This window comes from Vitis riparia, chromosome 11 (assembly GCF_004353265.1).
Source record: "Vitis riparia cultivar Riparia Gloire de Montpellier isolate 1030 chromosome 11, EGFV_Vit.rip_1.0, whole genome shotgun sequence".
In the NCBI taxonomy this organism is placed as follows: domain Eukaryota; kingdom Viridiplantae; phylum Streptophyta; class Magnoliopsida; order Vitales; family Vitaceae; genus Vitis; species Vitis riparia.
This window is the reverse complement of record NC_048441.1, coordinates 11,926,262-12,176,128: the sequence shown is the minus strand read 5'-3', so window position 1 is coordinate 12,176,128 and position 249,867 is coordinate 11,926,262. Positions and strand designations below refer to the sequence as shown.

Genomic DNA, 249,867 nt, shown 5'->3' with positions numbered 1-249,867 from the left:
CCATGTGAATGACACTTTATACGATGCTAGATCCAGAAGAATCTTGTAATACCAACCTGGTCCCCCATGGTAAAAGGTCGTATGGATGTACATTATAAAATCAGAAGTTTTTATGTAATTACTAGTCTACCTATACACTTGAAAGATAGAATGACACGTTGTGTAGATTATCATTTTAATTAGACAATTTTCTCGTCGTTAGGGGTAGAAGAGTCAATTCTAGAAGAACGGTGTGAAATTATTTGGAATGCATTGACTTTGACTTATCTTGATCCTCGTACTAATCAATGTGAAGTGGAAGTTCAAAATATTATTTATTTGCAAGAACTTGTAAATCAACTACTAAATGTTTTCATTGATGTAAAGAAAGTGACAATCATTTTCGCTTACCTGGAACATTCCAGTACGAATTAATGTCCCTGAATGACAATTAAATAATGCGTTGATGTCCCTGAATAACGATTAAATAATGAGTTGATGTCCCTGAAAGACAATTAAATAATGAGTCTAATGCACACTTGAAGCGTGGTAAACCCTAAAAAGGCAAACAAATTCCTTTAAAAGAAAAACACAAGGAAAGATATATGAAATGTGACACTCTTGAAGAAGTCGCATATAAAATGAGTTATTAAAATGATTGATCAATCTCAACCAGCCCCTGAAGAGACACAGTTTAAACAAGTAGCTCTATGATAGGTATATGTTTAATAATTAGTTCCTGAAAATGTACAAGTACCTGATATTGATGAGATCTCAATTATTTACTTATATATGAAAAAAAAATGGGATTGAAATACTCTTGTCATTAACAATATATTTTCTTTCCAAATAGCTGTTGATATCATAAGAAATGATGAGGATCCCAAAGCAGAAACTATGAATGAATGTCAACATAGAAAAGATTGGCCAAAATGGAAAGAATACATCCCGAAAAAATTATACTCATTAGAAAAATGAGAAGTATTTGGACCTGTAGTCCAAACGCCTGAAGTTGTCAAACTTATTGGATATAAATGAGTATTTATAAGAAAGTGTAATGAGAAAAATGAAATCACGATATATAAAATGTGACTCATAGCTCAAGGTTTTCCGCAGAAACCTAGTATTAACTACGAGGAAACATATTCTCCTATGATGGACGCAACCATATTTAGATATCTAATATGTTTACTAGTCTTAAAATGACTAGATTTGCATTTCATGGATGTCATTATTGCATATTTACGTGAATTTTTAGATAATGACACACACACACACACACACACACACACATATATATATACGAAAATCCCCGAAAGATTTCAAATGCCTAAAACAACTAATTCAAAACATTGTAGCATATACTTAATTAAGTTACAAAGATCCTTATATCAATTTTACAATCCAAAAACATGTGATACGATCACTTCAATGAATATTTGAAGTGAGAAGTATGTATATATTACCTTATTTATTTATACATATTCATTATATTGAATTTTTGCAATTATTATAGTATATGTGGAACATTGAATTTTTTTTGTAACTCCTAAAGAGCTTACAAAAATAGTTGACTATTTTAAAAGTAAATTTTGAAATGAAAGATCCTGGAAAACAATTTTTTTTCCTCGGCCTGCAGATCGATTATTTTTCAAACGAAATATTAGTTTATTTGTCAACATATACAAAGAAATTCTTGAAGCACTTTCATATGGATAAATCACATCCATTAAGTTCTTTGATGATAGTGCATTCACTTGAAGTGAAAAATGACCCCTTTTGTTCTAAAGAAGATAATAAAGAAATACTTGGTCCAAAAATACCATATTACAGTGTTATTGGTGCACCGATGAATCTTGCAAATTATACATGACCAGATATTGCATTCCTTGCTAATTTACTTGTGAGATATAGTTCTACACCAATTCAAAGACATTGGAATAAAAACAATCATGTACTACAATAACATGGGTCTATGTTATTCCAAGTGATCAGAATCTTAAGTGCTTGAATATGTAGATGTTGACTATCTTTCACACCCCCACAAAGCTTGATCTTAAATGAGGTATGTATTTATCTATGGTGGTACAACAATATCGTGGAGATCAATCATGCAAATAATGGAAACATGTGGACTACCCTCCATCAAAGGTAATGCTACCAAGTTAATAATGTTGCATGCATTGCACAGATTAAAGAATGATACATTAAGGCTGATAGAATTAAGCATATATCGTCTAAGTCTTTTACTTTCATTAACTCAAGAAGAGTGATGAAATTGCTATTCGACGAATAAAATCAAGTGGCAATTTAGTAGATCTATTCATAAAGGCATTGTCAATTGCAATACTCAAGAAGCTCATTGGAATACGCCGACTCAAAGATCTCCATGTTGTGCTACTAGAGAAAATATAATCATGTCAACATGAGGGAGAGCTAATTGATAAGAATATCATTACACTACACTCTTTTTTCCTTCATCCAAGTTTTGTCTCATTGGGTTTTACTAGCAAGGTTTTTAATGAGACAGTTGTGGTAATCCAAAAAAATATTGTACTCTTTTTCTTTCACTAGGGTTTTTCCCATAGGGTTTTTCCTAGTAAGGTTTTAATGAGGCATATTCTTATAATCATCCAAGGAGTAGTATTATAAAATATGAGATTTCGTATCACTATGGTAACTTGTGGATGATCATTCGTATTAATGTACATCTCTTTGTAATTCCTTATAAAAGGGAGATACCTCTAATGAAAATTAATCTGGTTCTCTTCCAACATTTTGTTCTACTTTTCTTTGAATATCTTTGTTTATTTTCTCGTTTTTTTCTTTTTCTTCTTCTTTTATTTCACAACATATATATATATATATATATATATATATATATATATATATATATATATATATATATATATATATATCAAACTATAATTATATAATTTTTTTTTAAATGTATAAATCCATTTTATTTTTTTATTATCTTAAAATTTTTATTTTTAAATATAGAAATGTATTTTTGTTAAAAAATTATATTTCATATTTTTGTTCCATTATTACTTTTATTCTTTCTTTTTTGTTTGATTTTTGCATGTTATGTTTTCCATTTTTCATTTTTATTTCTTTCATTTTTTTATTTGGAAATAAATAAATAAAATATAATTAATAGTGACAAATGAAAAGAGAAAAAGAAGAAATGGTGAAAAATAAAAATAAAATTGGTCATTTTCGTGCATTTTATTTTATTTGTGTGTTTCGATTATTCTCCTTTTTAAACAATTGCATAAAAGAAAAAAAAATGAAAATGATTGTAGGTGATTTTCAAAATAGAGGTAATTTTCTTGAGGAAAGTATTCGAAAGTTGATGTATAATGTCAAAGAAGAGCCTTCGTAGTAGGTGGGATGAGAGAGAAAGCTGCTTTGAATTTTGAAACTTTACCATCTAAAATCAAAACAAAATCAACTGCAATTTACGCAATTTTGTAGGAAATTATTATTATTATTATAATGGTATAACAAGTTTAATATATATATAAAAAAAAATTGTAGTATAAAAATATTATAATAAAATAAATAAATTTATTTTCAAAAATATGAAAATTAATATAAAAATTTAGGGAAAAATTATGTGTACACATAAAAAAATAAAAAATAAAAATTGATGGATTAAATTACTATTGAAATTATAATCCAACTTAAAGTCAAATTAGAAGAATTTTATGAAATGTCATATCAAAACTAAAATACTAAAAAATGTGCAGAATCAAAAGAAAATTATAATTTTGTTCGTGAAATTATAACTATAAACAATAACTCAATTCATTTTCAACTCCAGTAAAAATTTTGATAAGTTGTGTATATGCATGTCTTGTTTAAATCTCAATATCTATAAGATCTAGTGAATAATAGTGTGAAACCCGCATTTCGTACCATGCGTTTCCACTCGATGACGTGACTCACTTTTCGCTTATTTGTGAAAAATTATGATTTTTAGAAAAGACTTGGAGTCGCCACTTATTTTTGTTTTATTTTTTTTAAGGGAAAACAAAGTAAGAAAAAAAAAACCTTAAGTGTGACTCCTTATTTGGAAAAAACGGTCTGTAATAAACCAAACCTGGGTTCGAGGGGTTAGGTTACTTATTAGGAAGGTAGGGTAAAGACCGTAGCATCCCTCTAAGTCCCTAAAAATGGGTCTCTACTAAATAAAGTGAGTCAAACATGACAATTAACTAGGAGATCAATGAATACCAAAATGATCATAGGTCAAAAGCAAGTTATGATAATGAATAAATAAAAAAAGTGAGAGTGAGAGAAAACCTTGGTAGTAGGTAATAAAGTGCTATAATGGAAACAAGGTTAGCTCAAGTATAAAATTATTACGCGCATATCAAATATCAAGACAAAAATCAAGCAATATTCATTAAACATAACATTTGACAATCAGAAGAGAAACTCATATGTGGAGCCCCCACCAAAGCCCAATTTATCTTGCATAAATTAGTCTCACAAATTCCATTATTTTGGAATTATGAAAAATTCATTCTTACTTATTTAAAATAAAGATAAACAACAAATTATTTGAAAATCGAAAAAAATTTGTACAAGTGCATACCAAAATGAGAATGGTAGCAGACTCATTAAAATCAGAATTTTTGACAACCTAAAACCCTAATAAATGATGAAAAGTTGTAGAATTAAAAAATATTTGAAAATTTGAGTGGAATTAAAACTGTTCGAGAGAAAACTAGAGTTTTGAAATTTATTTGAAAATTGAAGTCTCGAAAATTATTTAAGAATTGAAGTTTTGAAAATTAAATTTAAGAATTGGAATTTTAGAAATTAAATTTGAAAAAAATTGGAATTTTGAAAATTATTTGAGAATTGGGGTTTTGAAAATTAAATTTAAGAATTGGAATTTTGGAAATTAAATTTTGAAAGAAATTGGAATTTTGAAAATTATTTGAGAATTGGAGTTTTGGAAATTAAATTTGAAAGAAATTGGAGTTTTGAAAATTAGTTTTAAGAATTGGAATTTTGGAAATTAAATTTGAAAGAAATTGGAATTTTGAAAATTATTTGAGAATTGAAGTTTTGAAAATTAAATTTCAGAATTGGAGTTTTGGAAATTAAATTTAGGAATTAGAGTTTTGGAAATTAAATTTGAAAGAAATTGGAATTTTGAAAATTAATTGAGAATTGGAGTTTTGAAAATTAGTTTTAAGAATTGGAATTTTGAAAATTAAATTTGAAAAAAAATTGGAATTTTGAAAATGGAAGTTTTAAAAATTAAATTTGGGAATTGGAATTTCAAAAAATTATTTGAAAATAGAAATTTGAAAATTACATTTAATAATTGGAATTTTGAAAAATTATTTGGAAACAAAAGCTTTGAAAATCAGAATTTTTAAAAATTATTTGAGAATGAAATTTTTAAAAGATCAATTTTTTAACATAAAAAGATGGATTAGAAGGGTGACACGTCAAATATTGGATAGCAGCCCTCTAAAGTGGAATCCCAAGGTTCTCCTAAAAAAATACCTCAATGCCTAAATGGCTAAGCATCTGTCCAAAAAAAAAAAGTAGCAATATTAGATTTTCCATTTGTTCCAGTCACTACTAATATCTTAATACTGTTTGGAAGAATTTCTGCAGCAAAATCCAACTCAGACAATATTCTCTTCCCTGATTGCAACAAGAAGGAAAGTCCATGACTTTCCAAGGGAACTCTTGGTGAAATAACTGCCATTTCGACATCCTTGAGAAGCTTTGTGTCAAAGTGTCCAAGAATGGTTTTCAAATGACCATGCTTTTCAAACAAGAGATCGAGCTCTAGCGAGAGCAAACTTTGTTGTAGCTCTACCAGATTTTCCCAACAAGAAAACAGGAAACTCTCAACCAAACCCAAATTCACGAAAGAGAATCAAACTATATGGGAAACATCCAGATCGGCGCGGTAGCTACAGTCTTGTAACAAATCTCACTTGGGGTCTAGAGATTCATGCTACCTCAAGCTTTTTCTTGTTAGCCTCATCATCCCATGGTTTCACATCCCAGTGTACAGTCCCATACCCAAGAATGCACAAACACCAGAGCATGGAGAAAACAACAAAAACATAGCACAAATGAAGAAAATAATATGAACCATCAAAAGCCACACTTCATGTCTTAGTCAGTGGACTTAAAGATAGGTGGATTAAAAGGATTTCTAAATGTCACAAAAGAGATAAAAATTAGTTGGACCAATTTTTGAACACAAATTGGAGCAGCAAATGAGCCATTAACTATGAAAAAAAAAAACCATGAATCACCCAAAGATCAACAACAACATATCTCAATAATAGCGAATGAAAGAAAAAAAAATTCACAATGGAGAACTTACTTCAGGGAAGACGTTAGAGGTCCTTCTTCTATGGAGCCCAATAACCCATGAGCCTCTTCTCTACTTCTCTCAACTCACCATTTCACTCATAGAAAAACGATTCATTTTGACCCCTCCTCAAATCTCAGCTCATCTTTCTTCTTTTTGTTCCTTTTAAAATCCCTCAACTGCCACAAAAACCCAGCACCCACTCTCCAGATTTTTCTCCCAGAAAATCCCCATTAGTTGCTGCCCGTTTTTCTCTCTCCTCTCATCACAGTTTTCTTCATTTTTTTCTCCAATTCCCTTATTTTTTCAGCTTTCTAACCCCCCCTCCCCCTCTCCCTCCCTCCATACCTGCAGCTATCCCTCAGACTATTCCCATATTTTTTTCTCTCAAGCTCTCAAAACCCCCCACAACGCACCTGACTCTCCTTCAATCCCCTTGCTCAGTTTTTCTTTTTTTTCAAGCTATCACCTCCTCCAGTCCAGCTCTCCCTCTCCAAGCTTCAGTTTTTCTCCTAAAAAAAACTCGTTCTCTCTTAATTTCATCATATGCTCAAGACAACTCACCCATGTTCTGTTTTTCTTTCACTTCCAGTCTCATCCTCCATCTGTTCCATTGTTCTTGGTTCAGCGAAGACGTCACCACTCTCAACCACCACCATGGCAAGTTGGTGACGTCCTTTGTCATGCGTCTCAATCATGCAGCTTGGCCACCTCATGGAGAGGTCGTCCCCCACTCTTCCAAAAAAAAATCTAGCTCACTCCTGAGTAGCCAATGAAGGGTCTACAAATAGTTACATCAAAATGATCAATTCAAAAGAATTTGAGTCTGTATTAAAGGAGCAAAAAGATTTATCGTTGAAAGAAATATTTGAAAACACTGTTGCCAGTTCGAATTACTAGCTCCATAGGATTGCAACCCACCAACTATGTTATTTGAGATGCTTGCCAATCTACATGATCACTTCCCATTGGCATCATTCATAAGGCCATCAAGAGTGGATATTTTGTAATATACACGTGGATACATTTTGGGATGTATTTTGATATTTTATATTATTTTGTATTTTTGGTGTATTGACATTTTCATATTAATGTTGGGAGGTTGGATTAACACTTAAAATTTTTAAATACATTTTTACCTATGTTATTCATCATGGATGAAATATGTATTTTTGAAATTTTAATTTTTAAGATTTTACTTTATTCCACTAATTTATTTTTATCATTTTAATCAATTCTATCTTCATAAAAAAAAAATATAAATAAGCTTTATAAGAATTCATTTTTATTATCAAATAATTATTTTGTTTTCTTAACAAAATAAATATTTTATAATTTTGAAATAAAATAATAAATACTATGTAACATTATCAAACGAGTTTTTTTTTTTTAAAATTTTTAAAAATAATGATTGATTTTATCAAATAAATAAAATAGTGTTTTAATCTATGGACCCCTTACTATTTTTCTTTCTTTTTCATGTATCACATGTTTAATTATTTTTTTTATTAAAAATTAGTTTTTGATAGGCATTGCTACTATAATACCGATTTTTTTTCATTAAGGAGAGGCACAAGAACCCCTTACGATTAGACAATGGGTCAAATCATGAAGTCACATCTCACTAGCAGATTAAAAAAAAAAACTTTTATAACTTTGTTGTTATCTTTTCATTTTAAGGGTAAAATAGGAAAAAACAATTACGATGCACTCTAAAATTGCTTTTAAATTTATTCCAAAATTACCCTAAAAAATTTGCCATGAAGGTGAGAAAAGTGGTGATGTGACAGAAAGAGGAAGTGATGAAATGAAGAGACATATGGTGTCGACTGGAGGGTGGCACCGTGGATGACGGTCCTATGGTGCCACACCAAGGTGAAAGTGTGGGCTAGTAGTGATAGTGGAGAGAAATGGATGCAAAAAATGGGTATGGTGTGCGGATGAAGAGAAAAAGAAAGAAAGTGTCGTGATTTGCAGTGGTTGGTGGTATTGGAGAAAGACAACATTTGGTGTTGCGGAAGAGAGACAACATTGTGTCACAGGATGCACAAATGACCCTCCCCATGGGCTTATTTTGGAGGTGGGAAGCTTATGGAAACTCCTGAAGCCATCTACACTAAGCCATTGGTGGGAAGAGTGTGGAAACTTCTAAAAAAGCCTAGGGATGTCCGCACATCTTTACATTATGATGGAAGGCATGAGAAAATTCCAAAACTTTCTAGAGAGTTCTAGAGGTCTCTTGTATATTCTTGTACGTAGGCTTGTACATAGAATTATATAGAGTGTTCTAGAATATTCATGAGTTGTAAGGAACCCTCCAAGGTTCTAGAGAGTTCCATTGGTGTTTATAAATGAGGGCCTCATTTGGTCAAGGCACCAAGCAAGTGAGTTTCCAAGCATTGTATAACTTTCTTTGAAAGCAGTAAAATTTTCATTCTTTAAGTGTTGCCTACTACGCCCTCTAAAGCTTTTAAGTTGGGTGCATCTTTGCATAGCAAACTAAGTATCAGGAGTAATGCTGACTTAGCAAGATCAAGGGTCTTGACTTGTCTAAGTGTCGTACAAGCTTAGGAAAAGACTAAGTTTGTGACAGTTGGCACTAGGTTGTGGATAAGTGGTGGTAGTGATGTGAAGAAAGTGAAGGAAACATAGAAAAAGAAAGAAAAAGAAATATGGGAAAGGAAAAGGGAGAGAAAAAGAGACTACTAGGTAAGGGAAACTATGAGCGGTGGCCAACGACGACAATAATGGATAATGTCGTCAATGGGCGGTAGATTCAATGGAAGCGGTAGATTCAGTGGGAAGTGAGAGGCAACGATGAATTGAACTTTGGTGGCAAATCATACACGACCACCCTCCTCCCATCGCAATCACCATCATTCTCATTTTTCGCTTAGGATCAATGTGCCCTCTCTAAACAACATTGACAACGCCCTTCCCCCCATTTTTTTTTTCATTTCTAGTGTTGTTTTCTACAATTGGAACTAGGTTTTCAAAAACATCGACTATCTCTAGAGGAGTAGTACTAGTACTGTGAATGATTGAAACTGTGATTTCAAAATTAGGTTGGGTTCCAACATAGAGGTAATAGAGGTTGTTAAGCCTTCAGGAAGACATGCACAAGTGAACAATGTTCCTAGAGATTATAATGGTGGAAGAATACCATAAGAAGACAAGAAAAGAAAAAGGAAAAGGACTCTTTCTTACACCACCTACCCATTCTCAGTGTTGACACCTTTTTCTAGCTGGCACCATCCCCTCCAGTCATCACCTACCCATCATCACCACCATCCCTTACTTTCATGACAATTTTTTTAAGATAATCTTGGAACAAATTCAAAAACATTGTTAGAGCGCATGAATTAATAATTTTTTTTTCTCCATTTTATACTTAAAATGAAAAGATAAAAGCAAAATTCCAAAAACCTTGTAGCTTGTTTAACCATATAACTTAAAAACGGTTTTCTAATTTTAAAAATAGAAAACGGTTTTTTAACACTTTCAATTGTGGTTGGTCATTATTCTCCAAAAAAAATAATAATTTAAAACTAGATTGAAAAAAAAAAAATCAGGAAAGAATCTCATTGATTTAAATTATTATTTAATTACTCGCACAATCGTATGATTATTATTATGTTTTTGTTATGTTATATTAACAAGTGAATACAATATTTTTCTTGATTCTGGATATCCTTGTACTATGGGTTTTCTTCCTCCATATTGAGGTGAAAGGTATTATTTGTAAGATTATCTTAGCAGAAGTTGTCAAACCAAAGATTGATAAAGAATTGTTCAATTATAGGCATTCCTCATTTATATATATAATTGAGTATTATTTGTGTTTTAAAAGCACGTTTTTCAATTTTAAAAATGATGTCATCTTACAAACCAAGGAGACAACTATAAATAGTTGTAGCTTGTTGTACTCTTTATAATTTCATTCGTAAATAGACTTAAAATGATGTTATATTTAGACAATGGGAAGAAGAACTTGAATTTGAAGATAAGGACGATACTACAATTGAAGTAAGTTATGCAATGAATTTATCAAATAAAGCAGCAACGATTATGACAACTTATCAAGATTGCATTTCATAGTAGAAATGGAATGCTTATGTTAATAATTTGTAAACATTAGTCATTAAATAGTTATATTAATATACGAAGCAAGAATGTGAAATATGAAAATTGTTTAACTATTATAATTGACTTGAAGTGTTTGTGTGTACTTGGTTTGCAATTATTTTTGTTAGGTGCTTTCAATTTAATTTTTTTTTTTGTTTTTCCGATTAAAAAAAATCAATCCAACTATTTATTTTACTCTCTTTAAAAAACTGAATATTAAAATTATTTTTAATCTTATAGTAATTTTTGTTTCATTTGAATAAAAAAATTGTTTAATAATTAAAACAATTATTTATCTATAATCTATATATAATTTGAATTTTATTTATTTATTTTTAGTGAGATTTAACTTGAGTGTGATTTATATTAATGTAAATTAAATTTTTTTAAAAAAATTGTTTTAAAAACAAAGACGATTCTTTTATACAAACAAGTTTTTGTTTTTTAAAAACTATTTTTGAAAGTAATTGGCCAAACAATTTTTCTTTTTAAAAAATACAAAAAAAAAACCGTTTTTTATTCTTTATCTTAAAAATAATTTTTAAAATTTAAAAATACGATCAAACACCTTATTTTGTTTTTATTTTTGGTGTATGGTTGCATAATTTTACTATTTTTTAAAACTGAATTTCAAGCAAACTCATAATTATATAATTAAAAACATGTTTGGTGGTAATTTTAAGAAGCGGTTCTCATCTTCCTAGCACTTAAAAAATTTTATTTTTCAAGTATACAACGTAGAAATACGGATCACTGCTGCACATGCTCTATGGAGACATATCCCACTTCTAACTCTTCTACTTCTGAACTCTTTTGATGAAATCCACACTCAAACCACCCAAATCCAAGTCCCAAATGCAGCCACTGCTTCAACCAGGTCTGCTTCATTCTCATTTCATCACTTCCTTTTTCTATTAATTATTTTATGATTTTCCTTTTTGTTTCTTTTGTATGAATCCTAAATGTCTTATTGTATTCCATGGGCAGAAAATACTTCCATGAGAAATTCTTCCCCAGAAAATTTAAGGTGATAATTTTCCCCAACCTTGTCTGGTAATATACCCATTTTTTTTCCTAATCTTTTGCGTCAAGCTTGGAAACTTCTGTTTCTGTCTTGTGCTCCTAATGATGGGTTTTGGAGTCAAAATAAGAGACGTAATGATGAATTCCAGATAGTCCATATCTTAAAGTGAGAAAATATCCAAAAAAGAATTTGTTGTGTTGAAAGGGATTACCTTAGAAATTCAGGATTAGGGATTATTTAATCTCAGTATGGTTTAGAATTCCAGTTTGGCAAATTCAGGATTCAGGATTCAGGACTGGCTTTGGGGTTTCTACTCAGAAACATCCAAAAATTGAACTATTTGACAAATTTGGGGTGTGGGAGCTGTTCCTTTGTTTGTGGGATATTTGTGAATGATTATGGAACTGCTGAACTGTATTACATAAATTCAAATTTTATTTGCTTGATGGGGAATTGGTCTGGGAAAAGATAGCTGATCACATTATCCCACCTTTGATATCAGCTGTTGCTTTGATTCTCAAACTTTTAAATGGAGAAATGACTGTTGTAGAGAAGAATAAAGGGATTGATGTCTGGGATAAGGTTTTGTTGGGTGGACTTGTTTTCCATGTTTTTTCTCCTCTAAAGGTTAGGGGTGAAAAATTGTATTAAATTCATTTTTTGTGCAGATTTTATGATTTTAATGTTGTTGTTTTCCCTTTTGAATAAGGAATATAAAAACATTTATGGAGTTTGGAGTTTAATTTCTTCGAAAATTAGATGAGTTATGAAACCAAAATAGTGGTTGAATCTCGGTTTTTGTTTTAGAACTTTGTGGATTTATTTTATAATTTGTCATCCAAATCAAGCAATTCTTATATTTTTAGTTTTGAAAATGAATTTCAAAAGCATGAGCTAATTTATACTTTATGTATATGAGTTTCACTTTGTATATACTTTTTGTTTTTAAAAACAAAAAGTAGGAAGCGCATCCAAACACTTATTTTTACTTAAGTTGTAAAGTAAGGAGGTGGATTTATTTTATAAGTTGATTTTGGTGTCAAAGAAATTATTCTTAACATAATTATTAAAAAAAGAAAAAGAAATTATATTTGATTGGTATGATCAATTATACTTTGCGGGACCAAGCATGACTCATCTTCTTTGGGCCTCCCACTACTTTAATCCTACACAGATGACACATTTTTATTAAGATCCAGATCCTATTATCATGCACCGGGCAATAGAGGCTCAGATCCGGCCGTAATCAGACGAGCTGCTGGGACGCCATGGCTGCAACTACGGTTGCCTGTAAAATGAAACCCATTTCACAGATCATCCGGGTTGCCCCGCCAAGAAACGAGCCCTTCATAATCTCTGATTTACTTGGAAAGTATCATCATAGCCCCTCGATTTATTTACTTGGAAACAGATCCAGGACCCTAAATACATCCAACCAAACAATAATAAATAAATAAATAAATAAAGATGGACATCACGGGTCCAGGGAGGGCTCAGATCTGCCCGTAATCAGACAAGATCCATGTTCGCCATGGCTGCAACTACAGTTGCATGTGAAAAAAAGGGCATAGAAACCCATTTCACAGACAATCCGGGTCGCCCAGCCAAGAGATGGGTCCTTTCAAATGTCTGATTTACTTGGAAAGTGTCATCACAGCCACTTAATTTTCCTGCACATTTTCTCAGCAACCAAACAGATACAAGATCCTTCTCAGAAAACACATTTTAAAACACAAACAAAAAAACCAAAACAAAACAAAGACCAGCCTCAACGCGGAAGTGAATAGCGTGTAAAAGGAAGGCTCAGATTCGCCTTTTATCAGACAAGAAAAAGATGACCGTCATGGCTGCAACCACAGTTGCTTGTGAAACAAGGCACAAAAGGTCCCATCGCACAAACCATCCGGGTTGCCCCGCCAAGAAACGGACATTCCCAGTTCCTGACTTACTCTGAAAACGTCATCACAGCCATTTATGTTGCCCATATGAACAGAGAGACCCCTAAAACAGATCCAGAAAACACAGGGAGCCAAAAAAAAGCAATTTTTTTGGTTTTCCTTGGGGGTTTTGCATGGATTTTCTCGGAAATCAAACGAGGATGAATTTTCCCGGAAATCGAATGGGGGATGGATTTTCTCGGGAATCAAACGGGGGTTGAAAATAATAATAATAATAATAACATGATTAGATTAGTACCTGCGAGGATTGAGAGTGGGAGAGGAAAATAGGGCCTTTTTAGGGATTCTCTCGTCTGGAGGGCAACTTCAGAAAAGGGCTTCTAGTTCTTGATGCCCGAGTGAGAGAAGCGGATGGCCTTTTTTTGGTTTTTATATTTAGTAGAGAGAGAAAACAAGGGAAACAAATCATGAGAACAATTTTCCTCTCTATATAAATAATTATTAACCATCCATCTTTATTTTGATTAAATTACTACCAAAATTTCGATTTTTATCAACAATATTTTATAAATTAAAATTCATTTGATAAGATAAATTATTAATAAATTTATTTATTTAAATAAATTAATATTAATAAAAAAAGTTATTACCACATATTTTTAATAAAATCTTATAAATTAAATATCAAATAAATTTTTTTATATAAATTAATTTAATTTTTCATTAAAAATATAATAAAACATGTTTTAATAAAAATATTTTAAATAAATATTATCTTCAATAAGATGAGTTTCTTCCATCTAACAATATGATGAAATCACATCAATTTTTATTTTGATACTAAAGACTATTACAATCCCATATGTATTATATTTATGTATAAATTATTTTTATTTAATAAAATCAAATATTTTTTAACTCAATTCTAACTTTATACACTTTCAAAATTCATATTTATTATTCTTAAAATTCAAATATCGAATCTACCGATATATCTCTATCTACTGATGTTTTTCTTCTTGATCATATTTATGTTAATTACATTTATAAAATAACTGGTATATTCTTATTTATTTTATTATTTTTGAAAATTTTTTCAAACATTCCTATGAATTTTAAATAATTTTCGCTCCAATATTTTCATCATCTATTGAAAATAAATGAAAGACATATTTTTACAACAAATATTTTTACGATTTTTAAATATAAGTTAGTTTTAAAATCTGAAATATTTTTAATCCACTATTATGTTTTTAAAATTATATAATTAATTTTAAAAATGTTAAAAACAAATAAAAATAATTAAGGTTATGCTTAGTTTGTTAAAAAAAATATTTTATCAGATTTGATTTAATAGTGAAAATAAAAATGTAATAATAATTAAAATTACTTAAAAACCAATGTAACTTTAAATTATTTTTTTTTGGTCTTTAGCTTAAAAAAGAAAAATAAATAAAATGAATTTGAAAAGAAAATTAATCTCTCTCTAAAGGAAGAGACTCAAAATTATTGGAGGAAGAAAAAAAGGGAGTAAGATTTCAGGGATAAAAATAAAGGAACAAGTGGGTGGGTATTGCATTATATCCATGAGTTGATCAATAACTAGCTCCATTTCCTTTCCTTTATTTTCTTGCCAGCCAGACAAAATCTCAAGCCTGGAACCATCATCCCAGAAACCATTTATTAAAAGCCATACACCAAGGATTCGTATAACACCATGGAATCAACCATCATCACCCTCTCAAACCTACATGCCAAAGCTACACAGACTCTACTCCCAAGTTCCCAAATAACCAAGCTTCATATCCACTAGCTCCAAAATGGTTAAACAAGATGAAAGAAGGAAAGGAAGAGATTACTTGATGAGAGCCTGGTCAAGGCAGATCTGCAAAAATTACAAGCCTTGTCCACATAGCTTTATGCGGTCCCATGGTATCTATTTATAGCCCCATGAAAGCAGAATTACTTCTTCATTACCAAATGTCAGCATAGGCAATGCCAGACCTCCATCTTCCCATGGCTGCCAAGCCCTTTTATCAATGTGTGAAGATGCAAACCAAAATGGTTAGCCCATCATCCAAAGCTAGCTCCTCCTCCTTATTTACACCTAACAGTTTCCCTGATTCACAACAAGTTCAATTTCCTTGCTCGACATCTTTCAGATAGAACAGAACAATCACGATTACAATCACAAAATGTAACACCACCCCACATCTTCCTCTGTTTAGCTAAGCATTACAAGACCTCAAAGTTGATGTTCCATCATCATAATAGGCATGGTTATTTCCAGTCTCAAACAAGTTTAGATTCCATCCTAACACCATAATGGTGGGTTGTTTTACTTCAGACAACGAATCTGAGTCAGTTAACAGGCAAAAAGAAACATTCAATAGTTCAAGAAGATCGCTTAGAATTTTCTAAAAACCTCAAAACTGTTTTCATTTATAATTACAAACCAACCAAAAAGTTGAACAATACGAGGCACTGGGCTGAACAATCACCTCAGAACTTTGGTAAAAAAGATGAAGGTTTCTATAGATAAAATGGCCTTTGCAAATAAAGCAATGAGAAAAACGGGATATAAATTAAGGAATGATAGAATGAAAATGTTGAAAGGAATCGCACATGGCTTCAAAGAATGAATAGATTCGGTACCCTTGCTGAGAAATTACATGGCTGCCTTGCCCCTCTGTTGAAGTACTATATCATGCACAACTTCCCCTGCTGAGTTAACAAAGTAGGTTTCCTGCCATGGAAAAAGAACATTTTTTGGTGCTTCAACAAGAACAAATTTAGTCAAAAAAGATGAATACTCACAACCTCTAAGGAGCTGACTCTATGAAGAAGGAACCCATTAACCATTCCCCTGAGGAAACAAAGAAAAAAATCACAGAAACTTCATAGTTTCATATGTATGAACCAATGTAGAACACCATTAGGAACTATGAACAGAAATACTCACTTACTAAAACCTGCTATTCCATTTACAGAAGCAAGAGAGAGTTTTTCATCTATTGAACCTGGGTTCCTGATGTAGGCTATACTATCTTTACAAGCATAGTCACTACATCCCTCCCCACTAAGGTACACATCCTGGTGAGCAAATGCATGGATAAAGCGTTACTTTCTTCATAGGCACCAGAAAGATTCCAAATTTGACATTATCAGAAAGTTGTTCATTCAATTCATTAGGAACCGTCTTAGATTTTCATATATATTGAAAATTTTGGACTTTGATCATCTCAAAAGCAAGTTCTCTAAAGAACCCAAAATCAAAACCTTGGGCATGAGATGTCTTCACCCATTGATAATCAATGGGGAGAGCCATAAATACTTACCACTCTAAACTTACAAAAAATATGGTGTAGATGCTCATAAAGTTGTATTTCTATTCGTTCCCTGTTTCCTTCACAAACAGCCAATGAGCAGAAACCAACAACTATGCGCCTGGATCATAAGGAGGAAAAAAGGAGACAATTAGTACTTGGGAATTGGGATGGATGGTTTCTTTATTAAGTTAAATATGGAGTTGAAATGGTAGGGGTGCTTGGCAATGGCAATAGGACAGCAAACAATGAAGGTCCAACATAGTAACCAGAGAAAACAAAAGGAAAACGAATGTTTTAACTCCACAACAATTTGGGTTAAGGCAAAATTTAAATGAAAACCAAAATTTTATTGTTGAAAGAAAGAAAATTTGTGAAATAAAATTAAGTTGAGAAGTAGATTATCACGCATCAGAACCACTCTGAACTGACATGATTTTCAATTTTTTCAAAATTTTCCAGACATTACAACCTTGCTTATTCCTAGGTTCATGCAATTATAAACAGCCAATATGGTGCAATGTAATCTTACCAGTCGCTATCTGATGTTTCTAGTGTCTTTGTCAGCCCATGTAATTGATCATTTCCAGCACCATTTAACGGATTATAAGCATAAAATCCTTCAAGTTTCAAAGAGGAGACCAATTAAGAGGAAAGAAGAATGAAATGCGGCATAAAGGAGCAGAAACCAAAAAACAGAAACAAATGGGGGATAAAATGTGTGATAAATACATATATGGGATATTGATAGTGTAACTAAATGAAATAGATATCAAATCAATCATATACACATATAAATACAACATAGAAATAACCATGGCCATGGTGAAAAAGGGCTGCAATGTGGGTTGTAACCAGAGAATGGAATATGGACAAGGAGCATAAAAAATGATTTGGCAGGCCAAGAAATGGCTATTTTAATATGATGAAAAAGAAAAAGGACAAAAAAAAAATTCATTATGAACATGACTTGAAGCGTACACCTACGCTCAAATAATGACCAAGTGATCAACTTTAAAATCACATTGCTAACCTCAAACCTGGAACCACCCCACATCCCCACCCTCAACCCAAGCTACTCGAGCCACGCCTCAAGGGTGATCAAGATCTAACCTTCAGCATTGAATAAAAAATAATCTAAATGTGCAAAAAATATCCAGTATTTTCTCATGCATTTTAATTGCTTACTAGACTAGATAGAATCTCCAGTCATTGATGAGAACAAAGAACTCAGTGTCTTTATTATTATTATTGAATAAAAAATAATCTAAATGTATAAAAATATCCAGTATTTTCTCATGCATTTTAATTGCTTGCTAGACTAGATAGAATCTCCAGTCACTGGTAAAATTCAATAATTCCAATTTCCACCAGTTGATTTGTCAAGTCTCTAATTAAATAATGAAAGACACAATACTTGATGAGTTATATACTAAAATACATGTGCTTCCCAATCTAATTCTAACAAGAACCCTACAAAATGCACACCTTAATCCAACTCAACCAACACTCAATCTTGAGATTGCCTCATAGTCCACGAGGTACATCAGAGAGACCTAACTTATCTTGATGTTACAAGATTTCACATGAACATCTGAATACTGGTTTCCATAATTCTTTGTTATCATACATCTCCTGGGGCATGGTAAAGATGAATATAAAAACAAAATGAAATCAATACAAGAAGTTGATAGCCCCTCTATGATCATAACTGGGGTCAGCACAATCAGTAACATAAGATTCATGGCGTAGTATAGCATTCCAAACAATAAAATATTGAAGTGTATCATAAACTCAACACAAGCATATGCAATGTCAATTATCATTAAGTCAACAATGATATTAAACATTGGTATAAACAATTGAAACAATGACAACACAACAGGAAAAAACCTTATACAACTATTAATCTATCCTCTTTGTAAGTCTTTTATCATCTTCCACAAATTTCCCATTTTCCTCCATATGCTGCACAAAATCCGACCCCATTTTTTTTGTATCTTTGTCAACATAAAGGAAATAAATGCATGCAACTTTTAAAGATTTGAGGCCATGTGAAAAACTTGTCATTTGATGTCAAGTTTTTTTTATATGAAAAGGTTTTCCAAAATGAGAATTGCAGAACTATCAATCTATCTTCATCTAGGTTCGGAGTTTCTTGAGTCTTTTATCAATTGTCATCCTCCATAAAATTCTAGTTTTCTTCTGTACATTGCTCAACCTCCAACATAATTTTTAATTTTTTTTCTAATTAAGATTAAATACATGCATATTTTGAAGATTAAGCCATGTGGAGAATTGTCAATCAATCGTAAGTTTTTCCTATATCAAAAGCATTTTTTAAAATTTTTGGCCTTGTTGGAAAAAAGACCTAATGAGATGGGTTTGTATCACAAAACACTAAGGATTGACTCAAAAGTCCCAATGAAATTATAGCTACTGTAAAAACCATATAACCGCTTCCAAGCTTAAACCCATATTACAAGAGGATAGTAGAAGAGGCCTCTCTTCTGACCGACATAATAACCATGAGAAGTATTAGCCAACAAATCTAAAATTGAGCAAATTCAACAAACCAGTTGATACCTTAAATGCCCCAGTATCCAAACCAATAATGTCTAAGGTTTTCCCAAAAGGTATTTTGATCTGCTTTAGGAAGTAACCTGTTCCTCATCCTCTTGAAACTCTCGTACTGTACCTACAAGAATTACAATTCAGGATTACCACACAAAGAGACTAAACCAAAAAGACTGTTGCATTAAAAACTACATTGGAGTCCAAGTTTTGTAACAATGAAATTTCAAAAGATGAGCTACAAAAGAAGATGTCATCTTCTAAGATTGTTCCTAACAGATGAAACCAATGAAATCTAATTAAACTCAGCAGTAATTTATTTTCCAATCACACACCTATAAAACAAAACAAAATAAAACTACAGAAATAAATATGAACCACTATTCCATTACTTCAACCAAAGCATGGTTTCTATTATTTCAGTTAAATTCACAAAAAGTTAGGAGATAATCATTTCTACAACTTACCCAGAGTGAAGCAATGCATAACTTTGATTAAATTTTGCTAAACTACGACAACTAAAGCTTCCATATAAATGGCGTGTAAGCCTGATGGTGCCACAAGAAAGTTCATATAACAAATAGTAAAAGGGCTTCCCACATTGAATTTATTAGCCATGGTCTTACATTCTGTGTGAGTGGATCGTCTTCCCCAAGTTCACTAATGTTTATCACAAACCTTGCCTTATAAGTCATTGCGGCCTTCTCCATCTTCATGGGAAAAAACAATTCAAATTAGAACAGGGAAAATAAAATATAAACTCAAAATGCAATTAATGTTAGTAGACGATAATCATTTAATGCAACTAAGTTCAATAACAGAGGGGGGAAATAACAAAGCCTAAAAACAGAGAAGGTGGAAGGCAGAAGTAAGTTGGATGAATTAGAACCAAGAAGAAAAGACAAGATCAAAACCAACAGGTGAGAAGGCTGACACAAACAATTGAGAGAGATAAAAAACTGAACCATATAATAAAAAACTCACTCACATGATTATTCTCTGGCCAAAAGATAAAGGTCATATTTGGTTCCAAAAAGTAATAAGGAAAGAAAAAAAATATTAAGAAATATTATTTTTTTATGTTTAGTTTCAAAGTAGAAAATAAGCTAGAAAATCAAATATAATTAAAATTATTTAAATTTTATATATTTTTCAATTATTTAATCTATACATAGAAGAGAAAAAAAAAATAAAATGAATTTGAAATAATATAAAAAATAATTTATTGAATTTAAATTTATTTTTAAATTTTCTTTATCGCTTTTTCTTTCCTCCTATTTTTCTTTTCCATTTTTTCCCCACATTTTCTCTTAAATTTTCCACTAAGCAAACAAAGCCAAAGATCCTCAAGTTGCATATACAATTAAAAACGGAAAAAGAAAGATCTTCTACTGTTCAACAACTGTCATATTAAAAAAATAATAAAAATAAAAATTCAAACCTAACACAAAATTCTTTCCTCAAAGTTAAATCATTCACATAGAAATTAACTGAGAAAGAAATAATAAACTGTTTGGTTGCTGAGAAAATGGAGGCATAGAAAAGGAAAACAAAATTTTGAAACTCTATTATTTCCATTATTCGAAGGCCTGGAAGAAAGAGGGAAAAAACTTCCACTCTTACCTTAATTTAGGTTGTTTTGTCAATTTCGAGGGGGGGGGGGGGGGGAGGGAACAGGAAATTAATTTCGACCGATTTCACTTTCAGCATTCTCAGCAACCAAACGGAGCGTCTGATAAAACTATCATATCCACCAACAGAGCCAAAACCAAATATACCCACCATCAACATCTTGAAACAAAATCCATATAGAACGAGAAAAACCCATACTTTTCTTAAATGAACAAAAGGAATCAATAGAGAGGATGAGGAATAGACCTGTTTGAGAAGATGGGTCTGTTGATTGAGAGGTCTAAATCACTGATAAAGTAAAGATCAAGAGGCCTGCTATTGCCACTGCTGCTGTGGGACATGGGCTTCTCCCAAGGCCGACCCAAGTTGAATGCAAGCAAGACAGCCAAGCAGAGAGACAACTGTGTGATAACAGTGCGAACCCATGAAGGTTTCCCCTTTGTTAACACAGGTCTCACAGCCTCAGCTCTTCAACTGGTAATCGATTTCACTCATAGATCTGAAGATATATGAGGAATGTAACAGTCGTCACCCGTATCTCTAATTTCCTCAGTGTTATCAATTGCTTGATTCAGATATTCGCTAATGAAGCTCCACATGGCAGGCAGGACCCATTATTGAAGGGAAATGCCTCTACAGTTCGTTTATATCATGGACTGTTTGACTGAAATCGCTTTGTCATATTTGATACTTTCCTCACAAACAAACGCACCCTCAGCCATTAAACATCATATTTCAGCTTTTTTTTTTTTTTTTTTTGCCCTTTTGATAATTGTGACATTGTCACATTCCTATCTCCTACTTTTCAAAAATTATTTTGAATTAAAAAATTGAGTTACCACTTCAAAATATAATTTTTTAAAATAAAATTAAGTACATTTAAATCCATACTAAATATGTGTGTCTGCGTTTATTGCCTTGTAATAATATTTTATTTATTTTATTTTTTATTATTATTGTAATTTAGATGAGTTGGTTGGATCTAATTGAACGAATTTGGATATTTATTTTTAATATTCATATTAGACTTTGATTATTTTTTAAACCTCATCTTAATTTGGATTTGGCTTTGGGAGAAGTTTCAAATATTCTAAACTTAAATCCATTTTCATATTTTTATAATATTTATAATATATATTGATTGTTATAAAATATAAGATTTTATATCACTATGGTAATTTGTGGATGATTATTCCTATTAATCTATATCTCTTTGTAACTCCCTACAAAAGGGAGATACCTCTAATGAAAATTAATATGGTTCTCTTCATACTTCTTTTATTTCACAACACGTTATCAACATAGGTCTGGATATAAAATAAAAATAAAAAGAATACTCAAGGTAGAAAAGAAAAAGATAAGAATCCATCTACTAAATTTCTTATATGTATGTAGTCTTATTCTCTTCGAATGAAATATGAATAGTATGCATTGTATTATTATACTCTTTAGGAACGCATAAAGCATTCAGAATTGATTTTTGAAAAATTAATTAGTCATGGATTAATAGTAAGTAAAAAGAAATTGAAATTATTTAAGACTTGAATAAAATTTTTAGGATTAGAATTAGAATATGGATAAATAAAATTGCAAGAACATATAGTACAAGAAATAAATAATTTTCCAGATAAACTCGAAGACTTAAAACCCTTCAAAGTTTTTTAGGATTATTAAATTATGTTAGGCCATATATTAAAAACCTTAGTAGATTAGCTGAACCCCTTTATAGTAAAACAAAAAACACAGGGCAGAGATATTTTAACCAAGAAGATATTAAACTTATACAAAAAATAAAAGAACTTGTGAAACATCTCCCAACCTTACATTTACCCTTAGAAAATGAATATGAAATAGTTCAGACTGATGCTAGTCAAATAGGATGGGAATGTATACTTTTAGCAGTAACTAATATAGGAGAAGAAAAACTTTGTAGATATTGTAGTGGAACTTTTAATGATGATCAAAAGAACCTTAGTTTTACAGACTTAGAAATTGAAGCAATAATATTAGTCTTAGAAAAATTTCAATTATTTTTTAACCAAGAACAATTTACTTTAAGAACCGATTGTGAGAGTATTAAAAAAATCTTTGAAAACAAAAATTCTTCAAAACTGTCCACCAAAAAAATGGATAAAGTTTCAAAACTCTTTAATTGGTTTCAAACCTAAATTTGAACATATTAAAGGAAAAGATAATATATTAGCAGATTAGTTAAGTAGACAAATAATTAATAACGTTGATAATATTAATGATTGATTTCATGATTACAGAAACATGGCTCAAAGAAAACCTACTAAAGCTAGAACCTTTCAATATGGAACCATATGTCTGAACGAAGTGTTGAATCCAAATATGAAGTTTAACTCTTTATTTTCTCAAAACCTTTTTGAAGAACATAAGGTTATTGTAGATAATTTTTGGTCTCTAAAACCACAGAGTTTTTCGAACCAAAATTTAGAATACGCTTATGGAAAAACAGTGTCAGCTTTAGCCCAACATTTACAAAATCTTCAAAACCAACCGATTGCTTTAGAAACCCAAAAATTCCAAAACCTCAAAATCCAAGGAAATCAGGAAAAACTGATAGAAGATTTGAAAACCAATACAGTGTCAACCAATCAAACCAGTTGTTCAAACAGTCAACCTGAAGTAATTAGTTTAATTAAGAAATCAGCTCTTCTGACTAAACAATATGAAAATTTTGTTGTTAAAAACCTAATTGGAGTTGATAACTACTCTTTAGTCAAAACCTTTTTCCTACAAACTCAATATAACAAAGTGTTTAAAAATCAAGAACTTTTGTATAAACATTTTAGAACCAAAAATGTCGGGATAAAAACAGGGTATATGGCATATAATGACCCTAAATTTTTCTTTGTTATATATTTAGCTTATGTAAATATGTCTGTTATAAATAGAGAAATTTTTTATTTAGTACCACAACTCATGGATCAAGGAATTTTAAAAAGTGTTTTTATGGACCATATATCTCAAATCCCTGAAAATTTCCCAGAAAAATTGAAAGATATTTTAACTTATCTTTTTAAAACCGAAAAACATACATATATTTCTTTTGAAAGCATTCCACCTTTATTTCAAACCGATGGATCAGTAGTACCAGCCTATCACCATGTATATATAAAACATAATAAAGAACCACTCATCCCTCAACAAAAACCAGAATGGGAAATGACCCTTTCAAATGAATTTCCAGATTTTTTTACTCGCTTTAGAGCTTTTCAAATCTATGATCTTAGACCAACCCGGAATAAATTATTTCATCTTATTGGTGAAACAAAAACCATGTCTATATGAAGAGTAAAACCTTTAGAACACATTATTGTTCCAAACCCTTTTATTACTTCTGAAGAACAGGATTTTATAATCGAACTCAGTGTAGATATACCGGAACCATCTTCCTACCTCAATGATGACACATTATTTTGGGACAACCTGGACGATGAAAGTTATCATAATCTACAAAATGCAATGGAAGGATGATGTTAGCAATGACGACATTGAAGTAGTAAATGCGTCTTCAACTACAAAAATTCAATGTAGCAGTACAAGTTCAGAAGTAGTAAAGGCATCTACAAGCTACGTATTATGCATGTGATAAAAAGAGAAGAAAATGACAAGAGAGAGAGACAAGAAGGAAGAGAAGGAAGTGATAAACGGATGAATAAACAAAAGTCAAAAGTCTCATAAGACTTTTACCATCTTTGTATTTATTTTATACCAAACCTCTTAACACCGTAAATAATTTTCCTACCGTCCAACCACTTGAATTTAATTCACCTGTCACTTGTAAATACTTTGCCTATAAATTAGTGGTAGTAAAAGAAAAGAAGTGTGTCCGAAGGTGTGTGCAACAATGTGTAAAGTTGTCTGTGAAACTGTATCTTCAGCCTTGTAAATTTATCAGCAATCAATAAGAAAGTAAGAATTTTTTGTTAAATTTTTGCTTTCATTTAGAATTTATTTTATTATGTATTTTTCTTACCCTTATGGGGTAAAGGGGGTAAAAAGGTAAAGTAGGGAAATAAAAATTATTTGAATTATTTTAAGTTTTCTTTACTAGTTAATATATGTAATATACATGGATCCTTTTTATATAATGTTCTCATCAACATAAAAAAAAAAAAAAAAAAAAAAAAATCGGGTTATTTAGAAAATTTTGGGTGTAAAATCATGTTTTAAAATTAGAGTTTTTAGTCTTAACCCTTGACCTGAAACCCGTTTTTGCCAGAAAATTAGAGTGTTAGGAAGACTCTATCTGGTCAGAAGGGGGGTATTACCTTTACACGAAGTGATGTTTTAAAATTTTTAAATTTTAGTACCTGAATTTTTGAAATATTCGATTTCAAAAACTTAACTTTTATACATTAAATGGTTTCACACTATAAGCACAAAGCCTTAAGTTAAATATATATTAAAATAATAATTGTTTGAAAATGTTTATATTATTTTAATGAGTGTTTGAAAATTTTATATTAAAATAACATATGTTTGAAAATTTTATATTAAAATAATAAGTATTTGGAAATGTTTATATTATTTTAATGTTAGCAATAAATGTATTCACACTTTAATCCAATTTAAACTTTCATTGTTAACGGAGATTTCAAAACCCCTAACATTACTTTGATTAACAAACTGTTGTTGAAACTGCTGATGAGAAAAGTTGGTATCAGAGCTCCTCTGTGTATTGCAGTGTATTAATTAGGAAAGGAGACTATAGATTCAAATTAATTTTCAAAGTACCGAACTTTATCTTACCCCATTTAAAGTCTGATTAATTTTGCTTGATTTATTTTGAATCTTTATTTACTCTGCTTATTTGATATGAATTAATGTCTTTTATTCCTTATCATCCTGGTATATATAATATAGATTATGATCGTGTAAAAGAACTTAATAATAGGTTGTATACTCAACGTAAAGAATTTAGAGAAACTTGTGATAAATTACATAATTTAAGAACTACTGTAAAAGATTTAACCACAAATATTAAAAATTTAACTTCTCTTAAATATTTGAATGAATACAAAGTAGCTATACAAGAAGCTTTTGACGAAATTTTTGCTACAGAAACCTTAATTAGAAGAGAAATTATAAAATATTATATTGATAATTTATATGCTAGCTCATCTAATTAAAACATATTAAAGATAATGAACCATCATCTACAAACCCAAGAAGTAAAGCAGTTAAAATTTTTAGGAGAGACACAATTAAAAATAACAAACGAAGTATTACAAGAACAAATTCAGAAAGAAAACCAAAATAATATAGATATTTTAAAAGAAATTCAGAAAAGACAAATAAAATCTGTAGAAAAACTAAACACAGTCTTAAGAATTAGAAAAAAAAACTGGAAGACTTTAAGAACCATAACTTGCTGAGAAATAACCTAGATTATATTAAAGAAAAATTAGCTAGAGAAGAAAATTTTGTTAAAAAGGAAATAGACAAATAAAATTAGATTAACAAAATTTAAAAGAAACTTTAGAAAAAATTAACCAAAAAGTAGATTTACTTTTAGAACAAAGAAATATAGTATTATCAAAGGAACAAAAATTAAATAATTTTTTAAAACAATTTGAAAACTTTAATTTAGGAGAAAAACCAATAATTAAAATAGAAAGAAAAATAAATCCTTTTGAACCAAAAAAATCTAGCAATAAAACCATGGAAATAGTAGAAGCAATAAACCTTAAAGATAATGTAAAAGAATTTATTGAAGAAAAATTAAAAAAGACAGTAAAGGAAGTAACACCTTACAAAAAACAATTAGTTCAAAATTCTAAAATAACTAGATTTTTAAATTAACATACTACAAGTTCAATAGGAAATATTGTATATTTAGACTTAGTATCTCCAGAAACAAAACACAAATTATTAAAAAATAAAACCGATAAATATATGCTCTTAGGAATAATAGGACTTCATCGTAAAGAAATTGGAGCACTTATAAATATTAACATTTTAGATACTAGAAACAATACAGTAAGACGGGCTCTTTTAGCTAGTGCATAAGTTAATATGAACCAAAATTACACAATTATTGGTTGTATACCTCAATTTTGTATAGATCTTAAGGAATTCACAGAAAAAATAAAAATAACTGTAAATACTAAAGGTTATGATATGGAATTAAGAAGTAAGAACCTTAGCATAGCTATAGGATTTATAGGAAAAACTACTAATGCTTTAAGTTTAAAATGTACGATGGAATTCGATGATATAGTAAAAACTTTTGGAAGTAAGGCTGTAAATATGATAGAAGCAAAACTGTAAATATAGACTATTTATTATGCATGTGAAATATATGACTTGGTCATATGATTAATAAATTGATTTCGCATGTCTTATTTCTTTATAACATGTTTTTATGACTGAAAAATTTGGAGTTGTATAGAATAATATATGTTATTGCATGTTGCCACATATGATATTTTTATTAATGCATTAATTTCATTATTCAAGAATATCTTTTCAAAAACAATAGATTCAACTATTATTTTTAATATATTATGTTATATCTTTACATATATATTTAGATAGATTTGTAATGTTTCAATTTAAGTTTTGAAACAACAAGATGCTTTAAATCATGATATATTCTTTTGAAATCTTGATTTATGAATTAATTTTTGCACATTGATTTGAGTCATAATAACATTTTGAATAAAAATTATTGATCTATCACTACAATTAGTTTGATTATTGAAATATTTCATAGTTATTTCATAGATAAATTGCTTCACACTTACAAAATCAAATGTGTGAGATATTTAAGAAATATATAACTTTAAATTATCTTTTTCATATTTGTTTTGTTGTGTTATATATGCTTTCATTGTTTTTACACAACTTATTAAAGTAAGTCATCATCGATGACTAGTATTTTTCCATTTGATTTTAACTCTTTCTTCATGATGATATTTCTTCAACTCTATAAAGGTGAGGTCTTTATGATATGTTTTATGACTTGTTATTTTGATGAAACTCTGGTCTCATTAATTGCACAACATTGATGACAAACAATGTTAATACTATATCAGGTGATAAAAACCTAATTAAAGGCTCCAGAAGAACTTATACTATGTCACTAGTAATATTTGATTCCATGTGAATGACACTTTATACGATGTTAGATCCAGAAGAATCTTGTAAGACCAACTTGGTTCCCTAGGGTAAAAGATCATATGGATGTACATTTAAAACCAAAAGTTTTTATTTAGTAACTAGTCTACCTATACACTTGAAAGATAAAATGACACATTGTGCAGATTATCATTTTAATTAGACAATTTTCTTGCCGTTAGGGGTAAAAGAGTCAGTTCCAGAAGAACGACGTGAAATTATTTGGAATGTATTGACTTTGACTTATCTTGATCCTCATACTAATCAATGTGAAGTGGAAGTTCAAAAGATCATTTGTTTGCAAGAACTTACAAATCAACTACTAAATGCTTTCATTGATGCAAAGAAAGTGACAATCATTTTCGCTTACCTAGAATATTCTAGTACGAATTAATGTCCATGAATGACAATTAAATAATGCGTTGATGTCCCTGAAGGACGATTAAATAATGAGTTGATGTCCTTGAAGGACAATTAAATTATGAGTTTAATGCACACTTGAAGCATGGTAGACCCTGAAAAGGCAAACAAATTCCTTTAAGAGAAAAACACAAGGAAAGATATATGAAATGTGACACTCTTAAAGAAGTTGCATATAAAATGAGTTATTAAAATGACTAATCAGTCTCAAGTAGCCCTTGAAGAAGCACAGTTTAAACAAGTAGCCTATGATAGGTATATGTTTTATAATTAGTTCCTGAAAAGGTACAAGTACCTGATATTGATGAAATCTCAATTATTTACTTATATATGAAAAAAAATGGGATTGAAATACTCTTATCATTAACAATATATTTTCTTTCCAAATAGCTATTGACATCATAAAAAATAATGAAGATCCCAAAGTAGAAACTATGAATGAATGTCAACATAGAAAATATTGGCCAAAATGGAAAGAATACATCTCGAAAAAATTATACTCATTAGAAAAATGAGAAGTATTTGGACTTGTAGTCCAAATGCTTGAATTTGTCAAACTTATTGGATATAAACGAGTATTTATAAGAAAGTATAATGAGAAAAATGAAATCACGAGATATAAAATGTGACTCGTAGCTTAAGGTTTCCCGCAAAAACCTAGTATGGACTACGAGGAAACATATTCTCTTATGATGGACGCAACCATATTTAGATATCTAATTTGTTTAACGGTCTTAGAATGACTAGATCTGCGTCTCATGGATGCCGTTATTGCATATTTTCGTGGATCTTTAGATAATGACACACACACACACACACACACACACACACACACACATACACACACATATATGAAAATCCCTAAAGGATTTCAAATGCCTGAAGCAACTAATTCAAAACATTGTAGCATATACTCAATTAAGTTACAAAGATCCTTGTATCGATTAAGCAATCCAAAAACATGTGATACGATCACTTCAATGAATATTTGAAGTGAGAAGTATGTATGTGTTACCTTATTTGTTTATATATATTCATTATGTTGAATTTTTGCAATTATTATAGTATATGTGGAACATTGAATTTTGTTGGAACTCCTAAAGTGCTTACAAAAATAATTGACTATTTGAAAAGTAAATTTGAAATGAAAGATCCTGGAAAACAATTTTTTTTTCCTCGGCTTGCAGATCAAGTACTTTTCAAACGAAATATTAGTTTATTAGTCAACATATACAAAGAAATTCTTGAAACACTTTCATATGGATAAATCACATCCATTAAGTTCTCTGATAATAGTTCATTCACTTGAAGTGAAAAATGACTTATTCTGTCCTAAAGAAGATAATAAAGAACTACTTGGTCCAGAAATACCATATTACAGTGTTATTGGTGCACCAATGAATCTTGCAAATTATACACGACCAGATATTGCATTCCTTGTTAATTTACTTGTGAGATATAGTTCTACACCAACTCAGAGACATTGAAATAAAGTCAATCATGTACCACAATAACATGGGTCTATGTTATTCTGAATGATCAAAATCTTAAGTGCTTGAATATGTAGACGTTGACTATCTTTCACACCCCCACAAAGCTCGATCTTAAATGAGATATGTATTTATCTATGGTGGTATGACAATATCGTGGAGATCAATCAAGCAAATAATGGAAACATGTGGACTACCCTCCATCAAAGGTAATGCTATCAAGTTAATAATGTTGCATGCATTGCACATATTAAAGAATGATACATTAAGGGTGATAGAATTAAGCATATATCGTTCAAGTCTTTTAGTTTCATTAATTCAAGAAAAGCGATGAAATTGCTATTTGAAGAATAAGATCAAGTGGCAATTTAGTAAATCTATTCACAAAGGCATTGTCAATTGCAATACTCAAGAAGCTCATTGGAATACACCGACTTAAAGATCTCCATGTTATGCTATTATAGAAAATATAATCATGTAAACATGAGAGGGAACTAATTGATAAGAATGCTGCACTCTTTTTTCCTTCGTCCAAGTTTCGTCCCATTGGGTTTTACTAACAAGGTTTTTAACGAGACAGTTGTGGTAATCCAAAAGAATATTGTACTCTTTTTCTTTCACTAGGGTTTTTCCTAGTAAGGTTTTAATGAGGCATATTCTTATGATCATCCAAGGAGGAGTATTATAAAATATGAGATTTTGTATCACTATGGTAACTTGTGGATGATCATCCATATTAATGTACATCTCTTTGTAACTCCCTATAAAATGGGAGATACCTCTAATGAAAATTAATTTGGTTTTCTTCCTACATTTTGTTCTACTTTTCTTTGAATATCTTTGTTTATCCTCTCGTCTTTTCTTCTTCTTATTATTTTATTTCACAACATATATATATAATTTTTTTAAATGTATAAATCTATTTTATTTCTTTATTATCTTAAAATTTTTGTTTAAAAATTTTTATTTTTAAATATAAGAAGGTATTTTTGTTAAAAATTTATATTTCATATTTTTGTTCTATTATTACTTTTATTCGTTCTTTTTTGTTTGATTTTTGCATATTATGTTGTCCATTTTTCATTTTTATTTCTTTCATTTTTTATTTTTTATTTGGGAAAAATAAATAAAATATAATTAATAGTGACAAATGAAAAAAGAAAAAGAAGAAATGTTGAAAAATAAAAATAAAATTGGTTAGTTTCGTGCATTTTATTTTATTTGTGTGTTTCGATTATTCTTATTTTTAAACAATTGCATAAAAGAAAAAAAAAAGAAAAGAAAAATGAAAATAATAGACATAGCAAAGAAGAAAATAAATAAAAAAAGCTAGAAAAACCAAGAGAAAAAAAAAATCAAAATAGAGGTGATTTTCTTGAGAAAAGTGTTCGAAAGTTGAAGCATGTAAAATGTCGAAGAGGAGACTTCGTTGTAGGTAGGACGAGAGAGAAAGCTACTTTGAATTTTGAAACTTTACCATCTAAAATCAAAACAAAATCAAGTGCAATTTACACAATTTTGTAGGGAATTATTATTATTATTATTATTATTATAATGGTATAACAAGTTTAATATAAAAAAAAAAATGTAGTATAAAAATATTATAATTAAATAATTAAATTTTTTTCAAAAATATGAAAATTAATATAAAAATGTTAGGGAAAAATTATGTTTACACATAAAAAAATAAAAAATAAAAATTGATAGATTAAATTACTATTGAAATTATAATTTGACTTAAAGTCAAATTAGAAGAATTTTATGAAATGTCATATCAAAACTAAAATACTAAAAAATGTGCAGAATCAAAAGAAAATTATAATTTTGTTGGTGAAATTATGACTATAAACAATAACTCAATTCATTTTCAACTCCATTAAAAATTTTGATAAGTTATGTATATGCATGTCTTGTTTAAATCTCAATATCCATAAAATCTAGTGAATAATAATGTGGAACCCGTATTCACAATGCGTTCCTACTCGATGGCTAGACTTGCTTTTCATTTATTTGTGAAAAATTATGATTTTTGGAAAAGACTTGGAGTCGCCACTTATTTTTGTTTTATTTTTTAAGGGAAAACAAAGTAAAAAGGAAAACCTTAAGTGTGACTCCTTATTTGGAAAATACAGTCTGTGAAAAACTAAACCTGAGTTCGGGTGGTCAGGTTACTTATTAGGAAGGTACGGTAAAGACTGTAACACCCCTCTAAGCCTTTAAAAATTGGTGTATACTAAATAAGGTGAGAAAAACATGACAATTAACTAGGAGATTAATGAATACCAAAATGATCATAGGTCAAAAGCAAATCATGATAATGAATAAATAAACAAAGTGAGAGTGAGAGCGTACTTTGGCAATAGGTAATAAAATGCTATCATGGAAACAAGGTTAGCTCAAGTATAAATTTATCACGTGCATATCAAAGATCAAGACAAAAATCAAGCAATATTCGTTAAGCATAGCAGCTGGCAATCAGAAGAGAAAACTAATATGTGAGGCCCCTACCAAACCCCAATTTATCTTGCACGAATTAGTCTCACAAATTCCATTATTTTGGAATTATGAAAAATTCATTCTTACTTATTTAAAATAAAAAGAAACATAAAATTATTTGAAAATAGAAGAAAATTTGTACAAGTGCATACCAAAATGATAATGGCAATAGACTCATTAAATCAAGATTTTTGGCGACATAAAACCCTAATAAAGAATGAAAAGTTGTAGAATTAAAAAATATTTGAAAACTGGAGTGGAATTAAAATTGTTCGAGAGAAAACTAGAGTTTTGAAATTTATTTGAAAATTGAAGTCTTGAAAATTATTTGAAAATTGGAGTCTTGAAAATTAAATTTGAAAGAAATTGGAATTTTGAAAATTATTTGAAAATTGGAGTTTTGAAAATCATAGCAGCCTCCGAGAGTGGAATCCCAAGGTTTCCCTCAAAAAATACCTCAATGCCTAAATGACTAAGCATCTGTCCAAAAAAAAAAAAGTAGCAATAGTAGATTTTCCATATGTTCCAGTCACTACTAATATCTTAATACTTCTTGGAAGAATTTCTGCAGCAAAATCCAACTCAGACAGTATTCTCTTCCTTGACTGCAACAAAAAAAAAGTCCATGACTTTCCAAGGGAACTCCTGGTGAAACAACTACCATTTCGGCATCCTTGAGAAGCTTTGTATCAAAGTGTCTAAGAACGGTTTCCAAATGACCATGCTTTTCAAACAAGGGATCGAGCTCTAGTGAGAGCAAGCTTTGTTGCAGCTCTACCAGATTTTCCCAACAAGAAAATAGGAAACTCTCAACCAAACCCAAATTCATAAAAGATAATCAAACCATATGGGAAACATCCGGTTCGGCGCAGTAGCTACTGTTTTATAACGAATCTGACTTGGGGTCTAGAGATTCATGCTACCTCAAGCTCTTTCTTGTTAGCCTCATCATCCCATGATTTCACATCCTAGTGTATGGTCTCATACCCAAGAATGCACAAACACCAAGAACAGGGAGAAAACAACAAAAACATAGCACAAATGAAGAAAATAATATGAACCATCAAAAGCCACACTTCATGTCTTAGTCAGTGGGCTTAAAGATAGGTGGATTAAAAGGATTTCTAAATGTCACAAAAGAGATAAAAATGAGTTAAACCAATTTTTGAACACAAACAAGAGCAACAAATAAGCCATTAACTATGAAAAAGAATCCATGAATCACACAAAGATCAACAACAACACATCTCAATAATAGCATATGAAAGAAAAAAATTTCACAATGGAGAACTTACTTCAGGGAAGATGTTGAAGGTCCTTCTTCTCTAGAGCCCAAGAACCCATGAGTCTTTTCTCTACTTCTCTCAACTCACCATTTCACTCATACAAAAACAATTCATTCTGACCTCCTTCAAATCTCAACTCACCTCTCTTCTTTTTGTTCCTTCTAAAATCCCTCAACTGCCACAAAAACCCAACATCCATTCTCCAGATTTTTCTCCCAAAAAAATCCCCCTCAGCTGCTACCCGTTTTTCTCCATTCTTTCTTTATAGTTTTCTTCATTTTTTCCTCCAACCCACTTATCTTTTCAGCTTTCTACCCCCTTATAGCTCACCCTCCAGACCTATAGCTACCCCCCAGACTACTCCCATATTTTTTTCTCTCAAGCTCTCAAAACCCCCACAGTGTACCCAGCTCTCCTTCAATCCTCTTGCTCGGTTTTTCTTTTTTTTCAAGCTGTCACCTCCTCCAATCCAGCTCCTCCCTCTCCAAGATTTAATTTTTCTCCCAAAAAAAACTCATCATCCCCTAGTCTCATCTTCTGCTCAAGACAACTCACTCATGCTCTGTTTTTCTTTCACTTCCAAATCCTCCATCTTTTCCATTGTTCTTGGTTCAACGAAGATGTCACCACCCTCAACTACCACCATGGCGAGTTGGTGATGTCCTTTGCCATGCGTCTCAATCATGCAGCTTGGCCACCTCATAGAGAGGTTGTCCCCCGCTCTTCCAAAAAAAAAAATCCAACTCACTCCCAGGTAGCCAAGGAGGGATCTACAAATAGTTACATCAAAATGATCAATTCAAGAGAATTTGAGTCTGTATTAAAGGAGCAAAAAGATTTATCGTTGAAAGAAATATTAGAAAACACTCTGTACTACTACATATTTTATTGGTTCGAATTACTAGCTCCATAGGTAGGGATGGCAATGGGACGGGTCATTTCGGGTACCCGTCCCACCCCGCCCCTAATGGGACGGGATATTATTTTCCTAAATGGGTATGGGACGGGTTTAGGATTTTTTTTTAAACCCGGGGCGGGTTCGGGTATTGCTCCGCCCCGCCCCACCCCGCCCCGCTCCGCCCCGATTATATATAAAATTAAATTTAAATTTAAATTTAATTTAAAATTTAAAATTATTTTAATTTAATTTTTATTTTATTATTTTTAATATATAGATAATAATAAATTATTTTTAATAAAATAAGTTATAAAAAATATAATAATTTAATTATTTATAAAATATATTTATTTTAATATAATTAAAAAATTTTAAAGTAATTTTAAAAAAATTAAAATTAAAATTAAATAAAAAGTTAAACGGGGCAGATATGGGAATGTAGCATACCCGCTCGCCCCGCCCCGCCCCGTTTAATTTTTTAAATGGGACCGGGATGGGAATTGCTTTAAATAAAGGGGGTGAGGTTGGGAGGGGGGCGCCCCGCCCCGTTGCCATCCCTATCCATAGGATTGCAACCCATCAACTATGTTATCTAAGATGCTTGCCAATCTACATGATCACTTCCCATTGGTATCTTTCATAAGACCATCAAGAGTGGATATTTTGTAATATACACGTGGATACATTTTGGGATGTATTTTGATATTTTATATTATTTTGTATTTTTGGTGTATTGACATTTTCATATTAATGTTGGGAGGTTGGATTAACACTTAAAATTTTAAATACATTTTTACCTATGTTATTTATCATGCAATGAATTTATCAGATGAAGCAGCAACGATTATGACAGCTTATCGAGATCGTATTTCATAGTAGAAATGGAATGCTTATGTTAATAGTTTGTAAACATTAGTCATTAAATAGTTATATTAATATACCAAGCAAGAATGTGAAATATGAAAATTGTTTAACTATTATAATTGACTTGAAGTGTTTTGTGTGTGTACTTGATTTGCAATTATTTTTGTTAGGTGCTTTCATTTTAATTTTTTTTTTGTTTTTCCTATTAAAAAAATCAATCCAACTATTTATTTTACTCTCTTTAAAAAAATGAATATTAAAATTATTTTTAAACAATATTAAAATTATTTTTAATCTTATAGTAATTTTTGTTTCATTTGAATAAAAAAATTGTTTAATAATTAAAACAATTATTTATATATAATTTAAATTTTATTTATTTATTTATAGTGAGATTTAACTTGAATGTGATTTATATTAATGTAAATTAAATTTAAAAAAAAAATAGAAAATTTGTTTTTAAAAACAAAGTCGATCCTTTTATACAAACAAGTTTTTGTTTTTTGTCTTTAAAAACTATTTTTGAAAACAATTGGCCAAACAATTTTTCTTTTTAAAAAATGCTAAAAAAACTGTTTTTTTAATTATTTATCTTAAAAATAATTTTTAAAATTAAAAACACTATCAAACACCTTATTTTGTTTTTATTTTTGGTGTATGGTTGCACAATTTTCCCACTTTTTAAAACTGAATTTCAAGAAAGCTCATAATTATATAATTAAAAACTTATTTGGTAGTAATTTTAAGAGACGATTCTAATTTTTCTAACACTTATAAAAAAAAATATTTTTCAAGTATACAAGGTAGAAATTAGGATCACTGTTACACATGCTCTATGTAGACATATCCCACTTCTGAACTCTTTTGATGAAATCCACACTCAAACCACCCACAAGCTCCAAATCCAAGTCCCAAATGCAGCCACTGCTTCAACCAGGTCTGCTTCATTCTCATTTCATCACTTCCTTTTTCTATTAATTATTTTATGATTTTCCTTTTTGTTTCTTTTGAATGAATCCTAAGGCTATGTTTGGTTACCGAAAAGTACAAAGGAATGAAAAAAATGCTAAGGAAAATTATTTTCTCATGTTTGATTGTCTTATGGAAAATATCAAAGAAAATCAAATATAATTAAAATTAATTAAAAACTTATGTATTTTTAAATCATTTAATATTTATATTGATGAGTTAAAATAAATAAAATGAGTTTGAAGTAACAAAAAAAATAATTTATTAACTTTTAATCTATTTTTTTATTTTCCTTCACTTTTTCTTTCCTTCTACTTTTCCTTTGTATTTTCTTTCCCTTGCATTTTCCCTCAAATTTTCCGGGAACCAAACATAGCCTAAGTGCCTTATTGTCTTCCATGGGCAGAAAATACTTCCATGAGAAATTATTCCCCAGAAAATTTAAGGTGATAAATTTTCCCCAACCTTGTCTGGTAATATACCCATTTTTTTTTCCTAATCTTTTGCGTCAAGCTTTAAAACTTCTGTTTCTGTCTTGCGCCCCTTATGATGGGTTTTGGAGTCAAAATAAGAGACGTAATGATGAATTCTAGATAGTCCATATCTTAAAGTGAGAAAATATCCAAAAAAGAATTTGTTGTGCTGAGAGGGATTGCTTGAGAAATTCAGGATTAGGGAATTATTTTATCTCAGTATGGTTTAGAATTCCAGTTTGGCAAATTCAGGATTCAGGACTGGCTTTGGGGTTTCTACTCAGAAACATCCAAAAATTGAACTATTTGACAAATTTGGAGTGTGGGAGCTGTTCCTTTGTTTGTGGGATATTTGTGAATGATTATGGAACTGCTGAACTGTATTACATAAATTCAAATTTTTATTTATTTTAATTAGAGCTTTAATTCAGATGGGTTGGGCTGAGTTTGCGCCCAACTCGGGCCCAACCAAAATTAATAAACCCGAACCAGAACCCAATCAGTATCCTAAGATGTTCAACCTAAACCCAAACGTATACCCCTCATTTTGCCCTTTTCCCTCAATAGTATAAATCTTGTATACTCATATACGCATCTTCCTCTATTCATTCGAGTTGATACAGGTTCTCAGGCAATGTGCAAGGATTGGTGGGAGAGAAAATGGCAAATTGCAAAAAAAATATAAAGCAAAATCATGATATTTCATTGCTCTGTTGGTTTTGGTGTTTTCGATATGGAAGGTCAACAAAAAGCACATTGTCAAATGGACTATGGAAAGGCGATGTTGATTTTGTTTTATCAAACCGATATTGAATTTATGACCACAGCCCCCTTGTTTGATTGATCAAAGTTGAAGGGAAGCACGTTGTTGAAATGCACTATTGCCTCAATTTGACACCAAAGCGACATTCCAAACAGACCATTTCTGATTGTGAGTCCCAAGCCCTAGCCTCCCTTAACATCAACGTGGGCACTTTGGTATAAACACTTACCATCTTCTTTAGTTCTTGCATTTTGGCTTTGTAATTTGAGTACGGTAAACATTTGTGTATAGACATTTATATATCGTAGTAAGTGATTGGTGATGACTCTTAATAAAAATAAAAATATAAAAAAAAACACACAATGTAAAAAAATTAGAAAGATTAAATTATTCTTAACATAATTATTAAAAAAAAAAATATCAACTATATTTGATTGGTATCATCAATTATGCTTCGCTGGACCAAGCATGACTCATCTTCTTTGGGCCTCCCACTACTTTAATCCTACACAGATGACACATTTTTATTAAGATCCAGATCCTATTATCATGGACCGGGCAATGGAGGCTCAGATCCGGCCGTAATTAGACGAGCTGCCGGGACGCCATGGCTGCAACTACGGTTGCCTGTAAAATGAAACCCATTTCACAGATCATCCGGGTTGCCCCGCCAAGAAACGAGCCCTTCAAAATCTCTGATTTACTTGGAAAGTATCATCATAGCCCCTCGATTTTCTCATTGGGAACCAAACAGATCCAGGACCCTTTGAAGGACCCTAAATACATCCAACCAAACAATAATAAATAAATAAATAAATAAAGATGGACATCACGGGTCCAGGGAGGGCTCAGATCCGCCCGTAATCAGACAAGATCCGTGTTCGCCATGGCTGCAACTACAGTTGCATGTGAAAAAAAAGGGCATAGAAACCCATTTCACAGACAATCCGGATCGCCCAGCCAAGAGATGGGTCCTTTCAAATGTCTGATTTACTTGGAAAGTGTCATCACAGCCACTTAATTTTCCTGCACATTTTCTCAGCAACCGAACAGATACAAGATCCTTCTCAGAAAACACATTTTAAAACACAAACAAAAAAACCAAAACAAAACAAAGACCAGCCTCAGCGCGGAAGTGAATAGCGCGTAAAAGGAAGGCTCAGATTCGCCTTTTATCAGACAAGAAAAAGATGACCGTCATGGCTGCAACCACAGTTGCTTGTCAAACAAGGCACAAAAGGTCACATCGCACAAACCATCCGGGTTGCCCCGCCAAGAAACGGACATTCCCAGTGCCTGACTTACTCTGAAAACGTCATCACAGCCTTTTATGTTGCCCACATGAACAGAGAGAGAGAGAGAGCGCTGTTGATTTTCCAGAGAATCAAGACAGCCTCTGATATATATGTATATATATATATATATATATATATATATATGTACACACATGTGTATGAAAAGAAAGAGCGAAGGAAAAAGGCTGTTGATGGGCGTAGAAGAAGGAATCATCCGCTTCGACGACCATGAGAGTGGCAGAGGAAAATAGGGCCTTTATAGGGATTATCTCGTCTGGAGGGCAACTTCAGAAAAGGGCTTCTTGATGCCCGAGTGAGAGAAGTGGATGGCCCTTTCGATTTTTAGATTTAGTAGAGAGAGAAAACAAGGGAAACAAATCATGAGAACAATTTTCCTCTCTTTATATAAATAATTATTAATTATCCATCTTTATTTTGATTAAATCACTACCAAAATTTCGATTTTTATTTTGAAGGACCCTAAATACATCCAACCAAACAATAATAAATAAATAAAGATGGACATCACGGGTCCAGGGAGGGCTCAGATCCGCCCGTAATCAGACAAGATCCATGTTCGCCATGGCTGCAACTACAGTTGCATGTGAAAAAAAGGGCATAGAAACCCATTTCACAGACAATCCGGGTCGCCCAGCCAAGGACGGGTCCTTTCAAAATGTCTGATTTACTTGGAAAGTGTCATCACAGCCACTTAATTTTCCTGCACATTTTCTCAGCAACCGAACAGATACAAGATCCTTCTCAGAAAACACATTTTAAAACACAAACAAAAAAACCAAAACAAAACAAAGACCAACCTCAGCGCGGAAGTGAATAGCGCGTAAAAGGAAGGCTCAGATTCGCCTTTTATCAGACAAGAAAAAGATGACCGTCATGGCTGCAACCACAGTTGCTTGTGAAACAAGGCACAAAAGGTCCCATCGCACAAACCATCCGGGTTGCCCTGCCAAGAAACGGACATTCCCAGTGCCTGACTTACTCTGAAAACGTCATCACAGCCTTTTATGTAGCCCATATGAACAGAGAGAGAGAGAGAGAGAGAGCTGTTGATTTTCCAGAGAATCAAGACAGCCTCTGATATATATGTACACACGTGTATGAAAAGAAAGAAAAGAAAAGAAAGAGCGAAGGAAAAGGGCTGTTGATGGGCGTAGTAGAAGTAATCATCGGCTCCGAAGACCATGAGATTCAGAGAGGGGCAACCACCCTTAGAAACTCCCCATCCCTCCGACACAGTCCCTGGAGCCTCAGTCTTAAACTAATGAGGTTTAGCCCTAACTTTTACTCATCCTTTCCCTTTTATACTACTCCCTGTCTTCTTCTTCTTTGCTTTTATTTTATTATTTTGACCTTTCTACCCTCACTAAACCCTGTATCAAGGATTGAAATGTCGAATTTCGGGAAATTTCCCGATATTTCCTACCAGTCCAGCCCGCGCACAGGATACAAAATCTGTCCATTTATTAAAAAAAACATAAGATGTTATTTGGTAATCTGATCATGATTTGCAGGCAAAGGTTGTGTTTTTCAGCCTGGCTCAAAAATCGTGGATTTAGGGTTCGTGAAATTTAAATCCAATGGCACAAAAGCAAAGAGACCCCTAGAACAGATCCAGAAAACACAGGGAGCAAAAAAAAAAACAATTTTTTTTTGTTTTCCTTGGGGGTTTTGCGTATATTTTCTCGGAAATCAAACGAGGATGAATTTTCCCGGAAATCGAATGGGGGATGGATTTTCTTGGGAATCAAACGGGGGTTGCAAAAAAAAAATAACATGATTAGATTAGTACCTGCGAGGATTGAGAGTGGGAGAGGAAAATAGGGCCTTTTTAGGGATTCTCTCGTCTGGAGGGCAACTTCAGAACAGGGCATCTTGATGCCCCAGTGAGAGGAGTGGATGGCCCTTTCCATTTTTATATTTAGTAGGGAGAGAAAACAAGGAAACAAATCATGAGAACAATTTTCCTCTCCCTATATAAATAATTATTAATTATCCATCTTTATTTCGATTAAACCACTACCAAAATTTCGATTTTTATTAGTAATATTTTATAAATTAAAATTAATTTAATAAGATAAATTATTAATAATTTTAATTATTTAAATAAATTAATGTTAATAAAAAAGTTATTACCACATATAAAATAAAATTTTAGAAATTAAATATCAAATAAAGTATTTATATAAATTAATTTAATTTTTCATTTAAAATGTAATAAAACATGTTTTAATAAAAATATTTTAAAATTTTTTAAATAAATATTGTCTTCAATAAGATGATTCCTTTCATCTAAGGATATGATGGAACCGTATCAATCTTCATTTTGATACTAAAAACTATTACAATATCATATGTATTATATTTATGTATAAATTATTTTTATTCAATAAAATTAAATATTTTTTAATTCAATTTTAACTTTATACATTTTCAAAATTCATATTTATTATTCTTAAAATTCAAATAAATCTACCGATGTTTTTCTTCTTGATCATATCTATATCAATTATATTTATAAAATAACTCTAAAATGTGTATTTTTACTTATTTTATCATTTTTTATAGTTTTTCTAAACATTCCTATGAATTTTAAATAATTTTCGTTCCACCGATATTTTCATTCTTACCTTGTATCTATCGAAAATAAATGAAAGACAGTTTTTTACAACAAAATTTTTTATGATTTTTAAATCAAAAGTTAGTTTTAAAATCTCAAATATTTTTAATCCACTATTATGTTTTTAAAATTATATAATTATTTTTTAAAATAATAAAAACAAATAAAAATAATTAAGATTATGTTTACTTTGTTAAAAAAAATATTTTATCAAATTTGATTTAATAGTGAAAATAAAAATAAAATAATAATTAAAATGACTTAAAAACCAATGTAACTTAATTTTTTTTTTTTTTATCTTTAGCTTAAAAAAGAAAAATAAATAAAATGAATCTGAAAAGATAATTAGTCTCTTTGAAAGGAAGAGACTCAAAATTATTGGAGGAAGAAAGAAAGGGAGTAAGATTTGAAGGATAAAAATAAAGAAGGAACAAGTGGGTGGGTATTGCATTATATCCATGAGTTGATCAATAACTAGCTCCATTTCCTTTCCTTTATTTTCTTGCCAGCCAAACAAAATCTCAAGCCTGGAACCATCATCCCAGCAACCATTTATTAAAAGCCATACACCAAGGATTCGTATAACACCATGGAATCAACCATCATCACCCTCTCAAACCTACATGCCAAAGCTACACAGACTCTACTCCCAAGTTCCCAAATAACCAAGCTTCATATCTACTAGCTCCAGAATGGTTGAACAAAATGAAAGAAGGAAAGGAAGAGATTACTTGATGAGAGCCTGGTCAAGGCAGATCTGCAAAAATAACAAGCCTTGTCCACATAGATTTATGTGGTCCCATGGTACCTATTTATAGCCCCATGAAAGCAGAATTACTTCTTCATTACCAAATGTCAGTATAGGCAATGCCAGACCTCCATCTTCCCATGGCTGCCAAGCCCTTTTATCAATATGTGAAGATGCAAACCAAAATGGTTAGCCCATCATCCAAAGCTAGCTCCTCCTCCTCCTCCTTATTTACACCTAACAGTTTCCCTGATTCACAACAAGTTCAATTTCCTTGCTTAACATCTTTCAGATAGAACAGAACAATTACGATTACAATCACAAAATGTAACACCACCCCACATCTTCCTCTGTTTAGCTAAGCATTACAAGACCTCAAAGTTGATGTTCCATCATCATAATAGGCATGGTATATTTCCAGTCTCAAACAAGGTAGGTTCCATCCATCCAAACACCATAATGGTGGGTTGTTTTACTTCAGACAACGAATCTGAGTTGGTTAACAGGCAAAAAGAAACATTCAATAGTTCAAGAAGATCGCTTAGAATTTTCTGGAAACCTCAAAACTGTTTTCATTTATAATTACAAACCAACCCAAAAGTTGAACAATATGAGGCACTGGGCTGAACAATCACCTTAGAACTCTGGTAAAAAAGATGAAGGTTTCTATAGATAAAATGGCCTTTGCAAATAAAGCAATGAGAAAAAGGGGATATAAATTAAGGAATGATAGAATGAAAATGTTGAAAGGAATCGCACATGGCTTCAAAGAATGAATAGATTCGGTACCCTTGCTGAGAAATTACATGGCTGCCTTGCCCCTCTGTTGAAGTACTATATCATGCACAACTTCCCCTGCTGAGTTAACAAAGTAGGTTTCCTGCCATGGAAAAAGAACATTTTTTGGTGCTTCAACAAGAACAAATTTAGTCCAAAAAGATGAATACTCACAACCTCTAAGGAGCTGACTCTATGAAGAAGGAACCCATTAACCATTCCCCTGAGGAAGCAAAGAAAAAAATCACAGAAACTTCATAGTTTCATATGTATGAACCAATGTAGAACACCATTAGGAACTATGAACAGAAATACTCACTTACTAAAACCTGATATTCCATTTACAGAAGCAAGAGGAAGTTTTTCATCTATTGAACCTGGGTTCCTGACGTAGGCTATACTATCTTTACGAGCATAGTCACTACATCCCTCCCCACTCAGGTACACATCCTGATGAGCAAACGCATAGATAAAGCGTTACTTTCTTCATAGGCACCAGAAAGATTCCAAATATGACATATCAGAAAGTTGTTCATTCAATTCATTAGGAACTGTCTTAGATTTTCATATATATTCAAAATTTTGAACTTTGATCATCTCAAAAGCAAGTTCTCTAAAGAACCCAAAATCAAAACCTTGGGCATGGGATGTCTTCACCCATTGATACTCAAATGGGGAGAGCCATAAATACTTACCACTCCAAACTCATAAAAAATATGGTGTAGATGCTCATAAAGTTGTATTTCTATTCGTTCCCTGTTTCCTTCACAAACAGCCAATGAGCAGAAACCAACAACTATGCGCCTGGATCATAAGGAGGAAAAAAGGAGACAATTAGTACTTGGGATGGATAGTTTCTTTATTAAGTTAAATATGGAGTTGAAATGGTAGGGGTGCTTGGCAATGGCAATAGGACAGCAAACAATGAAGGTCCAACATAGTAACCAGAGAAAACAAAAGGAAAACGAATGTTTTAACTCCACAACAATTTGGGTTAAGGCAAAATTTAAATGAAAACCAAAATTTTATTGTTGAAAGAAAGAAAATTTGTGAAATAAAATTAAGTTGAGAAGTAGATTATCACGCATCAGGCACCACTCTGAACTGACATGATTTTCAATTTTTTCAAAAATTTCCAGACATTGCAACCTTGCTTATTCCTAGGTTCATGCAATTATAAACAGCCAATATGGTGCAATGTAATCTTACCAGTCACTATCTGATGTTTCTAGTGTCTTTGTCAGCCCATGTAATTGATCATTTCCAGCACCATTTAACGGATTCATAAGCATAAAATCCTTCAAGTTTCAAAGAGGAGCCCAATTAAGAGGAAAGAAGAATGAAATAAAGCATAAAGGAGCAGAAACCAAAAAAAAGAAACAAATGGGGGATAAAATGTGTGATAAATACATATATGGGATATTGATAGTGTAACTAAATGAAATAGATATCAAATCAATCATATTCACATATAAATACAACACAGAAATAAGCATGGCCATGGTGAAAAAGGGCAGCAATGTGGGTTGTAACCAGAGAATGGAATATGAACAAGGAGACTAAAAAATGATTTGGCAGGCCAAGAAATGGCTATTTTAATATGATGAAAAAGAAAAAGAACAAAAAAAATTCATTATGAACATGACTTGAAGAGTACACCCACGCGCAAATAATGACCAACTGATCAACTTTAAAATTACATTCCTAACCTCAGCCCTACCCCTCATGGAAAAATGGAAAAAAAAAATAAAAAGAAAAAAATTTATTAAAAGGCCTTGAGAGGGGTAAACCTGCTGGGACTCAAACCTGGAACCACCCCACATCCCCACCTCAACCCAAGCTACTCGAGCCACGCCTCAAGGGTGATAAAGATCTAACCTTCAGCATTGAATAAAAAATAATCTAAATGGGCAAAAAATATCCAGTATTTTCTCATGCATTTTAATTGCTTACTAGACTAGATAGAATCTCCAGTCATTGATGAGAACAAAGAACTCAGTGTCTTTATTATTATTATTGAATAAAAAATAATCTAAATGTGCAAAAATATCCAGTATTTTCTCATGCATTTTGATTGCTTGCTAGACTAGATAGAATCTCCAGTCATTGGTAAAATTCAATAATTCCAATTTCTACCAGTTGATTTGTCAAGTCCCTAATTAAATAATGAAAGATACAATACTTGATGAGTTATATACTAAAATACTTGTGCTTCCCAATCTAATTCTAACAAGAACCCTACAAAATGCACACCTTAATCCAACTCAAACAACACTCAATCTTGCGATTGCCTCATAGTCCACAAGGTACATCGGAGAGACCTAACTTATCTTGACGTTACAAGATTTCACATGAACATCTGAATACTGGTTTCCATAATTCTTTGTTATCATTCATCTCCTGGGGCATGGTAAAGATGAATATAAAAACAAAATGAAATCAATACAGGAAGTTGATAGCCCCTCTATGATCATAACTGGGGTCAGCACAATCAGTAACATAAGATTCATGGCATAGTATAGCATTCTAAACAATAAAATATTGAAGTGTATCATAAACTCAACACAAGCATATGCAATGTCAATTATCATTAAGTCAACAATGATATTAAACATTGGTATAAACAATTGAAACAATGACAACACAACAGGAAAAAACCTTATACAACTATTAATCTATCCTCTTTGGAAGTCTTTTATCATCTTCCACAAATTTCCCATTTTCCTCCATATGCTGCACAAAATCCGACCCCATTTTTTTTGTATCTTTGTCAACACTAAAGGAAATAAATGCATGCAACTTTTAAAGATTTGAGGCCATGTGAAAAACTTGTCATTTGATGTCAAGTTTTTTTTATATGAAAAGGTTTTCCAAAATGAGAATTGCAGAACTATCAATCTATCTTCATCTAGGTTTGGAGCTTCTTGAGTCTTTTATCAATTATCATCCTCCATAAAATTCCAGTTTTCTTCTGTACATTGCTCAACCTCCAACATAATTTTTAATTTTTTTTCTAATTAAGATTAAATACATGCATATTTTGAAGATTAAGCCATGTGGAGAATTGTCAATCAATCGTAAGTTTTTCCTATATCAAAAGCATTTTTTAAAATTTTCGGCCTTGTTGGAAAAAAGACCTAATGAGATGGGTTTGTATCACAAAACACTAAGGATTGACTCAAGAGTCCCAATGAAATTATAGGTACTGTAAAAACCATGTAACCGCTTCCAAGCTTAAACCCATATTACAAGAGGATAGTAGAAGAGACCTCTCTTCTGACTGACATAATAACCATGAGAAGTATTAGCCAACAAATCTAAAATTGAGCAAATTCAACAAACCAGTTGATACCTTAAATGCCCCAGTATCCAAAGCAATAATGTCTAAGGTTTTCCCAAAAGGTATTTTGATCTGCTTTAGGAAGTAACCTGTTCCTCGTCCTCTTGAAACTCTGGTACTGTACCTACAAGAATTACAATTCAGGATTACCACACAAAGAGACTAAACCAAAAAGACTGTTACATTAAAAACTACATTGGAGTCCAAGTTTTGTAACAATGAAATTTCAAAAGATGAGCTACAAAAATGACACAACTGATTGCAAAGCGGATGGCATACCAGGGAACTTTCAGTGTTGAAAAACACCAAGTACCCTGTAAAAGAAGATGTCATCTTCTAAGATTGTTCCTAACAGATGAAACCAATGAAATCTTATTAAACTCAGCACTAATTTATTTTCCAATCACACACCTATAAAACAAAACAAAATAAAACTACAGAAATAAATATGAACCACTATTCCATTACTTCAACCAAAGCATGGTTTCTATTATTTCAGTTAAATTCACAAAAAGTTAGGAGAGAATCATTTCTACAACTTACCCAGAGTGAAGCAATGCATAACTTTGATTAAATTTTGCTAAACTATGACAACTAAAGCTTCCATATAAATGGAGTGTAAGCCTGATGGTGCCACAAGAAAGTTCATATAACAAATAGTAAAAGGGCTTCCCGCATTGAATTTACTAGCCATGGTCTTACATTCTGTGTGAGTGGATCGTCCTCCCCAAGTTCACTAATGTTTCTCACAAACCTTGCCTCATAAGTCTTTGCAGCCTTCTCCATCTTCATGGGAAAAAACAATTCAAATTAGAACAGGGAAAATAAAATATAAACTCAAAATGCAATTAACGTTAGTAGACGATAATCATTTAATGCAACTAAGTTCAATAACAGAGGGGGGAAATAACAAAGCCTAAAAACAGAGAAGGTGGAAGGCAGAAATAAGTTGGATGAATTAGAACCAAGAAGACAAGACAAGATCAAAACCAACAGATGAGAAGGCTGACACAAACAATTGAGAGAGATCAAAAACTGAACCATATAATAAAAAACTCACTCAAATGATTATTCTCTGGCCAAAAGATAAAGGTTATGTTTGGTTCCAAAAAATACTAAGGAAAGAAAAAAATACTAAAAAATATTATTTTTTTATGTTTAGTTTCAAAGTAGAAAATAAGCGAGAAAATCAAATATACTTAAAATTATTTAAATTTTATATATTTTTTAATTATTTAATCTATACATAGAAGAGAAAAAATAAATAAAATGAATTTGAAATAATATAAAAAATAATTTATTGAATTTAAATTTATTTTTAAATTTTCTTTATCAGTTTTTCTTCCCTCCTATTTTTCTTTTCCATTTTTTTCCCACATTTTCTCTTAAATTTTCCACTAAGCAAACAAAGCCAAAGATCCTCAAGTTGCATATACAATTAAAAACGGAAAAAGAAAGATCTTCTAGTGTTCAACAACTGTCATATTAAAAAAATAATAAAAATAAAAATTCGATCCCAGTAAAACCTAACACAAAATTCTTTCCTCAAAGCAAAATCATTCACATAGAAAGTAACTGAGAAAGAAATAATAAACTGTTTGGTTGCTGAGAAAATGGAGGCATAGAAAAGGAAATCAAAATTTTGAAACTCTATTATTTCCATCATTCGAAGGCCTGGAAGAAAGAGGGAAAAAACTTCCACTCTTACCTTAATTTAGGTTGTTTGTCAATTTCGAGGGGGGAAAAAACAGGAAATTAATTTCAACCGATTTCACTTTCAGCATTCTCAGCAACCAAACGGAGCGTCTGATAAAACTATCATATCCACCAACAGAGCCAAAACCAAATATACCCACCATCAACATTTTGATACAAAATCCATATAGAGCGAGAAAAACCCATACTTTTCTTCAATGAACAAAAGGAATCAATAGAGAGGATGAGAAATAGACCTGTTTGAGAAGATGGGTCTGTTGATTAAGAGGTCTAAATCCTCCTCTAACACTGATAAAGTAAAGATCAAGAGGCCTGCTACTGCCACTGCTGCTGTGGGACATGGGCTTCTCCCAAGGCCGACCCAAGTTGAATGCAAGCAAGACAGCCAAGCAGAGAGACAACTGTGTTATAACAGTGCGAACCCATGAAGGTTTCCCCATTGTTAACACAGGTCTCACAGCCTCAGCTCTTCAACTGGTAATTGATTTCACTCATAGATCTGAAGATATCTGAGGAATGTAACAGTCGTCACCCGTATCTCTAATTTCCTCAGTGTTATTGCTTGATTCAGATATTCGCTAATGAGAAGCTCCACATGGCAGGCAGGACCCATTATTGAAGGGAAATGCCTCTACAGTTCGTTTATATCATGGACTGTTTGACTGAAATCGCTTTGTCATATTTGATACTTTCCTCACAAACAAACGCACCGTCAGCCATTAACAAGGGTCTCCAAAAAGCCCCCGGCCCGCTTTAGGCCCGGCCCGGCCCGACAGGCTAAAGCCCGCCGGGCCCGAGCCCGTTTCTGGGCTCTCAGGCCGGGCCGCGGGCCTAACTTTAGGCCCGCCCCTTAAAAAAAAAACTACAAAAATAAAAAGTATTAAAAAAAATATTCATTTCAAAATTTTATTCATTAAATGTATAATTACATTTGAAAATGTGGGAAAAGTTTACATCACTACAAAATAAATACATCCCAACTAGGTTGGCACCTATTTATTTGTCAATCATCTGTATTTTTCAACTACAAAAAATAAAATTAAAAATATAATATACATTTAGTCATTATTTTCTGGCGGTGATGGCGAACTATCATGCATCCATGAAGATCTTGATAATTTTAAAGATTTCATATCGGCAAGCATCTCTGTTTCTCGAATGGAATCGTACATCCTTTTATCTACTATTTCCCAATCTTTCACACATATCCCTGCTTCAATAACATCTGGCGCTAAGTTGCATCGTTTTTTACTAACTACTCTTCCACCTGCACTAAAAGCAGCTTTTGATGCAACTGTACTCACAGGAACTGTTAGTATATCACGAGCAATTATAGAAAGCACAGGATATTTGTATTGATGTGATTTCCACCATATTAAAATATCAAAATCTTCTTGATCTTCAAATGAAATTATATCAGTATTAAGATATTTATCTAAATTAGATGTATTATTTGGATAACTATTTGTTATCTTTTTTCGACTTTTCAACATTTCTAGAGCTCCTTTATAAAAAGATGAGGAGTTTGTAGATGTAGGTGGTAATTTAATAGTATTAATATCATTACCATATTTTTCTTTATAATAGTTATATAAATTATATAATAATGAATTTATTTCATTTTTAATTTCTTCAATTTTTATTTGGTCATTAAAATAAATAATTGTTAATCATTCATCCAAAGCTTCAAATTTCAATCTAGGGTCCACAATTAAAGCAATATAAAAAATTAAAGGTATTTCTCCCCAATATTTTCTAAATTTTTCTATCATTGCAAATATTGTATCATTAAATATTTCAAAACTTAAATATTTTTGAAGTACAATAAAAATATTAGTTATTTGCATAATAACTCGATTTGAAGTTGGATAATATACACCACAAAAAATGTTTGTTGAAGTATCAAAAATTTCAAAAAGATCTCTTAAAAGATCCGCAATATGTCAATCATAATCATTTAATGCATAAATATCTGTTTCACAATCATTGTTAATTAATTGTATTTCATATAATTCGACTACTTTTCTATATTTTGTAATATTTTGTAAAAGTTTATATGTGGAATTCCATCTAATGGCCATATCCAAATTTATATTTTTTCTTTTCATATTTAACATTTTGCAACAATAAAAAATAATTCATGTTTTGCTTGAGAACTATTAATACTATATGCAATGCCTCTAATTTTTTCCAATGTACTATCAACATTTTTTAACCCATCCTTTACAATTAAATTTAAAATATGTGCACAACAACGCACATGAAATATTTTAGCATGATCTTCTTTTACTTGCCAATATCGTTTTAGTCTATGTATTGCTGCATCATTATTAGCAGCATTATCTAATGTTATTGTCAATATTTTATCACGAATGCCTAAATCTATAATTTCATCATTTATTAAAGATACTATATTTTTACCACTATGTGGAGCATTTATTAATTTAAATGAAATTATTCTTTTATTTAATTTTCATTCATTATCAATGTAGTGAGCAGTTATACATAAAAAACTAGTGTGAGTTAAAGATGTCCAAATATCAGATGTTAAATAAATATTTCCTTCAAAATTTGCAAAAAAAAAAAATTTTAATTTCTTTTTGTGTATAAATTTTTTTTCATAATATCTCTTTTAACTGTATTTCCAGACCAACCTTTAAATTGAGAATTAATACCTCGTTGAATTGTTTCTGCAAAATCATGAGTTTCCATCATGTTGAAAGGTTGTTCTACTCTTATTATATAATCAATCATTTCTTCACGACAGTTAAATTCATCATAAGAAAATGTTTTTAAATTTCCACTTTCATTTTTACCTAATTGCATATAATTTCTAATATCTACATTATTTTTAGTTTTACAATTTTTATGATGTCTTTTTAAATGATTTGTGTCTGCATTTGAGCCACCAGTAAGAAATTTATTACAAATTTTACATTTGCTTTTATTTATTTTTTATTATTTTCTAAAATTATTTCTATTCTATAAAAAAAATTCCATATATTTGAAGTAAATTTTTTGTTTGATGATATTTCATCACATGGACTAGATGAAGAAGCACTTGTCATATTATAATTATTGATAAAATATTATGCCAAAAATAATAAAGTAATAAATATAAAAAAAATGTAACAAAAAAATAAAGTAGTAGGGGGTGAAGTATGTTACTCAATTAGAGAACCGATGCAGAAATTCCTAGCAAATTTGAACTCTTGGAGCCACCAATGCTTGTTTTGCACCACCAACAATATTGTATAATTTGAGGGAAAAATAAAAGAATTTGAAATATTGTAGAATGTGAGAGAAATAGAGAGAATTTGATGAAAAAAATGAAAAGGAAGAAAATGTATTTATAGGAAGGTTAAAAAAAAAATTCAAAATTCAAAATAATTGGCCATGTGACCGTTGGAGGCTTAGCTCCAACGGTCACATGGGCTGGAGCCTTTAATTTTTTTTTAAAAATAATATGCTTTATTTATATATATATATAACTAACTCAATTAATAAACATAAAAGAAATGTAGTTTAGCTGGTTAGAAGCTTAAAGTTTAAACATGAGGGGAGGGGTTCAAATCCCCCCTCTCCCTTCCCTTGGCTTTTTTGAAAGCTATTTTGGCTTAATTCAAAAAGCCCGCTGGCCCGGCCCGCCTGCCAGCCCGCGGGCTCATAGGCCGGGCCGCGGGCCTAGCATTTTAGCATGGCCTGGCCCGGCCCGGCCCGAGCTGGGTCGCAGGCCTCCTATTTACAGCCCAGCCCGCCCGTTGGAGACCCCTAGCCATTAAACATCATATTTCAGCATTTTTTTCCCTTTTGATAATTGTGAAATTGTCACATTCCTATCTCCTAATTTTCAAAAATTATTTTAAATTAAAATTTTGAGTTACCACTTCAAAATATAATTTTTTAAAATAAAATTAAGTACATTTAAATCTATACTAAATATGTGTATCTGCATTTATTGCCTTGTAATAATATTTTATTTATTTTATTCTTTATTATTATTGTAATTTGGATGAGTTGGTTCGATCTAATTAAACGAATTTGGATATTTATTTTTAATATTCATATTAGACTTTGGTTATTTTTTAAACCTCATCTTAATTTGGATTTGGCTTTTGGAGAAGTTTCGAATATTCTATATATATAGAGTTATAAAATATGAGATTTTATACCACTATGGTAATTTGTGGATGATTATTCCTATTGATCTATATCTCTTTGTAACTCCCTACAAAAAGGAGATACCTCTAATAAAAATTAATATAGTTCTCTTTATACATTATTGTGGATCCCGCATTTCGGCTCATGCGTTTTCCACTCGATGGTGAGCTCGATTTTTATTTGAAAATGATTTTTATTTATTAAAAAAAATGACTTTGACCACTTATTTTTATTTTAGTTTTAAAAAGGGTAAACAAAATAAGAAAGAAAACCCTAAGTGTGACTCCTTATTTTGGAAAATGTGGTATGTGAAAAATCGGATCAGGCTCAGGAGTCAGGTTACTTATCAGGAAGGTACGATAAAGACCGTAGCACCCCTCTAAGTCCCTAAAGTTGGGTCTCTACTAACAAAATGAAGTTGACGTGACAATTGATGAGGAAATCAATGAATACTTAAAATGATCATGCACATGTGAGAATCAAAACACTCAATAAAGAACGATCGAAGTGGGAGCGGGGCATACCTTGGCATCAAACAATCAATACGCTATCAAGAGAGAGAGGGTTATTGCACAATTAAGAAATAATCTCATGTATGTCATAGAGCAGAATAAATCAATAATGTATGACCGTCGAATCAATCAATCATAAAATCACATATGTCGGCCTCCCACCAAAACCCTTTTATTTTGCATGAATTAATATCATAGATTCCATTATTCTATAATTATGAAAAATTCATTCATGCCTATTAAAATCAAGAGGAGCAGAAGATTGTTTGAAAACCAGAGTGGAATTAAGACTATTTGAGAGAAATTTGGAGCTTTGAAATTTATTTGAAAAATTGGAGTCTCAAAGATTACTTGAAATGTGGAGTTTTAGAGTTTATTTGAAGATCAGACTTTTAGAAATTAAATGTAAGAATGAGAATTTTAGAAATTAAATTTGAAAGAGATTGGAATTTTGAAAATGATTTGAAAGTTCAGATTAAATTTTGAAAGAAATCAGAATTGAAAGTTATTTGAGAAGCAGAAATTATGGAAATTGAATTATAAAAATTGGAAATCTTGGAAATCATTTGAATGCGGAATTTTTAGAAATAAACGAATAAAATGATAATAATCATGATAATAATAATAAGTAACAGAATAAGTGCGGGAATTGGCATATTGGGAATTGAAAATTAAGTTCAGAAATTGGAAAATTGGAATTTCAAATAACTAAATTTGGAAATCGGAATTTTGAAAAACTATTCAAAGACGGAATTTTAAATAAATGAATAAGTTAACAAATAAATGAATGGAATAATAATGACGAAATAGTAATGATTGGATAAATAATTACGGAAGTTAGGGTTTCGGAAATTGGAAATTGGATTTAAAGATTTGGAAATTTGGAGAATTACTTAGGGATGGAATTTTAAATGAACGAACAACCGAATAAATAAATGAGTAAAATAACGAAAATAATAATCATTGGATAAATAATCATGAAGATGGGAATTTTGGAAACTGGAAGTTGAATTTAGAGATTTGGACATTTGAAGAATTATTTAGAGGGGGGATTTTAAATATATGAATAAGTGAATAATAAATGGATGAGATAATATTAATAACGAAAATAATCATTAAACAACTGAATATGAACAGTGGAGTTTTTTGAGATTGGAAATTAAATTTGGAAGTCAGGTTTTGAAGAATTGAACTTTAATGATTGAAATAAATAAATAAATATGGAATAATAATGCTAATCAACGAAAATAATATTTAAACGAATAAAAAAAATGAATAGTGGAATTTCTGGGATTGAAAATTAAATAAGGACATTAGATTTTTGAAGAATTGGGCTTTAATGAATGAAATTTTCAAAAGAGGATAAATAAATACATACGAAATAATAATAATAATTAACAAACATAATATTTAAACGAGTGAAATTGGATAATGGAAATTTTGAGATTGAAAATTAAATCAGGACATTGGATTTTGAAGAATTGGGCTTTAAGGAATGAGATTTTTAAAAGATGATAAATAAATACATGAGAAATAATAATAATAATTAACAAACATGATATTTAAACGAATGAAATTGAATAGTGGAAATTTTGAGATTGAAAATTTAATTAGGATATTGGATTTTTGAAGAATTGGGCTTTAAGGAACGAGATTTTTAAAAGGGGATAAATAAATACATACAAAATAATAATAATAATTAACAAACATAATATTTGAACGAATAAAATTGGATAGTGGAAATTTTGAGATTGAAAATTTAATTAGGACATTGGATTTTTGAAGAATTGGGCTTTAAGGAATGAGATTTTTAAAAGCACTAAATAAATAAATATGGAATAATGTTACTAATTAATCAAAAGGATATTTGAACGACTGAAAATGAGTAGTGGGGCTTTCGGGATCGAAAATTAAATTTGAAAGTCGGATTTTTGAAAAATTACTTAAGGACCTAAGTTTTGAAAATAGGATTTAAAGTTAGAATATAGTAAATTCATCGAGACCAACATAACTTAATTATATAAAAATTTTCATATATGGTGATTAGACATAACTAAAGAAAGGAAGGTGAAATATAAATTATTTTGAGTTTCAAAAACGATATTCAATTCTAATAATTTGTCTTTCAGTTATGCTTAAGTTGAGTTAAAAAAGTAGGTAAAAATAAAATAAGATAAAAATAAAAATGAATAAATAAATTAATAAATTATGAAGATTAGAGGCTTAAAGATTTATTTAGAATTGAAGCAGCCAAATGGGCTAACTCAACATGGAGATGGGCCATGAGAGTGGCTGGCATGGAGAACATGAGGCCTTCCATCAACATGCTTGGGCCTGGGCTCCTACACAAGCCCATATCCGTCACCATGGGCAAGCCCAAGGCACCCATCTCCATCACAACCCACTTCTCCACCTAGGCATCATCCTCCAGAGGAGGTTTTCACCGCCGGCGAGATGAAAGGCGAGGTGGAAGGTCATAGGGCTTGCCAGGTCCCTAACACGAGCGCCGCCGATGAAGATGGCGGGGACAACGAGGACGATGGGGCGGTGGAGGTGGCGGACCTTTCATCATCTAAGAGGGCAGCGTCAATGGCAGAGTTCCTAACGCGGTCAGATGAGTCATGGGCGGTGCAGGTAACTGAGGCGCCAGTGGGCGTGAGATCCGGGGTTGTGTCACGCCTGGCGCAGGGCCGCCAGCACCGTGAACGGGTCCGGCGAGGCCAAGCTGGGCTTGAATGAGGAGAGTGGTGGGGACTTCACGACCGGCAGCGGCGGCTTGATGGACAGAGTGACGATCGCGGGGGTTGTCTGGGAGGATGAAGAGGGGTGGGGATGCAGCCCTTCGTGCGTCGGCGACGGAGGAGCTTGCAGGAGGCGCTAGGTGAACTTCCACCCGTTGAAGAAAGAAAGGAACGTGGGGGGGGGGGGTTTACAGGGGGTGGCCATGCATGGTGTTTGAAAAAAAATGGTGCCAAACTAGATATCAACCAACCAAATAAAGGGAATGAATGGATGCGTTAAAGCACCCTTATGGCGTCCTAGTGGTCAGAACCATCCTGTGGTCTCCCATGCCTACTCCCCATCAACCGTTTATGCCGGGATCCCAAGTGCAAACTAAGCAAAAAAGAATAATGTAATGAAAATGGGAAACAAGAAGATGGCCAGACCTGAACTTTCTGGGTGAAGATGGTCCTAGCTTCCTCTTCCCTCGCCTGTCCCTTCAGAGTGTATCCTCCCCTCCTCCGTTCATCGTCCCCCCTCTGGAAAAACCCCCTTACCTCAACTACACCCGCTCTCCTATTCCTCCATCAGCCAGCATGGCTTCTTTCAACCACCCTCAAGGGCAGCCATGCATTTGGCCAGTTGTCCATGCGGCTGGTCTCATGCATGGGGAGGTCCCCCCCCTTCTTCCACATATGTAATGAAAAGGAGAAAATCATTCTCCCGGGTCCCCCTCACTTAAAAAAGGGTCTACAATTATATTATACTTTTCTTTAATATCTTTATTTATTCTCTCGTCTTTTCTTATTCTTATTCTTTTATTTCACTACACGTTATCAACACGACTCTGAATATATAGAAAAAGAGAAGAATACTCGAAGTAGAAAAGAAAAATAGAAGAATTCATGTACAAAATTTCTTATAGGTATGTAGTCTTATTCTCATCAAATGAAATATGAATAGTATGCATTGTATTATTATAATTTTTATTTACTTTATCTCATAGCCAGAAGCTATGTGAATCATATTTCATATAATTACATATTTTAATTATTTAATAACTAGAAGTTATATAGAAAATTTTTTCAAAACAAGAAGTTATGAAAAATATGCACAATATTCATAACCAGATGTTATGGGGTAAATTATAAAATTACAAATACATAACTGAAAGTTATGCATAAGATCCCTAATTACTTTTTAATTATATTATATAACGGAAAGTTATATAAAATAACATTATATGGCTAGAAGCTATATAATGAATAGTTCATAATCTGAAACTATGTACAAATCTAAAATTACAAATATACGGTCAGAAGCTATGTATATAACTTATAATTATTTGTTTTTAATTATATAGTATAACTGAAAGTTATAAAAAATTATATTATATAGCAAAAAGCTATAAAATGAATAGTTCATAGCATGAAGTTATGCATAAATTTATATAAAAAATAGTTCATAACCTGAAACTATGTACAAATTTAAATATTTTTTTGTTCTGACAAAATAATCATAACCTGAAGCTATGAAAGATATTAACTTTTAATTTCTTTATTTTCTTTTAATTATATTGTGTAACTGAAAATTATAGATAAATAGTTCATAGTCTGAAGTTATGCACAAATTTACATAAAAAAAAAAATTGTTCATAGCCTGAAGCTATGTATAAATTTGCATATTTTCTTGTTTTGACAAAATAATCATAACTCAAAGTTATTAAAAAATATTGGCTTTTAATTTTTATTTCGTATTCACTTATTTTTCACAATAGAAATTATGGAAAACAATTTTTATTAACAATTTTTTCATAACCAGAAGCTATGCAAATAATTGCTAATTCTCTTGTTGTGGACCCTGCATTTCGGCTCATGCGTTTTCCACTTGAAGGCGAACTCGATTTTTATTTGAAAATGATTTTATTTATTAAAAAAAATGACTTGGAGTCGCCACTTATCTTTGTTTTATTTTTTAAAAGGGTAAACAAAATAAGAAAGAAAACCCCAAGTGTGACTCCTTATGTTGGAAAAAGTGGTCTATGAAAAATCGAATCGGGCTCGGGGGTTAAGTTACTTATTGGAAAGGTACGGTAAAGACCATAGCACCCCTCTAAGTCCCTAAGTCAAGTCTCTACTAATAAAATGAAGATGACGTGATAATCAATAGGAAAATTAATGGATACTCAAATCGATCATGCACATATGGGAATCAAAACATGCATAGAGAATGACCAAAATGGGAGTGGATGCGTACTTGGGTCACGAACGAGCAATGCACTATCATAAAAATGGGGTTAGTGTATAATAAAGAGTACAAAACGTATCACTTGCATCACCAAACATAAATTAAAATTGTTCGAGGGAAAACTGGATTCTTGAAATTTATTTGAAAATTGGATTTTTAGAAATTAAATGTAAGAATGAGAATTTTAGAAATTAAATTTGAAAGAAATTGGAAATTTGAAAATTATTTGAGAGTTTGGAATTTAAAAAAACTAAATTACGAAAATTGGGACTTTGGAAATTAAATTTTGAAATAAATCAGAATTGAAAATTATTTGAGAAGTAGAAATTATGAAAATTGAATTATAAAAATTAGAAATCTTGGAAATCATTCGAAGGCATAATTTTTAGAAATAAAATGATAATAATAATTATAATAATAAATAAGTAACGGAATAAATGCGAGAATTGGAATATTGGAAACTGAAAATTAAATTCAGAAATTGGAAAATTGGAATTTTAGAAAACTAAATTTGGAAATCAGAATTTTGAAGAATTATTTAAAGACGTAATTTTAAATAAATGAATAAGTGAATAAATAAATGAATTGAATAATAATAATGATTGGATAAATAATTGCGAAAGTTAAGATTTTAGAAATTGGAAATTGAACTTAGGGATTGGAAATTTAAAGAATTATTTAGGTATGAAATTTTAAATAAATGAACAAGTGAATAAATAAATGAATAGAATAACGAAAATAATAATGATTAGATAAATAATTAAGAAGATGGAAATTTTGGAAATTGGAAATTGAATTTAGAAATTGGAAATTTGAAGAATTATTTAGAAAGTGGATTTTAAATAAATGGATAAGTGAATAAGTAAATGAATGGAATAATGAAAATAATAAAGATTGGATAAATAAGTGCGAAAAGTAGAATTTTAGAAATTGGAAATTGAATTTAAAGATTGGAAATTGAAGGATTATTTAGAGATGAAATTTTAAATAAATGAATAAGTGAATAAATAAATAAATGAAATAATAATAATGACGAAATAATAAAGATTAGGTAAAAAATTACGAAAAATATAATTTTAGAGATTAGAGATTGAATTTAGAGATTGAAAATTTGAGAAATTATTTAGAATTTAAAGATTGAAAAATAGAATTTTAGAGATTGGAAATTGAATAGTTTGTAAACATTAGTCATTAAATAGTTATATTAATATACGAAGCAAGAATGTGAAATATGAAAATTGTTTAACTATTATAATTGACTTGAAGTGTTTTGTGTGTACTTGGTTTGCAATTATTTTTGTTAGGTGCTTTCAATTTATTTTTTATTTATTTTTCCTATTAAAAAAATCAATCCAACTATTTATTTTTCTCTCTTTAAAAAAATGAAGATTAAAATTATTTTTAATCTTATAGTAATTTTTGTTTCATTTGAATAAAAAAATTGTTTAATAATTAAAACAATTATTTATCTATAATTTATATATAATTTGAATTTTATTTATTTATTTCTAGTGAGATTTAACTTGAATGTGATTTATATTAATGTAAATTAAAATTTAAAAATAAAAATAGAAAAATTGTTTTTAAAAACAAAGTTGATTCTTTTATACAAACAAGTTTTTGTTTTTTGTCTTTAAAAACTATTTTTGAAAACAATTGGCCAAACAATTTTTTTTAAAAAAAAAAAAACTAAAAAAGCCATTTTTTTATTATTTATCTTAAAAATAATTTTTAAAATTAAAAAACACGATCAAACACCTTATTTTGTTTTTATTTTTGGTGTATGGTTGCATAATTTTTCTATTTTTTAAAACTGAATTTCAAGCAAGCTCATAATTATATAATTAAAAATTTGTTTGGTAGTAATTTTGAGAATAGGTTGTAATACTTCTAACTCTTCCACTTCTGAACTCTTTTGTTGAAATCCACACTCAAACCACCCATAAGCTCCAAATCCAAGTCCCAAATGCAGCCACTGCTTCAACCAGGTCTGCTTCATTCTCATTTCATCACTTCCTTTTTCTATTAATTATTTTATGATTTTCCTTTTTGTTTCTTTTGTATGAATCCTAACTGTCTTATTGTTTTCCATGGGCAGAAAATACTTCCATGAGAAATTCTTCCCCAGAAAATTTAAGGTGATAAATTTTCCCCAACCTTGTCTGGTAATATACCCATTTTTTTCCTAATCTTTTGCGTCGAGCTTGGAAACTTCTGTTTCTGTCTTGTGCTCCTAATGATGGGTTTTGGAGTCAAAGTAAGAGACGTAATGATGAATTCCAGATAGTCCATATCTTAAAGTGAGAAAATATCCAAAAAAGAATTTGTTGTGTTGAAAGGGATTGCTTGAGAAATTCAGGATTAGGGAATTATTTTATCTCAGTATGGTTTAGAATTCCAGTTTGGCAAATTCAGGATTCAGGACTGGCTTTGGGTTCAAAATGATTTGGGGTTTCTACTCAGAAACATCCAAAAATTGAACTATTTGACAAATTTGGGGTGTGGGAGCTGTTCCTTTGTTTGTGGGATATTTTTGAATGATTATGGAACTGCTGAACTGTATTACATAAATTCAAATTTTATTTGCTTGATGGGGAATTGGTCTGGGAAAAGATAGCTGATCACATTATCCCACCTTTGATATCAGCTGTTGCTTTGATTCTCAAACTTTTAAATGGAGAAATGACTGTTGTAGAGAAGCATAAAGGGATTGATGTCATGGGATAAGGTTTTGTTGGGTGGACTTGTTTTCCATGGTTTTTCTCCTCTAAAGGTTAGGGGTGAAAGCAACTTATAGCTGATGGTTGTTTTCAGAAATAAGCTGATCATATCATAGCTGACCGATTTCTTCTTTGGTCATCTTGAAGCAATTTTAGTATTTATTTTTCAGTCGGCTACCTTCTATCACTTCTTAGCTATCTAAAAATCCTCACTCATCAGCCTCCCAATAGCAATGAGATGGTGCCCAAAATCTGAAGTGGCTTGAATTCAGTTCAGATCTAAATAGTGGTTTCTGAATGTTGTTAAGTTGTTTATTTTAACATGGCAAAAACATCTAAAATTAGTAATAAGATTTAATTATTATCTTTCTTTTTATAATTGACAATATTTTCAAATATCCCAAAATACCAAAATATATTCCTTCTTATTTTATAAAATTGGAATAAGATATTTGAAAAGTAATAATTTGAAAAAATAATAATAATTTAAAATATTTCCAAATAACAAAAATAAGAAAATTGAATACATTAAACAATGATGGTGATTAATTATGATAGAAGTTAATGTTTCTAACTATATTTGGCTATTATGAAAATGTTAGAAATTTTCTAGCTTAAGTTTCCTTAATTTTTCTCTCTCTTTTTTTCTAGTGGATGTTTAGATAAATGTGAGTTATGTTTTGGAGTTTTAATTGGAGAAATTCTGTGATGATGTTTTATGTCAGTTTTGTTGCATTCTGAGGTGTTGAACTTTGAAAAATTGTATTAGATTCAGTTTTTGTGCAGATTTTATGATTTTAATGTTGTTGTTTTCCCTTTTGAATAAGGAATATAAAAACATTTACGGAGTTTAATTTCTTCGAAAATTAGATGAGTTATGAAACCAAAATAGTGGTTGCATGTGGTTGAATCTCGGTTTTTATTTTAGAACTTTGTGGATTTATTTTATAATTTATCATCCAAATTAAGCAATTCTTATATTTTTAGTTTTGAAAATGAATTTCAAAAGCATAGGCTAATTTATACTTTATGTATATGAGTTTTCACTTTGTATATACTTTTTGTTTTTAAAAACAAAAAGTAGGAAGTGTATCCAAGTAGACACTTATTTATTTTTACTTAAGTTATAAAGTAAGGAGGTGTTTGGTAAAACTTAATTCTTATTACTTAATAACTTAAGTTGACTTTAAGTTAAATTATACTTAAGTTGTTAACTTAAAACTTATTAGTAAATTATTACTTTATGTATCAAGGTTGTTTGATAAAATTAACTTAAAACTTATTTTAAATCATTAAATTAACATGTTTATCCTCATAAGTTAGAATTAGGGCAAAGGAGGTTGAGTAACAGTGGAGATCATGGAGGTAATTAGAGCAAATAGGGGTAAAAAGGTAAAATGAAGATGTGGACTTAAGAATACGTTAATTGTTTGTACTTATTACTTAAAGTTGTTTTTGACTTTAAGTCATACCATTAAGTTATTTCACCAAACATACTTAATTGACTTAATGACTTAAATTAAATCATTAAGTTACTTTAAGTTATTAAGTTAGTTTACCAGACACCCACTTACTCTACATCTTAAATTTAAATATTCTTTAACTTAATTTTGGTCTATTTCATTAAGTATTAAGTTGTTTATTTTTTACTAATGTTTGAATGTTATTAAATATTAAATTGGTTGTTTTTATTAAAATATTGCCGATATTTGTTAAATGAATAGTTATTATTTTTACAAAAATAATTGTTTGTTTCTTATTACTTTATATAATTAAAATAAAGATATTTGAAAACCAATAATTTAAAAAATAGTAATTTAATATACTTCTGAAATTCCAAAATACCACAACTGATTAGTTGTTTTGGTAATTGGGTAGTAACAAAATGTTAGAAATTTTCTGGTGACTTACATATGGTGCATATTTAGACCTATGGATTATTTATGATTGAAATGCATGTTCAATTATTAAAATTAATTCATTAATTTTCAGGTTTTCAATGTATGAAATTAAGACTGCCAAATCCTAACTTTTTATTTTTTATTTTTTTCAAAATTAATTGAAATTGTTGATTCTAGTGGATATTAAGATGAATGTTATGTCTTGGAGTTCAAATTGCATGAAATTTGAATGGTTTGGTTTATTTTTAAGTCAAGGGTTAACAAAAAATTTTAAAAATGAATTTGGTTTTATTTGAAGTAAGAAATCAGGTTTGACTGTGGAAGAAAGCTAAAGGTTTGAAAAGATAAAAGAGAAAAAGTGACCTTTTCTATTATGATAAGTTAAAAAACAATCAGGTCTAAAATGTCTTAAGCCTGAAGCTATTTGCTTTTAAGACTAAAGTCAAAAGGAAAAAAAAAAGAAACAAATCAGGCCTTGGCCTTTATCTGTCTACCCTTAAGTCTATTAACCCTGTAAAACTGCTATAACTTGGGGGGAGGATATTCCATAAATAAGAAAACCCCTTGTTATGTTTCTCACTGAGATTAATTAGGGGCCTTGACTGGGTTTACTAATATGTAAAATGGTTTGACAGGACGGGGAATTAAGTCTTTGAGGCAAGGCACACTGTAAGGTGTTAAAAAGACTGGAAACCTGTCTTATGTCAACACTTTGCATGTTCACAGACGGGCTTCAGTTTGATCAATCTTTACAGGGTATTATTCTGTTAATATGATCCTCCTCTGTACTATAAAATCCAAATGCTCCAAACTACTGAATGCATTTGGTCATGTAAAGAGGAAAAAATACATAAATAAATAAATAATAAAAAGACCAACATCCCTGGTATATTTTTCATACTATTTAACATGATAGATGTGTTCTTCAAGCATTGGTATATGTGCATTTTTAGATTTATTTATGCATCTTCTAACCAGGAGTAAATTTCTTTATGATATTAAAAGTTTTAATTGGTATTCTCATGATCACTTTTTTTTGTGGGGAAAGAATGGAGGAGGCATTACCAAGACCATCTGTTCCATTGTGGGAACAGTTTTCCAACTTTTGGACCAGGGCCTGGGAAACATACAAACGCAAGCCAACCTCGTATTGGGTTCTTCTCATTCTAAGCAGTGGAGCAATGCTTGTGGCATTTCCTGCTTCTAGCATCCTATCTCGTCTCTATTATGACAATGGGGGCAAAAGCAAATGGATTATTTCATGGGTGGCTGTGGCAGGGTGGCCTCTAACTGCTTTAATGTTAGTTCCCACGTACTTATATTTTAAAACCTCGCCTACTCCTCTGAACCTCAAACTTGTTATGTCATACATTGTGTTGGGCTTCTTAAGTGCTGCTGACAACCTCATGTATGCATATGCTTATGCCTACCTCCCTGCATCAACTGCTTCTCTTCTGGCATCATCCTCCCTCGTGTTCTCTGCACTGTTTGGTTATTTTCTTGTGAATAACAAACTCAATGCTGCAACTATAAATGCTATTGTGATCATTACTGCTGCTGTAACAATCATTGCCTTGGATTCAGATTCAGACAGGTATGATAATGTTAGTGATAGCCAATACATTATGGGGTTTATATGGGATATCTTGGGATCTGCCCTCCATGGGCTCATTTTTGCTCTTTCAGAGCTAGTGTTTGTGAAGTTACTGGGGAGAATTTCCTTCCATGTTGTTTTGGAGCAACAGGTCATGGTATCTTTATTCGCCTTCATATTTACCACGATTGGGGTCATTGTGGAGAAGGATTTTCAAGGGATGGCGTCTGAGGCTAGAAGTTTCAAGGGTGGCAAAGCTTCATATTACCTGGTTCTCATCTGGGGTGCCATTACTTTCCAGTTGGGAGTTTTGGGAGGAACTGCTGTGCTTTATTTGTCATCCACTGTGCTAGCTGGTGTTCTCAATGCAATAAGGGTACCACTCACCAGCATTGCAGCTGTTATATTACTGCATGACCCAATGAGCAGCTTCAAGATCCTCTCTCTGATCATTACCTTTTGGGGATTTGGGTACTATATCTATGGCAATTCCGCTGTGAGTAAAGATTCCTTGTCATAGTTGCCAATTGATTTTTATTTTTGCTAATATATGTGTGATATATTTATAGATTGAGGAATTTTATTCATTCTCAGTAGTGCCCATTAGCAGGGCTTACATTTACAACTGTAATATCTTGCTTGTTATTTGATTGCATAGAAAGTTGTACGAGACGGGCAGAAATGTGCACTGGCAAGAACCTTTGAATTAATATATGCATGGCCACTGTTTTAGTCAAGAATTTATTGATTGAAAGTTTCCAGATTTAAGGTTTTCTCATTGTATATACATTGTGACAAACATCTATGATAATACTACAATCCCAACAATGCCATGTCTAGTTTTTCTGAAACAAATGAGGTTGGTTTTATTTGTGCTGTAGGATAAAAATTGTTTCAGGTTTGACATTGTTGGCAAAGGAAGTCTGACTATATGAAATGAGCCAAGGATGTTGGGATTAGTAGAACCAACAATCCACTTTCCATATTCAATCCTCCAACTGGAAAAACATATTACCTTAACACGATAAAACAGTCAACCTAGTGTACAAGATTAATCCACTTAATTGGAACCACAGATCTCAGGTAAAAACAGGTGTATGGTGAAGACACTAATAGCATGGAATGTGGAGTAATGAGTCAGATTTCGCCTCTCTAAAGTAATCTGAACCTCATTGTTTTCATTATTCAAATTGCTGGTATGGAAAAAAATTGGTTTGCATTGGTCTATTGATGAAAAAGTGGGGATGGTCCAACCTGGACTGAGAGCCATCTGCTCTTGGTTTCTTCTCAACAAGGATCAGTTGGGCTCTCTTGTTGTCTGCTTTGTACTGCTTCATTTAGTGGTGGAATGGGCTGGGCAGAGTCTCTGACAATGCATTTTTATTGCACTAAGCATGCCCATTGGTAGCAGTTTGGTTAGGTACTGAACCCCTGTCCTCATAGGGCTTTGATTGAGTTTAGAAAACGCTTTCTTGAAAGCATTTAAGAATACCCAATGCATATATTCTTTTGATTATTTATGCATTCATGTCAAGGAAGTCAAACTTTTGAAGGAGGTTATAAAGCTTGATACTGGTGGAGACTCTTAATTAAAATTAAAATTTAAGGGGTTGTTGGAGAGTTATGTAGACTTGATCATAAGCAATAGGTCAAGCCTTCCACTTGGTTTTTTACTAATTTTGGTTGTTCCCTAGTGAGTTGGTTCATGTACTAAAGACCCATTGGCTCTAGCTCTCGATTGTTGGTGTGTAACAGTTACAGGTGAATAAAAAATATCCAACTTACCAATCAAAAGTGGAAAAGATTCCAAGAATAGGTGGCTTGAAATTGAGAATAAAATAAAATAAAGTCTGCAATTTGTTGTGTGATCTGGGTAGGAAATTCAGGAAAATTAGATGATTAGGACTTGGTTAAATCAATAAACACAATGGACTAAGTATACAGCTAATCATTTGATGGTTTTAATTCGACTGCTCACTGAAGGAATTCAGGTTGAATACCATTATTCTAAGCAAAAATCTTCCTGGACACTCTGCATGGTGGCCATTGACAGAGGGGAAAACCTGTGTCGCACCAGACTTCACCAGTTCAATTGAGTGAATCAGGATTATGAAAACCACTAGCACCAATCTACTTTCAAAGAGGATGCATGATAACCCTGTTTGCCCCAAAAGACGTGTAATGAATAAACATCAACCATTTTTTGTATTTTGCTTCATGCTGCACTTGCCCAAATCTAGCAAATATAGCAGATGCTGGTACTTGAAAGAGAAATGAGTACAGTAGGAACGGCATAGATCAAAGACATTGCCAGATTACCTTTTAGAATTGGCATCAAAACATTATCATTTTTCTTTTTGGGGTAAAATAGTATGTTCCATGGAAAGTAAGCTTATCAGCATAAGATCTTTGTCCAACCCAAACAAACAGAAAATCCTGAAAGAAAAGGAAAAGGAAAAAGAAGTCCTAAGCATGTGAACTTGAGGCTTAGTAAAAGACCAAATGCATTGACACACATGCAAAAGCAAATATTCGGCTAAGATATTCCCTAGAATGGCTGACTGAGAATCTTTTTGTCTTTTTTATCAGAAACAGACGATGTGTTTGTATTAATAAAAGTAGAAGCCGAAGAAGAGGATGAGACATCCTTCCCACAAAATACAAAACACGACCAAAGACAGACTGGACTCCACTATACAAGGAGAACTGTACCCACATAAGCAGAATGGCTGACTGAGAATCTTATGAATCATTTGTATAATTGTTTTTCCCCCACTCAATTTGTGTGGCACAATTAAGGAAATGCCTACCAGAAATTTGTGGTTCTACATAGTATAATCATGATACAATAATTTTTACAAGTAATCCATTCAGCAGGAAACAAGGCTAAGCAAAGCTATGGTGGAACCAAAGATTCTAACTTTCCAGCAATATCCGAGAGTGGAAAGGATTATAACAATGAAAAATGACAAACATAATCCAATATTATGGAGTTAAAGACTATATTATATAAATTTCACCCAGCGGTAAATGCAAGGTTCCTTTGTTTGGGGATCAGCAGCTCCTGTTTTCCCTTCATATCCCCTCCACATGCCAGAAAACAAGTTTTAATTACACAACTAAACGAGAATCATAATAGAAGTCTGTTGCACACACATAGTCGATAAAACCCCTCTTTTAACTACATGAAAGACGATGTTTGGTTTTTAGCTATAGCTATTGCCACAGCCATATATTTAATTTTTAGGACCAATGTCCTTAAGGGCACAGATCTGCTCCTCTCCCATTGCAGACATGACAGTCACCACAAGGTCTTTCCCATCAGCGAACCCATCTTTAATCTATATACAAGAAAGCATACAAAGATATTTAATCAGTATGAAATGCATAATCTATCAAGATGGCAACAAAAAGAGTCCAATAAAAGGCAACCTGGCTGAGCAGATTGTCATCGGTGGGAAGCCTCAGATCATCCTTGGTGTTTCCATTTTCAGTTAAAAGACTCACCTAAAAGAAATCAAAATCTATTTAGTTTAGATCACAAGATAATATTTCAATTCCACAAAGGCCAGTTTGGCTAGCAGAACAGTCATACTGAGTATACTTGAGTGTACACACAATCTAATCCAGATAGTATGGCAGAAACCAGGGAACCTTTAGGCCTCGCACAATTCAAATGCAGAAAACATGCTAAAGGCACACTTCAGTATTAACTGGTGAGAAAACTTACAAAACCATCTTCAGAAATATCAATCAGCTGATAGTCAGTACGATTAACATGGGGAACCTGAGAAAACAAGAATTGAAAAAACCAACTGATCAATGATCCAATCAATTTAAATGGGATTGCCATCCAACTTGAGTGGAATTACAAAGTCCCATCTCCTGGAAAAATGGAAGAACAGTATTCTAAAGACAGTGCAATAAAATAAAATAGTATACATCACAGTTATGGGATGAAGGAACAATATCTTCAAGTTTCTTCCCATTAAATATGTCAATTCCCACGAAATGGCACTTGGCATGTCCATGCTTGCCTGTTTTTGAGGTGGAAACCTCTACAACCTATTTGGAAAACACAAACCAAAGTGAGGAGCTCGTAAATTGTGAATATCAGAAGCCAGACAATCTCTGAGCGTACCACACCAAATGTACCAAAAAATAGAGGAAAAAGAGTATAAAATCCTAGAAAAAAAAATTAATTACAGCAAAAATAAGAGTGGTAGCTCATTTGGCCATCATTTCATATATAATGTTGGTATGTCAGGACATTGTCTGGAACACAACATGGGGAGTTCTAAATACCCTTGCAAAGAAGCTATACAAAAAGGCTGTCCCCATGTTTCAAAACTCTCCTGAGAGACGGTTTCTACAAATTAATTTAAGGAGATAATATCTTATCAAGAGCAACAATTGAAGGAGATTTAATGTCTCCATTTTTTTTTTCCTTCACTTCAGAAAGTGGATAATTACTTTCTTTTTTTTTTAATTTCCCTTCATTCTCTCCTACTCCTTCAACTGGTGGATTAGCAAGGCCACATTATCATCCAGTCTGATCACAACTGAAGACCTTAATGTCACATGCTTTCCTGAGCCTAAGAGTGCGAGTTTGAGAAAAATAGTATATCTTGTTGGTAAGTACTATGTTAAGTTTATCCAAAGGGCAAGCTAATTGCCTTGCTTTGATCTCTCCTCTTCATTCAGCACTATTATGGGATACTTCCTTACAAACTACACCACTTTGTCATGATGAAAATCGAAATTCCACCACATCTGTTAGGTTTAAGTATGAAAAGAAAGAAAGCACCATTTGATCACACATTCTGGTCAAAATTCAGAATGGCTCAGGTTAACATAATTTGATGAGAGAGAGAGAGAGAAAAAGACAAAATTAGAAGGCATGTGACACATGATGCATGATCTACAAAAGTTCAAATTCAAGAAGAGCTCATATGTATATTATTTATGATAATTGGATCTCAGGAACCCATATTTATCACACCCAACCCATAAATTTAAAATTAAGCAATTCAATTAGGGCCAACACCATCATAGAAAGGGTCATTCACTACACAAAAGAAATTAGAAAAGCCCCACATTTTCGGCTTCAGGCAATACCCCGGGTGTGGTGATATGTCTTTACCCATTAAAACCCCCTGAAAGAAGATGCAAAACATCAAGCCAGGTGCATCAAGTTAAGTTGACATTTTTAGGCGGTCATTCTCAATCATGAACTCTGCTTCCATATGATCAATCTGGGATTTTCCATTAAGCTCACAGGCATGCTCAACTATGGATAACAACAGTGTCAGTACAAAGACTCCCATACAGGACATTTAATTTCTAAAAGAAATATCCATATAAAAAAATCTTCAAAAAAGCACAAATTATATCAATTAAAATATATTTAATTTCCTCTTATTTGAAAAAAAATATATATATTATTTTCATTCACACCAATTAATAAATCTCCAGACACCCTCATGCAATTATTTAATTGAACTCACAACCAGCAAAAGAAATACAGCTACAAATTACCCAAATCAACATAACATCACAGAACCATAAAGATCTGAGAGATATAATACAAACCCACATAAATTCATACATCAGCACCCAAAAAATTTAAAAGAAAAGCAGAAAAAAACAAAAATTAAATAATTTAAAAAAAAAAAGGAAAAAGGAAAAAGGAAAAAGGAAAAGAAGACCTTGCAAGGCCTGGCCTTGATGACGATGTAGCCATTCTTGCGAATTGCACCAGCTTGCTGAGGATATGTCTTTGAAGCCCCAGCATCAGCCTTGGAGTCGAAGTGATGTTCCTCGTCAGACATGTCTCTAACTTTCCCTCTCTAACTTTCTCTCTCTAGAATGAATTAAAGAAGAGGAAGACTTCTCTGAACAAAGATTACTGCCTTTTATTAGGGTGCGTTTGGATCCACTTCCTCCCTCTATTCTCTCTCTAGGGCTACACCTACCCTCAAGTTCCTTATCCTCCAGTTTCCTCCTCATTATATTTCATGCAAAAAAAAAAAAATAATAAATAAATATATATATATAAAGTAGAATAATTGAACATAATGAAAAAAAAAAGTGAAGTATATATATATTTAAAGTTAATAAAATATTTTTTTATAATATTTTAAGTTTATTTAAATTATTTAACTTTATTATATAAAAATTAAATAATTAAAAAATATATAATTTTTTTACTAATTTTAATCATATTTAATTTCTTTCATAATTTTTATGAAAAATCAAATATGAAAAAAAAAATTTAATGTCCTTTTTTCTTTCCTTAATATCGGGAATCAAATATAACCTATATATTATAAAATCTTTTTTTGTGATTATATTTCTTGATATTTCAATTGTTCTATATTATTAGAAAATATTTTTTATTTTTTACTTTTATCAATATTAAATAATAGATAAAAAGGTAAGGACATATAAAATTATTTAAAAAAATATAAATATTAAAATGTCTTTCCTATTTTAAATTTAAAAAATTTATTAATAATTTTTTAAAATATAAGATAAGTACTGAAAAAAAAAAAAAAAGAAAGACAGACAGAGACGAGAATGATCCAACATATAAATATAATCCAACGTGGATTTTCTTTCTTTTATTTATTATTATTTTTTTAAAATGGCTGCTTGCAAGTTACAAAATGGTGATGGAGGTGACAGATTTTGGACCATCAGTCCCTCCCCCCCACCCTTGGTCTGAAAGCCTCACATATTCTCCTCTAAAATGATGCAGTGGGGAATCAGAATTGGATGCCTCTTTATAGATCCAATCATAACATTTATTCTAACAACCAATTTTTATTTTTATTTTTGGGTTTTCAATTATTTAGCTACTTGAAGTATAAGAAAAAAAAATCCCCCAAAAAATAATATTACATTTAAGCTTCTTTTATTATTATTATTCTAACACTAATGAAGACCAATTTAAATTCCGTTTGATAATGATTTTAAGAAATATTTCTAATTTTTTTAGTATTTGAAAATTTTTATCTTTTAAGTATTAAAAATATAAAAATATTTCTTAAAATGACTGTCAAATAAACTTTTAGAACTTGTTTGATAGTAATTTTAGGAAATGTTTCTAATATTTTTAACACTTAAAATTTTTTATTATTTATATGTTAAAAAGATTAAAAACATTTTCTAAAATTATTACTAAACGCATTTTAAGAGCTCATTTGATAATGATTTTAGGAAACACTTTCAACATTTTTAATACTTAAAAAATTTTAACATTCAAGTATTAAAAATGTCATAAACATTTTATAGAATCATTATCAAATACACTCTTAATTTATCGGTCTTCATCTAAAATATGTCATAATGCTACTTAGGTTTTCCTTTCAATAGGTCAAAAGAAGGTTTAAAATCAAAAAGAAAAAAAAATTGTTACATAAACATTTCACTTAATTATTCTAAAAATAGTTATCAGTCATGAGAAGTTATATAGTGATAAATTATACAGAAATAGTGTCAAAATAGGGAGAAATCTCATAGAAATAAAGCAGAAAAAGCATGTTGCATGTGAAACAAATCAAACAATAGCCAACAACAAATATAGAAATCCCATGGAGTGGAATGATGTGATATTTTTGGGGGCCCAAAGTAGTGGACTTGGCAAGTGGAACCCAATCACAGATATTGGTAAGCACTAGAGGCCCAAGCCGGGCCCATTTCCCAAGAATCCCTCAAGATAAGAGGATCAAGTTGTGATCACCTGCCCTCATCCACCGTGGATTTGTCTACAATCTACAAGAAGAGACATTCATAGCCGCTCATCAACCAACATTTTAATCTTACGCTTCCCAATTTTTGGGTGTTCGAGTTGATCATTTAAAAATGTAGGTTTAATCAAAGTAATCCGAACATATTAAAGATATCATCAATCATTTTTATTACTAGCTTTCAAGTCTCATTTGTTTATTGCTCGGTCTCGCTTGTTTATACCCTTATCCAATAGCCTAAATTTAATGACATCAAGATTCATCAGTTGATACGTAATCGATACCTTATTATTTTTCATTATTAGATTTCAACAAAAAAATATATATAATAAATTAGTGGTGAAATGATAACAACATGGTCATAGTTATGATTTCCACCAACCCTACCATAAGAATTGGGGTCAAAGCATTTGGGTACAATAATTTCTTATACTTGATCACTCACTCATGATGTTGGAATTCAAAGGGGTTGTGTTGAATGAGGATTTTCTTTCCTTCTTTTTCCAGGCCAGCCAAGCATGCTGTCAAAAAGAAGCCACATGAATGCTTCCCCACCAAAGAAATAAAAATGTCCCATGGTTCCCTTCATAAATTATCCAAGAAAAAAGATGCTCATCTTTGTCAGATTAATTTAAGAGACCTAAAAGTACATGGACCTTTGGTGCCCAGTTGAGGGAGATACAGGGAGACCTGATTCCATATTGGCATTTTCATTTTTTCAAACTCTGAAAGTCAGTGACTTTCAATCAACTTGCTCAACTACCAAACCAATCAATCCACCACCCATTTGAAAATTTTCATTCATGATCATGGCATACACAGTTTTTCTCCAAGTGGGTGATTTTAATTTTATTAGTAGGCACCAGGCATTGGTTGTACTTTCAACTTTGAAGCCCAGAGTAGGAAAGTAAAATCTGATGGTATAGGCTATAGTGCAGAAAAATATGCACAAGCCTGAGTTTGACAAGGAAAGCAGTAAAGAGAGGGCAGAATTATCTGAGAATAGCCTATGAATGAATGGTCCAGAGGTGGTCCATGGTTTCACTGCAATTGCCATGGTGCTCACAATCAACACCAGGTCCACAGCATATCTGTCTATTTCTGTAAACACCCTTAAGAAGATTACGTAAGCCTTACATACAAGGGGTGCCTATCAAGAAGCATATTTCTCTGAGAGAGAAACCAAAACCATTCCTACCAACATATGCATTTTTGCTTACTTTTGCCACCACATGTGAAAAGAAAAATTCGATCAGATTGTCTTCGCAAAGAAAAAAAAACCAAACAAGAAACAAAATCCCAATTGCATGAGCTCATTGATCTAGGAAGATTAAGCTAAAATGGCTGTAGAGTGCTTTTGTTGATGTGGATGATGGAACCATATCAAAAGCAAAGGGAATGAAAGTTCAGAAGAATGCTACCTTTCATGGATCAAACTTCTGTGTATATAAATTAAGCTTTTCTGCCATCAACAATGGGAAGGTGAAATGAGAAACCAAAGTCCAGAACATGTCTTGGGACTACTGTACATTTCCTCCCATGGCAGCATATATAGAAAGAACTCATGCAAAAGGAAATGAATAGATAACGGAAAGAGCAAAAGACCAACGTCAATTTTCCTTTAGCGATGCGCAACTGGTTCAATATCTTTAAGAAGTCCAACTATCTGCTGCATGCTAGGCCGCTTTGAGGGAAGGTCTGCGGTGCAGAGATATCCAATCTTCAAGGCCTCCTCCATTTGGGCATCCGGTCCTGTTCCACGAATTTTTGGATCAATAGCTCTTGATCCCTGATTCTTTCTCACCAATCCTCTCACCCAATTCACCAAACTTGATTCTTTCTCTGGATAGTCATCTCCAATGGGCTTTTTCCCGGTAATTAGCTCCAAGAGAACAACGCCAAATCCATAAACATCAGATTTTGGTGTTGGGGTCCCAGATTCTGGATCAGATAGCTCTGGGGGCATGTAGCCCTGTGACCCACGTGAGATGTCATCCTCTAATCCACTTCCAACAATCTTAGCCAAGCCAAAATCAGATAATCTTGGCTCTAAGTTTGTGTCGAGGTATACACTACTAGCTTTAACATCCCTGTGAATTATTGGGGGTGAGCAGCCATGGTGGAGAAATGCCAGTGCACGGGCAGTGCCTAGTACAATTTTGTGACGAAATCTCCATGTTGTTAACAGCCCTTCAGATCCAACATTTTGGATCCCATGGTTGTCATCTTCTTCCCATGTATCTGTACTCCAATCCTCCGTTGTTTGAACCCCGAGTGGTAAGTCATGAAGCAAGTTCTGCAAATTGCCATTCTCCATGTACTCATAAATAGCAATCCTTTGATCCCCAGCTAAGCAGTATCCTGTCAATGGAACAAGATTAGGATGCTTGATACGACCAAGGTGCTCCAGCTCTCTAGCAGCTTCTTGGTCTGTCATGGTAAAGCCATGGACCAAAACTTTTACTGCTACATGAATCCCACCAGGTAGAAATCCTCTATAAACAGGTCCAAACTTCCCTTCAGCCAATAGCGTACCCCGATCAAAATTTGAGGTTGCAGACAAGAGGTCTGCAAATGTGAAATTTAACAGTGGCTTCTCGAAAATTACCACTGGAACAGATGTTGCCAGCTTAACATCAGCTACCCAAGTGGTTGAATCTGTCTGGAATGAAAAAGGACCAGAAATAGTTTGCTCTTCTTTATATGATAGTTGCTTCACGGCCCACATGGTGGTTTTCCTTCTGCAACCAAAGGCTAGAAATAGCAATCCCACGAATAAACAGATCATTGAGAGGGTTAAAACCAAAGCAAGCTTGAGCCCATCGTGTCTTGGGGTTTTTCTTTTGAAGAAAGCAGGGTTTGCAGCAATTGGGCAGCTGTCTGTAGAACCAATGAAGGATGTTTGGAGAGTTTCCTGTGAGAACTCTGAAGAGCAGAGGCTTAAGTTGTTGAAAGAGAAGTTGAATCTCTCCATCCATGGAAGTTTCTCTAAGAGTGACAATGGGATTTCTCCACTCAAGTTGTTGTGTGAAATATCAAAAATTTGAAGGTTTTTTATACTGGGGAGAGGAACTTGACCACTAAGATGATTCTTGGAAAGGTCTAGCGTATTCAAACTACTTAATTGTGAGATGTCGGTGGGAATAGGACCTGTGAGTCTAGTTTCAGACAGGTTAAGATATTCTAAACTGAAGAGCATCCCAATTTGTGGGAATTCTTGTTCAGAAAACCGATTGTGTGCAAGGTTGAGATATTTGAGATTTTGGGCTTCATTCAAATAATGAAAAATTTCTCCACTGAGATCATTCTCAGACAAGTCTAGGTAAAACAAATGAGACCAATTGAAGCTAGAATTAGAATGTACCTGAGAAATGTGACCCTGAAAGTGATTTTTACTCAGGTCAATGACCTGCAGAGGCTCCTGAAAAACAGCCATTACAGAACCCTGAAACTGATTCCTGGAAATGTTAAGAACTGTGATGGATTTCAGTTCCAAGAAATCTGAAACCCGGCCATGAATCTCATTCCCAGCAAGGTTCAAAATTCTGATCTTAGGAAATGCAGCACCAAAGCCATCAGGAACTGTTCCATTAAACCGGTTGAAAGAGAGATCCATTGAAACAAGAGATTGGCAATTGAGAATCCCCAATGGAATATTCCATTCAAAACCATTGTGATCAAGTTTAAGAACTTGCAGACTGACGAGGGAGCTTATAGCAGCGGGAATTTCCCCAGAGAAATTGTTGTTTGAAAGATCCAAGATTTCAAGTACACCGAAATTGCCTATGTTGCTAGGAAGGGACCCAGAAATCAGGTTACTTGAGAGATTAAGGGCCTTGAGTGAGCCCAAACTCCAGAAATCTGAAGACAAACCAGTGATTTTGTTGTTGCTGAGATCCAAAGACTGAAGCTTGCTGAGTTTTCCAATGGTGGTGTCAGGAATCAAACCAGATAGACCCAACCCGGAAGCCACCAACCCCACAACATTTTCTTCTTTGGCATCACAGAAGACTCCTGGCCATGAACAAAAGGGGATAGAAAAGTTGTAAACTTGAGAAGATGTTAAACCCATCTTCTCCAAGAAATCCAACACAAAGGACCCATCCGTATTGGGTTGTTGACAAGGTAAAGGCCTGAAGAACAGTGTTAGAACCAGAAGAAAACCCAAGGAACCAAAACCCATTGGAGATAAGGTCCTAACACTCAGAAATAAGAAAGAGAAAACTCAACCCAGAACCCTCCAACAACCTCAAAACTCTCTCACAACTTCAAAGCCACCATCCCAGTAACATAAATGGTTCTGGTTCAAGTTAAATACTACTTTTATGGCTTCTGCAACTCCATTAAAGCCCGAGTACCACCACCACCACCGCCACTACCCAGCTGAGAGCGGTTTGTGGGTTTCAAGAAAAGATGATTAATGAGCCAAAACTCCCCCAGAAACAACACTTACTGCAAAACCAAGGGAGCCCTTGCTGTAACCAGAAACCCCCAAAAATGACTGGAAATATCTGTTGGCTGAAAACCACTATTCACAGAACACACATGGTTTCTGAGGAGCGTGAAGGTTTTTGGGTTTCAAGAGAGAACGTGAACTCACCTTGTCTGTCTTTGCTGGTCCAAGAAAGCCAACAAAGGAAACAGCCCAAACGAAGAACTCTTTTGTCTCTGTATAGAACATGAGAAGCTTTACTTTCCCCAAATTTTCACCAAATATTTTGCGGTAAAGACTCTTTATATGAAAGCCAGGAGAGAGAGAAGGGCATATTGGGAAGGCAAGGTGACAGTGTAGCGTGGTCAGAGGTTAGCCTTCATAAATGAGAAAGCTTGATGAAGAAATATCTATAGCTTTGAAGAATTTATCACTGCTTCTTGTTGTTGGTGGGAATTCAATGATTCTGCATTCACTCCTGTTCATCATCTTTTTGTCTAAATTAAATAAAAACCATTTTCACTAATTAAAATGGAAATAAATCTTTACCATAAAAACAGTCAAACATAGTTAATTCTTTATAGTATTAGCAAAGAGGTGGCATCCTTTTGGCTTTTTTCTCGCTGCTTTCACTATTTTCCCTTCCAAAATTTCAAACTTTTTCCACTGATCTCGGACTAAATGCAGCTTTTTTTGACAACATCAATTTTATAAACATTTCCATGAATTTGATTTTATCTATGTTTGGAGTCTATGAAAATATTTCCATAAATATAAATTGAATGGTTTTTATTTTTTGTGTTTTTACTTTTATTAAATGTCTGATTAAATGAGGTAAATCTTAAAATAGAATATTAAATTTAATTTTCTAGGAAAAATAATTACCCTTTAAATACTGATTTCAATTGAAAAGAGACAAATTGGTAGTTTCAACAGTAGACCACACATTTCTATAAAATGGGTATCAACTGTTGCTGTCGTAATTATTCAGCATTGTTTTATATTGATTCTAGGAATCACTTTAGGCCATAAGTGTTATTCAACCACACAAAAATTAAAACATCTGAAATTTTTCAAAAAATACTTTTAAAAGTCTAAAAAATAATTTATAATGTTAAAAAATTACTTTTAATATGTTTTTAAAAAACACATGATATGTGATTATGTTAAAAATATTTTTGGATAAAATACTTGAGTAAAAACACACTCTTAATATCATTCTCAGGAAAAATAAGAGGGTTTGTTGGATTTTTTTTTTTTTGGTACTTGTTTACTATAATAAAACTTACCATTGTGATCATTGAAATCTACCTTCTATTTTATCAATTATTAGTAAATATCGTCATTCAAATGATTTGATTTAGAGTATTGATAGTGATTTTATAAACATTTTTAATTTAAAAAATATTTTTAAAAAAAATAGATATTTGATCAAATTTAGGAAACACTTTTAAATTTTTTTAAAATCATTATAACGTTGAAAAATCACTTATGATATTTTTTAAAGAAATATTTTTTATTTTGTTGAAAACAATTTAAGAGAAAATATTTTTATTAAAAACACTTCAAATAAAACCACGCTAATACGGTACTCATTCTAGAAAATGTTTCTAATATTTTAAATATTAATATTGAAAATATTAAAAACACATCCTAAAATCTTCATCAAACACAATTTTAAATAAGAGTCAATTTAATAGTGATTTTAAAAAACGCTTTTAATATTTTTAACACTTGAAATTTTTTATCATTCAAGTATTAGAAAGATTAAAAATATTTTATAAAATCACTACTAAACATACTCTAGTTCATATATTTTAAAAATGAGATTTATTATTCATCAAAACCTAAAATTTCTTCAAACCGTAGATGTGATGGTGCAGATTGGTGGAAACTTGGGGGTAATAAATATTTGAATTCTTTGTCTAAAGTGTTGTTTTAACTATTTAATTAATGATATATACTATAATTTTATTGAAAGAAGATGACCCAAGAAACTTGATTGTGCCTAGTAAATTTTTTTTTTAAATCAATTTTGTATATTTTATTGTGGCTATTTTACGTTATATTTTGATTTTGAATGGAGTATGAGTGGTAGTGGCAGCTGGTTTTGTTGACTTCACCCATTGGAAAAAGTTTTCTCCTACCCCATTTTCTTGAGGAGGTCGTCCATGTGAAAAAATAATACAATGAGGCCATCCTCAGTGTGGTAACAATGGATCATGGCTGACCCATGACTGACCCATCTTGGCCATTCAATTGGAGGGTCGTCTTCATCAAAAGATTCAAAACCCTAAACCGTCAAACCAGCCAATAAACTTTGATATGATTAGCCAAACGATCATATTTGTGTGGACCAATATATTTCCTTTAATAAATATATTAATTTTTAGTCCATTTACAAAACATAAATTTGGTTTGAATTGACCAATTTTAATAATTATATAAATTAATTTAATTATAATTACAATATCTTTAACCCATATTTTACCAATCTAAAACATAATTTTAAATTAATTAATTAATTAAATTAAAATTAATTATATTAATTTAAGCATTAAACTAATCCAAATTTGCAGAGATGACCCATTTCTATGGCCTTGGCTGCTTTCAGGCCCCCCCACAAACCCATATTGTGGGTGCATCATTATGGTGACTTATCTATCATTAATCTTCAACTCTTAGGAAAATCTACTGATTTGAGCCTCTTTTATACTCTATTGATGTGTCCAAATGAGAGACCATGAAAATTCGAAAATACCCTTCTCCTATACGATTAAAAAACAGGATCCATAGAGGGCAACACTGTCTTTGAACCCAAAGGATCTGTCCCCTTCTTTAGAAAAAAAATTGAGGTGACAAGTGACGACAGCCACATTATCTGAGAGACATGAGCATGCCCAAGACCCACAGTAAAAAAGAAGTGGGAGAAAGAAGCCAAGAAGCCCACATTCATGATTGAGGTGGAGTAGGAAGAAATCAACCCACACTATGAATTAACACCCCCCAAGCGTTGAATCATAGTGATCATGCTCATGCCAGCAAACTTATTCTCCAAACAATGTTCACTAAAATAAAGGTCAAATCATATCCTTCATGCACCTAAAGAGCATTTAATTACTCTCATATGAGATGGAAATAATGATCTATACTCACTTGAGAGGAAGGTGATGGGGTTTGATTGCTCCCTCATCACTTTCTTGGGTCAAGTCGTAACAAAATGAATCGATCAAATATCTCGAGATATTCACGAGAAAAAATAGATCAACCTTTTATAATAAGACTCTATTTAAAGACTTAAAATGTTTATAATCTCGTTTTTACGTTTTTAAATATTTCATAAAAATAAGTTTTATTTTTAATTATTATTCATACTTATATGATTATTTTTTAATAGTATTTTAAAAAATAAGTAAAAATAATTAAAAACACTAATTTTAAAGATTAAAGGACATCATGGGCTACCTCCAATCAATTAATGACAGCTAACTCAAGAAGTAAACTACAAGCTTATTGCTGATAATAAGAAACCCAAAAAAATCCGAACGTTGTAAGGCATACATAGATATCCACGATTAGTAAAAGATTTGAACACTGAATCAATGTTCAAGGATTAGATTCCATGTTTGAATTGGGACCAAGACCAATGGGTTCGAGCCCTGTGCCCATTTACGGTTGGAACCCACTCCCAACATTATTTTTTCTTTCTTTATTTTACTACAAATGGGGTCCTGGGGCTATGGTTGATTTAATATTTACTGTGGCCCACATTTTGTGACCTTCAGGAGACAGTAGATTTTAATATCTTATGTTGTGTATGGTCATGTTTTTAAATTATAATAAACATTTGGTCATCATAAATGTTGGTGTTAGGTGATTATCTTTCATGATTAGTGGAGACAGCTTCTGGATTAAGGCGAAACCCCATTAAACTAACAATAGGATGGGACTATCCCTTAAGTATGAGTGTTTAGAACAGTAATATCTCGATTCCCGAGCTTTTAATAAATAATTCTAAAATTACTATGGTTGAAAATTTTGCATCAAAGTTTTCGAGCCAACTTTTTATAATTTATATGTTTGTTTCTTATTTAAAGTATATTTGATAGCAATAAAATAATTAAAAATATTTTTTTAAATTATTATTAAATACATTTTTAATATCGGGTTTTAAAAAAATGGGTTGATTGTGAAATGTAAATTCGCTCTTTCAAACTACTTTAATTCAAAAATTGAACTCATTTTGTCAAATAATGAATATAATATTTGTATTTTTTTTCAATCTTTTGAATCATTTTATTTTAATAATATTTTTTAAAAAAAATCCCCCAATTGCCACGTCAGTTTTGAGAGGGGAAAAGGGTAGAATGAGAAGGGCATGTGATTAGTGTGATTGCAGAGGGTTTCTCAAGTTCGCTTGAAAATGTGGCAACCAGAGAAAGGTGGGTCCCAGTAGATATAATTATGGTGTGATGATGAGCAACCCCATGCTCACAATCTGGCAATCATCGCGGACATGCCGGTGAGAGTAATGGTAGCTCAGTCCCTCTCTTTTAATCAGAGTCTCAGACCAACCTGCCTTGTCTCTGGAGGGCAACATGTATTTTATTAACTGCATATTAATATTTCCTTAGAAGGTACACTTGCCCTATTCAATTAATCTCTTAATTGGAGGGGTCTATTATTTGGAAGGAGGGAAGATAGGACATGTGCTGGCTTGTTTGGTGACCGTCCTCAAAAAGAGTTTAAAAAAATAATATTTTAAAAAACTTATAATATTTTTAACCCATTTTTAATATTTTTAAATATATTTTTATATCTAATATTTTATTATTTATCATTCTATATAATTGTATAATTATTTTTTAAAATGATCATAAAAAACAAGTAAAAACAAATGAAAATAGTTAAAGATAATTAAAAGATATTTTTAAAAAATATTTTATTTTTTATTTTTAAGAATATAAAATAAAAAATAATTTTTTGATTCTCAAACATATTTTCATATTTTTTTTCTTCTAAAAAAATAGAAAAGCACCATCTTTTTAAAAGCACTTTGCTTGTTACTCTTATCTCAATATGTTTTGAGAACATGGGTTTGTAAAATGGAGGGGAGGACAAATATTTATGTTTTTGTTTTGGATTTTTTTTTTTTTTTTTTTTTTGTTCCTTTTTCTTAGGAATGGATCCATCTATGGGAAAAGGGAGTCACATTTTATGATAAAAAAGAAAAAGAAATGATGGAAAAGACTGAAAAAAAAACTCAAAAAGGAAAAAGTGGTACTGCCCACCATTGAAAACCATCATAAAAAGATAAGGGGCTATAACATGAATATGTTACTATCATAAAAAGAAGGGAAGAAGAATGAGATCAGCTTTCCATGTGTGACAACCATCTCACTATTTCTATTTTATTATTGTCATTACACTTACAATAAAATATGATAAAAGATTGTAACTTTTAAGCCAACCAACAGGGGGGCATTGGGCAAAGATATTACATTTCAAAAGAGTTGAGATTGGCACACTCCCTTGACAACAAAGTAGCTCTTTCAGCTAAAAGTCCTCAAACATGACGTATAGCAGCAGGGTAACAAGTCAAGCTTGCTCACCCATTTAGGTACGCTTCATTTCTTTATATCACTTACTTTCTTCCTCTTGCCCCGATCATAGTCTTCATCACTGTAAGAGTTGAAAAGTTCATGCCCCAGATCACCACACATACAGAAGAAGAAAGAGAATAAAAGAGTAATCATGCTGATCATCTAGATCCGGCAATGGAGTGATTGCTTAGTCTCAGCTTAAACCCATTTATCACACAGGATGGAGAACCCGTGCGGATCCAGCTAAAACAGTTTAAGTTACAAACACAGCTGAAAAGAAATTTGAAATCATAAACAAAAACCCACAACGTTAACCTGAAGTTTTTTTCCCTCCCTTTCACCTAAAACTTTCAGACCCAGACTCAATATTTCATGCATTAACTCTTATCATCTTTCAAGCTGCCAATGCAAGAAGGCACCTCAACTATCATCAGTCATCACAACAGTTTCCACATTCTAATAGACTCTTCACCAACAGAATAAGTAATAATATTCAACTCACCATTCATCTGGTACATAACCAGTGGTTGCACCCTCCACGCTTCTTGATTCCATAACCTGGGTTGAAGGCCATTCTATATCATCCCACCGAGCAACTGCAGTCAACAATACAAGGCCAAAAACATCATTCACGAAACCAAGTTGCTCAAGGGTTATCATGATGAACACGCATTTCAAAGAAATTTCCCTAGCAAATGTGTATTAATTTGGACCAGTTTCAAATATTTGGGATTTCTTGGTGGGAGAATAACATGAAGAAGATGGCAAAACCAATATTGGAGGAGAGGGAGGGGGGAAGAGAAGATGTCCTGTGTGAGTTTTTGTTTGGGATGGATATTAATATCACAAACCCTTCAGCACACAATGCCTCTTAACGTCACTTTGCACAAATGGATGGATTTTTAATGCCAATAGGAATGCAACACTTGACGGGTCTCATCTAGATCTGAGCAAACTTAAAGTGGCTAAAAGCAGCAGTATAACCAACTAAGCAATAAAAGTTTATTATAAAAAGAAAGGTATTTTTCTAATGACATCTCCTTGATTGAATGCAATGAATATAGATATGTGGACTCGCATTTTTCATATGTGTCCCCACTCGATAATGAAACTTGTTTTTTTGTAAAAAAAAAAATAATTAAAAAAAAATTGGAGTTATCACTTATTTTTATTTATTTTTAAAAGGAAAAATAAAATAAAAAATAAAATTCTAAAAAATGACTCCTTTGGGAAAACATATCTTTGAAAACCAAGTCTAAGTCCGGGATTAGGTTATCTATTGGGAAGGTACCATGAGGTAGCACCTCTCTAAGCCCTAAAACAAGTTTCAACTAATTAAATTGAGGTAACTATGACAATTAATTTGTAAATCAGTGGATACCAAGAAGCGAATGTGACAATAATAAAAACAAACAAGAACATAGCAATAAAATACTTGCACAAAGCATACATATCACATGGAATTAAACAAATAAGAAAGGAGAGTGTGTACCTTAAAAATGAGTCAAGGGTTTTCCCAAAATAATAAAAGTTAGGTGAACAATTAATAACAATGAATATAAACGATCATGTTAAAATTCCACATCATACATAGTTCACTTAGATGCACTTTAACTTAGTTCACTTAGTTGCACTTTAAGCTTGACTCACTTAGTGGCATTTTAGCTTAATTCACTTAAATGCACTTTAGCTTAACTTACTCAGTTATACCATAACTTAGTTCACTTAGTTGCACTTTAGCTTAACTCACTTAGTGACACCTTGGCTTAGCTCACTTAATGACACCTTAGGCAAGCTCATTTAGTGGCATTCTACGTTTAGTTCACTTATTTTGGCTTACTTAGTAGCATTTTAGGAAATTCTTAGTTACATTTTAAGTTCAGTTGCACTTTAAATTAGTTTATCTAGGTGCATATTTAATTCATTCCATTTAGGTGCACTTTAGGTTAGTTCATCCAGATGCATTTTACGTAGATTTTTAGTTGCACTTTAGGATAGTTTCATATCACTTTGCATAGCATGTGCATGGGGCTGGAAAGATTTGAAGGAGTTCACGGCTTTGGGAGTTTGAAATTACAAGGATTTCCTTTTTGGAGGGATACACATGGCATTAGAGACCTTGCCACAGAAAGGACTCTCTTTGGTATCATTCATGGCATTTAGGATGTTCTTTTGGAAAAAGGGATTCTTGGAGATACACGGCTGCCCATAGGACTCTTGAAGATTCACACGTCATGAAGAATTTTTAAGTAAGGCAATCAAAATGGAAGTCCACGACTTGGAGAGTCAGAGATCAAATTAGAAATTTTCGAGATTAGATAGGATCCTCTTTGACACAGTTTTGGGAGACTTGGAGGGAGAACATGATTGCCTTAGTTTTCTTTAGGAAGGTAAGAATATCTTGGAAGCAAGGAAAGGATTCTTTTTGGGAGAGATGAGGGCTGCCATGTGGGGATTTAACGCCATATTGATTTTTTAAGGAGGAAAGACTCTTAAGATCACACACGGCCGCCACATCTTGGAGGGATACATGGATTGAAATTTTTTTGGGAGATTTGGAGAGATTGAGAGAGGGTAGATGAACTTTCCCATCATATGCTGAACAAGTTTCAGTATTTTGGGTTACAATATCCAAATAAGTTGATTTTTGAAGTTATGGAAAGTTAACAGAAAGGGTTACAGTTCACTTGTTGACAACTTTTCCTAAATTAATCGTTATTAAGCAATAAATTTCATGACAAGGTTCAGGTGCAGGATCACCCTAAAGAGATCATCACGCCATTGAGTGGGGGGCGCACTCGAGAGACCTAGTTGCCACATTAAGGAGAGAGTCCACGACTTGGAGATGGAAAGTTCTTAGACCCCACATTGAGAGGGGAGAAGGGGAGTTTCACCCCAAAGGAATTTTTTGAGAGAAGATCACTCATTGGAGACTTGAAGATATTCATGCCAATGGGAAGGATTGATCACAACATTGAGTGGATAGAAGACAAGACTTTAGAAAGGTAAGATCTTGAATTAAAAAGTGACATCTTGAGAAGGAAAGAGGGCATCTTGAGAGGCAAAAGGTGAAATCTTGAAGGATTAGAGGCGTGATATAGCAAGATTCATATTTTTCAAAGTTTGAGGTATGTTCTCTTTTAATCTTCGGCATATATAGTGCTAATGATTATCTCTCCATTCCTTTTTTTTTTTTCTTTCATATTGCTTAAGCATTGGAATTCTCTTTGTTTGGAGTAGATAATGAAGATCATTTTGATTGTTCATTGATGTCTATTAGAATTAAAATTCTGATTATTTTATTTGGAATTTTTCTTCACTTGATTGGGACTCTTTGACAATACATGATAAGTGGCTAAGAAATTCTTTATTTGATTTTTATGATCTTTAGCCTTATTTTTGGGTTTGTTTGAGATGTTTAGATTGTTCAGCTACAACCACTTAATCTTCATACCCTACACTTTTCTAGGTTTGTTTGATATTTTATGTGTTTTAGTGTCTTTAAAATTGTTTTTTTTTCCAAACTTTTTCTTAAATAAATCAATCCTCTAACTTTTCTTAAAAATTCATCTTAGGTTATTAGGGTTAAAAAAAAATCATTTTTTTTCAAAAGACATGCAACCAATTTCAATTGGTATGTATCTTTCCATTGATTTTTAAAAGAATTTCAATTTTGTAACACATGAATCAAAGTTCATGGTTCCAAACAAAATGGAATGATTCTTTACCTTGATGAACTTAGTAATGATCATATAATGTTAAGGATGCAAGAATTAAATTCGTGTATGTTAAACAGGGACTTGGTAAAGTCGCACATATATTTAATTTTTTGAGAGTCTACTACCACTGTTTGTTGTATTACTGACCACTAAATTGAAAAATTGGAATCGAATGGTTTAGGGTTTTTCTAATCTTTTTTCATACTTGCAACGTGTTCCTAACCTTTTAAACTTGTCAATCAAACTTTATTTAAGCTTAAAATCAATTTTCAATTGAGAGATCTAAATTAGTTTTTACACAAGTCTCATTCTGACTTTATTCTAGACACTCGAACTGATTTTGTAAAAATAAATTATTTCTTGATTTCCTTAATTTTGTTTGATATTTTTCCCTTGATCTATACTTTTTAAAGTTAATTTTAAGACCAAGCTTTGTTGAAAACAAATTCTTCAAATGAGAGAAAAAAAATACTTTTTCCTACCCCTATTGCACTGACCCTACTTTATAGTCAAGGGCTGTTTGGCTTAATTTAAAAATCCTTGCCATGTAGTTTAATCCTGTTGTTATTTTTCCTGTAATATAGACATTTTGAATATCTTGTACAATTTTTTTCTTAATTTTATCATGCTTCTAGATAGGTTAATTAAATTAGTGTTTGCATGTCATAAGATTTTGCTCTGTTTCTGACCAATATACTTGTGATTAAATATGGTATAATTTAATAATTTGACATAATTTAGAACTCTCAATTGAAAATTGATTTTAAGCCCAAATAAAGTTTGATTGATAAGTTTAAAAGGTTAGGAATGTGTCCCCAACATGAAAAAAATATTAGAAAATCCCTAAGCCAATCAATTCCAAAATTTACAAAAAACGGTGGCAGTAGGCTTTTTAAAATTGAATCTATGTAGGGCTTCACAAGTCTTTATTTTATTTTTATAGGAAACCACGCATGAATATATTGATAGAAAAAGAAGTACAAAAGGAGGATGAGGAATCCTCCCGCCAAAAGTAAAACTAAACAACACGAAAAAATAACAATACACTAGGCCGTCCCATTGGAACTATTGGATCTACACATTGCTAGCCAATCAAGTTGTAATACGTTAAGGGGGATGCCCTTAAAACCCGCTGAACAATAAGCCCAAAAGGACGCAAGGAAATGAATGGAATCCCAAAGATTCTCTGAATTCCTAGCTTTGTCCTCAAATATCATAACATTTCTTTCCCGCCACACAACCCAGATTAACGCTATACACGCGTTTTGCCACAGAATTACCCCTCTCTTGGACTTGCCAAAACCCTTATAATTGATGAACATCATGTCTGAAATGTTTTTCGGAGGTACCCAATCCATCTTGGCTAGCTGAAAAAGTCTGTGCCACAACCCCAACATCACTGAACAATGGAGGAAAAGATGATCTGTTGATTCTCCTTGCTCCATACACAACTTACATATGTCAGGGCTAAGAGCTTTGTGGGGTCTCCTCAATTGTAACAAGTCATTGGCATTTACCTTCTTGTGTGCCACAAGCCAGACAAAGGCCTTAACTTTGAAAGGGACTTGAGATTTCCATACAAACTTAGTGGAGAAAAATGGAGATGAATCAGGCATTTGGGACAAGGTTGTAAAGAAAGACTTGACTGTAAACAATCCTGAAAACAATAAGGACCAAGATCTCGCGTCTGAAGCGGAAGTGGATAAGTTCATACAATCTAGAGAGTGCATGAGGCGTTTTAGACCTTCTATCTCAAAATCGGTTAGATTACGACGGAAATTAAAGTTCCATGAGAAAGGGCGAGTCGAACCGAGAATTGAAGATATAGGAATATTTTTATCCATTACTACTCGATGTAGTCTTGGATATTGGTCTTTAAAGATTTGGTCTTCCCACCACAAATCTTCCCAAAAGCGAATTCTTTCCCCATCTCCTACGATAAACCGAGTATACTTGGAAAAATCCTAAAAGACTTGTGCAATGGCCTTCCAAGGACAGCGGTGTGACCATCTGACTACAGTATTGGCATCCCAACCATTTGAGTGTGTCCCGTATATGCTAAGAATGACTTGATGCCATAAAGTTGTACTCTCTCTAGGAAACCTCCACAACCATTTCCCTAAAAGAGCGCGATTCCTTAAAGGTATCTTCCCAATCCCCAAACCCCCTTTTACCCTCGGCTTGCACACTGCATCCCACCTAACAAGATGATCTCTTTTACCTTCCCCAACCCCTGACCAAAGAAAGTCCCTTTGCATCCTCTCGACTTTTGCAGCCACTGAAGCTGGAATCTTAAACAGAGAAAGGAAGTAGCTAGGGATATGGGAAAAGCAAGAGTGTAGGAGAGTTATCCTACCACCTAAAGATAAGTAAGCCTTTTGCCATCCGTCTAATCTCCTAGAGATTCTCTCAATCACTGGATCCCAGAATCCATAAGCAGTTGGATTCCCTCCCAAAGGAAGACCCAGATAAAGTATAGGCCAATCTGAAGCCTTGCAGTCAAGTGTCAAGGCTAACCTAGAGAGATGATTCTGATCAAGGTTGATGCCAAAAAGATTACTCTTGTCAAGATTGACCTTAAGCCCAGACATTTGACCAAACACTAACAATAAACTCTTAAGAGTTTGCAGTTCTTCCTCTCTAAAGTTAGCAAAGAGGATGGTATCATCTGCGAATTGCAGATGGGACACCCCACATCTATTTTTACCTACCCTGAAGCCCTCCAGCAAACTTCTTTCCTCAGCTTTCAACAACATTCTACTCAACACATCTGCAACAATAGTGAACAAGAAATGGGATAAAGGGTCACCTTGTCTTAAACCTCTAGATGCCTTGACCCACCCTTTAGCATTACCGTTCACTAGAATAGCATAAGAGACCGATGACAGACAACCTCTCATCCAACTCCTCCATTTAGAACTAAATCCCTTCTTCTCCAACACGTGATCCAAAAAGTCCCATTTCACATGGTCATAAGCCTTTTCAAAGTCTATCTTGAATACAACTCCCTCCTCCCCTGATCGCCTTTTCTCATCCACAATCTCATTGGCTATAAGAACTGCATCCAGAATTTGTCTCCCTTGAACAAAAGCACCTTGAGTGGAGTGGATGGTCTCGTGTAGTACTCCTCTTAGACGCCCTGACAAAACTTTTGCTATTACCTTATATAGACAAGTGATCAGACTGATAGGTCTAAAATCTGAAATCTTCTTTGACTGACTCTTTTTAGGCAAAAGGACTATGAAAGAGGCATTGGTGTTTTGATTAATAATCCCGCTATTGTGAAACTCTGCAAACACCCTCACTAAGTCTTCCTTGATCACATCCCAACAATCCTGAAACATTGCTATGGTGAAACCATCAGGCCCCGGCGCCTTATCCCTATCTAACTGAAATATGGCATTAAAGATCTCTTCTTCAGCGAAAGGGGAATCCAGCCTAGAAGCACTCTCTTCTGATATAGGGGACCAATCAATACCTTCTACTCTCCATGACTCACCAGGAGGACTCGAGTAGAGCTTTTTGAAACAAAGTAATATCTCCTCTATGATGCTCTCGGAATTATCCAACACCAAACCTCTTTCATTCTCTAAGAATTTGATGAAATTCCTGTTTCGTCTCCCATTAGCCACTTTGTGAAACAGCTTTGAGTTACAATCCCCGTCCTTAACCCATTTTACCTTAACTTTTTGTCTCCAATGAATTCCTTCCCTCAAAATTAATTCCTCTAGCTCCCATTTTCTTGTAACTTCCTCATGAACTTGTGACCTTCCCAACCATTTCCTACAAATTCTCTCCACCAACTGCTAAAGCACCCTTTGAAACTATGATGTTACAACCACATATTCTCGAATCTAAAAGGTGTTGGGCCCCACTTGAACGGATTGGTATCCAAGACAATCGGCTAATGATCCGATGTCCATCTAGGAAGAACTTCTTGAAGGCTTTGAGGGAAGGAAAGCTCCCACTCATTTGAATAGAGAAACCGATCCAATCTCTTACACACCGGTGACTCTTGTATGTTTGACCAAGTAAAAAAGGCATTCTGTAATGGGGGATCATGTAATTCGCATTCTCTTATAAAACCATCAAAATCCCTCATGCTGGAAGTGAATCCAGATCCACCCAATTTTTCTGATCTTCTCCTTATAACATTGAAGTCACCTCCCACACACCATGAAGGATAAGTAAGGCCAAAAAGGTCTAACAGCTCCACCCAAAAATCCTTCCTAATTGAGGGGTTGTTTGGCCCATAAACTGCGGACAACCACAATGGTCCGCTTCCATCCAACAAGAACTTGACTGAGACAGAAAAAGATCCTATTACCACCTTCTCACCGCTCATTTTCTTTGAGTCCCAAATGATCAAAATCCCTCCTGAAGCCCCGCACGCCGGAAGAATAGCCCACTCCTTATTCCTAACCGACCAGACACTACCTACAAACCTTCTGTCGCACACCTCTCTTTTTGTTTCCTGAAACATCACTACATCCGGATTCTGAAGTCGCAAAAAATCCTTAACCACCCTCCTCTTTTTCCTAGATCCCAACCCCCTTATATTCTAGCTTCTGATCTTCATAAAAACACCTCACTGTCCCTATATCTCCAAACCATCGCCACCAAAGCTCAATTGCCTATGGCAATTCTATTATTTTGTCTTGAATACACCTTAATATCCAAGGAGCTTAAGACCTCACAAACTTTAGCCATTTTGCTGGGGGAAAGACCTTCTATTTGGAACCCACTCATCTAGGAGAATTCTAAGTCTCCCTAGCTAATTGCATCCAGAATAGGGGCCCCATGAGGCGAGCTGGGATTGGTCTTATCATACTTAAAGCTCTCAGACAACAGATTCAATCTAGCCAGCTGGGACACCGCTTCAACATGGTTAGGATTGCCAACATACCCAAGACGATAATCCCCAACGACATTTTTTTTTGAACAAATTTCAGTTAACACTCGGTTTTTCGTAGGAAACTGGGAATGAAAGGCTGAAATGGAGAGATCGGGAACAGAAGGACTCTGGTATGGAGGAGCCATACCAGAGAAGGGAGAACGTAAAGGCAGAGAAGATTGGTGAGAAGATACCTGGAAAATTTCCACTTCCGTCATTCCACAGTACCTCTCAAAGATAAGCCCTTTTTCTCTGTTTGCGGGATAAGAAGGATGATCTGAGACTGAAGATCCACTATGAGAACAACCCACAAAGCCCTTAACACCTGCTCCGTCTTTTCCTATAGCAATATTGCGCATTTTCTCCTTCTCTTTTGACATAAAAGGAGCCCTAAGAATATTCCTTTGTTTCGCGATTTCCTTCGTCGGCGTCGTTCCTTCCTCGGAACACCCTTGAACCAACTGTGTTCCCGCTTCGGAGGTGTCTTCCAATGGAAGAGTATCGCTACCTGTCGGCGATTTCTCAGTCGTGAGTGGCTCTCTTCGGCTTCGATCCCCTTGTCGGCATGCAGAGCTTGAAGGAAGTAAAACATTCCACAGCATCTTTGAACTGCACTTCACCGCGAAGCCCCTCCGTTGATTTTCAGATTCCTCGTAGCCTACCTTCGCCTTCCCCTTTGCAGAATGAGTAGCTCTGTGTGATGGGCCCTTCGAAAATTTGTCTTGCTTGCCTCCTATCTCTTGGCCCAGCGACTGAATCGGGCATTTCCCAGGGACTTCCCTCTTCCAGCCCACATCAGTTTCAGACTGTGGGCTGGGCTTACTAAAAGAATGGGCCCTTGTCTTGGAGGCCCAGATCTCATCCACGAGATTTGACTGGGCTTTGACCCTACCAGCCTGCCTTGGCCCAGCACCACCTGCTCTCTGGCTTTTTGAATTTGAACTGAAAGACGTTGGAGGCCAGTTGTTTCCCACTGTCATCCTATTCGTTTCACGTGTCCTCCCAAGAGCATTCTCAGCCTTTTGACCACCTCTCCACTCCATTGTTCTGCCAACTGCCCCAACCGAGGACCCCTTTCCAGCCGTTGATCTATCTTCCTCTTCCCTCTTTTGCCAACTGTCCCCGTGTGAGCCTCAGCCAAATGCCGAGTTGACTCATCCATCTCTCTAACCTGCATGTCGTCTTCCTTCCCAGCCACTGCAACTGAGACTGTGAAATCCCATCCCCCATCTAACACCTCAATCAAAGCGAGAAGCACTGATCTTTCTTTCATAACAACTCTCACCCTAGCTTTGCTTAGTTAAAAAAGTTTCAGCGTTCGCCAATCTATCTCTGTCACCATCCCCCACTGCTCCATAATTTTCTTCAAGTGAACCTCAGTCCATAAATGGAATGGTAAACCCCTTAAATCTATCCAACCTTCCTTGAATTTCCCCTCTATTTCTGAATTTCCCTTTGGCGACCATCTTCTCAACAAGACTATAATTCCTCCTTTAATCCTGATGAACCTTGACTCGTGTAGTGATATAGCTTCCTCTAAGGTTTCTTCAAAAAACAATCCTTTTCCTCCGGCGAAAGGGATGACTGTCACCACGCCTTTGTGCCCTAGCCCGGCCAACCTCAGCCTAGTTAACAGAACCAACATGACATTCACACACCATGGCCCTCGCCCATCTCCCTACTGAAACAAGGCCGCCTCTCCTTGGTCTTTCTTCTTTGACTACATTCGCGAAGGACCGTTGCAAGGGACCCGCGAATTTGTGCAAGATCCTTCCTTCACTGCTCTGCCTTCCTTTTTCGTCAAAACCCGAGGAGGGGACCACCAACATTGAATACAACGCATCCTTTAAAAGTTTCCATCCCCTGCCATTGTCCCCCTCAGGTATTACCAGAAAGGTTGACTTCCTTTTGGAGGCAAACTCTAATAATCTTATAAACCTGCCATGAACATTGAAGCAAACCTCCAATAGATGAACTCTAGTATTTCCTCTAAATTTTCTATTGAAACCCATAAAAATCTTCATCTCAATGGCCTTTGTCAATTGTTTTATCAACCAACTAACCTCTTCCTTCTCAAAGCCTAAAACGAAAACAGAGCCTTTACTGTGCTCTATTAGTGAACACCATCTTCCTCCGACCTCTCCCTCGAAACTAACCCAGAAGGTCTTCCTCTCCACTGAGACCTTCAAGGTCCTTCCCATGATCTCTTGCACACTTTTGACTCTATTATGGTGGGTGTATTCTGATGCCATCTAGGCAAGGATCTTTTTAACTTCACAAGTCTTTATTTGATATACACAAATCTAACTTATGCATCTTTAAGCTCATATAATCATTAGTACATTCATCAAGGCAAAGAATCATTCTATTTTGTTTGGAACCATGAACTTGGATTCATGTATATAAAATCAAAATTCATTTAAAAATCAATAGAAAAATGCATACCAATTGAAATTGTTTGCATATCTTTTGAAAAAAATGATTTTTTTTAACCCTAATGAGCTAAGATGAAGTTTTAAGAAAATTTAGAGGATTAATCTATTTAGGAAAATGTTTGAAAAAGAAAAAAAACAATTTTAAAGATATTACTAAACCACAAAATATCAAACACAAATAACCCTAGAAAAGTTTAATGTATGAAGATGATTAAGTGGCTTTAGGTGAACAATTTAAACATCCCAAACAAAAACAAGTAACCCAAAAATAAGACCAAAGACAATAAAAAAACAAATAGAAAATTTCTTGGTCACTTATCATGTATTGTCAAAGGGCCTCAATCAAGCGAGAATAACTCCAAAACAAACAATCCTAATCCCAATTCTAATAGACATAATCAATATAAGATCAATCAACCATTCATCAACTTTTCATCAATATGTCATCTACAATATCCGATTAACAACAATCAAAGTGACTTTCATTATCCACCTCAAACAAAGATAATTCTTATACTTAAGCACAATGGGAGGAAAAGAAATAGATGAAGAGGTAATCATAATCAAGATATTCAAGAAAATAAAAAGAACATACCTCCTCTTAAAAAAGATGCAAACTTGCTCCTTTCTTGTTTCCCAACGCTGAGTCTCACCTTCTTAATCTTCAAGACTTCAACTGTTCCTTTCAAGACTTCACCTTTCTTCTCAATTTTGTGGTAGCCATGCCCGTTCCTCGATGATGTGATCCTCTCTTTAGGCTAATCCTGCACTCGAACCTTGTCATGAAATTTACTCCTTGATAAGGATTGATTTAGAAAAAGTTGTCAACAGATGTAAGTGTAACCCTTTTTGTTAGCTTTCCGTAGCTTCAAGAATCCACTTATTTGCATATTTGTAGTGAAAGTTATGCTCAAAATACTTAAGTTTGTTCAGTATATGACAAGAAAGCTCTCCTACTCTCTAATCCATGAATCAAAGAGTCCTACCCTCTCTAAATCTCCAATTTGTGAGTCTTGCTTATCTCCTCTCCATGCCATGTGAATCTCCCCTAAAATCTATGGCAGCCATGCCTCTTCCCAAAAGGAGTCTTCCTAAAAAATCTCTAACTTCCTCAAATCTTCTTACCTTCCTAAAAAAACAATGGAGTCATGTTCTGCCAGCAAGTCTCCCAAAATCATGTCAAAGAAGATCCTACCTAATCTCTAAAGTTTCCAATCTGATCTCCAACTCTCCAAGTCGATCTAAAATTTCAATGTCAACCATGCATATCACTTTCCAAAGAGAGTCTTTCCTTATCCAAAGTTTCCAATGTTGTAAACAATTTTTTAAAAACTTCCCATTTTGATTACCTTCCTTCCTGAATTTCCAAGAGTTCTATGGGCAGCCATGTATCTCCAAGAATCCCCTCTCCAAAAGAACATCCTAAATGCTGTGAATGATGCCAAAGAGAGTTCTTTCTATGGCAAAGTCTCCAGTGCCCTGTGTATCCCTCCAAAAAAGAATACTTGCAAATTGCAATCTCAAACTCCCAAAGCCGTGAACTCCTTCAAATCCTCCCAAATAACCCCCTGCATATGTCATGCAAAGTGATATGAAACTATCCTAAAGTACAACTAAAAATCTACCTAAAATGCATCTAGATGAACTAACCTAAAATGCACCTAAATGAAATGAATTAAATATGCATCTAAATGAACTAACTTAAAGTGCAACTAAAAATCTTCCTAAAATGCATCTAGATGAACTAACTTAAAGTGCATCTAAACTAAAGTGCAACTTTGTGAGCTAAGCTAGAGTGCAACTAAGCAAGATAAACTTAAAATGCAACTAAACGAACTAAGGTAAAGTGTAACTAAGTGAACTAAGTAAGTTAAACTAAGATGCAACTAAGTGAACTAAGTTAAAGTGTCACCAAGTGAACTAAGCTGAAGTAAACTAAGTGGACTAAACTAAATGTCACTAAGTGAGTTAAGTTAAACTGCAACTAAGTGAAATAAGCATAGTTTTAAAAGGTGCGCTCACACCACTCCCTAGTTATAGAGCCTTGCTTGCCAAGATATGCGCCTTACTAAAAAGGCATGCCTTGTCGGCTTTACTCTTCCTTTTTAAACACTTTTATTCTTGAAATTTCTAATTATATATTGAAATTTATATAATTTCATTACTTTTTTATTGAATGCTTCTTTTAAACGTTTCAAATCTAAAAATTTTTATTGATCAGATTAGATTTTAAATCATATTTTACAAAATTGTTGTGTATCCTAGGTTGCATTTCACTTCACTCAAACACACACCTTGTGTTGCACCTTATGCTTAAGCTATAGGAGACTTTTGCACATTAGGCATGCCTTGTGCCTTTTAAAACTATGGAAATAAATTAAGGTGCCACTAAGTGAGCTGAATCTAAGGTATCACTAAGTGAACTGAGCTAAGGTGCCCTTAAGTGAGCTGAACCTAAGGTGCCAGTTAATGAACTAAGCTAAGAGTGCAACTAAGGTCACATTTAGGATCCATAAAAAAAAATCCTTCGATGATGAATCTTTCAAGGTGGCTAAAAAAAAAAAGTACCAAATGAATGACAATGAACCACCATGGGACGGTTATAAAGCAACAAGAAGTGACGGAGAACACATAGGATAACATGTGCTACTAGGACAAAATGGAGGGTCTACAAGATCCCAGAAGCTATTTGCCCATAGATGTACCATGTGAATGGATCAGAAATAGAGCTGCTTATGCAAGGTTAAAACGAATTCATGAAGTTGATAATACAAATAATATATGAACAAATAAGAACTGTCCAGGGTCTAGATGACCACTTACCATTTGTCTCGTCTAGACCTCTGGTAAGAATACTCATTAGTCCATTCTGCATACTCCTGACCAATTCTGTCTTTGAACTCCACATCCTTCACGGCAGTTCTTTTATCTCCCTTTTTGGTACCATGCTTAAACCTTTTTCCCCAAGGATTAGTTGGACCCACAGAAATTGTCTGGGTTTTATCAAATGTGGATGGGATGGGCCCTGAACAATAGATAAACAACCTGCTTCCAGTAAGTGTTCTTCAGTGAGATTCTTGATGTCAGAAGTGTGCCATTTGCTCTAGTGCTTCTTCTTCTTTCGCAAGCTCAAGGATGCTTGGAAGAGGGTGTTTGAAACAAGATGCATGCTTCTCATCCAACACTTGACATGCTTCTTTTTTAATTTTCTGTGAGGCTTGCAATCAAGAGTTTTCATGTGAATAGATCTATTCACAATGCTTGACGGGCTTGAAAATTCTATCAACTTGGTTGATAATTTTTAGCCACCATCATCAGCCTTTTCAATAAGTGAATCACCAGCAGCACTCCCTTTGGGTATAACTTCCAACCTGCAATGAAGGAAAATGTCAATGCTTGACCAAACAATTAATTTGACTTTAAGGTAGTCAATAAATAAAATAACTAACTGAAAATTTTCACCACTTGGACCATTTGGCAACTTAACAGGTTCTATTTTCTCCTATGTTCCATCTGCATTTGAAATAATACCAACCTACATAAAAAAAGGTTTCATGGGTCAAGAATGAGGTGCAAAATCCACAATAGCATATATACATATGCTGCAATGGTTATGGAATTTCCAATTACCTTTGGAGAGGTCTTCTCTGAGTCAGGCTTATCAGCAGCAGAATTTGGGAACTGATGCAGTTCGCTTGTATGACATCTAAGACGCCCTGATATTTCTTAGAAATTTAATCCTCACTGCACCCATTAAATTTGGCACCAGTTGATGCTGCAACAGCACTGTCAAGATTAGAGATACTACTTCCCTTAACAGATGGAGCTGATGGTGGCATGGATTTCTCCAGAGTAGGGTTCAGAGTGGGAAGCCCCATCACCCAGTGTTTTGATAATGCTACATTGGGTGAAGGTTCAGACATGGGACCATTTGTCAATGCCAAGCAGTCAGATGAGAACCTGCTACTTTTTGGAGCTGATGCTTCTCTTGATAGAATCTCCTTTGGCAAGCCAACATTTGATACATCATTTTGAGTTACAGCAGCAGAAGCATCAGCAGCACTTAAACTTTTCCCAACTGGTCCACTTTGAATGGTTTCCTATAGATCTTGACTTACACTGGAACATGTTTTCTTTGCTATGGAACTTGCAACCAAGTTCTGTTTCTGAACATAAAACAACATGTAGGCCTTCTGATCCAAAACAGTTCTCTCACTAACCTGGACAACCTGTATGCCAAATTAGGGTAAAATCATAAGGAAGTCATCCCCCTACGTAAAAAACTGAAGGTGCACATATTAGGAGGTGTCCAAACAGCAGATGGAACCATGAATCAATTTTTTTTTTGCTGTATCCAACATTTCAAGGCATAAGCACACTCCAGAATGGAGTCACCAATAGATGAAGACATGAAATATGGGGCCTTCACCAATAGATAATTCATGTGTGAAAGGATATGTTTAAAACTGAGGGGGAACTTAAAAGTTGCAATACTGAACTCCAAGGGGAAGCCTAAATTATGTTGGATATTACAAGACATGATATATATATATATATTTGATAGGTAAATTTTTGTCCCCATCAAGACTTGAACCTGTACCCTCCAACAAACCATCCCAAACCTTTTATCACTTAAGCCAGACCTCAAGGGGCTAGGTAGTTAAGCTCATATTTAAATAACATTTTTTGAAATCACAAAAAGATCATACCATAAAATGACACATTCGTTTCAAATGGAATGATATCATCTGTGCACAGTGTACAAACATACTCCCAGAATACCATGAATATGGACTCAAAAAAGTTATGTTACTTCCTACCCGACTGTCATCGAGGGAGTACCACATGCCAGTAGAAGTGCGAACAAAGCAGTGATAGTCACCGGAATGGGTGCTCCAACTGGCATGGACTAAAACCCTCTCCATAACGAGTAAACTTCATATTTTCTTCCTGTCCAGCAAAGAAAATTAACCATAAATAAAAATACAACAGCACAAGCTACAAGTTACCACTGGGAACATACAGAAATATCAGAATAGCAAACAAAACAACAAATTCAGTGCATGAGGCGAACAAAAAGTTCTCATTAGATGGTAACACCTGAGAGGTCCATGAAGCATACAGGACACATGCAGTTAGATAAAATCTGTCTATATATATGACATATGGAAGGTAAAAATTAATGTTATATCGGTACTACCTAACAATTTGGTATGGAAAATTTTGATACAATTCATAAGCCTGATAAACTGCAAGAAATCTTTTGGAAACATTTAACTTTACTTCAGCCATCAGTGATAACAAAGCACCGTCAGGCACATGAAAGGTGCTACATGAGATTCGGCAAACCAAAATCCAGAGCACCAAGTACTTGCCACATGTGCCACTTTTCCATAGTGTACCTAACTCATCATTAATACAATGGTACCTCGACTTTGACCAAACTTTCCAACTGCAATTGAACTGTTACATAGAAATGTTTTTGCAAAATGGGTGTAAAACAGTTTCTTCATTGGGAACAGATGAAATAATGAAGAGAAAAACGTCATGGACACCTGTGGAAAATTTTTAAGAAAGGCATAGAGAAGTGCCCCCCAGTGAATTTATTTACAAAATTACAAGTAAAATTAATTTTTTGATGCACTTCTCTTATTATTTGCAATCTGCTTAGCTGAACTATTTCAGCCCATTTTTTCCTTCATCATTTGCATTTCTTTCAATTTCTAGCATTCTGCAATAATTTCTTTCAAGGGGGCATCCTGTTTCTACATCATGAATTGTTTTTCACACTCACTTTCCTCTAGGGAAACAATTATTAGTAAAAATTAGATTGAAACTGTGGATCAAGTGTAACATGTGAAAGTTGACCAAGTTTCGAAAATATAATTTAGAAAAAATAGAGATAAAGCACGGCTACAAAATACTGACCGGCTAAACTCAGGTTCAAAGTGACAGAAACAGAATCACAAATTAGATAAATAACAAAATGATAAATACCACAAAATATAATTTAGAAAAAGTAGAGCAGTGGGCCAAATTACTAACAGAATCTTAGTAAAGATAATCAAGAACTTGTTTACTCAACCCAGATTATCTTGGTTAAGGGGTTGCAACAACAAATAGAGAAATCATCCAAAAGAAAAGGACAGCATGAAAAATACATGATACTTCACAAATAATACATGACACAGTGCATTTTTCATGTAAATGATATAACCAACACATATTGCATCTTGAGTGTATCTATACATTTTTCATAGGAAAACAAGAATAGCATAACTTAAAAGATGAAAAGAAAATAAGCACACTGCATAACGCTTAATAAACTCCCACCTCCTGCACCGATGAGTAAAATAAGGTAAAGAAAGTCGTCCATCCTTCAAGAAGGCTTTCAACCACCCGCATAAGGATTTCAGGAAAAAAATGTTCCTGCTTCAGGTTCAATAGCTTCATTCGTTTAAAAATCCTTCAGTTCCACATTCCTTCCATTAGCACAAAAGGATTTTTGGGCTTACAGAGGACCATCAACAAGGACAGGGTGTTGAGATTTATCAGAGTCCCACCAAACACCCCCTCAAAGATTCAATCCTCTTTAGTGTGGCTAGGATGTCCAACAAGATCTTCAGGGAAGCTGCATTGACATAGCTTTTCCCAACTAAGTTGTCACAAACCCAATCTTCACCTCATGCCTAGGAACAGTACCTTGACCCAACACTGTTTCCAAATGATTCATGGAAAGCCAGGTTTGAGGCCTTAACATCTATGACAGCCCACCCAGACAAATCAAAATCTTTCCCAGAGTAATGAAGAGACATCTTGCATCCTTGGAAAACACAGAGAGCAGCAGGATCCTACCAGCCAAATTCTTTTTCACCTCCAAAGAAATCCTTCTCTGTGTCCACATACAGCACTTGTCCAAACATTTTAATAACCAACCCAACCCTTAATTTCTCTTGTTGATCCACCTCAAATACCCTTTCTGCCTTTCAACAATCACCCCGACAACACAACTCTTCACTTCTTCCACTTCAAGCAAAAAAAATTTGGTCTCAACCTGAACAAAACCTTCTCTATCCCGTGTCCACTTCAAAAAGTATGATACACGATTTGTGCAATATGAACACATTTGACTATATTTGATAGTTTTAAGAAAATTCAAATTTTTATCATTTAACAAGAACATCACAATAATATATGGATGTCAAATGGGAAGGAACATAGAGAATGACCCTACATGGAATTTTAGTAAGGCAAAGAAGAAAGATTGAAGCTCTAAGTGTATTTACTGTTCCAACCAATATGAGGAGGCATCAATTGATAGTTGTTAAAAACCAATTTTCCTAAAAGGTTAAACTTGTAAGATTTTGACTCATAATGTATATCAAGCACTCCAATAACCTCTACAAATAGCCGCTTTTTGGGGTTACATGCGGGCTTAATAAAGTGGGGAAATAGACATGAAATGAGATTCGAACACATAACTAATGTTTTTAGAACCAGATCGATCATTGAACAAAAAAACTTACCAATTCACGATTCACTGGTTGGACCAATGGTTCAACCATAATCAAACCGATGATGACATAATTGAATAATTTATATATTATACAAAACTAAAAATAATTATAAGCAATTAAAAAAATATATATATATATATATATATATATATAATTTTTTTTAATAATATTTCATTTTTATATTTGATATATCAAATGAAATCATAAAAATAAATATATTAATATCTTAAATTTATTAAATAGAACATGTATAATATTTAAATATGTTTAAGATGAAAGGAAAATTATAATATTTAATTTTATCTTCATGTCTTTGTATTTTATTATTTTAAAATTATTATATTAATTATTTATATTATTTTCATAATTATTATCATAAAAATAAACATGAATGTAAATATTTACATTTGTCCAAAGGTTTTATATGACAAAAATTTCAAAAAAAACATTAATCTTGCTATATATTTAATTTTACAGCATTAATATACAAAGATAACATATAGCTGAACAGTCTAACACTTACTTTTACAGCTGGAGGTCAGTGGATCAAATCCATGGTTGTCTGGGCTGTAAGTGCTCTTAGGCTTCCACAAGAAGTGGGAGTCTATAGCAATTTTGAGCTTGACCAATTCTTAGGGAACCAAACAGTTTGTTTAGTTCAACAATCCAACCATCAACTCAAGCGATTCAATACTGGTGCAACAATAAACCAGTTCCCTTAGGCAGACCGGACTGGAGAGGTTGCCAATCAACAATCCGACCAATTGGACTGATGGTCTGCTCCGTTTTTTAAGACATTGGAGAATTGTTTTCAAAAACATTTCCCAAATAGAGCCTTGGGTTCTCATTCCCAATTAAGCACCAACCATGCATGTAGACATCTGAAAAGGCCACACATAAAGAGAGGAGGAGAGCAAGCCAACCATCATAGATTTGGAATTTGTTTCTAAAATAGACCAAGCAGGGAAGTCCCCTAATCCTAATCACATAGATAGACATGGAATAGATTAAATTGAGAAAGCCCCAAATGACAACCATGGGTTGGATATTGGCTCAAGTTCCACTCACTAATAGTCCTTCCAAGCAGTTAATTAGCTCAATGACCTAGGGACTACATCAAACTTTGAGCACATTACTATGTCTGTACAAGCTCAATCAATTGTAGGCATCAATCATGCAAGAACAATTGAAACCTTTTAAATACGATAAATTCAAAATTTCATTTACTTTGATGGAATTTAGATAAATCTTAAAATCCTAAAGTTTTTTACAGGAAGAGTAGAACAAGGGCCCATTATAAATTTTAAATTCTTTATTCAATCCTCCTCTCCGTCGTGCACTTAAAAGAACAATTCTGGAACACGTTAATCTAAGAAACCTCAGATGTTTAGAGCATGCATAGACAGAGTTGGGCACGTTCAAGCACAATTCTATCTATGCATATATGGGACTTAGGAACTATGGACTTACCATATTCTATTGTATGTACTAGTATATACTTTATACATAGCATAACACTTAGAATAATTCCTAATGAGGACACTTAAAAACAAATTGAAGCCTAATACAAAATCTTTAAATAAGGCTTTAAGATAGAGAAAGAAAACAACAAAACAGATGGAATATAAACATCTTACCAATCCATTTCATGATTATCAAGTAATTATAATAAAGAATATAACACCTAAAACTGTTATTGTAGACCCCATAAAATGAATCTTCTTAATGAACACAATGTTTAAATCCAATTAGACAACAAGTTAATAATGACTAAAACAACAAATGTATCATTTCAAACAAGACTGGCTCTAAAGCTCAAATGGACATCTTGATTGCCAAAAATGGGACATATTAGGACCAAAATAGCATTCAAATCAATTAGCGGAGGGATTCTTAAATCTAAGTTAATTTTAGGGATTGGGTTCTTCTTACCCTTTTTATAGGCTAACCATAGTTGTTAACTAGTAAAACATATCGTGTATCATTTTTCTATTTTTCCGTATTATGAATCATACCATATCATGTATTGCAGGTTTAAAAAAAAAAAAAAAATTACGTATACATGTACATATATATTGGAAGCATGAAGTAGAGAATAAAATTTCATGAAAAATAGTAGGACTTAAAGAGTTAAAACTATGTTATACCATATCAAAAATCAAATACTAAAATTTTGAAAAATTCAATTTAAAAATACATGAGTTTAATATGTAAGTTTATCATAAAATTCACAAAAATAAACTTCCTGAATTTTTAGATACAATTTTTTTTTTTTTTTTAAATTCTAGTTAGGATACATACTTATATGTGTTGTGGATATATAAGGTCTTGTTTGGTAACTATTTCTTAAAACAATTTTTTATCCTCCACAACCAAAAAAAAAAAAAATGCGTTGGCAATTAGAAAACAAAAAACAAGGTACTTTTAAATAACATCTTTTTAGTTGTTTTTAGTTGTTTTCATTTGTTTTTTGAGAGTTGTTTTAAAAAAATATTCAAACAAATATGGAGAATGATTAAAACTAAAGCACTACATATAAAAGTTATTTTTAAAACATATTTAAAAAAGTAGAAGATAGGTTAAAACGTTTCAAATTATCAAATAGTCTTTTATTTTACAAAACATCACTAATGGTTTTCAAAAACTATTTTTTAGAATTGTTTTGGAAAACACTTCTCAAACAAAGCCTATGTCTTTATGTGTTATCTACAAAGTTCTAACTTTGCATGTTTGTTAGTATTTTTTCTCCATTGAAGAACTTCTTTTGTTTCCCAAAAAAAAAAAAAAAAACCTAATATATTAAATAAAAGTTTTTAATCATGAAGTACAATTATTTTCAGAGTCAATATTTACATCATTCAAACAAAAATACCTCAATATTCATTGTAAAAACAAATTTACCGAACTTCCAACATAGTCTTTGACAATAAGAAGTAATTTTTCATATAGGATTATTTTACCTTTTTCTCCCTTTTATGATCAATTTCTAACTTTACTATACAGTTTAAATAATTAATAAAATAATCCTTTTAATAAAAAAATATTGATTTTATTTTTAAAAAATTATGAAAAATATTTGAAGATGTATGTATCATTATATAGCGTATCATATTGTGTATCGTATATGTATTATAAGATAGGCTTAAGATAAGATATGGATTGCAAAATGTATGAATTTCCATTCAAAATGAATCGTATCATTGTATCATATTGTGTATCATAAGTTTTTAAATTTTAACAACTATGAAGCCAACAAGGATCAAGTTCTTCTTACTTGCACTAGGTTCAGATTGCAATGACCTTGTTGTCATCCTGCTAAAGGAATTTTCTCAAGGAAATATAGAAGAAATGCAGTAATTTACTTTACAGAGTAGTGATATTTTCTTTCACATCACATAATAGAAAATTTATAGTTACAAATTACTTACACAAAAAACCCAACACATATAAGTTTATTTTGAATGCACACAAATGTGTGTGTGTGTGTGTGTGAGAGAGAGAGAGAGAGAGAGAGACTTACAAGCATTTTGATGCTTTCTGCTTTGCAAACATGCTGCTAAAGGCTCTGTATAAGTCAGGCATTGCAATAATGAATTAAGAAAACAGGTATTACCCAGATTTTCCAAACCAGCACCCTGTAAAATTATTTATGCCACTAACATGCATAAGCTATTGGATAATTCCATGGTACCAAGTGCAACATAATTGAATAAAGACACCAAATTCAACAAAATAACTAAGTCCCAAATAAATTTGAACTGAAGACCACCAACTTAACAGAAATCATACAACAAAAAGAAAACATTAATCCAAGGAGGAAATGAACTGTAAAGAAGTTGATCAAAAGCAAAAACACAACAAAATATTCAGTAGTTAGAAACAAATTCAAATGGAACAAAATTTACTCAATGGCAGAGCACATGCCAACAAGAAAACTATTACTGTCAATCGATAGCTTCAGAAAACGACATTTAACTGAAATGTGAGAAGTAATACATAAAGCCACTGACTGAAGAAACAAGCTTGTTCATTGTTTTTCCAAAATAGTATAGAAAGCTTATCTTTCTTATGGTTGATGACTCAAAGACATCCAGTAATAGAGTGAACAAAATCATAGCCACCTAATAAAATATTTTCACAAATGGTTGAAACTTGAAAGAAGAAGACATAGTGAACAGTAGAGCATATACCAAAAGAAAACAACTTGAGCAAAATCAAACTCAACAAAATATTAAAAACCCAGAAGAATTATCGAAGACGTTTGAAACAAACTCAAATTGAAGAACGATCCCTATGAAGTACACCATATACAGAAAGGGAGATGAAAAAAAATTCAATCCAAACCTCCCAAACTTCTGAAACTAAACAACACCTATCTGAAAAGAACATACAGACAAGAAACCCCGTAGTAGAAAACATCGCAAACCGGAAACGATTTCCAAAAACACACAAAAGCAGCTTACAATTCTTCTAAATGTGATCCCAATCCCGAGCTCCGGATCCAACCCGTTCTCCACATGATCAGACCCATCTTGCTTCTTCCCACTCGAAGCCGCCGGACCAGTACGGTGCCCGGGTCGCTTCGCATCTGTGGTGGGGTTCAGAGTCTCAAGTCGAAAACCTCCGTCTCCGTGAGTGAAGCCAGAGAAAGGCTTTCTTGCGAGATGAAACTCGATTCTTCTATGGAACAAGGACCTAGTTGAAGATGGGTCCGGCGAAGCCGTGGGACCATTTTCCTGAATATTGGCTTCTGGGCTGGAGATCAACGCTTCCGCCCTGAACCCTCTGTAATTGAATCAATAGAGCTCCGAGATTCGGCCTTTCTATTCTCCCCAGACTCTTTCTCCATCTTTTGCATGCGCTTGGTGTTTCGGCTTCTGCCAAATAGAGAAAAAAAAAAAAAAGGAGAATAAGGGCATGTTTGGTTGCTGTTTTTAAAAGCTGTTGTGGAAAAAACAGTTGTACATTTTTTAGTGATTTTAGAAACAAAATAGCGTTTGCCAAAAACAGTTTTTGGTTTTTTTTTAAAAAAAACCATATTTGGTTATAAAAAAACATGTTTTGTTGAGTTAATAAAAATATTTTTAAGATAAGTAAATAAAAAAGAAAGTTGTTTTTTTTTAACTACTCTTTATGAAGAGAGCTTTAAATAAAGAAAAAAAATTAATAAAAGATAATAATAAGAGGGTGATGGATTTGAATGAAAAATCAAATTACATTTTTTTATTTGATTTTAAATTTTTGATTCTGCTTTTTATTTTATTTTAATTATAATAATTAAGAAACTGAAATATTTTAATAATAAGGTGATCTCATATGATTAAGAAGTAAAGACTTTACAAATTCAAATGTCATTCTTTAAATTATCCTAATTCATGTTTGATTATAAAAAAATATTAAGGAAAAAAAAATTATTTTTCTTACTTTGATTGTTCTATGAAAAAAATAAATAAATAAATAAAATTAAAATTAGTAAAAACGTTATGTATTTTTAAATTATTTTATTTTATATTAATGGGTTAAAATAAGTGAAATAAATTTGGGATCGTATAAAAATAATAATTTATTAACTTTAAATTTATTTTATATTTTTTTTCATTTTTTATTTCCTTACATTTTGTTTCTTTATTTTTTTTCTCTTTCATTTTTCCTCAAAGGATTTTATCTCATACGAAATCCAAAGCTTCCAATTGAGAACATCTTTCTTTACAACCTAAGGTTGTTATATTTCATAAATTATCAACAAATTCATTTTTTTTTTCAAATTTTTATGTGTTTTCCCAAATTTTCCTACAAACCAAAAGCATGGTAGGAAAAAAAATTATACCATGAATGTTACAATACCAATCATGTCAAAAAGTAAACTGAAATGGAAGTTCCGAAGATGATTCTTAAACAAGGTAAGAATAAATTGAAAATCATTTTTTAAGTCTTTTTCCAAAATTTTTAAAAACTAAATGAGAGAATAAATAAGAAGAAAATACTCATCACAAGCAAAAAAATTATTATTAGATCTATTCACAAAAAGTTGTTAGCAGATACCATTATAAGTAGTCTTTACAAACACGATAGGACTTTTGAATTTAAGGGCTTATTTGAAGAATATTACTAATACCTAATGTCATGTGAGTTGTCGTTAAAATTTGAAATATTAGTAAATACGGTGTTGATATTTGAATATAAATTATTCAAATTTCATAAAAATATTTTAAAAACTTAAAAAAAAATGATAAAATTATGAAATATATATATATTAAAATTGTTTTGTATGTTTAATTGACGTTAGTAATAAAAGATAATATTTTATCAAATTTTATAAAAAAATTAGCTTAAATACCTTTATTCATTTATTTTAAAATATTTTTATTAAAATATGTTTTATTACATTTTAAATTAAAAAATTAAATTGATTTATATAAAATATTTTATTTAAGATTTAATTTCTAAAATTTTATTATAAATACGGTGACAACTTTTTCTATTAACATTAATTTATTTAAATGATTAAATCTATTAATAATTTATCTTACCAAATTAATTTTATTTTATAAAATATTATAACTTTATTAATTTTTTTATATTGTAACAAGTTTTAAGTAAAATTATATTTTTAATATTTTAAAATAAAAAAATTAAAATTAAAAGTATAAATATGAAAAAAAAAGTTAAGAGTTAGGTGACGGTAATTTTTTAAAATAAGATTAATAAAATAAATATGAACAGTAGTTTAAAATAAAATGATAATATAAATTTAAAATAAAACAAATAATTTAAAATATAAAAAAGCCACAAATAAAAATAAAATAAAATAAAAAACTAGCGTTTTTGGAAAGGTCACCGATATTTTGAGGAAAAATCTTCTCCATGTGCCATGCTTCCCATTTCTGATTTTTTGGTGAAATTTGAGTTTTTCACCAAAATATCAGCAATTTTTTGATGAAAAATCTCTCAATCGTGGCCTTAGCCACCTTCGATATTTCGACGAAATATCCCAAAATTTCAATCCTTGGTATTAGCAAGGACTGCACTTGAGGCTTATTCACTTCTAAGTAATTAAAATTGTGGTTATGGGTAATTTTGTCCTTTCAAAATTCATATTAATTTTAAGTTTTCATATCTTTCAATTCAATTCTAAGAATTGACAACCTAAAACATAATTCCAAACGTAGGGGTAGGGCAGGTGAAGTGAGGAAATAGAATCCTTGATCAACCAAATCTGTAAAGACTAAAGCAATGGGCCTACCCCTACCTTGGTTGACAAATCTTGGATGTAGGGATTTTATGTCCCTCTCATGGAACCTTAATCTTCTACCTTAAAACTATCCTCGTCGTTTATGGCAGGGTTGGTAAACCAATAATTTATATAGATATTTTATTATAAGGAGTCCATAACAAGAATTTAAATTTTATTTAGATTCACATGCACTCAAATTTCCCTCTAGGCAATGGTGCTGCTTTATTTTATTATGGTCGAGATCTGGTCCATGATGGATTATTGAGCCCTACATTGGGATGGCCCATGGGCTGAACAGGGTCCATGGACTTTAGCCCCTTAAAAATAAGTCTAGGCTTGAAACTTAAATCCGTGTTGACAATTGTGAAAAATTAAGAGAAGTATTTCTATAACGTTTTTCCCTACAACCGTACCAACACCTTAAAATAGCCAAAAAAAAGAATGAAAAGAAAAGAAAGCAGTATTCATACATGTAAAAATAAATAAATAATAATAATATTAAAATTCTATTTTGATCAGGGTATAAAAAATAAGGGGATAACCGATTAAAAGGGACAAAAATCCCTCAATATTGCAGAACTAACCCCTCACTTATTTAAGTCTCAAAAATGACCCAATTCGGACAAAAATACCCCCTCAACTATTTTTTCAGCCCATTTTCCCTCAAACTCCAATTTTCCCTTGTATTGTGTCTCTTCCTTACCCTGCAACCCATTTGTTCCATCTGTTAACCTGCGAGAAACAAATCACGAAGGATTTTTTTCGTTTATTGCAAGAGAACAAAAAGGCAACACAACACAAAGTAAAAACAGAAAGTAAGTTTCACTATTTCATTCTTTGATTTTAGTTTTTCGAATTGTACATATGAATCTTCATCCATGAAATGAGAAAAAACCCTAAGTGTCTTATTTTGGTTTTTTTTTTTTTCAATCAAATCCTATTTTTCATCTTTTTGATATTGTGTGTTGATTCAGTTCATGAAAATGGAGGAAGAAAAAAATTCGGTGATGAAAAATACGAAATAGAAGAGGTATAAAATTTTGGGGAAAAAGAGAAGTGAAAGAAAGCCAGGTTTTGAAACCTCGTCATCGTCATCAAAAAATGAGAATAAATCAACTGATTCAGTAAGCATTAATTTTCTACTTGAAATTTTGATTTTTAATTTTTTTTAATTTTATTATTTTTAATCGATTATCCTTTTTTTTATGAATTTATTTTTCATGAATTGATAATGTAATTGTTGAAAATTTTCTCAGTGAGGTTATAGTCCAAGGTTTAAAGCAATATTTGAATGATTAGAAAAAACTAAACTTAACTACTATCAAGTTTACCATCAAAAGGTTTTGAAATTTTGTGTAATGAAGTTATTTGTTATGAATTTATAACGTATTTGAATATAATTTTTATGAAATTATTTTATCCAAATATTTAGAATTTTGATTTAAATATATATGTTAAGAAAAAATTGAACTTAACTGCTATCAAGTTCATTGTCAACAGGTTGCAATTTCAAAATGGGTATTAGGAGTTGTCCACCTTCATCGAAGGATTATATATGTATACGACTTATTGATGGGCATCAATAATAATGCAAGATTGCAAGTTGCCATTAAACCATTAGCTAAATTGTTGCCGCATATATTGAATGCAATAGCATATTATGGGTTTCATGGTGACACAAAAGTTAACTACCAGGAATGGGAAATTGAACGGCTGTAAGATATTCCTCAACAGGAAAATGAGTAAGTGATCTTAAATTTACTTTCATAACTTATACACTTAATCCTTAATAATATCCCTAACATTGATTATCTGTGTACCATGTAGTGGTGATTGTGGCATGTTTGTTATCAAATATATTGAATACTTAATGCACAACCATCCATTGAAGTCATTAACAAGTGCTCGAATGGACTGGTTTCGGAAAAAGATTGCAGCAGAGTTATTTTATATGAAATACTTGCCTATGTAATGAATTCATGTTGATATTTCACATTTTGATAATGTAGTTGGATGGTTTGTTATATGTAATTGGATAGCTTCATATATGTAGTTAGACATTTTGATAAATGTAGTTGGACAGGTTGATATATCTACTTGGATATTTTGATGAATGTTGTTCGATAGTTATGTATACAATTGGCCTTTTAAACTAAACTTGAATGTTATCAAGTTGTTATGTGTACAAACTTGAAGGTAGTTAAGTCCACAGTCTTAATAGGAACCTGAACTTAACTACTATCAAGTTAACTGTGAACAAACTTGACAGATATTAAGTCGAAATCTATTCCAGAATAACATATTTAATCTGGACTTAACAGGTATCAAGTTGATCTTCTATAGACTCATAGGAAGTTGTGTCTACAGTTGCCATTTTAACTTGAACTTAACTATTGTCAAGTTATTTTATGAACAAACTTGAAGGTAGTTAAGTCCACAGTCTTCAGACAAAACCTGAACTTAACTATTGTCAAGTTGTTTTATAAACAAACTTGAAGGTAGTTAAGTTCACAGTTTTCAGACAAAACCTGAACTTAACTATTGTCAAGTTGTTTTATGTACAAACTTGAAGGTAGTTAAGTTCATGGTCTTTAAACAAAACCTGAACTTAACTATTGTAAAGTTGTTTTATGTATAAACTTGAAGGTAGTTAAGTCCACAGTCTTTAGACAAAACTTGAACTTAACTATTGTCAAGTTGTTTTATGTACCAACTTGAAGGCAGTTAATTCAACGGTCTTTAGACAAAACCTGAACTTAACCATTGTCAAGTTGTTTTATGTACAAACTTGAAGGTAGTTAAGTCTACAGTCTTTAGACAAAACCTGAACTTAACTATTGTCAAGCTCCTTATCAATAAACGTGAGAACAGTTGAGTCCATAGTTTGAGAATAAACATGTAATTTTCATTCATACTTTATACATAACTCATCATAACATATATGTATAAAAGTAACAAATATCTCCATTTCTATGGGCATGCAAAAAAAAGGGGATCATTATTATAATATTCATCTATGTGCTTATCCTATCACCTTATACAAAAAAGTAACTTACATTTCTGTTCACATGGGTACCAAAAAAACAAAAAAGCTCACTATTACAATTTTCATTCCATGTAAGCTCATAGAGTGCCAAAGCTATCATGATATCAAGGGATTAGTCGTTTGCATGTTTTCCGATTATGCCCATATTGACCACATCGACTACAACGAGATGTGTGCTTGCCCTCTCCACCAAAAGAAATTCTTACTTTCCTTGGTCTTCCTGTTGGACGTCTCGTTTTAGGTGGTAACACAACTTTGTCACGAATATGATTAGGTACTACCTAATCTATTTCATTTCCAGTTGGATAAATACACTCTGAATATGAAGATAACAATGCTTTAGTAGTAAAATACTTGGAGCACAAAGTGTAACATGAAATGTTGTAAAATCTACAAGCAGCAATAGCATGTGCACATGGAATATGATCAAGATCAAATTGTCGACATGTGCATAAACGAGTGTCTAAATTCACTTGAGCACTAATGCCAACATAGTTAACATTACACTCCTTGGAGTTGATAGGTTCCACTAGATATGTTGCTGACATATTATACCTCGAATGAAGTTCTCCATCAGCTCACATGGTAAGTTCAGTTGACATTGACATTGCTTGTTGTTGACGAGTCACAAACCATTTTTGAAGTAAGTTTCTCAATTCTTCAACCAATTGCAAAACTGGAAGATTTCTAGCATTTTTCAACACAACATTAAGGCTTTCAATGATCCCTGTCGTCATGATATTATATCTTTTTCCAGTAGAATATGAACGTGCCCATCGATCAACACCTATATCCATCAAATATCTTGCTGCTCTTGGGTCAATCATCTCTAGTTGCCCAAATATAAAATTAAACTCTGAAACACGATAAGCATGGGCAGCATCATGGAACAACTTATGAATTGCAGGATTCTTGAACTTTGTCTTCAAATTTTGTCCAACGTGATAAGTGCAGACACCATGCCTCGCATGGGGAAATACTTTATATACTGTTTTCTCAATGCTACCATGTCGATCTGATATCACAAACAAATCATCAATGTGTCCAAGTGCATTATGCAGTTTTTGTAAAAACCACTCCCATGAGGCATCATTTTCTAAATCACCAATCCCAAAGGCTAAAGGGTATATCTGATTGTTGCCATCTTTACACGCTGCAATAAATAAAGTCCCTAAGTACTTTGCTTTCAAAAATGTCCCATCAACTGCAATCACATGCCTTATTGATGTGTGAAACCCAACAAGAGATGCACCAATCGACATAAAAAAGTATTTGAATTGATTATCACAATCAGTAACTATATCAGTAATGGTACCAGGATTTTTTTGCTCTAAAACATAGCAATAGGATGATAAAGTGTTATAAGACTCCTCAGGTGATCCCCTAATAGAACCTAGAGCAAGTTTTTTGGCTCTTCACGCCTTATCATAACTGATTTGAACACAATACTACTTTCGAATGTTTGCTACAATGTCTTTTGGTCAAAATTCACAACCAACCCCTTGATATGTTTCTTTTATACTCTCACCAATCAACCAACTACTTGCATGTCGATTGTCATGAGACATCATATCTAACCGACAAGTGTGTGTTGAATAGAATTTCATTATTTGAAACATATTGGAAATCCCCAACTTGGTAGCACGAACTCGCCACTTGCATTCTTTATCAAAACATTCAACAAGCAATAACTTAGTAGTGGATTTAGTTGTTTTGAACTCAAACTTCCTTTTCAGAGTCATCATATACAACTTCCTTTATAATTATTTCTTATTTGAGTATATTTGGTGCTCTTCTAGATGGTCATCACTAATTCCACTAACTATAGGTTGTTGCATCATGTTTTGTCTTTCATTTGCTACATCTTCTATTATAGTGGGATTGTCATGTATGAAACCATCATTTGTATCAATCATGGTCAAGATTTCTACACTCTGAGCTGAACTAGTTCTGAATGAGCCAATTTGGGTCACTTGCTTATCACTAGTAGGGTTAGTATTCATCCTATAACCCTCCTCATTAATTGCAGTCTCATTCATGTTCCAATCATGAACTTTATACCCTTTAAGTGACTCATTTTGAAATCTTGGTCCATTTTCACCATCAACAGTAAGAGTTTCAACTGAATCACAATGAATGTGTCTACTTTTTTGCATCAACATTGAGTCTCCATTCAATTCTTTATCAATCTCAGAAGGCATATGACATTCAAAATAAGAATTGCAAATTGATTTCTAATTGTGATTATCAATTCTCTTTTCAACTATGATGCACAATGGAACAGACAACTTACCATTTGTACAATTTAAACCAATAAAGAATTTCACATCCCCATCATCAGTTAGTTGTATAAGGCTTGTGGGTATGTTGGCATTGAATACATACTTCATTGAAAGAAAACAATTTGTTGGATCTAGCTTCAGAATATGATGGACAACCCCTAATAACTCTTTATATGATATAGTTTTCGAGATCTCAATGCCTTTACCTTTACTTCCTTCGAAATAGAAAACATTTCCATCTCGTACCCATTCTCCTTCATATAAAAGCATTATTCCTACTTCATCAACCACTAAAATAACAAAATAATTCAATTAGTGGCATCAACAAACAATATTAGAATATTTTTTAGTTACATCATAGCATTAGCACCAATAAGTAGGTATTAATTTTAAAAAACTCATTCATTATTAAATACATATTATTTCATTACACATTTATTTTTTTAATAAACAACAAATAAATAACATTATTAATCATCTTTACTACCTCAAATAATACCAATAATGCTAAAGAAATACAATGTATATAGTTATTAAATAAATTCAAACATTGTAACTCTAAACTATTTTAAACAATAAAAATATATTTATTTACTAAAAGATTGGTTATGTTATAATTCATTTAATGTCAAGGGTAATTTGCAAATGATTCAACTCAAATTGAGTATAATTAAATAAAATAACAATAATATAATGTTACTATAAAATAACTATATACAATCTTAACTTACGTCAAGTTCAACTTAATACACGTCAAGTTCAACTTAGTATCCGTAAGGTTTTGATATATAACTAAAAAAGATAACTTTATATATTATATCAAAACCCTATTCACACATATTTACATCTATATAAAGAACAAATATGCAAACAATACCAAAACCATAATAAAATTCCACAAGTTTTATTACTTACCATCATTTGATTTTTTCATATAGACAATGTTTCTCCACACTACACTTTTTAAGCTGATGGTTTCCTTCTTTTAATCCCTTTTTTCATGGCTGTAAATGATATTAAAAAAATTATAACAATTTCAAACTTATTTAAATATTTTTTACATCTCATTAAATGTTTGAAAATATTCAATAAATAAAACATGAAAGAAAAAAATATGGAAAAATAAAAATAAACGTACACTGTTTATCCAACCACAACTTAAAGCGCTTTAAGTTGAAGAAATCCGAAGAGAAATTGTGTAAGACTTGAAGAAATGCACTAAAAAGAGAGAAACGGAATAACAGGAGAAAATGAAAAAAAGGAGAAAGTGGAAGAAATAATAAAAAAGAGGTGAATGGAGGGAAATAAAATTAGAATGGGAGGGAAAAAGGAGTTGATGTAGCTGAGGGGTATTTTTGTCCAGATCGGGTCATTTTGGAGGCTATTAAAAGTGGGGGGTTAGTTTTACAATATTGAGGGTTTTTTGTCCCTTTTGATCAGTTTTCCCAAAAAATAATTGAGATTAAAATTCTATTTGGATCACAAAAGATAGCAAGGGAAAGAATTAAAAAAATAGTTTAATTTTTTTATTTGATTTACAATTGGAAATATGAAAGAAAATTATTTACAAATTTATATATATTTTTAATTTTTAAATTTTATATCACAAAGAATTAAATTTGAAAAATATATTAACAAAAATTATCAAATTAAAACTTAATTATTTTTTCTTATTTTCCCTCTATTTTCATGTTTTGATATTTTCTCCCAAACTTTTTAAGATCGAATATGTATTAAAATTCTAAACTCGTCAAAATTGATGAAAATAAAATAAGGGAAATAATATAATAATAATGTTTCATGACAATAATAGCAAGAAAATGGTGGGAGAAAATGCTAAAAAAAAAAGCATAAAACTATTTCCATTCCTGAAATAGAAAAATGTATAAAAGAAATAATTAAAGATAAATAAAAATAATTAAGAAGAACATAGAATGACATAATGACAAAAGGAAAATAATTAAGGAAAAACATAAAGGTAAAAATACACTTTACTCAACATTTACATAAATGAAGGTTAATCAAATATTAATAATAGTTTATTCTTTTAATGTAGAAAATAATATTTATTTTCTTTATTTTTAGGATATTTATTATTATTTCTTTGTATAACTCATCATTATTTTTATATAAATTTTTGAAAAGAAGTAATAGAAGTTAATGTTTTCCCTTGCCAAATTATCAAACTTTTCATAATATCAAAGCTAGGGAAGGAGACTCAAATTCGAGTCTTCTCCAAATGCCTTAGTTTCCACCAATCCAAACGAAGAATTACCTGAATAATGGCGATTGAATGTCACAAAGATTTAACCTACCCTGAAAAAAACAACTCGCCTTAATATTTTAGCTTTTTATTAGTGTTCTAATTTGATTTCAATCAAGTTAAACATCATAATAATTTTTCTATTGTGGCAAAATTAAATCATTCCTTTATTTTGCAATGTTAGTGTTCATCATCACTTCAAGTGGAGAAAAAGTTACTGAATAAATTAAGAAGGATGACGAATGAAGTAAAACTCATATCCTACAATACAAAGATTAACAATGAAAATATTTTCAATTCTATAGTTTCTTGGAACTATGAAAGTTCTCTTCAAGAATATTTAAGAACTTTAAAAATATATATGACAATTTCACAATAATCGAAAAGTCAATTTCGGATCGAAACAAAATTTTTAATTCACTCATAGTAGAAGATAAAGGTATACAAATTTTTCCATTTACCATGTTTATTAAATCACCTTATCCTTCTTTTTAATTAGTTCATGTTAGCTTTTTAATAATATAAGTAATCACTCGCTGCTCAAAAGGAGGAGAAGAAAATATTCTTAGAGTATGCACAAGTTTTTATTTGAACAATAAAACCATGATGGAAATAGTTGATAAGGTGAAAATTTCAATTCGAAGAAAGAGGTTTTTGTAATGCCCCAAACCCAATTTAGGGGTAAAATCGTAATTTAAAAATTATTAATTAATTAAAGTAATTTAATAAGGGTAAAAAAGTCTTTTCGTATTTAAAACCCCTAAATATAAATTAGATTGTTTCTACCTTCTCTATTTAGAAAACCCTTTTACACGGAGATCAGAAATATCAGAGAGTATGAGACTGAAGATTTTGAGGTTTAGGGTTTGAAGATCAATTTTTCAGGTAAGATTTTTAATCCTTAAATTAATATTTTATATTCGTTAATTTGTTTTGAACACTTTAAATATTCTTTTAAATATCTCAATTTTGATTATAGTTCATTTAATTAATTTATAGGTTAAAAAGATTAAAAATTTATGAACATAATTTGATTTATTAATGGAGATCGACATATTTTGATTATTAAAATGAATAGTGTTGGAAAAATTAGGTTAATTCAACCTATGGTAATCACCTTAGAGGTGGGGGGGGGGGGGGGGGGAGGGGTGGTGAATAGGGTGATGGTCTCTTTTTAAACAAATATTTAAATTATGTGAATGTAAGAGACAAATATAACAATATAAAGACAATTGCATATAAAGTAAAAGAGTAAGGAAGAGAATGCAAACATAAGATTTTATAGTGGTTCGACGCAATCCGACCTACATCTACTCTCATCTAGTTTCAATCCCAATCTTGAGGTTCCACTAATTCAAGGCTTCCAAATTAAGCTTTTAAGCAATACAATTGGATTATGGTTCCAATCCACCGTCTTGGACTTTTTACTCCAAGCACCCTTTACACTTCTCAAGAGATACCCTACTCTTGAACAACCCTTTAAGTGATACCCTACACTTGAAAAACTTCTTCTCAAAGATTTATAAATAAATGATCTCACAAAATCCTAGTACAAAAACTTTAAACTCAAATGATACAAAAAAACTAGAATTGAATGGTGCACTAAAGATATACAAGTTTTAGAACAATGGTGCACTCAAAAACACTCTTTCAAGGCTCAAATATATTCAAGAAATGTTTAGGAAGGTTAAACTCATGAAACAATGAGGATTGGAGTCTTTTTATAGAAAAAAAAAACCAAACTAGTCATTGGGGGTTTGACCAGTCGAGTTGGGGGTCGACCGGTTGACTAGCGATTAGCATTTAATGCTTGACAGATGACTGTTGGACCTCGATCGGACCTCAATCAGACCTCAACCGGACCTCGATTTGACCGGTTGAACAACCGTTTTGGAAAAAAAAGAGTTTTTTGCATCCTCGATCGGTTGAGTTAGGGGTCGACCCAGACCTCGACCGGTTGAGCTGGGGGTCGACCTAGATCTCTACTGGTTGAGCTAGGGGTCGACTTAGACCTAGACCGGTTGAGCTAGCGGTCGACCGATTCCTCATCTAGTTTAACCGGTTGAGCCATTTTTAGCTCAATAACCAACCTTTTCAACTTAAAATCTCTTAAAACAAGTTTGAAAAACATTTGACACAAGGTTTTAGTTGATAACATGAAATCATCCAATTTTTAAAATATTTAAGACAAAATAACTCTTAGATGATTTTGGTGCATAAGTAAAAAATGTAATGTATGAAAATCATAGTGCACCAACAACCTTATAAATAGATCTTATGAAACTTGGGTCTTAAAAAACACTTCTCTTTGAGGTGGTCTTCTTCTTCATGATTTCTCTTTGGCTTGATTTGTCTTTGTGATTGTCACTTTGGAAATCGTCTTGCCTAATCACACTTGAAATATAATCATTAGTTCTAAACTTTATTTTGTTATCATCAAAACCGAGATTAACCAAACCTTGGTTTCACAAATAAATCTAGAAAAAAGTAATAAATAAATAAAATAAGAATAACGTGATTTTCTGGAACGGTGAAGAGAAAAAAATAATGATAATGTAGATGTGTGTCGTGTAGCAGAGGGTTTGAAAGAAAAAAAAAAAAACAAGGATGCGTGTGGATGTCCAAGAAGAAAAAAACAAAAGAAGAAAAAAAAATGTTATTATAATAATAATAATAATAATAATAATAATAATGGGTGTAGTTGGTGGCTTGGAGTAATGGTATTGCAGGCTCTTTGAAAGTAATAATAATAATTATATATATACTTATATAATGGGGTGTGGGGGTGGAATTATGGTTAAGTGACAGTTGGATTAGGAGAACAACAACAACAACAACAACAATAATAATAATAGTTTCTTGTATAGGTTTTAATTTAATTTAAGTATATAAAGAAATAAATAGTGAGGGTAAGACTAGAAAAGAAAATGAATTTTACAATAATTTGGAAACTTAGTAAATTAATTTATTATTATTTAGTAAGTTGAAAACAATATTAGGCATGAGAAATTAATTAGGATCCCTAATACTAAATAAAATATTTTTAGGATTGTCAAATTTTTACCTTTAGATAATTGTGTATGATATTATGTTAGGTGAGGAGTAAATTTGTCAAGCTAAATACTTCAACTATGTGAATGTAAGAGACAAATATAACAATATAAAGACAATTGCATATAAAGTAAAAGAGTAAGGAAGAGAGAATGCAAACATAAGATTTTATAGTGGTTCGACGCAATCAGACCTACATCCACTCTCCTCTAGTTTCAATCTCAATCTTGAGGTTCCACTAATTCAAGGCTTCCAAACCAAGCTTTTAAGCAATACAATTGGATTATGGTTCCAATCCACCGTTTTGGACTTTTTACTCCAAGCACCCTTTATACTTCTCAAGAGATCCCCCACTCTTGAACAACCCTTCAAGTGATACCCTACACTTGAAAAACTTCTTCTCAAAGATTTATAAATAAATGATCTCACAAAATCCTAGTACAAAAACTTTAAGCTCAAATGATACAAAAAAACTAGAATTGAATGGTGCACTAAAGATATACAAGTTTTAGAACAATGGTGCACTCAAAAACACTCTTTCAAGGCTCAAATATATTCAAGAAATGTTTAGGAAGGTTAAACTCATGAAACAATGAGGATTGGAGTCTTTTTATAGAAAAAAAAAAAAACCAAACTAGTCATTGGGGGTTTGACCAATCGAGTTGGGGGTCGACCGGTTGACTAGTGGTTAGCATTTAATGCTTGGCAGGTGACTGTTGGACCTCGATCGAACCTCAACCAGACCTCAACCGGACCTTGACTTGACCAGTTGAACAACCGTTTTGGAAAAAATAGAGTTTTTTGCATCCTCGATCGGTTAAGTTAGGGGTCCACCTAGACCTCGACCGGTTGAGCTGGGGGTCGACCTAGATCTCGACTGGTTGAGCTAGGGGTCGACTTAGACCTAGACCGGTTGAGCTGGCGGTCGACCGATTCCTCATCTAGTTTAACCGATTGAGCCATTTTTGGCTCAATAACCAACCTTTTCAACTTAAAACCTCTTAAAACAAGTTTGAAAAACATTTGACACAAGGTTTTAGTTAATAACATGAAATCATCCAAATTTTAAAATATTTAAGACAAAATAACTCTTAGATGATTTTGGTGCATAAGTAAAAAATGTAATGTATGAAAATCATAGTGCACCAAAACAACCTTACAAAGAGATCTTATGAAACTTGGGTTTTAAAAAACACTTCTCTTTGAGGTGATCTTCTTCTTCATGATTTCTCTTTGACTTGATTTGTCTTTGTGATTGTCACTTTGGAAATCGTCTTGCCTAATCACACTTGAAATATAATCATTAGTTCTAAACCTTATTTTGTTATCATCAAAACTGAGATTAACCAAACCTTGGTTTCACAAATAAATCTAGAAAAAAGTAATAAATAAATAAAATAAGAGTAGCGTGATTTTCTGGAACGGTGAAGAGAAAAAAATAATGATAATGTAGATGTGTGTCATGTAGCAGAGGGTTTGAAAAAAAAAAAAAAAAAACAAGGATGCGTGTGGATGTCCAAGAAGAAAGAAACAAAAGAAGAAAAAAAATGTTATTATTATAATAATAATAATAATAATAATGGGTGTAGTCGGTGGCTTGAAGTAATGGTATTGCAGGCTCTTTGAAAGTAATAATAATAATAATATATATACTTATATAATGGGGTGTGGGGGTGGAATTATGGTTAAGTGACAATTGGATTAGGAGAACAACAACAACAACAACAATAATAATAATAATAGTTTCTTGTATAGGTTTTAATTTAATTTAAGTATATAAAGAAATAAATAGTGAGGGTAAGACTAGGAAAGAAAATGAATTTTACAATAATTTGGAAACTTAGTAAATTAATTTATTATTATTTAGTAAGTTGAAAACAATATTAGGCATGAGAAATTAATTAGGATCCCTAATACTAAATAAAATATTTTTAGGATTGTCAAATTTTTACCTTTAAATAATTGTGTATGATATTATGTTAGGTGATGAGTAAATTTGTCAAGCTAAATACTTCAAGTTTTTGAGCTCTTCTTCAAGATAAGGGAAATTAATGCAGATTTTGTAAAATGAAATAGTTTTATTTTTATATGATCTTTTGAAATGTGTAAAAAGATTATTTTTATTTATATGCATAGATCAAGTATATGTTTTGTACGAAAAAATATATGTTTGAGCATTTTCTTTGTATATGAAAAATAAAAATTGTGGAGATATATTTTGTTTTGTATGTTTGTATTAATGAAATGAAGTGTTTGACTCTAGTTTCTATAGCCCTAGTCAACAGGTTATAATTGTTGACATATTCGACCCTAATCAACGGGTTATAATAGTTGATATTATATGACCCTAGTCATCGAGTTATAATAGTTGATATTATATGACCCTAGTCAACGAGTTATAATAGTTGACCTTATGACCTTAGTCAACGGGTTATAATTGTTGATATTTGGTTTTGTTTACCTTTAATGGAACAAATTTGAAATTAGTCACTCATTTGTAAAGTCTCACTTAATTGTACACCATTTGTTATTTGATAATCAGAGTAAAGGTATTTTGAATGTATTCGATTTGGTTTTGATGAAAAATTGTTTTGAAATTGATATGAGAAAATTTGGTTGAAATGTTTGAATGAATTAGTATTTTGAACTCAAAAGTTTTTATGAAAAAAAAAAATATGTTATATATCCTATTTATAAGCATGATTGAAAATGTTTGATCCATGAAATTGCAATGATGTTCTTTATTGAGCTTTAAGCTCATGCCCTTTTGTTGATAATTTTTCAGATACTCTCAGTTTGGGCGAGAAGCGATGGCTAAGTTGGGGAATTTTTTCTTTATTAGGATTTTGGTTCAAGAATTTGAAGTTATTTAGACAATAACACTTTGGTTGATGTGTTTGTTTTTAAAAAAAATTGATATTTGGAGATTTTAGAATTTTGTCTTACTACTTTAAATAGGAATTTGGTAAATGGTAAATTTTCAATTACAATATGAATATTTATATCATTTCCACTTTGAATCTTTAAGCTTGAGATATGAAATGACCGTCATACCCTTGAAGTGAGTTTTGGAGCATGAAAGTAGTAGGACAAAATGCAAAAAATCAAGTACATGAATAGACTTCAATTGATATTTTCATAAATAAAAAAGAATTAAATATTAATAATATTTGATTCTCTTAATTTAAAAAATAATTTTTTTCCTTGATTATGAGATATTTGTCATTCTTTTCTTTGTATCATTCGAAGTATATTCTTATATAAATTCTTGAAAAGAAGTAATAGAAGTTAATGCTTATATTATCAAATCATCAATTATCAAACTCGTTCTCTATACTTTTTAAAGTAAGATTAGTAATTTATTTTTTTTGAAAATAAGGTATTTTTAGATAGTATATTTTAATTGTTTTTAGTTATTTTTATTTATTTTTTAGAATTTGGTTTAAAAAATAATTGCATAAATGTAAAAAAACCATAATAAATATAAGTTATTTTAATAAAATATTTGAAAACATAAAAAACACATCAAGAATATTTCAAGTTTCAAACAGAGCTTTGTTCCAACTGTTTTTGAATTTTTGAAAATTGTTTTAAAAAAAGTTAGCAACGGAGCCTGAGATTGAGGACAGAGGCAGGGCAGATGTTGTGTACGTAGTTCACTTTTATGATATCAAAAGAGAATGAAAAATATTGAAGGGGTCGGTCCGGAGGACTGTCGGATGGCTTGATTTTAGAGGAACAATATATTTTTGAGGTACATGTGGTGGGACTGCTTTTTGAATTTTGGTGCTCTTCACTTCATGCTAAAATGTTTTGAAATACTTAAAAGTCAAATGGGTTGTGGCCCATCTTGGATTCATTTTTACGCCCACTCACACAAAGTATCATCTTTTAAGCCATTTGGACAACCTGTGGCCCATGACCAATCACACCCCTACATTCTATATTCTTACTATTAATATATGACTTCAAATTTATGCTAACATTTAAATTCAATTCAATTGATGCCATCATTGGTCTTGATCTTGGTCAAACTCTCTACACCATTTATAAATATATTCTTATATCATTTAAAAAAATGTTATTAATAAAAAGTTATGGTTTTTCCTTATTGATGTTTACGGGGTTAATAAGAATTATTTAAATTTATTATAATTAATCGGTATATGGTAGGTGTTTGGTAAATCAATTTAATAATTTAAAGTGACTTAATAACTTAATTTAAATTATTAAGTAAATTAAGTTTGTCTGCTAAAATGATTTAATGATACGACTTAAAGTAAAAAATAATTTTAAGTAATAAATAAAAATAATTAACTTATTTTTAAATCAACTTCTTCATTTTACCTGTTTACTTCCATTTGTCATGGTTATCTTCACGATCTCCTCTGTTATTTTATGATCTCTACTGTTACTCAACATTCTTTATCATATTAATAATTTATAATGATAAATATATTAATTTGATAATTTAGAATACGTTTTTATATTAATTTTATCAAATAACCTTAATACTTAAAGTAAAATTTAAATAATAAGTTTCAAGTCAATAAGTTAAGTATAATTTTATTTAAGATTAATTTAATTAATTAAAAAATAAATATTAAGTTTTGTCAAATGATAAGACTTTTGAGATTTTAAAATTTATTATCTACACACCCCATGGGGTAGCCTAGTATATAGTGCACATTCAAAGTCTTTGAGATGAAGTGAAAATGGGTTCAAATTTTGACTAAAGTATTAATTTAAGAACTTATAACATTGTTAGTGGGAGATAATTTTCAAAAATTAAATAGAAGTTGTTCCACTTGTTTGTAAAAACAAAAGGAAAAAAACAAATGCAAGTCTTCTTAACTTGTGAGGTGGGTTTTTTTTTTCCATAAATTAAAATCTAGAGTGGTGGGTTGAATTGACCAGTGAATTGACCCTGAACCACAAGCTTGAATATGTTGGATGTGCATCATCATGACTACCTCCCAACAAACTCCATAGACAACACCACTACCACACCCCCAATCATCGCTCTCTCTCTATCTCTTTGAGTTTAAGATAACTTTTCAATCATTATTTCACTTCATTAACCTCCAAGTTATACCCATTCTTCTACCTCAAGCCCAGTCTTCCTGAAGTAGAAAAGTACTTCCATTTTCATCCTGAAAAGTATTTTTTTTATTTCTAAAATAAAATGAGTAAAGAGTAAGAGAATACAATGAATTGAAATATCAGAAGCTGCCATGGCCCACCATCTTGAGTATATCCTTAGCAACATACCAATAGAAAATATCATGAAAATAATGGCATCATTCTATCATGTATGCAACGCAGCAACAGTCACTTGTTTGTTTTCTTTGGAAGAAAACTCAAAAAGAGAATCATGATCTGGTGGCTTTCCAATCTGCAATAAGTTAAATTTGTAGAGTAGAGTAGGGTGGACCATAAGATTAAGTTATATGGTGTTGCATGGAGTTTAAAAGAAGGACTGAATTAGAAAGTGATTACAAAGGTGGGAGTGTGGTTGGTATTTGGGTATGAGCAAGAGGGAGGTAGCCAGGTAGGGGTGTGGAGTGGGTGGAGTTGGGTTGTTAGTTGAGTGAATGGGAAGAGAGTGGGTTGATTACATTGTTGAACCCTTCTTTCTTGGCTTTGTTATTTCAAGTGAAAAATTGTGGACACATTTGATGATCTTTCATTTATGAGAAAAATAATAGAAGACAAATTTATTGAAAAAAATCGAATCAATCATAATGGTCTTATTGCTTTCGATTGTTTCGTTACTTTATAGTTTCATTTCATTCTTTTATATTTTAATATTTTCCATTTTTTCTCGATTTTATTATAATATCATATCATATATTTGTAATGTCATTAATGGTTTAGATTTTACTATATATATACTTAAAATGATTGAGATTGTAAAGTTGATAGTTGATAAATTCATACCCTAGAATCTTTAAAGATGATTTGAAAGACTTAAAGCGAAAGTTCAATGATTAAAACTTAAGCACAAATAATCAAATTGATAGAGCATATTATTGATTGAATAAGGACAATCTTATCAAAAACCCACATTAATGATGTGATTTGAAAGGCTAACAAAATTAAGCCCATTACTACCATGATTTTGAAGGACTAACAAAACATTAATTGATAGAGGCTCCCAAAGTTTCATTTTTCGTGCCATTTTCTCCCCATCCAAACGTGAGTTTCAAATTAAAATAATACTACCATTTTTTAATAGCAACCCTGAAGACACGTTCTCTCTGTAGAGAAAGAGAGCTGACTTCATGGCAAAACAATTTAGTGTTGAGCAATAATTAAATATAATAAGAATGCGTGACTCTGTGAGCGCTCTTAGGGAAGGGTACACCCACCCTAATCCTTTTCATCGTTGGATGATATATTTGAAGTGGACGGTAGGATGATCGGACGGTGTTGCTTAAGTGGCGAGTGGACCCCAGCGCTGGCCAATGGATTTTTAGTTTAGTTGAAGTGTGTCCGGAGCAGAGGAACAATTGCGAAAGAGGCAAGGACAGACGTGGCAGGAGGAGAGAGAGAGAGAAATGAAAAGGCAAGAAAGAGAGAAAATGGAAAGAAAGATGCGAATGAGTCAATTTTTTGAAATCCAACAGCTACAATTCTCCAATTCCTTCTTACCAAATCCAATTATATTAAATACCCATCTCTGAAAACCTTCCCTCTTCATTACCCAGATTTTGGTTTCTCCAGTTTTGATCAGATTTCTCTGTGTCTCAACGATTTCCCCTGCTTTTCGTTGGGCTCTGGGTTGTTTACAGCAACCCTTCTTGTTTCTGATCAATCTGTTTAAATTATTTACTTTTTCCATGCCTCTATACCTCTGTGTCCTCTGTTTATCGATCAATCTCTCTTTTCGCTCTCCTTGAAATTCAAAGTTTTCCAAGTATTTTCAAGTTGAAGCCGTTGTCATCTGATTCTATTCTGTTTCTCAAACATTCTCTACAATTTCACCCACTTTTCAGAAATTATATTCATCTCTCTGCGCTGAAATCCTCTGTTGAATCTTTAAATTTCATCCCTTTTCGGGTTTTATTCTCATATTAAATTCAATTCCCCTGTTTTTTTTTTTTCCCGGCGTCCAGTTTCAAAGCCCATCTGGATTTTTGGGGAATCAAATCATGGGAATTCAGAAAGACAGAATAAGATTGAACGTAGGAGGCAAAATCTTCGAGACAACCGTCACAACCCTCGCTAACGCCGGCCGCAATTCGCTGTTTGGAGCAATGTTCGATGACAATTGGAATTTTCAATTCAAGAACTCCGATGAATACTTTATCGATCGCAACCCCGCTTGCTTCGCCGTCCTCCTCGACCTCCTCCGCACCGGCGAACTCTGCATTCCCGCCAACATTCCCGAGAAACTCCTTTACCGTGAAGCCCTCTTCTACGGCCTTCTCGACCACATCCGCTCCGCCAAATGGGGCCAATTCGACGGCAACAGGCTCAGACATTCAAAATCTGTAATGGGTCGAGCTCCCGGCGACGGCACGGCCATTCGAGCCGGCCCGGACGGTGGCTGCTGCGTCGCACATGGCAGCATGGTTCATGTCTATGATTGGATGCTAGAAGAGCACCCTCCAATCCATCTTGATTACCAGAGAGTTAACGATGTGGGGTGGATCGACCCCGGGAACATTGTGATCAGTGCCTGCGAGCGGTTAGGCCGCGGAGACGGCGGCATGGGGCTGTTCAGCTCGTCGACAGGAGAGCTAAGGTCGAAGTTTCAAGTGACGCATGACAATCAAGTGAAGAGCTATACTGCCGGAGCTCTGGGTTTTAGTTCAGATTATAGGATTTTTGCTAGCTGTAAAGGTCGGAGCAATGAGTATGGGATTGGAGTTTGGGATCAGATTACAGGGAAACAGATTGATTTCTTCTACGAACCTTCTGGTTGGTCTCTTGGTGATGCTGACAAGCTTCAGTGGCTGCAAGGAACCAACTGTTTGATGGTGGCAACTTGGTTTCCCAGGAAAGACAACTGTTACATTAGTTTGCTGGATTTTAGGGAGAAGAGGATGGTGTGGTCTTGGTCTGATATGGGAGCTCCAGTAACAGCTGATGGACGGCGGGTTCGGGATGCTATAGCAATGGAGGAGAATAGTTCCATATGTGTTGTTAATGAGTATGAGGGTCTGGGTTTCATGGATTTAAGGAGCAGAGCTGCGAGTGTGAGATGGAGCTCGAGGAGTAGGTTGATGGAGGGGAAGATGCCTGACGAGGCATGTTACCCGAAACTGGCGCTGCATGAGGGGCAGCTATTTTCCTCCATGAATGATAGCATTTCCGTATTTTGTGGGCCTGATTGGGTGTTGACGTCTAGGCTTCGAAAGAGCTATGCAGGTTCCATTTGTGATTTTTCAATCGGTGGAGACAGGCTCTTTGCCCTTCACAGTGAGGAAAATGTGTTTGATATATGGGAGACTCCATCTCCGCCCATTATATGATTCACCAGGGGATGGTCTCTGCTCTTTTTCTCCTAGTCCTAGATTTGCACAAAGGAAACAAAACGAATGAAGCTTTGGTTAGTGCTCCTTAGATTAAAAAAGAAATATAGTGTGTATTTAGGATTTTAGACTTGTGGAATTTGAGTTTTGTTTCCCAGTCAACATACAGAAATGAAAGTGATTGCCTAACTACCATAATTTGAAGTCTTGTTTTCCTCTAGAAAAACTGCATTCTCATTCATTATTCAAGGGTCTACTCGCCTAAACCCCATTTTCTTGGTCTACTTGCGTAAAATACATTTTCTTCTCATTCTTTGGACTGACTATGAGGACTCTATCATATATCTCTTTTGGACAGACCCCTCTTGTTGTTTCTCCTTTTGACCAGTATTTTTCACAAAGTTGATTCTTTCTCCCTGTATTTGTTTCTTTGGGAGAAGAGAAAGAGAGAAAAAGAGGGAAGAGGAAGGAAGGTGATGCTCTTCTGCATGTGAGCAGTTGCAACTGCTAAGCTGGTGGATACGGTTTGAAGCAGTTGAAAGTAGGATAAAGTTGTTAGGTGCTGTTGTGCTTTAGTTTCAGATGAGCTTTGAGTTCTCAGATTGCCTGTAAGATCACATACTTTGAATACTATGAGCTTTTTCTAGAGCACAAAATCTTGTTATGATCACACCCACGCCAATAACCCCTTACTCCTGCCTTTACTCTTTGCCATTCATGAACCTGTTGCTATCAAGAGTTTTAAAAAAGACAAGTCTCTGCATGCCTGCTTTCACGATTTTAAAAAGGATGAGCAAGCCCAGGATATGATTCTATCCACTAATAATACAAAAGCATAGTAAATATGACTAGTCTAATGTAAATTTGCAACTTGCCAATATTGCGTACCAATGTCACTGACATGAGTATTTATATAAGAAGATCCTCTGTTAAGAGAAATCACTGTGAGTCATCGACAAATGTCAGTGACTCCAACAAACATTACCATGATATTATTGTATAATAATTCTTAGCTGAGTTCTGAATCATATATCAATCTATGCAGTGAACCATATAGAAATTCAATATAAGGTTATAAAATAGCAAAGCTGGTTTTAATAATCCAAGGAAGACCCCACTTTTCAGGACCATCTCAATTTCAGACAACTGTGTTTTCACTTAAAAAACTGGGTAAAAGCCAAATCTACCAGCTACAACTCATATTCATATATGAAGTCAAGACTCTCCTTCATTGTATCCTCACAGTCTAAAAATTTGATATTGTTCTGAAACTCTTAAGGCAAATAAAAATATAATATGAACAAGTGGCATAAATAATTGCCCATGTCGAGAAAACTATCACTGAAATCTCTCTCTCCCAATATTCTGGGCCTCTTGATATGTCAAGCCAAAAGAACTTCCCTCAGTGGTTGCCCTCCACTCTCAACACAGGTGGTTTCCAAGTAAGAAAATGTAAAGAAGAGGAAAAGCATAACCCAAAAGCAAAGTTATTGATTTCCAGGAAACTTCCTCCAATGTTTCCCGCCACTCAATTTATAAATAATAAAGAGAGAAGAGTTGTTTCAACATAAATGAGAACATGGAAAAGCAAATAGGTAATTTGACCCAAAAAGCAAAGGATAATCAGATAAGAAAGCACAAAAAGGAGCCGGACCCATCCATCAGGCACGCAATAAATCAAGCATAATCAGGCATTACTTTTCTAAGGAAGACGATTGGCTGAGATTCTTCAGGGGCAAGGTTGTCAAAGGCAACATAGTTTTGTTCTTTGTTGTAGACATGGCACATTGTCAGGATCGTCTTCATTAAACGCCAGTTCCATCTAGCTTCGTTCAGATACTGTTCATGTCAAGAGAAACCATGTGAGTGAAAAGGGCAGGTTTGTCAGCATCCTTTAGGGGAGTTTGGGAACCACATGGAAACGTAGTCATTACATTTTGTTTTGCATAGGTTTATTCTTCACCATCAATGGTTTAATTTCAGTAAATGGGATCTTTTTTATAAATAAAAAATTGATTAATTTCTATTTTTCAGTGTAATCAGTTTATTTCTTATTGCATTTTTTGTCCTTCTGGGCCAACATAATGACCCCATTCTGAAGGAATATATATGCTTTCAAATTCTAAGAAAACAAAAGGAGGTACTTCCATGTCTATGTCCATGTCCATGTCCAGTCCAAACCCCGCCTTACTATGAACTGGGCCTTCAAAGAAAAACCATGAAAAAAACTGAGTAGTCCTACCTTTCCCCAATTTTGTTGAAGAGACTGATGAGCAGCCCGCAAGTTATAGCTGGGTATCCTAGGCGAAATATGGTGGGGGATATGGACGTTGATATAATGACAGAGAATCTCTATCCTGTCCAATAAAGAAGGAAAAAAAACAGAAATTTAGCTGGTGTACTTCATGTCTAATCATATAAACAATTCACTTCATTTCAAAAGACTATATTAATGAATAAGACCACTTTGATACTTTTCAGTTGCACTTCTATGAATCATTATGCACCAGTGAACTTGTAATTGATCTTCAACCAACAAAAACCACTGACTGCATGAGTGAGAACTAAATTAAAGTACAATTACCCTTATTTTGCTTTTCTTGAGAACAAGTTAGACATGTTTTCTCAATAGTCAATATGGCCCAAGAACTAAAGTACAATCAATAGAACATCTGCAAAATAATTTCTTTTGGCTTGTCAACTGCCTTATGCTACATGTTAGCCTCCTTTTTCAGCACATACATCAGGATATATGGAAGTAACATTTACTTACAAAAAGCCTTATCAGTGACCAAACAAGTTCTAAAGGGACTTCCAAGGGTTGGGTATATTTCTAAGAGCAGACAACTCAAAGCACTCAGAAATGTCCATAAGTATTATCAAATATGATAATTGTGTTGCCCCAGAGCCCAGGCACTTGGTGCACAGCAAGTGAGGACAACAATTAAGTCACCCTTCTGAGAAATAAGGTCACTAATATAGTTATACAACATCATTTCATCAGCTTTGGAAATGCACTTGATCTGTCATAAATTCAGAAAACAAGAGAAGAGAGCAAAGAGAAATTGTAGCAAAAGAGATTCATTACCAACGAGGGTAATCACAATGAACAGTTCCATTGAGCTGGGCCTGAGCTGCATTCCATTCATCTGATGATTTAAAAGGTATGTGAGGAGCTGTATGATGGACCATTGTGAAGGTACTCATCTATAAATATCAAAAAGAAATAATATTAGATACGGAAATAGAAATTTTAAATTTGAGTAATCATGTCACTGTATATATATAAAAAAAAAAGAATAAATTAGTTAGCAATCATTGATAAATACATACAGAGAAAGTTGGGATTTTGGAATTATTCAACACTAGAAAATTTTCAAAATTAGAAATTGATCTGTAAAACTATCAAGAAAAAGCCCTCCAGGATGTAGCTCAATGGCAGTGTCCTTTGGCAATGAACCAGAGGTCCTGAATTCAAGTCTCCCCTGATTTAAGTAACATAGGATAGAAGAAAAGGCCCATATCACCCAAAGTTTGCTTCACCAGAAGTTGGGAACTTGGGATAAATGTTTCATTGTCGGGGTTGATTCTCCATTATCAAGAAAACTATCATGAAAAAATTGGCAAGTAAAGGGAATCTAAGCAAAAACATTATGATGATTTAGAAAATATAAAAAATGAAATAGTCCAAGGAAAGCAATGCATGCAAAATAATGGTGTTAGAAATCAATCTCACAGTATTCATGATAGTTGTGAATAAATCCTAAGCTATTAGATTCCAAGTGATTAGTCAGGTTATGCATCACTAATCACAAATCCACATATTATTCAAGGACATTTAAAAAAATTTAAGGAATTTTATAACAAATGGTGGACCCCACTAAATGTGGTACCAATCCCTCCTACCAAGTCTATCACACATCTGAAACATCCAAAAGCAATATCTATGGTCCATCTGACTAAATAATATCAAAACCATCCGAAGCTAATAATCAATTTATCATGTTTCATATGGCATCCACATATAATCAGAAGAGGTTAGGGAGGAGCATTACCCAGAAGTGATAACCCAACCATGGCATTAACCAGAACTTGATCCATCCCATGACTCCCGTCTTATAGATAATCAAGGGCCATCCAATAGCCATAAATGCAAAGACACATGCCAAACTTATCTTCACCCTCTTAATTTCGTTAGGTCTGTACTTGTTCAAATCGAAGTGCCAGATCAACCTATTACAAGGCTCATTAATGTTAGAAGTACATCCATATGAAATGAAAACACATGAATGTAATGATTGCTCAAGTCACTATTAGTAACTGTAGACATCACAAACCCAGAAAGTTACAAATGCAGTAATCCTCAAGTATAAAACTATACCAGTGAGCTATAGACATCCAAGGCCGAATTGGACCATATCCATATATAATTGCTTTGCGCAAGGTCGGTGATGAATCAAACTCCTCCCTCAAAACAGGCTGCCAAGCTGTGTCTTCAGACAACCTAGATTTAGGAAAGATAGAGAGAAGAGTTTGCGGTTTTAGATGTTAAGATTGAAAAATTGAAGGAAACACAAAAATTTTATGTAAATAACAGGGAGAAGAGTACAAAGGACAGAGTTAGATTTTTATCAAATAATAATAATAATAACAATAGAGTGAATAAAAATCTCACACACAGATAATGGGGTTTGACATACAACCAATACAAGGTTTCAACATAGCAAAATAGGATTTTAGTGTCCTACTAGGAAATTGGGTGCATTCTATCCAGACAATGCTCCAATCCATCAGTTTTCTGGTACTGTAAACACAGTAGTATTTGAGGAACTGTTTTGTGAATATGCTTTTGCCTAATACCAAAACACCAGGCTAAAGGATACGATACAGGTTCAGAAAGAAATTATAATTCACCCTCCTCCAATCCTTTCCTTCTCCCAAAAAAACTATATATATATATATATATAACGAAAGAAAACAAAAGACAGAAAAGAATGGCGGACTATTATTGACATAAAAGGTCTAAGCCAGAACTAGAAGAGCTCAAGTAAAAAGTATCCTAGCAAACTGAGGCTGACAATACAAAAACAAATCCAAGCTAAATACTCTAACAACTTTATATTACATTTTTTTTTCCTTTTCAAACTCTTATATATTATACATTTTCCACTTAACCATCCAAAGAATCGTGATAAGTAATCAGGGCACTATATCCTTTCTATAAAACATGGAAGATGCTAATATATAGTTTCAATCAGAACCAATAAAAAGCAATTATTTCCATTGAATAAGTGAATTGATAGGAAATATCATACAGACATGTTTGTTTTTGCGTGATGCCGATCATGCTTAAACCGCCATGGTTCGTATGGATATATTAGTGGCAAAAAGGCAAGAGTTCCAACAATGTCTTCAAGTAATTTGTTCCTCGAAAACGATTTGTGAGCACAATCATGCCCTATAACAAAGAACTTAAAAAAGGAGGGAAAGGAATAAATCAATACAAAAAATTTGTTTTCTTGAATATACAGTTATTAGGAAAAAAAAATACTAAGGGAACTTAAAAGTACAAATAAGCAACAAAGCATAAAGAGATGATAAATACAGAACTGACCCCAGTGACTGCAGTCCCTGTCCATGCCCAAGCCAGAGGGAGTAGATACCATGGAGCTTTTGAAATCATGAAAAGCCCCAATGCATAGGAAGTTGCAGATATTAAAACTGACTTCCATGCTTTCACATCATCAATCTCAAACACCTTACATCAAGAAATTGGGGGGGGAAATAGCATCAGAAATTCCACCAAATGTGCTGAATATAAACATAAGCCAGATTCATATATTCCAAATATCCATTATCGGAGGTGACATCACAGGGAGAATGTGGCTTGTTTATACAGATAAGCCACATTAAGAAGGATTGTCTTCTTTTGAAAAATAGTATATGATATTTTTTTCTTAGTAATATTTTGGTTATGATGATGGTTTATTTTGGACATCTCCCATGATATTATTTTGGATGTTATTAGGCTATGATACTTCGGACATCTTATTCAGTTATATGCAGCTAGATCCATTATCGTTATATATGTTGGATGTGATATATTTTCAATGTTGATTTTACCTATATCTATTAGGATGAGACGATAAGAATGAACATATAAATGTCAAGTAACAATGTATTTTGAGCAAACATTCTGCCCAATTTATGTTTTATGTTGGATGCATTATGTGGCGAATGTCAAAATGTTTGACCTTTGCCTCATGATGCATAAATTTAGCATGTTGCTCTGTTTTTTTATGATGCATCAGCATAACTTTGAACCTGTTTTTGTATTTGTTATTATCACTTTTGATGGAAAAATACATGTTCCATGTGAAAAGGAGATTAAACAGGGGCCTTTTTTTTTTTGTGAACATCCAGTAAGTGTAATTATTAAAGAAATTTTCTATGGAAAAAAACCCTCATCAATCACATTTCAAAGGTTTCATTGTTTTCACTATTTGTGCTCTACTAATACCAAACATATCTACACATTTCTTTTAACCTGAAGAATCATTTTCACTTCTGTTACTTAACACGTTTCTGAATAATGGTCAACAAGAATTTCATTTTTACTATCAAAAAGGCCCTAAGATTCTCCTAGTTGCAAGCTACCCATCTGAAACCACTGCCATTCTCTTTCTTCTCACTCACTCTTTCTAGCTCACCTCTTCTATTACTGACCCACATAGCTAACCCCCTCCTACTAAGGATCTCCCACAGATAGTTAAACACATGCTTACTCTTGGGTTGGAGAATGTACAAAACAATACATTCACTAAAATTTTCAGACAGCTTGGATTTGGGCAATATGGGCAAGTTTTCAGTGTGTAACACACAACATACACAAGTACAGTATATAGCTAAAAATAAATATTGTAAACAATTTCCATTTAAATATGTGAGATTAATAGATAATAATCTAAAAAAAAGATGCAAATGAGCAAAGCAACATATCTGCTTGAACATAAAATATATAATCAGAATTGATCTTAGGTAAAGATATCGATAGTCATGGAAATATACATTTTCAGCAGCATGATAAAAATAAACCATCACATCAAAATTAACCGGAAAAGATTCTCTTAAACATCTGAAGTGACGAATTCTTCTTGATGGTCGGTCCAAAATTGTATATGAGCAAACAGTTTGATCAGGAAAGAACTTCAACGCATAAAAGAAGCTCTTAATAAAATTACCTTTTTTGGAATGGTATCAATGACATCCCTTAATGTAACATTTTCTGGAAGTGGTTCTCCAATTTGTTGAAAGCCATAGCTTTCAGCTAATTGTTTCCTATATTCTGCACTGTCTATGGGAGGAGGTGCAACTGGAATTGCCACAGCTTGTACAATTTTAGACCTTTTCGTGGAAATGGAACATTTTCGATGTTTTATTTCCTTCCCAAGAATACTTTCCAACTTCAGACAAAGCATGCCTGTCTATCAGCATAAACATTTATGAGGTGCCATAAAAACAAATGGGACAAGAAACAAACAATGATGCGTGACATCATACTTATTCAATGATACATGACATCTATATGCACAACCAACAAACATTATTCCCAATGTTTCCATGCTTGAGATACAAGAAAAGAAATTGCTAATAGTACCCAGGTGAACTCAATGCATACAATTTAGAAGAAGACGTTTTTTCTTCCTTTTATATGGCAAGGGTGAAATATAAGGTTGCTCACATAACTACATCAATCTAATGATTGGGAAAAACATCCACCTTATGTAAAGGAATATAAATTGTCATACATGTTGACAAACTCAAGGATGTTGGAATTGGTGATAGTAAGAATCAAAATCCATTTTCATTTATCATAGTTGAGATAAAACTTTTTCCGTTTTGGAGGGAGCAACTTAGAGTGGCAAAAATTTGGCTAGAAATGACATATATTTAATAATGATTATGAGAGAGGATTCTGTTGAGCAAGTTAGCAGAGTTTTAAAGCTAGCTTTTTAGAGACCATAAACTCCAAATATGGTTCAAAGTCATGGTATCAGTTGCTGGTTTGGAAGGTCCCGAGGTGGATTGATCTTTGCATCTTAGATTCACGATAGTGTAGTCAAAAGGCTACAATTTTTTTTTTTTTTTTAAATGAGAATAATGTCAGAAAAATAATCACAATTAGATGGACACACACTCAAATTGCATTATGGTAATATTAAAATTTGAATAGTCTAATATTTCAAGTAAAACTATTTTTCTACTAAAAATACAAAACTTGATAATCAATTTCATATTGAATGATGTAGAGTCAATATGCTTTGAAACTTATATGGGCTTTGATGCTATGGCGCAAATTGGTCAGGACCAAAGCATATTATCAGTTACAATTCAGTCATCACTTGATTGCACCATCTATGATTCATCTATATTGGCCAATTCATTGCTAAAATTTAAAAATCTTGTACCAGATCTTGTTCTTGTTTCAACAATGGAGATGTTCTAGATATGACTTGACCAATACTTTGAAAATTGATTGCAAATGACTAAGGAATATCAAGTGGTATCATCATGGCATTGTTGCAGGGCATGCAACCAAAATTGTTGTGATGTGGCACAAAAATAAAATACTCTTGCCCAGCACGTGAGATAGCTTTGCTGTGTGTGTGCCCTCTCTGAATAATATTCTTTATTCTATTTCCAGGTGGAAGGTTGTTATAACAGGCTATTATTCAGTGTGATGCAAGTGTAAGAAAAACGCTGTTTCACAACTAGGTTTTCTAGTGCGCTGTTTTAAGCCAAAAACAAGGGGTTGTAAAAGGGGGCAGAGTGTGCTGAAAGGGCTGAGTACGGGTTGTGCTGTAACAATTTCTCTCCATTTTTCTCTCTATTGGATTGGTTCTTCAATTGCGTCCGTGAATGTAGGCTTGAGAAAGCTGAACCACGTAAATCCTCTATTATGCTCTTTGTCATTTGCATTTCTTTCTCATTAAATCATTGATTGCTTGTTCCTTGAGAAGCATCATTTTCTTGCTGATTTTTTAACAAATTGGTATTAGAGCTTGGTTGATGTTTAAGATGGGATCAATTAAAAGTGAGATCGAAAGATTCATTGGGAAAAATGATTTCAATGTCTGGAGAATGAGGATGAAAGCTATTCTGTTTCAACAAGGAGTGAAAGATGCATTGAAAGATGAGTCGGAGCTACCAGTCACCATGACGGCAAAAGAGAAATCAGACATAGATGAGAAAGCCTACCATTTGATCATTCTAGCTCTTGGAGATAAAGCTTTGAGGGAGTTCTCAGAAGAAACTACAGCTAAGGGTGTTTGGAACAAGCTTGAGCAACTTTACATGCAGAACTCACTTTCGAACAGGTTGTATTTGAAAGAAAGACTCTATGGATTTAAGATGCAGGAAGATAGATCAATTGCAGATAATCTTGATGATTTTGCCAAAATTGTGCTTGAGATGTCTAATATAGGCATCAAAGTGGATGATGAAGATAAGGCAATCTTGGTGTTGAAATCTTTGCCTGGTTTGTATTCCAACTTCAAGGAAACTATGAAGTAAGGTAGGAAAACCTTAACACTTGAAGAAGTTCAATCTGCTCTTAGATCAAAAGATTAGATCAAAAGAATTGGAGCTAAAGAAGAAAGGGTCAAATGGAGAAGGCTTGTCTATCAGGGGAAGGTCAGATAAGAGAAACAACAAAGGAAAGGCTTCATCACGGTCCAAATCTCGTGGTAAAAAGAAGTGTTATCATTGTCAGAAAGAAGGACATTTTAAAAGAGATTGTCTCGAAAGGAAGTCTAAGCAAAATGAGGCATCTAAGGAGACATCTAAGGAAGAAGGTAATGCTGCAATGGTTTCAGTTGGTTATGACTCTGCTGAAGTTTTTACTATTACCACTAAAAACACTGAGAATGAATGGGTTTTGAATTTGGGATGCACATTTCATATGTGTCCAACAATAACTTATTTCTGTAATTACCAAAAATTAAATGGAGGTAGTGTTTATTTGGGGAACAATCAAACTTGTAAAGTCATTGGTATAGGAACAGTAAAAATCAGGTCTACTGATGGAACAATTAGGCTCCTGAGAAATTTGCGACATGTACCTGATCTCAAGAGAAATTTAATATCTCTGAGAAGGTGTTAAAAGGATCTTTGGTGATCTTTAAGGTTGACAAGATAAATGGGTTATTCATTCTGCACGGGGAGATTCTAAATGATTCTGCAAATGTACCTGTTGGTACTGTTTCAGAAAACACTAAGCTATGGCATCTCAGATTGGGACATATCAGTCAGAGAGGGTTACATGAAATTGTTAAGCAAGGGCTTTTGGGCAATGACAAGATTAAGGATTTGGAATTTTGTGAACATTGCATTTATGGAAAAGCTAGCAGGGTGAAGTTCAGTCATGCAATCCATAGAACCAAAGAAACTCTGGATTATGTGCATTCAGATTCATGGGGACCTGCACCAGTGATTTCTCATAGTGGCAACAGGTACTTTCTTACCATAATTGATGATTGTTCACGAAGGGTATGGGTGTATTTGTTGAAACACAAGAATGAGGCATTGGATAGGTTCAAGACCTAGAAAAATCTGATTGAGAATCAAACCAGTAAAAGAGTTAAACATCTTAGAACAGATAATGGACTTGAATATTGCAATGAAAAGTTTGATAATTATTGCAAAATTCATAACATAGTTCAACATAAGACAATGAGAAAAACCCCTTAGCAAAATGGCTTAGCTGAGAGAATGAATAAAACCCTTTTAGAAAGGGTCAAGTGCATGTTATCAAATGCACAACTTCCTAAGGAGTTTTGGGCTGAAGCTGTTTATACAGCTGCTTACTCGGTGAATAGGTGTCCTTACTCGGCTATAGGTTTAAAACTCCTATGGAAATGTGGTTAGGCAGTCCCTGTGATTACAGTAACTTGAGGACTTTTGGATGCATTGCCTATGCTCACCAAAATGAGGGAAAACTAGAGCCTTGAGCTAGGAAGTGTATATTTGTTGGTTATCCGGATGGAGTGAAAGGGTGTAAGCTTTGGTGTCCTACAACTAAGAAGTGTTTTATAAGTAGGGATGTGGACTTCAGGGAATGTGAATTTCTTAAGAATGACAGAGAAGTTTTCATTAACAAAGAAAATGGAGAAGTCAAGGATAAGGTAGAGTTTCAGGTGGAGTTAAAAGATAAAATTGATGAACCTGAGTTTGAAATAAAACCACAACAATATGACATTCCATTGGAAAATTATCAATTGACCAGGGATGGAGCAAGGAGATCAATAAGACCTCCTCAAAGATTTGGTTATAATGATATGGTAGCTTACTCTCTGAGCATAGGGGAAGAATTGAGCTGTGCAGAACCTAAAATTTATTTGGAAGCCATTTCTTGCAAAGATTCTCCAAAGTGGATGACTGCTATGCAAGAGGAATTTGAATCACTGCTCAAAAATGGAACCTGGCAGCTTGTTGATAAACCTAAAGGTTGTAAAGTAGTAGGATGCAAGTGGGTGTTTAAGAAGAAATTGGGAATCCCTCATGTAGAACCTGAAAGATTTAAGGCAAGGTTAGTTGCCAAAGGTAATACACAAAGAGAAGGAATGGATTTCAATGAAATTTTCTCACCTATGGTAAAGCACACCTCCATTCGGGTATTACTTGCTTTGGTGTCATTGTGGAATCTTGAACTTGAGCAAATGGATTTTAATACGGCATTCTTACATGGAGAATTAGAAGAAGAAATTTTTATGCAGCAGCCAAAGGGTTTTATAGTTAAGGGAAAGGAAAATCAGGTTTGTTTGCTTAAGAGATCGTTGTATGGGCTAAAACAGTCCCCAAGGCAATGGTATAAACGCTTTGACAAGTTCATGACTAGTGTTGGATACTCAAGGAGTATGACAACTGTGTATATATGAGAAAGCTAACAAATGGGAGTTATGTCTATTTGTTATTATATGTAGATGATATGTTGTTGGCAAGCAAGAGCATAACGGAGATAGCTCATTTGAAGACACAGCTACAATCTGAATTTGAGATGAAGGATCTTGGATGTGCCAAGAAGATTTTGGGGACCGAGCCATACAGGGATAGGTCTACTAGTATTCTAACAATCTCCCAAAGAGATTATATTGAGAGAGTGTTGAAAATATTTAACATGGATGCTGCAAAGGCTGTTGATACACCAATTGGAGCTCAATTCAAACTTTCTTATGATTTGTCACCAAAAACAGAAGAAGAAATGCAGGATATGTCTAATGTACCATATGCTAATGACATAGAAAGTATTATGTATTATGTATGCCATGGTCTACACAAGACCTGACATAGCCTATGGTGTGAGCTTGCTTAGCCGTTATATGAGTAATCCTGGAAGGGATCATTGGGAGGCTTTGAAATGGATTTTGAGGTATCTCAAGGGTACTACAGATTTTGGGCTCATATACCAAAGAAAGCAGACAACAATTGGTTTGGTTGAAGGTTATGTGGATTCAGATTATGCCAAGGACTTGGATGAGAGAAGATCAATAACAAGTTATTTGTTTACTGTGTGTGGATGGATAGTAAGCTAGAAATCTACACTACAAAATACTGTGGCTCTCTCTACCACCAAAGCTGAGTATGTAGCTGCTGCAGAAGCCACTAAAGAAGCTTTGTGGTTAAAAGGTCTAGAATCTGAATTAGGAATGAATCAGAAAAGTGTAACAGTTTTTTGTGATAGCCAAAGTGCTCTTTGTTTGACAAAGAACCAAGGTTTCCATGAGAGGACTAAACACATAGATGTGAGATTCCACTTCATAAGGGATATCGTGGAACAAGGATTGGCAAATGTCAGCAAAATTTCAACCAAGGATAATCCAGCTGATATGCTTACAAAACCAATTCCAAAGGTCAAGTTTAAGCAATGCTTGAACTTGATAATTGTTGGGAGTTGTCTGATAGTAACAACAAACGCACAAGGGAATCAATCCAGGCTGAGCTTGGTTTCTTATTTTGGTGCCAAGGTGGAGATTGTTGTGATTGGCACAAGAATAAAATACTCTTGCCCAGCACGTGAGATAGCTTTGTTGTGTGTGTGCCCTCTCTAAATAATATTCTTTATTCTATTTCCAGCTGGAAAGCTGTAATAATAGGCTATTATTCAGTGTGTTGCAAGTGTAAGAAAACCACTGTTTCACAACTAGGTTTTCTAGTGCTCTGTTTTAAGCCAAAAAACAGGGGGTTGTAAAAGGGGGCAGAGTGTGCTGAATGGGCTGAGTACGAGGTGTGCTGTAACAATTTCTCTCCATTTTTCTCTCTAGTGGATTGGTTCTTCGATTGCTTCCATGGATGTAGGCTTGAAAAAACTGAACCATGTAAATCCTCTGTTGTGCTCTTTATCATTTGCTTTTCTTTCTCATTAGATCATTGATTGTTTGTTCCTTGACAAGCATCATTTTCTTGCTGATTTTTTAACAAAAATGATATGGAAAAGTTGCTATTGAGGAAAACAAAGTGGGCATTGTGAGGTTTGTACAGTTCCTAGAAAGGGTTTCTTTGTATCTGGGGAGGTAATCTACATGCCAAAATGCCAATAGATATGTGACACCATTTTGGGTGACGTGAACTGCTTTAAGTTGGTTGCATCACAGTTGTGGCTGGTTTTCTAGTTACTTTCTCCACATTCCAATGATATTCATGCACAAGAATCTAGTTAGTTGGGATACTTCATTTTTCAGCAACTGGACTTGGAGAGGAAAAAGAAGAACAAAAAATACCAGTGGTGTTAACACTTCAGAGTGCTTTTTGCAATGTATTTTTTGAATCATTTGTATAAATTTCATGTCAGGGTGTGAAATGGTTAAGAAATTGAGAAAAAGGACCAGTAGTTAGTTTGAGGTGGAGAAATTTTGCTACAAGAGTTTGAACTTGGATAAACTTCTGGTTTTCGGGTTTTCCGCTTTTAAAAAAACAGAAAATAGTAAGAATCCTAATAAAGATTGTAGAGATTTACCTTAGTAAGATAATCATTTTTTAAAATTTGTTCAAAAAAATACAAAAACTAAAAAAATTTTACTATCCCAAATTTTAAAAATTATGATAGCAGTTTTTTTTAGTCAATAAGTACCTACTAAAACTCGTATTAAACAGGGTCTCTAATTGTCATTACGAGTTAAAACTTCTAGGAAAATAAAAGCATTTAGGGGAGGCGTGGGTTTAAATTGTTGGGTGGACATCAATTAAGAGTTGGTACAAGAATGCAAGTTCCGAATTCCAGTTCTGCATTTTCAAATTTTGATCAATACACCAAACCTCCACCAGACTCTGTCGCTTTTAGTTTTCCATTAGCCTCAATTACAAATTTAAATTTTGGGCTGGGCATCATCGTCAAACATAATCAACTTTACCATTTCCCCCAATTGCATACCAAAGGCATACTCCAAACAATACCTAAGTATGAATTCGAGTACCACAACTGAATCCAAGTCTTGAAATAGTTTAGATTTTGAAACCAACGACTGATATCCAAACGCCGTTTTCTACTCAAAATGCAGTTGAAAACTGAGTGTGTATAACTCCTACTCAATAATAAAGAGATGCACCGAATAAACGAAAACCCAGATTCCCATTAAGCCAGAAAAAATAAAAATTACAATGAAACTAAATATTCAGAGAACTAACACAGGAAGATTCAAGACCCAACTACAGAAACTGAAAAAGAGGCCAACCGGGTGAGTGAGAGCGAGATGCATACCTGGAGAACAATGGGGGCCAACTCTATAGCTTGGAATTGATCTTTGATGGGGGCCCTGGCAAATCAAACCGTGATACACGTAATGTGGTGAAAAATGTTTTGAAATAAAAGAGAGAGGCTATATACATAAACAGAGAAAATGGTGAATAGGGCTACCATGAAGAGCAACATAGAATCAGCAATTCTGGAAGCCATTGAAGGGAAGCGCAGAAGACCCCAACCCCTGTGTATTAAAAAGGTAGAATTATGTGGCCAAGGGGAAAGAGGGTCTCAAGGGTCCGCTCTCAGCCTCTTACATAGGCAGCTGTGTCAGTCTCCGTCTGGCCGCCAATTGTAGATAGAGTTTGAAATCGATTACAACCAGTTGCGTTTTGTTTTTTCTTTTTCTTTTTCTTTTATTTTTGCTTTATTTTGAAAAAATTTTAGTTAGATTGTGTTTCTAAAATTTCACTTTCTGATAAATTGACTTTCGTGGAAATCAAAGTCCACATCCAATAGGCACGAAAAACGACTTGGAGTTAGGCAGCAACATCGACATTTAAGGTTAAAACACTTTTGGTCCACGTAATCATTTTCAAAAATAATTTTAAAATTTATTATTTTATTTCTATAAAACAAAATTATTAAATATGTTTGAAATTTTAAATTATTTTTAATATTTTAAAATCATGTTTTAAAAATATTTTTTATATCTAATATTTTATTTTTAATCATTTCACATATTTATATAATTATTTATTAAAATAGTTCCCATAAAACAATTAAAATATGTTATTTGAAAACATTTTATTTTGTATTCTTAAGAATTAAAAAAAAATTGGTTTTCGATTATCAAATATATTTTCTGTGTTTTTTATTTTGAAGAACAAAAATTGTTCTAAAAAACACTATCCAAACAAATCATTTGATTTTGTTTGTGAAATGTTTTTAACAACCACTTTAAAAAATAATTTTTAATAATTATTTGATATTTTATAGTATAAATTTTAGTTTAAAACCTGGAATATTCAATTCTTCACACATATTTTTATATTTTTAATTATATTTTTAAAATATTTATTGTCTATAATAGTTTATTTTTTATCATTAACATTAAAATATAAAATATTAAAATGTATATGAAACAAGGGTTTTAGTAGCAAAAAAGCACAATAATGACAAACCTTTTTTTATTGATACTGCACAATTCAAATTAGAAAAAATAAAAAAAATTAAACAACCACTTTGATTAATAAGTTTTCTAAGTTATTAAAATATTTATATTTTTGTTCTAAAACAATAACAAGAAAATAATTATAATTTTAAAACAAATAAAATGCCTTTTACAAAACTTATTGAGTTTCTAGTTACAACTTATTCACTTTTATCTTTTTTTTAATATTAAAAAAAATGGAATGATAACATATCAAAAAGATGTAAAAATTTTTAAAAATGGGAAAAAAAAAAAGAAAAGAAAAAAAAAAGATAGGTATTGATAAAAGAGAACTAAATAATTTTGAATAAAAATGTGGTTCCTCCCAATATTAGCAAATAGTTTTTTTTTTTTTAATTATGGTATGTAGGAATGGATGATGGAAATGGATATTTTATTTCCATTTCTATTTATTATGAAATGGAAATGAATTTGTAATTCCATTTATAGTGTTTGGATGGACTTAGAAATTAATATTTGAATAATTATTTGCTTTCATTTTAACATTTGGTAATAATATGAATGCAAACGAAAAAGAATTAAATTGACAATAATATCGTTACATTTTAAAATAATAAATTTTGAGAGTTTTTTTTTTTTTTTTTTACTAAATGATAAGACTAAAAAAATAATGTATAATCAATAAATAAAAAATTACCATAAAAAATCGTACAACCCTAATATATAAATATTCAATTATTCTTTTGGTAAAAATAAAATTGAATAATTTGTCATGCAATAGAAGCTATAAAATTATATTTTATATAAAAAAAAAAAGAAATATATTTTTTATCATATTTAAAATTTTAAAGCTAATAAATACTTTTTCTATTTTCAAAAGAAGAAATAAAAACTCAAACTTTATTCTAATTTTTAATAAATATTATATCCAATAAAACCCATAACCATAAAGTATGAAAATATCCATCTATTCTTTTATCAAATTTTGAATAATTTGTCATGCAAAAGAAAACCATAGAATTATATTTTACAATATATATAAGAGCATTTAAATTCCCAAGGGTAAAATAATAATTTTTGGTTATATTTTTATATTATCCGAATGAATCAAAATATCATCATAAATGAATTAAAATTCTTACCTTTATAAAATTTATCCAAATATAAGAATGAGATGTTCATTTCCATATTTTACTCAAAACTATTTTACTAAAAGATTTAATTTATTTAATGACTTAAATTAAGTTATTACGTTGGTTTATCAAATATTTATTTAATGCTAAATTTTATTTAAATTTTTTTTTATATTAATTAATTTTAAAAATAAAATATTAATTTAATTGCCTTTTTTTGGTTCTTTTTAGCAAATTATGAATGAAACGATTAAATTTTTAATTTTAAGATAAAAGAATTTTTTTATTTATAAAAAAGGTGAGTATTTTATTTCATAAAATCAATTATTGTTTAAATTTACTTTTGAGTTTAAGAACACGGTGGGATGTAATTCATGACAGAAGCATGCTTGGACGGAGATTGTGTTTGTCAAAGATGCCCAGAGAAAATGAAACGGTGCCGTCGGTGCGTACACCACAAGGCACGGATGAAGTACTGAGCGTGGAACACATGCATCGCGTGATTGGTTGTCCCAATAGGGAACACGATCTTCTTCAAGTTCACGCTTCACGCATTCTTCCGACTGCTTCATATGATGCAAAACGTGGCATGCTCTCACTCATTCATTGCCTATATTAAGAATTTCATGCTCTATGATCATATTGGGTTAGCCGAATATAATATGACTAGTTTTTTCCACGTGGACAAACGGGGCTGATAAAGTTAATATTATATAATTTTTTTAATTATTCAACAAAATTATGAAAAAATAATTTGCTATAAAATGAAAATGAAATTTAAAATGTTAAGTATTTATGCTTAAAAACATATTATTGGATTATGATAACTTTACATGTATGTTACAATATTAATATTTTGTAATAAAAATTAGATATCAAGTAAAAATAATTAGTTAATTTTATTAAATTAATTCATCATAATTAATATAATTATATTTAATTAAAATTATTTTTTATTATTTAATAAACCATAATTTGTCTAGAAGAAAGGAACCGAGTCTTTATTATAATCAAAAACCTGTCCCACATTGGAAATTTGCAAACCACATATATGGTACTATATGCACATCTTAATAACAAGCAAGTTGAATTGGAAGAAAGGAACACCAAATGAATGGTTACCCAACAGGTTTTAGTGACACATCATCAGTTGGACGGCTCAAGGTAATTTCTTAAATTTCAAGAAATAAAAAGTTTTTTTAATGCCAATTAAATAAAACCCGTGCTTAGAAAATAATTAAGTCTTAAATTTTAAATTCAAATAATATTTAAATTTTGACATCAATCTATCCTTACCTAAAAGAGAAATTATATGAGAAAGAATTATGTAGAATATTACATAATCCGTCCTTCATATACTTCGGATAAAAATTTAAAGAACATTATAAAAGAGTGTACCAATATTCTTTTATATATATATATTTGTTGATTATTTTATTATTTTTTTAATATCATAAATTGAAAGTAACGTGTACACATTTTATAATATCACATGTATATTTTTTTTAAATGAAAATAATAATTTAGATTAGAAAAAGTTTATTCTCAATTTTATATATTTGGTAATATTAATTTTATAAGTATCAACGCATTTTATAAATATCAATTTTTATTTTTATTAGAAACAAAAATGGAAAAAGGGCTATGAATTGGATTTTCTATTCAACATATGGATATAATTATTTTTATTATTTCTATCCAAATACATGTAATTATCTTATACCCTTTATTTTCACATTTTCCCACCCTCCAAACATTATGAAAAAAATTCTAATTTTGAAAAAATAAAAATAAAGAACCGATTTTAAAAAATGATTATCTATTGTAACTCTTAAATATGAGTATTTACTGTAACTTAAATATAGGTATTAATAAATATCTAAACAAAACATAACCTATCAATTTGAGCCTGAAAATTCAAACAAAATAAACTAAACAAAATTTGAATTTGTCATGTTACAAACACCGCATATTTTTTCATAAATTAAAGTTTTAAATTGTTTTTAAATTGTTAAATTAATAAATATAAAATAACTATTATGTGACTACATTTTGTGTAATGAGGAATTTTCTCATTTTTGGTTTATTTAATTATTTACAAAATTGATTTTATTTATTTATGAGGTTAATTTTATTTACCTCTTTTAAGGTTTTGACTTAATACTCGTAACTTGAATTGGTTTGGAATTTTATCAAATGTCTCGCTTATTTTGAGTAAGAGGATGAGTGAGTGAAAGTAACAAATGAAAATGATAAGATGAGGTATTTAATGAAATTTCAAATTAATTAAGTCAAATGTATTTAATCAAAATCCGAAGAGGGGTGAGTGAAATTAATTATTTATTATTTATTTATGCATGACATTGGTATGCCACATTGTTTTTATTAAAAAAGAAAATGAATCTAAAATTTTGAGAAAGAAAACATTCTTTACCGTGGGCATGCATTGTCATTATGCAAATCCAATATTTTAATACGATATCGAAGTCATTTTACTTGCATTTATGACTTAAGTTGTAGGAATGGCTACCATAACTCTTCATTAAGCACTTTTGGCATAGATGGAGCACCACATATGGTAGTTCGCTCATTGATGTTCTCATCTATACTTCCTCCACTAACTTTTAAACTCACAAGGAACAACTATGGAATCTTGCACTTAGAAGTTCTTTTAGTTGTGCGATTTCTCAATCTTGAAGGTTATTTGTTCAAAACAATAGTGTGTTCCCCTCGTTTTTTAGTTACGTGACACCATACTAATAGATTGCAAGTGAAGTGATTTACAATTGTGGGGCAAGAATGAATGACAATTTAGTAGATATTTGAATAAATAAAGATAAAAGTTACAATAAATTATATTGCAATTTTTATTATATTTCTAAATTGATTTTCAATTAATAAATATAATTTCAACTATTGTGTGCCTACATTTTTCATTCTTAATTTTGGTTTATTTGATCATATACAAAATCAATTTTATTTATTTATTTATGCATGACATTGTTGTGCCATATTGTTTTTATTAAAAAAAAAAAATGAAGTCTAAAATTTTGAGGAAAGGAAAAAACATTCTTTATGATGAGCACAAGTTGTCTTTATGGAAATATAGTATTTTAATATGGTTCAAAGTCATTTGACTTGTGTTTATGGCTTAAGTTGCAGCAATGGGCAAAAACCTCTCAAACTTGGTTTATAAAAGTACTTAAAGAATGTTGCCTAAGTGTTAGGAAGAATTGAATTTAAAAATAAAAGGTTTTTAAGCCAAAGTGTCTAACTAGTCAAAGGTATGCTCAACTGGTCGAACCTGTTACCCTTTTCCAATCAAGAACAAGTCAAAGGTGCACAAAACTTTTTTTCTCATCCAAAAGGTTTGTTTTCCTAGTTGAGGAGAAACATTTCCCGATCGAAAGTGCCCCTTGCCTAGTCAAGGTCAAGACAAGCCCTTGCAATCACTTGCAATGCATTAAATGCCTATAAGTTGATTAACTTGTCAAATCGAAACTCGATCAAGAAATACTAGTTGGTGTATTTTTTGATGTTCGATGTTGAAAACCTATAAATAGAAAGCTCATTTTCATTTGTTGATAAAGAACACTTGCTTTAAATTTATTCCAAACCTGTTTCTCATATTCAAAGTTCTCATTCTCTCTTTTGGTGCATTAAACTCTCATTTTCAAATCATTTTAGTGCACCTTTGTTATTCATCATAACTTGTACTAGTTCATTAATTGTGCTAGGTTGTGTGTTTTTCTATTCACATTTATTGAAACAAGGATTGAGTATTAGTGCTTTAAGTTAAGGATATACTTGAAGAAAACCCATTGGAGCTAAAAATCCAATTACAAAGACTTGAGAATTTGGTTAAAGCTTCAAATTTAGTGGAACTCTCACTCGAGAAGAGCTTAAGGGGAGTGAATGTAAGTGGAATTGGTTGAACCACTATAAAATCAGTATTTGCAATCTCTCTATCTATATCTCTTTAATTTTATTATTATTCATTGTTGCTTGAGAATAGTATTCCAAAAAGCTTTTAAAACCCAATTCACTCGCTCTCTTGAGTGCTTTTATTAAATTGACTAGCCTTGTTTCTCATATTTGAATAAATAAAGATAAAGAAACAAGTACAACAAATTGCATTGTGGTTTTTATTATATTTCTAAATTGATTTTAAATTATTAAATTAATAAATATAATTCAATTATCGTGTGCCTATATTTTTTGCAATGAGGAATTTTTCTCATTTTTAGTTTATTTGATTATTTACAAAGTCAATTTTCTTCATTTATTTATGCATGACACTGATGTGCCACATTTTTTTTAATAAAAAAAATGAAGTTTAAAAGTGGTATATTATTGTATTCCATTTTTATTATTATATTTTTATTTACTCTATGTCATAGCCAGGAGCTATATAAAATTCATGTTAAACAACTTTATAAGATTCATATAACCATAAGTTATAAGAAAAATATTTTCTAGCTTGAAGTTATGCAATTATTATTATTACTTTTTTTTTTTCACATTTTATTGTAATAAAATTATGTAAAATTATTTTATAGCCTAAAGCTATGATAACAAGAACCTTCTTGAGGGAGAGGAGGATAAGGGCTCTCTTTAGAAGACAATGGTCTCGAATTCTAAAAACTTAAACCTCTAAGGGGGTTTATATAGTCCTCCTTGTGGGCTTAAGTGACTTGAGTCTATCTTGGGGTTGAGTAATTTAATCTAACCCATTGGAATAAGGGTTGTTACTAATTAATTAGTCAAATCTAGAAAAACAAAAAATAATTAATCATAAAATTCTATGCAACCCTACATTTTTATGAAAATGTTTTTATACACATAAATGATTAATTATTTATAAAACTTTAAGATTTTGTACTAATAAAGAGCACTAGGACCCATAGAAAAATATTGACACCCTCAAATCCAATTTTGAAATTGACTCAATACTTTACTAGAAAGAGTCAATTTGCACTTCAGTATCCTATGAGATTAAATCAAGATATAAGTTGGTTAAATTCAATTTAATCAATTTTTTGGGTTCATGACCTACTATCCACACGAAAACTCCTCATGAACTGATGCCCAATCTCTCCTAATTACCTCTACAATCCTTAAGTCTCAAACCCTCTTATTATGTGATGAACTGATATACTTTAACTTACAAAGAGTATATGTCAAATTCCACTAAAGTAATTACTATGACCACAATTTTCATGATCACAAATCCTTAGGATCATCTAAGGGGGTATAATGTCTCAATTTTATGAGATATCATTGTGTCTATGTTAAGAATATTTGTTACTACCTACTTTAGTTAACAATAACTCAATATATAAGAAATCTACGACCACCTTAATATCATCCATAGGTCAAAGTCACTGAAGACCTTAATACTAACTTAATATCCTTTTAAGGTTGATGTCTCATTTAATATAACAGCTTGATGAATCATGACTATCTGATAACCAATGCCATGATTCATCATAGGTTTTGTCTAATATACACCAGTACACTCACAATGGAAAAACCATTATGATGACTAAGACAAATCGTCCTTTTAATTAAGAGCTAGTGTACTTCATTCTTTGATGGATTGTACAATTTCATAAATCGATTGTTAACAACTTATTATCTTATAAGGAACCCATGACTTGGATATTTTGTATAACTTATAATGCACCTATGTCATGTACAATGCAAATGATACAAACATGAATACTTAGTAATTAACGCAATAAAGGATTTAAATGAAAACCATAAATCATAATAAATAAATATATTAATGAATTTGTATTGTGTTATATGTATCATGTTATGTCTTTTAGGGCTTTATCCTAACATCAAAATTGAAGAAAAAATTTATTTATTTATTTATTTATTTTACACTTGAAACTAATGGATTCAAATATAAAAGGATAAAAAAATTAATGATCCTTATATATTATAGGGTTGCATAGTTATAGGTGTAATTGTAGTTCCAACCTTAAAATCAATTTCAAAGACTATTAAATTGTGGTGTATGTGACTATGAGTGAGAGAAAATGACAATTTTGAGTAAAAGAGGTTTGTTTGGTGGATAGAAAATAAAGAAGACCTTGATTTTTATGAGCATCATATGTTTGAGAAACAATGTAAGGTTAAATTAAGTGAAATTGTTCACAAGACTGAATGTACTTTGCATTATATCCATTCAAATCTTTAGGGCTTTTGTCAAGTTGTATCACATAGTGGTGGAAGATATATGTTAACTTTCATCGATGATTACTCTAGAAGGTCTAGGTAAAGAATGATATGTTTGGGAATTTCAAGTAATGAAAATCTATGATCGAGAAGTAGACGAGAAAACATATCAAACACTTGAGAACTAATAATGACACAAAATTATATGAGAAAAAGTTTAATCAATTTTTTTAAAAATGAAGATATTTCAAGACACCTCACAATTAAGCATACTTTACAACAAAATGGTATTATAAAATCAATAAATAGAACTCTATTTGAGAGAGCACAATAAGGTTGTTGAAGGAATTTTTGGTTGAAGTAGTTAATTTAACTTGTTATCTTGTAGATCAGTCTCCTTCAATTTTTATTAATTATTGAATGGTATGGTTCCCTACTAATTATATAAATTTAGGAGTTTTCTTTTTGGTTATGCCTATGTGAATGAAGATAAGTTGAAACCAAGGGCAAAGAAATGCATATTTTTAGGGTATGTAGAGCATATGGTATAAAAGAGTACAAGTTATGATACATAGATTCAAAATCTTCCAAATTTGTAATTAGTAAGGATGTGACCTTTAATAAGCCTACAATCTTTAATTGTAGGAAAGAGTAATTTGATATAGAAAACAACCTTATTGTGAGATAAAATGTGGAGTTTGAGCCTAATACTTTAAGAATTACATAAACGAATATTTCAATAAAGTAAAATAAGGAAGAGGTACAACATCTTGATGATAAAGAAAATACACCACTAAAACAACAATGTAGTTTTTGCAATAAAAGAAAGAGACAAATTAAATTACCTTAGAGGCTTGCTCATGCAAATTTGGTTGCTTATGTATTAAGTATGAATAAAGCATTATGAGAAACCTCATACTTATCATGAAGTCATCACTAGTAAAGAGTCTGCATAGCGGACTGTTATGAATTAGGAAATTGAATATCTTAAAAAAAAAAAATACTTGGTAATTAATTAGTCGAGAAGCCTAAGGAGCAATAAGTTATTGATTGTAATGAATCTATAAAAGAAGTAAAGAATTCTAGAAGTAGAGGATGTTAGGTTTAAAGCATACTTGGTTGCAATGGGCTACACATAAAATAAGAATATGGACTTCAATAAAGTGTTTTCCTTACTTGTAAAGCATAACCCAAGCACGGTGTTACTTGTTAGGGTTGCTCTATTTGATTTACAGTTGGAGTAGCTTGATGTCAAAACCACTTTTTTGCATGGTGTGTTAAAAGAACAAATGTATATGCATCAACATAAGGGATTCATTATTCTAGGAAAGGAATATTATGCTTGTTTGTTGAAGAAATATCTTTATGGCATTAAACAATCTCCTAAGTAGTGGTATAAAAGGTTTGATACTTTTTTCATTGGTAATATCTATAATAGGAAAGAACAAGAAGACATGGCCTGATGGGGGAAAGCTCATGCTTTTTCCGCATCGATTCCAAATCCTTTGAGTTGTGGATCGATTGGACAAAGGGTGGGGGTGAGGTATAGATAGTGGAGAAAGGCAAAGGCTTTCGGAGATGGATCAAAGCGAGGAGGGGGGTAGTGGTGTGGATTCTGAAGGCTTTGGAAGCTTGCTGCAAATGGAAAGGGAAGAAGCCGTTCAAGGAATATGCGAATGACCGAGGTAGGAGATTCAAGATAGAAATGCGTCAAAATGAAGCTGGTCGTTACCTTCTGCTTTCTGTCATTTCAAAGGATGATAGGAGATACTTCATTTTTATCCCAGCAGGTTTTGACCTTTTGGGTTGGGACTTCATGAGATGTAAGTTGAAGGAGTTAGCTAAAATAGGTGAGGTCTCTAAGTGTGGAACAGAGGTCTCGTGTCCTTTGGAAGGAGGGCATGGACTTTCTCTTGTTATACCCGACTTAAGCTATGTGGATGCAACCAAGAGAATGACAAAAAGAAGGAGTGAAGAAGTGTGGATTGAAGTTGGGAATGAGGCCTACACCTCGAAGCTGAAAGATCTCAGCCGTTTTTTGGTGGGAAGATGGGATGCGGAGGATGAGGAAAGCCCCGACTTAAGGGTGGTGGAGATTTGGGCTAACAACCAGTGGAACTTTTGTGGTAAAGTGAGGGTAGCTGCATTAAGAGATGCATTGTTTCTATTTGAATTTTCTAATGGGGGTGATGCTTAAAGAGTGTTAAAGGAGGGGAGTCGCTTGCTCAAGGGGGTCCGTTTATCCCTAGACTGGTGGGCTCCAACTATGGGGTGTTGAAGAATGGAGTTTCAGAGGGATGTTTCCTAGGTGAGAATCCCAGGGCTGCCTTTACAGTTTTGGTGCATGGAGTTTTTCAAAAAGGTGGGGGATGCTTGTGGGGGTTTTGTTGATGTGGATGAGGAGACCAAAAAGTCTCACTACAGAAGGGGAGCTAGAATTTTAGTTAAAGACAATGGGAATGAGGTGCCTGGAAGATTAGAGGTGATAGCTGGATTCGCCTCATTCTCTATTCCGTTGTGGTGGGAGGACTCGGTGTGGTTCTCGGCACTCCAAGTGGCAGTTGAACTAGTGAGCAAGGCTTCATCCGAACAGGGAGAAGGAGGGTGCGATCCATGTTTTGTGGTGCGCGTGAAAAAGTGCGCTATGAAGGAGGAAATCTCGTTGCAGGCGTAGGCGATAGAGTGACATGCTGGGAGATCCGGATTCCCGAGGATAAAGCTGGGAAAAAAGACTGTGAAGGTCTTGTTTCTCTGCAAGAGATGGTCGCGTTGGTGAAGGAGACGCCTGACACAACAAAAAGTGGGGCGGCTGAAGTGGTTAGGAATTACAAAATGAAGTTTTTTGAAGATGTAAGAAGTACTGAGGCCGGAGGGAGGGCAAAGCTCCAAGTGGGCTGAGTTGGTGGACCCGCTGGGAGGGCCTACTTGTTCTCGGAAGCCCAGTACCCACAGGGCCAAAACTCCTTTTAAGAAAGTGGGTTTGGGCTGCTTTAAAATGGAGGGGAGATGAGCTGGGTCATTTAGGCCCAATATAACAAAATGACTTAAGAAGGGGTCAACTCGTGACTCCCTCCTAGGGCTCCCTTCCTCTGCGGCTAGGGAGTCCAAGGCGGAGCTCTCAACGCCAAGTTGTGCCAGGGAGTTCTCGGAGCAGGAGGCGGTGCCGCTGGGTCAAGGTCGTAACGCCCCGCCGTGGAAGAACTATACTTCAGGTATGTTCCCCATCTCAACTGTTCTTTGGGGGGGGGGGGGGGGGGGGGGGGGGGGCGTCTCGGGGGAATCTTTTGGCTCTTCTTCTTCTTCTCCTTCTCTTCCTGGGATGAGGGATTCCATGGGGCTCTCGCAGTCAAGGCAGCTCGAGGAGACGATTGAAGACCCCTTAGAGACCGAATTGCCGCTTTGTATGGTTCTCAAGGATGAACATTCCTTCTTTCTGCCAGGTAATGAAGGGGCCAGTCGCCAAGAGGGAGGGATAGGGGCGGTAACCCTTCGGTCTCAAGAAGTTGAGGTCCAGACGCCACATCTTTAGATCATTGGAGCAGGAGAAAAGGAAAACGACAAATCCCCTTGGATAAATAAGAAATTCCTAGGATTCTGCAAGTCGGTGGGGGTCTTGATTGAAGGTTTTGAAGAGGATATTTTGAGAATCCTCAAGGAGATTGAGAATAGGAGATGTTTTATCAGAAAGTCTAACGAGAAAAAAAGAGGCACATTGTCGGGTTCAAGGAAGGACAGAGAATTGAAGAAGCTCGTCAGTACTATTAACTATGATGGAGTGGTTGGAAGAGAGACAGAGGAAGGAGAGTTGGGAAGGCAAATTACCGTGGTCCCTTATGAAGCTTAGATTATTGTCCTGGAATGTTAGAGGCATGCATGACCCAAATAAAAGGATGGTCATTAAGTCGATGGTGAGAAAACATAAGCCAGATCTGGTATGTTTTCAGGAGACAAAAATGAAGGAAATGTCTGATAGGGTTGTCAAGAGTTTGGGGATTGGGAGGAATTTAGGTTGGATGTCTTTAGATACTAGGGGTGCGACAAGTGGGGTGCTAGTAATGTGGGATAAAAGAGTTTTGGAAGGGTTGGAGATCGAAATGGGGTCTTTTTCTATCTCTTGCCGCTTTAGAAATTGTGAGAAGGGCTTTGTCTGGGTTTTCTCTGGGTTATATGGCCCAATCAAAGAAAGGGAGATGAGGGAGTTGTGGGAGGAGTTAGCCGCAGTCAAGGGGCTGTGGAATGATCCCTGGTACATAGCAAGAGATTTTAACGTAGTGCGGTTCCCAGCTGAAACAAGCAATGGAAGGCAGATGTCAACTGCGATGAGAGAGTTTTCAAGTTTTATCGATGAGTTTAAACTAGTTGACCCACCTCTGGGGGATGGAGCCTTCACTTGGATAGGAGGAGAAAGAGGGACCCTAAAGGCTTGGTTAGATCGCTTTCTGTTCTTAGGAGGCTGGGAGGAACGAGTGACCGGGGCAATGCAATGTCTTCTTACAAGACCTGTTTCTGACCATTGCCCAATTCTGTTAGACTATGGTGGGGTGAGAAAAGGTAAAAGCCCGTTTAGGTTTGAAAACATGTGGCTAAGAGTGGAAGGATTTATGGATAAGGTTAAAGAATGGTGGTAGTCTTACAATTTTAAGGAGAGTCCGAGTTTTGTGATTGTGAAGAAGCTTCAGGCTTTGAAATACGACTTGAAGATGTGGAATAAAGAATCCCTTGACAATGTGTCAGTTAAGAAGGATGCAGCCTGGGAGAAATTAAAATATTGGGACAATTTAGAAAGACTTGGCTCTCTCTCTGAGAAGATAGGAGGAGTCAGGGGATAGCCAAAGACAAATTTAGTCATTGTGCCATCCTCGAAGAAATTTCCTAGAGGCAGAAGTCAAGGGCCCTTTGGCTAAAGGAGGGAGATAGCAATACCAAGTTCTTTCACCGGATGGCTAATGCAAGGAGAAAGAGAAACTTTATCAGTAGCCTGACAGTTAGGTGTGTTAGGTTGAGTAAAGAGGAGGAGCTTAAAGAAGGGATTGGGTCTTACTTTAAGTCCATGTTTGAGGACCCCCTAGTGAGAAGACCAGATGTGGAGTCAGGTCTTTTTAATACTCTTGATTCCTTGGATAATGATATTTTGGAAGGGCAATTCTCGAATGAGGAGGTTCTCAAAGCTCTCTCAGATCTGGGGGGAGACAAGGTGCCAGGGTCGGATGGCTTTATGTTGGCTTTCTGGAAGTCTTGCTGGCCTGTTGTTGGGGGGAAGTGATGCAGGTCTTTGAGGGCCTCCATTCGTAGAATGCGTTTTTTCAAAACCATAATGCAATATTCTTAATACTTATTTTGAAGAAAGAGGGGGCTAGTGATGTGCAGGATTATAGACCAATCAGTCTAGTGGGGAGTCTTTATAAAATTATTGCCAAAGTTCTAGCAAATAGGTTGAAAAGAGTGATGGGAAAATTGGTCTCGAATAGTCAGAATGCTTTTGTGAAAGGGAGACAGATTTTGGACGCTATTTTGGTAGCTAATGAGGCGATAGACTCAAGGAAGAAAAGTGTCGGGACATGCTTAGTGTGCAAATTGGACATTGAAAAGGCTTATGACCACGTAAACTGGAGGTTCCTTCTGTCGGTCTTGGAGAAGATGGGTTTTGGTCCAAAATGGCGAAACTAGATTTTTTACTGCATATCGACTGTGAGAATGGCAGTTTTAGTGAATGGTACTCCCATAGATTTCTTCTCAACGTTTAGAGGCCTAAGGCAGGGTGATCCACTCTCACCTTATTTGTTTGTGCTGATCATGAAAGCTTTCAGTAGTTTAATATCAAGAGCTGAGGAGAATGGTTTTATTAGGGGCTTCAAGGCAACGGAAAGACGTGGAGAAGGGGTTTCGATCTCTCATCTGTTGTTTGCTGATGACACTCTCCTTTTTTGTGAGGATAGTAGGGACCAACTGATTTTTTGGAAGTGGGTTATAATCTACTTTGAAGTAGTTTCAGGCCTAAAAATTAATTTGCAAAAAAACGAAATTATTCCAGTTGGGGGAGTGGAAGAGGTGGATAGAGCTGCTACAGTTTTCGGGTGTAAAGTAGGGAATCTCCCTACGAATTATCTAGGTTTACCTCTTGGAGCCTTCCACAAGTCGTGTAGAGTTTGGGATGAGGTAGAAGAAAAATTCAAGAGAAAATGGGTTACGTGGAAAAAACAATATCTCTCTAAGGGAGGTCGTCTTACCCTCATCAAGAGCACACTCTCAAATCTCCCTATCTACTTTATGTCACTTTTTGTTATCCCAAGGAAAATAAGACTCATATTGGAAAAAATTCAAAGGGAGTTCTTGTGGGGAGATATGGAGGAGAGAAGGAAGATCCACTTGGTAAGATGGACGGTTATTTGCAAAGATAAGAGGCATGGAGGGTTGGGGTTAAGGTACTTGAAGAAATTCAATCATGCTTTGCTCAGAAAACTCTGGAGATTTCCTATAGAAAGGGAGAGTTTTTGGAGAAGAGTCATTGTTGGTAAATTTGGGGTGGTGCAAGGTGGGTGGACCACTAGAGAGGTGAGAGAGTCTTATGGGACAGGCCTTTGGAAAGACATTAGGAAGGGTTGGGAGGAGCTATTTTTTAGAACTAGGATTCGTATTGGAAATGGGAGACGACTAGATTTTGGTGGGACATTTGGGTAGGAGACTCTAAGCTAAAGGATCTCTTCCCTTTGCTGTTTAGAATTGCAACTAATAATTCTGCAATAGTGGCTGATCTTTGGGGGAGACAAGAAGGTGGAGGCGGGGGCTAGGAGGTGCACTTTAGAAGACCCTTTCAAGATTGGGAGTTGGAGGAGGTGAACTGTTTTTTGGGTTACATTTCTGCAGTAAAGGTGCAAGAAGGGGATAATTTTCTGGTTTGGAAAATTGAGAGGAAAGGAACATTTAAGGTAAAATCTTATTATAGGTCTTTGAAGGAAGACAATAGCCCTTTATTTCCAGCAAAGGAGGTTTGGGGTTTGTATGCCCCTTTAAGAACTCGTTTTTTTTGCTTGGGAAGCAGTTTGGGGTAAAATTTCTACTGTAGATATGCTAATGAGGAGGGGATGGTCTATGGTTAATAGATGCAATTTGTGCAAAGAAAATGAGGAAATAGCGAACCACATCCTAATTCATTGTGGTAAGACAAGGGATCTTTGGAATTTGTTGTTTTCTTCGTTTGGGGTGGTGTGGTGCTCCCGGAATCAGTGAGAAATCTGTTTCTTGAATGGAAAACGAAAGGTCTAGGGAAGAAAAGGAGTGTAGTTTGGAAAATGACGCATATTTGTCTGTTTTGGTGTATTTGGGGAGAGCGAAATCGAAGAATCTTCCAAGAGGAAGAGATGTCAGATACGAGCTTGAGGAAACTCTTTCTTCGGTCCCTGCTTGAGTGGTTTCAACAATTTTGGACTTGGACTTGGACTATTTCTCTTTTCGGAATTTGTTGGGTGATCGGGTTGTTGTTTAACTAATCCTTCTTAGGCTTTATCTTTCTTTGTTGCTATGTTTTGGGCCTTCTTTGTATACAGCTGTGTATATAGGGAGTGCCCCCTGTTTTTTGGCGTGTTTTAATCTAATGTTCCTCTTTGTCTATCAAAAAAAATATCTATAATAGGAACGAATATAATAATTTTGTTTGTCATAAGAAATTGTCTTATAATTCTTTTATTTATTTGTTGTTATATGTTTATGACATCTTAATTATTTACAAGAATATGTCTCAGATCAATAAATTGAAAACTTAACTTTATGGCTTGAAGTAATCTCCTAAGTAATAGTATAAAAAGGTTTGATCCTTTTATGATTGGTAATGTCTATAATAGGAACGCGTACATCAATTTTGTTTATCATACAAAATTGTTTTATACTTTTATTATTTATTTATTGTTATTTGTTAATGACATTTTAATTACCTATAAGAATATGTCTCAGATCAATACATTAAAAACTTAACTTCAAGGAGAATTTGAAGCAAAAGACATTTAAGAAAATATTGGGTATGAAGATTCGTAGAATTGAGATATAGAAAAGTGTTTCTCACATAAAAAGTATCTTGAAAAGTATTAGAACACTTTGGAATGCAAGGCTCAAAGCTAATGAGTACTCTATTAACATCTCATTTCATTTCAATATTATAAAAGTTATAGTAATTTTTTTTCTGACTTTTCTTTACTAACGTTGCTAAGTATAAAGTCAGTATTTTAGTATAATAGAGAATTTGGATCATCTTGAAGTGCCATATTTTAATGCAATTACACTCTATATATGTTTTATAGATTAAAGTAGACTAGATATAACATTCTCTATTAATTTATTAATAATGTATAGTTTTGCCACAACTATAAGACATTAGAATCATGTTAAGAATATACTACGCTACGTGAAACAACTTATATAAATATTTTATTCAAGAAGATCATAATCATAATTATTTGGTTATATTGACAAAGATTATCTTTTGGATCTTCATAAAACCTAAACTTCAGCCGAACATGTCTGCTTATGGTAATATCACTTTATTATGACAATTAGGAAAGCAAATCTGATTGTCACTTCTTCAAATCCTTCCAAAATAGTAATAATTCATGAAGTAAATTTTGAACATATATGATTGAAATCTAGGATTCAACATGTTTGAGATTTGTGTCAATGAAATATCTACAATAAAATATAGTTGGATAATATTACGTAAGTGTTGTATATGTGGTATATATTAAATAAAATTATATTAAAGGTAATAAAATCAAACATATTGAGGCTATATTTGGTACATAGGAATAAGGAGTTAGAATGAATATTTTATTTTTATTCCAATTTTGTCTTAATTAAGAATAAATCTAATGATTCCGATTCTTGTGTTTGGATGTATAGTAGAATGTAATGTTTAAAAAATTATTTGTTTTCATTTTAATATTTGGAAATAATGTGAATGAGAATAGAAAAAATAAATAAATTGACAATAATAATACCTTTACATAAGTATAAAATAAATTTTTATTTAGTTTTTTTTGTTAAATAATAAGACTAAGAAAAAATATTTACTCACTTAAAAAGTAATCGTAAAAAGTCATATGAATCTCATGGAAATGAAAGCGCAAAAATAGTAATTTAAATATATTTTATATAATTTCTTGTATTAAAGGAATTAAAATAACTCTTATTGGAGATCAATTGAAATCTCAATTATAAGTGAAATTTCATTTCTAATGAATTTTTTTTTTCAATTTCTATTATTATTTAAGTTATACAAATAGGAGAATGAATAAGAAAAAAAAATGTCCATTCCTCACTTTCTCTGGAAAACATAGCCTACAAAGACTAATAATGAGCTGATAGACCCACACACCTTAGTTATAAAAGAATGGTTGCAAGTAAAATCAAGTAATAATTTAGTCTTTAAGTTGAAAATCACTTTCACATCTGATATGACATCTATATCAACAGACTTCTTTGGATATCCCATAATCTAGGTAACTATTGTAACTAATCTAACTCTAGATGAGTTCCTCAGTCAATATGATATCTCCCACAAGTAAATCCCTAACTATTGTTCCATTTATTTTTTATTTTAATTTTTTTTAATTATATTAATAATAAATATATTTTATAAATAAATAAAATAATTATAAATCTTATAACTTATTCTATTTGAGAAATAGATTTTACTTTTATTTTACGTGTTTAAAAAAAGAAAAAAAAGAAAAAAACTAAATTATTTTTAAATTTAATTATACATAAAATCCAATTCCATTACAAACCTATTTATCTTCTTCTAAAACTAGTCCACTAAGGGGTGTAGCGACACAGGTATAAAAGAACTCCGTCATATTGGCATGTTAGTGCATTGCACATACTTTCATTTCATTTAAATTATTTTTATTTTATTTTATTTAGGTTTTACTACATTTTACTCCTCAACCTATCACGAGTTTTACATATTACCTCCTTAAATTGAAAATCGAACACACTACCTTCTTAATTATCGACACTATATAAAAGGCATAGTATCCATATTTAAGAAGCTTGAAAGGTAATGCATTTGATTTTAAATCGGGATAATATACAAAATATGCCATAGATTAAGGTGTAGTATATTAAACCCTTTTATTTATTATTTTTATAAATATTATCATATAACACGGGAAGAAAGTATCACATACAAATCATTACAAGTTTCCTTCCGCATTACTCCTCGCTTAAAATGAGTGTTTAATTTATGCGAAATTCATAACAATAAAAGAATAACAACCCTACCAAATAAATTAAGAAAAAAAAAAAAAACCTTCCAAATAAATGAAGGGATGATGAAACTCATTCATTGATGATTTTACTGGAAAAAAAAAAGTGAATGATTTGGATGAAGGAATTATTGATGGCAATTTTCAATGGACCCGAGAATGAAAAGTAAAAGCATCCAAAAATGGAGTAGAATCCAAATTGCAGAGAGGAGGAGGGAGAGATTGTCTGATATGGTGTGGAGGTGACCTCATCTGTTTTGGTGAGAAAATAAAGGCAGTGAAGAAATAAAGAACAAGACCAAAAATAAAGGATGTGAAAAGATATAAAGAACAAACCACTAGTCATCCTCAACATCTGACAGCACATAATATTGTTTGTTTTTGCTGAAAGATTGTAGACAGAGAGAGCCCCTCATCGACTCTTCTCTTCACCAGGAGCGAAGCCGAATTGAAGTTGAAACTTGAAATTCATGCCAAACGCAACGCAAGCTCCTCACACCTTATCGTGATTCGTGCCCACCGTTTTAGGGTTCCATAACTTATTGCTTGCCATTGATCCATGGCATTGCTTCGCAAATTGTTCTATCGTAAGCCGCCTGATGGGCTCCTCGAGATCTGTGATAGAGTTCACGGTACGCTTCCTTTTAATTCCGCCTGCTTTCTACTTTTTAATTCATTTTGACTGCCTGTTTGGTTCCCGAGAAAACTCGCGGAAAAGTGACGATAAACTGTATTATTTATTTTATTTTTGCGTGTTTTCGTTTTCTATTGTTCTGATTATGTGAAATGGAAAAGTTAGTTCGACTTTTTTCAATTAGTGGGAAATCTGATGTTTGAAAGTTTTTCATTAGCTTTCTCATCAACAATACAGGGGTTGTTGGTGTTTTGATTTTTCGGCATTGTTTTTATGTATCTGCTAGTCGATGAAAATGTGCCACAGTTTTTGGTGGTGGCTGTGTTGAGCAGATGTGAATATTGGCTCATGTATGTGGTAATGATGCTGATTCATTTTGAATTTGGTTGTGAATTTTGGTTTGCAAGCATAGAGATTCCTTTAGTTGCTGAGGAAATTCAGGAAAATGACGGAGTAGGTGTTTTTTATATCAATTTTTCAAATGTTGATGGCTCAAGAAACACGATAAGAAGTCCCAGTCAATTTAGCTTAAACAAAGTAAAGGTCCCACTTACCATAGGCACGTCCACAAGGTTGGATGCCTCTATGAACTCAGAAAAACTTTTTGCCAGGGTTAACCGCCTAGCTCTCTTCTTTCATGGGGGAATCAAACGATGCTGAAGTCTCCACCAATGCACCAGGGCTCCTCCCACAAACCTTTGATACAATTCCTCTCAAAAATCTCCCCTCTCTGATTTGCCTCATGGGATTTGAGCAGACTTTATGATCTTTTTTGGCCCAGGTCAGTGAGCCCCCTAACATTCCATGAAATTATTCGAAGCTTCATTGCTGGACCAAAGTTATAGCCCCACTAATTATACCATCAGACTTTGCCACTTGAACTCTCTGCCCTCATCGTGATTCACTGAGCAAGGCAATCTGCACAATTCTCTTTGCTCATAAGAGCAAGCTCCTTTCCTCCTTTTGAAAGAAGAGCTAGTTGCCTGTTTACTCCTCCTTTCACTTGCTGAGAATTATTTTCTCTCCTTTGGACTCTTTTCTTCCTCTAGTTCAAGGATGGATCTTTCTAAACGGGTATTAAAAGATTGAAACCGCGCTTGTTTGGTAAATTTTTGATAGAAAACAATTTTTTGAGAATTTGACAAGGTGTTTTTTAATAATATATTTTAATTGTTTTTAGTTGTTTTCTAGGGCTGTTTTAAAAAATAATTGTACAAATATGGAGGATGATTAAAAATAAAACACTACAAATAAATTTTATTTTTAATAAATATTTGGAAACACCAAAAAATGGGTAAGAGAACATTCAAAGTTCACAAACAAACTTTTGTTTTATAAAACATTAGGGATCTGTTTTTTAAAATTGTTCTCAAAAACTGTTTTTGAGAATTGTTTTTACAAAAGTTCCCAAATAGGCCCTTAGAGGCTAGAATTCTAAAACATAAACTTCTTACGATGAGAAATTTTGGCAAATAGAACTTTTTGAATTATGATAAGACTTAACTTCTTGTAAATTGTAATTGTGGAGAGGACTCCTCATCCTTCTCATGTAATTTTTATTTATTAATTATTACATCTTTTGTTTTTAATAATAATAAAAAAAAAAAGAATCAAAAGTAAAAATATAGGAAAGTAGTAGGTTTGTGAAAACAAACTCTTGGAAGATAAAAACTTTATGAAAATGGGTACACTTAGTTCTGTTTAGATCTCAGGAACATTGACAAAAGGGAAGCAAGAAGTTAGAAGGATTATCAACTACATTGTTTGATCATGATAGAAAATTGGAAGGATAAGGAAAGGGGAGGTTGTCAAAGTTTTATGCATTTTGAAACTCAGGGAAGGATTGGAAATATTGGGCTCAAACTTGCATGTTTGATTCCCTTCCTATGTTATTTCTTTTCCTGTTTCTACCTCTTTTCCTTTCCTTATAAACCTTCCTTTCATCAAACCTCCCAAGCAAAAATAGGAGTTTATTTCAAAATAATAATAATTACATGGAGTTCTATTGCTGCCCATATGGGTACAATAAAACCTTTTGGTGCACTCATATCAATCCCAGATTTCCCTGCATCGATAGCATATTGATGTGGATTATCTTTTTATGGATAACTTGATAATGGAGAGGAAAATAGCCATAGTCTAGGTTATAAAATCAACAAAACCACATGGGGATATTCTCAATTAAGCCTAGGGTAGAAGCAGTGTGATGACAATTGTTGCAAGTAGGGCATGGATGATATCTTTACTCCAACTTTAGAGGTACCGTTGTGGGTATCATTTATTGTTATTGCTTACCCGCCAGGGTAGCCCAGTTGGTCAGCGTGAATAATGGGAAGTGTGGTCCCAATAAGTGGCACATGGTTCTAGGTTTGAATTTTGTCACTGATAATACCTTGAATTTACCCGGTGCTGGTTGTTACGGGACGGTTAGCGCCCCGAGGTTTGGGTCCCCATGGAGAGTCCTAAGGGCTTGGCCATGGAAGGTTCCTAGGTTATCAAAAAAAAAAAAAAAAAAATCATTTATTGTCACTGCTTGTTAAAAATAATCCAACCTGATTTCCCAATGCCTTTCGCTGTTTTCCTCATCGTTCTTCCAAAAAGGAATTGCCAACGGTGTTGCTTCCCGTTTTTCTTTGTTTTGTGTTGGTAAATATTAATGCTGACTTGAATTATTTCAAGATAGTCGAGTTATGACTAACTAGAGTGCAGTTTTGAGAACCAACTAAGCTTCAGGAAAAATACTCTTCTGCAAATATTTGCACTGCCTAGAAGTTTGTAACTTACTAACTGAAGATAGAACTGGTCTGATGTTTGCAAATGACACTACTGAATTGCCTCTAATGATTAGAAGATGAGTTTACATAACCTATCAGTGAGATTATTGGTGTCATTAACTAATTTTATTTTATTAAAATATATTTAAAACTCACATGTGAGCTATAAGATCACATTTAACATGGTTTGCTTAGGTCACAACTAATTTAATTTTATTAGAGTATATTTAGAACTCACATGTGAGCTATGAGATCACATTTACATGGTTTGCTGAGGGATCTTCTTTTCTATAAAACAACTCAATGCTTTCCTGACATGCCCATTTTTTTTTAAAGTTTCCTTATTTAATTGCAATACTTTAGCAACAAGTTTTCCTTATTTACCTATTAAAAAAAAAAAAAAAACAAACACCCTTAAGCAGCAAGTTCCTCTGAGAACTAAACACATCAGCACCACAAAAAGGATTAATCTTATTAAGTTGAGAAATTGACCTTTTCATTGGCCACTTCTTCAATCGAGGCTTCATATGAATAAAGTAACCACCCATTGGAAGTGCCAGTTCCTTTAATCTTTTCGAAACCTGATGAGTTTTTAAATATATTATCATCTTTTGAAATATGTAGCATATGAACTTTAATTGGGTTAATTTGGGAGATAGGAAACATTTATCTTTGTATCTTTAATTCCTGACTTATGGTTTACTCCTTTGTACATATAGTTTTTGACTGCTGCTTTACTACTGATGCTTGGGAAGAAGAAAACTATAAAGTTTACATCAGAGGCATAGTTGGTCAACTTCGAGATCACATTCCTGATGCGTCAATCTTGGTGTTCAATTTCCATGAAGGAGAGGGACAAAGCCAGATTGCTAACTTTTTGTCTGATTTTGACATGACCATAATGGACTACCCTCGTCACTATGAAGGCTGCCCGTTACTCACAATGGAGGTGATCCACCATTTTCTGAGATCAAGTGAAAGCTGGCTCTCACTTGGACCAAATAATTTGCTGCTAATGCACTGTGAACGGGGTGGTTGGCCAATTTTGGCATTCATGCTTGCTGCACTCCTGATATACCGGAAACACTACACTGGGGAGCAGAAAACTCTGGAGATGATCTACAAGCAGTCTCCTTGCGAGCTTTTACAGTGTCTGTCTCCACTGAATCCAGTTCCTTCTCAACTGAGGTATCTACAGTATATCTCAAGGAGAAATATGGCATCAGAATGGCCTCCATTGGATAGGGCACTCACCTTGGATTGCGTCATTATTAGATTAGTTCCTGATTTTGATGGAGAGAGGGGTTGCCGTCCAATATTTCGGATATATGGACAAGATCCATTCCTTGTTGCTGATCGGACTCCCAAATTGTTGTTTTCAACACCCAAAAAAAGTAAAACTATTCGACACTACAAGCAGGTGGTATAAGATGCTCCTTTTTTTTTTTTTTATAATTATTCTGTTGATTTTGCTGGACTAGAAGTAATATCTTTTATACACCTGTATGACTTGTTCTATTTTTGGATTGGAGTTCCAGTTTTACTCCCTCTTGCAAGTGATGATGATGCTGCAGGCCCTTTTTCTTACCATGGCATATGCAGATTATACTTGTGCCAAATGGATCCATTGAAGAAAATTTTCATATGATTAAAGTTTGACATTGCGTTTGCTACTACTTATTCCAAAAGCTTTAAGTTCTAGAATACAGTGAGACCTCAAGGCTGAATTGAGGTCATATTTGGATGTGTACCAATTAGGTGCATTCTCTGTTGCATACTTTGCATCTATAGCACATGTATCTTTACAATGATCTGGCCTCTGTTATTATCTGCCAATGCTTTCTACATTCTTTTACTTTACATTATTTAGGATTGCATTCTATCAAGTAGGTCTTGTTTGGAATGGATCAAAGAAAGAGAGGCATACTGTGTATGGCCTATTTATTTGTAATGAGAGTTGCTCTCTCATCTCTCAATATGGAGATGTTTTAACAAATAATTCCAGATTTGCATGCTTGGAGCCATTGATCACATGATACTAACAATTAGTTCCCTAGATATATATTACTGTTCAGGATTAAATAATAGACATGAGTTGGACTTTCAAATTCAATAGATTTGGTTCAGGAGACCTCTTAACTGGAAATTCAGGCATGGGTGACCTGGGTTGATGTTAAACATGGCTTGATTGCTATGACTCAAAACCCCTGGTTTGGAATGGTCAGTCTGAAACTTGGGACTTTTTGTTACCAAACCCATACTACAGAGGTGGAAAAAGGAGAATTGGTTGTGGTGTGGTGGAAAGGAGTAAGGAATAAATCAACTCATTTTCTGGGATCTTCTTGACTGGGCTATGCTTTGATCTGGAATTTGGGACTCCAATTTAGCTGAGAGGCTGTTTTGTTGTGCTCTAATTCGTTATGGGTCAATAATATTTTTGGTAGCAGAAGTTCAATTCTATTCAATATTTCTATATTATATTTTTTGTGTCTATTATTTTTTTTTGTTCTATTTATACCAAGTGCAATTTCAAATTGGTCCAATCTTAACCCTATTGTCTGGAATCCCTAAACAATGTTCTTGCAGGAGGAATGTGAACTAGTTAAAATTGACATCAATTGCCATATTCAAGGAGATGTTGTGCTCGAGTGTATTAACTTGAATGATGACACAGAATATGAGGAAATGATATTTCGGCTCATGTTTAACACAGCTTTTATAAGGTCAAATATTTTAATGCTTAATCGTGATGAAATCGATATATTGTGGAATGCTAAGGATCAATTTCCAAAGGATTTTAGAGCAGAGGTATGTCTCTTCTTCACATTTGATTAAGAGTAGTCCTGTGATGTTGTTCCTTTCTAACAAAAATGCATGCTCTTTGGTTACCATTTGGGTGAAGGTTCTTTTTTCAGATATGGATGCTGCTGCTTCTGTTGTTACAGTGGATTTGTCTTGCTTTGAGGAGAAGGATGGACTTCCAGTGGAAGCATTTGCCAAAGTTCATGAAATTTTTAGCCATGTGGATTGGCTAGATCCAAAAACAGATGCTGCTTTAAATGTGCTTCAACAAATAACCGCATCAAATGTTGTCCAAGGAAGGGTAGAAACTGATTCCCCTGGGAGCGTAGAAACTAGCACTTCATTGCAGGAATTAATTACTGAAAAGGTTCAGGGGAAACAGAAGCCAGCATCTTCAGAGGATAATGCTGAGAAATTTTCATCCTTTGCTCTAGAGAATAAGCATTTCCTCTCACAAAAACCATCTGAAGGTGCAGATGTGAATGAAAGGAAGGCTGAGCCTCAACTTCAGGAGAGACAACAGACTGCAGCAATGGAAAGAGAAACTATGAACTCCACAACCTTCAGTATAAAGAGTGATTCTGGGTCCTCATCAGAGCCATCTACATTTGCAGACATGAGTAAGAAGAAGCCTGTGTCAAGATACCATAGTTCATCCTCAGCAACCGGCATTACGCCTCTGTTTCCTGAATATATCTCATCAGACCCAAGCCTAGATTTTTCAGATGCGCATAAATCTGTGGAGCAGAAAGGTGTTTCGATTTCACCACCAACACCACTAGGTCCACACCAACCGCTTCCAATTCAACCAACCTTGACAGCCAGTGCTACAAAAACTCTTGCTTCTCCTCCACCACCTCCTCCTCCACCACCACCACCACCAGTACCACAGCAGCTGCCACAGCTACCTCCTCATCAATTTTCAGCTTCCAAATCAACACACCTTACACTTGCCAAACAATCTGAAAAATATTTACTAGGTAGAGATCAGTCATCATTGGTTCCTCCACTTCCTGCACCTGAGACTCCAGTTGCAAGTACCAGTTTTCATGAATCATCATCTAATTCCACTTCCCCCTCTCCAGCTCTTATCATTACTTCATCAACACTGCCTCCCCCTCCCCCTCCCCCTCCACCTTTGAAGAAAAACCTATCTACTAGAGCTGTACCACCTCCACCTCCTTCTCACTCTGGAAAAACTACATCCCCAGTGCCACCACCACCCCCTCCTGCCCCAGCATTTTCATCTAAATTTAACCCTGCATTGGAGGATTCTTCACATGTTCCTGCTGTACCTCCTCCGCCTGCAACTTTTTCCAAAGAGGTCTCAAAGATGGATGCTATTTCTCCAGTGTCTTGTTCTGCTTCTGGATATCCAGCCCCACCAGCACCTTGTGGTTATCCTGCTATTTCAAATGGACGAAATATGTCACGTACTATAAGTTCAAGGAATTATCAGACCAAAAAACTGAAGCCACTGCATTGGTTAAAGTTAACAAGGGCAGTGTCAGGAAGCTTATGGGCTGAGACACAAAAATCTGGTGAAGCTTCCAAGTATGTGGTGCTTTGCTGAGAGAGATAAATTTGTTATATCATGCTTTCCAAATACTTTCAGTTTTTCAGGTTTTAATGTTTCTTTCCTGCCCATCCTAGGGCTCCAGAGATTGACATGTCAGAGCTTGAGAGCCTTTTCTCTGCAGCAGCTCCAAAATCAGATCATGGGAACTCTGGTGGGAAATCAAATTTGCGTGCCCCAGCTGGGTCTAAATTTGACAAAGTGCAACTGGTAATTAAGACTTAAGTACTCAAGGAATGTATTTAGTTCTTTTCATCTCTGTTACGGGAGGCTGTCATATCTACTTAGGTTTAAGATCCTTGTTACTAGATTTCATTCTAATTTTCATTTACAGTGTGCTATCTTATTAACTGAAAAGGCTTTTGTCAGAACACGCTTCGGGGAAGAACCAGGAAACAAATTACTGTTTTGGCCTTTTCATGTTAATAGCTGTTATTTTAGGTTTTTCTTCCCTGCTAGCTATTATGGGTTTCAGTACAGGAAAACTGGAATATTCATGTTACCTTCGAGCTCTGGATTCGCAAGAATCTTTGGTACAGAAATTTGCCATTGAGGACTTAAATAGTATTGTAGGTGAACTATGAATGACTATCACCTGGTATCTTAACAGTACAGGCAAGTCTTTCTGCATATTGAGAAAATTCAATTTTTAGTTATGCTGATAACTTAGAAACCATGAAGAGGACTTGAGCCAAGAGTCATATGAGAAAATCTACAATAAGAAAAGGGCTTTGATTGAGATTCTTGCTTGCCATCAAACAATGAGAAGAGCAAAGAACAAATTGAAAGTGGGATTATACAAAGCTAAACAGTAGGGGTTAGTTATTTTCCTTATTAATCTCTTATAAAAAAATAAATAAATTTCCTTATTAATCTGCTTTACGGTGGAAACATCATTCTGGCATCAGTAGTGGGGGGCCTTGCTATAATTCAGATATTTGCATTAAATCTGCCCTGAAGGGGGAAGGCGGGCTAGAGTGGCAATGTACATGTATTATTGGATTCAACCAACTGAATCATACCTGTTTTGGGAATACCCAGTGCCAAAGTGATTGTAATTATATGTTTGCATTATTTTAAAATAAGCACAAAATAGTACTTCTGTTAGGTTAATGGTTCAACTGAGTCTAATTTGATTCCTATGAGGCAACTGTAAAGTCGTCAACATTTTTCACTGCTGGATGGTCAACTAGGGGGAACCCTGTGGTAGTGTAACCAGAAGGGAGGTTAGCGTAATTTGGCAATCTCAGGGGAGATGATTGTAATTTTCCCAAAAACCAAATTGAAGCATCTTGAAAATATGTTGTCTGTTGTCACTATGTTGTTTTCACTTTGTATTAAAGCTTTACTCCCAAAGACTCATGTGCATTTTATGAAAATTTACTTTCATCATTTATTTCGAATTATATTGAAATTGCAATGTTCAGCCTATGGAATATCGGCATCTAAAACTGAGGTTATGGTTGTACCCTTATTTCTGTTTTGTTTGATATGAAAAGTTCTTTTGAGTGTTTAATCTTATTTATCATCATCTTACTTTGTCATTATCGCTTCATGTAGATTGAACACAGGAGAGCCTACAATTGTGAAATCATGCTTTCGAAGGTGAAGGTGCCATTGCATGAATTAATGGTAAGCTAAATAGAATTGTGCTTGTCTATCCTGCACATGGTTCTCTAAAACCACTGTTACAAAATTCCGCATAAACAAAATAAAATAAAATAGAATAAAAAAATAATGTTTTATATCAGGTTCAACTTCAGTTACTATAGAACTCCATTGTATTAAATTCTTATTTGACCTCCATGGTATAAATCCTTTTCTATTATTCCACAATAACTAGAGTCATATTTTCTGTAAAGTCATAGGCCATTACATCATTCTTTCACTATCTCAACCAACGACCTTTTTGCCCTTCCTTGCAGCGGATCTAACCATTTCAATTCTTACTGTTATAACCAAATAATCTCAACAGGCTTCCTCTCATCTTGTCCCCAGTTGGCGATGCTTCTACCACTCATGAATGCATATATTTCTTATTCCACCTTCTTTTTCTTGCCACTCAACTATCTCCATTTCTTTGTTTTGTTATGCCTATTGCATATTGTTTCTTTACTTTTTAGGGTTCTACATTATAGAGCATGGTCGGCATTAGAGCACCTTCATAATATCCCTTCAATTTAACAGATGTATATCAATCAGGTGACTGTTTACAAACAATGTCTTTATAATATACCTCTTGCTCTAATCTTTTAGGCAACGTTCTCTCCCAATCCCTCTTTCCTTGTGGTGATCATCCAAGACAGTGAAAGTCTTTGCATTTGGCTATCCCATTGTCATCTTTATTAATAATTTCTTCATTTTGATCCTGATATGGTTGAGTAGATTTGATATATTAACTGAGTCTGAACTTGCTGTTAATTCCTTTGATTCTGTAGCATCATTTATATACTTTTTAACTTGTTCCTCTTATGTTTTTATCCATTCATCCTAAACTAATGCAACAACATATGCATTCGTTCTAATTTGTGATTTAAGGCTACTATATAAAAAATTACTTATCTTTGATTCTATTTGCTGAGATGTTTCCTTATTATGCCTATATATCTATAGAACTCTTTTATTTCCTAAAATCCAACATATCTCCCAAGGGAATACTGGAAATACATTATAAAGGTTTATGAAATTTTATAATCAGGTCTTCAACTTGACTTTTTTTTTTCTTCTGATGAGTCTTGAACTTGACTTGAAAATTCAGATTTTATTGATGTTCACAGTTCTATAATCTAAACATTGTCTTATCCCTGTTTTTATTTTTATTTTTATTTATTTATTTATTTATTTTATGATAAATGGTTTTCATTTCCTTCAAGTTTAGTATTTCTTGGAAACATATTTTTAGTGCATGCAACATTTGTATATGTCAGCTTTTAATTGTCAGACACATCCGTCAAGTAGCAAGATTTTGTGACCAATTGTCCTTAACAATCATAAATTTGTGGAACATGAACAGAGTTCAGTGCTTGCTTTAGAGGATTCAGCCTTAGATGTTGATCAGGTTGATAACCTCATAAAGTTTTGTCCAACAAAAGACGAGATCGAACTACTTAAGGTATAGAGTTATGTTGTTGAATTAATTTCTTTATTCACTATTATATGCATTGTGATATTAGCATCAGTGTTTTTTCTTGAAATATTATTTCATACCCTTTGATATTTAAATCTAGTTCCTTTATGAAAATGACCGTTTTTAGCCATGATCAAACTTTTATTTCCATGTTTAGGGCTACAAGGGAGAAAAGGAAAAGTTAGGAAAATGTGAACAGGTATGTAAGAATGCTATTCTGCTATGTTTTTTTTTTTTTTTTTATGTTAATCTTTCCCTTGTTGAGATGATATATGATTCATTGTTGTACAACATTACATGACCTTGGTAAGATATGTCTGCAATTCATTCACATCCAAAACAATGCAAAGTTCAGGTGCTGCTTGATAAACTCGAATTCATTTTTGGCAATTGGTTTGGGGCAATTAACACATTCATTAAAATTATTTACGAGTACCATGAAGACTGCCTGACCTCCAATGGTTTTGTTCACCGGATCTTGAAAGAGCTCAGCCCAACTATAGCATTTAGTTTGAGTGTTAACCTAATTGTTTGTTGGCTTGATATACATGTTTAACCCATTACATAATAGCATAAGGATTTTGATTTGAATTAGTAGCTTAACAAGGTATGTGGCTGTGTTAACCTTGGTTTTTAGGAGTTGAGTTTGAACATCATCGCTTCTCTCACTTATTGAATCCACGTGCAAATGAGAAGTGATTGCAGATGATATAGAGTGTTAAGACTATTAGACTAGGTGTTAATCTAGTTGATATGCATTTTTTTTTTGGATCAGAAACGAAATAAATATATATCAATCATAGTAAAGGTACAAGAGAAGGATGAGAAGTCCTTCCCTCAAAATACAAAAACCGATCAAAGTAAGAAGACACCCCTCTATACAAAACTATACACAAAGAAAAACCCCAACTATCTCAAGCTTTCGAATCACAAACTGCAAGCCAATTCAATTGTATAACACTAAGAGGAACTCCTCTGAAAGGAATAGTACAAGAGGCACATAGAGAGGAAAAGAAGTGAAGTACATCCCATAATATCCCTTCTGATCTCCCTTGTCCTAAAAAATGCTAGAGTTTCTCTCTTGCCACACAATCCACAATAAAGTGAGGCAAACAATTTGCCAAAGTGTCTTGCCTCTGATTGAATTCCCAAAACCTTTAAAAGCAATAATCATCATGTGTTCAGTACTCCTCGGTGAAACCTAATCCAACCTTGCTAGATTGAAGAGTTTGTGCCATAGCCCAATAGTTAATGGGTAGTGTAGAAAAAGGTGGTTAATTGATTCTCCATTTCCTTTGCATGAAACGCTCCATTGAGGAAAAAGGGATTTGAATGGTCTTCTCAACTATAGCATGTTATTGGTGTTTACCTTCCTATGTGCTACTAACCAAGCAAGGGCCTTAACATTTGAAAGGGCTTTTGATTTGCACAAAAACTTGGTTAGAAGAAACAAGATGGGATTTGAGGGATTGGACAAAGCCAAGAAAAAAGATTTAACAGTAAACAAGCCTAAGGAGGACAAAGACCAAGCTTTTGAATCTGTTGTAGAAGGAGACAAATGCATTGAACTAAGGGAGGACATGAGTCTTTGAAGGAGACTAATTTCTACATCAGTGGGATTTCAGTTAAAGTTAAGATTTCAAGAAAGAGGAAAGGAATTGCCAAGAACAACTGAGACGGTGAGGTTTTTTCACAAAAATAACTCTATATAGACCAGGGAAAAGTGAGCACAAAGTTTGATCACCCCACCAAAGATCTTCCCAAAAATGGGTTCTCTCCCCATTCCCCACCACAAGACTAATATAGGAGAGAAATCCTGAAAAATTTGTGCAATGGCCTTCCAAAGACATCTGTGCGACCATCTAACCACCATGTTGGCATCTTATCCTTTAGGATGTGTCCCATAGATACTCGCAATAACCTGATGCCAAAGACCGCTCCTCTCCTTAGCGAACCTCTACAACCACTTTCCTTAAAAAGCATGATGTCTCAATGAAATCTTCCCAAATCCCAAACCTCCCAAATCCTTTGGCCTACATATCACATCCCACCTAATAAGATGATTTTTCTTCCCTTCCCTCGTCCTAGGCCAAAGGAAATCTCTTTGCATTTTTTCAATCTTTGAGGCTATTGATACTGGGATCTTGAAGAGAGAGAAGGAGTAGGTAGGGATGTGAGACATACTTGGCTGAATTAAGGTAATCCTCCGCCCCAAAGACAAAAGGGCCTTTTTCCACCCATCCAACCTCCTCGAGATTCTCTTAACTACCGGATCCCAAAAACCTATCATCTTTATGTTCCCTCCTAAGAGAAGACCCAAATAAGACAAAGGCCATCGTGGCACTCTGTAATCAAGAATTGAAGCCAAACTAGATAGTAACTCTTGGCTTGTATTAATACCGGAAAATAGTGTTTTTTTCTAGATTGATTTTCAATCCTGATACTTGCCCAAAATCAACTTGATATACATTGTTGCTCTATTATGTTATGACTAGGCTTTGGGTTAAACAGGTAGTTTAACAAATATCAATGTATATTAAGATATGTGAAGTCATGGTTAGTTGCCATGGGGCTCAATTTTGATATTGTGAGGCTACCAATTTAACCTAGAAGATTAAATTGTTAGATAATGTGCCCATAATATATACTGGACCCAACCCCCACCCCCCCTTTTTTTTTTCCTTAGCATGAGTTCTCATAGTCGCATGTGGAGAAGTAAATCACAAATAAGCAGATGATGGAATAAACAAACAAGGAGACTTGAGTGAGACTCTAACTCAAGATCTCCGTGCTTCAGCTAACTAGAGCTTTGATACCTATAGACCCTCCACTTTGCCCTCATAGTACATGCTTTGATTGTGCATTTGATACCCCTTGCTTGATAACCCCTTATTTTGACCCTTTTTGAGGCTCTTTTTTTGCTCGACTTTTTTTCCTTCCTTTTTGGGGGGGTTTTGGCCTGATTTTGGGAGGATTTTTATGGGCCTTAACTATGGGTTTTAGGTCTCCTTAGAATGGGTTTAATTAGAGAGAGTTTTAAAGATGATTATGGGTTTGGGCAGAGATGATGACATATTAAACTCTCCACCCCCCACCCCCCTTGGCTTATAAATATAAGCCTTGGGGCTCATTTCAAGGGTTCTTTTTTACTTTTTTCTTAAATTCCATGGGGAGACTATAAAAATTGAGAGAGAGAGAGAGAGAGGAAGAAGAAGAATAGGAGGTTTGGAACTTTGGAAGTTATATTGGCTTGAAGAGGAGTGGCTTGCATACTAGAAGCCAAGTTTTATAATTGGAGGAACTTCTTGGTGAGTTGTTCGTTATTCCAAGATTTATATCTTTATTTAGTCCATTTTAGCTTATTTATTGTATCTTTTGATGATAGATTTGTGGTCTAGAGTCATTGGAAGGCCACTTGGTGGGTTTAGATGTAGATTTTCTTAAATCTTGCATCTTTCCTTGTTTTTCTCCATTTTCTATGGCTTACATGCATGTTAGATGTTTGATTATATATCTATATTGATGTATATATCATGTTCTAACCTTGGTTGATGCTTGTTTGTTCAAATCTTGAATGGCTCCAACCCCTTTGCACCACCACATCGGAATGCTTATCTCCTTCCTATTAAAGTCAAAACTGCATATCAGATAGTCCTACAGCCGAAGCCAGCAAATTCCATCAAGTTGAACTCTGACGGCGCCTCTGCAAGCTATACTCGGAAGATAAAGAGTTTATTGTGGCCAGACTCACTATTGAAATGTAAAGGATTTCACTTATCGAACGACTATCCTATTTACGTTATAAAGGACGGTAGATACACTCTTTAAAGTCAATCGAATTCATTACTTCTCTGGCTCAACCCAAACAAGAGATAGAGATAGAAGTTTCTCCTTCAGCTGCCTGAAGCTGCTAACTACCTGGCTACAACTTACAACTAAGACTTTCTTTGAGCTTAACCTTAAGCTCCTCCAAATATAGAACTTGGCTTTTAGTATGCGAACCACTCTTCTTCAAGCTAATATAACCTCCAAAGTTCCTAATCTCTTCTTCTTCTCTCTCAATTTTAACAAAGTCTCCCAAAATCAGCTCGAAACCTCTTAAAGAGAAGGAAAAAGGCCAAGAAAGGAAAGAGCCCCCAAAAAGGGTCAAAATTAGGGGTTATAAGGCAAGAGGTATCATGCATGTGCTATGAGGACAAAATGGAGGGCCTGTAATGCCATATATAAAATTACTAATTTAATACAAAAGTCTAAACTATTAGGTATTGAGCCTACAATATGTATTAGGTTGACAAATGCTATACTATTTTATATGGATACTTAAAAGTGAATGAGGATATATGTGTTCAATATGCCTATTTGTCAAATATATATCCACTAGACATCCCTTCCCCCCCCACCAAAAAAATAAATAAATAAATAAAAATAAAAATTCCTAATTCGTTTACATTATAGACTTGCTTCGACACTCATTATCATTTAGTTTCATTTAGTTATCCAATACAATTTGGATTAGGGTGTAGAATGATAGAAAAGGTAAATTAGGTTATTGGCCTTGTCATGCCCTATGATTTGGGGCCTAACCCTTGGGTAGATTCTTGGGCCACTCTTAAAGGCTCACATTTAGATATAAGTGGCAAAAATAAAGTTGATCCACAATATGCAGGACCACTTATATTCAATTCCTACAATTATAACAAACATAACCAAATCAAGAAATGGTTAAAAATACACTGTAAAATAGAAACAACATGAAGTGGCTTCCATATCAACTAGAAATATATAGTTTTGTACTATTATAAATGTTGGAATATGATTTACATTACGGGTTCAAATCTTAACAACTTACAATTTTAGGAAAATTGACTGCTTAATAAGGTATCAGAGGCCTAGTTAATTGGAGGTCTTGGGTTCAAGTCCTCTCCCTATTGTTTATTTTTACAATTATGTGTGATCACAAAAATGTGTGATTTGTCTACCATTACTACAGTCTTTGTCTCCCACGATGGGTATGGTGCTGCATGTAGGGAGGAGGAGGGAGAAGGGTTGCGATGAGGAAGGGGTGGTGTCAAGGGGGTGAGTAAGGGACATTTATTGACATAGTAGAAGGGTTATGTAGTTTTTGATTCCCAAGACATCAAAGTCACTATATTGGAAAAGAGTGCTCTACAATCTTATTGTAAAACTCCAACTTTCAACCAATTCTTTTTGCGAGATATTACAAACTTTTATGAAAAGAAATGTACAAAACACAAATACTCAATTCCAAATACTGTGGATCTTGGTAGGAGACTGGGTTGAGCTTTTCTGTGGAAGCCCAGTTTGGCTAATTAGGAAGACAAGTAAAGAAAGGAGCCTCTTATTTTGTTGATTTTATTGGTGATTGCAAGCCCCCTCCTTAAGTCTTATTGCTCATTTTCTTTAGGAAAGGGAAGCTGATGACTTTCTATCTTGGGAACTTTTATTTTGCTTTTCCCTTTTTCTATTGTGTACACTTTTTCTTTCAGAAGAAGTTTCATTCTTATTTTTTGTTGGGATCTTTATCTTTCTCCTTTATTTCCCCCCATTGATTCTCAAATTCTTTGCTAGTCCCTTGTTGTTGTTACTTGAATATCTTTTTGATTGGCAAATTAATAATATATACAAACAAAGAGGCACCTAATAGAAAGGAGGTGCAACTTACAGCATTTAGAGTATACAAAGTTCAATAAGTACACTAGGCTATACTAATGATCTAACTCAGCCATGGACCATTAAAAAAGTAAAAAAAGAAAAAAAAAAAAGAAGACAGAGAAAGAGAAAGGGAAAGTCTAAAAGGAAAGGTTTGGACCACCTAAACAAAGCTTTTAAGAAATTGATTTTTCACAACCAAGATTGATTGCTCTTATCTTCAAAGATTCTCTGGTTATCTCTTTCTAAATTATCCTAAATAAGCACAATGGAGCCATTCTCCAAAATATGTTACAACTCCCCACAAAGTTCCTATGCTAACCAAGCAAAACATATTCATTGATAGGGGAAAAGACCTAAGACACCCTAAATAGGAAGAATTCTTGAAAATTTACAAATTGGCAGCTAATTTGGAATGAAACAAGATATGATTAGTTGTTTCTTTTTGTTTGCATATGTAGCATTCATTGGTTAACCCAAGACCAATCATATCTTATAGGTTTAATTGTTAGAATTTCTTCTAAATCCACTTCTCAAGGCAAAATAAGTTCAACTTGGAAGTACTTTATAGTCGCAGACTCTTTGGCAAGAAATAATAAGATTTCACCTAAACTGAGAAACTTGTAGGAGGACCTGATTGTGAAAATGTTGTTGTGGGAAGCCTTTTGTACCAACTTAACCTTAGCACACTACAAACTGCCACTGTGTTTGAAAGTTGCAAAAAAAAAAAAAAAGGCTCCACTAACTCCAACTTGCAATAAAAAAGTCCTTCCTAAAGAAGTTTTTCTTTGTTGCACAATGAGATGAGAGATTAAAGAAGACAAAAGAAAAGGAAAGAAAACAACGGATAGATTCTCCACAATAATACCTAGGATGTCTAAAGAAATGACACAAAGCAAGAAGACGATTGTGCCCTTAAATACTCTTATTACTCTCTTCCCTAATTGGACAACTTTTTTCATTCCTTATCTTTCTCTACAACAATAGGAACAAATATAGGTGAGAAATATGATTTAGAAACTAAAAGAATAAATAAATAAAACTTACCTGATATAAGAAGAAGATTAAAAGAAATACGAATTTGACAAAAAGTAAACTACTTCCAAAAATAGAAATTTAACAAAAGACTCAATTTCATCTAAACTAGCTATAGTAAGTTCCAAGAAGAACTTAAATCATCATTACTATCCCAACTTCAGGCTTAGAGATTGGAACTAACCTTTTCCCCCTCTCTTGTAAGCTTTCACAAGTTTGCAAATGGTTTCCCTTGTTATTCTCCATCAAACAATCTTGAAGCCACACTCTCTTAGCCTAACAATCCACCATGCACTTGTCATCCTCCACCTTTGCTAGGATAAACTCAATTTGACCAATTTCATCTTAAAGCCGAAAATCACTTCAAAGCACAAAGGAACCCATCTTAGATGTAATGACTGCTCCCTATTCACCTCACAAAATGGAAACTCTATTATAAAAAAAAAAAAAAGAATAGGAAATCCCTTTCATTATTCAAGAAATAAAATAGCTCAAAGCCTCCGTTTTAAGACAAATAGGTAAGATGAGAGCAAACTCTTCTTTCTCAATACCTAGGGTTCTTAAAAGAAAACAACAGGGATTTGATTCACATACACCAAAAAATTAGCCTCAAATCCTTACTATCCATTCTCCCTTTCCTTTTTGAGTCAACATTAAAACATATAATATTTGAACTCTAGTCAAATGTTCCAAAGGTATGAAAATTATCACCTTGAATTGTGGCCATCACCTTTTTCAAAATGTCATGGTATACCCTTCTTGTTTAAAGGCTTTTTCCTTACCTAAGTTAGATTGAGCCATTAAAACCTTCTCTTTGATGCAAGAATCCTCTAAGCCACTATATCAACCTTGTTACTTGTTTAAAACCCACCTTCATAAGGCCAAGGTAATGACTAGATCGTAAATAGCCTTTGGAAGAAGCTAGATGTCCCCTTTATTAGCTCTAACTCCTTAACCTATACTCTATAACCTCTATAAAAAATGCATGGGTAGCTGATGTATGGGATGGGATAGCTAGGGCCTTAGGTTTTAATGGTAGTTGCATGATTGGGAGTTAGAAGCTTTTTCGGGAGATTGTATAATCAATCCACTAGTATGAACATTGAAGATAATGTAGTATGGTTGAACACAAAGAATGACATCTTCCCAGTTAAGTCCTTCTATTGCTCTTTATCATATGGGAAGATAGAGGTGCTTTTGTTTGGCATAGTTTGGAATTCTTGGGTGCCATCGAAGATTATCTTCTTTGCTTGGGAAGCTACTTAGGGTAGGATTTTAACTCTGGATTAGCTCAAAAGGAAGGGTTGGAAGATCCTAAACAAATGTTACATGTGCAAAGAAGAAAAAGAACCGGTTGACCATATTCTCCTTCATTGCTCAAAAGTAGTCTTTTTGTGGCAATTGATTTATGCTCTTTTTGGTGTGTTGTAGCTGATTCATTCTTCGGTTAGAGGTGCACTTTTGAGGTGGCACGAGATATGAAATAAGAGAAAAAAAAAGGTTTGGAAGGTTGCTCTGTTGTGTTTGTTTTAGAATATTTAGAGGGAGAGAAGTAGGAGAGCTTTTGAAAATTGTGAAAAAATGGACCAAGTAATTAAATATTCATTCTTGTATATCTTTTTGGAATGGGTTAGAGTGTTTATAGGGGATTGTCCCTTGTCCATGTTGGACTTTGTGGATTGGTTAGGTTCTAGGTGCAACACAATTGTTGTTTTTGTGTTTTTAGGCCTTTTTTTTTTGGTCTTTTAGTTTCTTTTGTATACATTGTGTATGCTTTCCTGCATTTTCTATCATTAATAGTACAATTGTTATTTACCTATCAAAAAAAAAAAAAAAAAACTCCTTAGAAAGCCAATGTTTTATGATGAAATAATCCCTCTTATAAACATTAGCCATCTTATTGAAAAATTTAGTGTTATTTTCTATATCTAAAACTATGAACCAAGAGGTTTTTATCTCTAAGAATTCCTTGAATCTCCACTGAACAATTGGAACCTAGAATAGTAGAATTCCTAACCCACCAAAGCTAACAAGCTTCCACCTCTCTTTCAAATCCTAAGACTTGATTTACTCCAAGGCACGAGCTTTACAGGCTGCTATCTTTTTTAACACCTCTTTGTTCAATCTTGTTAGGTTGTCTTTGAGTGACTTCAACTTACTAGCTAGCACAAAACTTGATGATCTAAAGACTCTGCACTCTTCTACCAACTCGAGATCAAGTCCTTAAACCCCTTTTTACGTGAGAATTTGTAGACCTAAATGAATGTTTACCACTCTTGATCCCTCTGTTGTCACCATAATTAGGTAATGATTAGAGACCTACCTTGGAAGGGTGCTTTGGTAAATGTTTTTTTTTTTTTTTTGATAAGTAAAGGATATGCATTAAAAAGGCAAAACGCCGCAAAACATACAGGAAGTATACAAGGCAGCTTAGTGTCACAGGATGCTTCAAATGACCCTCCCCATGGGCTTATATAGGAGAAGGGAAGCTTCTGGAGACTCCTAGAGCCATCTACACTAAGCCATTGGTGGGAAGAGTGTGGAAGGTTCTAGAAATGCCTAGAGATGTCCACACATCTCTACACTATGGTGGAAGGCATGAAAGGAGTCCAAGGCTTTCTAGAGACTTTTAGGAATCTCTTGTATATTCTTGTACATAGGGTTGTACATAGAATAGGGTAGGATGTTCTAGAATATTCTTAATTTGTAAGGAACCCTCCAAGGTTCCAGAGAGTTCCCTTGGTGCCTATAAATAGGTGAGGGCCTCATTTGGCCAAGGCACCACCCAAATCACTTCCTAACCAAGCAAGTGAGCATCCAAGCACCTGTAAAAGCTTTCTTGAGTCAATAAGAGCTTCCATTCTTTAAGGAGTTGCCTACCAAGCTTCTTAAGCTTTTGAGTCGCGAGTGTCTTAGCCTAGCAAGCTAAGCATTGGGAGCAAGGCTGACTTAGCAAGATCAAGCGTCTTGGCTTGTCTAAGTGCCGCACGAGCTTAGTGAACGACTAAGTCCGTGACATTAGGCCTCAAAAAACAAAAACAAAGAATCACCTCCCTTTAAGTGGAAGCTATCCACTCTAAGAAGCCTATAAGGGAGAACGCCTCCTCACCTACATACAATTTGACCCAACTCCACAAATTACAAACAAAAAAATTCTTTAACTTTTGAACATTCAATATCCCCCCCCTAAAAGCTAATCTATTCCTCTCCTTCCACACCGTCCAAAAAATACACAACGGAATGGCATCCCATATCTTTTTCCTTTTCTTTCCCACAAACGATCCCCTCCAACTAGCTAAAACCTCCTTTACAGTTTCTGGAAAAACCCATTTCACATCAACTAAACCAAAAACAATATCCCATAAGGCTCTAACCATTGTACAATGTATAAGGATATGATTTACACTTTCTTCCTCATAGCCACACAAGAAGCAACGGTTTGGCAGTTGAAATCCTCTTCTTTGAAGTCTATCCAAAGTTAGCACCTTCCCCTATGTCGCCTCCCAGGCAAAAAAAGCAACCTTAGTTGGCACTCTTGCCACCCAAATACTTCTTGAAGGAAAACCTATATCATCAGACTTCGCCAACAAACTATAAGCTTCCTTGACCCTAAACTGACCACTTTTTCCCTTCCTCCACAGAACTGAGTCTTCCTCCAAGGAGGGTTTGAAACCCCTCAATATGTGGAGAAACTCCCCAACCAACTCCAACTCCCAATCATTGAAATCCCTCACAAACTGAAGGTTCCAATTTCCTTGACCCGAATTTTGATCCCACATTTCCTCAACCGTTGAATTCCTTTGCACAGCCATACCAAAGAGATGAGGGAAACACTGAGACAATGAAGCTTCTGAACACCACACATCTGTCCAAAATCTGATCATGTTGCCTTTCCTTACTCGGAATGTCATGTTATCCCAACACCACTCTGATTCTTTCCAAATCTCCTTCCAAACCCCTACTCCAACCGCCCCATTTGCCTTTTTGGGCCTCCAGTCAAGACCCTCCTGCCCATACTTCACCTTGATCACTTGTCTCCACAGATTATCTTTGTCACAGGCATACCTCCATATCCACTTACCAAGTAAAGCTTTGTTCAACAAGGCTAGCTTCCTAAGACCTAGCCCACCTTTATCCTTGTCTGTACATACCACCTCCCAATTAACCAGATGAACTTTTCCCTCCATATTTCTCCCTCCCCACAAAAAATCCCTTTGCAATTTCTCAATCCTTCTAACCACTATCTTGGGCATTCTGAAAATAGACATTTGATAGATTGGCATGCTAGCCAAAGTGCTTTTTATTAAGGTGACTCTCCCTCCTTTAGAAATATATTGCCGTTTCCAAAGAGCTAGTCTCCTCCTTACTCTCTCCTCCACCCCATCCCATATATAAGGCGCTTTGTTTGGAGCCCCTAAAGGAAGACCCAAGTACTGAGAGGGTAAAGACCCCACCCTGCAGCCTAGCTCAACAGCCAACTCCTCCATCTCCATCATCTCTCCAACTGGAATGATTTCACTCTTGGCTAAATTGATCCTTAGCCCTGAAACCGCTTCAAACCAGAATAAAATCCAACTTAAGTGAGTTAGATGATCTTTTTTGGCCTCACAGAATATAATTGTGTCGTCAGCAAAAAACAAGTGAGAAATGTTCATTGGAGGACCACTTCCACCCCTTATGTTGCATCCTGATAAAAACCCCCCCTCCACAGCTCTCCTGATAAGAACATCTAGCACTTCCATCCCCATAATGAAAAGGTAAGGAGACAAAGGATCCCCTTGTCTAAGTCTTTTAGTGCTAGGGAAGAAACCTGCAGGCACTCCATTAACCATCACTGAGAATTTGGCTGAGGATAGGCAACTCCACATCCACCCCACCCACTTAGACCCAAAGCCCATCTTTTGTAACACCTTCAACAAGAACTTCCAGTTGATGCTGTCATAGGCTTTCTCTATATCCAATTTGCATATAATACCCTTTCCTTTTTGTTTATGCCACGTGTCTATCACTTCATTTGCAATTAAAGAGGCATCAAGGATTTGTCTTCCCCTCACAAAGGCATTCTGAGAAATGGAAACGACCTTACCTACTATTTTCTTCAATCTATTAGCTAGCACTTTAGCCAACAACTTGTAGAGCCCCCCCAAGAGACTAATAGGTCTGAAATCTCTAAGATCCTCAGCCCCACTTTTCTTGGGAATCAATACCAAGAAAGTATTGATGAGACTCTTGAGGAAAGAGCTGTGATCATAGAAGTCTTTGAACATTTCTAAAATCTCCTCTTTAATGAACTCCCAACAACTTTGCCAGAATGCCATAGTAAAGCCGTTCGGACCGGGGGCTTTATCCCCATTCATCTCCATCAAAGCCACATGGATTTCATCTTCTGTAAAGGGTCTCTCCAAGTTCTCAGCCTCTTGTAGGCTGATCTGATCAAACTGAAGATTCCCTATGTCCGCCTTCCACCCCATATCTTCTGAAAGCAAACTTTGAAACTCATTAGCTATTCCTTCCTTGATTTCCTGCTCCTCTATCAGCCACACCCCATTGATCTTTATTCTCTCCAAAGAGTTATTTCTACGGTGAGCGCTTGCCATGCGATGAAAGAAACCCGTGTTTCTATCACCCTCCTTCAGCCATATTTCCCTAGAGAGCTGTCTCCAATGAGTTTCCTCTATAATCACCCATTTTCTATAATTATCCTTTGCCTCTTTCTTGAGCTCTGTTTCCTCCACAGTCAGAATTCTCACTTTCCTCCCTATCCCAGAATTCCACCTGCTGCAAGGCTAAGGATTTGTTGCTCTCCAGCTTTCCAAAGACTTCTCTATTCTAAACTTTCAATTTCTGTTTGATTTCCTTCATCTTAGTAGCCAATCTGTAACTAGCACTGCCCCTAACCTCAATTCCTTGCCACCAGCTGTGAACAAGATCATTGAAGCCCTCTACCTTAAGCCACATATTTTCAAATCTGAATGGAGTCGGGCCCCGTCTTATCCCCCTCCCACTAACGTAATTGGAAAGTGATCGGATACCGGACGGGGCAACCTACATTGATTAATCCCATTGAATTGGTCTATCCAACTAGGGGATACTAGGAACCTGTCCAATCTTGCCCATGCCTGATTGTTTTGTCCCCCATTCCAAGTAAATTCACCCCCCTGAAGTGGAAGATCCACCAGCCCCAGATCATCTACAATTTCAGCAAATTTCCTCATTGCTGAATTCATTCCCCTCTGGCTACTCCTTTCCCGCGGAAACAAAGTAATATTAAAATCCCCCCCTATACACCAAGGGTCTTCCCACAACCCTCTGATCGCCCCAAGCTCATCCCATAATGCATCCCTTTCCACTTTGGAGAACAAACCATACATTCCCGTAAGAATCCATATAGCCCCATTTTCTACGTTCCGAAATCTGCAAGATAACGTAAACTGACCCTCTTCCCAATCTAGAATATCCAAAGTCCTTCTATCCCAGCATATCAGAATTCCTCCCGAAGCCCCTTCCGCATTCACAGCTTTCCAAGCTAGGAATCTTCCGGATCCTAAACTTCTCGCAATGCTGTCCGACATAGCTTGAATTTTTGTCTCCTGAATACAGATTACATCCACCCTCTGGGTCCTTATGAACGTCTTAATAACTTTTCTTTTAGAGCTATCATTTGCTCCCCTCACATTCCAACTCAGAATTTTCATCTTCATTGGGCAATCACAATCTGGCGCCCTTTGCCCTGTACCGAGCCTTTCTGTTTAATTCCCCCCTCATAATTAATGGAGCATTCCAGTCTTTTTAACTCCCTTTCGAACTTAGATTTTTCCAGTAGCTCTTTACTATGGATTTTCTCCCTTCTTTTTCTGATTTTGGTCAGAAAATTCAGGATTTCCTTCTCCAACCCCTCCGTGGAGAAACCCAGGAATTGGCTGAATTTCGCCAAACCACTCTCCTCCCATTTGCCCTCCTGCTCACCTCTCTTTGTTTGGACATCAAACATATCTCCGACCCCAAAAATCCCCCTGCCCTTATCACTATTACTTATATTTGCTCCCAGTTCCTTACCTCCATTGCTTCCTTCATTACAGCCCTCATACACCGTTAACCACATTGTATTATCAGCCCGATCTTCCTCATTCTTGTCCCCAGAATGATCGAAAAACTCCCCCCCGGGAGTCCGATCAAAAGTAAAAGAATTGAGAAGAGAGGTCCCCAAAACCCTTTTCCCCCAAGAGCACAATCCCATTCCATACCTCATTGACTCCTCTTTAAGCGCCTTATCTGTCTTTGATATCCTAGCCACTCCATATAACTTCCTCAAGTCCTCAGTCTCCCGCGCCACAAAAGGCTTTGGCACATGAGGATTACCTGGAACAGGTCCCGTCGACAGAGAATCCTTCTTCTGAGGGTTATTTTGATCTTGGGCTGCTGAGGAAGTTGGGCCTTCCCTTTGCTTTACAACTAAATCAGGGCTTTTGTTTGACAATTGGGCTTTTGGCGACTCTGGGCCTACAGTAGAGCAGCCCACTTCATCACGCCTATGCGACGGGCCTGCTTCTGGGCTAGCAGCCACACCTTTCATCTTCAAGCCCATAACTCCGCTCCTTAGCCCAGGCCCACCACCCCCTCTTGGCTCCTTTGGGTTCACAGATGGGCTTAAGAGGTGCAAGGCACCAGTTGGAGCCCAAGACCTGGATGTCGGGCTTTGGAATACAACCCGACCCGATCCAATCCCCTGCTCACCCGTCCCATCATCTGACGGGTGCAGGGTCTCGAGACCCACGCTCACCCACCACTTCCTCACTCGCTTCTCCGCGCGTGAGATCTCTTCACCCCTACCCTCACTGCTGTGACGACCATCATTTTGTCTGCAACTCCTCCTTATCACTGGACGACATTCCCACCATAAAGATACAACATAGACCTCCTCCTCCACTTCAACTTCCAGGACACTCGGTCTAGCTTCGCCTCTCCCTTTCACCAAGATTCTGGCCCACTGGAGCTCGCCCATCGTTTTTGTTTGGTCGTCGACTGTGATGAAGCCGCCACATTTGTCCCCCACCTTCTTTAAGACCTCTGGGCTCCAAAGCGAAACAGGGAGCCCAAATAATCTCACCCAAATTTCCTCTGTCTCTTCCTCCTCTGTCCAACATCCACTCCTAGGACTCCAGAAATCCAGCCCTAACTGAATCCCATCCATCGTGCGATTTCCTGAAGATACAACACGACGGGCCTCTTCCAAATCTTCAAAGTCCAGCAAAACCCTTCCCTTATCCAACTTAGCCAGCCCTAAGCTACCCTTAAGCTCCCACGATTTTGCCCAAAGCTGCCCCACCTTCTCAAGGTCATCATCTCCCCTTGAGTTGTCTTTCCTACTCGCCACGACACAATGTTCCTATTTCTTTAGCAATTCTATTGAGTCCTCCCTTTTCACCTTCACTGCGATTGCGTTTGGGTTACCCGACAGTGCTCTTTTTGCTATTGTTGCATACGATCTCCCCCCGACAGTCTTCCCCATGTCCTTTCCTTCCTGGGTTTCTGGTCTGCTACCAAAAGAGCCTACCATCTGGTTAAGCTTCTCCGCCATGATCATTCACCCCCTTTTATCCCTTCTGCCTCTCGGGATGAAGATGCAGAACCATTTCTTCTCTAGATCAGAGACCCCTAGTCGAATAAATCCCCCCGCTTTGTTTTTTCCTCGAGACATGGAATACGTTCGGCCCTGCTCCTTCCATTCCCTTCCCCATCTTGCTTCTTTCTCATCCTTGATGCAGAGATTCAGGCCTCCCAAGACAAACCCTAAACTGTACGCTCCCAATTGCACCCATGACGAAACCCCTCCCTTCTTCTCCACAATGAGGACCTGGATTTTTCCTTTTCTATCTTCCCCAATAATCTCGAACGCGTTGGATTCCACTGTGAAGCTGCACTCCTTCCTTCTGCTTCGCGGCGCCGACCCCTCCTCCCCCTCCTCACCATCGCACTCACCTACGCACTCTCTCTCGCCTTCTATTGCTCTCTCTCTCTCACCCATTTTCCCTCAGACAACTAATTATATGTGCTCTGGTAAATGTTAGAGAGATGTTCGTTCCAACCTATCAATGTACAAGACAAAAAGTGGCCATCTTGACCTCGACATGAAGTCAAATTGCCTCTTGCTTTGATGAATGTCCACTAGATTGAGCTCTTTAATGAACTTGGAAATCCACTCATCTTAGAAGATAAACACCCACACCATAATTTCTTCTCCAAAGGGCAAGCAAACCACATTCAAGTTCCTTCTAGTTTTTCGTGGCTCCTCCCACAAATCCTTATGGCACCTAACACCTCCCAAACAACCTAGAATGGGAACATGCACCCTATGAAGCACACAACAAAAACCTTCTTCATAATTCCTGAACTAGCAAGAGAGAGGAAAGACCCAATCTCCATATCCCTTAATTCCAACATTCCATTGTCCAAGGAGATTGTTACTCAATTATGAGCAGAATGAAATAAGAAAGAGGGGAAAAAATAATAAAAAAGATAATTGCTTTGCTACCTGTGTTGAGATTTGAAGGAGAGCTGTTTGTCACGGACTTAGGCCTTTCCTAAGCTCATGTGCGACACTTAGACAACTCACCCCGCTTGAAAGTTGCTAAGTTAGCCTTCCCCTAAAACTTAGCTAGCTGAACTAAGTTTGACACACGATTTGGAAGCTAAGAGAACCGTAGGCAACACTTAAAGAATGGAAGCTTTATTGCTCAAAGAAAGCTTTACAAGTGCTTGGAAGCTCACTTGGTTGGTTGGTTAGGTTCTTAGGTGGTTTTGGGTGGTGGCTTGGCCAAATGAGGCCCTCACTTATTTATAGGTACCAATGGAACTCTCTGGAACCCACAAAGGTTCCCTACAATCCTAGGAATATTTAGAAGACTCTATGCAAAAGCTTTGTACAAGTATTTACAAGACATATATGGAAGTCTCTAGAATGTCCCATTGGCTTCCCTTGTCTTGCACCCTTGGTGCAGAGATGTGTGGACATCTCTAGCTCTCTTTAGAACCTTCCACACTCTTCCATTAGTATAGATGACTCCAAAGTTCCAGAAGCTTCTTGCTCACCTATATAAGCCCAGGGGAGGGTCATTTGAGCAGGTCGTGACATGTTACTGACTTCTTGAGGCATTGAATAAATGGTAGACCATTCTCAATAGTAATAATATAATAGTGATAGTGACCATGATGAAACTTTTTTTTTTTTTTTGATAGATAAACAACAAAATATATTAAAAAAGGCTAAAAAGTCGTACGTATACAGGGGGTATACACATAAGCCCAAAACAAGGAACTGAAAGAAAAGAGGGGAGAAACCTCGCCCACCCTCAAGTGGCCACAAGCCACTCCAAAAAGCCTAAGAGAGAATAGGTTTCCTCTCCAATGTACACCCTAGTCCAACTCCACAAGTTACATACAAATTTTTTTTTGAATTTCTGAATATCTAACGACCCCCCCCTGAAAGCTAACCTATTCCTTTCCTTCCAAACCATCCAAAATATGCACAACGGGATGTAATTCCAGATTTTTTCTTTTTTTCCCCACAAAAGAACCCCTCCAACTAAGTAACACCTCTTTAACTAACTCTGGGAACACCCACTGAACTCCAAAAATGGCGAGGGCAATCTCCCAAAGAGTCTTAACCACTGTACAATGTAAAAGAATGTGATTCGTATTTTCCTCTTCACAGCCACACAAAAAACACCGGTTAGAGAGCTGCCACCCCCTTCTTTGAAGCTTATCCAAGGTGAGGATCTTCCCCCACGAAGCTTCCCAAGCAAAAAAAGACACTTTTGTTGGGACCTTATCCATCCAAATGCGTCTATTTGGGAAGGCACAGGCTGAGGAGCCAATCAGCATTTTGTAAGCACCCTTAACCCCCAAAACACCATTGCCTTCCCCTTTCCATCTCATTGAATCCTCCTCAGGAGAAGTCCTGAAGTCCCTCAGCAGATTCAGCATATCTCCTATCTGATCCAGCTCCCAATCATTGAAATCTCTAGCCAAGCTGAGATTCCAACCTCCTTGACCCAGGCTAGAGTCCCACACTTCACTTACTTTGGCATTCCTATGACCCGCCAAGGTAAACAGCTGTGGAAAAGTTTGTGATAGCGCCTCATTACCACACCACTTATCCGTCTAGAACAAAACTCTAGTCCCCTTCCCTACCTTAAATTCAATGCTCTCCTAGCACCAATCAGCCTCCTTCATGATCTCCTTCCATAATCCCACTCCAAAAGACCCACAAACTTCCTTAGTCCTCCACCCACACCCCTCTTGACCATATTTCACCCCTATCACCGTTTTCCAAAGGTTATCCTTCTCATAGGCATATCTCCATACCCATTTGCCCAGCAAGGCTTTGTTCAACAAGTCTATCTTTCGGATGCCTAATCCACTCTCCTCCTTTGGGCTGCAGACCACTTTCCAGTTAATTAAGTGAGCTTTCCCCTCCAAGCTTCCCCCCCCCCCCCCCCCCCCCGAAAGGAAGTCTCTTTGAATTTTTTCAATCCTTTTTGCAACAGACTTAGGAATGCGGATAAGGGATAGGAGGTAGATGGGTATGCTGGCCAAAGTGCTCTTGATAAGAGTAATTCTTCCCCTCTTCGAGATGTATTGTCTTTTCCACTGGGCTAGTCTTCTTCTCATTCTCTCTTCCACCCCATCCCAGGAAGAAGAGGTTTTATGGTGGGCTCCAAGGGGCAACCCCAAATAGACAGTGGGTAAAGCCCCCAATCTGCATCCTAGCTCAGTTGCCAACTCCTCTAGCTCATCCACTTCCCCAACAGGAATTAGAACACTCTTGGCAAGATTAATTCTAACCACGCCAAAATCCAGCTTAGATTGGTTAGTTGCTCTCTTCTAGCTTTGCAGAAAATGATTGTGTCATCAGCAAAAAGGAGATGGGAGACAGTCAGCTCCTCACCCCCTCTCCCCCGAAGCCTACATCCGGAAAGAAAGCCCCCCTCACCAGCCCGTCTAAGAAGGGTGCTAAGCACTTCCATACCCAAGACAAAGAGATACGGAGAGAGAGGGTCTTATTGCTGCAACCCCTTTGAGTTCGAAAAGAAACCGGCGGGCACCCCATTGATTAAGATGGAGAACTTAGCAGTTGAAATACACCACCACATCCAATCCATCCAACGAGACCCAAAGCCCATCTTTCAGAGCACCTTCATAAGAAACTTCTAGTTGATGCTATCATAAGCTTTTTCAATGTCCAACTTGCATATCAGCCCTTTCTCTTTTCTTTTGTGCCAATAATCAATCACCTCATTAGCTACTAGAGAAGCATCCAAAATCTGTCTCCCTCTCACAAAAGCATTTTGGTCTACTGAGACCACCCTATCTAGCACCTTCTTTGGCCTATTTGGTAGGACTTTGGCCAAGAGTTTGTACAAACCCCCAAGCAAGCTGATGGGCCTGAAATCCCCTAAGTCTTCAGCACCTCCTTTCTTAGGGATAAGGACCAGAAAGGTAGTGTTGAGACATTTGGCAAAGGACCCATGCTCATAGAATTCCTTAAACAGATCCACCACCTCCTCTTTCACAAAATCCCAGCATGCTTGCGAAAAAGCCGCTGTGAATCCATCCGGGCCTGGAGCTTTGTCTCCCCTCATCTCCATCAAGGTGAAATGGATTTCCTCCTCAGAAAAAGGCATCTCCAAGTCTTCAGCTTCCCGGGAATTAAGTTGATTGAGATGCAGCCCCTCAATGTCCGCTCTCCACCTCGGCTCTTCTGAGAGTAAGTTTTGGAAGGCGTTCACAATCCCCTCCCTCACCTCTTGATCCTCAGTTAGCCACTCCCCATTAATCATAATCCTATCCAGGGAATTATTCCTATGGTGGGCATTAGCCATCCGGTGAAAGAAACCAGTATTCCTATCCCCTTCCTTAAGCCACAGCTCCCTTGACTTCTGCCTCCAATGGACTTCTTCCATAAGCACCCATTTGAAGAAGGCATCCTTGGCTTCTTTTTTCTGCTCAGTTTCAGCTATAGACAGGCTCTTCTCGCTCTCCACTCCATCCCAATACTCCAGTTGCTGGAGGGCTGAATTTTTGTTGACTTCCAGCCTTCCAAACACCTCCCTATTCCAAACTTTAATTTTTTGCTTCAATACCTTCAACTTAGAGGCCAATCTGAAACTGGCCCTTCCTCTCACCTCAATCCCCTGCCACCACCCCCGGAGAAGACCATTAAAGTCATCCACTTTCAGCCACATATTCTCGAATCTAAACGGGGTAGGGCCCTTCCTCATCCCACCACCCATCAACAAAATAGGAAAATGATTAGAAGTAGGTCTATGCAGTCTGCATTGGGTGACCCCACTAAACATATCTAGCCACTACTGAGTCACAAGAAACCTATCTAGTCTGGCCCAGGATTGATTATTCCTACCCCCACTCCAAGTGAAAACACCCCCTTGCATAGGAAGATCAAGAAGTTCTAACTCATCAACAGTTTGGGCAAAACTTCTCATAGCACCAGTCAACCCCCAAGTGGACCATGATGAAACTTTTTCTTTCACTGTTTACGTTTTAACAAGTATTAAGTCATTAAAATGGAAAATCAACTCCTAATGGTAAATATAACTTGTTATATGAGCATAGATTAGATGACATTTGTGATAATCTGTTAAGTTTTCTCACTAGAGTAACATATTTAATTGATTATTTTGTCAGATCATTGCATACAATGTTCACTGTTCAGTGAAAATAGGGAAAGACTATAGCCTTCTAATCAGCCTCCGTCTTAGTAGAAGGAAAAAAAATGATTAGGAAATTAAGTCAGTACCAATAAGACTTAGGCAGAATGAATATTCTGCATTTTGGCATTTTTTAAGTACATTTTAGTCAGCATTGACAGATCTAATAAAGTATTTTGTGGATCAATTTGTTGTACTCTTTTTGTTGATGACCAACCATATCGGCACCTGGTTTCTGGTTCTAATGGAACTGCTGTAGCTGCTTAGTTTGAAGCTAACAATACCATGCTAAAGTCTTCTCATTGTTGTTATAAAAATGGAGAAGTCTTTTGTCTTTGGGATTAATCCTTTTATTAATATGCCATGTAATATTTGATGACAGTTCTTGTTAGAGTTGATGCAAGTACCACGAGTAGAAACTAAGCTCAGAGTTTTCTCATTTAAAATACAGTTTCCTTCCCTGGTTAGTGGAATATTCATTGGCTTTTTCCCCAATATTTTTGGTTGTTTAGTAGTAACTGAACTGACCTTATTATTGTTTGCTTCTCAGGTTTCTTATCTTAGAACAAGCCTAAATGTTGTAAATTCTGCAGCAGAAGAGGCAAGTTATTCTCCTGTTCTTGTTCTTCTTTTGGCACTGGCTCAACTATTTTGTAAAAGTTGATGTCTCATTAGTCTTGTTCTGATATTTTTATCAGATAAAAAACTCTGTGAAATTGAAAAGAATCATGCAGACAATCCTTCAATTAGGAAATGCTTTGAACCAGGGAACTTCTAGAGGTGAGAATTTGATTGCTCTCATATCCTGTGAAAATGAACCATCACATGTTATCTATGCAAATTAATGCCTAGTATCCTTGTGGGCATTGTCAAAGAGCTGTGTCAATGGTCTGATGTAGCATTGAGAGACATTGTTTTGAAGAGCCATGCACAAAGCTTTTTCATTTATTTATTTTTTAAATATACATAAGAACATAAAATATAATAATCGAGCGGCTAAAAAAGGAGGGTACAACCCAAGTATGCAAGAGACGTACAAGAAACACCCGAAAACACTAATGAGAACAGAGGAAGAACACACTTGCCATTCTGCAAAATATATATCCCCAAAATAATTCTATCCCTGAAAAATACATTCTACACGAGGCCTTTGAAAGCTACAACTATGATTTCAAGAAGACTTCTTTAAGAAACAAAACCAATTGCCCTATACCTTCAAAAATTGTAGAAGATTCTGAAAGGGGCCACTTCACAATGAACACAAAGGTGGTTAGCTTACTTCTGTTATATTTTTTATGAATGCAACACTCTAATTGAACAAAATTCTCTTTCTAATGAGTTGATTGATAGTAAGGATTTTCTCTCAAATTGCTTTCTAAGCAAAGACTTCAAAAGGGTTTCATACCTTCCTCATTGAAAAGGAGGAAGAACATTTTAAGATAAAAGGCCTTGCAAAAGGATTTAACATATGAAACAAACACTTAGGAACCTTCCAAACTAACCTATCTTCCTTTTTCTCTCTCTGGCTACAAAATTCTGAGAGAGAATTCTACTATCTCAAGCTTTCAATTGTGAAAATTTATCGTGGACTTCAGTTTCCAACAACCTGAACCTCTTCCACTTTATAATAATCTGCTACTATCCCTGCAAATCATTCTAAAACTCTGCATTATGCCCATTACTACAGATATACAGGTAAAGGATTAACGGGGTTTGTTTAACGGAGGAAATTGAAATTAAGGAGGGGATTGTCTAGGCTTTTCAGAACCTTCTTGTCAGAGCTAGGGGAGTGGGGAACCCAGCATTAGGGATATGTGTTTTGACACTTTAAATGTTCAGATTCAGCAAAGTTAGAGGAATTGTTTTTAGAGGAATTGGTGTTCAATGCTCTATCAGATCTAAATGGGGCAAAGCTTTAGGGTCAGATAGTTTCTCAATGGCTTTTTGGCACTTTAGTACTTTAGTTAGGACTTTGTTAAGGAAGAGGTGATGGGGTTTTTTAGTGACTTTCATGGGGGGGGGGGGGAGGGCAGAAGATCTTGAAGATTTTAAGCTTACAAGTTTGGTGGGTAGGCTTTATAAGTTATTGGCTGAAGTATTGGCTAATAGGCTTAACAAAATGGTGAATAAAGTGGTTTCCAAGTTCTAGAATGTCTTTGTGAAGGGAAGGCCAATTCTAAATGTCGTGCTTATAGCCAATGAGGCAATTGACTTTATGTTGAAAAGCAACAATTGTGGGGTGCTTTATACGCTTGGCATTGAGAAGACTTACAATAATGTTAATTGAGATTTCTTCCTTTTAGTTTTAGACAAGATAGGGTTTGGGTAGAAGTGGACAAGTTGGATTGGATCATATCAACAGTAAGTTTTTTTGGTTCTTATGAATGAAACTTTTTTTGATTTTTTTCAAAGCTCTAGGAGCCTGAGGTAAGGAGATCCACTCTCTCTGTATTTGCTTGTGCTAGCCATAGGGGCGCTTAGTTGCCTTCTTAGGAGGGCTAGGGAGGGTGGTTATCTATCAGGTTTCAAGGTAAGGGGTAGATAGAGAGTGGAGGTTTCTCATCTATTGTTTGTCGATGATACTTTGATTTTTTTTTTTATGAGGCCACTCAAGCCTAAATGACCTATTTAAGTTGATTACTTTTGTGGCTTGAGGCCATTTTAGGTTTGAAAATAAACCTAATCAGGAGCGAGCTCATTTTAGTTGAGAGGTTGGAGAACTTAGAAGATTTGACTTTTGAATTATGGTGTAAGGTGGGAGATCTTTTGACCACGTACTTATGTCTTCCTCTAGTTGTCCCTTATAATCTTTGGTGGCTTGGGATGAAGTGAAAGAGAGGTTTTGTAAAAGATTGACAATTTGGAAAAGACAATATATTTCCAAAAGGGGGAGACTCACTCTGTTTTTAAGCACTTTATCTGCTTGCCTATCTACTTTATGTTTTTGTTCCAGATGCTGACGAAAGTGAGTTTAAGGTTGGAACAAATTCAGAGGGTTTTCCTAAGGGGCAACAGGACTTTAGAGAGAGTCGTATTTAGTGAAGTAGGCAGTTTGTTTAGATAAGAAAAAGGGGGCCTAAGAGTTAGATGTCTTTCTATGCTTAACGATGCCCTTCTTACAAGTGGAATTGATGTTTTTCAATGGAAAGGGGGGCTTTCTGGAAGTAAGTTATAAGTGGAAAATACGGAGAAGTTCAAAGGGGGTGTTCTTAGGAAGTGAGAGACAGGTATGGGGTTAGGTTATGGAAAGCTATAAGGAAAGTGCAGGAGATTGTCAACCGTAGACTCTCCTCTATGGGGGAGATTGTCAACATTAGAGTCTCCTTTGTGGGTCATGGGAGGAGGATAAACTATTGGAAAGATAATTAATGCGGAGAAGATGAGCTTTTGTGTGTATTTTTTTTGTCCTTATTTGTCATAGCTATTTCGAAAGAGGCATGGGTGGCGGATTTTTGTGGAATTAGTCCAATGAAAGGGGTTTTTGGACTCTTATCTTCTCTATAAGCATCTAAAAGATTGAGAGATCGAGATTGTGGAGTGTTTCTTTTTTAGGCTTCAAGAAAAGGTAGTGAATAGGGGAGGGAGAAGATAAAGTGATGTGTTTGGAGACAAATAGTGAAACTTTCTCCATCAAGTCCCTTTACACTATCCTAGAGCTTGGGAGATTAGCACCTTTTCTGGTAGGTGTTGCTTGAAATTTGTGCATTCCAGCTAAGGCAAGCTTTTTTGCTTGGCAGACAACTTGGGGAAGACATTAGATTAGCTTTAGAGGAGAGGCTGGATGTTAGTTAACAAATATTTCCCTTATCATATTCAAGAGGAGTTGATTGACTACCTATTGTTGTATTGTGGCAAGACAAGGGTTTTGTGGCAGCTATTGTTCTCTCTTTTCAGAGTCTCTTGGGTGTTAACTTCCTCCGTAAAAGGTATCTTGTTAGGATGGCATGGCTCCTTTGTTGAAATGAAATGAAAAAAGGTGTGAGGAGCAACTTTTTTGTGCCCCTTTTGAGCAATTTGGAAGGAGAAAAGTAGAATACCATTTGAAAATGAGGAGCTTTTTGATCAAAGATTGAAAAGCTTGTTTCTTTGTAACTTGTTGTCTTAACTTGATTGATTGGTTAGGTTCTTATTGAGGGAGTAGTTTTTTGTTGTCCTTTTTCCTTTTTTTCTGATGCCTTTTGGCGATCGTTGTATACATCCTATGTTCTTTGGTGCACTCTATTTGACACTAATTGTTTAATACTACCTTTATTTACCTGTATAAAAAAAAAAAACATTTCACCCGTTTTTAATGTCTTTCCAAGTCCTTGAAACTTTCCTTCCTTTGTCCACAAGACCAATTTCTTCCTTCTTACCAAATTTTCCCACTATGACCTTAGTCCACAATCTATCCCTTGAACAAGCAAATCTCCATAGTCACTTACCTAATAAAGCATTGTTAGGGATCAAGAAGTGTGTGACACATAGATAGAAAAAAACAATAGAACAATTAACTAAGTGGAACATCTTTCCATATCTCCACTCCCCAATAGGAAGCCTCTATGAAGTTTTTCAAGTTTGTTGAAAGTGATAATGTTATCAAAGAAGAAGGCACATAGTGGTTGATTGAATGATAAAGTGCTTTTCCTAAGAGCCAACTTGAAACCCTTAGAAAAATACTGCCCCTTCCAAGAAGCAAGCCTCCTCTTGAACCATTTCTTAATTGAATCTTATACTGGCTTAGCATTAAAAAGGACAAACTACATGCCCTAAACTTTAAATACATAAAAGCATTCTTAAAAAGAAAAAAATGTTTGACCACATTCCTATCACCGAACGGAAAGGTGTTCTTAAATAGAAAACAAGTACAAAATCCCCAAACATGTCTATTCCTTCCCCCCACCTTAAAGTCCCCTAAGAAATTCTTCTTTGTGGCCTTTATAATAAAGCAGTTCAAAGCCTTGATCACCAACATAAACAAACACTTGGAAGTAAATCTTCTTAGCATTCTCAAGCTTTGGAAGAAACTAGAAGGAGAAGCATTAACCAACAACTAGGATATAACCAAAGAGATGCAAAATCTAATCCACCTGATACATTTTTTACCAAGGCCTATCTTTTGTTTTTGTTTTTTTTTTTTTTTAATAAAAAAATACAATGAGTTTATGAAGTAGTTTGAATTTTTTATTTATAGGAAAATGAAAATATCATTTACAACACCAACCAAAGAGGACAACAAAGTACATTTGAGGTATACAAAAGGAACCAAAAGGTGATAAAAATGAGAGAAAAACAAAATACATTTCTCCCTTTGTCTAAACCCACCCAATCAATTTGATCCATCACAGACATTGAAGCCACTTCTAAGAACATTCTAGCCTAAAGAAAAAGGGTACATAAAAATGATGTTTTGACAATTCAATTTGACTAGTCTTTATTTGAAATGATTTGTTATTTCTTTCTTTCTAGATAGTCTATGGTAAACACAAAGCAGTGATCCCATAAAACTCCATGCTAGCTTGGGAGAGTCTTTCAAGTGGAGTAGGTAACATCAACTCCACTTTAAATGGAGATAATAACAAATACCACAAGACCCTTTGTTTTAATGCAATGGAGAAGAATGTGATCAACTGATTTTTCATCATCTTCATGGAAAAAGCATTGATTCACCAAGGTCTAATGTCTCCTTCTTAATTGTAGCAATGTCAATATCCTCCCTAAAATTGATTCCCAAGTAAAGAGCTACACTTTTGCACAGGCCCATGAATTTCAAACCACTTCCATAGGAAAAGCCCCCCTGCTTTCTAGTTCTAGATAAGTATAAAAAGATTTGAGTGCAAATTTCCTACCCTTTGAATTGTTCCAAATCAGTCTATCTTCACCATTCCTTTTTACTAATCACTCTCAAGTCGTCATAAGAAATGCTCAATCCTTTCTAATTCCCATCTTGAAATTGTGTTAAGAAATATTGTCTATAATTCCATCCCCCACCTAATTCCTTCCACGAATTTGCAACCCCTACATCATTTGAATTGGCTATGACAAGCATAGAGGAATCAAGATGCAAGAGCGATACACCACATCAACAATCCTTACAAAATTTCACCTTTTTACCATCTCCCACCATAGAATTGGTTCAACTTTAAAGTCTCCCCAACGTCTTCTTATTGCTTGCCATACCTTGCCTTAAATCCTTTCCTCATGCCTATGGAACACCACTCACACACTTCTTCCCTAAACTTCTCAACTATGACTTGCTTCCATAGAGACTTCCCTTTTACAACAAACCTCCTACTTGTTTTGCCAAGCAAAGCCTAGTTTAGATAGATAAATCTTAAGGTAGGTAAATCCATAATACCAAGTCCTCCTTTCTTTTTTTCCATACACACAAAGGCCACGTAACCAAATGCAACTTTTTGTCAAGGGTCCCACCCCTCAAAGAAAATCTCTTTGAATCTTCTCAAGTCTCAAGCTCATCTTTCTTGAGATGGCAAGTAAAAATTTAAAAATATATCGGTAAGTTAGACAAAGTACTCTTAATCAACATGAACCTACTACCCTTGGATAGGTATTACCTCTTCCACAAAGTAAGCCTTTTGTGAAATCTCTTTTATACCACATACTAAACTATTGACGCTTTAAAAGAAGGTCCCAATGGGAGGCCTTAGTATGCGGTTGGGAGATCACCCAACCCACAACTTAACAAGGCGGTCAACTCCTCTGTATTATGCATGGCCTTACTAGAATTGAGACACTTTTCTCTAGATTAATTTTCAACTAGCAACTACCCTAAACCACAAGGGTCGAACTCAAATATATCAATTGCTCTTGGCAAGCATCACAAAAAATGAGAGTGCCATATGTAAACAGAAGACGAGACCACTCCACTCCCTCATTGCCCTTCCCTCTTCCCACCTTGAAATGAGAGATGATACGACTCCAACCCTTTCTAAATAGCTAAGAGCCTCTGTCACTAAAATAAAGAGAATAGATCCAATTACCTCAATCTCCTTTGACTTTGGAACAAATTAGTGGGAGTATGGTTCACTAGCATTAATAATCTTGCTATTGGCATTCACCACTTAATCCAATCAATCCACTACTGGTCAAACCCCGTTGTTTCAAGCAATGCTCATAGGAAACCCTTATTCACAATCATAAGCAGAATCTACAGCCTTGTTTTCAATAAGCATTGCATTGAAAATTTGTTTACCCCCCACAAAGGAATTTTGACATTTGGAAACCATACTTCCCATCACTTTCTAGAGTCTATTGACCAAAACCTTTGTTAGACGTTTATCTAGGTAACCAATGAGTCTCAAGTCCATTAAATCTATGATTCCTCCTTTTTTTAGAGACTAAGACCAACAAGGTGGTGTTTAAGCTTCTTTGAAAGAGATCTCTCTCATGGAACTCCCTAAAGAAGTCTACCACTTAATCCTTCACAAAATCCCAACACTGCTCCTAATGGGCCATGTGAAACCATCTAGTCTAAGAGCTTTCTCCCCACTGAACCTAGATAAAGCCACAAAAACTTCCTTCTTTGTGAAAGACACTTCCAAGCCCCCTAAATCCTCCATCCCTAATGAATTGAAAGACATTATGTGAGTACCAGGTATTCACCATGCCAATTTAGATAGAAGGCTTGTACAAGAACTAAATACTCTCCTTACTCTTAGAATCCTTTGGGTGCCAAAGCTCATCCACCCTTGTCTTGCTAATATAATTCCTCTTACAAGCTTTAGCCATGTTGTGAAAGAATTTGGTATTTTTATCTTCCTTCTTGAACATAATTCTCTTGATTTATACCTCCATGAAGTTTCCTTTAGCAAGCTCAATTATTATAATCCACCAATGCTACTCTCCTAGCCACAACTTCTTGTACAAATAGAGAAGTTTCCCTCTCCTTTAAACCCAAAAACCAATTTGATCAAAATCCCTTTCCTTCAAATTTTTACTCTAAAGATCTCTTTGTTTATCACCTTTAAATTTTCCATTAAAGCTTTCAAATTAAAGGAAGAACATGGCTAAAAGAACCCATGGCAAAGCCACCCTACTCAAATTTTAAAAATGAAAATTTTCTATTTACTTTTAAGAATTAAAAAAAAAATTAAAAAGCAAAAATGCATGCCCTTCTCTCACTTCCCAACAAAATAATTTTGTATGAGGACAAAAAAAAAAAAAAAAAGGTTAAGTACAGATACCAAATGGACTTTATATATACATATATATATATATATATATATATATATATATATATATATATATATATATATATATATATTTTTAATTTTTAATTTTATTTCATTTATTTAAATCCTTATAAAATGATTCTTGTTTTAAAATTTTGCATTTGATCAAGTAGTTAACCAATCTACAAATGACTACATAATAATTTAAATTATATACTATTAAATCATTGATATATTTTAATTTTATTTAAATATTTGTTTTTTTTAAGTATCTTTTTAGTGGTAGGTGGTTTTCAGTTTAATTTTGAGATTTTTTAAAATGTTTTGATTTTTAGGTTTAATAAAATAGTTACTAATTTATGACTGACTACTTAAGTTTTAATGATGATGCTACATTTATATTACCATGTTATAAATAACTTTTGAATAAAAATTATATTACTCTCGAGTGATTTATATTTAATTAGTTCAAAAAAACCTAAAAATATATTAGTGAAATTATTGAATTTTCCTAAAAATTCTCTTAACAAAAACTTTCTAAAATATTAAAAAAAATTCTTGAAAGATTTCTTGCCATTTTAAAATTCTTTTGAAAATATTCTTGAGTTTTTGGGTAAATTTTTAATAAAATCTAAAACCTTTTTTTACCAATGTTTTAAGCATTTCTATTATTTAATTTGATGCATTGTATTTTTTTATTTTTTTATTTTGTTGTTATAACTAATGCCAATAATTGCTTTATGGAATGAAGATAAAAATTTATCTATATTTATTATAATCCACACTTTTTTACTTTACCCCCCTCTAACCAAATTTTCTAGCTGCACCATTGAAAAAGAACCCCTAAAATCATAACCAAACTACCAATTTTTTATCAAGCTCCTAAATCCCTCTACCTTATGCCATATATTCTCATACCACCTCCATAAAAAGGAATAGGAGAGTGTTCAAAAATTAGCCTCAACAAGTTGCTCTAGAACAAACTATTGAAATGGTTCTCCTTATCTTGGTAGACATGGAAAATGTCCTATCTTAACACCAATAGAATATTCAAACCTCCACACCATGTAAAAATGGCCCTAATTAGTGGAAGATCACATAGATTTAGTTCCTCCCTAATTGTTGTAAAATGCCTCATAACTAAAGAGAGTCTAATGCAGTTCCTCCTGACTCAATTTAAATCCTCCTCCAACCCATCAACCCTCCAATATCCATCATTGAGCCCAAGAATATTTCTGCTCCCTCCCTGAACCAGCCATGCACTCTAGTAAAAAAAAACCGATATAAAATTATCTTTGTAGCTTTTGAAATGACCGTAGTCAGAATAAATGCCTAATTCCATTCTAAGAAACTCTAGTACTCTATTATTCCCAAAGGCCACAACACCTTTAGTCACCCTTCCATAGCACCCCAGTTCAAAAATTTGCCCCCAAATTGATCAACATCCCCTATACCTTGGTTTCTTAAAGGCACATCAAGTCTGCCTTCTGAAAAATTATTAGAGACTTAATAACCTAGTGTTTCTTCTTGTTAATTACCTTTCTAACATTTTAAGAAATAATTCTTATCTTCATAAGTTAACTAAAGCTAGCCCAGACTTGTCACCCTTACTCTTTTGCCCTGCCAAATCATCATAATTCATTATGCATTCCAGTTTCTGAAGGTCTGTCCCTGTGAGTTCTTAATGGCAAAACAATCTTACTTTTCCTCAATAGGTCTAGGGACTGATTCCTCTTCTTGCTTCCATCCTCCTCAAAAGGACTAAAATCTCCTCTTCAAACCCTTTGACAAGCATGCCCACAAACCTATTGAACATAAACATTCTGTAGTGCCCACATAGAACAAGGCTTCTTAGCCTCCTAAACTAACCTCATTAATGAAGTTCCATTCCCAAGCATAAAAAGGGAAACCACCTTTGCAGGATGGACATTAAATTCTCACACTTTCAATACTCAATGCCTCAGCTCCTTGTTAACTAATCCCTCCAAAGCCCTCGAAACTCTACTAATCTCCTATCTTGGAAAACCATCCTCAATGATGACTTACTAATAACTGAAGACCCTTAATTAGCCCAAACTTTTGGTACCTTCCTAAAGTCAATCATACAATCCAAGTTTGAAGTGTAGGTCCCACTTGCCCCCCACCCCCCCACAAGGAAGGAATTGTATTTTGAAATTTTGTTGCTCCTATCATGATCACCTTATCCATCATCGTTGAGTTTTTTTTTCTTTATTGTTTCTCTAGGACTTGAATTTGGACCTCCCACATCCCACCCTAATCCTTTGCCACTTGAGCCATTCCTTAAAGGGCTTATAAAGTAGTTTAAATTAAATATTATTACTTTAATTATGTTATCGGAATAGTGAATATTGGGAGATTGAGGAAGCCCGATGAAGAGATGGAAAGGAGTAAAACTTAAGGAGTCTTAGTGGGAGTTCGTTTGTTTTTGTGTATTTTCCTATTTTTTAGTTGTCTTTGGTGGGAGGATTTCTCATCCTTCTTCTTGTACTTCTTTTTATATTAATATATCTTTGTGGCGTTTCCAATAAAAAATAAATAAATAAATAATTGCTAACCTATTGAGTATAGGATTTTTCAAAAAGCTGGCACTATATTGAAGAATTAGGGTTATGTTCTGTCATGGAAGATGAACTTGTATTATGATAGGTGGCGTTGTAATAAAATTAGGGTTTACAAGAGCTATTTGAATTAGGCATATTTCTGGGCTTAAGGTCAATCTAGACAAGAGTAATATTTATGGTATCAATTTGGATCAAGCTCATATTTCAAGGTTGGCTGAGACGCTTGAATGCAAGGCTTCTGGCTGGCCTATACTCTATCTAGGTCTTCCTTTGGGTGGGAACCCCAGGGCAGGTGGATTTTGGGATCCTGTGATTGAGAGAATTTCAAGAAGATTAGATGGATGGCAAAAGGCATACCTATCCTTCGGAGGGAGGATAACTCTCACCCAATCTTGCCTTACCCATATGCCCTGTTACTTTCTTTATTTATTTAAGTTACCCGCTTCAGTCGCTGCAAAAATCGAGAGGTTGCAAAGGGATTTTTTATGGTCAGGGATTGGGGAAGGCAAAAGAGATCATTTAGTCAGGTGGGATGTCGTGTGTAAACCGAAGGAAATAGGGGGTTTGGGTTTTGGGAATATTTCTCTGAGGAATCTCGCTCTGTTAGGGAAATGGCTGTGGAGGTACCCTAGAGAGGGTTCAGCTCTATGGCATCAGGTCATACTAAGCATTTATGGTTCACACTCCAATGGTTGGGATGCTAACACATTAGTCAGATGGTCACATCGCTGTCCTTGGAAGGCTATTACTCAAGTCTTTCAGGAATTTTCCTCGTTTACTCGGTTTGTGGTAGGAAATGGGGAAAGAATTCGGTTCTAGGAAGATTTGTGGTGGGGGGACCAACCTTTGGGATCCCAATATCCAAGACTATTTAGAGTAGTCTTGGATAAAAACATACCTATTTCTTTAGTTCTCGGTCCTACTCGTCCTTTCTCTTGGAATTTAAATTTCCGTCGTAACCTGTCAGATTCTGAGATAGAGGACTTAGAAGGCCTCATGCGATCTCTTGATGGATTGCATTTATCTCCTTCGGTTCCAGATGCCAGATTGTGGCCCTTATCTTCTTCAGGGCTTTTTTCAGTTAAATCTTTCTTTCTAACTTTATCCCAATTTTCTAGATCTCCTCAATTTTTTCCTTCTAAGTTCGTTTGGAATTCTCAAGTTCCTTTCAAAGTGCAGTCCTTCATCTGGTTAGTGGCACACAAGAAGGTGAATACTAATGACATGTTACAAGTGAGAAGACCCTACAAAGCCCTTAGTCCTGATATTTGTATTCTGTGCATGAAGCATGGGGAATCGGCTGATCATATTTTTCTTCATTGCTCCTTGACGATTGGGTTGTGGCACAGGTTATTTCAGTTAGCTAAGATGGATTGGGTCCCCCCGAGGAGCATCCTTGACATGATGTACATCAAATTTAATGGATTTGGTTCGTCTAAGAGGGGGATAGCCTTGTGGCAAGCTGCAATCATCGCTCTTATTCAGATTGTGTGGTGGGAAAGAAATGCGAGGATTTTTGAGGATAAAGCAAGGAATTCAGAGAATCTTTGGGACTCTATTGTTTTCCTTGCTTCTCTTTGGGCTTATTGTTCCAAGGTTTTTAAGGGGACTCCCCTTAATGTGATACAACTTGATTGGATAGCAGTGTGTACTCCATAAGGAGTGGTCCTTTTAGAGTGTTTGCTTGTTCTTCAGTGTATTTTTCTATAATTTAGCTTTCTTTGGCAGGAGGATTTCTCATCCTTCTTTTGTACTTATTTTTATCTATCAATAAATCTTTGTGTCGTTTCCAATAAAAAAAAAAAAGAGCTATTTGAATTATGTTGGGTGGGATCTTTGGTTCCAAATGTTAAATTAGTTTATTGCAGAAAATTTAAGAAAGAGCACAAAGAAGGATAAGAAAAGTTGAGATAGATTATTATGACTAACATCAGAATATTTTGGCCTAGCTCTTTTGCCTATTCAATTGAGTTTGTTCAGAATCTCAGAACTGCATGGAAACAGGAAAAGTTATTGTATCATAAGTAGACCGGTTCAACCATCGTTAAACCATGATGTTGGTATGACATCATAAATATGTAATTTATATTTATTATTAAAATAATTATAAAAAAAGTATACGTATATATATATATAGGGTGTGAATGACCTAGTTTTACTTCAATTTTAAGCTCTCAATTAGAATGTAAATAAAACTTTTAATCTTATATGTTATCTTTATGATATAGATCGTAAAGAGGATTCTTGGACAGTTCCACTTAACTAAAGCACCTCTCTTTAATTCTCGAATTCAAAAAAAAAATATATATATATATATATATCTGTCAAAATTCATGGTTTTAAAAACCGGACCGGACCGGATGGTCCGATTGGTCCAACCGTCGGCCGGTCACAGTTTCGGTCTGGTCCGGTGAATTGGACCGGATTCGAACCGGGTGAACCGACGGTCCGACTGGAGAACCGAACGAACCGGCCGGTTCTCTCCGAACTTGACAGTTCAAACTTTTTTTTTTTTTTTTTTTCATAGCATCAAAACGATGTCGTTTTGATGCTTCTGGCGTGAAAACAACGCCGTTTTGATGACCCCAAAACAAACCCACCCCTGCAGCGCCCCAGTTCCAGCAGCAGGTTGGCGGCTCGCATGCCGCCAATAAGCCCATCTTGTCAATTGCCCATAGAAGGTTGGGGCAATGTTGTGAATTCTTTCCAGATGATTTTAGTCAGAGAATCTTCGGATACGCAGGTTCCAAACTCCCAGCGGCCAGCACCATCAATCTGTACTACGGCGCCCTAGCTCCAACCCCCAATTGCCCCAGCTCCAGCAACAGGCTGATAGGCCGCCTGCCGCCGACGAGCCCCTACCCCCCCACACAAAGAAAAGTTAATCTTAAACTCCACTCGTCGAACCAGCTCCACCCTTTGCCCCGGCCCCCCGAACCAGCTCCACCCACCGGTGGCATGCCTTTCTTCTACCGACAAGCAAAAACTAAAATCTTAAACTCCCATTTTTTTAAAAAATAAAAAAAAAAAATAATGTTTTATATTTAATCTTTTAATATTTAATGTCTTAATTTTTTGTTGATTATAATTTTAATGTTACGTTTAATATTTAACTTTTAGAATTTTTTTTTATTGCACATTGAAATTTTAATTTATTGAAATTATTGAAATTTTTGTTGATTTTCAAATGAAATTCTAATTTTTAAATTTTAAATAAATATTTGATTTGATAGTAAATTTCTCATTTTGAAAATAAATTTTGGAACAAATTTCAAAATTTTTAATTCTTTGATTTTTTTTAAAAATTATTGATGACTTGATTCTCTAAATTAATGTGGGGTTTTTATAAATTGTTGATGATTTGAATTATTTTTAAAATTAAATTGTTAATGACTTGATTCTTTATTTTTATAATTAAAATTGTGATTTTTGTTTACAATTTGATAGAGAAACAAAAAAAATAAAAAAACTCAACAAACAAAGTAAATACTATCAAAATTTACATGGAACTTATTATTATTATTTTATATTTTAATAATATATAAAATATATATTATGATGTCATCGGTTCGACTGCGGTTTGACCGTCGGTCCGACCAGTGAACCATGAACCGGTAACTTTTCCGATTCAATGACCGGTCCAGTTCTGAAAACATTGGTCAAAATAGATTTCTTTATTGTACATTAAGTAGTGATGAAGTGAAAAAAATCTCACTAGGTGCAGTACTCAAATTTCTCTACTATATTAGAATTCCAACATACAAGTTGACACACCTCTTCTCATTCCCACATGTCACCACCTTCTCCCTTGAAAGAAATAAAATAAAAGAAAAAGGCAGTCTCTCTATTCTCTGAACTCCATTCCTTATATATGGACTTCCTTTCTGCTTCTCAATACCACTTGCACCATCCCTGCTCCCAGATTTTCTTGATGAAGAATGTTGTCAGAAATGGTGATGAATAGACTGTTGTCACCATTTATTGTGGGGTCAGCACAGATGTTGTTGTCACTGAAGATGGACTGTCTGTCACATGTGTTGGATGAGTGTGGTGTTGAAGCTGGAGGGGACATGCTGCTCAGGGCTGAAATGGTGCTGAAAGCTGACTGTATGAGGCCTTCAAGAGCTGTGTGCAGTTGGGTTGGGGATCTCTAAAGAAAACTAGGGCAGACTGCAAAACATGTAAATGACACATTTCAAGGTTTAAAAACTGGGGGGATTGGACAATTTCCCAAAAACTGGCCAGTTCAACTGGTTATCCTGTTCAAATGGCAGTTTTACCAGTTCTCTACTGATCCAAACTCAAGAATGGTTCAACATATGAATCTAACTGGACCGAGGACTGCTCAGTGGTCCAACATGCTGGTCCAGTCTAGTTTTGAAAACATTGCTCAAAATACCATGAGATACCAACTATTCTATTGCTGACTGCTCTATATTGTGATGATTACTTGTATACCTGTGATTTAATTGAACATGTGGCCATATATGGAACCAAGTGGTAAAAGAGAACTCTTGTGACTGAATCTAGTAATTACTTTAAGTCTTTCTAGGCCTGAGGTGAACTTAATTGGTACCCCATCTTTTAGTATGCAATGGCTTTTTGCCTGCCTGCACTATGTGCTGTTTGACCTTGCTCTTTGCACTTGCAATACACTGTTCTCCTGTCCACTTGGACTAATTTTATTGCTTTCTTTGAGTTTTTTTCCAGTAATTTCTTTCTTTTCTCTCCTCTCTCTCTCTCTCTCTCTCGGCTTTAGGCTCTGCTATTGGATTTAGGTTGGATAGCCTTCTCAAAATTGCTGATACACGCGCCCGGAACAAAAAGACAACTCTCATGCATTACCTTTGTAAGGTACAAATTGCTATCTATCCTTGAGACATGATTATCCAATATATTAATTTGAAAATTTTCTTGGATCATGCTGTATGTTTATCATGTCTCAATCAATTTTTTTCATGGATACTATATTGATTTGAAATTTCTGTGGGAATATGTTGTCTGTTTATTATGTGTTAGGGTACATTTCATAGTACGATACATTCACATATGCATACTAGGGCATGGCCATGTTATTTATGAAGCATATATTTTAATTTCTGAACAGTGGATAAGAAAAATGGATATTATTTTTTTCCATGTCTTGTTATACATTCTTGCCCATAGCACTACGTGAAACTTTATGAACCTTCCATTCTAAGTATGATAATTCGCTTTCCCTGGCTGTCTCTTCTTTATTTTTCATGTTTCTGTCAACTTTATTTACATCTCTATGTAACTAAAAAGGTACATTCTATAATTGCTTCAAATCTCTTCATCTGAGCATTACCATGGTTGAAGTGCTTAAAAAGATATTTTAAATAGACCAAGGTGTTGGAAATTCCTGATAGAACTTCTTTACAATGGTGCATACTGAAGGCCTATGACCTATTCTCACTCATTTCATAGGTAGACTGTTTGTAGATCATAGTAATACTTGTGGATACCTTCAATACCTCCCTTTAAAAAGATTGGATGAAGTAAAGAAGATGATGTAGAAACATTTATTGTAAGAGGCTTGGGATTCCAAGACAAATGCCTATCTGAATATGCCATTCATGATTATTTTGTCACTAATTGCTTTAAAAATGGCAATTAGTGACAAAATAATCATATTCATGAACTTTAACTATGACACATTGCATTCTCTTATTCAATACTAAATATGAGAGAGAGAGAGGGTGAGAGCGTGGGGGAGGGTGACGACGACGAGGTGGAATCGAATTAGAAAAGGCAGAAGTTCGGGGTGGAATCGAAAACCTTTGAAGTAGAGGTGGAGAAGAGAAGAGGTAAAACCCTAATATTCATTGTGGAAAGTAAAAAAGGTGTGTCCTCATGGGTGAGATTGGGGCCGGCAAGTGTCGGGATGTTTCTGGAAGGGTTGGAACAGTGTATTAAGGATGGGAAAAACGACAAATGGGAGAAGGGATGGAAGGAAAAGGGGAGAAGGTATTCCATGGTGCGTGAAGTTAACAAGGCAGGAAGCTTTATCAGGCTAGGAGTGGTAGATGCGGAGGAGAAAAGGTTCAGTATCTGCATCCCGAGAGGCAGAGGGGGTAGAGAGGGATGGCCAGTTATGGCGGATGTGGTGCGGAACTTGTATAAAAGGATTGATAGAAGGGAGGAAAACAATGACGAGCCAATCCCTGAAAGAGTGTCATCTGAAATGGGGAAGAGAGGGGGGAATAGGAATAGCATCTGGTTCAAGATGGAATTTAAGGAAGAGGACATCCGCAGAAATGTGGATCGGTTGGAACAATGCTTGGTGGGAAAATAGAACCCTAAGGCAGCAGAAGGAAGGGATTTGGCGAGGATGGGATGGCGGATGGCGAGTGCTTGGGGGTTAAAAGGGAAGTTAGGGTTGGCCTGGATGGATAAGGGTCAGGCCCTATTGGAATTTGAAAAGGCGGCAGAAGCCAGGAAAATCTTCGATGTCGGGGAAAGGTTGGTGGGGGGGGGGGGGGATTCACGTTGATCTGGAGCGGTGGAGTCCGAGCTATGGGTGTTTGGAAGAAGGGGAAATAGAAGAGGAACTTTGGGTGAGGATTAAAGGTTTGTCGTTGTCGCTCTGGGTTCCTAGCATTTTGCGAAGGGTGGGAGATGAATGCGGGGGCTTTGTTGCCATGGATGCCTCGACGGAGAAAATGGAAAACCTCCGATGGGCAAGGATTCTGGTGAAGACGAAGAGAGGCGAGTTGCCAAGCTCGATAGAAATCAGAGTGGAAGAGACCACATATCACCTTCCGCTCTGGTGGGAAGTAAAGTCGATGATCAAACAGAAGACGGAGGTCTGTCGGGGAGCAACAGTTCGTGAGGAAAGGGACGACGGAGGCGCACGCGCTGGCCGGCGAGTGGAGGAGTGGGGCAGCGCAGGTTTCGAGGCACTGCTACAGTCAGACGATGTGACGGAAGTGCAGGCGGACGGGATGGGCAAGGTCTCGTCGGTGGGCCGGATCCAATTCGGGTCGATGCTCCGGGCGTCAGAGGATGGGGCGGAAGATGGGTCGACATTGAATGGGCTTAATGGACCCAATCTGGGTCTGAGGAGGGACGGGGGGCCTAGCCTGCATTCAACATTTGGATCAGTAGGGTCAAAAGAAGTTAGAAGCGGTGGGCTTGGGCCGACGGGCAGATCGAAAGGCCCAAAAGGCAAGGAGAAAGTATTGGAGGAGGACCTTGGGCCGCGATCTGGGCTATTTTTGAATCAAAGCAAGTGTAGCGGGCCGTCCTCGAGTTGGATGCAGGAGAATGAGGCACAGCTAGGTGGGCCTCTAGGTAAGAAGAGAACAGGCCCGAAGGTGAGGCAGCCTAAATCAGGCCCGATGGAGGCCTTAGTTCACTCTGGGCTGTTTGGTGAAGCTAACATTGAGCTTGAATTCCTAAGAGAGAAAGAGAAGGAAACTGAAATTGCTCAGAAGGTCAGCCCCCTCGAGGCGATGGTAGACAGTGTTCTACAGGATGAAGCTATGAGGTATGAGGCTTTATCTTCTCTAGGGGGTTTTTGGGACTCGGGGAATCCTTCTCTTTCTTCTCTATTTTCTCTTGATCGGACTCCAGAGGGGGAGTTCTTTGATCATTCTAGGGTATTAAGGGAGGTCTGCCAGAATGGCAGGGAATCACAAAGGCAAGGTGCAGCTGGCTCTAGGGCAAGTGGTAGTGCTTGCTGGGACATGGTTGAATTCAAAGGCCCTCTAGCAACGGCAAGGGAACAGGAGGGGGGGCCCTCACAGTTTGAGATTCAAGAAGAAAGGGGGGAAGGGGACCTGGATTGGCAAGAAAGTAGTCTAGCAAGGTTCAGCCAATTTCTGGGCTTTTCGACTGATGGTCTGGAAAAGGATATTTTAAATTTTTTTGGTCAAAATCAGGAAAAGAAGGGAAAAGATTCATAGTAAAGGATTATTGGAAAAATCGAGGTTTGAAAGGGAGCTAAAGAGGTTGGAATGCTCAGTGAATTATGAGGGGGATGGCAAAAAGAAAGGCCCTATTTAGGGCAAAGGGGTGCAGACGGAGATTGATTAATGAATCTCAAATTGTTGAGCTGGAATGTGAGGGGGGTGAACGAAAGCACGAAAAGGAAGGTTATTAAATCGGTCATTAGGAAGCAAAAGGTGGACCTTTTCTGCATCCAGGAGACAAAAATTCAAGATATGACTGACAGGGTGGTGAGAAGTTTAGGGACGGGTAGGTTTTTAGAGTGGAAGGCCCTGAATGCGTGTGGCTTGGCTGGGGGTATCCTAATTTGTTGGGATAAAAGAGCACTGGAGCTGCTGGAGTGGGAGGTGGGTCAGTTCTCTTTATCCTGCAGATTCAGAACTGAAGAATTTCTGAATTCCTTTATTGATCTTTAGGTACACACCATACACATAAATATACACAAATGACTGAATAAGAAAATATCAATCTAGCTTGATTCTCTCCTAAAATTAGGAAACTGAATCATCCTACATGATCTCTCCTTTTTTATTCCTAAAATACTTTCCTAAATTAAAACCCTAACTTTGAATGCCAAATTTCAACACTCCCCCTCAAGCTGGAGAATATATATCATATAATCCCAGCTTGCAAGTTAAGTCTTCGAAGTTAGGCCTAGGTAAAGCTTTGGTGAGGATGTCTGCGGTTTGGTGCTTGGTAGGAACATAGTTCAATTTAACCGTCTCACTAGTCACCTTCTCTGTGATGAAGTGTCTGTCAATCTCAACGTGCTTGGTCCTGTCATGATGCACGGGGTTCTTTGCTATGCTTATAGCTGCCTGATTATCACACATCATCATAATTGGAGATGAACTCGTTTGTCCCAGTTCACTAAGAACCCTTTTTATCCAAATCCCTTCACAGATTCCCTGTGCAAGAGCTCTGTACTCAGCTTCTGCACTACTTCTGGCTACAACTGATTGCTTCTTACTCCTCCAGGTAACAAGATTTCCCCAGACAAAAGAACAATATCCAGAAGTGGACCGCCTGTCAATGATGTTTCCTGCCCAATCCGCATCTGAGTATACTTCAGTGTCACGGTTCTCTGTCTTTCTGAAGAATAGACCTTTCCCTGGTGTCATTTTTAAATATCTAAGAATCCTTTAGACTGCTTCCATGTGTTTCTCAGTGGGGCTGTGCATGAATTGACTTACAGCACTCACTGCAAAGCCAATATCTGGCCGAGTGTGTGAGAGATAAATCAAGCGCCCGACGAGCCGCTGATATCTCCCCCTGTCTACCGGTGTACTTTCTTTCTCGATACCAAGTTTCTTCTGACTATCCATAGGAGTATCAATTGGTTTGCATCCAAGCATACCGGTCTCCTTAAGAAGATCGAGTATGTATTTTCTTTGAGAGACTACAATTCCCTTCCTTGATCTAGCCACTTCCATACCAAGGAAATATTTCAAATTTCCAAGGTCTTTAACTTCAAACTCTTCTGACAAATACTTCTTCAAATTCTATAATTCCTCCATATCATTCCCAGATAGAATAATATCATCGACATAGATTATCAATATGGTCATTTTCCCGGCATGAGACTTCTTGACAAATAGAGTATGATCAGCCTGACCTTGTTTGTAGCCCAGCTTCAGGACTGCTTTTGTGAATCTATCAAACCAGGCTCGGGGAGATTGTTTAAGGCCGTATAAGGATTTTTGGAGTTTGCAAACCTGATTCTTTGCCATACTTCCTTCAAAACCAGGTGGTATTTCCATGTAGACTTCCTCTTCTAGGTCACCATTTAGAAACACATTTTTTATGTCCAGTTGTTGCAAGCACCAATCTTGATTGACAGCCAATGAGAGAAGAATCCTGATAGTGTTCAGTTTTGCAACAGGAGCAAAAGTCTCCTGATAGTCTATCCCATAGGATTGTGTAAACCCTCTAGCTACCAAACGAGCCTTGAATCTCTCGACTGATCCATCTGCTTTGTATTTTATGGTGAAAATCCACTTGCACCCCACGGGCCTCTTCCCAACCGGCAAATCTGTGATAGTCCACGTCCCATTCTTCTCAAGTGCATCAATCTCATCTTGTACTGCATTCTTCCATTCTGAAATTTTGAATGCCTCTTGTATTGTGTTGGGAACCTGAGTATCATCAAGAGAAGTAGCAAATGCTCTGTAAGATGGTGATAGCCCTTCATATGTAACATAATTCCCAATTGGATGATCTGTACATCTCCTAACACCCTTCCTCAATGCAATCGGCAGAGTACAATCATCAATGCTGGGAATTAACACCTCTCCAACCCTATCCTCACCTATGTTCTCTTCAGGAAGACTTGAATTGGAGTCAATATATTGGCCACATGTTGACTGTGATCCGTGCTCTAATTCCTGTCTTTTCCTCCTCCTGATGTAAACTTGTAAGTTCTCATTAGCAAGTTGTGGGGCTATAGGTTGAATAGGCATGGGAGATTGGATGGTCACAGGAGAAGGAACATTTGTGTGCTGGGCTGGCTGGACTGATGACGGCATGGGTGTGGACAACTCATTGGACGCGAATTGGGAAGGATTTGGTGACTCTGAGTGAAAAGAAGGTACACCCTCAAGAAAAGACTCCCAAACTTGATGTTCATTCATGCTCTCCCCCTGAATATGAGATTTGGGATAGAAGAAGACATGTTCAAAGAAAGAGACATCCATGGTGGTGTAAAATCTTTTGTTGGTTGGAGAATAGTATTTGTACCCTTTTTGGGTTGGAGAATACCCTAGGAAAATGCACTTATTGGCTCGAGGAGCAAATTTGCTACGATTTTGAGGATACACATGAACGAATATCGTGCAACCAAATAATTTGAGTGGTAAATCAGAAGAGGCTGCACGGGTGTGAGGAAATTGTTTTAAGAAAAGTTGACGTAGGGATTGAAAGGTAAGCACTCTGGATGACATACGGTTAATCAAATAGGTAGTTGTGAGAATAGCTTCCCCCCAGAAATAGTTTGGAACATTAGAGGAAAACATAAGGCACCGGGCAACCTCCAAGAGATGTCTATTCTTGCGTTCAGCCACCCCATTTTGTTATGGGGTGTCAACGCAAGAACTTATGTGGATAATGCCGTGATTTTGAAGATAAGTACTGAGACTACTAGTAAAATATTCCTTTGCATTATCTGACTTGAGGACTTGAATTTTGGAATTGAATTGATTTTGAATCATAAGATTGAAGGTTTGAAAAATGTGTCCGACCTCTGACTTTTCTTTCATAAGGAAAACCCATGTTACCCGTGTATGATCATCAACGAATGTCACAAACCATGGAGTGCCAGAAATATTTTTTATTCGGGAGGGACCCCACACATCACTATGTACTAGAGAGAAAACAGTCGAAGGTTTGTATGGGATTTAAGGATATACTGTTCGAGTATGCTTTGCAAACTGACAAATTTCATAGTGATAAGATGCTGGATTTTTATTGATAAATAATTTGGGAAACAATTTTGCAAGGTAAACAAAGCTAGGATGACCAAGGCGATAGTGTAACATTAAAATCTCACTATCTTTATTGACCTTAGAATTTGACACAGAATTGAAAGACTCTAACATACTTTGAAACTGTACGCAACTTGCTTGAGAGACTTGGTTTGAGAATTGGCCACATGAGAGGAGGTAGAGCCCGGAACACAGTTCAGCATTGCCAATCATCTTCCCTGATTTCAAGTCCTGAAAAACACACGAGTTTGGATAAAATTTAGTAACACATTGGAGATCACGGGCCAATTTGCTAATGGGCAAAAGATTACAATCCAAGTTTGGAACATGGAGGACAGAGTCAAGATATAAGTCTTTAGTAAGTTTTATAGAACCTGTCCCGACAATTTTTGACTTTGAACCATCAGCAATATGGACGGATGAATGACCATTACTTGGCTTGTAATTTTGAAGAATGGTAGCATCTCCTGTCATGTGATCAGAAGCACCTGTGTCCACTATCCACGGTTTCATTCCTCCTCGATTAGCAGTGAAGGCTACACCGGTAGTACTGCCATTGCCAACTTGGCTTAATAGTTTCTGTAGCATCTCCATCTGCTCTTTGTTGAATGGACTCGGCTCGGGAACAGATGTGCTCTCAGAGTTGGCAGCCACGTGTGCTCTGCCATCTTTGTCAAACCGTGGCTTTGGTTTCCAATCAGCCGGTTTGCCATGAAGCTTCCAGCAAGTCTCCTTATAATGGCCTGGTTTCTTACAATAATCACACCAAGGCCTATCCCGTTTCTGACGATCTCCACCACTACTATTAAATGACCGAGCAGCAAGGGCAGAGGCATCCAATGTTGGGGCAGGTTGCTCTTTGGATCCCATCATCACTTTCTTTCTACTTTCTTCACGCCTAACCTCTGAAAAAGCCTCCCTGAGACTTGGCAGGGGTTTAATGCCCATGATTCGGCCTCTAATATCATCCAATTCCCTGTTTAGTCCTAGGAAAAACTTGAACAGTCTCTTTTGTTCCACAATTTTCCTGTATGTTGCTGCATCATCAGAACATTTCCATGAGTGAGTCTCGAATAAGTCAAGGTGCTGCCAATACCTTGTGAGTGTGTTGTAATACTGAGTAACTGTCTGCTCTCCTTGGCGGAAGTCATGTAGGGCTGATTCAACCTGAAAAAGTTCTGAAGTATTTTCAGAACTTGAGTAAGTTTCTTTGGCTGCATCCCATATGTCCTTTGCAATCCCAAACGGCAAGAAATTTTCACCTATGTCGTTGTTCATGGAATTGATAAGCCATGACATGATCATGCTGTTTTCAATCTTCCACTTCGTGAAACCCGGTTTTGTAGTTTCTGGCATGGCTGCTTCTCCAGTGAGGTACTCATCCTTTCCTTTACCGCAAATGAACAGCAACACAGATTGTGACCACTGTAAATAGTTATGGCCATTTAATTTGTATCATGTGATGAGAATAGGAGAGGAATCACTGCCACCAAGGTTTGGAATTTCAGATCTGCCCCCTGATTCTGGTGACGTGACGCTGGATACTTGTGATGATGCCATTCTATATTTTGTCATGGACCGGAAAGGTAGAAGAACACTTCCCAAGGCACGTGCAGGGATTGGAGTTGAGAAAAAATAGCCGGAGGACGTCGGAAAAACTAATCGTAGGGCCCACAGAGGCAAAAAAACCCCAAAAGAGGCACGTGCAGGGCTCGAATGGCAGAAACAGGTACGAAGGGTGGCTGGTTGGCGTCAGGCGAGCCTAGAGTAGGAAGCGCGTCGCCGGAAAGTGGCTCACGCGCCGGCGTGTGAGATGTAATCGCCGGCCGGAAAAACGCGCGTGGGCGGCGCGTGGATGGTTTTCTGGCTCCGGTGCATTGGGAAAAGTTGGAGATCTCCTCCAGGCGCTCCTTGCGGTGTGAAAAAAAACCGTCGCCGGGAAAGTTCGCCGGAAAAGTCGCCAACGATGAATGTTTTCTGACGACGATTCGATCGACCGGAAAGCGTTTTCTCCCTTGGCTCTGAGAACAGGGACTGATGACCGGAATGAGAGATGGCCAGAGAGAGAGATGGTCGGATTGAGAGATGGCCAAAGAGATTTGGTCGGAATGAATGATGGCCTGAATAAGAGGTGGCCAGAAGGGATTAGGGTTTCAGAAAAATGGCTCTGATACCATGAAGAATTTCTTAATTCCTTTATTGATCTTTAGGTACACACCATACACATATATATACACAAATGACTGAATAAGAAAATATCAATCTAGCTTGATTCTCTCTTAAAATTAGGAAACTGAATCATCCTACATGATCTCTCATTTTTTATTCCTAAAATACTTTCCTAAATTAAAACCCTAACTTTGAATGCCAAATTTCAACAAGAACTATGGAGAATGGAGTGACTTGGGCTTTTACGGGGGTATAAGGCCCGTTCACTAGAATTGATAGGGAGTGGTTGTGGGAAGAAGTAGGGGCGATCAAAGGAATTTGGGAGGGGCCTTGGTGTCTAGGTGGTGATTTCAACATTACCCTGGCTCAAGGTGAGAGAAGTAGGCAAGGGAGAGTAACTTCAGTCATGAGGAGGTTTGTGGAAGTTGTAGATGAGCTAGGTCTTGTGGACCTTCAATTGCAAGGGGGTGTCTTCACGTGGAGTGGGGGTTTGAATAGTCTGTCAAAGGCTCGACTAGATAGATTTCTGGTGTCCCCTTGTTGGCTTGATCAGTTTAGTAGGGTGAGCCAGCGCAGGCTTCCTAGGCCGACCTCGGACCACTTTCCAGTACTACTTGAGGGGGGTAGTTGGAGGAGAGGGCTTGCCCCCTTCAGATTCGAAAACATGTGGTTCAAAGTCGAGGGGTTTAAGGATTTAATCCGGAGTTGGTGGTGGGGAATAGAGGTCAGGGGCAGCGCCAGTTTTAGATTGTCGGCGAAATTGAAGGAACTGAAGCAGAAACTTAAAGTTTGAAATAGGGAGGAGTTTGGTAATCTGGAAAGTAACAAGGGGGCTGCGATCCAGCAAGTGGAGTTTTGGGACAGAGTGGAGGATGAAAGAAGCTTGACAATGGAGGAATTAGCTTGTAAGAAGGAAGCCAAGGAGGATTATGCCAAGTGGGTAGATCTGGAAGAAACTCACTGGAGGCAGGTGTCTAGGGAACTTTTGTTGAAGGTAGGGGATAGGAACACGGGATACTTCCACCGAATGGCTTCTGCCCATAGGAGAATTAATCACATGGACAGAATTAAAATCAATGGGATTAGACTGACAGAGGAGCGTGAAATTAGAGAAGGGGTAGCAAATGCTTTTCAGCAGCAATTTTCCGAAAATTCGGGGTGGAAGGCGGACATTGGAAGCCTTCCTTTTAATCAAATTAGCATGCAAGAGGCAAAGATTTTGGAGGCTCCCTTCACGGAGGGTGAAGTCCAGTCAGCCCTGATGGAAATGAATGGGGATAAAGCCCCAGGCCTTGATGGGTTCTATGTTTTCTTTTGGGAATGCTGCTGGGATTTCATCAAGGAGGAAATAATGGAGATGTTTAAGGAGTTCCATGACCAGAATACGTTCCTTAAGAGTATTAACAACACGTTTCTGGTGCTGATTCCTAAGAAAGGAGGGGCTGAGGATTTAGGAGACTTCAGACCCATCAGCCTATTGGGGGGTCTCTATAAGCTGATGGCAAAGGTGTTGGCCAACAGGCTTAAGAAAGTAATAGGTAAAGTAGTATCCCACGATCAGAACGCGTTTGTTACGGGTAGGCAGATTCTTGACGCCTCTCTAATAGCAAATGAAGTGATAGACTTCTGGAATAAGAAGGGGGATAAGGGGGTTATCTGCAAGCTAGATATAGAGAAGGCCTATGACAGTATCAACTGGCAATTCCTCTTGAAGGTCATGGAAAAAATGGGATTTGGCGCTAAGTGGCTGAGGTGGATGTGGTGGTGTATTTCCACAGCCAAATTTTCAGTTATGGTGAATGGAATGCCAGCTGGTTTCTTTTCGAGTTCAAAAGGGCTGCGGCAAGGGGACCCCCTGTCCCCTTACCTTTTTGTGATGGGGATGGAAGTGTTGAGCATTCTTATCAGAAGGGCTATGGAGGGGGGTTTCATCTCAAGGTGCAAAATTCAACGCGATAGAGGGCGGGCTGTCCACATTGCTCATCTGCTTTTTACAGATGACACCATTGTCTTTTGTGAGGCGAAGAAGGAGTATTTAACGAATTTAAGTTGGATTTTGTTCTGGTTTGAAAGCCGCGTCCGGGTTAAGAATTAATTTGGCTAAAAGCAAGATTATTCCAGTAGGGGAGGTGCAAAGGATAGAGGAGCTGGCTGTGGAGTTAGGGTGTAGGGTGGGGCAACTACCAACTATGTATTTGGGGGTGCCTAATAAGGCTGCCTATGGGTGGGATGGGGTAGAAGAGAAAATGAGAAGGAGGCTCGCCCTTTGGAAGAGCCAATATATTTCAAAGGGTGGGAGAATCACTCTAATCAAAAACTCTATGGTAAGCATGTCAGTGTATCAGATGTCTTTATTCCGTATGCCCTTTTCTGTGGCAAGAAGGTTAGAAAAATTGCAAAGAGACTTTTTATGGGGAGGGGAGGGGGGAGGGGGGGGGGGGGGGGGGGGGGGGGGGGGGGGTCACATGGAGAGGAAAGCTCATCTGGTTAAATGGAAGTGGTGTGTGGGGATAAGGTGAATGGGGGGCTGGGAATTAGGAAGTTTATCATTATGAATAAAGTGTTACTTAGCAAATGGACTTGGAGATTCGCTTCGGATAAGGAGGCCCTTTGGAAGCAAGTGCTGGTGGCTAAGTTTGGTCAAGAGGATTATGGTTGGAAGACCAAAAAGGCAGTGGGTGCGTGTGAGGTGGGGGTGTGGAAGGAGATCTTAAAGGAAGCTGGATGGTGCTGGGACAAAATGGTGTTTATTGTGGGGAAAGGTAACAAAATCAGATTCTGGATTGACGTGTGGTGCGGGGAGGCAGCGCTGTCCAAAGGTTTCCGCATCTCTACATTTTGGCAGCCAACAGAAATGCGACAGTTGAAGACCTGTGGGACCAGAATGCAGGGGAAGGAGACTGGAATTTGAGTTTTATAAGGGATTTTAATGACTGGGAGGTGGAAATGGTAGGCGAGTTGCTCCAAGCGTTGAGAGGACTTAGGATAACTTGGGAGGATGACTCGGTTTCTTGGAAGGGAGGGGGGAGTGGGCAGTTTAAAGTGAAGGAAGCGTATAGCTGGCTGGATAGGCCTATGGAGGTCAACTTTCCGAAAAACAAAATTTGAGTGGGAAGAGACCCAACTAAAATCATGTTTTTTGCGTGGGAAGCGACTTGGGGAAAGATCTTGACTCTTGATAGGCTACAAAAGAGAGGCTGGCAGCTACCTAATCGGTGTTTTTTGTGTGCTTGCGAAGCGGAAAGTGTGGATCATTTACTTATTCATTGTACAGTGGCTAGAGTGCTTTGGGACTTAGTGTTGGGTTTAGTTGGGGTCAAGTGGGTGTTCCCTAATACTGTAAAGGAGGTTTTATATAGTTGGGGGGGTGCTTTTGTGGGGAAAAAAAATGAAAAAATTCTGGAATTTCATTCCGTTATTCATTTTTTGGATGGTTTGGAAGGAAAGGAATAGATTAGCCTTTAGGGGGGGGGGGGTTTAGCAATTCAGAGGTTTAAATATTCTTTTGTATGTAATTTATGGGGTTGGGCTAAATTGTATATGGTAGAGGAGCCGCTTTCCCTTATAGATTTCCGGGAGTGGTTTGCCTCCAGTTAAGGGGTGGTTTGTTTTTTTGGCTTTTTGCTTGTTTGGCCTTTGTTGCCTTGTATACGCCCTGTATATGTTGGGGCTCTTCAGCCTTTTCTTTTAATGAATTGTGTTTGCTTATCAAAAAAAAAAAAAATTGCTTTAAAAATGGATGTGATGATGTGGTGACTAGGATTTTTCTGGGGGATATTTTTACGTTTGATTTGATCATTATCCAAGTTGTTATGGTGCTTACTGAGCTTTTATATTTTGTGCTTGCTATTGTCATTCATAACCTTTTTGGCTTTGCTTGGCTTCGTGGATTCTTATTAGCTCACAACTATCTGAGTGCTGTTTAGACAGTTTATCTTGTAGCTCCATGCAAAAGCACATCTTATTTCTTGGTGATTTATATTTTATCAACATGCGAGATTGCACGTCTTTTTATCATTTGTTTACAGAAATCCATTGAAGCATATATGACTTCCTATTTTGTGGTTCAAAATTATTAGACATTATATTTTTTGTTGCAGTGATTGTAGTGTTCCTAAAGAAGGTTGCATCCAGTCTATAAGACCTCTATAATGTGGTTCAAAACTATTGGACATTATATTTTTTTGTTGCAATTCTGGTAGCATCCCTAGTACACTATTAAGAAGCTTGCATATGTTTCTACTTGTTGATTTTTCTACTACTTGATAAGCTGTAGGTGCTTGCTGATAAACTACCAGAAGTTTTAGATTTTTCTAAAGACCTTGCCAGCTTGGAACCTGCATCAAAGGTATCCTTGTTTCAGTTATCTGAGAATCATTTTGAGGCATTTTAGATAATCTGGTTGGCAGCTATTGATTGACTTGGTGTTATCCATCCAGAGACAACTGAAATTTTTGGCAGAGGAAATGCAAGCGATTAGCAAAGGATTGGAGAAAGTTATGCAGGAACTGTCCAGCTCCGAAAATGATGGTCCTATATCTGAAAATTTCTGTAAGGTATACTGTGAAAACTAGCTAGACAAAATTTATGTATGTTTGTCTCATATGGTTTCATTGTAGACAAAGTTTACAATTTCTACAAGTTCAAATGAATGACATGTTCTTGCACGAAAGCATTTCTATTGTGTTAACCTCATTTTTGGGTTGTAGTTATTATTTTATATTGCATTAAATCCATCAAATTAATATTTATAATGCTAAGTCATAGCCTTATCCTTAATCATGATTGAGTACATAAGTAATTATTTATCCATCTATTCTATCTGGGGCCACAACTTTTTATACCATCCTGTCTTTAACCTTTACTTATCTTCTCTTTGATCTTCCACTTCACTTTGTACGACTTTAAACCTCAAACATATCACTCTTTGTTGGTGCAATCTTGATCTTCTTTTATGACTGAAACGATCTGTGCTGACTTTGCAACTTCCTATAACTTTTACTGACAAACTACAAAACCCCACACCACCCTGAACTAAAGCTGTAACTTATACTTCAATTTTGCAAATTTGAATTTGGGTTTATGCACATGTCAGTTCAGATATTTGAATGGAGATCAAATTTAATCCATTAAGACTATTTTTTGGTTGTTACTATCTTTTCCACAATTTTGTAGAAGCTTCCAGTGCCAACGAAAACTATCCTTTCTTAACTGGCCAACCCATGTTTTTCCTTTTTCATGCTTTTGTTTCTTTGATAGTTTTTAGGTTGATGTTGGTGTTTGACTGGACTCTCTTGATGAGTTCCATGATTTTGGAGTTGTTTGAGCAAAGGTTGCCCATTCTACTTCATCTGAACAGGCTTGGAATTTTGATTGCCATCATATTTTGTAATGAAACTACTTCATATATCTTGTTCCCCATACCCATCGGTGTAGCCCTGTTGGTTAAGGCGAATACTGAGAAGTGTGGTCCCAGTAAGTGGCACATGGTCCTGGGTTCGAATCCTGCCACTAATGATACCCTGAATTTACCCGGTGTTGGTTGTTGTGGGGTGGTCAGTATCCCAAGGTTTGGATCCCCATGGAGAGTCCTAAGGGCTTAGCCATGGAAGATTCCACAGTTATCAAAATATATATATATATATATATACCTTGGTCCCCATAAATCAATTTAATAAGTTTGTTTCCTGTATCTAGTTTATATTAGCTAAAATGGAACTCATTTTGGGGAACATCACCAAAAACTCCAGAAATGTTGCATTGAGAAGTTATGCAAATCCCTGGAAACATAGAACAGCCTCAATTTGAGGCAGAGGCAAGGCAAATGCGGATACACCCACTCATTCCTGATCATATGAAGAAAAATAGGACAAAGCCAAACTCCTAACTTCTATTGCAGCTTGGTTTTTGCTCTTAAGTGCACCTAAGCCCAGCCTCATCTTTCCTGGTCATATGAGAAAGACCTGCTATTCTAATTTCGTTAGGCCAACAGGACATGAAACTAGAAAGAAGTTGGTGCTAACTTTTCATTTTGCCATTCTAGGACTTGGAACCTCCTACCTATCCACTCCAATTCCTTACCACTTGAGCCAAGCCTCAGGGGCAAGAAGTTGTTGCTCGGTGATGCATTGGAATTTGTGGAAAGCCTAACAAACCTCTTGATATCTAAATAAAAAGGGATAAATGATAACCTGTTGTCTGAATTGTCTACACAAGTATACATCACATAAACCTAAGTCTAAGCTTAGCACTCATCATTATATTATAATTATCTATATGGTTGCTATGTGGTTTCCCTATCATTATTAATATATATCCTTTTCATTAAAAATTAGTAAAAGTACAATAAATTAAAAAACATGGGTCTGTGAATCATCCATAAGAAGATAATAATTCTATCATTAAATTATTGTAACTTGCTGTTAAAAAGTTATTAAATAATAGAATTATGAAATGAAGGAAATAATAAAGTTGGTAAGTAAAAAGAAAGGACAAGGATTCTTGTTCTGTATGGTGGATGAGTTCTGAATTCTGACAATCTCAATACGGTCTATGCATCCTGTGAGTTTCAGTGAAGGACCAAAAAACCTCTATGACCAATATTTATACTTTATCACTTCCCTAATGTTGCAGTAACAACAAGCATGCCTAATTTGTGATGGATATCATGAAAAACAACCTCTTGCAGTTCTCTATTGTACTTAACAATTGTGAAAATCTCATTTCTGATTCTCTAACAAATGACAGTCACCATTTGGAATTTCACTTTCTGATTAACACATGATTTATGGAAATGTTCATAGTTGTCTATGAGGTAAATTTGATCATCATAAGCCTGAAATGGCTGAGAGAATTTATGTAGCCAAATAGTTCTGAAAAAAACCCCAATATTAGTTACTACTGTAATGAAAATGATGTCTATTCTTGATTAATTCATGCTATCATTTTGCATTTCATATGATTGATAATCTGTCTCTCTCTCTCCTTTTTTCTGTCAAACTTTATCTTGGCACTAATCTTTGAAGTAATTGTTGAATAACCAGTTGTCCTAAAAGCTTAAGCTTGTAGGATTTGGGTTCACAATGTGTATCATGTTCTCCAACAGCCCCCTCACATGTAGCCTTTTTTTTAGGCTTGCACGTGGGCTTAATAAATTGGAGAAATAAACATATGGTGGTGGGGTTCAAACATATGACCTCCCATCAAATGAGACTTTGGTATCATGTTGAACAACCAATTGTCCTAAAAGCTTATGCTTGTAGGATTTGAGTTCACAATATATATCCTTTTTTTTTTTAGATAAATAACAATAGTATTGAAAGTGTCAAAAAAGGGCACACCAAAGTATACATGATGTATATAACAACTACCAAAAAGTGCCGGAAAAAAGGTACAGGAAAACAAAAAACTACTCCCTCCCTCAAACCTAACCTAACTAATCAATGAAATCAAATAAGAACATCAATCTTTCTCCTATAAACAATTTGAACAAGGAAAACAAGCTTTTCAAAAACAGGACTTCCAATCTTTGATTAAAGAGCTCCACATTCTCAAATGATCTTCTATTTCTCTTTCCAATTTATCCAAAAAAAGGCATAAAGGAATTGCTCCCCAAACTTTTTTTTGCTTCCTTTCAACAAAAGAGTCATGTCAACCTAACAGAGTCTCTCTAATAGAGGAGCGAATCACCCATGGAATATCAAAAAGAGAGAACAATAGTTGCCACAACACCCTCGCCTTGCTACAATGCAAAAGATGACTCCTTGTGAGTGTGATCTATTGGCCAATGACCAACCTCTTTGCTATAGCTGATCAAGAGTCAAAGCTTTTCCCTAAGTCGCCTCCCAAGTGAAAAAGCTTACTTAAGTGGAACCGAAGTATTCCACACATTAACTGCCGGGAATGTCATTGATCTCCTCACCTCTAGGCTAAAGTAAAGGGAGTTAACAAAGAAAGTTCCCTTCTTTGTCTCCAACCAACACACACTTGTCCTTTCCTCCCTCAACTACAACCTTGCCTTGTAGCCTTGCCAAGAAGTGCTCCACAATTTCAATCTCTTAATCCTGTAGACACCTAGAGAATGTAGGAGTGCACTCTTCCATTAGAATGAGACTAAAAGTCTGCCATCCAAGCCTCCTTCGTATTAGGTAAGGCAAATAAGGAGGGAAAAAAACACCTAAAGGTTCATTGCCACACCAATTATCCTTCCAAAACTTTACCCTTCTCCTATTGCCTATAGAAAAGGATATTCTATAATTAACTACCTCCCACAAATTTCTTATGGTCTTCCATAACCCAACACCATTGTCATCGCTCGCTTCCTTAGAACACCCACCCCCCGCCCCCCCCCCACACTTCAATTTCCCCTTTTTGTTGCAAACTGTCAGTCCCACTTACACAAGAGGGCCTTATTGAGCAAGGAAAGACGCCTAAGTCCTAGGCTCCATTTCCTCTTGTCTGAACAAATGGTAGCCCACTTCACTAAATGGGGTTTTCTCTCTAAGCCCTTCCTCCCCAAAGAAAATCCCTTTGAATATATCATGCTGTGATAGTTTTCATATTGACACAACATGGGTACAGGTCTAAACACAACTATAGTGCTACACTCAGCTCACATGTTTGATTTGAGGGGAGGATAAAAAAGAGAGGAAAACAAGGGAAAAGAAAAAGGGAAAAAAATGTGTACCTTGTTGCATTTTTTAAGTCACTTTAGAACAGTTGGAGGTTGCAGGAGGTAGACCTGGTCCTGAAGGGTTGTGGAATGATATCTGGCACTGGGTCTATGTTTCTTCAGAAATTGACCTAGGTGTCTTTAAGTGTCTTTAAATGACAAGGATTTGAATTTGTATATTTTAAATAAAAGAATTGTTTGCTATACTGTCTAGAGAATCTATCATTACTATTACTTATAATTAAGCCCAGAAGAGAGTTTTCAAGTAAATATCTTTACCTAGTTTTTGGTCTTTTATCCTAAAATTTGGTGGTTCAGTATGTTCAACAGTTCGACATGCACCCGCACCCAATGGTTGTCCTTGTACAGATCTAAGCATTACTCTAGTGCTAGACTCAGCTCATATGTCTGGCTTGGGGGAGGAGAAGAACGAGAGGAAAACCAGGGAGAAGAAAAAGAAAGAAAAATGCGTACCTTGTTACATTTTTTAAGTCACTTTAGAACAGTTGGAGGTTGCAGGAGGTAGACCTGGTCCCTGAAGTGCTGTGGAATGATATATTGGGTCTAGGTTTCTTCTGAAATTGACCTAGGTGTCCCAATGGTTGTCCTCATATTTATATACCAAAGTCTTTTATTTACTTGTTTATTTATTTTTGACTCATTATATTTGTTAACCTTTATCTTCCTTTTTATTTGTTTAGACTCTGAAGAAGTTCCTTCATTTTGCTGAAACTGAAGTGAGATCTTTGGCTTCATTGTACTCTGGGGTGGTATGGCTCCACTTTTGCCTTATAGCATTCAAATTTTCTAGTGTTTTCCACAATATGGTATTATTCTTCACCTGAAATATTTCTGGCCATGTATGTTTTACAGGGTAGGAATGTGGATGCACTGATTCTTTATTTGGTGAAGATCCAGCTCGCTGCCCATTTGAACAAGGTACTGTTTGGTAGCCATGATCAGTTTATACTGTTACAAATCTATGGCCCATAAAGTACAAATAGGTAACTTTCATAAGGAGTTTCCAATGGATTTATAATGTTTTTTTCAGTTATTTATTTTTTACTATTTATTTCTGAAGCTAAAGTGGAAGGAATAGTTTCATGGATGCACATAAAGAGTTTTTTTTGTTTTTATTTTTATTTTTGTTGATGTGATGAATGATTGATAGGATAGATTTAGTGTTTGTTTTGCTGGACAATAAATTGATAGAAATTCAAAATCGTTGATTCAATTTCATTGTATGGTTGCATGGTCTTACCTTGTGAACGCTACCTACTTTTGCCTCTACGTCATGGTTGCCTGGTCACACTTTGTAAATGTCATTACTTTGTCTGATGTAATGAATTGATAATACTTGCACTCATCTGTTTACAAGTCCATATAGCAAATGATAATTAGTTCCATTTTTGCACTTACTAAACTTCACTCTGCAGTTTTAGACTGTGTCTTCCTAATCTATCTCTCTTTGACATGATCCATAGATTAGTATGCTTTTGAAGTTTTGAGCACTGTTAAAGTAACAGAAAAACATGGATTATGGCTGGTGTTTCAGTTTTCAGGCTGGGTATTAATGTGGAATGTCCCATCCTGGTTAATTCACCCTTAAGTAGTCTGTGTAATATCCATTCACTCCAGATTCTGATGAACCAGTTTATTATATGGTCAAACATGGGATGTTGTAAAATGCCCTTACAACTTTTTATCAAGTTGTCAAACCCATAACAGCATGGTTTTCAAAGGCATCCTTAGTGGTGGAATGGTTGTAGAAGAGAAAATCCTAACTTTTTATGAAATCCCAAGGACAAGGATCAACTAGCTTAAGCAGATTTTTTCAAGTTGTTTTAGTACAGTCGAATAGGACACACTTTTCCATTCTAAATATCAATAATATACATCAGCATCCTACTTTTATATCCATCAAGCTAGATGGGACAGGAACAAATTGCTAGCCTTTCCTAGTCCGAACATGTGTGCACTTGCATTTCTGAGTGAGAGAAAGAGAGGTTAATGATGATTATTCATTGACATCCTAAAACCTAGGTGGGCAATCAGTCAAGAGTGAATGATTGAGAGAGTGAGTGGAGAGAAATTACAAATGATCAAATATTCACATCCCAAAACCTAGTTGGATAAGGTGGACAGCTTGTGAAGAGAGAGAGAGAAAAGAGTGAGGGAGGGCTTAGGAAGACAATATATGAAAGGTTAAAAGAAGATGAGAATAAAAGTATGCATCATCTATTAGATAAGGTTGGGGTCTTCAAAACTTTTGCTATAAATTTATATCCTTTTGGATGCAATTTATTTCCATTTATTATTATTTTTTATCAATAAGATATTTCGTTGATTTAAATTAGAGATGCTTTAATTTAATGTGAAGGATTGCCTTATATTATTTTTAATTTCAGTTTATTTTATTAATAAATCTTAATTTTTATTATTAAATTAATTAGATTATTTTAAGCGTTAAGAATGGTTGAATCTCTTTATTTTTCCCAAAAAGTTTTTGCTTCTTTATTGCATGCTTACTTATTTGATTAAGCTAATGAGCAAGGGAAAGGGTAAATTTGAGAAAGGGAAAGGAGTTTGGATCCAAATGGATACATTAGGGGTGGCAATGGGTCATATGGTGTCGGATTCATATTATGTTGAGGTAAGAAATAGTGAAAACTTATTCAACCCGGGTACAACTAGTTTAATAATCATGTCAGAATGACTTGATATGAATATAATTTGTTTATTACATGAATAACACGACATGACTCGTTTAACTCATTTAATAAATTAGTTAAGTTGGATTGTGAATGAATTGGCATTGATAACCTGTTAATATGATTAAAAACGATTTTAATCCATTAAACCTATTAGCACGATTCTAACTTATTTAACCTATTTTAAATTTTAAATTTATAAATGTATTGTTTTAAAATATTCTTTTAGTTCTTTTACTTTCAAGTTTAATTTTTTAAGATTTTAATCAATTTAATTATTTAATTTCAGTTATAATATGTCGATAATTTATATTAACTAAAAATTTAATTTTACATTTATTTATTATTTTATTTAATGTTTTAATTTTAAAATGTTTTTAATCTTTATAACGAAATGTATAAAATTTTACTTAGTTTATTTAATTTTTTTACCATATGATATATATAATTCTTTTAATTTTTAAATATATAAAGTTAGTAAATTTACATGGGTTTATTAGATTAGGTTATAAGTAGGTAAATTTGACACAATTAAGTAAACGAGTTAAACAAGTCATAAATGGATTAGGTCATAAATAGGTTATTTTGATACTATTAAGTAAATTGATTGAGCAGTCAAACACAAGTACAACATTGTATATTAAATGGGTCATATAGGTTGACACAAGTATGATACAAACATGATTATACTTAACCTAAATCTGCTAAAATTTGTGTCATGTTTAAGATGTGTTGTTGTGTCGTGTCAAAATTGTCACCCCTAAGATAATCTATGAAGAATGAGTGAGAGGAATGGTAGGAGGACCTTGGTGGACGATACAAGAATAGGGAGGGAAGGAGGGAGGGGAAACTAACCTAGGTGGACAATTTGCAAAGAGGGGTGAAGGGAGGATCTGAGTGGAACGTGTGAAAAGTGAGTCAATGGAGGAAGGAGGGAAGACCTAGGTGGACAATCTGCATAATGGAGTAGTGAAAGGGGAAGGGGGGACATAGGTGGACAAATTGTAAATAATAAGTAATGAAGGGAGAGAAATGAGAGAATGAGTAAGGGAGAAAGAGAGAGGGAGGTGGGAAGGATGATGACCTTGGTTGACAAACTTGAAAAATAGGGTTTCACGGGAATAATAATCTTTCATTGAGATTATTCTTTTATAGAGCTTACAACATATACAAATCCTTCAAATCAGGAAACTAAATCACTGATTAAAGGGAAAGAATTACTCATAACAATTACTTTCCTAAAAATACAAAGATTGACAACTAATAGCTAATTTATAGCTTTACAAAGTTATTTCTTTCCATATCAGTTTCGGTTTTCCAACACTCCCCCTCAAGCTGGCTCAAAGATATCTTCCATAGCCAACTTGTCAACTAGAAAATCGAATTGCCTCGTGTTGTCCTTTGGTGAAGACATCAACCACTTGTTCCTCAGTAGGGATATAGATCATACAAACCAATTTGTTGTCTATCTTCTCTTTAATGAAATGTTTGTCCACTTCCACATGTTTGGTGCGGTCATGGAGAGCTAGATTGTGAGCTACTGAAATTGCTACCTTGTTGTCACAATACAACAACCTGTCATCTTTAACTCTTCCAGTAATCTTCTTATCCACATAATCTCACAAATACCATGAGCTACAGCTCTAAACTCAGCCTCAGCACTGCTTCTAGCAACCACTTTCTGTTTTTTACTTCGCCACGTAATCAAGTTGCCACCTACAAATGAACGGTACCCAAAGGTGGACCTTCGATCCACTATGCTTCCAGCCTAGTCTGCATCAGTGTAGGCTTCAATTTGTAGGTGTCCTCGTGACTTAAACAGAAGGCCTCTACCTGGTGTCCCCTTTAGATACCTTAGAATCCTGTAAACAGCTTCAAAATGCTCTGGTCCAGGCACATGCATAAACTGACTAACCATACTCACTGAGAATGCTATGTCAGGGCGTGTATGAGATAAGTAAATCAATCTCCCAACAAGTCTCTGATAATGATCCCAGTCCTTTGCATTCTTGGCTTTTGTAGGCTGTAGTTTTACATTCGGCTCTATAGGTGTTTCAGCAGGCTTACATCCTAACATACCTGTCTCATCAAGAAAATCAAGAACATACTTCTGCTGATTTACAAAGATACCTTCTTTGGACCTAGCAAACTCCATCCCAAGAAAGTATTTTAATGCCCCCAAGTCCTTAATCTCAAATTCCTCAGCACGTTTCTCCTTCAACTTCTCTAGTTCATTGCAATCATCCCCAGTTAACACAATATCGTCAACATACACAATTAAGATGACTACTTTACCTTCATTTGAATGTTTGTAGAACATTATGTGGTCAGCTTGACTTTGAGTATATCCATAATGCTTTATTACTTTGCCAAAGCGCTCAAACCAAGCTCTAGGCGATTGTTTAAGTCCGTATAAGGACTTCTTCAATTTGCACATTTTCCCAACTCCAAAACTTTCTTCAAAACCTGGTGGAGGACTCATGAACACTTCCTCCTCTAAGTCTCCATTAAGAAAGACATTTTTAACATCCAATTGGTGTAAGGGCCAATTGGAATTTACTGCAAGAGACAACAAAACTCTAATCGAGTTTATTTTAGCTACGGGGGCGAAAGTCTCTTGGTAGTCTATCCCATAGGTTTGAGTAAAACCCTTTGCCACAAGTCTGGCTTTGTATCTCTCAACACTTCCATCTGCTTTACTTTTTATTGTAAACACCCATTTGTACCCTACAATTTTTTTTCCCTTGGTAAATCTACAACCTCCAAAGTGCCATTCTTTTTTAAGGCATTCATTTCCTCAAACACTGCCAATTTCCAACTCAGTTCATCTAGTGCTTCCTGAATATTTCTAGGTACCACAAGTTTTGAAATATTTGTAGTGAATGCTCCATAGTTGTCAGATAGGTTACTATAGGAGATATATTTGGCAATGGGATGTTTAGTGCAGGCTTGGGTTCCCTTTCTAAGAGTAATAGGGAGATCAAGGTCAAGGTCCTGTGCAGGAACAATTGGGGCTAATCCTAAACTAGGTTCGGGTGCAGATATTTCTAGACTTGGATCAAAGTGTGATGGTAAACTTAGATCAGTAACAGGAGAAGAAGAAGCATGTATAGGGGTAGGAACAGAAGGAGGGTTACCTGAGGCATTTAGAGAGCCATTGCCCAGGGCTTTCGATTGACCATGTGCTGGGATGATCGGCTGGTCTTTACTTCTTCCAAGGACTTTTTTCCTTGAATAAACCACAGGCTCAAGATTGTTTCTATTTTTTTCATTCGTAGTATTTCTTCTTCTGACAAACCAATTTCAGATTCAGATTCAGTAGGCTTAGTTTTCTTATTTTCTTTTTCAAGAGAGATATCAAGAATTACACTAGGCAAAGGTTCAACAATTTCCCAAAAATTTGGTTCCACTAATTTCTCCCCTTGAAGTAAATTTTTGGTAAAATATGAGACATTTTCCATAAAGGAAACATCCATAGTTGTGTAAAAACGTTTTGTAAGGGGGTTAAAACATTTGTAACCCTTTTTATTTGGAGTATATCCTACAAAAACACATTTTTCTGCTCTTGGGTCTAACTTAGATCTTGATCTTTTTGGAATGTGTATATATGCAGTGCAACCAAATATTTTCAAGGGTAATTCAAAATTAATTCGAGATTCTGGAAGTACCTTTTTCAAGCATTCCAAAGGAGTGGTATACTGCAAAATTTTTGTAGACATCTTGTTGATTAGATATGAAGTAGTTAGTATGGCATCCCCCCATAAGTATTTTGGAATATTCATGTAAAACATCATAGCCCGTGCTACTTCTAACAAGTGTTTATTTTTACGTTCAGCTATTCCATTATGTTCGGGGGTATCAGAACACAAGGATTGATGTAAAATTCCTTTCTCGTTTGAAAAGGTTTCCAAAACTTTATTAAAGTACTCAGTCCCATTATCAGATCTCAAAATACTGATTTTTGTTTGAAATTGGTTTCAATCATTCTATAAAAGTCTTTAAAAATCCTTTCTACTTCAGATTTTTCCTTCATTAAATATACCCAACAAAGATGTGTATGGTCATCTATAAAGGTCACAAACCATTTTTTTCTTGAAATTGTGGTTACTTTTGAAGGTCCCCAAACATCACTGTGAAAAAGATAAAATGGTTTTGATGCATAGTAGGGTTTTGGAATGTAAGTTTTACGTTGGCTCTTTGCCAATAAACAACTTTCACATTGAAATGATAAAGAATCAACCTTTTGAAATAACACTGGAAATAAATGTTTTAAATAGGAAAAACTAGGATGGCCTAATTTGCAATGCCAAACCATTATTTGATCACAAACAGAAAGAGAACTAATACCACTTAGTCCTTGAGCAATTTTATTACTAGGTAAATTATCCTCGAAATAATAGAGACCATTGATCATCCTAGCACTGTCAATCGTCTTCTTCGAGCTCCGGTCCTGAAAAATACAATGGGATTCATAGAAGATAACACAACAATTAGAATCTCTAGATAATTTGCTAACAAACAAGAGATTACAAGTAAGTTTAGGATCATGGAGAACAGATTTAAGATCTATTCCCTCAGAGATTTTTATTAGACCTTTTCCTGCAATAGGTGAGAAATTACCATAAGCTATCTTAACCTTTTTATTTCCAGGACACAGTGAATAGGATTCAAACATGTTTGAGGAATTAGTCATGTGATCGGATGCTCCAAAATCGATTATCCATGGAGTAGATTTAAAACGACAAGATAGAGCATATAATTCATTACCTGTGTGTGCCACAGAAACACTAGGAGTACCGGATGTCAAGTTGGATTTCAAAAATGCAAGAAGATGCTCCATTTGCTCAATGGTGAAGGGGCTGGTCTTAGCCTCATTAGCAGTAGGAATAATAGCTCGGCCTAGTTTGTCACCTGTTTTTCCTTTCCAATTCGCAAGTTTTCCATGGATTTTCCAACAGTTCTCACTGGTATGGCGAGGCTTGTTGCAAAAATCACACCAAACTCGTGATCTTTCATCTGATTTGCGCTGAAACGCAACGACTTTATTATAGCCTCCACCCGTGGTAACCAAGGCTAAACCTTCAATAGCAACTCCAGGTCCCTTTTTGCCCAGCATCACATTCCTCCGACTCTCTTCTCTTCTAACTTCTGAAAAAACTTCACCAATTGAAGGCAGGGGTTGTCTTCTAATGATTCTCCCCCTTACCTCATCAAACTCGACACTAAGGTCAGCCAAGAACTTGAAGATCCGATTGTCTTTCATGGTCTTCTTATGATTATGTCCATCATCAGCAGATTTCCACTCATAGGTGTTGAAGAGGACAAGTTCTTGCTAGATCCGCTTCAAGGAGTTGAAGTACTTTGTGACGTTGTCCTCCCCTTGTCGTATTTCATCGAGTTTGAGGGTTAATTCAAAGATCTGTGATTGATTCCCTAGATCAGAATACATCTGATTTGCATTCTCCCAAAGCTCTTGTGTAGTTGGACAATACATGTAATTAGAGCTAATGTCTTCTTCCATAGAATTCACAAGCCATGTCATCACCATGGAATTCTCAATATCCCATATAGCATAGTTCGGATCATCCACTACAGGAGCCTTCTTTTCACCCATCAGGTAGCCCATCTTTCCACGTTCTTTGATGTACATCCGAACTGATCAAGACCATCTCAGAAAGTTGTCACCATTCAAGAGAATCGTGGTGATTTGGACAAAGTGAGATTCTGAGGTGGTAGGACAGATTTTTTAAAAATCAATGATGATGGGATTGTTCAGAGAAGGTTGAGGAACAGTAGTGGACTCGTTTGAAATATCCGACATGGTTTCAGAGAGAACAAGGATTGAAAGAGAGGAAGAAGGAGGGTTTCGGCAAGCAAATTGCTAGCTCTGATACCAACTTGAAAAATAGGGTTTCACAGGAATAATAATCTTGTATTGAGATTATTCTTTTATAGAGTTTACAACATATACAAATCTTTCAAATCAGGAAACTAAATCACTAATTAAAGGGAAAGAATTACTCCTAACAATTACTTTCCTAAAAATACAAAGATTGACAACTAATAGCAAATTTACAGTTTTACAAAGTTGTTTGTTTCCATATCAGTTTCAGTTTTCCAACAGACAATTTGGGAAGAGTGAGTGGTGGGATGGATGGAATGAGGGGGATGACCCAGGTGAACAAGAGAGAGTGGATAAGTGGGGGAGGACTTGGGTGGATAAGTGTGTGAGGGAAGGAGAGCAGTTGACCTAGGTGGACAACTTGGGAGGTGTGTTTTTATGTGTATAGGGACGAGAGAGAGAGAGAGAGATGTTGATGTGGTTCAAGACCTCCTTGGTGACAATTTATGAAAGTGTGCAAGTGCACAAGAGAGGGAGGGACACCTAGAGATGTTAATAATGATTATTATTTGGGGTTCCAAAACCTAGGTGGACAATTTGTTGAGGGAGGGAGCTGTAAGGGATAGATTATTTGGTTTTCAATCAAAAACCATCTCTCCTATGTGCCTGGCTAATTCATCCATTGTAAATTGTCTAATGCTGATCCCATAGTGAGCCTGTCATAATTGGAATTCCACCATCTCTTTAATTTTTCTCATGGTAGTTACAGCTCCACTAAGCATTTCATCATGTGAATACATCTATCAGGTGCTGCTTCTAGAACCTGCAATGTAGTCCTCCTAGTTCTAAATGAAAAGACCATAAATGTGGTTGTCTAAAACAATGGGAAAGGAACAAGCGGAAAAAGATCAAACTTAGGAAATACATTGTACTTCTGTCATGAGATTTGCCTTTAAAGTTGATTGATTTCAATGCCTTTATGGCTGGTTATGCATGCCTAGTTTAGCAGCTGTAGTGATGCTGTATTTCTGAAGAGTAAGTGCCTGCTATCTTATTCTTCTTCTTCTTAATTTCTGCTACAGTTATTTCAACTCTACTCGACTTTGTGAGGATGTTCAACCAAGCCCATCAACAAAACTGCAAGGACCTTGAGCTAAAAAAGAAACAAGAAAGTCAAGGAATTGCCTAGTGAGAAGTTTAAGATCGGTGCTTCACATCAGGAGTTCAAGAACTTTCCAAATACTCGAAGAGTGACAAATCAAATGGTTTCAGTGTTTGAACATCAACCACTTCCTTATTCTCAGGACAAAATTTAACTTATCCCTCGGCATGGCAATAAAACACAATAAAGAAGATTATTAAAGAAAAAGAAAAAAGAAAAAAGAAAAGAGTCTTGTAAATGGTTTGGAGAAAGAATATACGTTCGGCTGCTCGAGTAAATGTGAAGTGTAAAATATAGAGAGTATAGTGACCATTTGCTGTAGGTGCAAGGTTGAATCTGTATTTTGAGAGGTTAGTCTTGTTCCCATCTGTCTCCTCTCTCCTTGTCAGTTCAGTTGCATTTATTGTCTTTTTCCTTTTTTTTTAAGGTTATATATTTCATTTTCATTATTTTCTTATGCAATAATAATTTGATGTGATTATCTTTTGTTGGTGCACAGATGGAGTAGTTGACACAAAACTGTTCTTCAGTAGGCAACTTGTATAATATCCGGTTACAAGAATTGTTTGTTGTAAGAAAATTTTAGATAGAATAGATTCATATTTTTTTTCTCCTTTGGTTTCTGTAATTTTTTTATTTATTCTTTTAACATGACTTGGCCTCATATTTTTATTTGTTCATTCCATTTGGAATTCTTCTTTTTATATGTTTATAATTGCCATTGGGTCATTGATTTATATCTTTTCATTAAGGCAGGCAGCTAGTATCACTGATTCATTTGGCCATCCCTCCCTTCACCTACATCTTGCTTCATTTATGATCACACAGTAAACTCTCAAAATATTATATCTTATAACCATACAGGTAATATTCAGTTTTATTAAAATTAGGATCAGCAGCTACATCATATGGTGGTCGACCCTACTCTTATTCATTAGCATCTTCATGGCATCATATCTATACCCTTCTACAAGTCAACCTTTCTCTATTATATGTATGTATTTATACATACCCATGAAACATGTTTTCTGCCACTACAAGAGAGACTTCAACGTATACCCATCTCCAACTTAATATTTCAGTTTGAAATTGACCAGGGTTTGATGGATTGTTCTGAACTTTCAAAGGTTAGTTGGAATTTCAATGTCCATCTATATTCAGTAAGAAAAGCTTTTCAGAATTTACTTGATATTGTTGTTGAGATTAATGAGTTTGATGGATTGTAAGTTGGAATGAGGTTTCAGAAGTTAGATGGAAAGCAGAGAGAACCCACCCAACAACCTTCAACTGAAAGGGGAAAAGTCAGAAGAAGAAAATGAAAGGGACAAGCCTGAAATCATTACATAACGGTACAATTCTAACCTTACAAGTTATTAGGGTTTGTGGTAAATGTCATACAATATAGACGGAACTTCATGTGGCAAATGATCAATTTTCCCCAAAATAATCAGTTTTCGTAGCTTTCAAATGATATGTACTGCTTCTTAGAGTATATCTTACAGCATACACCACAAATATTTCTCGTCCCACTAGTCTGTTTATGCCTGCCAGCATTTACAAATTAATTTATGATGTTATATGAGATGAAGCTAGTTCATCATAGCATGCGGTATTTGTTGTATTAAGCCTATGTTTGATGCCCGGAAATTTTGACGGAAGATAGAAAGAAAATTTGGAAGGAAAATAAAAAATAATTTTAGGGGATGTTGGGTTCTTAATTTGAAGTTATGTTTGGTTTTTAAGAGGTAATAAGAAAAGAAAAACATAACTAGAAGAAAATGCCAAAAAAGAAAATAAAAAAGAAATATATGAAAAATTAAAAATTAATAATTTATTTTTATATGTTATTTGGAATATATTTGATTTATTTTTTAACTTTTTATAAAAAAAATTAAATAATTTAAAACAATATAAGTTTTTAATTATATTTAATTAAAATAAGACCCAATATGATAAAGTCATTTTTTAGCTTTTTTTTTTTTTTTTTCTTAATAATATTTAGTATTGTTGCAAATTTGTCATCATCTCTATATAAATACAGTGGACCCTGTTTCTATCCGTCCTTATCCCAATCCCCATGTGATAATTTCACAAATTTTAACCTATTCGTTAGTTGTAAAGACTCAAGAGGACTTCATCCCTTTCAAAAGTCCCAATAGTTAAACCAGCAAACAATTTTTAATTCAAATAACATGAGGTTGTTGACCAGAATGAGTCAACTGCCACCAATGCCCACCTATCTTATGTACTTATTAATTTATTTATATAAGAGTGTTTCTTGGATAGTGTGCCCGATGCTTTGTCCTACATCTAGATGTATTGGGGTTAGTGACCAAAATTTTGTGGTAATTAATTTGATTTTAATTTTTAGTAGAATGGGAATGGAGTTATTGGGAGAATCTGGCCTTGGAAATTTGGAATAGTGCTGCATGGTACAATTACTACAAATCTCAAACCCTTGGGATTCCCACCTTTGATTGATCCTCTAACACATCAAACACTAATAACGGTTGTATAATAATCCTTGAAATGTTAGGAGAAATTTCCTTTTTTGTCCATATCTATCTGAAAAGTAAAATATTTCAAAAAAAAAATTACAAAAAAAAAAAAAAAAAGGGAAACACCCCTTTGGACATGAAGGGACAGATTCAAAGCTTTGATCTGATGGATATTACAACACGTGGGACAAAAGTGGGGTCCTTCAATGAAGGAATCATCCTTCTTTGTATTTGTTTGGCAATAGAAACAAACACTCCCCACACCCACCTCACCTCCCCATGATCTTACCTCTGTTGAAAGATTTAATTACAGATATCAGATTTAAATCTAAATTTTAAGAATAAAGAGAAAAAAAGTATGATAATATATTGGGGTTATGAATATTTTTAATAGTATATAATGTCTCAAAATAATCAAGAGAGGGATATGTCAAATTTGTGAAGGTCAAACACTTTCTCCCCATGATTATTTTTTGTGGGGAAGAGAGAAAATGAAATATTAAGTTAATTTTATAAAAGATCTAATGAAAAAAAAAAAAAAAAAGTGGGATATGGTCCCTTTGATCAACAACTAACCAAAAATACGATGAAAGCGCAAGACATTCGTAATAATTGCCACATATATATAATAGAAAAAGAGGGGAAAATAAAATTAAAACCATGCCATGAAATATGAAGATGATGTAACACGTGAAAGACACGTGCGGACGGTGTATTTTATAATTTTGCTAGAGATTGATTGAGTGTCGGTAGTGGGTAGGGGGCAACTTTTGTCCCAGTGTGTTTGGGAGAGGCTCTCCGCATGATTTGGCCTCACATGCCCCTTTTCCTACGTCCCTTCTGCCCTCAAATTTTCTGCTTACATAATTCTACCCATGTCCCTTTTCCAACCTTCCATCAATCGGTCATCCCACCAAACCTTCTAATGCCTCTGCCATTGCCATTACCCCTAATATACAATTCAGCCTTATGGGTTTTTCAATAATCATAATCTAGACGTGGGGTTATCTTCCTTGGCTTCTTTTTTTTTTTTTTTTTTTTTTGGTAAATTGGGTGGCCAAATGCCTTGTTAACAACTTGGATTGTTAAGAGATACTTTGCGTGAAGACACAAGTGGTATTCTAGCTAGGGCATGGTCAATTGTTAGGTGAAAAAGTGGACTGATAGGATAGTGCAATGTTTTGAATGTAAAAGAAAAATATAAATTTTTGTAAAAGTAATGATAATTGGGAGTTTCTTCTAGAAGATATTTTAAATTTTATAATATTTTTAAAAAGGGAAAAAAAAAAAAAAAAGAAGGTAATATGCTGATAATTGGTCCACGTTGTGGAGGTCCATAATGTCCTCCAAATCAGTGAATAGCAGGGTGGGTTGATTGATAATTGGAAAAGTGGGCATGGGGGTGTATGGCAATGGAAATATCGATAGCAATGGTTTCTGAAATAATGAAGCGCATGAAGCCTTTTCAAGTATTTTCCAACTACTATGACGCTTGATAAAAAGTACATTAGGTAATGTTAAAATACAATAAAATGAACCTGGAATTTTCCACTTTAATGCCGTTGTCATGAACCTGAAGGAAAAAATGTAAACATTTGGTACAATTTTATGGCAAGGTCCCAAGTATTCCTCTTCACTAAATCCTATTTTTACTTTTCCAATACTTGAGAAACTTTGACGGCCATAAAAAATGGATGTGGTGGAGGTGAGCCAGAATGAGGGGGGGACCCTTGGGAGGACTTGGCAATGGCAGCTGGGTGTGACTTTTGCTTTGGTTCTCTCGGTAAATTATTGAGCTTCTTTCATGTTCGGTGCATCAGTGCATGTGCGACTTGTGTGACTTTTTGTGTGCTCTTGGAAACAGTACTCCCCAAGAGATCCTCTCCTACAGAAAAGTGAGGGAATAAATACCCTAAACCCAAAGAGAAAAAAGAGAAAGAGCGATCCTTAAAACCCAAATCATCATCATTATTTCCATTGATCTACCCCACCAAATTTATCTGCACTTTTCATAAATTTATATCCATATCCGGAATACCAAAAGAAAAGTTAGAGTTGCTTGCAACATAATCTCTTTTCTATTTCTTTATTTCTTTCTCTCTCCCTGTGGGAATTGCTTTGCAATGGAATCCCAATGTTTCATCCCACTCCCACTCCCACTCCCACCAACCGCCATTTCTTGAGCTTTAAGCCTCTTATTATCCATTGACATCAGTGTCCCCAGTGTAGTACTCATTGCAGTTTGGAGAGATAAAAAGGGAGATGGATGTGGTTAAGAGAAGAGCTGGGACTGGTAGTGTGGTTGCTGGGTCTGTTTGGGAGAGTAGGATGAAGATTGATGAGGTGAAAGGTGGGATTAAGGTCTTCAATGGTGAAGAGAGCAATGAAGAGGGTGGTGGTGCTGGTGGGGTTCACGTGTACAGGAGGGTGAGGAGGACTGATGTTGGGAAGAGGAAGACTTGGAACTCTGAGAGCTTGGATAAGAGCCCAATTCAGATTGCCAAGGAGAGATCCGATGAGCCGTGTAAGGAGCTCAGTGTGTCTCCTGATGGAATCAAGAAGAGCCCAATTCAGACGAGGAAGACGAGATCTGAGCTTACTAAGGAGCTGACAGTGTCCGTCGATGGTCTTGAGAGAAGCCCAATTCCGATGAGGAAGGGAAGATCTGAACCACACAAGGGCTCTGCTGAATCTGGCAATGAAACTGAGAAGAGCCCCGCTCAATTGAGGAAGGTGAAATCTCTGGCTAATAAAGCTAACAATGAATCAGGAACTGAGAAAAGCCCAGGTCAATTGAGGAAGACGAAATCAGCATCCAATAAGGATGCTGACAAATCCAGTACAGGTTCTGATGGGAGCAGTAGTGGAACTGAGAAAAGCCCGGTTGAATTGGGTAAGGCGAAAATTGAATCCAATAAGGCTCCTGATGAGTCTAATGAGATTGTAGGTGGGGGCGTTGATACAATTGAGAAAGATTCTGAGGAGGTTGTTGATGAAATTGAGAAAGATTCAGTAGAAATTGTGAACGCTGGATCTGATGAAACTTCCAAGGAGTTTGGTGTCTGCAAAGAAGAGGTCATTTCAAGCGATTTGAGCAGTGTGGATCAGGTCAAATCTCCTCCAGAAGTCCAGGTGAACGATGACAATAACGATGTTGATAATGCTGTTGATGAAGAAGAAGCAGAGGAAGAGGATGATGAAGAGGAAGAGGGAGAGGAGGAAGAGGAAATTGAGGTTGAGATTGAGGAGAAGAGCTTGGATGATGTAAAAGAAATTAGTATTGCAGAACAGAAACCCAAGAAGGTTGTGCATGAGGAGAAGAGGGTTCATCCACTTCCTCAAAAACCACTACCAGTCTCTTCAGTTGTGAACAAAAATCTTCCTCCTACTGTACCTGAGCAGAAACCATTCTCTTCAAATGCAAGCAAACATCAGCCTCCTATTGTACCTGAGCAGAAACTCAAAAGGGTTGTGAGTGAGGAGAAAAAGGTTCATCAAACCCTTGCAAAGCCGCTACCCATCTCTCCAAATATCAAGAAACAGCCTCCAATTTATCCCAGACACAACAAAATTTATTCAAATCACACAAAACCTACTCCAAGTAAGTGTTTGCTTTTGTTACATTTGGCTGATCAGCATTCACTTTTTTTCTTCTTTTGGCTTGTTTCACCCATTTTCACTGTACTACTCTGACTCGTCTTCCATTTGCCTTTTGCTCCAATTTCAGACGAGTTCAGGAGAGTCCCACAAACCCACAACAAATTGCAAAATTTAAGTGAGTTTTCAGTTCTAGGTCAAATTCAATCACTCTGGTTTGCAATTTATTTGTAGTAAAATATCTCAATTCCAACAATAATTTTTCAGTCGATTTGGTAATGTGGAGTGATGTATCGAAATCTGCATTTGTCTTCGGAATTGGAACATTTACCATAATCTCATCATCCTACACCACAGATCTCAACATCAGGTCAGAAAGTCCACAACCTAATTTTTAATTATTTTGGTTTTTCGATTTACTATTCCCCTCTTCCAAAATTGAGCTCGAAACTAATCTTCTTTTTCATTTTAATTGTTTCTTCTACAGCTTGATTTCTGTAGTTTCCTATCTGGGTCTTGTCTATCTTGCCGCAATCTTCCTCTACAGAACATTTATTTTCAGGTACCCTCTCAAAACCATTGGTCAAATTGGAAGAAATCATACTACTTAAGCAATTTTTTTTCCTGATTTTCCCCCTGTAATTTTGGAAATGAAAAATAAAAAACAGGGGAGCCTCAGATCTAGATGACTCAAACCAGGACTATGTGTTGGGGGAAGAAGAAGCAATTTGGTTGATAAAAATGGTTCTTCCTTACTTGAATGAGTTCCTCCTGAAACTCAGATGCCTCTTCTCTGGAGATCCTTCTACTACAATGAAGGTAATTTAATTTCCTTTTTTTTTTTCTTTTTTTTCTTTTTTTTTTTGGCTCCACTCACTTCCTGTTCCCACCATCAATAAATTTCTAACAGTGGATAATCTGTGCCTATGTTAGTTGGCAGTGCTGCTCTTTATTTTGGCTCGGAGTGGGAGCTCCATAACTATTTGGAAGATGGCCAAATTGGGTATGTTTTATTTATTGTGTTAAATTTAGAAAAATTTAACCCACCTTTTGTCATGTTTGAGTAATTCTCTTTGCTTTTCATGGGTTTGTGAAAGAGGTACCCCTTTGTCAAAAACTGGGTCAAGGTTATTGGGCGAAAGGTTTAAATAATTTTACCAAATCGAACCCAAATCATTCTTTTTTTTCCCAGTAATCAAAGAGGGGTGCCAGTGTCTTGTTATTCCTCTTTTTCTCACCATCCCTTTGCTGTGATCACTCTTTTCAGGCTTTTTTGGAGTTTTTACAGTACCAAAAGTTTGCTCTTGCTATTCCAACCAGTTAACTGGATACGGTAAAAAATATCTCCCCCAATTTAATGCCTTTGCTTCTTCAATAAACTATCTTCTGTTATGATATTGTGCTGTTCAAGTGGGCACATCACAGTAACTTCAATTTCATGAGCTGCATTGCACTTTTAAGTGAAAAAACACAGTGGTCCCTCTGTTTACCTAATTTTAGGACAAGTAGTAAAATTGCAGTATATTTTTCTGATGAACCTGCAACGGCTCCTTTGTTTGTTGGGTGCTTTTTATTGGGTAGATTTGATGGGTCCCAACAAATAAATATATCTCTTCTCGTCCAAATAGGTCCCCATCCAGCTACCATGACTCATAATATGATTCTAATATGGTCATTTAACGGCATTGTCATACCTCTTATGCATTGGGGCTATGTTGCATCACAAGAAGGAATGTTATTGTGTTTCTGTGGTAGGACCCTTTCAGAGGAGGGTCTTCTACTGGTCACTGCCAGTTGGCTTGAACGCTCCTTGTTAGACCTATTATTATTATGACAAATGATCACATGTCTACGCAATTGCGTCACCTTCAAACTTTGGATTAAAGGGGTGTCTAATCATGTCATAAAGGGAGAATCCTTGTGTCGTGATCACTCGCCGTTGATGCCATTATTACATCTTTTGAACTCTTCTTCACCTTTTTATAAATTGGGACATGCAAATGATGCTACCCTTGTGATTTTCCGTCACTTTGATACATGTTACTGCAGCAAAAGGTAATTGGGTTTGTGAGTTCATTCCATGTTGGTCGACTGAATGCTTGTGGAAAGCAATGGTGATTAGTTTTCCTTTCCATGTCATGTAGCCAGTTTGGACCATGTAAGGATTTCACAATCATCTCGCACCTTCTTTGAATGATGTAACAATTATAGAATCTCAAGTTCATGGAAATGTTTTATAAATATGAATAATCAAAATTACTGACAGTTTGAATGGTCTTTTACATGAAGGCAACTTCTGGGTTCGTCGCTTCCGGGATGCTTGGGAATCATGCTCTCACAAGAAGGCTGTTGCAGCTGCCATTTTTACCCTCGTATGGAATTTGTCCTCAATTGTTGCTCGCATTTGGGCTGGTAAGCAATTAAACATAATACATAAATACCACTAATTTATAAATAAATTTGTGAGTTTCAAAGAAAAAAAACATTCTTCTGAAGAAAAGATTCATATTACAGACCTTTCACACAGCACAAATGCAAGAAACTAGGAACTTTCTTGAATATGTCATGTTCCAAAAAGCAGAGGCAAAATTTCATTTGGCGATTGAATTCTTGGGTCCTATTAATACTAGTACACTGATATAGTGCCTTGGTTGCAGTGTTCATGCTGTTTGTGGCCGTCCGATACTATCAGCAGACAATGGTGGTGGAGGAATGGGTGGAGGATGATACAGGAGGAGCTGATGATTCCTGGCAGGGAAATGTTGGAGAACGAAGACAAGGGCGTGGGCGTGGGTGTGGGCCCACTATAGTGGAAATACCAAAAGTAAAGAAAGGATCCTAAGCCAAGAATAACACACATCCCATTTTGGCCCACGTAGTTTTCAGTTGATGTTGATGTGGGGGTGGTTTCATTTTCATTTTATTTTATTTTTTTATAGGTATTTTATCTTTTTTTATATATATATATTTTTCATTTGTATATATATGCGTTTGGTGAAACTTACCTTTCTCTGTTCAACTAACAAATCCCTTTTTGGGGAAACGGGTAATAATTTTTCATATCCGTTATCTTTCTTCCGCAATGAAATTGTTATTTGGTTCTTTGATATTTCAGCTTGGCATGCTTTTTTATCAGTTACTGTTCATTGGGTGTTTGGTGTAACGGTTGTTTGATGGAATGTGGAAAGAAAACAGAGCACGCCAACAAGCAAGCTGACTCATTAAATCATCCCTGATAATAATTTTGACTGTAAAACGGTCCAAAAGAAGCTTATAAATACAAAATATTAGATTAGGCAAAGGATCCGAGGCACCTTTTTGACTCTCGATGTCTCGGGTTTGTTTCGAATGTTATATCCGATATGTTATGTGATATTTATATTTAATTTGTATACTTGATATTTATTTAAAGCATGTATGTCTTAAAATATTATATCTTATTTGATAAAATATACATATTTTAAGTAGAGCTGCAATTTGGTCAGGTTGATGACTAACTTGAGTTCAACCTAAATTAAGAAATAATCAACCTCAATTCACCCCAACTCGATCTCCAACTTCATGTATTTAACTGAAATTCAACTCAACTTTATTTTTCTAAGCTCAAGTTGAGTTCGGGTTGTTCAAGATAGATTGAGGTTGATTGAGTTAGATTCAAATTGGTTGGGTTGTATAATTCAAAATCTATCTATGATATTATTTTTAATGTATTTATATGAAAATTTAAATGATAAATATAACAAAATTTCAAGATAGTAGCAAAAAATAAATATAAATTTATATATTTTCTAAAAATAATGAAAAACATATGATATAATATATTTTGATATTTAAAAAAAAATAGAAAAAGAAAATGAATATTATTATATGGGATAAGATGCATCATAAATATTATAAAAACATTAAATCGGATTGAAGTTAAGCTTGGATTGTTCGAACTTTAGCTAATTAAGTTTGGGTTGAAAAAACTTAATCCAAACTCAACCCATGTATTGAAAATGATTGTTCAAACTCACCGAAACATCAAATTGGATTCAATTTGGATTGGGTCAACCGCTCAAGTTGCACCCCTAATTATTTAGGATATTATTTTAAATGGGATATAATGTTCTTAAATATTATATCCAATATAACATGCTAAGGATTTTTTAAAAAGAAACAAAAGAATGAAAAATATATTACATTTTAATGTTTGATATTTGTTTAAAATAAAATATATATTAAATTTTAATATTTTCTATTTAAAAAATAAGAAATTGCTCTTATATTTAGTATTATTTGAAAAATTGTTCTCTAATTTAAAATTTAGTAAGCACTTATTTATTTATTTTTTAATAATATTCATAATTAAAATATTTAAAATTTATAAATAAAAAATATTATGTTTTGTTATTTGTTATAAATATGTACAAGAATATTTTCTCATAATAAACTTTTCAAATATCCATAAACTTTCACAAATTATAAAAAAAAAAAATTATTCACTATAATCATTATGTTGTAATTTAATAAGAGTGCATTTGATGGTGATTTTAAGAAGTATATCTAGTATTTTTTATGCTTGAAAGATAAAAAATTTAAGTGTTAAAAGGAGTAAAAACATTTTATAAAATTATTGTTAAACGCACTCTAAATAAGGTTAGAGTTATTGAAAATTGATAACTTTAGAGTTCACTTTCTCAAAATTTCTTCTCTCGATTTTCCCTGTTTTTACATGTTATCAACATAATACTTTGGCTAGAAAAATGAAAAAGAAATTCAACCATAAGAATTCTTACCTGAAATACTAGAAGATGTGGCCTTAGTTCCTATAAAAATTCTTATTTCAAAAAAAATATAAAAAAAAATGGTATATCATCATATAGTAATTTTATTGATAATTATTTTATAATTCTTGTTATGCAAATGCAAACAATTTATAATTCTATCGTATTACAAAAAATTATACAAAATAAAATTGTCAATTAATAATTTCATAACTAGAGACTATATAGATAATTTCTAATTCTTTGCATATTGAAAGTTATATGGAGCAAAATTGTCAATCAACAATTCTTTAACCAGAAACTATGTAGAAAATTTTTAATTCTATTATATAATTAGAAAATTATATGGATGAATAATTTTGCACAATTTTATGATCATAAGCTATGAAACAATTTTCATAACTTGCAAAAATTTTATAATATTGTAATAAAATTATTTACAGTAATTATATAAACATGTAGAATGATTAAAAATAAAATATTGGATTTAAAAATTATTTTTAAAACATACTTAAAAATATTAAAAATATGTTAAAGACATTTTAGGTTGTCAAACAAACTTTTATTCTATAAAACATTATAGAAGAGTTTTCAAAAACTATGTGAAACCAATGTTTGGTTAATCTTGATTTTGATGATAACAAAACAAGGTTTAGAACTAATGATTATATTTCAAGTGTGATTAAGTAAGATGATTTTCAAAGTGACAATCACAAAAACGAATCAAACCAAGGAGAAATCATGAAGAAGAAGATCACCTCAAAGAAAAATGTTTTTCAAGACCCAAGTTTCATAAGATCTCTTTGTAATGTTGTTGGTGCACTATGATTTTCATATATCACATTCTTTACTTATACACCAAAATCATCCAATAATTATTTTGTTTTAAATATTTTAAAAATTGGATGATTTCATATTTTCAACTAAAACCTTGTGTCAAATGTTTTTCAAACTTATTTAAAAAGGTTTTTAATTGAAAAAGTTGGTTGTTAAGCCAAAAAACGACTCAACCGGTTGAACTGGATGAGGAACCGATCGACCGTCAGCTTAACCGGTCGAGGTCCGGGTCGCCCCCAGCTCAACCAGTCAAGGTCCGGGTCGACCCTCAGCTCAACCGGACGAGGTCCGGGTTGACCCCCAACTCAATCGGTCGAGGATGCAAAAAACTTTCTCTTTCTTCCAGAACGATTGTTCAACCGGTCAAGGTTGAACCTCAACCGGTTGAGGTCCGGTCGAGGTCCGGTTGAGGCCCAACGGTCACCTGCCAAGCATTAAATGCTAACGGATAGTCAACCGATTGACCCCTAGCTCGACCAGTCGAACCCCCAAACAGCTAGCTTGACTTTTCTCTTCCATAAAAAGGCTTCAATCTTCATTGTTTAATAAACTTAACCTTCCCAAACCTTTCTTGAATATATTTGAGCCTTAGAAGAGTATTTTTTAGTGTACCATTGTTATAAAATTTGCATATCTTTAGTACACCATTCAATCATAGTTTTCTTGTATCATTTGAGCTTAAAGTTTTTGTATTAGGATTTTGTGAGATTATTTATTTGTAAATCTTTGAGATGAAGTTTCTCAAGTGTGAGGTATCACTTGAGGGGTTGTTCAAGAGTGGGATATCTTTTGATAAGTATAAAGGGTGCTTGGAACCAAAAGTCTAAGAGGGTGAATTGGAACCATAATCCAATTGTATTATTTGAAGGCTTGGTTTGAAAGCCTTGAATTAGTGGAACATCAAGCTTGGGATTGAAGTTAGAGGAGAGTGGATGTAGGCCGGGTTACGCCGAACCACTATAAAATCTTGTGTTTGCATTCTCTCTTCCCTACTCTTTTAATTTATATGCAATTGTCTTTATATTGCTTATTATATACTTGCATATAATTGTCTCTTACATTCACATAGTTTAAATTTGAAAAAAGAGACCATCACCTTATTCACCCCCCGCTAGGGTGATTACTATAGGTTGGATTAGCCTAATTTTTCTAACAAACTATTTTCCAAAACTATTTTTGAAAATAGTTACGAAACATATCCATAGATTTCTTGGAACTTGAAAATTATGAAAAAATTTACCATTTTATATTTTGTTATAGCTTCAAACTATTTGCAAAATATTCTATATTTTCTTGTAACTTGAAAATTATGTAGGAATTATCATTTTATATGTTATTATAGCTTGAAACTATATGCAAAATATTCTATTATTTTCCCCGTAGCTAGAAGCTATATAAAAAAATTAATATTATGTATTCTCATTCACAAGAGCCATGTAGAAAGGTTTATTTTACAATCTCTTATGACATGAAATATATGTGTATATATATATATATATATATATATATATATATATATATATATATATATATATATATATATATATATATATATATATATATATATATATTAGATAAAATATGAAGTTATGTAAGTGTCATAATATAAAAAATAACCAAAAGTCATAAAAACCAGAAAATAAATTCTTTAACCAGAAGTAATGCTAAGTTATTATTTATCATAATTGGAAATTATGTAATTATTTGATTATATTTATTATTTAACTATTGTTAGATAATATTATGAAATTTTTGTATAATTTTTATTCTTAGTTTATTTCTATATTCAATTCTAATTAACTATATATGTAAAGGTATGTAAAAATGAGATATTCTCTCAACATACCACTATAAAAATCTACATAAAGATGATAAATTTTTAGAGTTATTTTATTCACTTCCAGTAAGGTTTTGGGTAAATATACCTAATCCTTATGTTTTGAAATTTTATTTAATACTTCCGTGAAAGAGAAAATGATAAACGAAAAAGTTATGGGAGATATTTGATAAAATTTCAAATCAATAGAGTTAAGTATATCAGCTAAAAACTCGAGGTGAACAAAATTAAACCTAAATTTGTATAGGTGAATTATGTAAAGGTACAATATATGAAAATAATACTTTTATAAAATAATTTAATAAACATGCAATCAAATAGTAATATCATTAAAATTTCAAAATTGCCCTTTAATTCTTTTCTCCTGCAAGCCAATTAACCTTTTTTTTTTAACCTTGAAATAACAAGTCAAAATGAAGAAACTAAGTCACTTTAAATTTATAAATTTACTTAAATCTCTTTAATTTTCTTTTTGGTTAGTTATTACATACAAATTTTACATAATTAAAATACAATGCTTACTTGATTCATATCATCACATGATAACTTTATTTAGATCACTATTTTCTTTCCAACTTTTTTAGCTCATAAATGATTTTCATTGTATTATACAATGACATATCCATTGATTAAAAAATTACACAAATTTGAATTTGTAACTCATGACATTTTGGGCTTTAATTGTTTATCCCAACCTCAAACTATATATTGATCCTAGGTGTTTGATGTTGAATTCCTGTTCTTGTGATGAAACTTTGGATCAAGTAATATGACATCCTTGTATGAGTTCCAAAGCATTGTACATCCTTCTTTATTATCTCCATGAAAACTAAAAAGAATGAATGTCACACAGGAAAATGTCTTTTTTATTTTGTGGAATAATCTTAAATGTATATATAATTGTGGATGTATTCAAGAACAATGACCTTGAATGAAAAATCGTCAATTTTGTACTATCATGTTTGCCTCATTTTGAAGTGAATGTTATCAATAATAAATATGGACATGGACAGGACAAGGATTTATGTTGTGATCAATGTTTTCAAAGTTAAACCGATCATTGAAGTAAAAAAGTTACCAATTCATAATTTAATGGTCGGACTTGTAATTGAATTACAGTTGAATTGATAATGTCATAAACAAATAATTTATATATTAAAAATAATTATAAGGAATTAAAAATATCTAGTTAATTTTTTTTAATAATGTTTTATTATATATATACATATATATACATATATGATATATCAAATTAAACCATAAAAATAAATATGAATATCTCAATATTTTAAATTTTATTAAATAGAATATATATAATATTTAACTTTGAAAATATATTTAAGATGAAAGAAAAATTATAATATTTAATTTTATTTATATGTCTATCTCATATTTATCATTTAATAATTATTATAAAAGTAAATATAAATGTAAATATTTGTATTTATTTAATGGTTTTACATGATAAAAATTTGAAAACAAAACATACTTTCATATATTTTGTTGTATGATATAATCATAAAAGAATTGTATAACGTAGTGGTAAGGAATGTTTTTGCACCTTGGATATCCAAGGCTCAAATCCCACCATATGCTATTACTTTTCTTCTTTAATCAATCCCACATCCATGGGTAGGTGATGAAATAATTGTGGTACGTACGCATATATTGCATATTACTTTTCTTCTTTAATCAATCCCACATCCATGGTTAGGTGATGAAATAAATGTGGTATAGAAAAATACCTTGTGACCATAATGAGTGGCAAAGAAGCTGGGCAAAAAAACAGTACATGGTTGGTTTCATAAGAACCAATCGACTCATGTCTAACCATCAATTCACACAATTCATGGTCGATCCTAAGACAATTTAGTGTAGTCAATTGAACCGGAACTGGTCCAATTCGATTTTTAAAACATTGGTTGTGACATTATACTATTTATCATTT

General features: G+C 34.4%; 8 protein-coding genes and 3 long non-coding RNA genes across 29 annotated transcripts; 4 read left to right on the top strand and 7 right to left on the bottom strand.

The window, feature by feature from the left end:
• Positions 1-12,555: 12,555 nt before the first annotated feature.
• LOC117925098 lies at positions 12,556-13,729 on the bottom strand. Its single transcript, XR_004652949.1, has 2 exons — positions 13,686-13,729; positions 12,556-13,159 (listed from the first exon to the last, which is right to left on the bottom strand). It is a non-coding gene; the product is annotated as an uncharacterized LOC117925098 (long non-coding RNA).
• Positions 13,730-14,978: 1,249 nt separating this feature from the next.
• On the bottom strand, positions 14,979-21,576 carry LOC117925096. 6 transcript variants are annotated; one of them, XR_004652944.1, is made up of 7 exons: positions 21,166-21,576; positions 19,914-19,997; positions 19,300-19,411; positions 17,246-17,333; positions 16,726-16,834; positions 16,043-16,480; positions 14,979-15,506 (listed from the first exon to the last, which is right to left on the bottom strand). It is a non-coding gene; the product is annotated as an uncharacterized LOC117925096 (long non-coding RNA). The 6 variants fall into 6 exon arrangements; XR_004652943.1 differs by lacking the exon at positions 14,979-15,506 and adding an exon at positions 20,911-21,028 and having other exon boundaries at positions 15,781-16,480; XR_004652947.1 differs by lacking the exon at positions 14,979-15,506 and having other exon boundaries at positions 15,781-16,133; positions 16,205-16,480.
• A 16,516-nt stretch (positions 21,577-38,092) lies between these two features.
• On the bottom strand, positions 38,093-41,076 carry LOC117925097. Its single transcript, XR_004652948.1, has 2 exons — positions 40,833-41,076; positions 38,093-38,753 (listed from the first exon to the last, which is right to left on the bottom strand). It is a non-coding gene; the product is annotated as an uncharacterized LOC117925097 (long non-coding RNA).
• A 1,004-nt stretch (positions 41,077-42,080) lies between these two features.
• LOC117925093 lies at positions 42,081-48,899 on the bottom strand. Of its 12 annotated transcripts, none has more exons than XM_034843947.1 (10): positions 48,478-48,899; positions 47,228-47,311; positions 46,805-46,839; positions 46,538-46,649; positions 44,395-44,483; positions 43,881-43,989; positions 43,505-43,635; positions 43,360-43,408; positions 43,198-43,288; positions 42,081-42,657 (listed from the first exon to the last, which is right to left on the bottom strand). In XM_034843947.1, exons 1-9 carry the CDS (start codon positions 48,679-48,681, stop codon positions 43,211-43,213), a joined length of 891 nt encoding a protein of 296 aa, XP_034699838.1. In that variant the 5' UTR covers positions 48,682-48,899; the 3' UTR covers positions 42,081-42,657; positions 43,198-43,210. The 12 variants fall into 12 exon arrangements, 11 of the variants coding, with proteins under 11 accessions (XP_034699838.1, XP_034699836.1, XP_034699832.1 ...); XM_034843945.1 differs by having other exon boundaries at positions 43,168-43,288; positions 48,478-48,898; XM_034843948.1 differs by lacking the exon at positions 42,081-42,657 and adding an exon at positions 42,956-43,052.
• A 10,877-nt stretch (positions 48,900-59,776) lies between these two features.
• LOC117924492 (probable purine permease 5) lies at positions 59,777-64,834 on the top strand. 2 transcript variants are annotated; one of them, XM_034843118.1, is made up of 4 exons: positions 59,825-59,870; positions 59,981-60,020; positions 63,139-63,259; positions 63,552-64,834. In XM_034843118.1, the coding sequence occupies exon 4, from the start codon at positions 63,553-63,555 to the stop codon at positions 64,615-64,617; it is 1,065 nt and encodes a 354-aa protein (XP_034699009.1). In that variant the 5' UTR covers positions 59,825-59,870; positions 59,981-60,020; positions 63,139-63,259; position 63,552; the 3' UTR covers positions 64,618-64,834. The 2 variants fall into 2 exon arrangements, with proteins under 2 accessions (XP_034699008.1, XP_034699009.1); XM_034843117.1 differs by lacking the exon at positions 63,139-63,259 and having other exon boundaries at positions 59,777-59,870.
• A 2,115-nt stretch (positions 64,835-66,949) lies between these two features.
• Positions 66,950-70,022, bottom strand: LOC117925617 (eukaryotic translation initiation factor 5A-like). The gene is made up of 5 exons (XM_034844681.1): positions 69,806-70,022; positions 68,040-68,162; positions 67,828-67,884; positions 67,530-67,604; positions 66,950-67,438 (listed from the first exon to the last, which is right to left on the bottom strand). The coding sequence occupies exons 1-5, from the start codon at positions 69,926-69,928 to the stop codon at positions 67,334-67,336; spliced, it is 483 nt and encodes a 160-aa protein (XP_034700572.1). The 5' UTR covers positions 69,929-70,022; the 3' UTR covers positions 66,950-67,333.
• A 3,061-nt stretch (positions 70,023-73,083) lies between these two features.
• Positions 73,084-76,641, bottom strand: LOC117925475 (probable LRR receptor-like serine/threonine-protein kinase At2g24230). The gene has a single exon (XM_034844491.1). It carries the CDS (start codon positions 76,029-76,031, stop codon positions 73,470-73,472), a length of 2,562 nt encoding a protein of 853 aa, XP_034700382.1. The 5' UTR covers positions 76,032-76,641; the 3' UTR covers positions 73,084-73,469.
• Positions 76,642-124,894: 48,253 nt separating this feature from the next.
• On the top strand, positions 124,895-127,452 carry LOC117925048 (BTB/POZ domain-containing protein At2g24240-like). The gene has a single exon (XM_034843864.1). The coding sequence runs from the start codon at positions 125,479-125,481 to the stop codon at positions 126,802-126,804; it is 1,326 nt and encodes a 441-aa protein (XP_034699755.1). The 5' UTR covers positions 124,895-125,478; the 3' UTR covers positions 126,805-127,452.
• Positions 127,453-128,275: 823 nt separating this feature from the next.
• On the bottom strand, positions 128,276-141,885 carry LOC117925047 (omega-6 fatty acid desaturase, chloroplastic). Its single transcript, XM_034843863.1, has 10 exons — positions 141,713-141,885; positions 141,557-141,611; positions 134,046-134,284; positions 132,419-132,562; positions 132,124-132,275; positions 131,186-131,308; positions 130,860-131,037; positions 129,893-130,011; positions 129,047-129,161; positions 128,276-128,643 (listed from the first exon to the last, which is right to left on the bottom strand). The coding sequence occupies exons 1-10, from the start codon at positions 141,749-141,751 to the stop codon at positions 128,482-128,484; spliced, it is 1,326 nt and encodes a 441-aa protein (XP_034699754.1). The 5' UTR covers positions 141,752-141,885; the 3' UTR covers positions 128,276-128,481.
• Positions 141,886-160,409: 18,524 nt separating this feature from the next.
• LOC117925619 (formin-like protein 13) lies at positions 160,410-234,996 on the top strand. Its single transcript, XM_034844684.1, is given in 19 exon segments — positions 160,410-160,913; positions 164,409-165,109; positions 166,276-166,497; positions 166,592-168,045; positions 168,145-168,277; positions 169,628-169,699; positions 171,081-171,179; positions 171,352-171,393; positions 192,009-192,089; positions 192,177-192,227; positions 192,325-192,406; positions 207,139-207,233; positions 220,275-220,346; positions 220,438-220,554; positions 225,371-225,439; positions 225,543-225,570; positions 225,573-225,608; positions 234,305-234,734; positions 234,884-234,996. Coding segments are annotated over 18 exon segments (3,534 nt in total). The 5' UTR covers positions 160,410-160,840; the 3' UTR covers positions 234,412-234,734; positions 234,884-234,996.
• Positions 234,997-238,771: 3,775 nt separating this feature from the next.
• On the top strand, positions 238,772-243,588 carry LOC117925230 (reticulon-like protein B21). Of its 2 annotated transcripts, XM_034844182.1 has the most exons (9): positions 238,773-240,483; positions 240,610-240,657; positions 240,747-240,849; positions 240,967-241,041; positions 241,148-241,298; positions 241,413-241,482; positions 241,747-241,812; positions 242,769-242,891; positions 243,137-243,588. In XM_034844182.1, the coding sequence occupies exons 1-9, from the start codon at positions 239,145-239,147 to the stop codon at positions 243,319-243,321; spliced, it is 2,160 nt and encodes a 719-aa protein (XP_034700073.1). In that variant the 5' UTR covers positions 238,773-239,144; the 3' UTR covers positions 243,322-243,588. The 2 variants fall into 2 exon arrangements, with proteins under 2 accessions (XP_034700074.1, XP_034700073.1); XM_034844183.1 differs by lacking the exon at positions 241,747-241,812 and having other exon boundaries at positions 238,772-240,483.
• Positions 243,589-249,867: the final 6,279 nt, after the last annotated feature.

Coding starts and splice junctions, on each gene's coding strand:
- LOC117925093 (XM_034843941.1), bottom strand. CDS start 48,681: ATGGGGAAACCTTCATGGGTTCGCACTGTTATAACACAGTTGTCTCTC. Junction 47,312..48,477: donor AGACCCATCTTCTCAAACAG/GTCTATTTCTCA, acceptor TTTCCCATGAAG/ATGGAGAAGGCTGCAAAGAC. Junction 44,484..46,537: donor TGGATACTGGGGCATTTAAG/GTATCAACTGGT, acceptor TGAAACTTGAAG/GATTTTATGCTTATGAATCC.
- LOC117925048 (XM_034843864.1), top strand. CDS start 125,479: ATGGGAATTCAGAAAGACAGAATAAGATTGAACGTAGGAGGCAAAATC.
- LOC117925475 (XM_034844491.1), bottom strand. CDS start 76,031: ATGGGTTTTGGTTCCTTGGGTTTTCTTCTGGTTCTAACACTGTTCTTC.
- LOC117924492 (XM_034843117.1), top strand. CDS start 59,849: ATGCAGCCACTGCTTCAACCAG. Junction 59,871..59,980: donor GCAGCCACTGCTTCAACCAG/GTCTGCTTCATT, acceptor TTCCATGGGCAG/AAAATACTTCCATGAGAAAT. Junction 60,021..63,551: donor TCTTCCCCAGAAAATTTAAG/GTGATAAATTTT, acceptor TTGTGGGGAAAG/AATGGAGGAGGCATTACCAA.
- LOC117925617 (XM_034844681.1), bottom strand. CDS start 69,928: ATGTCTGACGAGGAACATCACTTCGACTCCAAGGCTGATGCTGGGGCT. Junction 68,163..69,805: donor TCAAGGCCAGGCCTTGCAAG/GTCTTCTTTTCC, acceptor TTTTCCAAATAG/GTTGTAGAGGTTTCCACCTC. Junction 67,885..68,039: donor CTTCATCCCATAACTGTGAT/GTATACTATTTT, acceptor TTGTTTTCTCAG/GTTCCCCATGTTAATCGTAC.
- LOC117925230 (XM_034844182.1), top strand. CDS start 239,145: ATGGATGTGGTTAAGAGAAGAGCTGGGACTGGTAGTGTGGTTGCTGGG. Junction 240,484..240,609: donor TCACACAAAACCTACTCCAA/GTAAGTGTTTGC, acceptor CTCCAATTTCAG/ACGAGTTCAGGAGAGTCCCA. Junction 241,042..241,147: donor TACAGAACATTTATTTTCAG/GTACCCTCTCAA, acceptor AATAAAAAACAG/GGGAGCCTCAGATCTAGATG.
- LOC117925047 (XM_034843863.1), bottom strand. CDS start 141,751: ATGGCTTCCAGAATTGCTGATTCTATGTTGCTCTTCATG. Junction 132,563..134,045: donor TTGATACCATTCCAAAAAAG/GTAATTTTATTA, acceptor TCTTGATGTAAG/GTGTTTGAGATTGATGATGT. Junction 131,038..131,185: donor TGGATGTCTATAGCTCACTG/GTATAGTTTTAT, acceptor GCCTTGTAATAG/GTTGATCTGGCACTTCGATT.